The sequence below is a fragment of the Copadichromis virginalis genome, linkage group LG3 (assembly GCF_057382275.1).
Source record: "Copadichromis virginalis isolate Kocher_CV1m ecotype Utaka linkage group LG3, C_Virginalis_male_GT1.1, whole genome shotgun sequence".
In the NCBI taxonomy this organism is placed as follows: Eukaryota; Metazoa; Chordata; class Actinopteri; order Cichliformes; family Cichlidae; genus Copadichromis; species Copadichromis virginalis.
The window spans coordinates 31,835,510-32,064,587 of NC_140620.1; the positions used below are offsets into that span (position 1 = coordinate 31,835,510).

The window sequence follows — 229,078 nt, forward strand, 5'->3', positions numbered from 1 at the left end:
GATTCACTTTGTCTAAGGTTGATTTCTGGGATTTCACACAACCCAGGATTCAGATCGTGAATCCATGATGGGCTTGGATTTACATCATTATAAATGAAATGTGCTCTACTTGGAAGCAGCTGGCCCCGCCCCTTTTGACGGGTTGTGTGAGACTTTAAATCATCAAACTGTAAATTATAAATTTAAATTGTTATTGATCCTTTACCCCGAGTCCTAAAGTGTAGATTTATTTTCTTACTCTTCTTATATATATTGTTTGTTTACTTGCACCGCTGTAACTGCAGCCTCGTCGTCTCGTCTCTATATGCTGGACTGTCTGTAGCAGAGATGACAATAAAGTTTACTTTGACTTCAGCAGCGCGCAGGCGCACCGAGGGCTCTCGCGCTCACTTTATAGAATTTAGAAAAAACATGGGTGCAGATTATAAGTCTGTATCATAATATCTGTTTGTTGTTTTTATTTTGTTTTGCGAGTTGGTTATTAGATGCCGCTCCAGCCAGCCAGAGACTCCCCGCCGCCCCGCCCTCTCCTCCCTGTGCCGCCAGCAGCAGGCGCACCTCGCAAACGGAGGGCGCCCTTACTCCCAGCAAATGGCTGATAGAAAACCGATCGGTGCCTACGAATTTCCCAATATGCGCTGGCATGACGTCGGGGAAGCATGGGTACGACCGATTATTTTATTTTTTTCTTGCCAATGCCCGTGATGCCCCCCCCCCCCCACCACGATGCATTCTATTGGTTTGCACACTTACACACACCCAGCTGTGGTTTCCTGTTTTGCTGGACTCTGGAGAGCCCCGCCTTTAACGCTCTTCTCTCACAGAGAGCAACAGAAAACTTGGAAAAACTCCAGATTGACTGAACTCAGTTCAAAGTTACCTTGACACCTTTAGATGTGAGACGTAGTGATGGTCCACTTGAAGCTGACGCTCCGGTGCGTGTGTCAGAAAGATCAACGCGCTGCTTCAGAAGCACCGTGTCGAGGCTTGATTCGTTTGGCCAGAGTCACGTGATCAGTGACGTCTGAAGCTTCGTTTAGAACGTACCTTTTTTAAAATCAAACTTTATTGAAACACAATGAGTATACAACATACAAACAGATGAAGTTTACAAAAGAACAGAACATGAACATACAGAACCAGGAGTAAAAAAATTATGATATGAGTAGGCGAAAAAAATCTACATATAAATGTTGTTCTGAGAGGCTTTTTGTTGGTTGAGTCTGAAATTGATTGTATGTACAATTCATATCCTTATAAAAAGGCAGAAATATGGTGTTTTATTAATAAACTTACATTTATAGATATAAAATAGCTAAAAGTATCAACAAATTTTTAATAAAAAAACATTTATCATTCTTCCTGGGGAACTTAAAGAAACAGAATAAAACATTTTCCCATCGTAAAGAAAACTCCCTTAACTTCATATGTGTGTGTTTCTCTGGAGAAATTCAGTATGGTTCCGACAACTCCAAACAATACATTATTATGGCCACAGGCAGGAGTGTTGAGAAGTAATTATTTGAAGTGCCTCAATAATGCTATGCTTTTTATTAATAAGTGCTGTAAAGTTATATAGTGTAGTATTAAGTGGACACAGCCCTGAAAAATAAAGGCATTAGACTACGTGTCCTTGGGGGGTAGAATGCTGTAGACTCTCACTCACACTTGTCTGGGAAAAAGTACATAACACGGGACCATTTTCTAGTGGAAAGTTACTGGATCACTGTTGTTTAGACTAGAATAAGAGAGCTGGTAATAAAACTGTTAAGCGTGCGTCACCATTTTGAGATCCGCGGCACTGTGGCATGCAGTGGGCATCTCCCTTCTAGAAGTAAATTTGTGATAGAATAAAGTGTGAAATGGCCTATGAACAGTGTGTCTTCCATCGGATGCCTCTGAGGAATCAAAAGAACTCGGTGAAGTGTTGATATTTAACAAATGACTTCCTCCATCGGTTAGTGTTGCTTTTTGGTAATCTCAGTCTCTCACTGAACGTGCTCCTGTGCAACACGGGAAAGCCCCTGACAGAAAGTGAGCCTTGAGCGAACAAACAACCTTTATTTGTCACATACACAATCATACAGAGTACAACATGTAGTGAAATGAAATGAACAGGAGAAGCGAGGAGAAAATAAGAACTCCCCCCAGACTGAGCTCCAACAGGGAAATCAGTCTGAGAACAGAAAAAAAACACCTCAGCACATAGCACATGAATCGTCACATCTCACAACATAACGTTTGGAGGGGGGGAGTGAAGGTCTGTAACAGTGTACACGCGTGTGTGAATTCCATGTTTAGCCGAGAGAAAGTGTCCCTTCAGCTGGTTAGGCAAAAGTCAATCTTTGGTGAATGCAGGTGGCCTGGAAGGAAGATTGTCACAACAACAGTCTTGTTATCTAAGCGAGAATTGTTATTCCTGTCAGCTTTGGCCGCGAGCATCCAGCTGGCGCCAGGGCAGCTGCATGAGACGAAGATGGTAGTTGTTTTGGTTAGTGCAAACAAACTGCATCCAATTTTAACATTGATCTAATGTCCATCACTGGTCATCAGGTCTCTCAATTCCCAATTGCTGTGAGCAGTTGGGTTGAGAGAAGAAAGACAATAAAAGACGTGCTGTGGAAGAGAGCCAGAGATTAATAGCAAGTATGATTCAATGCAGAGAGGTCTGTTAACACATAGTGAGTGAGAAAAGTGACTGAAGAAGAAATACCCAATGCATCATGGGAATCCCTCAGCAATGATCTTAGCAATCTGAGGCCCCACATCAGGTCAAAGCTGTACTGATCTGTTGTTCTCACTGCTTGTTTTCTATGCTTTGGTCCAAAGCTGAGCTCAGCTCTAAGCTGGTTCACATGTCTGTGCTCCTTCTCTGTGCTGTATTCAGCTGACACGATGATGCTGCTCATCTTCATCTTCAGCTATGTAGTTGGAGAGGCAGCAGAGGTGGAGGCTGAGGATGGTGTGGCTCATCAGGTGTGTTTGGCTGCTAAGAAACAGACATGTATCTCATTCTTGTAGTCTTCAAGGCACCAGTATGAACATTTTCTGTCCAGTTTAAACATGAAAGCAGTTTGTGTTTTATACAGCAGGACGTGTCCCAGAAACGATGTGGGCTTCATAGATAATTGGCAAACCTTCTGGATGAAACCCGGTCTTGTTAGGAGAGACGGCATCCATCCCACTTTGGATGGAGCAGCTCTCATTTCTAGAAATATGGACAAATTTATTAAACCCCCCAAAATATGACTATCCAGAGTTGGGACCAGGAAGCAGAGTTGCAGTCTTACATGCCTCACTGCAGCTTCTCTCCTCCTGCTACCCCCCCCCCCCCCCCCCCCCAAAAAAACCCATCTCCATAGAGACTGTGTCAGCTCCCAAAAGGACAAAAAACAAACTAAAAACCAGCAACAAACAACTTAAACATAAACAATTACAAAGAAAGAACAATACAGTATCCACATCTGAACCAAAGAGTAAAACAGTGAAATGTGGATTATTAAATATTAGGTCTCTCTCCTCCAAGTCTCTGTTAGTACATGACTTAATAATTGATCAACAAATTGATTTACTCTGCCTTACAGAAACCTGGTTGCAGCAGGATGATTCTGTTAGTTTAAATGAATCAACACCCCCGAGTCATTCTAACTACCAGAAATCTCGAAGCACAGGCCGAGGGGGAGGTGTGGCAGCAATTTTTCCACACCAGCCTATTAATTAATGAAAGACCAAGACAGACTTTTAATTCATTTGAAAGCCTGATGCTTAACATTGTCCACCCCAGCTGTGAAACTCAGAAACCAGTCTTACTTGTTATCATCTATCGTCCACCTGGGCCTTACACAGAGTTTCTGTCTGATTTCTCAGACTTTATATCTAATTTAGTTCTGAGCTCAGATAAAATAATTATTGTGGGTGATTTTAACATCCATGTAGATGCTAAAAATGACAGCCTCAACATGGCATTTAATCTGTTATTAGACTCAATTGGCTTCTCTCAAAATGTAAAAGAACCCACCCACCACTTTAATCACACTCTAGATCTTGTTTTACAGTTTTTCTCAGTCGCTTTGGTGCATTTCTCAGATCAGAATTGAAATTCTCATAACTATTAGTTCAACCTCCACAACACTCAGTCATTTGTGCACATCATAGTAGCAATTTCTCCTCTCTCTGAACAAACTGCAAATGATTTTGGACATGAATCAGTTGCTTCCATACATTTCCCTGCTGCTTTCTGACATTTCCATTTGCTTATGTCATGTCAGTCAAAAGTAATCATACCTATGGATGCTGAATAGTCGTTCCCAATAAAACTAATAGTCATACATCCATTGCTTGAGTCATCACACACAAAATTGTTGAACTAGTTATCACATGCCAAATATTGGCCATCTGTCAAGCAAATCCTATACCTTTCTGTATCATTGTTCCTGGAAATTGAACAATTGATCTCGGGTGAATTACAGCTGTCACTCATGAGGAGGCGTGTGAAAGTTTAGTTGTAACCAATGACAAACAACTTGTTCACTGTCAATTATGGATGAATCCTGTGAATCCCCAATTGGCAAGCATATATAAACTGCGCAGGAGCTAGTGTGTACCATTTCTACACTTCTGTGACACAAAATGGAAGGTCAGCACCGTGGAAGAGGGGTGAGGATGCGGGGAGGAAGGGGAAGGGGAAGAGGGAGAAGAGGCAGATATAGGCGGATTCCTAATGAAATAAGGGCTACAATTGTGGACCATGTTGTCAATCACGGCCTCACCATGGAGGAGGCTGGTCGAAGGGTGCAACCCAATATTGGAAGAACTACTGTCAGTTCAATCATTCAAACATTCCGTAGGGAAAACAGGTATGCAAACAGTAATACACTGTACTGTACTGTGCCATCTCAGACACATCACATGTTACTGTACTGTATTTGCAATTTCACAAGAAGTTCACTCTGCACCACATAGGATTGTAAGACAACCTCGCGGAGGCGGAAGAGGGCCCCTTTTTACCCCACAGCAAGAAGAAGCCATTTGTGCAATGGTCATTGCAAACAATGCAATAAAGCTGAGAGACATACAAAGCGCTGTCATAGAGAATTACACGGTATTTGGCAATATTGAATCTGTTCCAATTTCAACAATTGACAGAGTACTCAAGAAAAATGAAATCCACATGAGAAAATGGCCCTGCTAGCAGCCATGGATGCAGCATGTGACGACATCACAGCAGGGTCCTGCAGAGGATGGATTCGCCACTCCAGGAGATACTTTCCTCGCTGCATTGCGAGGGATAACATCTGTTGTGATGTAGATGAAAATATGTGGCCAGACAGACAGGAACGTCTGGATGTGTCAGAATGATTTACTGTACTGTTACATGTGCTGTTTATTGTTCACATTAGTGCACAGCTCTACCAAATGGGTGATTTTATGTTTACATGTATTCTACAGTGCACAAGTGACTGTAGCATATTTTTCTTTTGCACAATTCTGTAGGATTACAAACACTTCTACACAATGGAAATGTGAAACGTACGTATTCAGTGTCTCAGTTACTCCCAAGACTCCCATAACATCTACAGTGACTTTACTGCACATTTCAGATGGCTGTACAGGTAGGCCATAGTGCTGTCGTCAGCATTTTCAGGTGTCACCAATTGTTTTTGAAATGGGAAACACTGAAATTATAAACTGTCATAGTGGAAACATGACAATGCCATTTGACTATCTTGTTCATAAAGATGGTGTCAAGACTTTTCATTTTGATGGCACTGACAGTTTCATTGACATGGATACTTGCTTTTGAGGTATGGATAATCAATTCTGTGCATGTGACGTGCTTTTGCAGGCTATCCACTAGGTTTTGCAGTTTGCACTAATTGTTTTGGGAAATGCACTAACTGCTGTGCAAATGTTAATGGTGTTCTGAGAAACGCACCAAAGCGACTGAGAAAAACTGTAACATATGGCATAGAAACTGAACATTTAACAGTGTTTCCTGAAAACCCTCTCCTGTCTGATCATTTCCTGATAACATTTACATTTACAATAATTGATTACACAGCGGTGGAGAGTAGACTTTATCAGAGTAGATGTCTTTCTGAAAGTGCTGTAACTAAGTTTAAGAATATAATCCACCCACTGTTATCATCTCCAATGCCCTGTACCAACACAGAGCAGAGCAGCTATCTGAACGCTACCCCAACAGAGGTCGATTATCTTGTTAATAATTTCACCTCCTCACTACGTACGACTCTGGATACTGTAGCTCCTGTGAAAACTAAGGCCTCAAATCAGAAGTACCTGACTCCGTGGTATAATTCTCAAACACGTACCCTAAAGCAGATGACTCGTAATCTGGAGAGGAAATGGCGTGTCACATATTTAGAGGATCATCATTTAGCCTGGAGAAATAGTTTGCTGCTTTATAAGAAAGCCCTCCGCAAAGCCAGAACATCTTACTATTCATCACTGATTGAAGAAAATAAGAACAAGCCCAGGTTTCTCTTCAGCACTGTAGCCAGGCTGACAAACAGTCAGAGCTCTTTTGAGCCAACCATCCCTTTAACGTTAACTAGTAATGACTTCATGAACTTCTTCACAAATAAAATTTTTATCATTAGAGAAAAAATTACCAATAATCATCCCACAGATGTAATATTATCTACAGTTACTCTTAGTACCATTGATATTAAGTTAGACTCTTTTTCTCCAATTGATCTTTCTGAGTTAACTTCAATAATTACTTCCTCCAAACCATCAACGTGTCTTTTAGACCCCATTCCTACAAAACTGCTCAAAGAAGTCCTGCCATTAATTAATTCTTCGATCTTAAATATGATCAACCTATCTCTAATAATCGGCTATGTACCACAGGCCTTCAAGCTGGCTGTAGTTAAACCTTTACTCAAAAAGCCATCTCTAGACCCAGCAGTCTTAGCTAATTATAGGCCAATCTCCAACCTTCCTTTCATATCAAAAATCCTTGAAAGAGTAGTTGTCAAACAGCTAACAGATCATCTGCAGAGGAATGGTTTATTTGAAGAGTTTCAGTCAGGTTTCAGAGCTCAGCACAGCACAGAAACAGCTTTAGTGAAGGTTACAAATGATCTTCTTATGGCCTCTGACAGTGGACTCATCTCTGTGCTTGTCCTGCTAGACCTCAGTGCAGCGTTCGATACTGTTGACCATAATATCCTATTAGAGCGATTAGAACATGCTGTAGGTATTACAGGTACTGCACTGCAGTGGTTTGTATCATATCTATCTAATAGGCTCCAGTTTGTGCATGTAAATGGAGAGTCCTCTTCACACACTGAGGTTAATTATGGAGTTCCACAGGGTTCAGTGCTAGGACCAATTCTGTTTACATTATACATGCTTCCCTTAGGCAGCATCATTAGAAGACATAGCATACATTTTCACTGCTATGCTGATGACACCCAGCTCTATCTGTCCATGAAGCCAGATAACACACACCAATTAGTTAAACTGCAGGAATGTCTTAAAGACATAAAGACCTGGATGGCCGCTAACTTTCTGCTTCTTAATTCAGATAAAACTGAGGTTATTGTACTCGGCCCTGAAAATCTTAGAAATATGGTATCTAACCAGATTCTTACTCTGGATGGCATTACCTTGGCCTCCAACAACGCTGTGAGGAACCTTGGAGTCATTTTTGACCAGGACATGTCCTTCAATGCACATGTTAAACAAATATGTAAGACTGCGTTCTTCCATTTGCGCAACATCTCTAAAATTAGAAATATCCTGTCTCAGAGTGACGCTGAAAAACTAGTTCATGCATTTATTACTTCCAGGCTGGACTACTGTAACTCATTATTATCAGGATGTCCTAAAAACTCCCTGAAAAGCCTTCAGCTAATCCAAAATGCTGCAGCAAGAGTCCTGACAGGGACTAGAAAGAGAGAGCATATTTCTCCTGTTTTGGCTTCCCTTCATTGGCTTCCTGTTAAATCCAGAATTGAATTCAAAATCCTGCTCCTCACATACAAGGTCTTCAATAATCAGGCCCCATCTTATCTTAATGACCTTGTAGTACCGTATCACCCTATTAGAGCGCTTCGCTCTCGCTCTGCAGGCCTACTTGTTGTTCCTAGAGTATTTAAAAGTAGAATGGGAGGCAGAGCCTTCAGTTTTCAGGCCCCTCTTCTGTGGAACCAGCTTCCAGTTTGGATTCAGGAGACAGACACTATCTCTACTTTTAAGATTAGGCTTAAAACTTTCCTCTTTTGCTAAAGCATATAGTTAGGGCTGGACCAGGTGACCCTGGATCCTGCCTTAGTTATGCTGCAATAGACGTAGGCTGCCGGGGGATTCCCATGATGCATTGAGTTTTTCCTTTCCAGTCACCTTTCTCACTCACTATGTATTAACAGACCTCTCTGCATTGAATCATATCTGTTATTAACCTCTGTCTCTCCTCCATTGCATGTCTTTTATTGTCTACCTTCTCTCACCCCAACCGGTCGCAGCAGATGGCCGCCCCTCCCTGAGCCTGGTTCTGCCGGAGGTTTCTTCCAGTTAAAAGGGAGTTTTTCCTTCCCACTGTCGCCAAAGTGCTTGCTCATAGGGGGTCATATGATTGTTGGGTTTTTCTCTGTATCTATGAAGCACCTTGAGGCGACTTTTGTTGTGATTTGGCGCTATATAAATAAAATTGAATTGAATTGACAAACAGAGGAAATACACAATAGCAACTCTGCTCAAGCTCTGTCTTGTGGTCACATTGCCACACTGTGTTGACTCAAATACTTATAAAAGGAAACAAGGACTCATGTTTTCTCATTGTTGAAGGTCTGTATGTTTAAGTCAGCAATGATTTTTATGCTCCATGCCCAAAATTCAAAAGGAAGGTTTACAAGATGGTGAGAGCTGCTGCGATGTTTGGTTTGGACACTGTGACATATAGAAAAAACAGAAGGAATAGCTGAAGGTGCAGAGTTTAAAATGTTGTCATTTCTTGTGGAAGGCCACAGTGGAGAACCACAGATGGAGTGAAGGAGGACATGCAAAGGGTTGGTGTGGCAGAGAAGCATGCTGGGATAGAGCGAGATGGAGATTATCCGCAGTGGTGACCTTAAACGGGAAGAATGAAGAAGAAGAAGAAGGTTGGGGACATTTCTAACACATTTTATTCAGGAAGAAGGGGGGCAGATATTTTCAGAAACTGATCAAAGGAATCCTGACTAGGAAGACATGAGTAGATTATTGTATTAACATTGATATCAGCAATAAAGAAACCTGATACTTAAACAATGCATTTGCCTGAGTTTTTCTTTTTTGTTTTTAATTAAAAGGAACGTGGCAACATTATAAGATTTCCCTGCATGGTTTGAGCTAGTTTGTTAAGGAGTGCTCGTGTCCGAGCAGTGACCACATGTAACTGCCTTTTTAAGATGTATTTATTTTTCTCTCAGCTTTGATTTAGTGTTTACACTCTGGAGTTACTCAAGGCTGTATCAGTGACATGAACAGTTAACAGTAACATCTGTGCAACGTGTAGCTCAGCAACAGTTTATTTGTTTTTTATCTTTGTCTTCTGTCTCTTCAGTCTCACACTGATGTAAGTGATGTAAACATCAGGACTGTGCTGCTGGTGCTGAGACATTATACATGAAGGAACTTTGCAGTAAAGACAAACAGAACAAAGGAAATTAGGGGTGATTTCACTTTTAAATAATAAAAAATAAGTAAATTCAAATATGAAATATTTGTTCTCTGGTTGGCTCTTTATTGCAAACTTGTTTTAACAGGGGAAGAAAATTCTGGGCAGCAGAAATTAGTAAACGTTAAAATAAGGAAATGAACTGTTGAGAGTATTTTATTAAATTGTTTATTAGGTTCGTTCACTGAAGTCAGTGCTGGGCCATTTTCCCTTGTAATGTTAAGTTCATGCTTCCAGTTTACATCTGAAATTCATTTTTAAACTCCTCTTCAAAAATGTGGCACAAAATACTGATTCCGTGAAATCCTAAAACACTGAAAGTTGCTTTACATTATTAATTTAATGAATATTATTATTATTATTATTATTATTATTATTATTAATAATAATAATAATAATAATAATAGCTCTTGTGGTTTGTCATTATGTTCACCGAAAACACTTATTATTATTATTATTATTATTATTATTATTATTATTATTATTATTATTGTTGTTGTTATTTATTCTTATTCTTATTCTTATTATTAAATGTTGGTGTGATTTAATTTTCATGTGTAACCTTCGTGTGGACAGAGGCTCTGTGATAGAGCAGCTAAACAGCTCCTGATAATGTAAAGAGAAGGACTGCATTTAGACTGAAGGGAGCAAAGAAGACACTGGAGCAACCAAAGAGTTTATTTGGAGACAGAATAAGTAGAAATACAAAGGCAGATGGATAAAATGCTAAAGTCATGCTAACGTGGATAAACTGAATATTTGAGAAAGGAAAACCTAAAGATTAAATGAACAGAATAACACCTGGATCTCTTTAGACGCTGAACATGAGAAAGAACGACTCTTTCCTTGGGGCTCAGAGTTTCTCTGTCTGTATCGATGCTGGAATGTTACCTTGTTTGACCACTTGACTGCTTTTCTGTTGGACTGTATCACACAGAAGGGAGATAAATGCACCAGTGGCCCGAGTGTGTCCACCCTCCTCTCTCTCCTTCACCCCAACATTAGTATTGGAAACCAGCGTTAGCTCAGAGTAGATTAGATTTTAGTATAGTGCAATTAATTTGGCTATATGATTATTTGATTCAGCTTTTGCTTTGCACCTGCTAAATTACTTAAATAAAATATATTGCATTTAAAAATTATAAACTGTGAACATTATTTTTTAACCCTTTCTGAAACACTAAAGATGTATAAAAGTTTACATACATATAAATAGCTCTTACACTTTTCTCCACCCTTTTAAATGACCAGATCCCTGGGTCCTGTTTTCCGGGCCACTATTATAAACAAACCAAGTGCACAGATCACAAACTTGGGAGGCACACTGAAAGTCCGAAAGTAGACTAGATAGGCAGGTAATTATATGGGCCACAGAAAATAATTAAGTTATAGACTGTATTTATATGAAATGTGTATACATATTGCATTTGAATCATTTTAACCACATGTAACACCTGCATGTTTTTGCTGTTGTTGTTTTGGAAAAAATGCTTTGATTTTGACACTCCATTTGATTTCCATGCAACCCTGAGAAAATGTCTGTAGATCCACCCCTGCACATGCTACTGTGGACAGACCCCATGGCCAGCAGTGGGTGGGTTATACCCCTGTGAAACACTGTTAAATGTTGTGAAAGTCTGTTGGGTGGGCTCACTCTGGGCTTCAGTTATTCATAACACCTATCATAGCTTAATGTGCTCCCTTATGGGATTTTTTTCTTATTATTATTTATTATTTCACAGAAAAAGTGCCAGTGTGTGAAGGGTGATTCCAGCTACCTCTTATCGAAGGAGTTGAAGCTCTTCTGTCCGGCTGTATATACAACATGCCAACAAACTGGACAAACAGACTCGAAAACCCCCTTGGAGCTGCAATTGATTTTTTATTAACTGGTATGTAACTGCTATAAAATGTTTCATTCTGGCTTTTAAATCCTAGTCTGTTTTTTATCATATATGTGTTGTTTATTTATGACACATCTTAGTTATGATCAAATGTCAGTGTGGATGTGCATTTGTTGTCTTTACTGCAGTAAACTGGGTTATTATCATGCATGAAACCACCTCACCCTTTATGCAGTTAGATAAAGTTTATATTTAAGTATTGAGTATCTTGCCCAAGGATATTTGGCATGCAGACCAAAGATGAGAAAAAAAAACCCAGAGTAAACCCTCTGACCGGTCTCTCAGTGGAAATTTAGGGACTGCTGCATCTTTGATTTCACAGAAACATGGATCAGTGACAGAGTTCTGGACAGCTACATGGCTCACTGCATGTCTTGGTGGTAGAAATGCAGCTCTGAGCGGTAAGACTTGTGATCGTGGCTGCTGTGTCTACATCAACTTGGAAAGGTGCAAGAACTTTTTAATTACTGTTCATAGCTGGTAGAGTTTATGATTGTTCAATGCAGACCCTTTTATCTACCTTGGGAATTCACTGCTGTGCTCATTACAGCAGCGTGCAACCCACCCAGCGCTAATGCAAAAATATAGTGACAGGTAACCCTTGGTCACTCTTTAGCAACAGTTTTATGAACAGGAAACAGAAAAAGGGAGTTATACAGAATATTCACTTCAGTAATGGTTTGCAGTGTTGGTGTGGTTTTCGGTCTCCGATGTGACTCATCACCGTGAGGGATTTTTGGTTGCCAGGCTGTGTTTGCCGGTGATTTTGTGGCTTTGAAATTAGTTGTGAATGTACTTGTGTTTGCTTAAGAGCAGACTAAGATAGCAAGAAGACATTGAAATGATGTTAAATCAATATGAGGTAATTCTGTTAAATCAACATTGAAATCTGACATTGATTTTACATCACTTTTGCACCCTCAATTAATAATGAAACAACACTTATTTATTAAAAGCGAGACATTTTAAATGAGAATAAGAATGAAAAGTATGTCTTTGTGCCCCCTTTTCCCTGTTAATGCCCTATCGGCCCCCCTGGCTAAACTTTGCTAGATCCGCCCCTGCACAGTTACAGCCATCAGCTACGTAGAAAAAGATCCTGGTGTAGAAAGTAATATTAAATAAATTCTAACAACAGCTTATGAAGGTTAAACGTGCTGCTGTTGTTCAGCCGCTGGTTTCCTCTTTCCGGCGCAAAGTGGGCCAAAAACAAACAAGAGAGACGGACTCATGACAGAAAAGCCGATCAGCTGATCATTAAGCAGTTTCACGATTGAAGTAGCAGCAAGAAGAGGCAGTCGCTCCATATATCGGTTAATGCAGGAATGCTTTACAAACATTCAGAGATGAACTTACACACTTGCTTTACTTCTCTCTGGGATAACTTTATCTGAGATGAAATGCTGGTTTCGTAGTGAGGCTAAAAATACACACAGCTGCTCTATCACATGAGCACACTGCTCCGAGGTGCTATGGTTATTAGCCGAGTTACGCCGTGTCACAAGTTTTGTGAGGTGCTTTTTTGATACTTAATGGATCGATTACATTTTTTATTTCCCTCCGATATCCGATCCAGTAATTTACGTCAGTATCGGACCGATACCGATACATAATATCGGATCGGTCCATCTCTAGTCAGAACGTGATATGTCATGTTTAGGTGGAGACTAGTGAGCTAACTCCCTGCTAACTTCTATCTCTGTTAAATTTGATAAATTCGTGGATGCCTGGAAGTTAAAGTTAATTGTTACACCTGGTAGAGCAGCCACACCAATCCTTTTATTACAGATGAAAGAATTTAGACTCTCAGTGATGCTGCAGTGTTTGTTCGGCTCAGGGAACTGCAGCGGAGTTTGGGCCCAGACACAGCTATTGGCGTCAGTGTTTTTGAAAACCCTGATTTTTCAATGCGTTTGCACCATTGTCCACACATAAATGGTGTTTTCGGTCACTGAAAATGGAGATTTTTAAAAACTCCTGCCAGGGTGGAGCTTTTCAAAAACTCAGTTTTTGCGTTCACGTGTGGACAAGGAAAACTGAGATTTAGTCACGCGATTTTGATGTCACGCTGTGCGCCACATTATTGTTTACATGGGATTAATACAATAAATAAATACTGTTGCTGTTAATATTACTACCTTCACTTTTTACACGCTTACATATACACATGCAGTTAGTGCTGGGCGATATGACGATATATATTGTGTGGACGATAGAAAAGTGTCTATCGTGCCAATTGTCTTCTATCGTTTCTAACCCAAATTTTATAAATTATTACATAAAATATATAATTAACTCTTTACAACCGGTCGGAGCAGGCACACTCTGTTTTACCTAACTATTTTTAAATCCCTGTAGAACTGGAACCACGTAAGTTAGTGCAATAATTTTTTTTTTTGCGTGTGAAACCGGAGGAGTTGTACTTACATCTTATGCCATCAGCTTGTCCTAGGTCATGGTTTCCTTCCACATATAGCTTTGCAAAAAATGAATAAGAAGCACTTGCAGCAAAAAAAACATAATATTCCAAACTTGCAGTAACAAAAACATAATATTCCAGAAACACGCTTTGCCGATGTTCATAACACTTCCTATGTTGGCATATACGTCAGCGTGAACTATCGCATGTCCGCCATTACCTGCCCGAAACCAGAAGTGACGTCATTTTCGCGAAAGGGCCTTATAAGCCTATGTTGGTGTTTTTAAAAGTCATGTTTGACTTTATGCTTTTCTGTATCGTTTCTGGGATGCTTAGAACTCAAATTACACTGTTGGAAATAGTTTATTTTCATGCATAATAATATTTATTTTTCCTGTAGTGTATATAAAAATTAGTGTATCTCAAAAATAAAACTATGAAGACACTCAAAATAAATTTCTCGTGGTTGGAAACTATTTTGTATTTACAGTTTTGAGAGATACACCTCTTAATTTTTTCTAACTAGAAATATATGTAAAAAAACAAAAAAACAAAAACGATTTTCATTTTTTTTGTAGTTTATTAAACTACAATTTTTTGCAATTTATGTAGCTATTATGGACTTAATGCATACATATTATTAAAATTTGGGCTATAACGGTTGTATTGATATATGGAAACTTGAAATGCTCCCACAAATGGCACTACAGCATGTAAAAACATAAAGATAAGCTCGGGCGGACTTGTTTCTATGGTAGGTCTTAAAGGGTTAAATAGCCTGTGGCAAATATATTAGTGTTGTCTTCTCACTATACATGCTCTTACTTTATGCAAGAGAAAATAAAGTATAAAAAAAATGATATTTGTCGCAAAGAAACTCCGTCTTGTGGTTTGCGAACTGCTGCTGCTGTACGTGCACCCGGATTTGCGTCATACTTTAGGGTAACTCAAAACAAAGACTGCACCCTCGGCACTTGCTGTTTACAGACTGCGTACTTTTAAATGACCACAGGTCAAGTGGTTTATCGTGATATATATCGTTATCATGATATAAAATAATTCATATCGTGATAAATATTTTTTCCATATCACACAGCACTACATGCAGTTACTGTTCCTCCATTTAGAAAGACAGAGGCGTCAGAGTGGACTTCTACATTCAACACAGACACTCTCACGATCCGACTCCTGACGCTGGTTTTGAATCGATTTTTTAAATTAAATTATGTATGCTGTATCCATTTTGTTCATTCCTAAGTTGCGAGTCTACACCAACCAAAGTACTGTCTTTAGTTAATAACATTTGAAATGATGAAGGCACTTGGAAAGTAACACAAAATAAGCTGCCTTTTTTAGAAAAATAGAAAAACTTTTCATAAGTACTTAAGGTTTTGTGAGGTTACAAAACCCTGTTTAATCTTTCCCTCCCAGGCTTCTAGACTTCTGATTGGCCAAAATTTCGTTTTTAGCGTTTACATGTGTGGACAAAACTGCATGTGAGCACCCAGCTGCTTAAAGCCGTAGCGCCCAGATTACTTATTACTTATTTACTTATGTAGACAGCTACTTTCGTGCAACTGATATAAGACCCGGTAAGCTGAAGACAGCTTTAACCGTCTATTTGTTGAAAAACAGTAACGGGACCACAACCGCATTTTCTTGTTAGCAACGGTAACGCCATTGTAAGAAAGAGTAATTAGTTAGAATATTCGTTACTGAAAAAAGTAACACCGTTAGTAATGCCGTTACTTCTAACGCCGTTATTCCCATCACAGCTGAGTGGTAAGTATTTTGGTTTTCCATTATATTAGTAATCGTCAGTAACATTCATCTGCAGCTCTGCTCTAAAAGAACATACGTACCTGGGCCCGCCTACTATCCTTGGAAAGGTAAAATGTTTGGCTAGAATCCAAAGTGTATGACATGTCAGGGAAAAGCCCCGAAATAAAGCACCGAAATGTGCGCTGCTTTTCAGTCTGGTTACTACCGTTTATGTCAGAATCGGTACCCATCCCTAATGTTGAATGGCAAAACCTACCAAGGTGGTTAAAGGATAACCATTGAGCCTGCACAGCAGTGCAGTGTGTATCTAGTCCCATCAGTATTCTATAAATGTGACATTGCATTTATCTTGAGCTTTACTCTTGTTAAAAATGAGAAAATGCTCCAACAAAGTTATGAGTTGTAAATTGAAAGCAGAAGCAAAACCTCTAAAAGTCATCCAGAACATTCAAACAGCTAAAAGGATTTTTAAATGAATGGCTCTAAAAATCTTCCAAAGACTGTTCTGGTTATCTGCTACAGAGAAGATGTGCAAAAATTATGTACAACTATAAAACAAATGGAGTAATTGGTCAATTTTAAGTATATTCAAATGCAGTCATGGAGATTCCAGTTGTGTGTTGATGCAAATACTATGGTAACACCTTGTGCTGTAATGTTTTTGGAAATGAACTCTTCCTGGACATATTGGCACCTCTTTACAGTCTTTGGGCTTGGCTGTAAATCTAGAAAACAATAAACATGGTTTGTCTTTTTATGACCTGTGTGATTACCGGAGGCAGAATGACAGGGTAGTGGCGTTGAGTGGAAAAAGCCAAGGAATGCTGCTGCTTTTCTTACAACCTGCTTACAGCAGCCTGTAGTCATTATAGTAGAGCTGAAATCCTTTAGCGTTCAATTTCCACCATACACCGAGATTTCCCTCCACATGACATCCACAGATGTAAGCTGTGTTAAACGCTGCTAGTGGAAAACATGAAGATTTGGGATTCCTCATCATATAGGAAACATACATTTATCAATTAAAGATACCATACAATAGCCTACAAAGGTTCCTGTAAATCATTACTTTCCTAATAAGGGGTCACCAGAGTGTATAGCTTCTCATGACTTGGCAGGTTTCTAAACCACAAATTAAACATTTGACATCATTACGATAACAATAAAAACATACATCTTAGGGTCTTTTCTTCTTCCAATAAGTTTAATTAAAAAAACAGTCAAGTAAAGCACATTTGCTTGTCTGACTCATTTGAACTTGACCTCCCATTTCTAATCTAGAGGGTTTAATATGATGCTGGTCCACCTTTTGCACAGATAACAGATTCATCTCTTCTGGGAAGGGTTTCCACGAAGTTTACATGTGTTTATGTGAATTCTTTGACCATTATTCAGGAAGGATAGACACTGATCAAGATCTGGCTTGCACACCAAACTCATCTTTGTCCAGAGGTGCACAGTCATGTTGGAGGGAGAAGGGGCCATCCCCAAACTGTTCCCACACAGTTGGGGGCATGAAAATGTCCATAATGTCTTGGTATGCTGAAGGATTTAGAGTTTCTTTCAATGGAACTGAGGGAAATGCAGTCCCACCAAACTTCTCACTTGGCACAATGCAATCAGAGAAATATCACCTCCTGGCAATGGCCAAACACAGACTCATCCAGAAAACATATCTCCACTGCTCTAGAGTCCAGTGATGGCATACTTTACACCACTGCATCCAATGCTCTGTATTGCACTTGGTGATGTAAGGCTAGTCTCAAGTTCACTGAAGTTTGGAGGTCTGTAGTGACTGACTATGAGAAAAGTTGGTGAACTATGTACATTATGCACATCGGCATCTGCTTTGTGATTTAATGTGGCCCATGACTTTATGGCTCAGTTACTGTCGTTCCCAGACACTTCCACGTTGTTATAATAACAATAAGAGCTGAATGAGAGCAACCTGTTCTTTCACAAATGTTGTTTGTAGAAGCAGTCTGCATGCCGGGCGCTTGATTTTATGCACCATGCAAGTGACTGGAAGGCCTGGATTCAATGATTTGGAAGGGTGAGAGAATATTTTTGAAATATAGTGAATGGTTGATTAGTTTTCATCAGTTTGGGGGTTATGTATTTTATATGTTCCACTTCACTGTTCTCAAAAAAAACAAATGTATGCGGTCTTAAAATACCCTGGCATGCTGAGGAGTGTGATATCTTTTTGGCACACCATGTCTGGGAAAGATGAGAACCACCATCCCAGTCGGTGTGGCTGGAAAAAAGTGCAGCATGTATTTGATATGTCTAGAAACTTTGGGTTAAGGAATACCTGCCTCAATTTCAGGAGCATCAGAACAAAATTTTCCCAAAGATGTAGTTGTCATTCTGGAGGAGTAGGAGGTGATTTAGAGGGCATGAGGTATCTGGTCCATAGCTAGGAGCCATTTTGCATCTGTACAACTGAGAATTTTATCCCCTGGCAATAAGTTGGACTCATTCCGGTGATTGTTGCACTTCTCCAGGTTTGCCCTTTCTCACTGTTTCAGTTGATAACTTTTATGATTCGAATTTCTATGGATTGCTAAGTAGCAATAGATTTCCACATTGGCGGTCTAAGGATCTTATCTCTGCTTTTTGCAGATGATGCTGAATGTCTCATCAAAGAAGAGGGGAAAATGAGCTTTCTCCACATGGTGGCTGGTTCATTCAAGAGGAACTCCAAGCCCCATACTCCTCCACATCAAAAGCAGTCAGCAGAGGATTCAGGCATCTGAATAGGATGTCTCCCGGAGGCTTCCTAAGTAAGGTGTTCTGGGCATGTTAAACCAGGAGGAGCCCCGAGGAAAGACCCAGGACACTCTGGAGAAATTATTCCTTTTGATTGGCCTGGGAATGCTTCAGTGTTGTTCCAGATGAGTTGGGTCTTCTCTGCTTAGGCTTCTCTGTCCAGCCTCAGATAAGTAGCAGAAAATTGCTCAATGGATCCATAGATAACATGATTTAATCATGTCTTAAAATGAAGCTTCAATGCAACTGTATTAGATCTTATGGGAAAAAAGTATCATAACTTATATTTTTAAGAAATTGAGTCTGCACAAAAACATAACACAGTGATCATTGGCACATCGTGTGATGTGGAAAGAGATGATAACGGCGTGGGCCGTCCAGCTTTGAGGTTGTAATTGCCGGGAGGGAATTTTACTGCTGAGGATGACGTTTGCCTCCAAATTTGAAACTTACCACAGGAAAGTGACTGATAATCATTTCACTGCTTTGACTGCATCCCAATGTTCAAGTTGACTATGTTCATGCAGCTGATTTTTTTTTTTTTACATTCAAGGATTTGATGGCCAATCAGACGCCAGTAAAGATGGGCTGGTGCGTAGAGGAGGATCACTTTCTTTAGGTTATATTAATCCATTCTTCCCCTGCTCCACTCAGAAGGACAGAGACTCAGGATGGCCCGACCTCTGCAACTCTTTGTCGTGGTCTCCTCCTTAAAGGCCACCTCTCTGTGTGCTGTTCTGGTTCCCTTTAATGTAACAGTCACAGAGGGACAAAATGCCATCCTCCCATGCTTCTGTCAACCTACCTGCAGCAATAGATCTATGCTGTGGGTGAAAAATGGGAAAAATGTGGTGAAGCAGAATTGCAGCACAGACGAAGGAAACAAGTCTGCTGATGCCCAACTGTCTGTATCAACTGACCGTAACTTTGGCTTAAACATAACACGGGCTGAGAAGCAAGATGAGGGAGATTATTTTTGTGAGATCCAATATGAAGAGAAACGGTGGTGTGTAGCCATTGTGAGGCTAAAGGTTAACAACACAAGGTCCGGATCATCCACTTCATCACCTGCGTCGGTAAGCATCTCTCCTTTTTGCACATGACATTGAAAGGTCCCACTTACGTCTGAGTTTAACTAAATTTATGTTTCCTGTGCAGTGTGCGAAAAACGGGAAGCAGAATTCCACCACAGACCAAGGAAACACGTGTGCTGATGGCCGAGTCTCTGTGTCCCCTGAACGAGACCTTTGCCCAAACGTAACATGGGCTAAGAAGCAAGACGGAGGAGATTATCTTTGTTACATCCAGGGTGGAGGGAAACGGTGCGCAGCTGTTTTGAGGCTAACGGTCAACGGGACATCCACTCCACCGCCTGCGTCGGTAAGCATCCCTCCCTTTTACACATGACAATGAAATGTGAACACCACAGTGTCCACTTGTGTCTGAGTTTAACTGAATATATGTTTCCTGTTCTCTGAAATTCTGTCCTTAGAAACCACAACAAACCTGAGCTGCTGTCAGCTTTACAAAGGAGGATCTTTGGCTCCTCGACTTTGTGGACTGGATGATGAAATCAGTGGTGCTGTGCAACATCCACACCCGATGCATTCACACGGACCTTCCTCCTCCTCTTCAGCTCATCAGTGGCTGCCACCCGTTACACATTTCTCATTTTCAGTGTCTAAAAACATCCAGGTGTGAAGTTAGAAGTACCAGCTTTACTCTGAATGTGCTTTGGGATGTTAAGTGTGAAGCTTAGAAACATTAAAGTTTTTCAGACTTATTATCACAAGAAATGTGTTCTAACAGGACAGTCATATCTCGTTATATTCTGTCATTTCTTCTTTGATTTTTATTTTATCTTTAGTTTGCATGACTTTTACATTTTATCCATCTGCCTTTGTATTTCTACTCATTCTGTCTCTAAATAAACTCTTTGGTTGCTCCAGTGTCTTCTTTGGTGCCTTCAGTCTACATACAGTCCTTCTCTTTACATGAACAAATGAGTTTAATAGTCTAAAGTGTGTACTTGCAGCATTACATAATTACATGTGTGTTTTCTGTAAAACACTAAAGTATAACCAAACCAAAAACTCCTTTACTTCCCAAAGATGAAAATAAATGAAGAATCTGAGAGTCACTCAGAGTGAAACATCTGCAGCTGTAACCAGACTCCAGTATTTTTTAGCTCCATCATAGTTGAGTCATTTTGTTACAGGACAGACATGTGTCGTCATGTTCACGGAGGAAGGAATATTATTAGAACATTATTCATTTTACAATAGATAGAAATTAATATGAAGCCAAACTACAGAGAATCAAGAGCACAAATCAATTATTAGATCATTTCATTTATGCAGCAAAATGAGTTTGTCCACAGAACTGAATGAAAACCACAAACCACAACCACAATTGAGTCTATAACAGGTTGACAACCCACAGCTCCCGAGTCACATGCAGCTCTTTCATCCTTATACTGCGGCTCCACGTAACTTGGGCCAACAAATTATAAGTATTTAACTTAAGAGAGAGATTGGCGCTAGCCTTAACTCATTGTGTTTCTTCGTTGTTATTATTTTTTAAGAGTTCATAATGTTCAAAATGCATTCATTACATAATTTAAATGCAATTTTCTCTGTAGTACTCCATGGATTTCATAAGCAGGACATTATAGTTGTTTATACAAAGCTTAAACATAAAACAATCAAACAATATATGCAGCGTTATCTTCATTTTAGATCTCAAAAATTGGCGGCTCCCAGTGTTTTCTGGGCAGTTTGGGTGTTGCCGACCACTAGAAGCAGACAAGGTGCTTTTTCAAACCACACGGGGGAGCTGTTCATATATTTTTAAGAACATAAGTGCTTTAGTCTATAGCTGTGAACATGTGGGGAGAGAAAAAATCAACGGTCAATGGTGACTTTATTGTCACCAGTGGGAAATTGATTTGATCTCTATCCATACAGAGAGACAAAAACAAACAAACACAACACACACACACAAAGCCCAGAGAGAACAGACCAAATTTTATCATCAAAAAAGTGCAATGGCAACAACCCTTATGGTTTAGTGTTATTAACCATGATTATAGCAGCAAATACAAAAGACACTCTATGTCTCTTTGTCTTCACTGCAGGCACTTTATACTGACGACATGAGGGAAGCAGCTGAAAATCATTAGAGAGGATGGTCTGAACATAACATGACACAGGTCGTCTTCCTCAGCACCTGCCTGTAAGTCCACATGCTGGACCCGAGACCTCCCTGAAATCGAAACAGCCCCTTTAACCAGATTACTAAGTCTGGTCTTATTGTTCAAAGACATATTACCATACCAAACAATGATACAGAATGTTATAACAGGTAATAATCCCTTATTGTAACAAATGCACTGGATTTGAAATGTGTCACTGTGCTCACTGTGTGTGTTGACAATAATATGACACACATGACCATGAATCTCCCCACTCATATGTAAACCAGGGCACATAAAGACAACCACAGGAAGTGAAAAAGGAAATAACTATATTATTAGCGTCTCCTCTTATTAGCAGCCTTTTAGGCTCTCTAACACAGGCAGATCTACAGTTAAAACATGTTCTGGAAATGCAATTCGGGGTCACGTAGATACATCTCATCATACCATAACTGTGCCATTTTTGGTTTTCTGTTCAAATGAATTCAGGACTGAAACTGAAACTTCCACTTACTAACATGTCTGATTTCCATTTTCTTGCCCTCTGCAGCCATCACAGTCCTCTCACTGGACATGGATCACAGTCCTTAAAATAGCAGCTTTAACAGCTGGGATTGTTTTCCTTTGCGACTGAAAACTGAGGAGAGAACCAGAAGATGAAGAGACTGGAGCAATAAAACTGTTCAGTCAAACTGGTGCCATACCACCATGCAAAGAGAGAATTATTGAATTTTATTTTATTTTATGTTTTGTTTTTTTCATTTTATTTTTGCATGTGTGTTGTTGCTGCCTGTGTTTAATCAAGTGTGAGACACTTACTGCTGCCTTTCTTGGCCAGGTCTCCTGTGAAAATAGGTTTTTAATCTCAGCGGGATCTTTCTGGTTAAATAAAGGTTAAATTAAAAATGAATTAAAATGACCCCACTGTCTAATACTACTACTACTAACAATAATAATAATATTAATAATACTACTACTACTACTAATAATAATAATTATTATTATTATTATTATTATTTGGTGATGATGATGATTAATAAATATATATATATATATATATTTGTTTTAAAAATTAAATGAAGAAACTTTGATATCTTTACTTATGAGTCAAGCACTTGACTCACAGTCAAGTGAACAGTGAGTGTCCTGTGAACATTTGCCATTCATTACTTAGCTGTGAGTCTTGTTCAGTAATAGTGTGTTGGAAAGTCTCTCTGTATGCCGGCTTGTACACATACACGAGAGACACGAGAGTTCTTCTTTACTGATGTTTACTGTGCTTCTCTTAACGTACACAGGTACAAATACAAATGTACAAGAAAATTATATTTCAGCATTAAAACATATTACAATATAAAATTCACAAAATATAAACAAACATAACACTTTGGCCTGCAAGTAGACAAACCGGTGTAAGTGGAACTTAGGATTTATTTCTTCTTTGACATTCACTATGAGCAGCTTCTCTGACCTTACTTCCCAAAACAGGAAGTGACCTCTGCCCTTACCTTATACTCAAAAAATTAACCGGTTATTTTCCTTGTATCAAATTGACTTTACACCAATCCGGTATGCAAAAAAAGGAAAATGTTTCTGCTCAACATAAAAATAAAACATACAAAATAAAATGCGTTAATTACATTATCATTACAAGAGCTAAGCCTAGTGGTCAAATACTAACATTTCACCAACTGTTACACTCTGCCCGTCCCTGATCTTATCAAAATCAGTCAGAGCTGATTTTTTTTTTTTTTTTTACAAACATGACCTCTGCTGTGATACGCTTTTTTTGTCATGTTTTATTTTATTTTTTATTTATAAATCCTTTAGTTACAATCCCTGTTACCATAGTTTACGAGCTTTATGAGACAAGAAATGCTCCAGCTTTGCATTGCCAACAATTATTTCCTCAAAGCCCGCTGACATAATAACACTTGATTATGGTCTCTGTAAAATCAGCGGTGTGGAAATGAGAGCACCCAAAAAGAGCAAACAATAAAAAAACAAAGCAGAAAGGACCTGAAATGATATCAAGTGTAGTCCTAATTTTTACCACAGGCCTCTGGAAGTGGTTAAAACAGTTCCTTTATTACCCACACACAACCAAATAACCCAAGTTTCAAACTCATGTTAAGCCTCACAGACTGTAACATGAGACCAGAGGGACACGCCTCTCCTAAGACAAGAGAGAGCTCACACCACACGCTGAAGCTGTGAGAGTGACGGTCAGTGAGAGGAGCACCAACACCAGCATCACCTCTGCTAAACACTGAAGCACATCACAGCTGCTGAGTCAGCGCAGTGGGTCTCACATTATTTCATGTTTGTCTCTCTGCAGCCCCCACGTGAAGCAGAGACACACACGAAAACTCCCATCGTCAACACAGCCTTCATAACCCTGCTGCTCTCTGCTGCTCTCTGCTGTGTGGTTGGTTTGGAGGAGGAAGTCCTGCAGATCAGGATCCACACCTGGAGGCGCTGATGGAGGACCTGCCAGTGACCTGGAGACGACACCTTTCACTGAGAGGAGCCCTGACAGAGGGACGTTCATCGGATAACTGAAGTGTGTGTGTGTGTGTGTGTGTGTGTGTGTGTGTGTGTGTGTGTGTGCGTGCGTGCGTGCGTGCGTGCGGTTTCTACACCAATGCGACCTCTGCTGTGATGCTGTGAGTTTTATAGGACATAAATTTCAGCTTTTCTGCTAAGAAACATCTGAGATTTGAATGTTTGTGTCATGTTTTCATGTCTTCCTGAGTGTCCCTTTGCCCCTTCTCCAGAAATCTGGCAATATTATTTTTAAATAACAAATGAAACAAACAAATAAATAAAGTAGCCTGCAAAAACAAAACAAAAGAAATAGTCAAATGGAAATTTGGAAAAACTGATTTAAGAAACAAACAGGAGAAGGAGACAAAGCCAGACAACAGGTTGATGGCTATGACTTCGACAAATCAAAGGGTGAAAGGTCAGAAAGAAGAAAAATATTTCCCAGCATGCCCCTCTGCCATCAAAACCTCCCATGAATGGTTTTTACTTTAAGCAATGCTGTGAATGATTGAATGAATAGCTTCATATCAATAATGAATTTTAGCTCAGCTTAAATAAAGTTAGACTTGTTAGAGTTTCACAACAAACAACCGTGACTTAAACTTGTTAGTCAAACTTTCATGTGTCACCTTGTACTGAAAGCCAGTTCATGTACACATAGATGTGTCTGTTGACGTCACTAAATCCTAAAATGTCCTACGATGAGTCACGCTCTATTTGAGACAGAGCCAAACAATAAGTGAGGGAAATACTGCTCGTGTACAGGTTTTCAAGGAAGGCCACACCTCCTCCCAGGACATTGTTTAAAAGATTGGCAAGACAGTGCACATCCCAGCAATCAGCGAAATCATTTGGAAAGCAGTGAATTTTCCCATCCATGTAGTTTATGTCAGGCACACAGGCAGTTTGTCGCCTCTCCTGCGATACCTTTCTGCTGCTTGTAATTTTTAGAAGTCAACACCAGGAGCAGTACATGCTGATTGTGCCTTTTAATCTGTCATGCTGCACAAATGAACCATGTGAGCGGCGCCATAAGTGCAGCACTGATGTTTATCTTCCCTGCTTCAATAATTTACATTCCTTTAGACACAGTTTACCCATAACGGCATAATGGCATCATAACATAGATAGGCCGGGTGTATTATCAGTCTGTATACAGTTATTGTTTTACAAGTGTACAGGAAGAAAAATATAGAGCACAAAGGTTTAATTTGGTTAGTTCTTTCCCATACATAACAAATGATGGTACAGGATTTAGTTTGTATTGTTTGTCACTACAGGTATATGATGTAATAATTACCTTTGGTTCCCTTTGAGCTACCTGGCTGCTGCTGCAGTCCTTCGTGGTTTGGAGTGAGGCTGGAGCTGGTTTAAGTGGAGAGGCCAAAACAATGGGCTTAACCTTCTGTTGTGAACACACAGGGAGGAATGGGGTTTCTTCTTGTGTCATGGTCGGTTATTGTCTCTGTGGTTTTCAGCTGTGATGTTTAAAATACTTTATTTAGTTACAATATAAGTTGAGCTGTTTCTCATTTGGGGACATCAGTTTGTTGAGTTATGACATTTTGTTAAATATTTTTATGAGAATTCTGTTTAACTGACATCTTTTATGGACCAACTTAGAGCTTAACACAGTTTGTTTCCATTACACAATCTGTCCCTGTGGTTCCTGAAGGAGAAAAAAAAGCATGATTGCTAAGCATAAATCAGGCAGCATAAAGTAGTCCCATAAATGTGGGAGCTCCTGCAGAGGGGTGTTTTTCTCCCACCACAGACGTGCTCCAGTGCAGTCCTTCAAAAGGCCAACTGCACATCGCTGGACACGGATGATCTAAGCCATAGGTGTCAAACTCTGGCCCGCGGGCCAAATTTGGCCCGCAGCCTAATTACATTTGGCCCGCGAAGCCATACCAAATTACTATCAGAGCTGGCCTACTGGTATTATACAGCTAATATATATATTGTTTAGTATTAAGCTTTGCTTGTTCCATATTCAGTTTTTCAGCAAAACGTGTTTGAGTCCATAAGAAAAGATTCATTCTTATATCTGGAGGAATAAATATATTTCAATAAATATTAACGTTGGCCCGCGACTTTGTTCCAGTTTTGAATTTTGGCCCACTGTGTATTTGAGTTTGACACCCCTGATCTAAGCATTTGCTCATTAAATGTAAGTGGACCAATTTCACATTATACACCAACACTAACAGCACTCTGTGTTTGAGCACCTAGAAACTCCATCATTGTTTCCCTCCAACATAAACAGTAGATATGCAGGGAAGATAAATGATGGTAGATATCCATACTTACATAAAACTGAGGAATTTGTAATGGTTATGGTTGCAAGACAGAAAGCATCAACTTTGGAGCTGAGATTAACAAAAGTAGGACGATTTGCCACAAAATTTTAGCAGTTTAAGCAGTGGCGGAGCAGGGGGGGGGGGTGGCTTACTGGGCTTAAGCCCGGGTTGTTTTTTCAGAAGCCCGGGGTCTTTTGGAGTGTAATTTTTTCATAGTTAGATGCCTGGCTGACAACTGTATAAAACAAAAATTACACACAATATTCGAAGCACATAGTGCACACTGTGGGAATTTACAACTGTGCGTAAATCCCCCCTAATTGGTATGATCTGAGCTCGGGCACTAAGCAGGGCGGGGCAGCTGCTGTCTAACGGTGTGTTCACACCGAACGCGATGGACGCGAATAAAACGCCCCAAACGCCCCTAATTTGACGCGTGCACATTCGCGTCTCAACGCGTGTCCAAGAAAAATCCATCGCGCGTCAACCGGAAATGTGGGAGGAATGTGGGAGGAAGTTGTGCCAGACATCTTTGCAAGATGGCAGCTGTCGAGCTAGCGCTTGAAGAGAGACTCTCCCTTCTCTATGTACTGTGGAGAGCAGAGCAGCAGCGTAAAAGACGTCCTCGCCGTACCTGGGTCCATCAGGTCCTCCAGAGGCGTGAGTAGTTTGGTGAGTTTCACCATTTGCTCCAGGAGCTGCGCCTGGATGACGGCCGATTCCAGCGCTATCACCGTCGGCCAGTTTGAGGACCTGCTTTCCCTCGTCGGTCCCAGCATCGCCCGCCTAGACACCAACTACAGGCGCTCAATCCCACCTGCAGAGCGCCTGTCCGTCTGCCTGAGGTTAGTAAAAGTGTTTAATACGGTAGTCCTTTATTGATACCTGTGCTAATATGCTAAACCATCCAGTTATACACTGCTAACATGGATGTGCTATGCTAACAGTGAATGCTGTCGGTGTTTACTGAAAGAAAACTGTGGTATGGAGACTGTTTATAATATTTCTAGTGATACTCAGAAGGTCTCATCAAGTCCCGATTTAATTCGATTTATGCTGTTATCAGTGTTTGCGATGATAGCATGGCTGTGGTGTCACATCAATGTATGCGCTCGGTGTTTGCTGATATCAAACTGTAGCATTAGGACCACTGAGTTAACCTTTGCAGCGATACTCACTCCTTTTTATTTAGACCTGGTTTAATTCTGGGATAGTTGAATATTTGTATATAATCCCTGCAGCTGTCAGACTATAACAGGGGTCACCAGCCTTTATTAAAACAGAGTTAGATAAAACTGTGAACAGTTTGGTTCATCTTTAGTTACATGGTTCTATCTTGATAAGCTATGTCTTATCACAGATTAATTTTTCAAAAATATTAATGATTTAAGCAAGGAAAGGGCTACATGTCAACATACAACTGTTTATTTCTATTAATGTTTTACTTCATTCTTACCTGATTGACATGTTTAGGAATTATGAGTGATTGGCACACTGTAGTTGTGAAAGTTGCTACCAATCAAATTATGATATGTTAAAGTTAAAACAAAACACAACTGTTTTAGATATTATCTAATATACATTTTGTAATTATCCTTATAATTACAAAATGTTTTATGTAAGATTTAAGTTTTGTGATTTAAATCTGACATCACAAAAGTATTTTGGAATTTGAATAATGTATTTTGTAACTGCAGTACACATAATACTGATTTTGAACAATTTTGTCCAGGTTCCTTGTCACCGCGGACTCCTTCACGACCAAGCGTTCAGTTACAGAGTCGGTGTGTCCACGGTGAGCCAGATCATCCCCCAGGTAGCGACGGCCAACTGGGACTGTCTAGTGGACGATTTCATGGCTGTGCCTTCACCTGGAGACTGGCGGTCCATCACAGAGGGATTCCAGGAGCGCCTGAACTTTCCTCTGTGCTGTGGAGCTCTGGATGGGAAGCACGTCCAGACAAAGGCACCCCATATATCATATAGGAGACACACACATTGATATACACTAAATATTCATTTCATTTCTTTTTTGTGGTGCCCAAATTGATGCACCTGCTTGATTTTGTTTAAACAATTATTGCACACTTTCTGTAAATCCAGTAAACTTCTTTTCACTTCTCAAATATCACTGTGTGTCTCCTGTATGATATTTAACTGACATTTTTTATTGTAACAACCAACGATTTATACAGGAAAATGATGTCTATTAACAAGGTTGCCCAAACTTTTGCATCCCACTGTATTAGTATATTTTGTCATTAGTATAATATGAAATAAATTCTACATGTGTCAAGTCGTGTGCCAACATTTGCTGTGTAGTAGAACTGAGACATTAGTCATTATAAAAATTTATTTGAAATAATATTAAAAGTCTCAAACAGAAAAACATTAAACATAAATATATAAAATATAAGAATTTACAGAGAGACAGGAATAAAAAGGACCAGCTGCTCTCCAGAGCAGGAACAAGGCTGAGGAGGAAATGCTCCATTGGAGACTGGTGTGGCTCCAGCTCCACCGCCGATGGACCGTCCTGGGACCCGTCCCTCATCTGCCTCGGAGCCGTCCTCCCCTGTGGGCCTGTAAAACAGCACAAAACACAAAGAAATGAGAAGGCTGCTACTAGATTTTAATTTCAACATTGAAAAAAAGCAAAAACAGGATATAATCAGATTGGTTTTAGATATTTAGTAAACGTGATCACAGGCAATCCCACCGACTAAAAAGGTATCAGTGCTTGCTGTACATATCTGTGGGTGCAGCAGCAGGAGCTCAGGGACTGGGGATGCTCTGCTTCAGAATCAGTTGGTTCTATCAATACAGTATTAAATGTTAACAGGTTGAATATAATAATCGTAGAGTAGACAGTGGTCCCTCATTTATTGCAGCAGGGGTTCTCAGAATAACTAGCCCCTGGTCACGCACTTTATACACTTTTTTCCCCCCACACACATGAACATTGAGAATCAATTGTGAGAACTGTGACCAAAGTGCAAACCTTTGTAGATTGCAAAACGTAAAAGTATTAATATGCCGCGGTTTGTCTTCATCTGCCCACCACTTTCGTGCACCTTTTTCCCTCGCGGTGCAGGTGTCTATTTCCGAATGAGGGTCACAGTTATGGGTGTTTTTGTGCTGTTTTTTCTATTGAACGTGATGGTTATCAAAACCAAACATGATAAATTTGGCAAGCGCAGGAGACACGACACAGAGCAGATTTGTCAATCAGGCTGCAGAATGCAATGCTGTACGGTGCAATAAAAAAATCAGCGAAAAAGCGAAGCAGTGACGGATGAGCGGAACCACTGTGTGCTGTTTATTAATAAAAAATATATATTCCTATATGACAACATGCATAAAAGCAGAACGGTATTTGTACGTCAGTGGGAAAATAGCGGTGGCTTGCTAGCTTTTGTGCGGCTTCCCCGGGTCAGTGAAAACTTTCAAAAGAGAAATGAATGAACTTACCAGGTTGCCCGATCTCTTCACATATCTTCCTCCAAGCTCAGTCCTTTTTATTCCTGTCTCGGTACAGAAAGCAGCTGGTGTCGTACAGCTCCGAGTTGTTTGCTACCGCATTGATTAGCCTTCCCTCCATTGAAGTATGAAGGGATTTGGCTGGATCTGCCCCTTTGACCTAGGTCACAGCCACGTCACCAGGCTCCTGATTGGTTGTCGCGGCGCGATTTGACGCTGGAGTTCAGCTTTTTCCAACTCGAGCGGTAGACGCGAAACGCGCGTATGCACAAAATGCAACACATAAACTCACGCGCGTGGTTTTATTCGCGCGTCAAACGCGCCAGACGCGCTACACTGACGCGCGTTTCACGCGTTTTCGCGACGCAAATCTGCTTCCGAATTTTCGCGGGACCCGCAATCGCGCGTCATCGCGCCTTTCCATTGACTTTACATGTAAACCTGACGCTCTATTCGCGTCCATCGCGTTCGGTGTGAACACACCGTAAGAGTGCGCTGTTGGAGAAACGGAGCCAGGAAGACAGAGGAGAACTGAAGTTTGACCAGGTACCAAAGCAAATCATTCGTACTGTGCAAATAATGTAAATATGACGGTGTATCACGAAAGATTGATATCAAACTGATCACTTGACCCATATTACGTTACTTGTTCTTCGAGTGAATCAACAAATGGCGAAATGAAAAGCTGAACAACAACAATGCTGTTTTTTGTTTAGAGAGTCTTAGCTTACATGTATGTTTATTTCATATTTTCAGTTGTTTCCCTCCACGGCTAAATAAATCGGTTTCAGTAATGCACTGATATACAAGAATGGACATAAGGGGCTTCTTTCAAAGAAAAAACTCTGGTAGTATTTTATATATTATGCTTTGTATGTTGTTCAGTACATTTCTATGCAAAACAAGAGGAACTTCAATACACAGCAGTATATTCACAATTTAAACCAGATATTTACATACACTTTATGGAAAACACAAGAACATTTTTTACTGTACAACATCAATTTAGAGTAAACTTGTTTTGTTCTGGATAAATAAATATTGAAATATCTTTTGAATTAGTTGAATGTCAGAATAAAGAGAGACAGAGCTTTCTATTTTTTATCACTTTCATCAAATTTAGGAGTACATGTACACTAAGTTTATTGTTAATTAATAAGAAAACTCCAGACGATTCCATTCTGAGCTGAAGAAGCTTCTGATTGGTTAGTAGAGTCCATGTGGCTCGATTTTGAATACAATTTGGTGCCATTTACAATTAAGAAATACAGATAGTTTCTCTCTTTACTCTTAAAGTTAACAAATATGTTTTTTATATTTATCAATCTAAAAAAATAAACATTTAGTCTGATTTGATGTTACAATTAAAAAAGTGTTTGTGTTTTGATCTGAAGAGTTTATAAATATCTGGTTTCAACTGTATATTTGATGATTGTCAGCACAAAGAGGGAGAGAGAGGAACAGAGAGGGAGAGAGAGAGAATGAGGACAGAACAGAGATGAACAAGAGCAGGTGAGACACACATGTTAGTCAAATGGTTGTTTACCAAAAGTATCACCGTATCATAGGTCCTCATGTATCTCGTACCTAGTGTTTCTTTTTAGGTTTGTTATTTTTCAAATTCTACATTTATTAAGTTCTGCAGGCTTGTTTGCACAACAAGGCTAAATAATTATATAAACTTTTCTCAGTCTAAATAGTGGACTTTGGTAGAATTAAAACAATAAGTGTAGTGCAGGTCTATGATGATTTTTAGTGCTACTATCATCTAGTTCTGACTCTGGTTCTGTCTTGGTTAAGTCCTCAGTAGTCCTGATTTTGAACTGTTGTAGTCCTGTTTTAATTCCGGATCAGTTCTGGGTCTGGTTGAATTGGGGTTTAGTCCTCGTGTCTTGATACAGCCCCGATTTTGTTCTGCCTTCCTGCTTAATTAAAAAACTAGTTTAAGGTGTCCTGCACATGTGATATATATTTTTCCCTATATGAAGTCATTCTTTTTTGAACTAGGTTGGTTTGGCAGTTAATTTTACCGGTCAGAGAATTTTTCTAGGTAATATTCACAAAGGTAGGACAATTTGCCACTGAAATTTGTGTTGCGCGCAAGCGCAGAAACAACAGGTCGGATGGATTCCCAGGACACCGGTGCTACTGCCAGTGTAGCTACCGCCCCTCCCCCCTGACCCAGCGCAAAGCACAAGCCTCGCATGCGGAGTGAAGCGGAAAAAAAAGTGTGAGACAGAGGGTGAGAGAAAGAAAAACAAACACAAAACACGGCTGCCAATAAGGAGACGGGGCTTGCGTCATTCACTTTCGTTCGAGACTGACACATCACTACTGGCTTTCCAGGAAGCAGCTGAACAATGAGGAAGTAAGTGGAGCTTGTTGTTGGTGTGTTTGAAGAAACTGTAAGTGTGCTTTGTTTCCTCCTTTAACAGTTCGTCTTTAGGAACTTTACTGTTTCTTCAGCTCATGTCTGATTTATTCACACAACTAACTCTGTGTGTTTTTATTTCCGGTCTCTCCTTTAAAGTCGGTGTGTAATGTTTTTCTGGCTAACATCAGCTGTGCAGGGCTGGACTGGCCATCGGGCATACCGGGCCACTTGTGATTTTTCGATTTTATGGGCAGATGGGGTTTTATTTCTTTTCTTTTTTTTAACGGTATAAATGAATGGTGGTGGATTGGCCATCGACTCGGGACTGGACCAATTACAGCCGGGAAGGTTGAACTTTAAAGTTGAGGTGAAAAGGAACGTGATTTCTCCCTATCACTACTTAAGGTAGAAAGTTGCTAATTCAATCATGAAACTGATCAATGATCAGCTGATCGGCTTTTCTCTCTGCGCCAGAAAGAGGAAACCAGTGGATGTCACGCTAAACAAGAACAACACGTTTAAGCTTGATCAGCTGTTGTTAGCATTTATTTAATATTACTTTCTAGTATCAGCTGATGTTTGCTGGAGCCACAGCTGTAAAGCTGCTGGTGTTCCAGATCTACTGGCGTTTAGATCAACTGGCGTTGGTCGAACAGATGTATGGCAGACTTGCGTTTCAGTAGCTGCTACCGACAAACCAGCAAAAAAAAAAAAAAAAAAACGCCAAATGTGTCATCTGTGACACTTGTGAGGTTGTCTCAAACACACTCCGTCAGTGTTGATGCTGTTGAACAACAAAATGTTTAAAAATGTGGCAAGTGTACCTGGTAATATCCTCATGCGCGACACGATCGCGAAAACAGCAAAAAATTAACACCACGCCGATGTCGTTCACAGGACAGCAAGAGTAAACGATCGGGAGACTCTTGTCGTCGTTATCGTTCCTCTCGCACGTTTTATTACTAAAGCGTGCAGTTTACTTTGTGCACTAACATGGACTCGAGTGAACCAAGTGCCACAGCCTACAGCCAGATCAACTTGTGACACACATCTGCAGCACGTTTGAATTCGTTTCATGCACAATACATTTGTACCTTTCAATTGTGTCTGTTTATGCGTCATGCAAATAAACCTTTGAAATGAATGAAATGATATCATGTATGTATTATCAGCCTACATTTGTACAAAATAGCAAATTATATACACAAAGTCATAAGAATCACCACCCTTGTTCATCATGATATCAATACTTTTGCCCATAAGAAAAATGTCGTGAACAAATATATGACACTAATATTTCACCGGTGTTGTAACATCACATGTCGTTAGCATAGTCTGCGTGTGTCTTTTCTCTGCAAATGAACATTTTAGAGTTAGTTGTTATATACAATCTGTATAAGTGTGGTCAATCTAATAATGATCCACAGTTACACAGTGATCAGTAATAAACAGTCTCCAAAACTTGCATATAATCCTCAATTTGGAACCCATCTACTGACTACCACATACAAGCTGGACCAGTCTCCAATGCAGGTCAGTCCACTGCTGCCACCTGTGGCCAAGTACCATAGCCTACTACTAGATTAACTTGTGACACACATCTGCACCTGCTGCTATGATCACATCGAGTAAAGGCTGAGTGGCTGCACTTACACCTGGTACATCCAAATCTACCCACAAACATGTTGAAAGATGCAGTGCCTGCAATGTGGATTGTTAACACTAAAAACAGTAAGTAAGCAAAGACAACACTGATCAATTTCTTGCATTTATTTAGGTAGGACGTTCAAATGGCCAAATCACACTACGCTGCCCTCACGACACGTGACCATGTGAAGCTAGACAGCTAGCGAACAAAATAGAGGAGATCTTCCACACAAGGCTTGCTTTTCTTGCTTTTAATGAAGATCCTTTAAAGCCTTTCCTCTCTCAAGGTTTCTCCTTGCTATTTCTTATTTGTAACTGAAATATACAGAAAATGAAAATAAATTGCTAGCTAATACACATCTTAATGACAAACTTAGCCTAGCTTAACACGTGCGTTACATTAGCATCGCAGTTCACTCCAGGTAAACACATATAAAAGTTATCTCTGAACATATTAATACTCACAAAGACGAACGTTTCCCAAGGTACAAGCGTGTAGGGCACTCTTAGCGTGCACATGAACTCGTTCACTCTTTTAATACTGCCGAAGCACTTTTCACGGCATTAACGGAGAAAATACGTCAAAGATATGTTAATGATCAGAGCGCTCCCTCGCTCCCGTTTCCGCACATACAATACAAGATCACTTGTGATAACGATGATTCACTCTGAGCAAATTTCGAACCCAGACATTTTAACTGTTTTTAGCATGAATCACTTATAATATTTCTTAACTTTGAACTTATTTATCACTTTGCTTATGTAACTTAATCAGACTATGCATTAACTATTGACTTCTGACCAAAAGGCATAACACACACTATCAAAACATGCTTCCTGCTTGCATTTATTTAGGTAGGATGTTCTGATGGCTAAATAACACTATGAAAACATGCTTCCTGCTTGCATTTATTTAGGTAGGATGTTCTGATGGCTAAATAACACTATGAAAACATGCTTCCTGCTTGTATTTATTTAGGTATATATATATATATATATATATATATATATATATATATATATATATATAAAACAGCTTCTGTTATCAAGTGAAAATAGCAAAGATTTCAGGGCTGGGCTAACATCCTAGTAACAGCTCACACAATCACAACTCATCAAAGCTTCTCATTATCATTAGGACACATTTAGGTCAATATCACTTCACATTTCTGTGTCATCATCCATCAAATGTTGACACATAGTGGGTTTGTCATTCTCTCAGCTGACACTGAGATGAAGCAGGAAAGAAGGAGTTGATATTTGGACAGCACACATGATGGAAAAGAGGATTTCAGTTCATGTGCACATGAATGATTTGTGTTTTCTCTGCAGGTGAAGGTAGAAAGTGTTTGTGAGCTGATGTGGATGTAAATTGAGCAGCATGGATCAGTGTGAGGACAGAGAGGAGGGAGTCCCTCCCTCTAAAACCATTCTGTGTGGGGAACGTGAGAGCCAGACCAAATCTCAGAGGTGAGATGACCATCTCTAACTGTCCATGACTATTCTCCATGTCACAGCTCAGCACTCGCATCACTGCTCCATCATTATTCACAGGAACCAGCCTGGACCTCCATCCAGCTTTGTGTCCTTAAGGAGTGACACGTCTAAAGGTGGTCTCGTTGATTTTAAAGTGTCTGCTGCAGAGAGGTGAGCTGTCAGTAACATGAACTGATGTCAGTTTGTCTGATTTAAATGATTTTGATGTTTACTGGTTTCTAAAATGCATCTCTGTAGGAGAGTAGTGTCTCAAAGGACACACAGGCACAGGTGTAACTGTCATTTTATCTGCTTTTAACACATATTTGGACACAATTGGCTGTTTTTAGCTATTTATTTTAATCACAGGTGCAAATTTAGAGCTCACACATCTGGATCCTAAACTATGATGGAAACAGCTGCTAGCAGTGGGTAGTTTGACTTTAGCCTAGTGGCTAAGCTAACACAAACAAGCATGCCAGCTGTGCTCTGTGAGGATGATACACTGCTCTAGAAAGCAAACTAAGGTTTGCAGACCTTAAAGAGGACATCGCTCTGATCAGTGGAAGTTGTTTGTGCGTGCCACGTGATGCTGTAGGATTTGAGGATTTGTTAACATCTCCATGATGGTACATCTCCTCGTATAACTGCAAACACATGAACGCTCCTAACGGCAGCTATCACAGCCACAGAGGCAGACTGTTTCTCACTGTTGCATTCAGGGACATTTGTTTTCCTGTAAAAAGCTGTACTCTAATCTAAGAGGACTGTTACTGACAGGAAACAGCTGCATTATCTGCAGTCTGTGTGATCAGAGCTGCTTCAATGACTTTCATCAGATAATTTATCGTTGAATAAAACATGTTTGTGCCTGCAGCAGTCAGAGGTCACAGTCTGCAGGATCCAGCTGTCTGTCTGTGAGGAGTGACCTGTCCAAAGATGAACCTCCATACTTCAGTGATGAACCTGGACCAACGAGGTCAGAGAACTGTGATGAGCTCCTTTAGATGTTTGCGTTTTCCTGGATAAATACGAGCTGAAAAATCCTCAGATTTTTACAAAGAAAACAATGAAACAAAAAGATAAAAATGTCAGACTGTTTCAGGACAGATATGCTCATGTCTGTGGGGAAAGTGTGTACTGAGTGGGTTCATGTTTGTCTTTAAAGAACAGAGCTGCTCTCTCTCTGATCTGTCATTGTGTCTGATCTGTTAAACAGTCTGAGAGGTCACAAAGAGACCCAGGGTAACGTCTAAGCAGCTAAAGCCCGGATCATACTGGGTGGTGTTAATGAGACCTCCACCAGGAGAACACTGAACAACAGTAGTGTGGATGTAGTGGATAAATCCCAGGATACTGATGCTCAGACTTAATCACAGGGAACAAAAACTGATTTGATCTTCAGATTGTGACCTTTATACTAGACGTTACATTTGTTTAGTGATTTCAATAGAGATTAAATGTGTGGGGGGTTGCCCTGAAAAACTCATCTACTTTCCTGAACTTATGAATCGATGACTAAGGAACCAAATTGCAATTGTATTATTAGTATGACGGTAAAACTTTCACAAATTCATTCAATATACAAAGTTTGTTTTAGAAAAAACTCAGAGGTGTCAGATGATTTGTGACAAAATGACACAGCAGGTATTTCTCACATGTCCTACACTAATCTACCCAGTTTGTAAAGCTGTTGTTATAGTGGTGGAGGGCAGACCTGGGATAATGTTCTGGTCTTTGAGCAATGAACTGCTTGTAGAGGTGGTTGATGGTTTATCAGTTTTACCTCCCACTGAGTTAATTTGTTCAATTTAATGAAGTCTGAGCTTCTGCAACATCATCCATCAGCAATGAAAGAGAGTCCATGAAACAGACTGAAAATGCCTGATATTTTCACAATCTGAGTTTAAAACATGACAAACTTGATTCAGATGAAGTTACCTGAGCAGAAACTACTGGATCTTTATCTTGTGCTTGAACTGATTCTTCATGGTTCCTCCACAGAGTGGACCAGGAGAGCTCAGAGGTTCCCAGTGGTCAGTCTGCCCAGCAGCATCAAACACACCTGGACTCCATATTTATGGTCTGTACATGTACAACAACTACTTTTACATCTATTGTGTTCACAGTCCTCTCCATGCTGCTCTTTGTAGACCGGTGGATTGTAAGTGTGTCCAACATGGATCTGATGTTTGGCTCCATGATTTCAGTCTGATTGGCTCATTCATAAAGTATTCTGTTCCAGCTGCTGGAGGACAACATCATCACTTTTGTGAAGAACGAGCTGAAGAAGATCCAGAAGGTTCTGAGTGCAGATTACCCAGAGTGCTTAGTAAGTCGAAAGAGCAGCAGCAGAGAGGCATTTGTGAAGATCACACTGAAGTTCCTGAGGAAAATGAAGCAGGAGGAGCTGGCTGACCGTCTGCAGAGCAGTAAGAGGATTTCTCTAAAGATTTAAGCTGCTGGATAAATGAAACATTTACTAATGTCTTAAGAGAAAGACCAACGTGTTTTAAAGATTCATTGTTTTTGGAATTAAGTGTATATTTTCATTTTCAAATGATATTCTACATATTTCTTCTCATTCAGAACTTCAAGCTGTAGTTTGTCATCGTAACCTTAAATCTGCTCTGAAGGAGAAGTTCCAGTGTGTGTTTGAGGGGATCGCTAAAGCAGGAAACCCAACCCTTCTGAATCAGATCTACACAGAGCTCTACATCACAGAGGGAGGGACTGCAGAGGTCAATGATGAACATGAGGTCAGACAGATTGAAATAGCATCCAGGAAACCAGACAGACCAGAAAAAACAATCCGACGAGAAGACATCTTTAAAGCCTCACCTGGAAGAGATGAACCAATCAGAACAGTGCTGACAAAGGGAGTGGCTGGCATTGGGAAAACTGTATTAACACAGAAATACACCCTCGACTGGGCTGAAGACAAAGCCAACCAGGACATCCAGTTCATATTTCCATTCACTTTCAGAGAGCTGAATGTGCTGAGAGAGGAAAAGTTCAGCTTGGTGGAACTTGTTCATTACTTCTTTACTGAAACCAAAAAAGCAGGAATCTGCAGCTTTGAAGACTTCCAGGTTGTGTTCATCTTTGATGGTCTGGATGAGTGTCGACTTCCTCTGGACTTCCACAAAACTGCAATCCTAACTGACCCTAGAAAGTCCACCTCAGTAGATGTGCTGCTGGTAAACCTCATCAGGGGGAAACTGCTTCCCTCTGCTCACCTCTGGATAACCACACGACCTGCAGCAGCTAATATGATCCCTCCTAGGTGTGTTGAAATGGTCACAGAGGTCAGAGGGTTCACTGACCCACAGAAGAAGAAGTACTTCAAGAAGAGATTCAGAGATAAGGAGCAGGCCAGCTGGATCATCTCCCACATCAAGACATCACGAAGTCTCCACATCATGTGCCACATCCCAGTCTTTTGCTGGATTACTGCTACAGTTCTGGAGGATGTGCTGAATACCAAAGAGGGAGTACAGCTGCCCAAGACCCTGACTGAGATGTACATCCACTTCCTCGTGGTTCAGGCCAAAGTGAAGAAGGTCAAGTATGATGGAGGAGCTGAGACAGATCCACACTGGAGTCCAGAGAGCAGGAACATGATGGAGTCTCTAGGAAAACTGGCCTTTGATCAGCTGATGAAAGGAAACGTGATCTTCTATGAATCAGACCTGACAGAGTGTGGCATTGATATCAGAGCAGCCTCAGTGTACTCAGGAGTGTTCACACAGATCTTTAAAGAGGAGAGAGGACTGTACCAGGACAAGGTGTTCTGCTTCATCCATCTGAGTGTTCAGGAGTTTCTGGCTGCTCTTCATGTCTATCTGACCTTCATCAACTCTGGACTCAATCTGATGGAAGACCAACAAACAACCTCCAAGAAATCTGAAACAGGAGAATCTTCAGAGAAATACTTCTACCAGAGTGCTGTGGACAAGGCCTTACAGAGTCCAAATGGACACCTGGACTTGTTCCTGCGCTTCCTCCTGGGTCTTTCACTGCAGACCAATCAGACTCTCCTACAAGGCCTGCTGACACAGACAGGAAGTAGCTCACAGACCAATCAACAAACAGTCCAGTACATCAATAAGAAGCTCAGTAAGAATCGGAATCTGTCTGCAGAGAAAAGCATCAATCTGTTCCACTGTCTGAATGAACTGAATGATTGTTTTCTAGTGGAGGAGATCCAACAGTCCCTGAGATCAGGAAGTCTCTCCGAAGATGAACTGTCTCCTGCTCAGTGGTCAGCTCTGGTCTTCATCTTACTGTCATCAGAAAAAGATCTGGATGTGTTTGACTTGAAGAAATACTCTGCTTCGGAGGAGGCTCTTCTGAGGCTGCTGCCAGTGTTCAAAACCTCCAACAAAGCTCTGTAAGTACATTTGTACTCATGTTTTACTTCAAACATCCAACTGTGTCAGTAATTTATTTCACCAGGCTTTCTGTCTTTGTATGAATTTGTATCCTAAAGTTTGGGATTACTCCTATACAGCTGTAACCTCTTTGATGGCTCAAGAACTCTGTGTACTCGAAACGCTGAGTCTACCATAAACTATGATCATCAGTGCTGCTGTTGTGTTATCAGTCTTTGTTTAAAAACTGCCAAATGTTGTAACACCTTATATTCACATGCATGCTTTTAGATACATTTCTACTGCAGGTCTATTTTTGGTCACAAATATTGGTGAAACACTCACTTTTACATGCATGGTGGCTCATGCATTAAACAAAGCATTTGCATTTGAATTACTCAGTGAATCATTGTAGCCACAGAAACGTCTTTAGTTGCACTTTTAAGCTTAGGTTTCTGGGCTCTTCCCAGGATGTAATGAGCATTACTTCTTCACCCACCTCTCTCCACTTTCATGTGTTCATGCACCACTGTTGAATTGAGTTAATTACTAAACTCTGCCTCGGTCTTCCACAGTGTGTTTTTTGTTTCTTTGTTGTTTTTGGCCTGCTCTCTCCCCTCACTCCCAAACTGGTTGGAGCAGATGGTTGTCCCTCCCTGAACCTGCTCTTCTTATAATAAGTTGTTTGTTTTTTCCCCTGACTTATAGCTATTCTCATCATTGTCTTCAAATTAACTCACACACTGACTGCTGCTATAGCTTACCTGGCTGAGCAGGTGGCCGATGTACTGAAGGTTAGAGTTGTGACTCCAGGGCCTGGGTTTAAATCTTCTTTTCATCATCCTTCACAACTCATCCACCAGGTGTCACAAACTACAGCACGACTGCAAATACAAAGCATGTCTTACTGGATGGCTGCAACAACCAGAGTTTTACCTACCTTTGGTCTTTCTTGACAGCATGAGTGTAATATTTATTGAACAGAGTCGTCTTCTGTGATCTTTGCTGCTTTGAATGTCCGTGCTGTCCACAGATATATTTCAGTATCAGGCTCTAAACTATGCAAATGGTTCAGAGAAGATTACATTTCCAAACATGACTCAGAAATGATGTTTATACTAGATTTACAGTTTATGTTAATGTCCTCTGAATTACGAGGTGGAGGAGGTGAGGCTTACAAGGAGTAAGTGCTGATAGAAGGACAGCTGTGTTTTAATGAAGCTATTTAGTCAACCAGTAATTGTATTGCATGGTGGCATTTTAAAAATTCATTTGACTGATTTAATTAATTTGTTTTTTTTACAGACTAAGTGGCTGTAACCTCTCAGAGAGAAGCTGTGATGCTCTGTCCTCAGTTCTCAGCTCCATGTCCTCTTTTCTGAAAGAGCTGGACCTGACTAACAATGACCTGCAAGATTCAGGCGTGAAGTTTCTGTCTGCTGCGCTACAGAGTCCACATTGTACACTGGAAACTCTCAGGTCAGAATCCAAACGTTCCCACTGCTTATCATTTAAGGTCTGAATGATATTAAACAATAAACAACCAAGCTTTGTAGAATTGGCGAATGACCTTTGACCGGGGTGGCTGTAGCTCAGGTGGTAGAGCAGGTCAGCTACTATCCAGAATGTTGCTCTCCGATGCAGTGTGAATGTGCATGAAGCACTGAAACAGCTTAGATAATGTTCTTTTGTGAATGGGTGTGATTGGGTGAATGAACGAGTTGTATAAAGTGCTTTGAGTGCTCAGATGGAGTATAAAAGAGCTATATAAGAACCAGTCCTTTCACCTTTTATTTATCTTTGGAGGGCTTATGAGGTTCTTAATTACTGTCTGAGGAGTTTTTACAGTCACATATTTTGTAAAAGAGAAGTATTGTTTGGTTCATGTTTTCTGTGGCATGTTTTGTTTGACACACCAATGAGCAGGCTATTTGTTCCATCCATCCATCTTCTTCCGCTTATCCGGGGCTGGGTCACGCGGGCAGCAGCCTAAGCAGAGAAGCCCAGTCCTCCCTCTCCCCAGCCTCCTCCTCTAGCTTGTCTGGGGGAACGCCAGTAAACGCCAGGGGAACGCGGTAAACCAGCAAAAAACTAGAGCAGCCGGGCTACGTAAAAAGTGTAAGGGGGCGTGTTTGCGGTCACGTCTAGCGGGTGTGTGGGCGGGAGTGTTACACAGTCGCTCCACCTCAAGTCACTACTGCGCAGACTCTGGCTCCAAAAATGCAAGATGGCAGCCTCCACAAGTGGGATATTTTGGCTTTATTTTTGCACAATGGGAGGAGGTGGTGTCGCGTTGTCCATCTTTTATACAGTCATTGGTTCTGTCTTTTAAAAATTAAGATGGATTATATGGTTTTGTAAACTGCCCTCTCTCTAGTGGCTGCTTTGTAATATTTTTTTGGTTACTTTAGAAAAAAGAAAAATCCAAGATGGCTCACCGTGATGCTGAAGTATTATTGTTTTAAGCTCATATGAACCTTAAAATGTTGTAGCTTTGGACGACATTTGTCCGTCAGTATGAATGATGATAAAATCATAATTTTATTTTGTTTTGCTTAATGATCATTTTTATGATTAAGATGAACGTTTTATCTTGTTAGCTTGCAATAAGCGTGTAACAAGCTAGTTTGCAATGTTGGTTAGCTAACACAATATTTCGTATGCTTTCAGTTTTACGATGGTCAAAGAGAGAGCCACGGTGAGAGGCCGGTCTTTAATAAATGAGCACAGAAAGGAAAATAAGTCTGGATATTGAATCATCGTTATCTCACTGTCTAGCTGGTGAAAACGTGGAAACTCAGGGCAAGGACAGTAAACTGTCAGTCTGGACTTTTCTTTATTTCCATTAGCTGTAAGTGAGATTTCAGAGCAATCAGAGACTGTGGGTCTGTGTATGAAGTATAATTCATGTGCATTTGTTGAAATTGTAGAATGAGAAATAGCAGTTTTGGGCTATTTCCTGCTTGTGCTGATGAAAATGTTTATTGACGTGTGAATTCATTCTTCAACGCTTGAAAACTTTGCTTTTCTTATTTTTGTGTAACACAATTTAATGCACTGAAGAACAATGAAAACAGGAAACAGAGAAAGCTGGCCTTCAAATTAAAAGCTGCTCCTCCTGAAACGTGTTGGTGGTAAAATTTAAGAAGAGCTGAAGCACATAAATAATCTACGTGCCTAAATATTAAACACAGTTGAGGCCAGTGTTGTTAGTCCAGGTCAGAAGATGACTTGTTGGAATGAAAATGAGCTTGTAGTTTGTCTGCTTTAATAATGTGACTGAAAAAGGTGATGGCCTTCAAATATGTCCATTTCTTTCCAACTTCACCTTTAAAAGACATGGGGATCCTGGAATGAAAAAACATGACTTTTTTATGTTTTTTATGATAAATGTACAACTTTAATGTGAAAAATTCAGAGATTTTTTCTCTTGTGTTTTTTTGAAGCTGCTTCCTGTTGGTTTCAGCTGTTTGGAGTTTCCATTTTCTAAACTTCTACATTCTGAACCTTCTTCAGCTCTGAAAAGATTATGAAACACTGACTGATTTCAAGCACACACTTTGTCTAATAAACTTACATCTTTCATTCTTTATACAGATTGGGGAGCTGTGGTTTGTCAGAGATCAGCTGTGATTATCTGGTAGCAGCACTGAAGTCCAACCCCTCCCACCTGAGAGAGCTGGACCTGAACTCCAACAACCTGCAGGATTCAGGAGTGAAACAGCTGTGTGGCTTTCTGGAGAGTTCAGGATGTGGACTCAAAACTCTGAGGTCAGTCACCATGTTTTAGTTGTGCTGAGATGAATATGATGTGAAAGTTGTGCTGACACTAAACTGCAGACACAAGGCTGATATTATACTGATCCACACTGAGGATCTTCATTGTAAAGTCTGTTTACTTCTTCTCTGGTTTAGTCCATTGATTGTAGCAGAACAATGTTCACATTTCAAACAGTGATACTCAGCGTGGCCCACACACGGCCTGCCAACCTTTCCTAATTCAGATAGAGGGTACCCCGATTAACTGTGTACCATTCTTCCTCACAGTTCTAAGTATCAGACACAACAATGAATAATCCACAGCTGACTCTCTTAAGAAAGGTCAAAGGTCATGACATCTCCAAAATCCACCTGTGACACACGTTTCCATCAGTGTGATTGATTCTAGTCAAATAATGATTGATAACTGATCAGTGTGCGACACCGTAAATGTTTGCAGTGCCAGAAACTTCCAATCTAACAGCAACACTGTCCACAGTGTCAGAGTTACAAAGATGGAGATCATAGATTTTATTCTGGTAAATCTGTGATGTCACTGCCGTCCCCATCCTGATATATTGATCACTGAGAAAAGCTGTAAAAGCTTCATGTTTAGCAAAATAATGTTTAACTGGGAATTCTGCTTTTGTGACAAGTTAAACTTGTGCAGATGAACACTCTCCTCTGAGTTTGCATTCAGGAGACTGACACCCTCTCTACTTTTAAGATCAGCTTCAAACTTTCCTTTTTGATAAAGCTTATTGTTAGAGGTAGATCAGGTGATCCTGAGTTATGCTGCTATAGGCCCAGGCTGTTGCAAGACTTCCCATGATACTCTTCTTTCTCCTCCGCCCACCTCTTTTCACTACTGATGTTTTTATATGTCACTACTGCATGCTCTTAACTTTTGTCTTCTCTCTTGTTAGTTTGTGATTTGTTCTTGTCTCTCTGAGCTCATCTCTTCTCTTCCCCCTCACCCTGCAGCCAGTCATTGTAGATGGTTCTCCTGTAGCCTGTTTTCACTGGTAGGATCTTTCTATCAAAGGGAGTTCTTCCTTCCCACCATTACCAAGCACTGCTCACAGTCGATTGCCTGATGGTTGGGACTTTCTAATATTGTAGGGAGTTACCTTAAACTGTTAAATCAAATCAAATCACTTTTATTGTCACATCACATGTGCAGGTAAACTGGTACAGTACATGTGAGTGAAATTCTTGTGTGCGAGCTTCACAATACAATACCATAAGAACAAGCTAAATATAAGAATGGCTAAATCTGAGAATTATATGAATAAATATATGTACAATATATGAGTGTATGCATATTACTGAATTTGTATACTAAATATGTGTGTGTGTGTGTGTGTGTGTGTGTGTGTGCGTGCGTGCGTGTGTGTGTGTGTGTGTGTGTGTATATATACATATTTTACAAATTAATAGATATTAATAAAATAGAGTAAACAATAAAATAAAGTATATAAAATATACAGAGGTTGGTAGTCGGACATGTGCTGGTCTCCATGAGTGTTGAAATGGATGTGTTGGTGGAGTTTTGGTGAAACTTTCTTCAGGTTTCCTTTGTTAAAGTCCCCGGTCATGATAAACGCCGCCTCTGGGTGTGCAGTTTCCTCACTGCTGATCGCACTGTACAGTTCCCTGAGTGCTCGGTCAGTGTCGGCTTGTGGGGGAATGTAAACAGCCGTAATAATCACTGCTGTGAATTCCCTCGGTAGCCAGAATGGCCGGCACTTAATCATCAGGTATTCCAGGTCCGGTGAGCAGAAGGATTTGACCGGGTGCACGTTCGCATAATCACACCAGCTGTTGTTGATCATGAAACACACACCACCGCCTCTGCTTTTACCAGTAAGATCCTGTGACCTGTCTGCACGGTGCACAGAGAACCCCGGTAGTTGTATTGCGGAGTCCGGTACCTTATCCGGAAACAGTCACTTATAAATAAAGTTAAATTAAACTGAATGGACGTAAATGGATAATGTTATTGTATCTGACAAACAGAAAGTCATTGTTCACAGATGGATTCATGTTTTGTGTGTCTGCAGTCTGTCAGGCTGTCTGATCACAGAGGAAGGCTGTACTTCTCTGGTCTCAGCTCTGAACTCCAACCCCTCCCATCTGAGAGAGCTGGACCTTAGCTACAATCATCCAGGAGACTCAGGAATGAAACTGCTGTCGGCTGGATTGAAGGATCCACTGGACACTCTCAGGTATGAAGAGAATGTCTGATAGAGGAGGAAGAGTTGAAAACATTTCCTGTGTCCTTCACTCACTTCCTGTTTGTGTCCTGCAGATGAGACATGAACAATCACACATGGAGGAGTATTTTTAGGGACAGACACACTAGTCTAGTTGGATAGTACATGGATCTTTATGTAGGGGGTCTCCAACGAGTCTGTTTGCAGAAACATTAATGATAACTGATAACACATATTGAGATTTTAATTAAAAGTAGACATACAGTTAGGTCCATAAATATTTGGACAGAGACAACATTTTGTAATTTTGGTTACCACAGTGAATTTTAAAGGAAAAAACTCAAATGCAGTTGAAGTTCAAACTTTCAGCTTTAATTCAGTGGGTTGAACAAAAAGATTGTATAAAAATGTGAGGAACTAAAACATTTTCTTAACAAAATCCTTCATTTAAGAGCCTCTAAAGTAACTGGATGAATTAAATAAGTGAAAATAAATTGTTGGATTTCTCTGGATTTTGTTAGACACCTCTTTCCATGACTCCTCTCTCCTCGTGTCCTTTCCTTGGCTCCTCTGCTCACGTCTCTGGTGGGAGGGGCTAAGATATGAGGAGAGCAGTGGAGGATGTACAAACTGAGAAATGAGAAAGGGGCACAGTCTAAGAAGCTTGATGACCTTTAGGTAGGTCTGTGCGACAGACAGTAAATTTGTCATGTTTGAACTAAGTGAGTGAGATGAAGAGTGATGGTGGAGATGGACTACATACACAGGAGCCTGACCCTGAAATGCTCTGTATGAAAGGTAAAATAATACTGAGGACAGGTGAAAGATGCAAAGGCAGGTGAGGAAGTGACAAAAGGAGCCTTTAGTGGCCAAAAGACACAAGTCCATCAAACCGAAATCCAAAGCAGCACAGGAAGCATGAAAAAAACAATAAGAGCTGCTTGAATTCTCCAAATACTGAGGAAAGGTGCTTCATTGCTTCCTTTATTTTTGTCGTGGCTGACCGAACGGACTCACGTGCAGACCGCTGACAGTATATTTACAAATTTTATTCTTTACACAAACACCAGGTGAATATTTACACGGTGAAGGGAAAAACCAGAGCTCCAGGGATTCACGGGGCTTGGGGAAAACAGGCACAGACACTCCGCTCTCACTCAGAGATTCACTTGGACTCTACAGAACATTCCACAGGCAGTAATCCACAAAACGCTTCAGTAATCCACACACGCTCCACTGAGACGAACGCACGGGGAAAAATCCAAGGGACATGAGGGCAGGCTTCGGGGAAATCTATTTACAAGAGAAAAAAAGTTAGCGAAGGAAAAAAAATCATGGGAGAAAGCTAGATTCTACTGACAGTAACTAACTGCAGTCTACAATGGTCCAGCGAGGAATAACACCAAACTGCTGTCATAAATAGTCCAGGGCAGGTCATCAGGGAGATCACTCTCAGGTGTGGAGTGGCAGGTGCGTGGGCCAAGGGCGGGAGCCCATAATGAGCTCCGCCCAGGCATAGTGGAAAACAAAGGGAGAACAGAGAGGGGGAGGAGCGAGAGCAAGAGAGAGCAGAGGCAAAAACAAAAACACACATGTAGCCACACAGGGAGCGCCAGGCAGACACGGTACCATGACAATTACCTCCTTTAGAAGAGGAGATACTACTGGAGCATCCTTTATGAAAGCAGAGGACATAGATACTAGGGGTGCAACGATACACAAAATTCACGGTTCGGTTCGATACTTTGGTGTCACGGTTCGATATTTTTTCGATACAAAAAAATGTTCATTCCTTTTTAATTTGTCATTTATTAAAATTATAAATATATATTTTAACTCAAAAGTACAGTTTTTAAATTTAATGTTGCTGAAACAACAAAATAATAAAATAAATCTATCTGATCGAGAAATCACTCATCTTTGGAAAAGAGAGTTTATTACAGAGAAATGTCTCTTTCCAAAACAAAAGCTATACTATACGCTTCTTCTGGGCAATATTCTCAGCAGCATATTACACATATCAGGTCCTCATAAGGAGAATCATGTGCTAACGGCTGTCTAAACGATTCGGGTAAAGTTTGTAGCATGCATGCTTGTTGTTTTTGTCTGCTTCCACTTGTCTTTGCACTAGGATGATGTCGGAGTAAATGTGCAGTCATATTTGTTGTGTGCTGTCAGTGTTAATCTTGTTAAAATGACTTTAACGTGTCACATCTGCAATGATTCATCACCTGGCACGTTTTTGCACATGTTTTGGGACTGTCCTGTGGTATCCAATTTTTGGGTCTTTGTGAACTCTGTGTTATCTGAGGTACTGGAAGTTTTTTATGTTCCCAATCCTGGTCTTTGTCTCCTTAATGATACCTCTGAAATCTCCTTAAAACAAATGCAATGCAAAATGTTGTTCGCTGGATTCACATCCGCAAAGAAGACTATTACAAAGCAGTGGTTCTGTCCTGACATTTGTATGGAATCATTCTGGAGACGATGTCTTATCCGTGTTATTGGTTTTGAACATACCACAGCAAAATTAAATAAAGCTCGACCCACGACTGTTGACGCTTGGAAAATCTTCTCATCCAGAGTTATCTCCTGGAAGAGGCAATAATTGGTTTTAACTTTGTGTTTTTGTGTCTTTTCTTTGCTGTCCCTATGCCTTGTTTGCTAATGTTTGCTTTGCTACTGCAGTTTACAGTTGTGCTGTATATGTCTGTACCCCCTCCTCCCCCCCCCAACCCCGTTTTAAATCAATAAAATGTTGATCACAAAAAAAAATGACTTTAACGCCGTAACACGGCAAATCTCCGTTAACGAGTTACCGCGGATCGCCCCGTGCGTGGGGCTGGACGGCATCAACACGTTAACAAGCTAATTGCGCTAACGCACTAGTTCCCACCAATTGAGCATTGCGTGGCACATCGACATACTGTTTTACTTTTGTCCATGACGCGCTTACCATCAGGGTCATACTTCACATGAAAACCAAGATAGTTCCAAACAAACCATCCTACTTTGGCAAAACGTCCTACCGTAAGTAGTTTATGCACATTTCTGCTGTCACAGAGTAATTCCAGCACCAATTTAAGTAGGTATGACAGTTTGCCACTTAACTTTGCCCATTAGAGTATACTTGTAGCTCATATGCATACAGTCAGGATGGTTTGCCACTTCATTTTACCCGTTAAAGTATGCTTGTAGGTAACATTCACAAAGGTAGCATGGTTTGGCACTTAATTTTACCCGTCAGAGTATGTGTGTAGCTGTTATTAACAAAGGTAGGATGATTTGCCACTGAATTTTAGCCGTTAAAGTACGCTTCTAGCTCATATTCAGAAAGGTAGGATGGTTCGCCACTGAAATGTAGCTATTAAAGTATGCTTCTAGCTCAGATTAACAAAAGTAGGACGATTTGCCACAAAATTTTAGCAGTTTAAGTATGCTTGTAGGTGACATTCACAAAGGTAGGTTGTTTTGGCAGTTAATATTACCGGTCAGAGCATTTTTCTAGCTAATATTCACAAAGGTAGGACAATTTGCCACTGAATTTCGTGTTGTGCGCATGCGCAGAAACAACAGGTAGGATGATTTGCCAGGTAGGATGGATTCCCAGAACACCAGATCTGAATGAGGGTGGGGGAGGTTCAATTTCAGGTAGCGTTGAGGCAGTTTCCATGTTGCAACAAGCTTAGCTTCTGTCTTGCTAGCTTGCGCTGCGCTCAGTGGATCTGCACTCGACAGTGCAGCCTAGGCGGAGTAGTTGAACGCAGATCCACTGAGCGCTCAACACAGACAGCATCGTCAGAAGAAAAGTTGATAAAATAAATAAAAAATTTTGTATTGTTCAATACATATGCGTACCGAACCGAAAGCACTGTATCGAACGGTTCAATATTGATACGAGTATTGTTGCACCCCTAATAGATACAATAGATACAGTTCCATAATTCATAGCTAGCAGGAAGTGTGGATTTGTTGTGGTGTGGAGGAAGAGGTTTGTGTTTATATATATATATATATATATATATATATATATATATATATATATAAGACAAGACATAAAGACAAGAAAGCTCCTTACCATGCATGGAGGGTTTCACCCCAAGTCAAGCACCCTGAGGCTGTACGCTAAGCGGAAGGAAGGGGGCCGGGGACTGGTGAGTGTCAGCACCACAGTCCAGGATGAGACAACGAACATCCAAGAATACAACTGACCGAGTGCTCAGTGAATACCTCAGGCAGCAGAAACCCAAGAAAGAGGAGGGAGACGAGGAACCATCATGGAAGGACAGGCCCCTGCACGGTATGTACCACCGGCAGATAGAGGAGGTGGCTGATATCCAGAAATCCTACCAGTGGCTGGACAAAGCTGGACTGAAAGACAGCACAGAGGCACTAATCATGGCAGCACAAGAACAAGCTCTGAGTACAAGATCCAGGCTGGGGTCTATCACACCAGGCAAGACCCCAGGTGCAGGCTGTGTAAAGATGCCCCAGAGACAATCCAGCACATAACAGCAGGGTGCAAGATGCTAGCAGGCAAGGCATACATGGAACGCCATAACCAAGTGGCCGGCATAGTGTACAGGAACATCTGTGCCGAGTATAACCTGGAAGTCCCGAGGTCAAAATGGGAGATGCCCCCAAGGGTGGTGGAGAATGACCGAGCTAAGATCCTGTGGGACTTCCAGATACAGACGGACAAAATGGTGGTGGCTAACCAACCGGACATAGTGGTGGTAGACAAACAGAAGAAGACGGCAGTAGTGATCGATGTAGCGGTTCCGAATGACAGCAACATCAGGAAGAAGGAACACGAGAAGCTGGAGAAATACCAAGGGCTCAGAGAAGAGCTCGAGAGGATGTGGAGGGTGAAGGTAAAGGTGGTCCCCGTGGTAATCGGAGCACTAGGTGCGGTGACTCCCAAGCTAGGCGAGTGGCTCCAGCAGATCCCGGGAATAACATCGGAGATCTCTGTCCAGAAGAGCGCAGTCCTGGGAACAGCTAAGATACTGCGCAGGACCCTCAAGCTCCCAGGCCTCTGGTAGAGGACCCGAGCTTGAAGGATAAACCGCCCACAGGGGCGTGCTGGGTGTTATATATATATATATATATATATATATATATATATATATATATATATATATATATATACAGGGATTGCAGAATTATTAGGCAAGTTGTATTTTTGAGGAATAATTTTATTATTGAACAACAACCATGTTCTCAATGAACCCAAAAAACTCATTAATATCAAAGCTGAATGTTTTTGGAAGTAGTTTTTAGTTTGTTTTTAGTTTTAGCTATTTTAGGGGGATATCTGTGTGTGCAGGTGACTATTACTGTGCATAATTATTAGGCAACTTAACAAAAAACAAATATATACCCATTTCAATTATTTATTTTTACCAGTGACACCAATATAACATCTCCACATTCACAAATATACATTTCTGACATTCAAAAACAAAACAAAAACAAATCAGCGACCAATATAGCCACCTTTCTTTGCAAGGACACTCAAAAGCCTGCCATCCATGGATTCTGTCAGTGTTTTGATCTGTTCACCATCAACATTGCGTGCAGCAGCAACCACAGCCTCCCAGACACTGTTCAGAGAGGTGTACTGTTTTCCCTCCTTGTAAATCTCACATTTGATGATGGACCACAGGTTCTCAATGGGGTTCAGATCAGGTGAACAAGGAGGCCATGTCATTAGTTTTTCTTCTTTTATACCCTTTCTTGCCAGCCATGCTGTGGAGTACTTGGGCGCGTGTGATGGAGCATTGTCCTGCATGAAAATCATGTTTTTCTTGAAGGATGCAGACTTCTTCCTGTACCACTGCTTGAAGGAGGTGTCTTCCAGAAACTGGCAGTAGGACTGGGAGTTGAGCTTGACTCCATCCTCAACCCGAAAAGGCCCCACAAGCTCATCTTTGATGATACCAGCCCAAACCAGTACTCCACCTCCACCTTGCTGGCGTCTGAGTCGGACTGGAGCTCTCTGCCCTTTACCAATCCAGCCACGGGCCCATCCATCTGGCCCATCAAGACTCACTCTCATTTCATCAGTCCATAAAACCTTAGAAAAACCAGTCTTGAGATATTTCTTGGCCCAGTCTTGACGTTTCAGCTTGTGTGTCTTGTTCAGTGGTGGTCGTCTTTCAGCCTTTCTTACCTTGGCCATGTCTCTGAGTATTGCACACCTTGTGCTTTTGGGCACTCCAGTGATGTTGCAGCTCTGAAATATGGCCAAACTGGTGGCAAGTGGCATCTTGGCAGCTGCACACTTGACTTTTCTCAGTTCATGGGCAGTTATTTTGCGCCTTGGTTTTTCCACACGCTTCTTGGGACCCTGTTGACTATTTTGAATGAAACGCTTGATTGTTCGATGATCACGCGTCAGAAGCTTTGCAATTTTGAGACTGCTACATCCCTCTGCAAGATATCTCACTATTTTTGACTTTTCTGAGCCTGTCAAGTCCTTCTTTTGACCCATTTTGCCAAAGGAAAGGAAGTTGCCTAATAATTATGCACACCTGATATAGGGTGTTGATGTCATTAGACCACACCCCTTCTCATTACAGAGTTGCACATCACCTAATATGCTTAATTGGTAGTAGGCTTTCGAGCCTATACAGCTTGGAGTAAGACAACATGCATGAAGAGGATGATGTGGACAAAATACTCATTTACCTAATAATTCTGCACTCCCTGTATATATATAATATAATATATATATAATATCGTTAGCTTCATAGCATAAGTGCCTAAGTCATTGACTTAGTCAAATGACTTAGGCAATTATGCTATGAAGCTAACGATATAATATATAGATAGATAATATCACACAAGTATTTACAGCTGTGGCTCTGTAATTTGTTGAAGCAACATTGGCAGCAATTATAGCCTCAAGTCTGTTTGAGACAAAGAATCCATGTTTCTGTTTTTGCCTCTTTTTGAACTTTATTTTTGAAAAATCCAGCATACAGAGTAGAGTAGGACATCCCATGAACATGGAAAGTTACTTAAAGACAAAAACCTGCCAAAACAGAGGTGGTAAAGAAAATCTGAGAGGTTTAAATGTGGCTGCATAAAGCCAGGATTAACACATTTGGGCGGAGGAAAAAGAGAGAATTAAAATAATAAATGAGAGAAAAACAACAATAAGTTATTACCAGTGTTGGGATCATTACACAAAAGAGTCATGGATTACACAGTAATTGTCCTTTTTCTGAAAATCATTACTTAATTACTTGCCAAATAAATGAATTAACTGAACCACTTCACTGTAAAATCCAATTAGTTCCCCAAACTTAAAAAAATGATTCAAACTCGTTCCCTAAAAAAGAAACGAAGTAAAGCTTACTTAAGATATCTGTGTTAGGACAACTTATTCATTACAAGTATACAGTACTAAGAATAACATGATGTTTCTGAGGGCACAATACTAATTGTTTACTCACTGATAAAAATTTCAAGTTCTACTAAATTTAAAAAAAAAAAAGGTTTCTTGTAACTTCCTCTTTTTCTAACACATAAATCTGTCCTAATGATAGTTTTTGTGTATGGACACAAAAGCAACAACACAAAGCAGCACAAAGACTTCACAGTGATTCTACTGCAGAAAAGTGAGCAGGTAGAAATGGATTCTCCAAGCCTGACTGCTCATCACTGCCTTTGTTGTCTGTTTAAAAATCAGCCTTGGGTTTCTGGACTCTAGTCAGCATCTACACAGCTATAACATTGCTCTGGATTCTGGCTTTGTCACTTTGTGTTAGCATGCCATCTGTGCACAGGGTTGCAAAGAGCCAAAGTTGTGTTAGCAGCATAATGCAGTTGTTTGTGTCCTGGATGTGGTGTGTATTTCATCATCAGACTTTTGTGCATTAAAAATCAAATGTATATCTCCACTATAAACCACTGCAGCATTTTCCTCCTGAGGGACACGAACTAAAAAAAACTGATTGTAGCTCAGTGTGGAGGAAGGAAAGTGCCTGTTTTTGATTTTTCTTTTCTATCCACGCTGCGTCAAGACAACTGTAATGTAATTACAGCATTGAGTACAGTTACATTACTGATTCCCAATGTGTGCTATATATTTGTCCAGTTTGGTGTTTATGCCTGCGGTCTACTATTTATATTTGATTCCTGCACGCTTGGAGTGAGCTCACCCATCATTTAGTTTTACATGTACAATCTCAGTAAAGAGCTTTTCTAATTGATCCTATTCTAATGTCGCAGGGAGGTGTCCTTTCCAGCTAAACAGAAGAGGAATATAAAGATAATGAAGGTCACAGTTTGAATCAATCAATTTCATTCAATACAGTGGTGTACTGACAGATCCAGGATCAGTCCAAATCATCAGCAGTTTGATCCACGTATGGATTGAAGTGTATTTGTGAAACTCTTGGACTGTTCCTTTATCAATGTAAAACAGTATGTGTATGAGAGCCATGCAATGTCCATGTGTGCATGCTGAAAGAGACTGTGCTGGTCTGACCCCCCCTCCTCCTTTCAGGGTGGAGCCTGCTGGAGAACAATGGTTGACACCAGGTCTGAGGAAGTGTAAGTTTGTTTTTAATATGATTCATGAAAACAAAGCAGCACACATTCAACCATCTTCAAACTGTCACATCACTCATTCACATCTCTGATGTCAGGTGTCATCATCAAAGTGTCAATCAATGAACAGATGATGGATCAATAACTGCAACTGGATTGTGTTTGTTCTCTCCATCAGATTCCTGTAAACTTACAATCGACACAAACACAGTAAACAAAAGACTCAAACTGTCTGACAACAACATGAAGGTGATGCGTGTGGAGAAGGTTCAGTCATATCCTGATCATCCAGACAGATTTGATGTCCGTCCTCAGCTGCTGTGTAAAAATGGTCTGACTGGTCGCTGTTACTGGGAGGTCGAGTGGAAAGGAAATGTTTATATATCAGTGAGTTACAGAAGAATCAGAAGGAAAGGAGACAGTGATGACTGTGTGTTTGGATACAATGATCAGTCCTGGAGTCTGTGGTGCTCTAATGTTCTTGGTTACTCTGTCTGGCACAATAACAGAAAAACATCCATCTCCTCTTCCATCTCTAACAGAGTAGCAGTGTATGTGGACTGTCCTGCTGGCACTCTGTCCTTCTACAGTGTCTCCTCTGACACTCTGATCCACCTCCACACCTTCAACACCACTTTCACTCAAACTCTTTATCCTGGGTTTAGTTTCTGGTCTCCTGTTTCCTCGGTGTGTCTGTGCTGAGTTGAGTGTAAAGAGTGTCCTCCTGTTAGAGAAACACTCTGACTGTTGAACAGATAGTTCAGTCTGTACATGTCTGTCTCTTTCACTCAGAAACACGTTTTCAGATTCACGGATTCAATCAGTTGATGTTTTAAACTGATTGAATCCTCTTCAGATGGGTCATAATGCATGTGGCTTATCTAATAAACAGCAGTTGCTGCATTGATTATTTGAAACTAGTCTTGTCTTAATCGTGCACCTTTTGTATTTCATGTTAGAAAAATTGCTTTGAATCTTCAAAGACAAAAAATATAAAAGGTCAAGACAATCCCTAATTTCAAATAAAGAACAGCACCAGCTTTGGTTGAGTCACCTCCAAAAAACCTCTTAAATGGCATCTACTGTCTGGAAATGTTTGTAAACTTCCCTTGCCATCTATCCCCAAAGGTTCTCAATTAGATTTAAAGCAGGGGAACATGCAGGTTGGTCTAAAAGAGTGATGTTATTCTCCTGGAAGAAGTCCCTTGTCATGCAGGCATTGTGTACTTTAGCGCTGTCCTGTTGAAAAACCCAGTCGTTACCACACAGATGAGGGCTCTCAGTCATGAGGGATGCTCTGCAATGTCTGGACATAGCCAGCAGCTGTTTGATGCCCCTGCACCTCCTGAAGCTCCGTTGTTCCACTGAAGGAAAAAGCACCCAAACCATTATAGTGCCCCCTTTACTGCGAAAAATTGAAAATTAAATTGTTTTATGAAAATTAAGTAAAGGTCACATTAAAATGTGAAAATTGATCTGTTAAATTAACTTTTTTTGTTTTTTGCTTTAGAAACCTGGAATTACAGCTACTTTGCTAATTTTTTTAAGTGAAAATGTGCTACATTTGACATTTATTACATTTATTTGGTGCATATTGTTGAAAAATGTCAGTTTCTTATTCATTGGCTAGTGACTGGCTATGTAGTGATGGGTTTTATGTAGGAGTACCACTGCTTTCTATGTCCAACCTTTCATTCAATACATCTTTAAATGCTATTCCATGTAATCAAGTTTGGGGGGTTTTATTAGCTGCCTTTTTTTGGTAAACAACTTCTTTATTGTAATTTTGTGTTATCTATTGATAAGGGTTTTTCTGTGTTACTGGAAGGTCTTTACCTTAAATTATCAAGTGCCTTGAGGTGACTGCAATTTTGCACGACAGAAAATAAAAGTTGAACATGTACCTTACTGCCTGAAGACACGATCACATCTGGGTAAGAGTGAAGATAACTCAAATTTATCATTTATGGTTTTTGTAATTGTCAGTTGAGTTCAGTATGAAAGCGTATAAATTGTTATACGCTTTCATATAACAGTTGCATGTGTTGAGGTGGATGCAGCTGGCAGGTAGACCCTCATTGTTTTTAATACATACAAAGTTCAGTGTCTGATTTGTAATTGTATGAGTACAATTGCATAAGAAAAGTGTCATGGATGCTACAAAATTGTATTTGCAGAAAATTAAAATTCGCAAAGGAATTAAAAATGGTTCCCAAAATGTGTGCATTTATAAATCTTTTGTTAAAATGTGTTGTATTAAATATAAACTGAATCAAGTATGAGGAAAACGTTTGTTTTTCTAAGTAATACTAAAGTAGTTTCCTTTGGATGTTGTCATGATTTTTAAAAAAGTAATCTTTTGATATTCTATAACTTACTCAGACTAAAAATCTCATTTCCAAGAGAGACCTGGACCTGAAATAAGATTAAATGAATCACATTAAGAAACTCCCCTTCCAAACAAACTTTAACCATTTTTCAAACACAAACACTCAATGACTCCTTCTCCAATCCTGGTTTTTGGACTGTATTTACCATTATGTTCATGACTTGTCCTCTGCTGCTAGGGGTCCTTCACTGTGCACTAATTCCTATTCACCCACGTGTCAGATCCTAGTTAGTGAAGTGAAGTGGAACTCATGTCACATGGAAGACCGGGTTCCCTGAGGGGGAGTGAGAAGTGTCCCTTGCTTTTTTTGCGGCTCAGAAAGTAGAGCAGGAAGGTTTTAATTGGAAGGTTTGTGGCTCAATCCCGATCTGTCAAATATCGTTAGGCAAGATACAAATCTCACGTTGTTCTCTGAATTCATGAGTTATAGTATGAATGTATGTGAACGTTAGATAAAAAGCACTTGCGGAGAAGAAGCATACAAAAAGTGCTTGTATGAATGAGACGCGTTGTGTAGAGTGCTCAAAGTAGAAAAGCACTATAAAAGAACCAGTCCACTGACCATTTAACTTTAACTGTCATGATAGAGGAAACATTGCAGGCAATGGCAGAAAAGTTTGCATTGTGTGTTTTTAAAAATCTAGAAGCAGGTGCATCATGTGCTGCTTGGCTTTAAGAAATGAAATCACTAGAAAAAAATGTCATGTCAACCTAACTCCCACACCATTTCCTGTTTATAAATGACTTACTTTGTACTGAAATATTTATATACCATCATCAAGTGATTTTTTCTGTTTTTGCTTGTTTGCTTTCTTTGAATCCATATATATTCAATGTCAAACTGAATGCAACTTTATATCTGCCTTTGAGATAATGCTGCAATATTTACTGCTGCACAGCAGGGGGAAGGAAGCGCTGGTGAAATCAATTGGAGTAGTCAAAAGCCAAATTTCTTCATACATACAATGATTTTATTAATTTTTTTTTTTTACTGACAGTGATAATAGTGATTTTTTTCAACCGGCCAAATCTTTTCTCTGAACTTGGTCTTAAACTTCTAGAATGAACACATATTTTTACAACTTGTAGTGAAAGCCCAAATCAGTACATCCCTCCTGAAAACTATGCTTAAAAGCAAAGTTTGTTCCAGAAACTAACCAGTTTAAAGGGTTCTGCTAAAAGAGTGGTTAAGTATCCAGCCAGAATTATGCCACCAGCATGTAGTCCCTTTCGACCCTGTGTGGCTTAGAGAAAATCCAAAATCATTTCAAACTTTTGCACCAACTCTGGCAGGCACTGGGCTTGCTGTTTCACCAGGTTGCTCATCAAGTCTATCAGGTTATGCTGAATCTGTTTATTTGTTCCTGTCCACTGCTTGGATGTGGACTAAGAAAGAATGTCTTATCTTGTCATGACTTGTCTTATCTTATATCATATATCAAGTAAGTAATTAAAAATTTTATTTCTAAAGCACCTTTCAAGACAAATTTACAAAGTGCTTCAGGACAAACCAGTGCAAAATACCAGGGGAAAAAAAGAATTAACTAAATGCAAGTCTGAAAAGATGAGTTTTTAGTTGTTTCTTGAAAGAGTCCACTGACCTCAAGCTCGGAGGAAGAGAGGTCCAGAGTCTGGTGGCCACGAGGACTGCCACAAACAATTATTTTGATAGTCAACTAGTCACCGATTATTTTTGCGATTAGTCGACTAATCAGATCATGCATCCATTGGACGTAAAACGTACAGCTTACTGCACCAGCAGCATCTGCTCTTATATAACTATCATTAGCTTACAGCTTGAAGTGTTTAAGGTATGTGCTAACTAAAAATAAAGACAAGATGATAGTTTATTAAATTTAAATGAAATTTGCAGATTGTCTCGGTGGAGTTTAATTATCTCAGCCGTCTGATCTCAAATATAACAGGACACAGGAGTAAATTCTCAACCATCTCACACTTCTGTTTAATCAGTTTTCTGTTAAATGTTTATTCAGCTGTGTCAAAACTATAACTTTAATCTAAGTCAAACCGATTTACTCAGGAACAAATAAAACACTGAAAAAAGCCAAACAATAACATTTTTAAGTTATCTAAGTGACTTATATATCATGTTAAACCTGAGTAGCGAAAGACCGCGGAGGGTTTGTAAACGATGTGCCAATTTTGATAGGAAATTGCTTAATTTTAGAAATGTTTTTGCTCTTTTTTTTCTCTATAAAATAGTTGTTGTTGTTTGTTGTTTTTTTTTAATCATTCATGTTAGCAGGGGGATTTACATGAAAAGGGAAACAAATTAAGTTTGAGTGAAAATGTAAAATTTTTGCACTCTGATCAACTGACTCAGTGAATCAAATGACTCAAAGCAACCGATTCACTTTGGTGAGTGACTCATTAACACTCGATTCAGTAAAAAGAATCAAATTTACCAACACTATTAGACAGTAAACGTGACGAAACTATTAAGGAAAAAACTCCATGTATATATTGTTTATCATGACTCTGGTTTTACGTGGCCTATCAACACAGTTTAAAAACTGGTATATATCACTTTGTTGCTTTGTCTTTAAGTGGTCATGTGATTGGCATTACATGAGATGAATTGCAGATAGTCAGATTAACAGTATTTTGTCTCTATCTTGAGGTTTTACACGCTTACACATAAACACGCAGTTACTCTCCCTCTATTTACAAAGGCAGTGGCGTCAATTACAGTTTTTTCTGATTGCTTAAGCACATTTTTTGTAACTATTGGCTAATTTTGCAAAACTCTTCACACAAATAAGAAAACCTGTCACCCAATCATCAAAACATTGTAGTTCTCTTGCAAAAGCAAACACAGCTAGATTAACTCTTCACACCTTCGTAAAAATGGTGTTTCCGTATCAAACAGTACACACAAGCCATCATCTACTAAGCACACAATGCGCCAGCTGCACACTGATGGTATGAATACAAAACACATCTGGCTTTTGCTTTCTCTGTGCACAAGGTAGGCTATGTCAGTTTGAGCTCATACTTCTGTCATAGATCCATAAGCATAGAGGGATCCAAACTTCAAGTACTGGTGTTTATTCAAACACATCAAAACAAACACAAGTGTTTATTTCCAAGTATAGGATTATTTGCAATCGCCATAATGACTATATGGGTTACGTGGTCTGCAGTGAACATGCTTCCTCTGCCCCCAGCATCTGGTCATCTAGCAATTCTGTAAAGTAACAATTTCAGTATTTTTACATCAATGGTATTGGTGTGTTTCTCATTGGCATATGGCAGTGCTACAAATATTTGAGCGAAGTGACTGTACTAACCGATTCTCATTTCAAGATGTCCTTATGGTACTTGCTACAGTGTAGCGGCTCGAGTTAGGCTGGACCCGTTGGCCAGCTACCCTCAGGGTCATTCCACGGTTGATTACATGGTTCACTATTGTAGCTCTGATGTCATCAGCAATTCTATTTCTTACTCTTCTTACCCTTCCTCTCCCCCCTCCTCATCTTCCTCTCCCCCCTCCTCATCTTCCTCTCCCCCCTCCTCGTCTTCCTCTTGCTCCTCCTTGTCCTTGTCGTCCTCTTCATCCTACTTCTTCACCTCCACGTCCTCTTCCTCGGCCTCCTCTACTTCTCACTCTTTCTGCTCCCTCCATTGTACTCCGCACACACAGCTTACCTGTATTATAGTGCTTAGGCTGATTGCAAAGTGAACTAATTATCTAAAAAAGTTTTGACATGTGAAAGTGTGCCAGACAGTTGGCAAATTAGTGTTAATGATAGCCATACATGTGTATACTTTTGCTAGGAGTGTGTTGGACATTTGGTAATTGAGTGTTGTGCAGTGAATTGTGCCTACAGTTTTGCAAAGTGTGTGTTACAAAATTGCAAACTGAGTGCAAAGCAGTTTTTGTGCTTTTAGTTTTGCAAACTCTGTGAGTGGTTTTGCTATAAGTCTGAATAGTTTTAGAAATTGTGCTACAGGAATCACAGTTAGGGTTTAGGCATTCGGAAAAAACTGTAACTCCTCACACCTTTGTAAAAATGGTGTTTTCGTATCAAACAGTACACACAAGCCATCATCTACTAAGCACACAATGCGCCAACTGCACACTGATGGTATGAATACAAAACACATCTGGCTTTTGCTTTCTCTGTGTACAGATGTCAATTTGAGGTCACACCTTTGTCATAGTGTCATGTAAACATACAAGGATCCAAACGTCAAGTATTGGTGTTTATTCACACTCATCAAAACCAAGACAAAGTCAGAACACAAAATAGGAATACCACAAATAAAAGGAAAAAAAAGACAATCAGCCTACATCATGTCGTCTTTCTGGGTCCGGCCACAAAATTCCGTCCACATCGCATGCGACATCCTCCAGTCCAAGGCACCGGGGAAAATATCTCCTTGAATGCCGTATCCAGGCCTGACATGATGCCTGGTCAATATCTCCACATGCCTCCTCCATTGCCTGTAAAAGGGCTACCTGTTGATGAGGATGACGGTCGTACACTTTCCAGCGCCAGGCAGAGAAGAACTCCTCGATGGGATTCAAGAATGGAGAGTATGGAGGGAGGTTGAGTGCCATGAAGGATGGATGGTCTGTAAACCAGTTGCGGACCAAAGCAGCTCTATGGAAACTAACATTGTCCCATATGATGACATATCGGGTCTGCTCTGGTCTCTGAACAGTGAGCATGTCATGCAAGGTGTCCAGGAATGCAATAATGTGTGCAGTGTTGTATGGGCCTATGGTTGCATGATGGTGAACAACACCATTTTGGCTTATAGCTGCACACATGGTTATGTTACCACCACGTTGTCCTGGGACATTGATGATGGCACGGTGTCCAATAATGGTCCTGCCACGTCTCCTGGTTTTACTGAGGTTAAAACCGGCCTCATCTACAAAAAGTAGCTCATGTCCCATTGCATCTGCTTCTAGTTCCATCACTCTCTGGACAAGACAAAACAAATGCAACACATCAGGCCCGTGCACAGCACTACAGTATGCACTTCCAAATTCAGAACCAATGACACTAGCTTACCTGCACATAGTCATATCGCAGTTGCTTTACACGTTCTGTGTTTCTCTCGAAAGGAACTCTGTAAATTTGCTTCATTCTTATTCTGTGGCGCGCAAGTACACGACTTAGTGTAGAAATGCTTGCACTGTGTATATTTTGAAAGATGGTGTCATCATCCATTATGCGCTGCTGTATTTCACGCAGTCTTATTGCATTATTGGCAATCACCATGTTCACTATATGGGTCTCTTGCTCTGGAGCGAACATTCTGCCTCTGCCCCCAACATCTGGACGTCTAGCAATTCTGTAAAGTAACAATTTCAGTATTTTTGCATGTATGGTACTGTTGTGTTTCTCATTAGAGTATGGCAGTGCTACAAAGTACTAACCGATTCTCATTTCGAAATGTCCTAATGATGCTTGCCACAGTGTAGCGGCTCAGTTTAGGCTGAACACGTTGGCCAGCTTCCCTCAGGGTCATCCCATGGTTGATGACATGGTCCACTATTGTAGCTCTGATGTCATCAGTTATTCTGTTTCTTACTCTTCTTACCCTTCCTCTTTCCCCTCCTCGTCCTCTTCTTGCTCCTCCACGTCCTCTTCCTCCAACTTCTTCACCTCCACGTCCTCTCCCTCGGCCTCCTCTGATTCTCACTCTTCTCGCTCTTACTGCTCCTTCCATTGTACTCCACATGGACAGCTTACCTGTGGCCTGTTTATAGTGCTTAGGCTGATTGCAAAGTGAACTAATTATCTAAAAAAGTTTTCACATGTGAAAGTGTGCCAGACAGTTGGCAAATTAGTGTTAATGATAGCCATACATGTGTATACTTTTGCTAGGAGTGTGTTGGAAATTTGGTAATTGAGTGTTGTGCAGTGAATTGTGCCTACAGTTTTGCAAAGTGTGTGTTACAAAATTGCAAACTGAGTGCAAAGCAGTTTTTGTGCTTTTAGTTTTGCAAACTCAGTGAGTGGTTTTGCTATAAGTCTGAATGGTTTTAGAAATTGTGCTACAGGAATCACAGTTAGGGTTTAGGCATTCGGTAAAAACTGTAATTATTATTTTGCAATTATTTTACATGTAGTTGTTTTTTTTCCTGTGTAATAATATTCAACATTGCTATCAATACATTTTTCAAAAAATGCCTCTCTGTGCAAAATGGGTTTAAGAACATAAACAGCTGTAGGACACTGTTTGTCTGTGATTTGAACAGCCCAGCGCGTGCTCCCAACTAAAGGGAAAACCAATTCTGCAGGGGAGACCTACCTCAGCACTTGTGCAGGTGAAACCAAAGGGAAGATTTGCTTCACCATATGTTCTAGTCTTTGGCTTAGAATGAAGTTGGTTTGGAAACATGTTCAGCGATGCGTCATCTCCTGCTTTGCGTTTTTGTGGGCGCCCCGTGCTAGCAGTGTCCAAACGTTGTTTTTTTTCTCCCTTTTCATACAGCGCCCCCCCCCCCACCCTGCAATGGCTCTGCGCTCTCCCTAGGTGGCGGGCCCCACACTTTGGGAAGCTCTGTGCTAGATAGTGATCATGATTACCGTCCGCGGGAGCGCGCGCAGCTGCTTAAAGCTGTAGCGTCCAGATTACTTACAGCTACTTCCGTGCAACTGATATAAGACGCGGTAAACTGAACACAGCTTCAACCGTCTGTTTGTTGAAAAATAGTAACGGACTGCATTTCCCTGTTAGTAACGTTGTAACAATAGAAATAGTAATTAGTTAGATTACTCGTTATTGAAAAAAGCAATGCTGTTATTCCCATCACTGATCACACATGCTGCCCCAGAGGTGCCTAATGCAGACACTGCGGTCGAGCAAATGTAGCCTAGATGGATCATGAGAACCTCTCCTCTTCCTCCTCCTCTTCAGCACATCTGCCAGCAGCTGCGTCTCCTGCACAATGCCAGCTTTTATGAACGTGCTTTAGTGTTTAGTGTGCATTTTAATAATGTCGATGTTTTCATAGTCACAAATGATAACAATGACCATTCACATATGATTTTAGATTAAAACTTCATTTGATCTGTTTCATTGCATCTATGCCTATATTTGTATATATATTTTCTAAATAAACTGTCTACTTCCTGTCTGAGTGAGGACGTTTGATGTTTTCAAAAAAGTGCCTCCAGTCCACATACAGACCTCCTGTTTGATTTGCTGATTGTAGTGTTATATTTTATGAATCCTTTATTTATCCAGGTAAAAATCTCATTGAGATTCAAATCTCAGTTTTAACAGAGACCATCTGTACTATCATGGGCTTCAGTTTATGTTAAAGGCTCATCTTTTCAAACAGAAGCTTTAAAAAAAAAGACAACAGATTTAACTTACACATCATAGATAGATAGCCCTTTCTTTGTCATGTGCAGTGACAAATATGCAGTGAAATTGGACCCCCTTCCGTTCGTACATTCATTTCACAGACATCATATTAGGGCAGGTCGGAGAGAGGTAGGATGGAAACAATGAAATATGTAATTCATGAGGGAAGACAGGGAGAGAAAAAACGAACTCCAGCCAGACTGAGCTTCTAGAGGAGAACAGTTTGAGAACAAAAAAGGAGCAAAGACACTCTACTTCTTTATATTTTGCTACAAAAAGCTTCATTCTCAGGAAGTCAGCCAAAAACCACTGGCAAATGTTTGCTCATTTTCACTGTTCAATGTGGGGAACACATTTTAGCGCATCCATGCTTGTTCTGACTCAGCGTGTCGCTAAACAGGAAACCTCAAAACCAAAGGAGTCAAACACTTTTTCACACCACTGAACAGTAAGACTGACAAAGAAGCAGCTTCAGTAATCGGAATTCTGATCTCTGCATCAGTCTGAGTCTTCCCATTGTTACTAACCTCTCTTAACTGTTCCTAATAACATCAGCTAGAAATAAAATCTTTATTTGGAATTGCATTCTGCTGTTTTAAATCTGCTAGATGTGCAATTAGTGTTGCATCTCTTACAAACTCACATCCAAAATCTTCACAACCAAAACAAAATGTAAACCAATGTTAAAAAGGAACTTTGACTTTTCCAGCTAGAGGGCTTTCATATGCTGATTTTAGCTCTGCGAGTCATGTTTATCTTGCTGTCGGCTTCACAGATTCTCATCGTGGATGCAAGAAAAAAAAAAACAAGTTAAAAAAGTTTTTAAAAAGTAATGTCATAGTAATTTTGGGCTTTAAATAATTTATTTGAAGTCTCCTTTTTCCTGGGTAAAATGATACAGCATACATCTTTAACAGCATATAAAAAGCTGCTCCCTTCTTCACAAGGGGTCACCACACAGCGTAGCTCCACATGTTTGACTTGGCAGATTTTTGCCAAATCCAAAGGGAAATAATGTCTCCTCCCAGGATCAAACTGAGGATCTTTTGCTCGTTAGGTGACTGTGAAAACCACTACACTTTCCTCTAATCCACACAGGTCAAATGTATACATACACTTAAATCTTTTAGTCGGTGCTGCTGAAGGTTCTACGGTGTCTCTTAACTCGCCAAAGCTAAGACCTCCTTAGTGATCAGGATTGACTAGTAAAGTGAAAATTGTTAGATCTCCAAAGTCAGTTCAGCCTATGAGGCTATCAGGTGTCTACAGACATTTTATTAAAAATTCAAATCTTTAAACACAGTGATGTTGATAAACTCCAGCCTAAACTTAACTGACTATACAGTCAGTGCAGATACAAAGTTGTGTTAACCAAATGTTTTCAACCATAAAGCCACTATTAACATCAGCAAACCAGACTATTTGTAGTTTCAAGAAAAAGTAATGATACTTTTACTTTTTCAGATTTTATTTTCTTACAAAAGAAAGATATGTCAGGTCTGACACAGTTACGTTAAAAACTGGATTTATTTAAAGAAACAAAACTGAAGCTAAGATATTTTTTGTGATTGATTATGAAAGCAATGCCACTCACAACTCATAAAGATGATGTCAATCTACAGAGAATCAGCTAGTCAGCCACTGATGTTACTGTCAGTCACACAGATGTGGGAGGCTTTACACACAGTTTGAGTCGCTACGCTTTGAACAGGAAGCATCGAAACTCTTTCTGTTTCGTGACCATTTACAGACAAGTCGTTTCCATTGAAGTAAACAAGAACAAAAAATGAAATTAAAAGAAGTTAAGCTTCATAGCATGTGAGTACGTGTGGTGAAGAGACAACTTACAAACACCACAACTGTGTCTTAGTCATTCCAGGTAAGCGCTCTCTGCTTCACATGAACACGTGATACCAGGGAGAGCACACTGGTGCTGGCCAAAGAGACACTGCAGCAGATGAACAGTTTCAAGTTCTTAATAAAGAGTCCCCTCATGACTATTAATCCATCTTATTTCTGATTTTGTTACAGAAAACTGTAAAACGTGTCTTGAAGCGATGTTTATTTTACTGACACAGTTATAGTCACACACAAACATCCATTTTTTTACACAGAGCCATATAGGTTTGGATTAATAATAATTGTAATAATAAACTACTGGTGTTATCTTTGTCTAATATTTAAATTTAGTGATCTGAAACAAGTGACAAACATTTTTTTAAAAAATCTCAAAGGAGTCAAACACTTTTTCGCACCACTGAACAGTAAGACGGACAAAGAAGCAGCTTCAGTAACCAGAAGAACTGAAAGGATCAGATCTGATCTCTGCATCAGTCTGAGTCTTCCAGATGTTACTAACCTCTCTTAACTGTTCCTATATACTGTGAAATAAAGGAGGTCAGGATTCAGAGTGAAGCTCCTAAAGCACAAAAACATGTAAAAGTAAAGTGTTTTATGGCTTCTTAACCTCCTAAGACCCAAACTCCTCCACAGCATGCATTTTTAATTTCTCTTTGATATTTGGGCTGATTGGGACCTGATGAATGTAAAAACAAAGAATCGCCAGATTTTTTTTTTTACCTGATTTTTGTTTCTAAGAAAAATGAGAGCCACATATGAGGATATTCATTTAAAAGTTTGATAAAACAGAGGCACTATAATGTCCTCGTAAGCAGATATCAGGCACTTTATCAGGCACAACTCAAAATGTGATGTCCACATATGTGGGCAGGAGGGCCTAGAGGTTAAGGAAGTGTTCTTGGTTTTTGTTAAGTTACTAACACTGACCAATCATTCAGGTAGCTAACTCCTGAATGGGCAGTGAAATGGTTTAAAACTGTTTCACTGGGTACTTTGTTAGCAGCAGCCTGTCAAAAAAACACACTAATTGTTCCAAACATGTGACTGGCAAGAAGCCAAACTAGAAACAGGAGAAACACACTGAGGTGTGCCAAAATTATATAGCAGCCTCATTTCAGCATGACAAGGATCCCAAACACACAGTCAGTGCAGTAAAATCATACCTGGATAGAAAAACACACACACTATCAGTCATGGATTGGCCTCCCCAGATCCTGGGACTCAACATGTGGGATCATCTAAAGGCAGAAACAAAGACTTCGAATGTCCATCAAGAAGCGTGGAGAAGTATTACAAGAAATCTTGTCAAAGAGAGTTCAGACTGTGAAGATTTATAAAGGTGGTTGTGGCGGGACGTGGTCTGTGAGGCGGCTGCAAGGGAGGCGGACGCACCTGAGCGCCATCCGCTATCATGCCTCGCCGGCTTAAAAGTCTGTGCTGGGTACCAATCTCACCTCATACACCAACACTAACAGGCCCTTTGAGCACTCACCCACTCTGTGGTTTCCTGTGGTTTCTCTGAGGGTGGTGCATTGGTTGGCACAAGGAGTCATAACCAGAGGCATCTGCAGATAAAAAGAGTCAGCTGCTGTGCGGCTCACTTTGCTGCCACACTGACAAGATGACACGTTTTTCGGTCTCTACGCTCATTCCTCTTCTTTTTATCAGCGGCGTTTCTGGGAAACTGATTCAAGCCGCTGCAGGAGACGATGTAACGTTTCCCCTCACAGAGGAGTGCATGAAAGGAAGAGGCACGCTGAAACGTCGCCTGCAGGACAACAGCCTCCATTCGGTCGGGGATCTCGACGGCAGCTGGAAGCCGGCTCCAGGTTATATTAACAGGTTTTTCCAAAGCAGCGACTCTGTGATACTGACCAGTGCAGATATCAGTGATGAAGGCTATTACGAGTTTGACTGCAACAACAAGAAAGAAGAGAGTGCACAGCTGCAGGTATTCATACCTTCTGATGTTTTTGTACACGAGGGCGAGGATGCCATCCTCCCGTGCCGCTCCATCACAGCAGGTCAGTGGGTGAAGTCTGTGCGCTGGAGGAGAGATGGAGAGGTGGTGCTGGATGTCCGGTCGGGAAAAACCACATATGGAAAAAGCTTTGATGAAAGCCGGGTCTCAATACCATCAGACTGGGACCAACGAGCAAACCTGTCCCTCATCATAAAGCGAGCCGAGGCGAGAGAAAGAGGAGTTTATTACTGTGACATCGACAAAGTGGAGAAACACCGCTCCGCTGTCCGCCTGCACGTCTCCACACCACCGACACCACCGAGCACCACATCACAGCCTACAACCACAGAGAGGGTAAGAACACAGACTGCATTAGTTTTAGACTTCACTGTGAACATTAAAGGTCTACTGAGGTATTCTTCCACACAACCACACAGATAACAGAGCCCAGCTCAACAAGAAATGTATTCTGATGATCGGGGGAGGCCTTTATGGCAGTCATGGGCTTTGATAACTCGGTGGAAGCAGCTCTTTCAGAGCCTCATAGTCAGTGTCATAATGGTCGCAGAAGCTCCATAAAAACCAGAAGCCCCTGTTTTTCCTGTTTGACCGAAATTCTACAATTTTCTGCAATTTTAATGTCCCCACATCTGCTGTCCAACCTTCAGTCTCACCACTTGTCGCACCACATAAAGATCTCATCCTTACGTTAAGCTTTACGGTGTAAAATGTTTTATTTTAACTTTAACTGAAAGCATTTAAAGTCAGTTAAAACTGCTCACTAACATTTCTGCTCTGTCTTCTTGTCCTCTGCAGCCATCAGAGTGCTCCGACTGGTCGTGGAGAACATTCTTCATAACAGCAGCTGTATTTGTGATCGTTGCCCTGCTGGTTTGGCTCGGCTGGTTTCTGAGGGACAGGAAATTCAATGTGCACACTCAAGGTTTCAGTGGAGGATCCTCAGAGCAGGAAGAAATAAACTTGAAAAATGTTAGCATCAACAACGGTGATGGACACCTCTGCAACGGCAAAGAGGAGGAGGAGGGGCTGAAGGGAGCAGAGAATCAGACTGTGACCAACAACACATGCTAAAGTCAAACGGGAACCCTGACTTTATAAATGATGAGCTGAAAACGAAAAACAACTCAACCCTTAAAGTGGAGAAGAAGAGGTGAACGTCCAGTCGCTTTCTTTCAAAGCTCCTCAGACAACTTTACAAAATTCTTCATTCTTCAGAACTGTTTTATTGTTTATTCTGCTTACTTATTTAGTCCCCTTTTATATTAAAATTATTCATTTACAGCGAGAACTTGTCCTGTTTGTTTATAGAGATTTACAGTCTTCACTCTGTTTACTTTGCTCTTTATAAAAATCTCAGGGAAGCTGCTGTTTGCCAATAAAGTTGAGATAATAACAAACTGACACTCTAACCTGATGAAGATTACAGTCATTATGAGATTTTATTCATTTATTGCACATAGCGAGACATTTTTAAACAACAGCTGCAGGTATTTGTGTAAAATAAAGACAACAAGGAAAAAAAAAGTTCATACCAAAAACATTTGAGTAAATAACAAGTGGGGAGAAAACAATGAAAATCAAAGATACAAAACATCAGCAATATAAAGCTTGTAACAGAGCAAACAGGGTTTTTGTTCTACACGAGGATCTTCATTTATTTTACTGCCTCCACCTTGAGAAAGGCAGGACCTCACTGACGTAGTAGACGATGCTCAGGGAGAGGAGGAAGCTCAGGTCCTCCACAAACTCCTGCCAGGTGTTTGTGAAGTTTATATCTGACTGAGGTTTTATGAGCCAGCTAATGCAAAGAAAGCTAAACTATGCTGGACTTGGTTTGTAGTTCAGCATTCGGGGTAGTGGAGCCAACTCTACATGTGGAGTGAAGATACTCTGTGAACATGAGAAAATAAGAAATTAAAAGCTGTGCTGATATAATCAGGATCTGCCTGCATGAAACACTCAAGAACTGAATCTCTCACAGTTTCATTTCTCTTTGTTTGCTGGTTACACTGATGTCCTGGATGCTTTACCTTATATGGCCATCTGTTAGATAGGTGTGTGCACACACTAGAGCAGTGTGTGGCAGCAAGCAGTGTCAGATTCAACTGACTCAGCACATAATGCACTGAGCGATCAATACAGACTCAGTCTATTCTCAGAGTCGTCACAGTGGGACAGAAGTTTCACCTGACCAGAGACATTTTGCTTCCAAAGAGTTTTTATGTTTTTCTTTCTTTTCTTTTCTTTTTTTAACTCTGGGTTCATTTACATGAGCATTTTAAGCTTTTTGATTGAACAAATGCCAAGAAATAAAAGGTAAATCCACAGATTTCAGTTAAATAAAGTAACACACAATCACCACCTTTAATTTATCCTGACCAACTGCATTCACATGTCATCAAAGTTCCATTTTAATCCCGGTCAGTGTTTGTTATCAGACAGTGGACAGAAAAGGTCTTTTAGCTTTGATCACATCACAGTGATTCATGCAAACTCTGTGGCATTCATGAAGCTCCATCCTGATATTCAGATCCACACATACAAGAAAACCTGAAGAGCAGACTGCAGCTCTCCGTTTCTCAGAGAAAGTCTCAGATTTGGAAGGTGTTGGCATTTTTTGAACAATTATTAAATAAGCAAAAACTCCCCGTAAACCTTCTCTGATCCCACACACGCCACAGACATCATTCACATGACGGCGTGAACGTTTGAGCAGCACAAGCCAACTAAAAATGACCACTAGCTAAAAAGCTGCCCTGTAATTACTGTGATGGAGACCAGGCTTTTACTGCAGCTGACTCATTCACTGAGAGGCAGTAAATATTTGAGCATTATTGATGTGAACTGAGACGTGATGCACTGACCAGAGCAGCAGTAAAGACGGTGGCTTAATTTAGCAGAATTACAAATGAAGGGCTATGAAGGGTTTGCACTGTGCAAAGCAGCCGATGAGCCACATTTAACCCCACATCCACGGCCAGCTCAGGATCACCAAGTCATGCATTATGAATGAGTTTCATGCAGGGAGAAAATGCAAAGTCACAACAGGAAAGCTTATGAAAACACTTCAACGCCAGCCACCAAGCTGAGTGTTTCACAGACATCTATAGACATTTAATTTAATCTTAATCAACTAATTATTCTCCTTCAATCACTCGCTTATGCTCTGTCACACCTACTACAACAATCCTCCCACCACTCCCATCAGCTTCAACATCATCCACATCATTTGTGTCTGCGGCTGAAGCTCAGAGGACTCGTTCAGTGCAGCAGAGACAGAGCTGCTTATCTTCTACTACCTCAGCTTATCAGCAAACCCACTCAGACAGTCCACTACATTAAATTCAACACATTACACAGTCATTACCCTGCATTTAGAAAGATATAAGCAAAGAAATGAACCCTGGTCTTCCTCTCTTGCATGTCAGTAGTAAGTAGTGCTAAAATGAATATCATTGTTACACAGAGCGTCCACATGTCCACACACAGGCCTGTGATAGTCAAAGTGTCAGTGTGCTGGCAGGTACAGGAGAATCTGTAGGTGCCACAAATCCTCTGAGGTAAAAGTTGTAGAACAGCTGATCAGCCCTGAAACAGCTGAATCACCAGAGCGAACACAATCTATTCCACCTTAAACGCATGAACGCTCTCAGTCACTGTCTATTCTTACCTGCACGCAAGACTGAACAGTGATTTTACTTCATCACCTGTTATTTGTGGAAGCTCTATTGAAACACATCAAACTGAGTTCACAAGCTTTTCAGAACACTTGACCTTTGACCTTGACTTTAAGGTTGTGGTCTGTGATATCAATTTAAAAATCCTGGGTTACGATGTTCTCGAGAACGTCAGTGAGGCCCAGCAGTGATAGTCTGGTGATAAAGTCTGACCCACAGCAGGTTAAAGGCTGTTACACACCAGACGTGCTAATGCATCCACACCATCCTCCAGCCTCCACCTCTGCTGCTGCTCCACCCACACAGCTGAAGACGAGCAGCATCATCGTCTCAGCTGAATACAGCACCTGCAGAGAGGGAGCAGCAGAGTTCTGATGAGTCTTAACAAGCCTCCTGACAGCCTTCATATTAACCAAGAGTTTGACCGTCATCATCATCATCATCATCTGGAGTTAGAGCTGGATCCAGTGCACTGAGCTCCAGGAGGACTTTAACTTGGACTGTGTGGTCAGCTGACCTGAGGTTTCTTTCTGATACACCCTGTACAACATATCAGACAGTAAAAGGATAACACTGGTGTTTTTTTACACAACACTTTCATTTAGACGGGGAGACTAGAAAGTGATCTGCTCTGTAACCTCCTGAGCCTCAGCCAACAACACATTAGCACATGTAACAGGAGCTGCTTTAGTTTTGTAACTGCTTTCACACACAAACAGTTCCAGTGTGGATTATGTGCAGTTGTTGACCAGTAATACTGAAGAGAATCACCCTGTGAATTTAAACATAAAGCAGTTAGCTCCAAATTAGCTCCACAGCAGCACTTGTTTACTCAGCGCTCCCACACAGCCTTCAATAAATGTTAAGACTTGAATCATTTTGATTTCCACTCCTGAGGGGAAATGAATGGCTGTGGTTTACACTGCTGTGAAGTAACGTGCTCTGCTTTGTGCTGAGAATATACTGTTGCTTTTACAAGCCACACAGTCTCAGAGCAGTGAGCATGAACCAACAGATGGGGCCCAGCAGGAGAACAATGAGCTCAAATTAAATTAATTTGAATCACAGTTTTACAAACTCTGTGTTTTAAAATGTAAATGCAATGATTTGGAAATCTCATAAAGTCACAACAGAGACGGACTCATCTTGGACTCTCTGCTCCCGTGCAGTAAGTACAGTTAATAAATGTCAGGGAGTCTGTCTGCCTGCTGAGTCAATATGATATCAGTCTGTGATTGACTGGGATCAGTTTGCAATCTATTTCTGATAATCCAGCAATGAATGCTGATAAACTGTCAAAGTCAGTGAGACTGAGCCATTAGCTTACCTTAAAGTTGTTGTAAGATAAGATAAGATAAGATAACCTTTATTAGTCCCACACGTGGGAAATTTGTTTTGTCACAGCAGGAAGTGGACAGTGCAAAAGTTATGAGGCAAAAATTAGAATACAATAAGAATAAATACAGTACACAACTGTACAGAATAGAATAAAATAAAATACTATATACAGTAGAATAAAATAAAATAAAATAAATATACAATAAGATAAAAATAGAATACAAATACAAATACTATATACAACTGAGTAAAAATACAACAATGACAGAAAGGATTATTGCACTTAGTATTATTTCATATGTATGGATGTGTGTGCTTGATCAGTTAAAGTCTTTATTATGGAGTCTGACAGCAGTGGGGAGGAAAGACCTGCGAAATCTCTCCGTCCCACACCGTGGGTGCCGCAGTCTCCCACTGAAGGAGCTGCTCAGTGCTGTCACAGTAGGTCTTTACCCTGCAATATAAAGTGCTTTGCCTACCAAAAATTAAAAATACTCAAATGAACTGTTTGGAGTTAATGGCCTGAAAGGCCTCGGGTTGAGCCAAGTAAAATGATTTGTACAGGCCAGCGAGAGGTGCTGTTGTGCTGTTGTGATTAAACGGGGAGCGTTTCTCCAGCTGCTGACGTGTTTTTAATCTCAAATCCTCTTCCTCACTATAGAATCACGGTGTTAGCATCACATTCTTTTTTTATTTTTTTGGTCAAAATTTTTTCATTTTATTTTATTTTATTTTATTTTATTTTTTTTTGGGGGGGGGGGGGGGGGGGGGGCACATGAGTTTCTGAATTTGAGCCCGTGGGCTCTTTTCTGACTGTTTCCTCGTGGCTGCGTGCAGCGGGGCTAGGGGAGGGTCTGTGCTGACGGACGTGGGTTACTGACCTGGTAGCCTGTCTGCCCCTGGGTGGGTCCGGGATGGGCGTGAGGTTCTGGGGGCGCTCTGTCTCTGGGCTGGGGCCCTGGTCGGGCCTCGGGGCCTTGGGTCCTGGTTTGTGTGTTGCCGGGGTTGTGGGCGGGTGGGTGCATGGGGGCCCATCCCTGGCGCATGATGCCGCCGGTGTGTCGAGCCACCTGGGGGGCTCTTCAACTGGTGGGGGAGATTGTCACACCTTGCAGGAGCTTTCCTCTCCTCAGGAACTCTCTGCAGGAGGGGGAGATACAGGAGAGGTGGAGGAAGATCTCAGCCTGGGCGTCTATCGTCTCATGTAGTCTGGAAGATGAGTGGATGGGGGGGTGGGTGCAGTTTTCTCTGTGGTGGGGTTGGGTGGACTGTCCTGGGCTCTGTGGGGCTGGGGGGTGCTGCTGCGCTGGGCCCCGGTCTGGATGGGCCTGGGCCTCCTTTCCCTGGCGGGTCGCGGAGTATGGGAGTGCCTACTGGGGTCAGCGGGGGAGCTGGCCCCAGGGAGGGGTTACCTGCCCCTCCCTTCCTTCCCTCCCCATCTCCAGCTGCCTCCCTCTTCCCGCTCCACCACAACCACCCACACATGCAGGGCCTTGGAGTAGGGGTATGTCACCAGGGTGAAGAGGAGGCTACCCCCCCCTCTGTCCCCTTCTGGCTGCCTCTGCCTCAATTTTATCCCACAACTTAGACATTCACATTACTCACACCCTCATTACACATACATATCGTTAGCTTCATAGCATAAGTGCCTAAGTCATTGACTTAGTCAAATGACTTAGGCAATTATGCTATGAAGCTAACGATATAGGATCTTGGGGGTGGGCACGCTACACAGAGTCCAAAGTACCATCAGGGTGTACACCTCACCCCTGGCGTCGTTGCCCACCTCTCAATTTTAAATACACGTAGACATTGAGGGCTATCAGGAGGGACTATGCGCTTACCTGCTGCTCTCTGGCAGGTAGCTCCATGCCCTCCTGGGTTTTAAATGCACCTTAGAACACACATGCATCAACACTACAATGAGCGGGTGGAGGGAGGTTTGGAGTCTTCTCTCACCCCCGTTCTCTGCGGCCTGCTGGAGCGGGGGGGCTAGGAGGAGGAGTTGGCCGTCCGACTGCGGTCTGGAGTGTGGAGCCTTCCTGCTGCTGCGGAGTCGGGGCGGTCTGCCTCTCCCCACCGCAGGGAAAAGGGTAACACCACCTGGGTCTGGGTGCAGTTCCCCCCTCCAGGGGCAAGGGTACCTAGACCCGGTTTGTAGAGTACGCTTGGGGAGTGTGATCATGTGTACAACGTCTCTTTATGTCTGTCTCCACGTTGGTTGAGTGTGGAGTAAGTGCATATGAGAGCATGAGGGTGGGAATGGATGTTTGTGTCTGTGTGTGCCTGTATGTCTGTGTCTATATGTCAGGTTGGGTATCAGACGCCACCTCTCTGGGGACATCTCAGGCCCTCCAAGGTTTGGAGACCTATCTCCACCCACCACCACTTCCCCTGCCAGTGGCGGACTCCCTCAGACATCGGTGCGTTGGTGGTTCTTTGTGTCTGGGGGTGGGCGTCCGGGTACACACCGGCTCACTCCTTGGCGGCCGCTTATCGGGGCCTGGAGCCTGGGGCTCGCTCGGGCCACTTCGGAGGTGGGGTGCCCCCGGCCTCTCGGCCTGGGGCTCGGTCACTCAGGCACAGCTGGCTGCCGGCGGAGCTCACGGGCGCGTCACTGCAACTCCCCCTGGCTTCTGCTCCGCGGCTGCTGAGTGAGCCCTCATCTGGGACTCTCCTCAGCTCTTTCTGGGACAGTGGCGCGGCTGCCCCTCTGTTGGTTTTCCTTGGTCTCTTGTGTTCTGGGGGCCTCTGGATGTCTGGAGTTTTGATCTCCTCCATACCTGCTTCATACCCTGGAGGACGGGGCTGTGGCTCCCCACACTCCCTAGCAGATCGTTACATGGAGAAACCTTTGGAATACAAGCGCGCTGATCCACACAGGTGTACACACAGGTGTACACACGGGTATTCACAGACGCGGACTACAGCTTTCTTGGCTGCTGCCTCAAAGCACATTGTGCGCTGTCTATCTTGCGTGCTGCACAATATTGTTTATTATTTAGTAACTATTGATATCTACTGCTAGCTAGTTTATTGTGATGGTGCTTTTTTTCTTACTATGTTGCTCTTTGTTGTTTGCTTTCTCTTCTGTTTTTTTTCTCCATACAGGTGATCCAGGTGTTTTGTTTTTTTTTGTTTGTTTGTTTTTCTCTCTTCCCCCCCTTCTCACCGTCTCTTCTCCCCTTTGGTTTTCTTTCTCTCCCTCTCTTTCTTTCATTCTTTCTCCCTGTCCTATCCCACAGTCATGTCTGTCCCGTTTGTAGCAACTGAAAATAAAATAAATTCATAATTATAATAAAGGTCAATCAAATGGACCAATATGGCAAGGCCATGATGATCCACTTGGTAAAATAAATCCGCTTGGCATCTTTCTTGGCCTTAAGACAACAATTCTGATGGCTATAGATCCAAACGGGACACAAAAAATAAAATAAAATAAAATAAAATAAAATAACCTTTCTGTCAGTGTCATTCATTACTAAAAGTATTCCCCTAAACAATGAAATGAATGCTAGACATGTGCGATACACACATTAAAAACTAAAGCATACACTTTCCACTTTTACTGCAGCACAAAAAACATTAAAAATACTCAAATGAACTGTTTGGAGTTAATGGCCTGAAAGGCCTCGGGTTGAGCCAAGTAAAATGATTTGTACAGGCCAGCGAGAGGTGCTGTTGTGCTGTTGTGATTAAACGGGGAGCGTTTCTCCAGCTGCTGACGTGTTTTTAATCTCAAATCCTCTTCCTCACTATAAAATCACGGTGTTAGCATCACATTCTTTTTTTATTTTTTTGGTCAAATTTTTTTTTTTTTATTTTATTTTATTTTATTTTTTCATTTTTTTGGGGGGGGGGGGGGGGGGCACATGACTTTCTGAATTTATAGTGTATTTTCACTTTAATAGTTTTCCCCATGTTAAGTAATAGATAAACAAATTAACACTTCAAGCAAAGAAAAGTTTTTTTTTTAAATGCTATATTCTGATTTCTTATTTTTTGACGCTGGAAAAAAAAAAGAAACCTAAAATAAAAAGACGTTTTGGGTGAAATAACATGAGTTACTCTCTTGTAATTGTAATCACTACTATAACTTTTTAATTGTTTATACATTAGTACAGACATGTTCTTTCATTACTGCTGCAGTATTCCTCCATCATGTAACTACAGGAGCTGTACTGCGCACACTGACACTTACTTGGAGGTGAACCTGCTGGATGTGGAGGTCCTGGGCTGGTGTGGTTACACGAGGTCTGCGGCTGTGAGGCCGGTTGGATGTGCTGCCATATTCTCTGAAACGCCTGTGGAGACGGCTTATGGTTGAGAAATGAACATTCAATGCACGGGCGACAGATCTGGTTGACATTCCTGCTGTCAGCATGCCAATTGCACGCTCCCTCATTGCTTGTGGCATCTGTGGCATTTTGCTGTGAGACAAAACTGCACATTCCAGGGTGGCCTTTTGTTGTGGGCAGTCTGAGGTACACCTGTGCACTACTCATGATGTCAGATCAGCATCCTGATGTGGCACACCTGTGAGGTGGGATGGATTATATCAATATGGCAGATGTGCCCACTACCACACATTTGGACTGATTTGTGACCACTGTTTGGGAGGGATGGTTATATTGTGTATCTGGAATGAATTTTAGGTCTCTACATCCATCCCATGGAGAATGGGAGCAAAAACAATAGTGTTGCGTTTATATTTTTGTTCAGTGTATACTAATCCTGCCTGTTTCTACAGATTTGCAGTCTTTCCTGTTTTCTTTGCGCTTTGTAAAAAGCTCAGGTTAGCTGCTGTGTGCCAATAAAGTTTTGAGTTGGTAACAAAGTGATGCTCTAACCTGATGCAGATTACAGTCACGATTTTATTCATTTTGCACATTAAATGACTTCAAATGTTTGATGGAATAAACACTGAAAACCTTTAACAAAAGCACATTAAGATAAAATGAATATACAACAAAGTAAGAAGCATTAATCTGCTGCCATAATCCCAGTTAAACCTGAAGCTTCATCTAAACTCAGCCCAGGTGTTTCTCTGCAGTCGGCTCTGTTATCCTGACAAAACTGTTTCCAGCTAGAAAGGCTGCAGGTATTTGTGTGAAAGAAAGACAGCGAGGGAAAAATTCACACCAAAGACATTTGAATAAATAACAAGTGAGGAGAAAACAATGAAAAGATACAAAACATCAGCAATATACAGCTTGTAACAGAGCAAACAGGGATGTAAAGGTGACTTTATCAATGAGTGGTTGTAAAGGTGTTAGGCCACACATGAAGCTGTCGGTGTCTCTGAGTCACCGTCCTCTCTTCTTTGTGCTGACAGCATCACATGATGTTGTTCAGATTCCAATAAAATGATCAGATTTGCACAAGAAATAAACACCAGAGTTTTTGTTCTACATAGAGATCTTTGTTTATTTTCCTGCCTCCTCTCCACCCTGAGAAAGGCAGGACTCTGCTGACGTAGTAGGCGAGGCCCAGGGAGAGGAGGGTGATGACCACCACCATCAGCAGCAGCAGCAGGACCCTCCAGAAGCCATCGTCCTCCACAAACTCCTGCCAGTTGGTCCTGATGCTGGACAGGACGCCCTCAGTGCTCTGCAGGGTCGAGTTCAGTAAGGAGCAGCTCTGCATCACACACACACACACACACACACACACACACACACACACACACACACACACACACACCATTAACATTAAGACTCAGTTAAACAAGCTGAAAAGATAAATCAGCACTAAGATCATTAAACAAACAACAACCGAGATTATTTCAGTCCTAACTTCCTGAAAACTGCTCAAGGGTCTGAAGTTGTTTGCAGCTGTCATTCCCAGTACAAATCTAAGCACCCGTACAGTAAGTACAGTTAATAAATGTCAGGGAGTCTGTCTGCCTGCTGAGGCTCAGTGCCCTCCTGCAGAATTGAGCTCCTGAGGAGCTGAGGAGGTCAGTCCACATCTCTCCAAGTGTCACTCAGCCTGTCAACAAGGTGCAGCCAGTCCACAGCTCAGCTCTCAGTGGGAAACGCTGTGCTGATGGACGTTAATGTTGCCGATCAGCAAAGATCAAAGTCTAGAGGCAGGAATCACCAGACAGCACACGATAGGATCCTATCACCATACTTCACTCATGATAGTATATTGTTGCATTTTTGAAACATTTTGCGATATTCTGAGTATTGCAATAAAAAACACAGTGATTTATCACTTTGTTTCTGCAAAAAAAAAACAACAACTGTGATTTATCACTTTGTTTCTGCAAATTATGTCCTCAAAGTTAAACTTTGTCAACATCGGTTTCATCCAGTCAGATCAACTATTTTTGCACCAAAATGAGACGATCAAACACACCGACACTGTCACCAAATCCTGACATAATTGCTGCCACGAGACAGTCAATATGATATCAGTCTGTGATTATTGTAGGTCTTTACTCTGCAAGATAAAGTGCCTTGAAGCAGCTGTTGTTGTGATTTGTTATGAATTAGGAGGCAGGTCTATCAAACTGAGTGCGTCCAGTGCTCCATGGCACTTGTGTTGAGATGATTTAATGTGAGTTTACTCGGCTAACGTGCCTCATGATGGAATCATCATCATATGAGAGAAAACAGGAGGAACATATATATTTCTGACTGTCAGATTATTAAATGTGAGCATACTGTGATTGATTTTTATGTGTGTTTTATTAAGTTTTGTTTGTTTGTTGGTGTGCATTTGTGCTGAACTATGCTGTTACACAGAGAGAAGTGTGACCATAATATATCAGCTCTTTGGTAAGAGTAACAATAGCATGACTGAAAGTACATCGCCTGCTGCTGCTGCTGCTGCTGCCTGTCAGACGGGGGGGATCACACTTTGGCAGGAAGTCGTTTTATCCTGTTACTGTATGTGTGCTGAAGAAAAAACAAGTAATGATAGGATGGTGCTGTAGTTAAACATTTCACACTGACAGAGTTGCAGTGATTTAACCCACTTGAGACCAAAGTGGGCTGTTTGTGGCCCTCTCTGCTCTACAGTTTCCCCTCAGCAGGCTTTAACAGACCACTAAATGACTGTGTAAACAGCTGGTGCTGTGGTTAATGTGGTACTTAACCATGAATGAAACTACTTAGAGAAATAAAAACACTACTCAATGGCACCACCCTCCTTTCTCTCTCTCACACACACACACACTGAAGAATGTGTTTGAGTGGGGTCTCAATTACAGTCAGCTAGAGTTTTGGCAAATGTCACTTTAAACCCCAAAGCGGTGAGCATCACAGGCGCTGTGAAATTGAAACCAGCAGTGGCTTTCTACCTTTTCTAGTTTTTAATCAACCACAATTCGTCCAACTGTAGGTGATGATGTAACATTTCCGCTCTCACAGAAATGCAATCGACACCTGCAAGACAACATCTGGTCACCTGATCGCCTCTCACTGGAAGGCAGGAGCAGATTATCAGGACCAGCTGATTTAATGCAAAGATCAAGGACGTTAAAAGTCTGAGTGTGACAACAAGAAGGAGGAAGAAAGTACACCAGCTGCACTGAAACAGATTCACTCTTCAACATAAACCTTAAAGGTATTCTCCCACATACACAGTAAACAATTCAAAGTAAAATCACACAGTCCAAGGAGCCTGTGCACAACTGGAAACTGTCAACCGCACACATTCAACTACACACAATGAAGAAAACAGCCTTGTTCAACAATAAGACAGAAACCACACAGTGATCACAAATGTGACTAAAACAAGTTAAAGTCTCATTTAATTCATCCAGAGATTATTTCCCTGGGTCTGTGTGGTTGCTGTCAAAGCTCCACCTGCTTTATACTGAATCTGACTGTATCGTCTGTCCTCCACCCAACCACACAGGCCATCATCCTTCCAGCTCTGCTCACCTCCCACTGTCCAGCCCCTTCAGCCCTCTCTGAAGGTGAATCCTGGCTGACCTCACGTCTCTCCACCAGCATCAGAGCATCCATCATGGTTGCTGTAACAGAGAACAAACACAAACCACTTTGTCAAATACAGAGAAACACCTGCAGGCCGACCAGCACAGACAACCACACACATTTAAAGCAGGGTGCTTGGCTCTGAGTAGGACTATGGTAAGTCTCACCACAGTGAAACAGACTGACAACTTTCAAGGAGCTCATTATGAAAACTCAAACCACTAACATACCACAGTCACTTCTATGAAGAGTGAGTGCAGGATCCCTGTGGCTTCCTTGTGACAGCAACATGAGACTGTAGCAGTGAGGCTAACTCTAACGCTCGTGGGAAACCAAAGCTTAGACTGTAAGTGTGCCTTTTGTTTCCTCAGCTCAGACAGCTGGCTGCTGGAGGCTTGTGTTCACCATCAGACATATCTGATTAAAAAGGAGGCTGATAATTAAGTGCTCTTCATTTCAACGTGAGACACGTGGGGCGTAGAAACTTTAGAGCTTCTGAGCTTTCAGCCGAGTGGTGTGCACCACAATATTGAGTCCCTCCCTGTTTAAAGCCAAAAAAAAGCAGAGAAAAAAATGAAGGATGGAAATAATGATGTGGGCAGTTACAGCATTAAAAATGTAAATAGTGTAGACTTCAGAACAGACGAGGGCAAAGCAGTATATAAAGCAATAAATATTAACTACCTCTGCAAATATTAAGGGCCAAATTCAATTAGCCACAAACACCCCCACCCCACTGAAGAAGAGTGTCCACACCAGTCTGTCTGTACATGTGCCGCCCTGTTTTTCAGCAGAGACGTCTAAACTGAAAACTCTCATGTATATACTATGGCCACAAGTTTACATCATGGTGCTGATCCAGAATCCTCCCCTTATTATTGTTACTGCTATAATAATAAACTAATTAAAATGAAAAACAAGGTAATGAATATCAAATAATGTATTTGTGATGATTCACTTTGTTTGACTATTCACTTTGTGCAGGCAGAAAGCTTATTCAATGTTTAAACTTTAGAGATACAATCATTTTGCTCTTGTAAAATCAGCATTTTTCCACATTTGAAATAGAAATCTAATATAATCTGTTTTTTTACTGTCATAATTAAACAGGACCCGGTGTTCACCGGCGCGTCAGCGCGCTCTGCCCCATCATTCACATGGATGCGAGTGATGAAAGTCAGATCCTTTCATTTAGCAAAATTGTGATTAATACTCAAATGTTATTGTTGACGGGCATAAAACAAAAAAAGAAAGAAAGAAAGAAAGAAAGAAAACTTCAAGAAAATGGCACTTTGGGCACGCGGCTGCTACACAGCCCTCTCCTCTTAAAGTGGGGCAGTCAAATGACTCTAATAGGGAGTGTCAAAGACCGTACGAGGGGCGGTGTAGGTGTGGGGGACTCTTGTCTTTTTGCCCGGCGTTCAGTGTGAAGCAGAGATGTTAACCCTGCTGCTCGTCTTCACTGTATCTACCGGTTTGTGTGCAGATGGCCAGCCTGTTTTAGGAAACTCCTTCACGTTTCCACAAAACTGTAAGAACGACGAAGACGGAAAACTGCTCCGGGCTGAGCCCCATGGGGAGGTGGCCGTCCACCAGCGCGGTGTGTGGACACCCGCCCGGGGCTACCGAAACCGGCTCCTTCAAATCTCTTCCTGGATGCGCATATTTTACAATGACAGTGGTTTTGTGCTAAGACGCGGCAGCCGAGAGATGCGCATCCAGGTTACAGTTCAGGTTCCCTTTAATGTCGCAGTGAAAGAGGGAGAAAATGCGACACTGCCGTGCCGTATTCCCTTGACTACCGCAAACAAGTGTGTCTTGTGTAAAATAATTTTATTATTTACATGTCCAGTAGCGGTTTTTGATACGGGCGACACAGGCGGTTGCCTGGGGTGGCATCACGGGCATCGGCAAAAATAAAATTAAAAAAAATTGCTCGTACTCATGCTGCCCCGACATCATGCCAGCGCATTTTGGGAATGGCATAGGCACCGATCGGTTTTCTGCCGCCCAGTTGTCAGTAAAGTGGAGAAGATTTGAAGTTAGTTGGCGGTAGTTAAAGGAATATGGCGCGGTGGTTCCACCAGCATCCAGCCCTTTGGATGCTGGTGGAACCACCCAACGCAGATGCGGGACCTTCCTGCTCCCTCGCTCATCAGTTGCTGCCAGCGGTTAAATATATTTCTGGTATCTGCATATTTTAAGCGTCAAAAATATCTCTGAATGTGTTTGAGGATGCAGGAAAGGAAATTCTTATTAATATGCATTTTATTTCGTTCATTTAATCTTCAAGCATTTCTGAAAAATTCTGTTAATCCTTTTATTTTACATTTCATCCAACTGCATGTGTATTTATACAGAGTTCGTAACTAAATAAAATATTTAATGGGTGTCTGAGTAATGAATAATAATTAATAATTACTTATTAGTTATAATATTTCATGATAAATATTCTTCAGTCTACCTGCAGTCCTTCTGTTAACACTGTTAGTCCCGCAGTGCTCTATCATGGAGCCTCCCTACAAATAAGAATTAAACACGAAAAACTTAATCACATCAAACGTTTTTTAAATTAAAAAAAATAATTTGAATTATTTTTTATCTGGGACACATTTGAGTTAACGCTATTATCCAAAGTTTCAAAGATCACAGTGAGCATTAATATCGCCCAAATCATGTTTTAGGTACAAGTTACGTTCGTGTTACAGCTTCTTGTTTGAGGCCTGCGTGTGGCCCACGGGAGAAACCTCGGCCTCCTTTCCTCTCTGCAGGAAATCCGATCACTGCTGCAGCTTGAAATAAGTTCATCCATCCATCCATCCATCCGTCCATCCACTTATCCTTTTCATGGTCGCGGGGGGCGCTGGAGCCTATCCCAGCTGTCATAGGGCGAGAGGCGGGGTACACCCTGGACAGGTCGCCAGTCTGTCGCAGGGCCAACACACAGGGACAGACAACCATTTGCACTCACGTTCACTCTCACATTCACACCTATGGGCAATTTGGATTAACCTATCCCCACAAGCTGCATGTCTTTGGACAGTGGGAGGAAGCCGGAGTACCCGGAGAGAACCCACGCAAACACGGGGAGAACATGCAAACTCCACACAGAAAGACCCCGGCCTGATGGTGGAATTGAACTCAGGACCTTCTTGCTGTGCGGCAACAGTGCTAACCACCGTGCCGAAATAAGTTCATGTAATACAAAATTCTAACGCATGTATATACTGTACTTCAGTTTAAAGTTCCGGTGTCTATAATTTGATTTTATTTGATTCCCCGCATTTTAACACAAGTATCTGTATTGTGTTCAACAATATGTGTCCTGATACTTCGTGGCATTAAACCGGTGTGAGTCTAACAGAGGAAATAAAAACACAGAAAAGACAATCCACAGGGGCTTTTCCAACACATTTCCACGAGTCATGGCCTCGGTACTTTATAGCATTTAGCAGCGCTACAGAAAAGGAGCGAGCATAAAGGGAGTAACTCTTTCTAAAGGACAGCTCATTTTAAATGAGAAGTTTCTATCAGCTCAACAAACACCGACAAATTGAGAAAAGAGCGCAAGAGAACTTCACTCAGACTAGACAAGGACAGGAGAACAGAGGTTATTTAGATGAGCACTGCTCAGGAGTATTTGATTAACTAGAAATTTAAAGCTTACCTGGCAAATCCTCATTTTATTTAAATTCAGATACTGGATGATATGATGGGAAGTTGTGTTTTTTTTATATCTTGAAACTTTTTCAAAACAAACTGAGGTATGTATACTTTGTTATTCAAATACAAGCAGTTACAGGTTAGTCTGGCAAACTGTGGTGAATTTACAGTAAAGCACCGTTTTACACTGTTGCACAGTGGAGACACTGCTCATGGTCAGTGATGAGGCTTAAACCAATTCAACCTTTATACAGACTGAAGTTTCTGGTATACAGACGGTGTGAACAGTATACGGTCAGTGCAGGGAGTGGATATTAGCACCTGCAAAATCTCACTTTAACTCTTCACTTTACTCACTTTACTGTTTGCACAGGCAAAGTAAAATATATATTTCCAAGTACAAGTTATATTAATATTATTATTATTTTAATAGAGCACGTTTCCACAAAAAGGAAAGAAAAAGTGGTAGAAATGTCCGTCAAGAACTAATTTTTACATTCTTGCTTTCAGTACATTTCAGAGCCTGCACTTTTTCACTTTTACTTGAGTAAACAAGGTGAATCCTTTCAAGCACTTCAACCTTTATTTCAACTTAAGCTCCATTCAACTTAATGGAGCTTGAACTAAACATCTGACAAGGACAGACAGGCAGACAGACTGTACAGGAGAAGAAAAAGTGGCCCCAACAACCCAGAACAGACCTTAATGAATGAATCTGATTCTTTAATAAATTGCTGTCAGTGTTTTTCCATTTTTCATGTTTCCACATTTCTGCTGCCCAGAATGATCTTCCCCTCTGTTATAACAAGTTTACAACAATCAGCCAACAACAGAACAAAGTCTGATAATGAAAATGAGAATAATGCAGGTGCCGAAACATTACTCTGTCCACATTACTGATAAATAATATTAAAAATAGTAATAATGATGACACATTTTGGGCTTTTTGGTTCAATAGTATGTATGTGATGATCCACACTCATTTGGACTCAATTTGGTAAATAATAAATTCAAATTAAGACTCTTTAATATTTTTCTATGAGCTAAAGATGACATCACCCACAGTTTCCTTTGTCCTGTGCTGTTTATTTCTGTGAAGATCATGCATGAAAAAAAATGTCTCAGCACAGGCAGGACTTCCAGCTTCCATTATAAGGAGAACAATCATATTTTCAGCACAGCTGCCTGATTCACAGTCATGACAAAGAGAAAAGCAGAAACAAAGAAGACGTAGCAGCCAGTGCAGAGGGAGAAGACAGCAATGACATCTATCAGCAGGAGCAGCTGCAAGAAGCTGAAGTCCTCCATGAACTCCTACCAGGAGTTGGGAGAGAAACTGTCGGGAGGATCACAGATAAGGTCTGATGCTCTGCAGTTAACAGCCTGATGTTCAGCACTATTAGAGAGACCTTGGCCTGATTCTGCAGCATCAACACAAACACACCATCAGAGGCACAAAGAACCACCTTCAGGAACAAGAACAACAGTCAGTCCTCTTTTGGTTTCTTTTACAATCCCTGGCTTTCTATGCATAGATAACTTTTCTACCCCCCTAATTGCAGACTGCCAGGAATGATAAAGGGTAGAGGAATTTAACAGGCGGCTTGACGCCTTTGATGCTCCACTTTCTGAAGCACAGGAAACTTTTTCCGGCCTTGTAGATTATGATTAAGAAGAGTCCTGCAAGAGCTTCCCGGTGCAGGACACTGGGTCATGATGCACTGACACGCTGTGTGAGAGGCGGCATAAATGCAGCACTGATGTTTATCTTCCCCGCTTCATTAAGTTATATTCTTTTACACACAGTTTACTCATAATGGCAGGTGTCACAGCATAGATAAGCCGGGTGTATTATCTGTTTACAGTGTTTGTTTTACAAGTGTACTGCAAGAAAGGAGGATGTGAACAGTTGGATGAGGAAGCCTCCTCTAACAGGCTTGATAGAGCTTCTTGAAATATTCATCATTCACTGGCAATTGTTGTAACATTGGCAGCTTCATCTGAGGCGTTGCATTCACAAACAGCTTCTTCCCCTGTGCTCTCTGAACTTATTCCAGTGGTGGCATCTGTTATAATACTACACTTGAATTCAGTGAGCTAAGCCATTTTTCACAAGGTTTGTAACTGCATGACTGGATGCCTGATTTTATAGACCTGTGGAAATGCATTCAAAGATTATGAGGGTCCTGATCTCTGCTTCATCGACTTCAGTCTGAGACTCCAAGAGGAGAGACTCGTTTAACCCACATCCTGGGATGATTTAACGTAACCAGCCTATTTCATTCCACACTTCAATATAGGGCTGCTCAATTAATCGAATTTTAATCTCGATTACGATCTGGGCTTTCAACGATCATTAAAGACGACTGAGCCAATTATTAGCCCCTCCCTCGTGCTTTACTCTTGCGCTGCTCCGTGTGGCAAATCAAGCGCACCTCTCTGCATTTCGAACACCTGTCACAACAATTAAGAGCAGCGGTCCCCAACCTTTTTTGCACCATGGACCGACAATATTTTCATGACCTGCCTTTAACCCTTTTAACACCTACCATAGAACCAAGTCCGCCAGAGCTTACTTTATATTTTTACATGCTGTAGAGACATTTTTGGGAGCATTTCAAGTTGCTATACATCAATACAATCATTATTATTTTAATAATATATATATATATATATATATATATATATATATATATATATATATATGCATTAAGTGCACAGTAATTACATAAATTGCAAAAAAGTGCAATAAACTACAAAAAAATTGAAAATCGTTTGTTTTTTTAACATATATTTCTAGTTAGAGAAATTTAAGAGGTTTATCCCTCAAAACTGTAAATACAAAAAAGTTGCACAAAATAGTTTCCCACCACAGGAAATTTATTTTGAGTGTCTTCATAGTTTTATTTTTGAAATACACCAGTTTTTATATACTGCAGGAAAAACGAAAATTAATATTATACTGCAAATTTGCAAAAAAGCAGCATTAAAGTTTTGAGGGATAAATTTCTTAAATTTCTCTAAGTAGAAAAATGATTTTCAATTTTTTTGTAGTTTATTGCACTTTTTTGCAATTTATGTAATTACTATGGACTTACCGTAATTGTCGGGCTATAAGCCGCTACTTTTTCCACAAGCTTTGAACCCTGCGGCTTTTAGTCAGGTGCAGCTTTTCTATGGATTGTCCCTGATTTTTGTCATATCGTAAGACGATTTGTTTTGTTTGTTCCGCTGTTGTACGGCACTACGTTGCCTGGTGGAAGGGCATGTGATCAGACACACAGTATCGGTGTTCAAGAGTGGTATGTTGGTCACATGTCCATCCGCCAGGCAACATAGTGCCGTACAAGTAGCACGAAAAACAAACTTCAAAGTAGCGCTACGCGTTCAGCGGGAGTCGTGGATGGTGTGCGGCAATAAACTTGGGAAAAGCAAGTTATGCTCAACTCCACCAGTGGAATCTGACAGCGTGGAAAAGTGTGAAAACATCCATCCATCCACCTGAGCCTAAAAGGTAGTCTGAATCTATTTTTCTGGTGTGCTGTAGGTTATTGTTATGTACTACATTTGTTACTCATTTATGAAGCACAGCACATGTTTCCTACTTGTAATTACCGCTACTTGTACATATACCTAAAAAGTTGTGCAAATATGTACCCATAACTTATTTTTCAAAATATTAATAAAAGGGGTGTGTCTCCAAACAGCCATCTCTTTCCTGACAATTCGATTTGTGCATATTCTCTTACATATGATAAGTCAACATTGAAACACCTGCGGCTTTTAGTCAGGTGCGGCTAATGTATGTACAAAACAGGATTTTCCCCTGATTTTAGCTTGTGCGGCTAATATTCAGGTGCGCTCTGTAGTCCGGGAAATACGGTAATGCATACATATTATTAAAATTTGGGCTATAACAGTTGTATTGATGTATAGCAACTTGAAATGCTCCCAAAAATGGCACTACAGCATGTAAAAATATAAAGTAAGCTCTGGCGGACTTGGTTCTGTGGTAGGTCTTAAAGGGTTAAAGAGGGAAAAGTTCTTCAGTTGGTCTCATCCACCTGATACATTGTAGGAAAAAGACCAATACATGATACCAGATGTAACAGCCTGCTAACTTTTAACAATCCCAACAAAATATAAACATTAACAGTGATGACTGACCTCAGAAAGTCAAATCGGGGACCTCAGTCGTCCAGATGGTTGCCATGATGACCAAGTCATGGAGTCAGAAACCACTGAAGCAGAAGGAGGTCAGGATTCAGAGTGAAGCTCCTGCAGCAAAGACACATGTGAATGTGAAGTGTTTGATGCTTTTCAGGGTGAAGTACAAACAGGACCTGATGCTGTGAAAACTACACCAATGAAACACACCTGGTCATCCACACAATCCTCAGCCTCCATCACATATACAGCTGGTGATGAAGATGAGCAGCATCATTACGTCACCTGCAGAAAGGGAGAGCGGGAGCACAGACATGTGAACAAGCTTAGAGCCGACCTCAGCTTAAAACAACACATAAACACATAAAACGAGCCGTGAGAACAACAGACCAGCTTTGACTGCATGTCTTTGATTGAAGCGGTAAGTGCATATAAGCTCTACAGATATCAGTGTTAGCATGCTTGTTTTCATCTGCCTGAAGGGGGGAAAATTGTGTTATAGTCACTGAAATCTGTCGTAAGAAGTACAATATCTGTACAATGTTGTTGTCCAATATCTACAGATATTGTAGTCCCCATATAAGTTATTTTACAGCATTGTTGTACAGATAGCAGAAATGGAATGGAAATGTATCTGTACATACCCATATGGAAAAGATATATATATAAATCTTATAAAGTTTGTATCTGTCTTGTGTGAAACTTGTATGAAAAGCATATAAGAGTGAAAACAGATATAAGATCCCTTGAAAAATTATATAATGAAACTTGTATGTTTTGGATACTTACTAAAACAATGTATGAAAGTAATGCGAAAGTGGCCACTTCCATGAGTAATCATGAACCATGAAGGTTTGGATTTTTTCCCACTATAATAAATTACTCACGTTATCTTTGTCTGATATTTAAATTAGAAAGAGCTCAGTCAGAGCAGAGAGTAACAAACACTTTTATTCTCAAGTGTCTAAAATGTTTTATGTGGCTTTGATTTGAAATGAAATTTAAATAAAAGCAGCTCAGAGCCGGTTCTGTTGACATATACTAAACGTTACCTCAAGAGCAGGAAATATTATTCAGGGCTGAACTTTAACCAGCTGCTCTCTTTTTTGGTAGACTTCACTAAATTTACATACGGTACATTAAGATCCATATAATGCAGCAAAGTAAAAATTTACACTCTTACTATAAACATTACAGTAAGTACAAAGGGCTTTCTTGAAATTTGATTTTTAATTTTAGTATTTTTGAGCCCTCATAACTTCATTAGTAGGGATGGGTACCGGTATCCGGTGCCATGATGGCACCGATTCTGACATAAACGGTAGTAACCAGACCGAAAAGCAGCGCACATTTCGGTGCTTTTTTTCCCCCTGAGCTGTGATACACTTTAGATTCTAGCCAATCATTTTACCTTTGCAAGCATAGTAGGCGGGTCCAGGTACGTACGTTCTTAGAGCAGAGCTACAGATTAAAAACGCCCAGGGCGAAGTGGTCAAAAGTCTGGCTGTACTTCACAGCAAAATATGCAAACTCAGCAGCCTGCAACAAGTGCTTTAAGCTGATACTGTGATACTGTCAAAGGAGGTAACACCTCAAATCTGATGAAACACCTGGCGACGCATAGCGTTTTTTTTAAAGCCAAGAAATGCGCCGTATTTGATAGCTTGCTGCGAGACCTCACACCGAGCACATCTACTGCGGGTGGGTTGCCTGTTATGCAACATCCCCCAAAAACACGAAGAGGAGAGTCCTGGCCCCTAGCCCTGCCAGTGTAGCAGAAATGATGACGGATGATGACAGCAGCAGCAGCCGCCGTTCTTCTCTGCGTGAGTAGCTTAATGTTGTTCGTGTGTAATTTACGTTGAGTAGGCTAACCACTTATTACATTAATGCATGTAAGGTTAACTAGCAAACATCATCATAGCTACATGCAGCTGTCTTCTTGTTTGATGGCAGATACTCCCTTCACCCTGGCCAAAAAGGCTAAAATGACCAAAGAAAAAGTGGAAAACAGTTAAACGAGAGGTTTTTTCCATTGTTTAAGCACTGCTTCCAGCCAAGAGTGATACCATATATGCCCTATAGCTGCAGAAAAGGCTAACATTGTTATCTTTTTACAAAAAAAACAGCTGAACATGAGAGGTTTTTGGACCAATTTTGTGTTCTCCATTCTTTAAGCACCGGTTTGAGCACCGTTTAAGCACCGGCACCGTTTCAAAAGTACCGGTTTGGCACCGGTATCGGATAAAACCTAAACGATACCCATCCCTATTCATTACTGTGGGACCGACCAACACATGAAACTAATTAGAGTTTCATGTAATAGATAATAGATAAATTTTATTTTTATAATACCATTAAAAAAAACTTTCAAAGTTGATTAAAAAAAAAAACAAGTTTGGATGAACATTAAAGGCTCAGATCATTATGCAGGCAGCTGGCTGGTCAAACCCACCCAGCAAACATGGGATTTGTCCATGCATAACTGGTTTATCTGCTATTTGCCAGACTGCTGCTGATTAGCCTGCTCCACTCTCTGTGTGAGGATGTCACATGACAGAAAAAAAACAAAAAAAACAAACAACAAAAAAAAAAAAAAACGTGCCACACACTCCTGGACAGCTCCTTCAACCTGCTCAACAGTGTTTGCGTGACCCAGCATTTGAACTCCTTGACCTCATTAGCTGTCCCCGTGCCTCCTCTCGCTCTCTGATCTCCACTTCCACTTTCTTGAAAAGAAAACAGGGGACAACTTGACTCGGGGAAAAAAGACATTATTTTGTCAGATGAAAATGTAGAGTGGCTATTATTTCTATCATGGACCAAAAATCTGTTCTATGCTAATTATGTTGCAAACCGATCCCCACCACAGACTCAAACACAGCAAAACTCGTTCCCACCTACACAAGAATCACTTCAAAGAGTATGGAGAGAGTTTATGGATGAAAAGCAAAAAAAAAAAAAGAGCTGTCAAGTTTCATGTAACTCCAGGTACACGAGGGCCAGCTGAAAACACGTCATGCACGTCGAGTTTGGATGAGTTTTATTTTAGTCATATCGCACAGCCCTAAGCTGGAGCTCAGCGGACTTATTCAGTGGAGGAGTGACACTAAATCAAAGTAAATGTGAAAGAGGATGACTTCAAACACTGAAAGCCACACCTCTGTGTGACTTATTAAATGTCACACAGTAACAGCCTTATCCTGTATAAATCCAAATAAATTCATACTACACTGGGAATGTTTCTTGGAGTCATTCCTAAAAAACTGCATATCCAAAGATCATCAGTTCAAACAACTGTACAACAAAGGCTCAACCTCATTATATACTTTATAAAGATCCTTATAAAGACGCCACACCCTAAAGGAAAAAAGGACACGGGAGGTGGCGTTTAGTTTCATGGTTTGTATCGCTAAAACTCTAGTTACACTTGCCTTTTGTGGTGTCGGGGTCAGACAAAAAGATGTAACTGGAAGTAAATTAAACACATTTCTACTGTCAGAAAGCGTGTGGCAGAAAAGAAGCCAGCAGACGGTTTAGAAATGCCGACGAGGCCCGTGTATGCTAAGCTTGTTAGCCTTGCTAATATGCGGGACAATAGTCCTTCTAGTCTGGTCAAAGTAGCACAGTTAGCACGTGTCTCATTGGCTCAAAATTATCTTGACGGTTATAATAACCAAGTGGATGAGCCAAAAAACTCAACATTTCCTGGATATATCTCACAAACCCTGAAGGTTTCAGTCAGCGCGAGCAAAGCTAACGACCGACGAAAATGGCTGATAGCTCAGAAAGCTCACCTAGAGTCTGAAGACCTCTCAAATCCCAAACTGTAGGTGAGAAACTGACCAGGATCTTTTCCATGTCTTTAAATGGTTTTCCTGAAAAGACTGAGGTTAGAATCCGTTTATTTGACTTGCTTCTTCCGCTGCCCGACACCAGCCGACAAGAATAAATACATGGCTTCAGCAGTGGCGTCTACTTCCGGTACTTTTATCTTAAAAGTACTCTGTAACAATGAAAAACTATAAATGTGCAGTAAAATGCAGTTGATACACATGTGTATCTAATATTACTCTACTTAGTGTTAATATAATATAATATAATATAATATAATATAATATAATATAATATAACTGTCTAAATTCTTTCATCTTGAATAAAATATTCAGCGTTGCCCTTTATCAGGTATAACAATTAAGTTTAACATCCAGGCATCCATGAAAACAGAATTATTAACTTCAACGGAGTTAGAAGTTAACAGGAAGTTTGCTCGCTAGTTTACACCTAAATATGATATGCCATGTTCTGACTGAGGGAATTCTGAAAAAATTAAAACCTACAGGTCTGCTATCACTTCCATCATAAATGATGGGCCAGAGATTCAGCGCAAGATTCATCACGTCGTCATTACAGAATGACACCGGGTCATTTGCATACTAACAGGTGATTGGATGTTGGACGTCCCTCTAGAGTCCCGCCTGCCCCGGGCGGCATCTGAACATTTGCGCGTCAAGCCAATCTTTCTATCTTTCGTCCAGCACTCTGTAAGAATGAGGCTTCTTCAGCTGTTCGTATTTGTGTCCTTCATCTTTGCCTTTTGCAGTCAGGGACGGATACCACATGTGAGAGTTATTTTAGGAGACCCGTTTACGCTTCCAGAAAACTGTCAGACCAATGAAGAGGGTGATCTGTACCGGCCTTATCTTTACGGGACCCCCGAGGTGAAGGTGGCTGCTCACACGCAAGGCGTGTGGACACCGACCGAGGTTTACAAAGAGCGCATCGGTAAAAACTCGTCGGTCGTGTTTAATCACGCAGTTTATACCGATACCGGGGTTTATGAGCTTCGATGCGGCGCTCGGAGGGTGGATGTTCAGATCAAAGTTGTCATGTCCTCTGAAAGATGCGTTAGCGAGGGAGAAGCGGTGAGCCTGCCCTGCTACTTTTCAACTACAGGGAAAGCGCGTTGGTCTGTGCGGTGGGAGAAAAACGGAGAAGACGTGTTTAAGCGGAATTCCTGGGAAGACACCGGGGCTGCTGAGGGCAGACTGTCGCTGTCAGAGGACTGGGTCACACACGGAAACTTTTCTTTAACCTTGAAGCAAGCTCAGAAAGACGATCAGGGCGATTACTTCTGCTACATCCAAGATGAAGTCGTGATTGCTGTGAGGCTGACGGTCACCAGCCAGAGGAGTCCGGATCAGAGCAACAGCACCCGTCCTCCGTTTTTGCCTGTGAGTATTCAGGGATGTCACATGTGTCACAGGAAGGCAGCGTACAGACGGTAGCTGAGGTTGCACTTGAGCGGTTGCACTTACTGAAGTGCGTTACCTCAGACTATGACACACTGGTTTGCCACTTTCATCTGTTTTTACGCAACATATCCTGGTAATTAATAGAATGTAATAGAAAGTATAGATATTTGTGTGAAAATGTAATAAAAGTAAGAAGTTATCAGAATGAAATTCTCGTCTAAATCTGAGTGCATTTCTGTTGTTTTATCTCTGCAGCCGACACCGAGAGCCTGTGAAGAAAGTAGATTTCTGCCTGCGGTGATCATTATCATTACAGCCGTGGTGTGTTTGCCTGTCGGCCTTTTGATTGGCCGGTTAATGACATCATGCTGCCCCAGAGGTGCCTCATATGGGCACTGCGGTCTACCAAATGAAGCCTAGATGAACCATCAGAACCTCTCCTCTTCCTCCTCTTCAGCACATCTGCCAGAAGCTGCCTCTCCTGCACAATGCCAGCTTTTATGAATGCGCTTTAGTGTTTAGTGTGCACTTTAATAATGCCAACGGTAGTCACAAATGATAACAATGACCATTCACATATGATTTTAGATTTGATTTGTTTTATTCTTAAAATCTATGCCTATATTTGTATATATATTTTCTAAATAAATAAAAATCTCATTGAGATTCAAATCTCAGTTTCAACAGAGACCATCTGTACTATCATGGGCTTCAGTTTATGTTAAAGGCTCATCTTTCCAAACAGAAGCTTAAAAAAACCGAGAGAGAGAGAGATAGACCTTTATTTGTCACATGCATATGCAGTGAAATTGGACCCCTTCCAACCATACATTCATTTCAGAGACATCACATTAGAGGGGACAGGTCGGAGAGAGGTAGGAACTGGAAACAATGAAATATGCAATCCATGAGGGAAGACGAGGAGAAAAAAAAAAGCTCCAGCCAGACTGAGCTTATAGAGGAGAACAGTTTGAGAACAAAAAAAGGAGCAAAGGCAATTCACTTCTTTATATTTTACTACAAAAATCTTTGGTCTAAGGATGTCCGCCAAAAAACACTGGCAACTGTTTGCTCATAAATGTGTTGCTCATATTTTCACTGTTCAATGTGGGGAACACTTTTTGCCACGCCCATGCTTGTTCTGACTCAGTGTGTCAGAAAAAGCGGCAATTTCACCTCACCATTAAACAAATGTTAGTTTCAGTGAGATTCTGCTGATTCAAAACACTACAGGTCACGTTGGACAGAAAAGTAAAAACAAAAACAACACACACACACACAATTACAAGCATTTTGAGACAGGACTTGAAAGTGGAGTTGTGGTTATGGCTGTCTGGTGGGAAGGAGTGGTGGAGGCGAGGAGCGGGGCATAAATACATGTATCTGAAGTACACTGAGGCTAGAGGGTAACAAAGCCGGCTGTGTCATGTGCAACAACGCATTCACACAACTTTGATAATAACAACAACAACAACAATAATAATAATAATAGTTAAGTCATAGGGGTTTGCTGTTCTGGATGTGGCTACAGCACGGTCTAACTTGATTTGCTCTAAATATATATATATATATATATATATATATATATATATGTGTGTGTGTGTGTGTGTGTGTGTGTGTGTGTGACTTATGCAAGCCAGATCCTTTTATTTAGCAAAATTGTAATTAATAGCTACTGAAATGTTATTGTTGAGGGGCACAGGCGGGACGCCACACGCACACACATAAAGAAAGAGGGAAAAAACTTCAATAAACGGTACTTGCCTGCTACACCGGCCTCTCCTCTCCACGCCTGCCCTTAAGTGGGGGAAACGTGTGTAACCGGTTTCTGCTTCATCCCGCTGGAACAGTTCGGCCCAGGGGCGATTTTAGCCCAGTAATTAAGGTTAGAATTTTTTTTCTATTCCAATCCATTCTTCGTTTGCAGCATTTAAATAACCTTGATCAGATTTGATGGTTTTGTTACAGACTTTTCAAAAAAAAGTGTTTTGTTTTTCTTTAACAAATGTGGGGGTTAAATTGTGTTAAAATGTACAAAACAGTGATGTCATGTTTTGAGACGAGGACCCAGGCACAGAGAGACTTGATGAATTTAATAATCTTATGATTTAATAAAGAAATTTGCAGACTTACACAGAGATGGTAAAATGATGATGACTGATAACGGATACGAAGATAACAGACGATGAGGACAGGGAGGAACAGGGGTTTAAATGCACCAAGGAGACAGAGAGAACTCGGGACAACATTTAAGGATGCAGGGACTGACAGAGACAGCTTTATCTTTCCTGGCTGGGCAGCTCTCTGGCTGCTCAGCACCCCCAAAGCTCTGATTCTAGAATCGCCCCTGGTTCGGCCCAAACAGACTCCTCGACTCTGCGTTGTGTTGTGTTTTTAAGAAGACAAGGAGTCTCTGATCGTTCGTTGCCACTTTATTTCCTGAATGGAAACAACGGTGTTTTATCAGTGCACAGGCTCGCCACACACCACTCCACAGCACACTACGGCAGAACATCTCATTAGCATACAGTTTTACACAATAATAAACAAATGAAAAGTACATAAAACTGGTGTTGGACATGTGTCCACTAAGCACTTATTACACTCGGTGCTCGTCAGCTAATCAAACATGTTTTATGTGTCTGTACTACTTAGCTAAATCGTGTGCGGAAAAATACAGCTCACCTCTGGCAGACACGTGCAGCCAGCCTCACCGAGAGGGGGCCGGGCGGGCGGGGGGGGGGGGGGGCGTGGTTTCCCCATTACACTGACATTTGTGGCAAGTGGAATAATGCCAGATAAACACTGTTAATGTGCTAACGGTGGTGCCGGTGGGGGCGGACTCTTGAAGCACTTAACTTTCCGACCGGTGTTCAGTGTGACACAGAGATGTTAGCCTTGCTGCTCTTCGTCGCTGCTTTTACCCGTTTGTCTGCAGATGTCCAGCCTGTTTTAGGAAGCTCCTTCACGTTTCCACAAAACTGTAAGAACGACGAAGAAGGAAAACTGCTCCGGGCTGAGCCCCATGGGGAGGTGGACGTGGCCGTCCACCAGCGCGGTGTGTGGACACCCGCCCGGGGCTACCGAGGCCGGATCTTTCGAAACTCGTCCATTTTGTTCAGGCGCATATTTTACAATGACAGTGGCTTTTATTTATTAAGATGCGACAGCCGGGAGATGCGCATCCAGGTTACAGTTCTGGTTCCCTTCAATGTCACCGTGAAAGAGGGAGAAAAAGCGTCGCTGCCGTGTTACTTTTCAACTGCCGACAACAAGTGTGTCTCTGCACGGTGGGAGATGAATCAGCAAGTTGTGTTTGAGTGGAACTCCTGCAAAGACGAAGATAACGGGACTGCTGATGGAAGACTCTCTGGAGACTTTTCCTTAAATCTGCCACAGGCGAGGGAGGAAGATCGTGGGTATTATTTCTGCTATAAACAAAATGAAGACGGAGAGAAAGAGAGGGATCCATCTGTCGTGAGGCTGAAAGTCAAGAAGAGATGATAACACCCAGAAGCGGTAAGTAGCCTATCCGGGTTTTTTTTTTCCCATAGCCGGGTTCGACATTAGATCAGTATGACGGAGTATTAGGGCCACATAAAAAAGCGTCTCTTTCGATCGCGAATGAACGCAAAATTTTTGGGGGAAAAAGATGAAATAGCGATTACGCTCGCACTTTCAAGCCAAACCACTTACACGGCTCCTCTACAAACACTTGATCAGCCATCTTCTCGTGTCTTGTGACACAGCACACGCAGTGTCGGAATCCTTGCATCAGATGCAAAATTTTGAAGGAGAGATCAAGGAGCTGAACGACAAATCACTCCCCAATTTCGACTTTATTCTCCGAATCATCAATTAGGTATAGTTTTCAATATGGCCCTGATACCCCCTGGCGTCCCGCATATGTCTGAGCAAAGATCATTTTATTATTTACACGTGGTTCTAATACGCACAAACGCGAAGTTTTAACCCTTTAAACCCTGACCTAATTTAGCCTTTTAACCAGGGGTAGGCAACTCCAGGCCTCAAGGGCCGGTGTCCTGTAGGTTTTAGTTGTGTCCTTGATCCATCACAGCTGATTTAAATGGCTAAATGACCTCCTCAACATGTCTTGAAGTTCTCCAGAGGCCTGGTAATGAACCAATCATTTGATTCAGGTGTGTTGACCCAGGGTGAGATCTAGAATCTGCAGGACACCGGCCCTCGAGTTACCTACCCTTGCTAAAAATGCTAAACGTATCCGGTGACGTGTTTAATTAAAGTGTTAAGCACGATCGTGATTCGTCACAAAAATCGGAAAATCGAGCTTGATACTAAAAAAAAAAAAATGTTTCGTCCTGGGAAATTAAACGAAATATTTTTAAATACTCTCAGGAATAATAGGCTCTGGTGTGTAAAGGCCTTTAGACTGCAGAGGCAAAGAAAAAGATGAACAGGAGAGCAGCGTGAAATTCCGGGTGTGCTTTGGTGTCATATACGGACAGAAAACCGAAAGGAGCGCGTATAAAGGCGTGGACCCGCTCATGGTATTCAGATGATTATCTCGATTTATTTTGAAGGTGGTCAGAGTGTCCGGCAGCCTCGCCTCTGTCAGTGCGCCCCAGGGCGGCTGTGGCTACAATGTAGCTTGCCATCACCAGTGTGTGAATGTGTGAGAATGGGTGGATGACTGAGTGTGTAAAGCGCTTTGGGGTCCTTAGGGACTAGTAAAGCGCTATACAAATGCAGGCAATTTACCATTTACCATTCACTTTTCTCTGCAGCCGACAAAGAAAACGGGACAAACGACAAGAAACCTGAGTAGCTGTCAGCAGAGGAGGAACTTTGGTGCCAGCCTGGAGAAGTTCACTTTCCAGTCAGTCCTGTGGAGGACATTTGGATTCTCGGCCTTATGGGCTGGATCAGGGGCGATTAGGATCAGAGCTTTGGGGGTGCTGAGCACCAGGAGAGCTGCTCAGCCAGACAAGACAAACTTTACTTGTCACAATGAGACTTCTTCCCCATCTCTGTCAGTCCCTGCATCCTTAAATGTCTCCAGTTGTCCTAAGTTCTCTAGAACTGTCACTTTGATGCATTTAAACCCCTGTTCCTCTCTGTTATCAGTCATCATCATTTTACCATCTCTGTGCAAGTCTGCAAACTTCTTTATTAATTCATCAAGTCTCTCTGTGCCTGGGTCCTCGTCTCAAAACATGACATCACTGCTTTGTACATTTTAACACAACTTAACCCCCACATTTGTTAAAGAAAAGCAAAACACTTGTTTTGAAAAGTCTGTAACAAAACCATCAAATCTGATCAAGGTTATTTAAATGCTGCAAACGAAGAATGGATTGGAATAAAAAAAAAATACATATTCTAACCTTAATTACTGGGGGAGAATAATGAATGATGCTCTAGTGAGTAAGAAGTAAACTGAGTGCAATTGATGGACAGAGATTCACTTTTAATGTGTGTGTATAATATAATACAGATACATAAAAAATGATCCCAAAACAGAATTATTACAAATAAATTATTACAAAATATTAATAAAAAAAACTATAAAAATTGAGGCAACTTTGCCTGTGTATCTTTACTGCAGACACTCCCTCAGTGCTTGTGGCATCTGTGGCATTTTGCTGTGAGACAAAACTGCACATTCCAGGGTGGCCTTTTGTTGTGGGCAGTCTGAGGTACACCTGTGCACTACTCATGATGTCAGATCAGCATCCTGATGTGGCACACCTGTGAGGTGGGATGGATTATCTCAATATGGCAGATGTGCCCACTACCACACATTTGGACTGATTTGTGACCACTGTTTGGGAGGGATGGTTATATTGTGTATCTGGAATGAATTTTAGGTCTCTACGTCCATCCCATGGGGAATGGGAGCAGTAACAAAGGTGTTGCGTTTATATTTTTGTTGAGTGTATATAGCGCAGTCACGAATGACTACACGCATCACGGTGGAATAATTAATGCCTACAGGTTTAGTATGTCTACTCTCGTTGTTCATATTTGTTATAAGACTGTCGAATAGTAGTTAAAACAATAAAGACCTATTGTGCCAGTATCACCATGACACTTTCTGACTGAGAACATGGCATTTTAGCGCTACCAAAAAGTGATTGTGGCCTATAACTTGTCACTGAAACAATGTTTATGCTTCAAACTTGGTGGATGTCATTCAGAAGGGTCCTATGTGACACATTATATCTCAAACAGTCCATTAGAACTGCTGAATAACTTTTAAAGGAACATTTTGCAGTGAAGATCATGCATGAAAAAATGTCTCAGCACAGGCAGGACTTCCAGCTTCCAGCTTTTATTATAAGGAGAACAATCATATTTTCAGCACAGCTGCCAGAGTCACAGTCATGATAAAGAGAAAAGCAGAAACAAAGAAGATGTAGCAGCCAGTGCAGAGGGAGAAGACAGCAATGACATCTATCAGCAGGAGCAGCTGCAAGAAGCTGAAGTCCTCCATGAACTCCTACCAGGAGTTGGGAGAGAAACTGTCGGGAGGATCACAGATAAGGTCTGATGCTCTGCAGTTAACAGCCTGATGTTTAGCATCAGCGTGATTCTGCAGCGAGACCACAAACACACTGTCAGAGACACAAAGAACCACCTTGAGGAACAAGAACAACACTCAGTCCTGTTTTTGATTCTTTCACAATCCCTGTCTTTCTATACATGGATGGCAGGGCTCGCAAAATTTCAAAATCCCTGGTAGCCCTTTGGGCAGGCACTCTTCAGTTTTGGTAGCCCAAAATAAATTTAAGTAGCCGGAAAAAAAAGGGGACAATTTTTTGATTGATGTTTTGTTTCCTTTACAATTTTATACATTAAAGTATAATATTGTAAAGGAAACAAAACTCCAATCAAAAAATAGTTAAAACACAAATTACATCAACTCTATAAAAATTACAATCATCAACTCAAATACTTGGTTCTAATTGAACAGAAATTTCTATGAACTCCTAAGAACTGTGTAGAACATGACTCAGTCTGTGTCAGATCCTGAATTTGAAATTTGCACTGAAGTCACGGGTAAGAGGCTAGTGGAACCAAGATCTAGGCCATTTGCTTTTTGAAGTTTGCAAAGATTACTAAATTTTGCCAGTGGTAGTTCACTCTTTCCTGTTCTAAACAGATTTTTCAGGTTTATTTTTAGTATGTTTTTTGCAACTGGTGTTTGTTCTGGGAAAGATACTGCAGACTGAGCAATAATGCATTTCTTGCATTTCTCATGGGTTCTGATGGGGTCTTTCTTAAAATTACTGGTCCCAGTAACAAAGGCACTTGTCGACTCAGAAATCGAGCATTGACATATTTTTCCTTCCTATGATAGCCTGACGGGCAGGGCCGAGACGGATTTTGGTAGCCTGACTAAAAAAAAAGAAAGAAAAAAAATCAGTAGCCCCGGGAGGTTGGGCTAGCGATTTTGCGAGCTGTGGATGGCTTTTATACCCCACTGTATGCAGACTGCCAGGAACAATGAAGAGTAGAGGAATTGAACAGGCGCTTTGATGCCTTTGATGCTCCACTTTCTGATGCCTGTGAAATACTTGTTCTGGCCTTGTAGCTGATGTTAAAGCAGGCTCCTGCAAGAGCTTCCTGCTATTGCAGGACACTTGGAATCTGTCATGATGCACTGACACGCTGTGTGAGAGGCGGCATAAATGCAGCACTGATGTTTATCTTCCCCGCTTCATTAAGTTATATTCTTTTACACACAGTTTACTCATAATGGCAGGTATCACAGCGTAGATAAGCCGGGTGTATTATCAGTCTGTATACTGTGTTTGTTTTACAAGTGTACCACAGGAAAGGAGGATGTGAACATTTTGATTAAGATGCCTCCTCTAATGGGCTCAACAGAGCTTCTTGAAATATTCATCATTCGCTGCAATTGTTGTAACATTGGCAGCTTCATCTGAGGCGTTGCATTCACAAACAGCTTCTTCCCCTGTGCTCTCTGAACTTATTCCAGTGGTGGCATCTGTTATAATACTACACTTGAATTCAGTGAGCTGAGCCATTTTTCACAAGGTTTGTAACTGCATGACTGGATGCCTGATTTTATAGACCTGTGGAAATGCATTCAAAGATTATGAGGGTCCTGATCTCTGCTTCATCGACTTCAGTCTGAGACTCCAAGAGGAGAGACTCGTTTAACCCACATCCTGGGATGATTTAACGTAACCAGCCTATTTCATTCCACACTTCAATACTAATATGGAGCTGACTGATTTATGTACAACAGTGAAGATTAAGATTCATATTGTATTTTTCCAGCATTTACTCAACGTTTATTAATCAAAATTTAATTGGGACAGAGTGAATACACAGCACACTGAGTTCATCTACAGCAAAAGTGCTGCACAAATAACTCATCTGTCTCTAAATACTGATCAATGTTACTGTGATTTAACAGCTGTTTGGGCTGGACCAACTTTTCTATTAAAGAGGGGAAAGTTCTTCAGTTGGTTTCATCCACCTGATATATTAGAGGACAAACACCAAAACACGATACCAAATGTAACAGCCTGCTAACTTTCAACAATCTAACAAATCTAACAAAATATAAACATTAACAGTGACGACTGACCTCAGAAAGTCAGGGACCTCAATCATCTAGATGGTTGCCATGGTGACCAAATTATGAAGTCAGAAACCACTGAAGCACAAGGAGGAGGTCAGGATTCAGAGTGAAGCTCCTGCAGCAAAACAAAACAAAACATGTGATTGTGAAGTTTGATGGTTTTCAGAGTCAAACACAAACAGGACCTGATGCTGTGAAAACTACACCAATGAAACACGTCAGCAGCCAAACAAACCTGATCATCCACTCAATCCTCAGCCTCCATCATGTATACAGCTGGAGATGTAGATGAGCACCATCATCACGTCACCTGCAGAAAGGGAGAGCGGGAGCACAGACATGTGAACCAGCTTAAGCTGAGCTCAGTTTAGAACAAAACATAAACACAGAAAACGAGCAGCGAGGACAGCAGATCAGCTTTGACCTGCATAATGATTGAAGTGTAAGTGCATACAAACTAAAGATATCACTAGGGATGGGTACCGGTTCTGACATAAACGGTAGTAACCAGACCGAAAAGCAGCGCACATTTCGGTGCTTTATTTCGGTGCTTTTTTTCCTGAGCTGTGATACACTTCTAGCCAATCATTTTACGTTTCCGAGGATAGTAGGCGGGTCCAGGTACGTACGTTCTTTTAGAGCAGAGCTACAGATTAAAAATGTCCAAGGCGAAGCGGTCAAAGTCTGGCTGTACTTCACAGCAAAATATGCAAACTCAGCAGCAACAAGTGCTTTAAGCTGATACTGTGATACTGTCAAAGGAGGTAACACCTCAAATCCGATGAAACACCTGGCGACGCATAGCGTTCTTTTAAAAGCCCAGAAATGCGCCGTATTTGATAGCTTGCTGCGAGACCTCACACCGAGCACATCTACTGCGGGTGGGTTGCCTGTTATGCAACATCCCCCAAAAACCCGAAGAGGAGAGTCCTGGCCCCTAGCCCTGCCAGTGTAGCAGAAATGATGAGGATGATGATGGCAGCAGCAGCCGTTCTTCTCTGCGTGAGTAGCTTAATGTTGCTCGTGTGTAATTTACGTTGAGTAGGCTAACCACGTTATTACATTAATGCATGTAAGGTGAACTAGCAAACATCATCATAGCTACATGCGGCTGTCTTCTTGTTTGATGGCAGATACTCCCTTCACCCTGGCCAAAAAGGCTAAAATGACCAAAGAAAAAGTGGAAAACAGCTGAACATGAGAGGTTTAGGACAAAGTTTGTGTTTTTTCATTGTTTAAGCGCTGCTTCCAGCCAAGAGTGATACCATAAATCCCCTATAGCTGCAGAAAAGGCTAACATTGTTATCTTTTTACAAAAACCCAGCTGAACATGAGAGGTTTTTGGACAAAGTTTGTGTTTTTTTTCCATTGTTTAAGCATTGCTTCCAGCCAAGAGTGATACCATATATGCCCCATAGCTGCAGAAAAGGCTAACATTGTTATCTTTTTACAAAAACCCAGCTGAACATGAGAGGTTTTTGGACAAAGTTTGTGTTCTCCATTCTTTAAGCACCGGTTCGAGCACCGTTTGAGCACCGGCACCGTTTCAAAAGTACCGATTTGGCACCGGTATCGGATAAAACCTAAACGATACCCATCCCTAGATATCAGTGTTAGAATGCTTTCTTTCCCCTGCCGTAAGGGGGGGAAAAAAAATCAATACAGCACAGTATAACAACACAGATGGAGTAGTGATGTTTCATTGATACAGAGACATTTGACACACACACACACACAAAATGTTCTTTTTAAAAAGAAAAAAAAATCTGTGGCTGTCTGGTGATGGCACTGAATCTTTTTCACATACTTCGACGACCACTTTTGGTCATAGATGTAATATTTCTACAGTCACTCTCACAGAGACTTTCACGGTTTGATAATAATTGTGTCTCATTTATAAATGCAGACAGATCACCAACATGTTGCCATCAGTCTGAAAGTGTCTTTGTCAGTGAGCACAGCTCCAGGGGACTCAACTCAACGAGCTATCAGCTGGTTGTACTTTGGTTATATTTCTCTAAAACAGGAAGTTTGCTGAGCAAAAATGTGAATATCTATGTAGACAACAAGAGAAATGTGATTTTCAATCATTTATCACAGTTCAATTGCAGACTGATAACAGACGGCTCTGTGGTTTCTCACTTGTGTTATTGTCACTGAAGTCTGTCATAAGAAGGAGTCACTCTACAATGAATAACCTTATTGTACTGGAAAAACAAACAAAGCCACTCTCACCCTCCTCAACACATCACTGTACATATACATACATGTACATGTTATAATTTGTTTTTGTACAAGAATAACAACATTAATTGCTTTTACAGTTGAGTTTTTTCTTTAGTGAGGTCAGCAGAGGTGATGGCCAGCATGTGGGATAATGTTGGGAAAACAAGGATGGAGGCAGAGAAAGAAATCAGGAAAACACCATCTGTGTTTAAGGCAAATGTCTGTGCACATTTAGGATTTTTTTTTAACAAGGGACGTGAAACTCAAATGTAATACAAACAGTTCAGCCTGTCAGCAACAAAAATGACTGAAGTGACAGAAAGACTGAGGACTTTGTTGTATTATTATTAAAACACTTTGCAGTTGAAAAAAGGTGATAAATCACAATGTTCTGTATCACAAAACATTACAAAAATCACAATATCATATGGTGGGGTGTCCGGTGATTCTCACCTCTTGTAACTTCATAAATGTGGGGGAGATTTACATGCACATTTCATAAGAAACACATGTAAACTGTGCTCAAAACACCTTCTCCAAGTTTCACCATCTTGGTTCTGATTACCTTTCTTTAAACAACCTGCTATACACGTTTATTTTAACTAATAATGGAGCTTTGATTAAATATGAAATCCTATCAGCTCCTCTGTAAGTTAAACATTGGTTGAGAGCTCCAAACATGCAGGACGTTCCAGGGACTGTCTGGAAGCTTTAAAGATCAACTGTGCTGAAAATGATAACGATACAAACAATTTCAGCCTGATAACAACTTATCAGGCTAAAACACACCTTCAATCTGACATACAGATATGGATTACAAATGTAAAGCTCAATGTTGAGGAAATAATCGGCTTAAGCACAGTGTGATAACCATGAGCAGTTTTCAACCTCGCTTTAGAACTGGTAGACCACAGATTTCATGTACTATAGAAAGTACCTTGCGGTATGCTATTTTGCACACAATGTTATAATGTACCAAAATTAGGCCAACTTGTGACCTAACTAGAGATGGCACGATGCCACTTTTTTATGTCCGACACCGATACCATAAATTTGGATATCTGCCAATACCGATATGAATCTGATATAGTGTTTTTTAATCAATAAAACTGTTTTTTTTTTATATCTTGCTGCATTTTGTATAAGTTCATACTCAAGTTAAAATAAACAACAACACTAAAGCTATTCTGTTATACCTGTATGTAAAAAATACACTGCACCCAAAATATTTCATAGTTCAGCAACACTGATCAATCTAATAAACTTAAACCTGCTCCATCCTGCCTATTCTGGTATTTTAAAGAGTACTTAGAAGAAATATTAAGCAACCTAACTAATAGGGTTGCAAACTCCCAGCAAAAAAACAAAAAAACAAAAATAGGGAACCACCCACCCTCCAACTCATGATGCTCAGTGTTGGGGAGTAACGGAATACATGTACCGCCGTTACGTATTTAAAATACAAAATATGAGTAACTGTATTCCGTTACAGTTACCGTTTAAAAAGGTGGTATTCAGAATACAGTTACTTTGTTGAAATAAATGGATTACACTGCGGTACTTTCCTGTTTCATATTGTCGCGGGTCAGGACTGTTTGGGTTTTGTTTGACAGCTACGTTCTGTTGTTCCAGGTGGCAGCGTTACGGTTGCCATGGTTACAGGGCGACGCTCTCTCGCTCTCTGCGACTGTGTGTTTCCTGGGTGAGAGAGCGCCTTTTCGTTGTTGTTGTGCTAAGCTAACAGGCAGAATGCTACAAGCATAGCTCTAAAGAATGTAGCATCATGGGCAGTGTAGTCCGTGTTGCAGGGAGAATGGACTGCCATACACGTTATGGGTCTGTGAGCGCGAGGAGGGAGAAAAAGGGGAGTGGAAAGGTACGAGTTGTCGTCGAGGAAAAACGGGAGCTGGAAGCATGTAAATATAATAATAACCACTGCAGCCAAGAAGAGTGCCTGACGAGCTCAGTTGTAAGTAAGCTATTAAGACTCGACTGTACACCGTGTTCGTGTTTTCCTCCGAAAACAATAAGTTCCGTTGGAGCAGTCTTTCAACGCCTCTCTCTGTCTCTCGCAAGAAAAGTTGACCCACACAACAAAGTAAAGCTATTTTTCGGCTACGAGCCGACAGGGACCCCGCCGGATTAGTCAGAGGTCCCTTTACTACAGTTCGGAGTCGCAGACCTTCAGTAATAGTAATAAATCACACAGCAATAGTACATTCACGTTGTTGTAAAAAGCATGATAATATATTAAGTAATCCAAAGTATTCAGAATACGTTACTGTCATTGAGTAACGTAACAGAATACATTTTAGGGCATGTATTCTGTATTCTGTAATGGAATACATTTTAAAAGTAACCTTCCCAACACTGATGATGCTTAATCAACATAATCAACTTTAATTTGATGCAGTGTGGGAAAAAAATGCACAGAAATAAATTATTTTTCAAGCATAATTAAATAGATTCAACATCTTTCTTCAACAGAATTGCAGACTGCACAGATGGTACCTTCCCAAAGGAAAAAGTAGTATACAGTGGGGCAAAAAAGTATTTAGTCAGCCACCGATTGTGCAAGTTCCCCCACCTAAAATGATGACAGAGGTCAGTAATTTGCACCAGAGGTACACTTCAACTGTGAGAGACAGAATGTGAAAAAAAAAATCCATGAATCCACATGGTAGGATTTGTAAAGAATTTATTCGTAAATCAGGGTGGAAAATAAGTATTTGGTCAATAACAAAAATACAACTCAATACTTTGTAACATAACCTTTGTTGGCAATAACAGAGGTCAAACGTTTACTATAGGTCTTTACCAGGTTTGCACACACAGTAGCTGGTATTTTGGCCCATTCCTCCATGCAGATCTTCTCGAGAGCAGTGATGTTTTGGGGCTGTCGCTGAGCAACACGGACTTTCAACTCCCGCCACAGATTTTCTATGGGGTTGAGGTCTGGAGACTGGCTAGGCCACTCCAGGACTTTAAAATGCTTCTTACGGAGCCACTCCTTTGTTGCCCGGGCGGTGTGTTTTGGATCATTGTCATGTTGGAAGTCCCAGCCTCGTTTCATCTTCAAAGTTCTCACTGATGGAAGGAGGTTTTGGCTCAAAATCTCACGATACATGGCCCCATTCATTCTGTCCTTAACACTGATCAGTCGTCCTGTCCCCTTGGCAGAAAAACAGCCCCATAGCATGATGTTTCCACCCCCATGCTTCACAGTAGGTATGGTGTTCTTGGGATGCAACTCAGTATTCTTCTTCCTCCAAACACGACGAGTTGAGTTTATACCAAAAAGTTCTACTTTGGTTTCATCTGACCACATGACATTCTCCCAATCCTCTGCTGTATCATCCATGTGCTCTCTGGCAAACTTCAGACGGGCCTGGACATGCACTGGCTTCAGCAGCGGAACACGTCTGGCACTGCGGGATTTGATTCCCTGCCGTTGTAGTGTGTTACTGATGGTGACCTTTGTTACTTTGGTCCCAGCTCTCTGCAGGTCATTCACCAGGTCCCCCCGTGTGGTTCTGGGATCTTTGCTCACCGTTCTCATGATCATTTTGACCCCACGGGATGAGATCTTGCGTGGAGCCCCAGATCGAGGGAGATTATCAGTGGTCTTGTATGTCTTCCATTTTCTGATGATTGCTCCCACAGTTGATTTTTTCACACCAAGCTGCTTGCCTATTGTAGATTCACTCTTCCCAGTCTGGTGCAGGTCTACAATACTTTTCCTGGTGTCCTTCCAAAGCTCTTTGATCTTGGCCATGGTGGAGTTTGGAGTCTGACTGTTTGAGGCTGTGGACAGGTGTCTTTTATACAGATAGTTCAAACAGGTGCCATTCATACAGGTAACGAGTGGGGGACAGAAAAGCGTCTTACAGAAGACGTTACAGGTCTGTGAGAGCCAGAGATTTTCCATGTTTGAGGTGACCAAATACTTATTTTCCACCCTGATTTATGAATAAATTCTTTACAAATCCTACCATGTGGATTCATGGATTTTTTTTCACATTCTGTCTCTCACAGTTGAAGTGTACCTCTGATGCAAATTACTGACCTCTGTCATCATTTTAGGTGGGGGAACTTGCACAATCGGTGGCTAAATACATTTTTGCCCCACTGTAGCTTACTAGGGTATATTAGACTTAACAGTTACTATATACAGTAATTGACTTCTATACATTTTACATCAGATTAAAACCTTGGGTGTAAGATTCAGATAATTTATTAAAAGCTCGACATTTTAAATGAGAATAAGAAAGAAAAGTATGTCTTTGTGCCCCCTTTTCCCGGTTAATGCCCTATCGGCCCCCCTGGCTAAACTTTGCTAGATCCGCCCCTGCACAGTTACCAGCCGTCAGCTACGTAGAAAAAGATCCTGGTGTAGAAAGTAATATTAAATAAATTCTAACAACAGCTTATCAGGGTTAAACGTGCTGCTGTTGTTCAGCCGCTGGTTTCCTCTTTCTGGCACGAAGTGGGACAAAAACAAAGAAGAGAGACGGAGTCGCGACAGAAAAGCCGATCAGCTGATCATTGATCAGTTTCATGAGTGAAATAGCAGCAAGAAGAGGCAGTCGCTCCATATATCGTTTGTTAAGCTTAATGCGGGAATGCTTTACAAACATTCAGAGATGAACTTACACACTTGCTTTACTTCTCTCTGGGATAACTTCATCGGAGATGAAATGCTGGTTTGGTAGCGAAGCTACAAATACACACAGCCGCTCTATCACGTGACCACACTGAGCCAATGTGCTACGGTTATCTGCTCTCTTACACTGTTAAGGTTTTCCCATGACTGGTCACTGTATGAAGGTTAAACATAGCCAGTTGTAAGAAATATTATTCATATTTGTTGTCAGTTTGTTTATATTTTGGGGTATATTTACAAGTTTATTTGTAGGTTAATATTTTGTTTCAATGTTTTGTTTGTTATATGTTACCTTGTTAGTCAGTAAGAGCTGTAGGGCCGTTTTGTTTGTATAAATAAAGAGACTGGTACAGGACCAGCATGCACTGGGGTGGGCCTATGGTTTTTTTTTTTTCTTACCAGAGCAGGAAGTAACAAAAATGGATCTTGTTATTGCTTGCCAAACTGGATAAATAAACCATAAAAACGCAACTTCCTCGTTTGGACAGTGGACTTCTTTTGCCTGCGAACGAAATAGTATCTCGGTGCAGCAGTGGCTTGTGGACTTTTAATTGTGGGATGTTTGGTTTGTCAAGCAAAAGGAAATGCCACTACAAGATCTTTAAAGTACTCCCTCCTCCTCCTCTTCAGCACATCTGCCACCACAGCTGCGTCTCCTGCACAATGCCAGCTTTTATGAACGCGCTTTAGTGTTTAGTGTGCACTTTAATGATGTCGACGTTTTTATAGAAACAAATGATAACAATGACTATTCACATGTGATTTTATATTAAGACTCCCATTTGATCTGTTTTATTTAATCTATGCTATCCTGTATTTTTAGATATTTGTATATATATTTTCTCAATAAACTGTCCAGTTCCTGTCTGAGTGAGGACATTCGAAAAGGCCTCCTGTTAGATTATCAGGAAAGTCTGGACATTTGCTGATTGCACTGTTTTGTTTTTTGTTTTTTTTAACGAATCCTTTATGTATCCGAGTAATTGAGATTCAAATTTCATTTTCAACAGAGACCTGTCCTATTATGGATTTCAGTTTATGTTAAAGGTTCATCTTTCCAAACAAAAGCTTTTAAAAAAGAAAGACAACAGATCTAACTTACACATCATTTACACTCCAAAAGGGAGCTGAAACACTTCTTTATATTTTACTACAAAATCTTCAGTCTCAGGATGTTGGCCAAAACACTGGCAAACGTTTGCCCATAAATGTGTTACTCTCATTTCCCTGCTTTCAGCTTTTCAGATTTAACACTGCAGTCAGCAGCTCGATCTTCAATATGAGTCATGCAACTTAGCAGGTCTCACAAACAAAGCCAACAAGCCTGAGCTCTCCACTCATGAACTTGTGAGATACAACGAAAATGACATTTGTTCACCACACTTCAGTAAAGCCACAGCCATGTAAGTGTAAATGGTCAGAGTTTAGTTTTATTGATATAAAAGCATCCAGTCTCTGGGACCGCCACAGAAGTTCTCTCTCTGAGCTATTAGACCTCCACTGTTAGACATAAACAGTGGAGGTCCATTAAAGATAAGTGATGTCACATATCCATACATAAATTAAACTGAGGAACGTGTAATGTCAATCAGGCTGTTTTCCAGCATTATTTTAATAAGAAACCTGACACGCCAACAGAGATTTACCCTCAGCCTGAAAAATGAGTGCTGCAGTAACAAAGACACAGACAGGCTCAGAGACAGGCGCGCACACACAGGCTCAGAGACAGGCGCACACACACAGGCTCAGAGACAGGCGCACACACACAGGCTCAGAGACAGACGCCCCTCCTGTGACTCACAGCATGACCGCAAAGTTAGGAGAAAAGGCAATGCAATTGCATAGGGAAGTTTGAAAGTACATTTTGGGGGGGCCTAATCGCATAGGAGTGACATATCAGAATGCTCAACCCTTCAAAACTGCACCCAGATCATTAAGAAATGCTTTTGATGTAAATGCATTCATAAAATATAAAGTTATACTTAGTTTAAAAGTTTACACTTTGTCAGGGAAATGGCCCCACGGGTCCAATTTTACACACTTGCAATACCACATTTCAACAGTAGGGTGTCAAGTCGACACACACATTTACACACGTTGTCAGGAAAAGTCACTTCCAGGGGACCAATTTTACTTTTCAAAAAAAAAAAAAAAAAAAAAATCGCACTAGGCATATCAGGAGGCTGTTTTCTATCCATTGCAATGAGGTGAGTGAAATCTCAGGTTGTGAATACCACCAGGTAGTAAATACCTGGTGGTATTCTCTCTCTCTCTCACACACACACACACACACACACACACACACACACACACACACACACACACACACACACACACACACACACAGAGTAGTATGAATGACTCACAAGCAACCAGAGGCACTTGTATATAAAAGGCGAGTGAGCTCCTGGTGGTTCACTTCGCTGCCGCACTGACAAGATGAAACTTTCTGCCTTCTTTGTGTTCATTCCTCTTCTTTTTCTCAGCGGCGTTTCTGGGAAACTGATTCAAGCCGCTGCAGGAGACGATGTAACGTTTCCCCTTACAGAGGAGTGCATGAAAGGAAGAGGCACGCTGAAACGTCGCCTGCAGGACAACAGCCTCCATTCAGTCGGGGATCTCGACGGCAGCTGGAAGCCGGCTCCAGGTTATATTAACAGGTTTTTCCAAAGCAGCGACTCTGTGATACTGACCAGTGCAGATATCAGTGATGAAGGCTATTACGAGTTTGACTGCAACAACAAGAAAGAAGAGAGTGCACAGCTGCAGGTATTCATACCTTCTGATGTTTTTGTACGCGAGGGCGAGGATGCCATCCTCCCGTGCCGCTCCATCACAGCAGGTCAGTGGGTGAAGTCTGTGCGCTGGAGGAGAGATGGAGAGGTGGTGCTGGAGCTGGATGTCAGGTCGGGGAAAACCACATATGGGAACGGCTTTGATGAAAGCCGGGTCTCAATACCATCAGACTGGGACCAACGAGCAAACCTGACCCTCATCATAAACACCGCTACGCTGTCCGCCTGCACGTCTCCACACCACCAACACCACCGAGCACCACATCACAGCCTACAACCACAGAGAGGGTAAGAACACAGACTGCATTCGTTTTAGACTTCACTGTGAACATTAAAGGTCTACTGAGGTATTCTTCCACACAACCACACATTCAGCCACACACAGTGCAGATAACAGATCAACAAGATATGTTGTATATGGGAAAGGGAGTGGGGGTTGGGGGGGGGGGATTAGGCGTTTAGGGCAGTCATGGGCTCTGATAACATAGTCTGTGTCGTAATAAAATTCAGAAGCCCACGTTTTTCCTGTTTTGTCGACATTCTACAATTTTCTGCAAATTTAATGTCACCATATCTGCTGTCCAAGTTTCAGACTCTTCACTTAACTGATGCATATAAATATCTCATCTTTATGTTGAGCTTTACGTTGTTTTATTTTCACTTTAACTGAAAGCATTTAAAGTCAGTTAAAACTGCTAACTAACATTTCTGCTCTGTCTTCTTGTCCTCTGCAGCCATCAGAGTGCTCCGACTGGTCGTGGAGAACATTCTTCATAACGGCAGCTGTATTTGTGATCGTTGCCCTGCTTGTTTGGCTCTGCTGGTTTCTGAGGGACAGGATATTCAATGTGTGCACTTGAGATTTTGGTGGAGGATCCTCAGAGCAGGAAGAAATAAACTTGGAAAATGTTACCATTAGTAATGGTGACGGACACCTCTGCAACGGCACAGAGGAGGGAGGAGGAGGGCCTGAAGAGGGCAGAGAATCAGACTGTGAACAACAAAACATAATCAAGTCAAACCCTGACTTTATAAATGATGAGTCAAAAACAAAAAACAACTCAACCCTTAAATTGTAGAAGAAGCTTCTGGGATGAGAGGTGAAGGTCCACTCACTTTCTTTCCAAGCTCTTCGGATCACTTTGTTAAATCGTTCACTCTTCATAACTTTACTTCACTTTTATTTATTCAACTTACTTATTTACAGAGATGGGCAGTAATGCGTTACTTGTAATCTGATTACTTTTTTCAAGTAACGAGTAAAGGGATTACTATTGCAAAATCGGTAATTAGATTACCGTTACTTTCCCGTAGGAACGCTGCGTTACTGCGTTACTAAAACCGTGATTTTTTTGCGAGAATGTCTCACGATAGTGACGTAAGCGAGTGCGCCGTTCGTGACAACAGCTGTGTGCAGATCAACAATGGATAATATATCGAGTACTGGAGAGAGTATGAGCGTGCAGCGTTTAAAGCGTGGAAGTACTGACCTTACTTTGAGTTTGATTCCATAAAAAGTGACAAAAACATTAGCGTCCATCGTGCGTGGGAAGAAAACTTCTTTTTACAGCGAAAAAACCCCTAAACTTCCAAGCAAGCACCGAGTGCGCAACGACGTAATGGGAAATTCACAGAGAAACTCGCGGATTCTTCCACTGACCGCTGCACACCTGCACCAGGGTAAACCTCCACCTACCCTGCTCCTGCTTTACAGGTGAAAATAGAGCAACAGGACCGCTGAGTCTTTGACTTTATTTATTTTCTGCTGTGTTTTACTTGCATCTATTTGAAAGAGTGAGTGTAAACACAAAAAATATTTTATTTCATGTGCTGGAATGTGTAGAAAATAGGTTTAAATGTTAAACTAATTTATTCAAGTCAGAGAATGTTGCATATAATTAAATTTTTGCCAGATGCATGAAGTTAAAAGATTAAAACTGATAAAACAAGTTAAAAAAAAAGAGACTTCTCCATTTGATTACATTTTGTATGATGGATTATGTAGAAAAAGTAGAATTGGGCTAAAATATCTATCGCTTTATCACCTCTTCAGGTTGTAAATCGTGTTTTTAAAAAGTAACTAAAGTAACTAAGTAATTAATTACTTTTGAAAATAAGTAATCAGTAAAGTAACGGGATTTCTTTTTTGGGGAAGTAATCAGTAATTACTCTTATTATATTAAAACTATTCATTTACAGTGAGCCCATGTCTTGTTTGTTTGTACAGATTTACAGTCGTTACTCTTTTTACTTTGCTCTTTATAAAAAGCTCAGGGAAGCTGCTGTGTGCCAATAAGGTTGAGTTGATAACAAAGTGACACTCCCCTGATGAAGATTAAAGTCATTCAGACATTTTGTTCATATTGCACATTGTACATATTGAGACGTTTTTTAAATGATTGCTGGAGGTATTTGTGTGAAATAAATACAGCAAGGAAAAAGTTCATTCCAAAGATATTTGAGGAAATAACAAGTGAGGCGGAAGCAATGAAAATCAAAGATACAAAACATCAGCAATATCAGCTTGTAAAAGAGCAAACAGGGTCTTTGTTCTACACAAAGACCTTCATTTACTTTACTGCATCCTCTCCACCCTGAGAGCAGGACAACAAGCTCAAACACTGACAGTGTATTTATTTGGTATGAACCTGATAAGATCATTAAACAAATAACAGTAGAGATGAGTTCAGTTCTAACTTCCTGACAACTGCTCAAGGGTCTGAAGTGTCTCTGAAGTGTTGCTGATCTGTGCATGTAAAGCTAAAAGTAGACTTCAGATTTTCATTAACCATTTAAACATACAAGGAGGTAGTGTTTCTTTTCTGTTTATGGGTTTGTGGCCTCTGTCAGTAACTGTTCTCAGTCTTTACACATCAATTTGTCAGCTATTGCCATGCAAAACAAGGTGTGTGCACACACAAGGCATCAGATGAAAGTACAACAATGATTCAATGACTTTGTTGTTAACTTTCTCGCAGTGCTTACATACTGTTCGTCTGCAGCACTGCTTACTCTCCTTACTCACTTATCAGCACCACTGCTGTTCGTTTGTTGTATTTGTTATAATCTCTATTGATCTCTATCAACAGTTCTTCTAATATTGTTTTGGACTGAAGTAGGTGTGAAAGGAGGCGTGAAATCACTTTCAGTGTGAGAGCAAACAGAGACTGAAGCATGTCTGTTATATCTGAGCTTTTATGAGCCCGCTAATGCAAAGAAAGCTAAGCTATGCTGGACTTGGTTTGTAGTTCAGCCCTCAGGGTAGTGAAACCAACTCTACATGTGGAGTCGAGACACTCTGTGAACATCAGGAAATAAGAAATCCCAAGCCATGCTGATATAATCAGGATCTGCCTGCATGAAACACTCAAGAACAGAATCTCTCGCTGATTTATTTCTCTTTGTTTGCTGTTAGATAGGTGTGTGTACACACTACAGCAGTGTGTGGCAGCAAACATTGTCAGATTCAACTGACTCAGCACATAATGCACTGAGAGATTAATGCAGTGTATTCTATAAGAGTTGTCACAGTGGGACAGAAGTTTCACCTGAACAGAGACATTTTACTTCCAAAGAGGTTTTGCTTGGATCCTCAGATCTGATCCCAACTCTGCTAACAAAAGCTCCACCGGCTCCACTGACATCCTGAAACATGTACGAAAGCTTCAACTCTCGGATCAAACCATGAAATTCTGTCTGCTGCTGAGAATCAGATGAACCCAGAATCTCAGTTTCCTCCTTTTCATGTTTAGAAACATCAGCTCATCATCACTGGATGTCGACTACATTTTTTCACAGTGGGTTTTTTATGAGCACATATAGTCTTTATAGTCGTGGCTGGAGGTCGGGGCTGTGTGAAGGCTGATCTAACATCATCAGTTATTTTGTATTTTACCAGGTCATGAACACAACACTCTACTTTGTTTTTTAAATGGAGTAATTTAAGTTTGTTACACACAGTGGCTAACAGTGATGACTGACCTCAGAAAGTGAGAGGAAGGACTCCAATCATCCAGCTGGTCGCCATGGTGACCAAAATTATGGAGGCACAGAAGCACAAGGAGGAGGTCAGGACTCAGAGTGAAGCTCCTGCAGCAAACAAACATGTGAATGTAAAGTGTTTGATGGTTTTCAGAGTGAAACACAAACAGGACCTGAAGCTGTGAAAACTACACTAATCAAACAAGTCTGTTGACCGTTGTTGTCATCATCATCATCATCTTCATCCATCTGGCGTTTGAGCTGGATTCAGTGAAGTGAATTTGGACCATGTGATCAGTTGACCTGAGGTTTCTTTGTTTTTGTTGATTTAACAAACTGCATTAAAATTTACCACACGCTACTTTGTCCATTAATGTAGAAAAATATAGCCTTTTAAATTCAGATGAACATATCATACAATACAACAACATGAACCTCAATACCACCAGGACAAAAGAGCTGAAAGTCTACTTCAAAAGGAGGAAGTCTGTGCTACAAGTGCTACAACCCATCAGCATCAACAGGGAGTTAGTTGAAAGGGTGTCAAGATTCAAGTTCCTGGATGTGCACATAGACACAGACCTCCAATGGAGCTCAAACACCTCAGTGTAGAAGAAGGCCTAACGGCGTCTCCATTTTCTGAGAATCCTCAGAAAAATGGACCTGAAGAAGGAGCTGCTGATCGCCTTCTACGGTTGCTCCATTGAAGGTGTGCTGACATACTGCACCACAGCATGGTCAAAAAAAGCACTTCAGAGGTTCATTAAAATGGCCCAAAAAATCGTTGGACATCCTCTTTCCTCCCTGAACGATCTGCACAGCATTCGCTGTCTCATGAGGGCACGCAGCATCCTACGGGATTGCACACACCCAGGACACCGGGTGTTTAAGCTGCTGCTGTCTGCCAGGAGAGTCAGGCTGCTGAGGTCACAGACAAACAGACTCAAGGAAAACTTTTACAATAGTCCTAATCAATGCTAACAGCTGACCTGATTGGCTACCTCCCTGGACTTTAACAATAATAATATTAATAACAACAACGTGCAATAAACATTCACTCTTATTTATTTATTTATTAAGTCATTTATTTTTCTTTTATTTTGCTCATACTCATTCGGGGCCTTGGGTCCTGGTTTGTGTGTTGCTGGGGTTGTGGGCGGGTGGGTGCATGGGGGCCCATCCCTGGCGCAGGGTGCCGCCGGTGTGTTGAGCCGCCTGTGGGGCTCTTCAACCGGTGGGGGAGATTGTCACACCTTGCAGGAGCTTTCCTCCCCTCAGGAACTCTCTGCAGGAGGGGGAGATACAGGAGAGGTGGAGGAAGATCTCAGCCTGGGCGTCTATTGTCTCATGTAGTCTGGAAGATGAGTGGATGGGGGGGTGGGTGCAGTTTTCTCTGTGGTGGGGTTGGGTGGACTGTCCCGGGCTCTGTGGGGCCGGGGGGCGCTGCTGTGCTGGGCCCCGGTCTGGATGGGCCTGGGCCCCCTTTTCCCTGGCGGGTCGCGGAGTATGGGAGTGCCTACTGGGGTCAGCGGGGGAGCTGGCCCCAGGGAGGGGTCACCTACCCCTCCCTTCCTTCCCTCCCCATCTCCAGCTGCCTCCCTCCTCCCGCTCCACCACAACCACCCACACATGCAGGGCCTTGGAGTAGGGGTATGTCACCAGGGTGCAGAGGAGGCTACCCCCCCTCTGTCCCCTTCTGGCTGCCTCTGCCTCAATTTTATCCCACAACTTAGACATTCACATTACTCACACCCTCATTACACATACATATAGGATCTTGGGGGTGGGCACAATACACGGAGTCCAAGTTACCATCAGGGTGTATACCTCACCCCTGGCATCGTTGCCCACCTCTCAATTTTAAATACATGTAGACATTGAGGGCTAACAGGAGGGACTATGCGCTTACCTGCTGCTCTCTGGCAGGTAGCTCCATGCCCTCCTGGGTTTTAATTGCACCTTAGAACACACATGCATCAACACTAGAATGAGCGGGTGGAGGGAGGTTTGGAGTCTTCTCTCACCCCCATTCTCTGCGGCCTGCTGGAGCGGGGGGGCTAGGAGGAGTTGGCCGTCCGGCTGTGGTCTGGGGTGTGGGGCCTCCCTGCTGCTGCGGAGTCGGGGCGGTCTGCCTCTCCCCACCGCAGGGAAAAGGGTAACACCACCTGGGTCTGGGTGCAGTTCCCCCCTCCAGGGGCAAGGGTACCTAGACCCGGTTTGTAGAGTACGCTTGGGGAGTGTGATCGTGTATACAGCGTCTCTTTATGTCTGTCTCCACGTCGGTTGAGTGTGAAGTGCACATGAGAGCATGAGGGTGGGAATGGATGTTTGTGTCTGTGTGTGCCTGTATGTTTGTGTCTATATGTCAGGTTGGGTATCAGACGCCACCTCTCTGGGGACATCTCAGGCCCTCCAAGGTTTGGAGGCCTATCTCCACCCACCACCACTTCCCCTGCCGGTGGCGGACTCCCTCAGGTGTCGGTGTGTTGGTGGTTCTTTGTATCTGGGGGTGGGCGTCCGGGTACACACCGGCTCACTCCTTGGCGGCCGCTTATTGGGGCTCGCTCGGGCCATTTCGGAGGTGGGGTGCCCCCGGCCTCTCGGCCTGGGGCTCGGTCACTCAGGCACAGCTGGCTGCCGGCGGAGCTCACGGGCGCGTCACTGCAACTCCCCCTGGCTTCTGCTCCGCGGCTGCTGAATGAGCCCTCATCTGGGACTCTCCTTAGCTCTTACTGGGACAGTGGCGCAGCTGCCCCTCTGTGGTTCTTCCTTGGTCTCTTGTGCTCTGGGGGCCTCTGGATGTCTGGAGTTTTGATCTCCTCCATACCTGCTTGATACCATAAAGGACAGGGCTGTGGCTCCCCACACTCCCTAGCAGATCATTACATGGAGAAACCTTTGGAATGCAAGCATGCTGATCCACACAGGTATGCACACAGGTGTACACATGGGTATTCACAGACGTGGACTACAGCTTTCTTGGCTGCTGCCTCAAAGCACACTGTGCGCTGTCTATCTTGCGTGCTGCACAATATCGTTTATTATGTAGTAATTATTGATATCTATTGCTAGCTAGTTTATTGTGATGGTGCTTTTTTTTTTTCTTATTATGTTGCTCTTTGTTGTTTGCTTTCTCTTCTGTTTTTTTTTCTCTCCATACAGGTGATCCAGGTGTTTTTTTTTTTGTTTGTTTGTTTGTTTTTTCTCTCTTCCCCCCCTTCTCACTGTCTCTTCTCCCCTTTGGTTTTCTTTCTCTCCCTCTCTTTCATTCTTTCCCCCTGTCCTATCCCACAGTCATGTCTGTCCCGTTCACACTGAACACTGGTGCTCCACAGGGGTGTGTACTGAGCCCTCTCCTGTACCCACTCTACACCTACGACTGCACGGCCACTAACAGCTCCAACATCATTGTGAAGTTTGCGGACAACACTACAGTGGTGGGTCTTATCACCAACGGTGATGAGACGGCTTACAGGGAGGAGGTCAGCGCCCTGACCCACTGGTGTCAAGACAACCATCTCACCCTCAAAGTCGCAAAGACAAAGGAGTTGATAGTGGACTTCCGGAGGTGCAGAGAAGTACACACCCCCATCACCATCAACGGCGCTGCTGTGGAGAGAGTGAGCAGCTTCCGGTTCCTTGGAGTACATCTGGCTGAGGATCTCACGTGGTCAGTACACAAACAAAACAGTGAAGAAGGCGCAGCAGCGCCTCTTCTTTCTCAGGAGACTGAAAAGATTCGGCATGAGCCCCCGCATCCTCAGGACCTTCTATCGCTGTGCCATTGAGAGCATCCTCACTGGATGCATCACCACCTGGTATGGCAACAGCACCGCCTACAACTGCAAAGCTCTCCAGAGAGTAGTGCGGTGCTCTGAACGGATCAGACTACTTCCATCAGGAAGGAGGTTCTGCAGCATCCGGTCCCGTACCAGCAGACTGAGAGACAGCTTCTTCCACCAGGCCATCAGACTGCTGAACACTTCATAGACACCTCAGCTTCACTACTGGAACTTCAACATTATGCACTCCATACTGTACAGTAATGCCACTGTTTTGCACATGTCTCAACTCTGTATATTTTTATATATTTTATTTTATTATTTTTTACTATTTAATTTGTAAAAATGTGCGCGCACACACACACACACACACACACACACACACACACACACACACACACACACACACACACACACACACACACACACACACACAGAAAAATATTTAGTATACACATCCAGAAATGCATACACTATTATATATTGTACATATATTTATTAGTTTCAGGTTGGCCATTCTTGTATTTTGCTCGTTTGTGTTGTTGTGTTTTGCACATCTCTGTTGCTTGTGGGGCTCGCACACAAGAATTTCACTCACATGTACTGTACCAATGTACCTGCACATGTGATGTGACAATAAAAGTGATTTGATTTGATTTGATTTAAGAACTGGTTGTTTTGTATCCTGAGTTTAATGGGAAGTTGTGTAAATCATGTTTGGTTTTTTTAAACTAATTTTCCACGCCTAATAACAATAACAACATTATAAATGATTACAGTGAATAAGGCTAATAGGACCAGAGCAGAAAGATTTACTGCTGCAGAAGCCTCGAGAAAAATCTTCAAGCCCCACAGGAGACGAGTCAGCATCACACACAAAGATCTCAGCGAGATCAGACACGAACCTGGCCACAAGTTCCTGAAGGAGGACGAGGGCCTGACTGCTGAGAGTAATTTATGCAGAGAGGGGTGTTCACCCACTACCCACTGGACACAGAAGACTGTTGGATGCTGATTGGTTGGGAGTTCATACAGAGTTCACCAGGAACAGAACTACAAACTGCATATGTGACCCACAGCTGTGATATGAGTGTTAAGATGCCTGCTGCATCCTGACCCACAGCAAATGTGACAGGAACTATTTTCCACAACACAACCCACCACAACCAACACTTTATAATAAACCTCCCTGAACAACAGACAGCCCTTCTTTACACAGTGTTGCCTTCATAGTTTTTTTTTTCATATTTTTATTGAGAGACAAGTGTACATTAGTTTTTCTTACATGAACAGATACAATAACACACCCAAAACCTAAGAAGAAACCCAAAACCTAAGAAGAAACCCAAAACCTAAGAAGAAACCCAAAACCTAAGAAGAAACCCAAAACAAACACTAACCACACACCCAAAACCTAAGAAGACACCCAAAACCTAAGAAGACACCCAAAACCTAAGAAGACACCCCACACCCACACCCCCACACACCCACAGACACGCTTAAATAAAATTGAAAAAACAAACAAACAAACAAAACAAAACCTAAGAAGAAACCCAAAACAAACACTAACAACAAACCCCAAAACACACACACAAAAAAAAGGGGGGGGGGGGGGGGGGGGGGAGATGATATTAATCAGCTGGTAGAGCGTTTAATGACTTGCAATAGTTTACGAAGGGGTCCCAGATACAATAAAAGTCTCTGTATTTGCCCTTCGCCACAAGGCCTATCTTTTGCAATTTAAGAAATGACATCACATCTCTAAACCTAAAAGAAACTGAAGGTGGCTTTGAAGATTTCCAAAGGAGTAAGATGCAACGTCTAGCCAAAAGTGATGTAAAGGCTAATATTTTGAAGTGTGTAGGGTCGGTTAGTACGGTGTTGACTGGAAGCCCAAAAACAGCTAGAAAAGGGTCCATGCAGATTTGGGTCCCAAGAGCCTTCTCCTAATTTTAACAACTGAATGGACATTTAAATCCATAAGTTGTTTATATATTAAAGATATAATTGACTTCTTATTGGGTTTAAGGGATAAGAATTCCTCCCACGTTTGGACATTTGGAAGAAGAGGGTAGGAGGGGAAGAGAGCAGAAGTGCAATGCCGTGCCTGAAAATAACGGAATAGATTGGTAGCCGGAAGATTTGTTTCTGAACACAGGTCTAAAAAAGTTAAGAAAGTGCCATCTTTATAGAGATCCTTAAACGTATTAATACCATGACGCTTCCACTGTACATAGGCACCATCAATGAGACCAGGACTAAACAGATGGTTCTGTGTGATGGGCATGTGTACTGATGCAGAGATGTACTTAAAATGACTCCTGAATTGTGACCAGACCCTTAGACTAGACTGTACCACGGGATTTTTGGTGAAATGAGAAGGCTTAAGTGGTAGTGGAGAGAACAATAAAGCTTCTAAGGATGAGGAAGTGCAAGACAGGCGCTCCAGTTTGCACCACAGCAGTTCTTGAGATTCAAGCCAATGGGTCAATTTGTGAATATGAGAGGACCAATAATAAAATAAAAAGTTAGGCAAAGCAAGACCACCATCAAACGTCAGTCTCTGTAATAATGATTTCCTCACCTTGGGATGTTTCCCTCCCCACAAAAACGATGTAACTAGCTGGTCTAACTTTTTGAAAAAAGCTTTAGGTAAAAATATAGGAATACTCTGAAACAGAAATAACAATCGAGGCAAAATGTTCATCTTTACAGCATTGATCCGACCAATTAGGGACAAAGGTAGCGATTTCCATCTCTGAAAATCTGATTGAATTTGAGTGATTAAAGGGGAGAAATTGGAAGAGTATAAAGAAGACAAAGTACGAGTCACGTTAACTCCCAAATATTTAAAGCCGGTAGGGCTAAGTCTAAAAGGAATGTCAGATTGTTTAAGTGTAAAACTTAAAAAATTTATGGGGAAACATTCACTTTTAATAAGATTTATTTTGTAACCTGACAGAGAGCTGAACTTGTTTATAGAGACACAATTGATGGCATGCTAGATAAGGGATCAGATTGGTTCTGATCTGGTTTGGGGTGTCTTGTACAACAGTCGAATCCATGAAATGAATCTGTCCTTGAAACCAAATCTTTGTAAGACCGCAAAGAGAAAGCTCCACTCTACACGACTGAAAGCTTTCTCAGCGTCAAGTGAGATAACTACTTCTGGATTAATGGTTGAGTGTTGGGAAAGAATGACATTCAAAAGCGTGCGAACATTAAAGAACAGCTGGCGGCCTTTAATAAAGCCATTCTGTTCATCTGAAATAATAGTAGGAAGAACCTTTTCAAGGCGAATTGCTAAAATTTTAGCCAAGACTTTAACATCCACATTCAGTAGGCCTATACGAGGTGCAAGACGTAGGATCCTTACCCTTCTTTAAGAGAACAGTAATTAGTACTTGAGACAATGTAGGGGGCAATAGACCACGTTCAAAAGATTCATTATACACTGAAAGAAGTAGTGGGGCTAACTTGTCTATAAATGTTTTTAAAAATTCAACTGAAAACCCGTCAGGTCCTGGTGCCTTAATATTGTGCATGGTCTTGATTGCATGCACAATTTCATCCAACCTAAAAGGGGCATCTAATTGTTCAGCTATAACAGGATCGACAGTGGGAGAAAACATGCCACCTTCATAGTTGAGTGAAGCCAACACTGTGGACTCGTAGAGCCACTCGTCTACAGCATGAGTCAGAACACTAGCTCTCCCTCTCTAGCTTGATCAGTGAGAAAACAAATGTAATCTGCAAACATGTACTTCCACAAAAAGCTATAAATGAACATCTCATGCTGCTGAGCTGTGACTCACAGAAAACTGAAATTAAAAGTAAGTGGGACTATTTCACCTCATACACCAACACTAACAGGCACTTTGAGCGCTCAGTCACTCCATCATTGTTACTCTTCAATATAAACAATGGAAACGCCGGAAAGATAAATGATGGCAGATTTTACTGCAAGATTCTGCATTTGTCAGAAAGAAACTTGACATGCCGACAGAGTTCTACCTCCAAAACAATAAGAAAGACACAGACTGATCTTATGGGCTGAACACTGCTCTTTACTGACACCCTGCTGGCAGACTGCACAGACAGTGTGAGTGCCAGATTCATTTTTTCATTAGTTCAAAGTATACAAAGAAGAAAAAGCAGGAAAATTTCTGATCAAACTAACCCACTGATCAGACTTCGATTAAACATCATCATTAAACATCATCCACAGTTCTCAGGGAGAAAATGAGAAACACTACAGATGTTTGTGGTCTAACAAGTTTCATCACAGCACATGTGTGACTCAGCACAGGAAAAGACGGCTAAAAATCTTGGCTGACCTGTTCAGTAATGACAATCCTTCCTGTGCATTTCTGGCCACTTTTTCCACCACAGCTTTTGACCTTTTTGTGAACAAATAACAATGATCACCTCATTATAACTAAAAATAATCACCACTTCAATATATCACCAGTGAAATATCGGGAGAGAGATTGCTGAAATTCAAATAAAGAAAACTACATGACTCTATGTGTTGCACCACACATTTATAAACATTTTGCAGCCTTCTGAGTATTGCAATAAAACACACTGTGATTTATCACGTTTTTACTGCAAAATATTTCCTCAAAGTTAAACTTTGTCAATATCTGTTTCATCCAGTCAGATCAGCTATTTTTTTGCACTAAAATGAGACGATCAAACACACCAACGCTGTCAACAAAATCTGCCATAAATGTTGCCATGAGACAGTCAATCATCATCATCAAACGTCATTAAAATATCTAGATACTATGCTCTATCAATTTATTTCCCCCCAAACCTAACGGCAATAACTCTAATTTCAAACAAAGTCATGACTGGGCGTGAAGTTGGTGTGTGTGTGTGTGTGTGTGTGTGTGTGTGTGGTGGCTATACTGATCCATCAGAATCATCATCATACAAGAGAAAACAACAGGAGCATATATATTTCTGACTGTCAGATTTTGAAATGTGAGTATACTGTGAGTGTGACTGCTTTTTATGTGTGTTTTATTAATTTTTGTTTGTTTATTGGTGTTCATTTGTGCTACATTTTACCTGTTACAGAGAGAGAAGTGCAATCATAAAATAGTCTGCTCTTTGGTCATTCCTTTAGTCATCAGCGTTGTGACAAAGTAACAATAGCATGACTGAAAGGACATCGACCAATCCTGCTGCTGACTCTCAGAGCAAAAGTCAAACTCAGACATTCAGTCATTTTTTCCTGTTATGTGCGCTGATCAACTCAGAGATAAAAGCTTCCATACTGGCATGAAAAAACACAACAAGGCTAGGATGGTGTTATAGGTAAACATTTTACACTGGCAGAGAAGAAAGTTGCCGTGATTTAACCCACTTTACATCAAAGTGGGTTGTATGTGGCTCTCTCTGCTCTAAAGTTTCCCCTCAGCAGGATTTAGTAGAACAATAAATGACTGTAAACAGCTGGTGCTGTGGTTAATGTGATACTTAACCATGAATTAGACTACTCATGGAAATAAAAACACTTTACTCAATGGCACCAGCCTCCTTTCTCTCTCTCTCACACACACACTGGAGAATGTGCATAAGCGGGGTTGTAATTAGAGTCAGCTGGCGTTTTGGCAAATGTCACAGTTCTTTAAACACCAGAGCGGTGAGCCTCACAGTCGCTGTGAAGATGAGAGCGCCAGCAGTGGCAGCACTCAGCTTTCTACCTTTATAGTTTTTAAATCAGCCACAATTCAACCAACTGTAGGTGATGATGTAACATTGCTTACCCTTACTGTGGTCATAGGCTGCATTTAAACAGATTCACACTTCATCATAAACCTTAAACTTTCACTCAGGTATTCTTCCACATACACAGTACAATAAGACAGAAACCACACAGTGATCACAAATGTGACTAAAACAAGTTAAAGTCTCATTTAAATCATCCAGAGATTATTTCCCTGGGTCTGTGTGGTTGCTGTCAAAGCTCCACCTGCTTTATATTGAATCTGACTGTATCGTCTGTCCTCCACCCAACCACACAGGCCATCATCCTTCCAGCTCTGCTCACCTCCCACTGTCCAGCCCCTTCAGCCCTCTCTGAAGGTGAATCCTGGCTGACCTCACGTCTCTCCACCAGCATCAGAGCATCCATCATGGTTGCTGTAACAGAGAACAAACACAAACCACTTTGTCAAATACAGAGAAACACCTGCAGGCCGACCAGCACAGACAACCACACACATTTAAAGCAGGGTGCTTGGGTCTGAGTAGGACTATGGTAAGTCTCACCACAGTGAAACAGACTGACAACTTTCAAGGAGCTTACTATGAAAACTCAAACCACTAACATATCACAGTCACTTTCTATGAAGAGTGAGCGCAAGATCCCTGTGGCTTCCTTGTGACAGCAACATGAGACTGTAGCAGTGAGGCTAACTCTAACATTAGGGGGAAACCAAAGCTTAGACTGTAAGTGTGCCTTTTGTTTCCTCAGCTCAGACACCTGGCTGCTGGTGACCAGTTGGTGTGAAGGAAGGATACAAGACAAATCTGAGCTGATCTTACTTCTGTCCACATAAACGTCAGAGTTTTAATGGCATTGTGCTAAGTCTCCACATCTGTGCTATTAATGGCAGCTTGTTAAAGAGCCTGTCAGGAATACCAAAGCACTCAATTGTCAGGGAAGCTTTGCAACTGGTGACTCAGTGGGCACACAGCCAGCCTCCTTGTCATCACTAATGACCCTGCTAGGATTTCCTGCAGCCTCTCAGCCACACAGAGGGAGTGTGGCTCTCAGCCAACTCCCTCAGTGTGGATATGATATCACCAGGTACACCCGCAACATTTTTTAACATTTTGTTTTTCAACAGCATCAAGATTGACGGAGTGTGTTTGAGATACAGCAGCCACCAGGCCCAGGATCCTCCAGCAGCCACCAGGCCCAGGCTCTTCCAGCAGCCACCAGGCCCAGGCTCTTCCAGCAGCCACCAGGCCCAGGCTCTTCCAGCAGCCACCAGGCCCAGGCTCTTCCAGCAGCCACCAGGCCCAGGATCCTCCAGCAGCCACAGGCCCAGGCTCTTCCAGCAGCCACCAGGCCCAGGATCCTCCAGCAGCCACAGGCCCAGGCTCTTCCAGCAGCCACCAGGCCCAGGATCCTCCAGCAGCCACCAGGCCCAGGATCCTGCAGCAGCCACCAGGCCCAGGATCTTCCAGCAGCCACCAGGCCCAGGCTCCTCTAGCAAGGCACCAACAAATAAATCAACAGTGACTTCAACGGGCCATCACAAGGAAATACCAATCTCATCATTTTCAAAATGCCACCTAAAAAAGCAAACCCAGGAGTTGAAGAGGAGTTGGAGGAGATTAGGAAATCGCTTAATTTCATGTCTGATGAACTGAGCAAAGTGGCTAAACAACAAGGTATGCTACATGACCTAATGGATGAAATAAAACAACTAAAAAACCTCATAAAGGACAAGGACAAGAAAATAGACGACTTGGAACGGCGAATCGAGGACCTTGAACAATACACAAGAATGGATGATTTAATCATAAGTGGTCTGGAGACGCAACACCGAACCTACGCCAGAGTAACAGCTGGCGGAGGTAAAGACGGTGAAGATGCCCCGGTAGAGGAGCAGCAAACGCTTGAACAGCAAGTGATAAAATTCCTTCAAACGAAGAATGTAAGTATTCAGAGCCATCATATTGCAGCATGCCACACGCTCCCCAGAAAAGACAGTAAAACAAAGCCAGCAATCATTCTTCGGTTTGTGAGTCGCAAAACAAAGATTGAGTTACTGAAACAGGGTAAGAAGCTAAAAGGGACTGGTGTGTATTTAAATGAACATTTAACGAAAAAGACTGCTGAAATTGCAAGACACGCAGCCTGAGAAAACAAAATAAGATACAAGCGACATGGACGAGGAACTGCAAAGTAATGATAAGACTAAATGGCAATCCCGAAGAAGCGAAAGTTGTGATGATAAGAGAACTCAAAGACTTAGAGCAATATAAATAATCAGGAATCTGCTATGGAATCTATTGGAAAAGTGACGATTGGATAATGAACAATGGGTATGGAAAGTATTTCTGGCCTTATGGCTCAAAAACAATGGAAACAACAACAACAAAAACACATAAATGACAAGTTTGGACACAGATTATAGGTTTCCATTCGGAGATATTGAAGAGGAAGACTTTGATTATGAAAAGGACTGTCAAGGTGGTTATTTTGCCACACACGCTGAGAAAACGAACTTCAAAACGTTTAACTATGCAGAGCACAACATGAATGACCCTGAAAGTAACATTGACCCAGATACCCACTTCTACAATAACACCAATAATACTTGTGAGTACTATACAGATGACCAATTCAATGTGAATATTAAAATGGCAAATGCATTGTCGGTCATACATTTCAATAGTAGAAGCCTGTATAAAAAATTTTCTAAAATTACAGAATGTTTAAGTAAGTTAAAAAAGTTTAATATAATTGCAATATCAGAAACATGGCTCGATAATGAGAAAGTTAGTGAAATGGGACTGGAAGGATACGAATTATTTACAATGAACAGGGTGAATAAAAAAGGAGGTGGTGTTGCTTTATATGTAGATAAAGTTTTGAAATGTAGTCTGATTGAATGCATGTCAAGCACCATAGATAACTTATTGGAATGTGTCACTATTGAAATTCATGTTGAAAAAGCTAACAATATAATTATAAGTTGCATCTATAGGACACCAGGTTCATGCCTTGAGATATTCAATGAAAAACTTGCTGCTATGTTTAGCAACCTAAATGATAAAAAAGTGCAAATAATTTGTGGTGATTTTAATATAGATTTGCTAAACCCAAATGGACATCAGAAAACAACAGATTTCATAAATACAATGTATAGTAACTCCCTTTTCCCTGTAATTATAAAACCAAGTAGAATAACAATTGATACAGCTACATTGATAGATAATATATTCACAAATAAAATTGACCATGAAATAGTAGGTGGACTTCTTATAACTGATATAAGCGATCATCTTCCTGTTTTTGCAATTTTTCAAAATTATTTTGGGATTAAAACTAAACAAAAGAATCAAATATTTGATATGATACGACATAGAACAACAAGAGCCATTGCTGCCCTCCAGGTGGACTTAAAGGAACACAATTGGAATGAGGTTTTTGCAAATGAAGATTCAAATAGTGCATATGATGCATTCTTATCAACTGTAATTTCACTATATGAAAAACATTGTCCTTTAATGAAAATCACTAGAAAGCATCACAGATCAAATAAGCCATGGATCACAAAGGGGATAGAAGATGCATGTAAAAAGAAAAATAATCTATATAAGAGATTCATAAAACAGAGGACAAAAGATGCTGAAATAAAGTACAAGTTATATAAAAATAGATTAGTAAATATTATAAGAACAAGTAAGAAAGAATATTACCACAAATTATTGGAGCAAAGTAGAAGTAACACACAAGAAACATGGACGATATTAAACAGTCTAATCAAAAAGGGCTCAAAAAATAAGAATTATCCAGATTATTTTAAAAAAGATAAAGATATTGTGCTTGATAAAACTAAAGACATTGCAAATGAATTTAATGATTTCTTTGTAAATGTTGGCTTTAATTTAGCAAAAGAAATTCCAGAGTCAAGAAATAATAACGACCTAAATAAACATATTACTCAGAATGTGTCCTCCATGTTTATTGGTGCTGTAACTCATAGAGAAATAATTAACATTGTGAAGACATTTAAAAATAAAAAGTCCACTGACTGTTTTGGTATTGACATGATATTAGTTAAAAGTATTATAGAATATATAGTGCAACCTTTCGCATACATTTGTAATCTGTCCTTTCAAACTGGTGTGTTTCCCTCACAAATGAAAATAGCAAAAGTTATTCCAATCCATAAAAACGGAGAGAGATGTCAGTTTACCAATTATAGGCCAATATCACTACTCCCACAGTTCTCAAAAGTTTTAGAAAAGTTATTTGTTAATAGACTTGATAAATATATTGAGAAGCATAATCTCCTAAGTGATAACCAATATGGCTTTAGAGTGAAAAGGTCCACTTCAATGGCAGTGATGGAACTTGTTGAAGGGATATCTAATGCAATAGATAATAAGGAATATACTGTTGGTGTTTTTATAGACTTAAAAAAGGCGTTTGATACAATTGATCATTCTATATTAATAAATAAACTAGAGAGATATGGCATAAGAGGGTTAGCATACAAGTGGATGAAAAGTTACCTGGATGAAAGATATCAATATGTCGAATTCAATAATGTAAAATCTAAGCAGTTGAAGGTAACTTGTGGTGTTCCTCAGGGCTCTGTGCTGGGCCCTAAATTATTTATATTATATATAAATGACATATGTAGTGTTTCCAAACTGTTAAAATGTGTATTGTTTGCTGATGATACGACTCTGTACTGCTCAGGTAAAAACTTAGAACAGCTTCTGACTACAGCGGAAAAGGAGTTAAATATATTAAAAAACTGGTTTGATGTAAATAAGTTATCATTAAATATAAAGAAAACAAAATTGATTATTTTTGGCACTAGACAAGTGAAAAATGTATCTAAAATAAGGGTTAATGGAATTGAAATTGAAAGAGTGTACGAAAATAAATTTCTTGGAGTGATAATTGATGATAAGCTGAGTTGGAAGTCTCATATAAACCACGTGAAAACAAAAATGTCAAAAACCATTGCTATTCTCTATAAAACAAAGCATGTCCTGAACAAAAAATCATTATACACACTTTATTGTTCTCTGTTGCTTCCATATATGACTTACTGTCTGGAGATATGGGGTAATGCATATAAAACGAACACTCTTCATATTTTCAAGTTACAAAAAAGAGCTATAAGAATTATAAACCAATCAAACTATATAGAACCAACTAACATTTTGTTTATTAATCTGAATACCCTGAAATTTTATGATTTAGTTGAATATAAAATGGCACAGATAATGTATAAAGCACAAAATAACTTGCTTTGCCCCAGTACTCAGAAGCTGTTCAAAGTCAGAGAGAGTCAATATGACTTAAGGGGAACAGATTTCTTTAAAAAAAACAAGATAAGGACAAATATAAAGCAGAGATGTGTTTCTGTTAGAGGAGTTAACCTGTGGAATAGTTATGACAGTGATTTAAAAAGGTGTAGTTCATTTTCCTTGTTTAAAAACATGTTTAAAAATAGAGTATTAGAAAAATATATATATCAAGAATGAAAAGAACAAAAAGGAGAAAAAAAACAACAACCTCTTGATTCTTTACTTTGATGTAGTTACTTATCTAAGGTGGAAAGTTTTTTTTTTTCTTTGTTTTGTTTGTTTGTTTGTTTTTGTTTGTTTGTTTGTTTTGTTTTGGCTTTGTTTTATTATTTTCTTCAAGCCCTGTGTACAGGAGCTGCATACAAAAAGATATTTTGTGAAAAGGGTTGGCGTAATAAGCAAATGCTTCAGCCAATACCTTTTGATTAGCCTTGTCTCATGCTTTCTTTCTTTATGGTAGATTTTTGTTCTGTTTTCACTGTTTTTTGTTTTTTTTTTTTTCTCACTGTTTTCACTGAGATTTGAATTTGAATGCTAATCAATAAAATCAAATCAAATCAGATAACCTCACAAGTGTCACAGATGACACATTTGGCGTTTTTTTGCTGGTTTGTCGGTCACAGCTCCTGAAACGCAAGACTGCCACACATCTGTTCGACCAACGCCAGTAGATCTGGAACACCGGCTTCAAAACACACACTCTCTGTGTTTAACTTCCCCCAAACCACAAACTACCACTACAAACGTTTACAACCCCCCCGCAAAACAGCCGATTTGTAAACGTCGTCGAGCTCCAAAAAGGCTAGGTTTGTTAGCATGTTACCAAAGCTAACCCAGATAGCAAGGAGACATTGAACAGATGTTGATTTTCCATCTGAACCATCAGAATCGTCAGGATTGAAATGTCAACACAAAACCAATGTTGAAACAACATTGAAATACTGATGAAACCTGACACTGACATTGAAATAACATTGATTCACTGTTGTTCTGTCATCGTTGATTGTTGATCTATTTATAGTTGACAAGGTGACAACAATCACATTGAAAAACCATTGATTTATGGTTGAGCGGGAAATTAAAGCTGCTACCACTTGGACTATTCCGCAGCACCCCTATCACATTGGTACATCCCTCCAGGTAACCATTGTCTTGTACAGTAGAGCGGGACATTAGATTTACTCTCAGCGGAATTCACCGGAGAAGGCATCAGTTCATGCACTGCACTGGCCTGCGCCACGATTAGTATAAGGTAAGAATGAATGACTTTTGTTCTATTCGTTATTTCCACGGTTGCATTTGAATAACAGTAAAAAAAACAAAAAACAAACAAACTTGTTAATGTAAAGTTTCGGATAAAATGTGGGAGCCCGAAATTGTGTCTACTTTCATCTTACAATCCGGCAACAAATAAATTGCACTGCAAACAAAGTCTATCAACAAAGAAAACATTTTCGTTTCATACTTTTCCGTTATATTCCCTTATAAAGCTAGCTTTAACGCTTCAAGGGTTCCTTTGTTCTTGCCGTCGCCTCGGCGCTTGACCCAGACTTTCGCTCTGTAGTTGCTTTTTAGCATAGTACTACAAAAAATTTTAAATCTGTGATATATGATTGATAAACGTAAAGGTAACTGTATAAATGTGTTCAATGACTTTGTTACTTTTAATGATTGGAGAGCACCCGCTTCGATTCGCACTCAATTCAAACTTTACGCTGCACGCTCACCTAACTTTACGCTGCACGCTCACCTAACTTTACGCTGCACGCTCACCTAACTTTACGCTGCACGCTCACCTAACTTTACGCTGCACGCTCACCTAACTTGCGTTTGCACCTTTTGTCCGCACGTAAACTGCGTTTAGCATTTACGTGTGGACGAGCAAGACGGAGAAAACGCAGCGTCAAAGGTGTGCGCCTATTTTGACGCCACACTGTGCGCCAAGTTTTTGTCTCGGTGCCATGAATTCCTACAATGGCAGACTTAGACAAAATACTGTTAATGTTATTATCTTCAGTGTTTAAATGCTTACATATACGGGTTTGCTTGTAATTGTTGCCTATATACATTTTAAGCTATTATTTATTATTTAGTTCAATCAATAGATCAAGTTTTGTAGTGACTATGAAATATATTGTAATTATCTGTTTCCTGTTTATCCTAGACAGGACAAAAAAGGACTCCAAATTAAAAAAGATAAAAATGAAAGACTGGTGCATTGTGCAGTTCAGCACTGGTGGTACAGAAATAGTCCCTAGTTCATGGATAAATGGGGAGAAATTGTCATGGCCTCCATATCCTCCGTGAGACACATTCAGGATCCACGACGCAGTAAAGAGGAGAGTTCATCCTGGTGCAACATGGCTCACCTATGCACCAGTCCGACTTCTAATAAGCCATGGTGGGTATCATCTGGATTGGTGTTGTATAAATGTAACAATAACAAGTTTTTCATGTCCTAATTTATGTCTGGCCATAAATTGTGTTTGTACTTCCAGACACATTTCACGAAGCAGAACGCAGTCTTCAGAAATATCTAAGTGAACACTGTGATACGTCTGACCTTCGGTCCGAAGCTGAAACTCAGACCAGTCATAAAAGAAAGCACAAGTAAAACTTTTTTTATTTCACAAACATATCTTTGATTGCTAAGAATTTATGATCTTGTCTTTTATACATATCTGTGGTGCTTGCATACTGCAATATCACCACATAATATAGTCCAAAAAGTGGAAGCTTGTAAACTTTTTATAAATGCAAAGCCGTGTACACTTGTGCACTTCAAAAATTCCTTGTATACTGTACCTTCTTGCACATCTTCGTTTCCTGTGTGTGTTGTTATAAATCAGTGCGCATGCGCCAACCAGCGTGCAGCCTGTTACAGTCGCTCCTGCTTTTCTCTTAGTTTAGCTCTTTTTTTCTTACGGATTGAGAGAGTTTTTGTTCTTCTGGTGGCCGTGGAACTCTTACTTTTATCAAGGAACGGGACCGCGGCACATCTCCTACACACATGGACTGTTTACTCCAGAGATCAGCTGATCGCCCTGATGCCGGCCGGCTCGCTGGCCAGGCCCGTAGAAGTACCAGCTGAAATTTGGAGGAAAACACATCGGGGATGCAGAGGTCAAGGACAGAAGAGAAGAAAAAAGGTGACGGTGAGACAGCGGAGGCTCGAAGCGAGGAGGAGGTTTAAACCGTGTCTGCCGTCTATCGTGATGGGAAATGTGCGATCGTTGGCAATTAAAATCGACGAGCTCTCAGCACTGGTACGGAGTCAGAGGGAATACCGAGAGTGTAGCCTGATGTGTTTCACCGAATCATGGCTGCACCAGGACATTCCCGATGAGAATGCTTCCGTGGAAGGCTTCCACACTGTTCGGGCGGACAGGGACAGCATCGCTAGCGGTAAGCGTAAAGGAGGTGGGCTTGCTGTTTTAGTTAACAACCGGTGGTGTAACCCTGCCAACATAACAATCAAAGAAAGGATTTGTTGCCCGGACACTGAACTGTGTGCTGTTGGACTCAGGCCGTATTATTTACCCAGGGAATTCTCTCACGTCATCTTGGTGGCTGTTTATGTCCCTCCCTCTGCTAACCCCACAGCTGCATGTGACACTATCCACTCTGCCATAGCTCGGCTACAGACTCAGCACCCGAGTGCCTTTATTGTGATCTCGGGTGACTTCAACCATGTATCACTGGACAATACACTACCAACATTCAAACAATATGTGGACTGTCCCACCAGGGGAGAGAAAACTTTAGACTTACTGTATGCTAACGTCAAGGATGCATACAGCTCCTCCTCCCTCCCCCCACTTGGTAGGTCAGATCATAACCTGATTCACCTCACCCCCTGCTATGTGCCAATTGTGAGGAGGGAACCTGTGACCACCAGGACTGTTAGGAGGTGGTCAGAGGAGGCAATAGCGGAACTACAGGGCTGTTTCGAGGTGACCGACTGGGAAACACTCTGTGAGCCTCACGCCGAGGACATCAATGAGCTTACTGAATGTATCACAGACTACATAACTTTCTGCACCGACTCCATTGTTCCAGCTCAGACTGTTCATTGTTACCAGACGGAGTGAGTCCCCTTGTCCTCAAGACCTGTGCCCCCCAGCTGTGTGGAGTCTTTCATAAACTGTTTATGCTGAGTCTGAGTCTGCAGAGGGTCCCGGTGATGTGGAAGACATCATGCCTCGTCCCTGTACCAAAGACGCCTCGTCCCAGTGGCCCCCAGGATTACAGGCCCGTGGCACTGACCTCCCACATCATGAAGACCCTGGAAAGGCTCATCCTGGACCAGCTGCGACCCATAGTAAGACCACATCTGGATCCCCTTCAGTTCGCTTATCAGCCTCGTCTCGGAACAGAGGACGCCATCATCTACCTGCTCAATCGTGTCTACACCCATCTGGACCAGCCGGCGAGCACTGTGAGGGTCATGTTTTTTGACTTTTCCAGTGCTTTCAACACCATCAGGCCGACCCTCCTGGGTGATAAGTTAGCAGCGATGCAGGTGGATGCTTCTCTGGTGTCCTGGATTGTTGATTACCTGACAGGAAGACCACAATATGTACGTCTCCCACAGTGTGTGTCTGACAAGGTGATTAGCAACACAGGGGCACCACAGGGGACTGTCCTCTCCCCCTTCCTCTTCACCCTCTACACCACAGACTTCAGCCACTGCACAGAGACCTGCCATCTTCAGAAGTTTTCTGATGACTCTGCGGTGGTTGGATGCATCAGCAGGGATGATGAGACAGAGTACCGGGCTGTGGTCGACTCCTTTGTCACGTGGTGTGAGCAGAATCATCTGCAGCTCAACGTGGCAAAGACCAAGGAACTGATCGTGGACTTCAGGAAGACCAGGAAACACTTGACCCCTGTTTCAATCCAGGGGGTCAGTGTTGACATTGTGGAGGACTATAAATACCTTGGAGTACACATTGACAATAAACTGGACTGGGCTAAAAACACCACAGCACTTTACAGGAAGGGCCAGAGTCGTCTCTATTTTTTGAGGCGACTGAGGTCCTTCAACATCTGCCAGAAAATGCTGAGGATTTTCTATGAGTCTGTGGTGGCCAGTGCGATCCTCTATGCTGTTGCATGCTGGGGGAGCAGGCTGAGGGTCGCAGATGCCAACAGACTTAATAAACTGATCCGTAAGGCCAGCAATGTTGTGGGGATGGAGCTGGACTCCCTCAAGGTGGTGTCGGAGAGGCGGATGCTGTCCAAGATAAAGACAATGTTGGATAACACCTCCCACCCACTCCATGACATGCTGGTCAGTCACAGGAGCTCGTTCAGTGAGAGACTGAGATTACCGAAAAGCACCACTGAACGACACAGGAAATCATTCCTGCCTGTGGCCATCTCCCTGTACAACGCATCCACTTAACACACTGTTTACTGCTACAACTACACATGTTTCTTTTCCAGCTATTTATTTATAAGTGACTTATGTATGTATGTATGTATATATATGTATATATTGTACTATTCTTAGTTAGCGTATTGTCTGTCTTGTCTTAATGTTGGTTTAAAATGGAGCACTGTAACAAAAAATAATTTCCCCCAGGGATCAATAAAGTATTCTGATTCTGATTCAAACTGTAACTTTGGGAAAAAATATTCCAAAAGCACATTTGTAATTACTTATGACCGTTTTCAACTTTTTTTCTTTAGACCAAATCCCCTGTACACATATAGTGACTCAGAGGATGAGCAGCCCACAAAGAAATGGTTTCCTCGGGCCCCTCGAGTGAAAATACCAGGTAATAAAATACTGTCTAGTGTCTTTGTACATATCTGTGTGTGACACAAGGAAACGTTTTGATAAGTTGTCTGTATTCTTAAATACTTAAAAAAAAAAATTATCTTTTTCTGTCAGACCTGACGAGAGCTGTTAACGAACTCCGTGAGGAGGTCAGAGCCATCCGCAATACCGGCTGCAATGAATCGGTAGATGCTGGGGTACTGCCTCTGGATTTGCCCTTGCACAACATTGAGGAGCTAAACAATGCAGAGCCAGCTCTTCAATCACAAGAGGCAAATAAGGCAATGGTAAGTATATAAAGGTTATGTACACTTTGTAACTATAAAGTGTAATAGCTGTCAGATGTGATTTAAATACATAACAACGGCCTGTTGATTAAACACACAAGCACTTGCATACACATTTAAGACATGAGACATGCTAATTCCATCTCTTAAAATGTGTCTATAGGTGAGACGCTTTGCCTTGATTGGAAGGATCACACTGGAGGTGCGAGTCCGCCGTGTAATGGCTTATGCCATTACAAACGAGCTGGCCTCGGTACTAAACTGGGCAGGGAAAAAAACCAAGGACCAGACAAAGCAAAAAAGGGCATTTAAAGATACAGCGCTCTGCAAATGCATATTTGGTAAGTTTTACTGTTTTTTTGCTATATTACTTTGTCTTTCTTAATAACAAGACTTTCATGTCCGGTTAATCTGGAGATGGAGTCTTTGGTCTTTGGCTTGTTTAGTCCTCGGGTTGTAGTTTGTACAGCCCGAGGACCCCATGTTTATTTTGTTTTAAAGGATACACGGCACACCATGCTAAGACTTATCACTTTTTCCGCTCATAGCTCTTTGGGAATCAAATGCGGCAGTTTGCAGATTTACGCCTGGTGACTTTCATGTTTATCAGCCTAGGAGTTTACATACTTTCTCCCCGCTGTTTATTCAACACATGAATGCACTTAGAGCCGTGTGTGTGTGTGTGTGTGTGTGTGTGTGTGTGTGTGTGTGTGTGTGTGTGTGTGTGTGTGTGTGTATTTTTGTCCTAGATGGCCTGACGCAGCAGTTAGGGGCAAACTCTATGTCAGAGTTTGTCTTTGCACAAGCAGTGCAGAAATGGCTCCGATACGCCCCAGATCGTTTGGGTGGTGCAGGACGCACATCATGCATCCCCATCCCAGAGTAAAAAATTACAAACTTCTGTGAAACATATAAATGTAAATAGGAAACTGTCTTTTAATAAAGTATTTAGCAAACGAAACATGTCTATTGACCTTTTTTTTTTTTTTTTTTTTTTTTTTTTTCTCTGTTACATCACATGCAATGCTTTCTTATTTTAGGATATTAATATTGACATGATACATTGTGAGACATTTGGGGTTTTTTTTTTATAAAGGGTGTCCAATTTGAGGAATAAGTACAATTATGTGTTTAGGTGGTTTAAGTATTGATGGAAACATGCAGTAGTTTAGTATTGGTTAAAATACCTATAAAGAAAGGTAGATTTCCAGTCATGATTTAACTGTTGTTTTAATAAAAAGCAACTGTGCGAAAGAGGTGGAAAATCAACACCATAGCTCAACAGTGTTTCAATATCAGAATCTGACATTGTTTCAATGTCAGCAGTATTAGAAAACATAACGTTGAATCAATGTCAGGTTTCAACATTGATTCAACATCAAAACCTGACGTTTCAACGTTAAAAAAGGGTGCAAGAGTGACGTTAGGTCAACGTCACATTTCAACGTTGGTTCAATGACACAGCCTGATATTGACTCAACAGTGTTTCAATGTTTCCTTGCTATCTGGGAACGATGAGCTAAAATGATAATAATAATAAAAACAACAAAACAGTTTACCTGAAGTTATGCAGGAGTATCCGGGATGAATAAAAGACTACTGAGTAACGTCCTCATGTCTGTAGCCGGTTTAACGCACATACTGTGCGGACATTTTAACATTTTCCGCTCTTTGCGGCTCCTATTTTATGCTCCTACACTGTTTTACTATTTCACTCATTCAAATGTTGTAATCGGGGCAGGGTAAGCAGCAGCTGCCAGAAGCACACAGATGTCAGAAGCATAGGGCAGACCGGGGATAGTTGTAACGTGGGTCAGTTGTAACACTTCCAGTTTCTCCAATCAGGGCTAAGTTTCAAATGATGTGATTCATCCTGTGCATGCCCAATTCAGTTCTGCTATCACATGTGAAAGATTTGCACATTTTGTCAAACACAGACAATTTAACACGAAAAAAAGTAATTTGTATGCCAAAAAGTAAGTGTTTTTTTAAAATTATTTAAACTTCTAATAGCATTATCTGCTTTTCAGTTAAACTCATCAAACTTAAATTATGTTATTTGTATGTCTGTGGGGATATATTCTGTGTAGGTCTTTAGTGCTAATGTTTTAGCCGTTGGCTTAATGCAGATATTACAACTTACCACACTATTACTTTAACTTATATTAAACAAGTTGGGGCAACGACATCAGCAGAGAGACGTTCACTGCACCTTTGTATATGTGGTTAATGCCATTGGCAACACAATTCCTCCACTGTTTGTGTTCCCACACATACATTATGCAGACCTCTGTGTCAGAGATGGACCAGTAGGAAGTACTGGTAGTGGAAATAAATCAGGATGGGTGCACGAAACAGATTTCCTCATCTTTCTGAAGCACTTTGCAAACCACGCCAAGGTAAGCCATGATAAAAAGTAATGGAATTGCGATGCTGGTGAACAACTACATTTTTTCAGCTTCATTGTTATGTTCAAAATTGGTGCAAGAGTTGTAGGTTATAATGCCCACTGAGCCAATGAGGCCAAACTCAAGGAAGACCAACCAAAATGAACGAAATATTCAGTTGCAGAAAATTCCAGAATTTGTCTTTTTTGGGGGGTTGGAATATGTTCAAAAGCTAGATTTCTGCATTCTGTCACTCACACACACACACACACACACACACACACACACACACACACACACACACACACACACACACACACACAGCTACATTAATGGCTCTAAGTGCATTCATGTGTTGAATAAACAAAGATTACATGTTAATGTTTTGTTAGTACCCTTATTTCATTGTGTTACATTTCACCCCAGAATATGTTACAACTAACCCAGACTATGGGGTTAATTGTAACATTTCACTCTTTGTGTTTGACACCATACCATGCAATGGGTAATTGTGCTGCAGAGAAAATAGCTGCACTATTTAATAGCCGAGACATGTAAATACTTTGCATTACATTTTGAATCCACTACCTTAAAAGAGCTCCAATTTACAGACAGAAATGTCAAAAATGTTAAGACTATCCCCGGTCTCCCCTACAGGATGGAAGTGTGCGAAAAAAAACCAATCATTGCTCTGGACTACAAACATTCCATGTCTGCAAAATAGTCCCCACCCCTCTCTTCCACTCACCAGTTAAGAAAAGTAACCAATCAGTGTTCAAAAAAAAACAGGCACCGCCCATTATATGTTTCCTCCTACTTCGCATCAAACAAACGCTCTACTCCATTCTCAAGATGAATCCTTGGAGCTATTTCCCCGTTTTATTTGGTATCAGCCAAGTATTTGGAAAGTCGACCAAAGCTCCTAAATCTGGGACTTTATTTAAAGTAACTGTGGAAGAAGGACAATCTGCATTACTACCGTGTTACTTTCTAATAACCAATAAATCTGTGTCTGCAAGGTGGGAGAAAAAAACGCATGTTGTAGTTGAGCGCAATTCCTACGAAGACCAAAGAAACGGAATTGATGGCCGATTTTCTGTGTCATCTGGCTGGGAGAAAGATGGAAGATTTTTTTTAACACTACAACAGACAGAGAAAGCAGATAAAGGGGTTTATTACTGTTCCAGACAAGCGGAAAGCGGAGTAAAAGTGAGGGGGTATCCCTCTGCTGTGGTCCTGAAGGTCAAGAAGAGAGCATCGGTAAGTAGCCATATCTTGAGCCGAAACAAGGAGTGTGTGTGTGTGTGCGCGCGCGCGCGCGGGCGCGTCGAAAAAATCTCCGAATCGGTTTTATGAAGTTTAGTATAAGGAATTCATATTGATTTGCATTTGCATACTAACAGTGATTGACTGTGTAGCTGGGGGGTGGAGGGGGGAAAGAGAGGCCTCGTGACCAGATAGGTGTGGCACGAAAACGAGGAGAGCAGCGTGGAATTCTGAGTATGTCCTCCTTATAAGGAGCTTTTATCAACGTGTGTCTCGCTCCTGGAATTCAGCTAATTATCTTATGTTCCCTGTACTCTGACACAGAAACTCCAGCCGAACATCGACAAGTAGCTGCCAGCAGTAGAGGATTTTGGACTGCCAGCCTGGAGTTTTGATTCCCGTCAGTCCTGTGGAGGAGAAGATTTGAAGTGTCGGCCTTGTGCTGGATGCTGGTGAACCACCCAGCGCAGATGCGTTACCTCCCTGCCCCTGCGCTCATCAGTTGCTGCAACCGGTTAAATATATTACTGCTAGCTGCATATTTTCAGCGTGTAAAAGCATACCCTCTGAATGTGTTTGAGGATGCAGGAAAGGGAATTCATATTAATATGTATTTTATTCCGTTCATTTAATCTTCAAGTTTGCATTTTTTGAAACATTCCGTTAATAAGCCTTTTGTTTATTTAACATTTTATCCAACTGCATGTATATTTATACAGACTGTCACTAAATAAACTATTCAATGAATGTCTGAGTAATGAATAATTTAAGTTTTTAAAATCACAAAAATAATGCGAATTATTTGTTTTCTGGGACACACTTGAGTTAATATTATTATCCAGAGTGTCAACGATTATGGTGAACATTACTGTCACTGAATAAATGTTTTAGGTACAAGTTATGTTTGTGTTGCCGATGATTTTAGGTTACATTTGAATATAAAAAATAATTTTCTACGATGCAGAATAACTGCAGCTTCTTGTTTGAGGCCTGCGTGTGGCCCACGGGAGAAACCTCGGCCTCCTTTCCTCTCTGCAGGAAATCCGATTACTGCTGCAGCTTGAAATAAGTTCATGTAATACAAAATTCTACCCTTATGCATTTATACTGTAGGCCTACTTCAGTTTAAATTTCAGGTATACGTAATTTACTTCTACTTGCTATATTTTAACACAAGTATCTGTATTTTCTACTCCTGACATTTTCAAAACAGGCTCTTTTAGGTTTAACACATTTGACGGGAAGTTATTATTTCACGTCACTGCGCGCATTCAAACATTAGTACAGGGCTCGGCAACCTGCGGCTCCGGAGCCTTATAGTGCGGCTCTGCGTGGTTTGGGAAAATAAATTAGAAGTATTTAGCTGAAGTGTATTTTATTTAATTATTATTTTATTTATTTAACTTGTAGTTCTCAATTTGAAGATTACTGTAATATTGAAATGTAAAAACAAAATTATATTCTATTATTTTTTCATCGCTCAAAATAAGCGTCACACTCGCGGAAGCCGGTGTACCCGCCGAAACACCGTGCATTTATCGAGACTTTCAACCCCAGGTAAGCCAATTATGGATCTTCGGACCTACATTATGTCAGCAGCTGTTCTCCACCGTGAACTATGTTAAAAACAAACACCGCTCACGCCTCAAAGATGACAGCTTACAGTCCTGCGTAAACATGAAAGTGACTTTGTAAAGCCCCGATTTGCAGACGCTGTGCCAGAGGTTCGGGAGCAGAAGTTCCATTGAAAACATACCACGGCAGTGTGTGAATGTGTGTGTGAATGGGTGGATGACTGGATATGTAAAGCGCTTTGGGGTCCTTAGGGACTAGTAATGCGCTATATAAATACAGGCCATTTACCATTTACGGCATATAGGGCTGCTCGATTATGGCAAAAATGTTGGCAAATTATGGCAAAAAAATTGAAAATCGTTTTTGTTTTGTTTTTTTTACATATATTTCTACTTGGAGAAAGGTTTATCCCTCAAAACTTTAAATACAAAAAAGTTGCAAAAAATAGTTTACAACAGGAAATTTATTTTTAGTATCTTCAGTTTTATTTTGGAGATACAGCAATTTTTATATACTGCAGGAAAAACAAAAAAACAATCCTATGATGCAAATTTGCAAAGAAAACAGCATGTGCATCAAAATAAACTATTTCCAGCAGTGCAATTTGAGTTCTAAGCATATCAATCATAAAGTTTGACACCCTCCCCCTAAACAGTTATTGGTTTGTTGCTTCAAGGTAACATTGTGCGACAAGGGTAGTCAAAACCAAGTTATTCTATAATACGTTTTATTAGTACAACAAGGATGAACCAATAATCAAACAACAAATAAACAATGTAAACATTTCACAGAACAATAAACCACCAAAATACATCCGACATTTGACCCTAACCCCATGCACGTGTGTGCGCACACACACACACACACACACACACACACACACACACACACACACACACACACACACACACACACACACACACACACACACAATTACTTTACCAACTGACCCCTGAGCTCCTATCCCTCAAACCTGATTCAGGGATCCACTCCTCCACTTCCCTGTCACTCCCTGAAAGCTCACTGTCCTCACTTTCTGAGGGAATGTCCCTAACTGCACATTCCCTTGGTTTCCTTGCATAAAAGGTTTTTACGTCCATGTCCTGTAATTATCAGTAGATTGTAAAGTAAAAAACATTGACTATGATCCTATAAATGCACACAAACACATCTCTACATACATATGCTAACGCATTATTTTGCCTGAAAAAAATTAGGCTAACTGCACAGTGTTGCCTTGAGGCAACGAATGAAAATTAACAGTTTTACTGTATAAATAAATTTTAAAAAGTAGAACAAACAATCAAATATACTTCTTAAATTATTCATGCACATACAAGTGTTTTTTATATACATTTATTTCACTAAAGCGCTATATAAATGCAATCCATTAGACGCTACTCATGGTCAGTGATGAGGCTTAAACCAATTCAACCTTTATACAGACTGAAGTTTCTGGTATAAAGACTGTGTGAACAGTATACAGTCAGTGCAGGGAGTGGATATTAGCACCTGCAAAATCTCACTTTAACCCTTCACTTTACTCATTTTACTGTTTGTGGAGGCAAAGTGCACCTTTCAAGTATTTCAACCTTTATTTCGATTTAACAATGTCTGTCATGAGGTGTAATGGACAGACAACGTAAATGCAGGGCACTGCAGGTCAAATGAGCTGTTCGTTCTTTTAAAAAGGCACAAACTCTGAACAAAGTCCAGACAGACAGGAATCCTATGAAGCACAGAAGTCACACGGTGCTTGAACGAATCACCTGCCAAGGACAGAGAGACAGACAGACTGTACAGGAGAAGAAAAAGTGGCCCCAACAACCCAGAACAGACCTTAATGAATGAATCTGATTCTTTAATAAATTGCTGTCAGTGTTTTTCCATTTTTCACATTTCCACATTTCTGCTGCCCAGAATGATCTTCCCCTCTGTTATAACAAGTTTACAACAATCAGCCAACAACAGAACAAAGTCTGATAATGAAAATGAGAATAATGCAGGTGCCGAAACATTACTCTGTCCATATTACTGATAAATAATATTAAAAATAGTAATAATGATGACACATTTTGGGCTTTTTGGTTCAATAGTATGTATGTGATGATCCACACTCATTTGGACTCAATTTGGTAAATAATAAATTCAAATTAAGACTCTTTAATATTTTTCTATGAGCTAAAGATGACATCACCCACAGTTTCCTTTGTCCTGTGCTGTTTACTTCTGTGAAGATCATGCATGAAAAAAAATGTCTCAGCACAGGCAGGACTTTCAGCTTCCAGCTTTTATTATAAGGAGAACAATCATATTTTCAGCACAGCTGCCTGATTCACATTCATGACAAAGAGAAAAGCAGAAACAAAGAAGACGTAGCAGCCAGTGCAGAGGGAGAAGACAGCAATGACATCTATCAGCAGGAGCAGCTGCAAGAAGCTGAAGTCCTCCATGAACTCTTACCAGGAGGTCCTGAAGCTGGACTCCCTCACTGCTCTGCAGGTTTATTAAGGAGGAGCTCTCCATCACCCTGAGACACACACAGAAACTAATTAGTCACATTTTTTATTTTTTTATATACTCTCTCCACCTCTGTATATCTATATATAGGTATACAGAGGTATACAGAGTATACCAACCCGTTTCTCAACCTTGCTTTTGTCACTCACTTGTCAAATAATCAAGTACCCGTCCTTTATGTTAATAATAGGAGGATCATCCTCAGCTGATGTCAGGCTGCTGAGAAACTCTCATCAGTTCATGAGGCAGCATCAGATAAAAACTCAAATGGGGTTTTGTGTTTACTTGTACATGAATGAACTGATGCTCCTCAGCAGTTTATGCAAATAAAACCACATTTTAACTGTGTGTGAATGCACAGTATGTGCCAGACCACAACAAAGAGGTAATGAAGCCTTCATGCATAAATAGACTGAAGTGAACTGTACAGCTCTTAGAGAACGTCCAAAATGTCACTAAATTATACCAATTTTATGTTAATGTAATGTAATGTGTAAACTGTGTGATTCATATCTATAGACTGCATTGACACTGCATTGATAGAATTGTGCCAATCAACCTGTGTTTCATGTTTCAACTGCACATTTTTTGGTTAAAAGTGAAACAAAGAAATTTTGAAATAAAGAAAAAAAATTCTCAAAGAAATTCCTGAGAAAGTTAAAGCTGTTGCACTGTTTGAAATTCTGCAGTAAAATTGTAGCTTTCTAAGCCTAAAATGATGTTGTCAATTTTCTGAGATGAAAACTAAAGATTCAAGTAGCTGATTGGATTTCTCTAATTAACAACATCAGACACACTAACAAGAGCTTTCCAAGAGCTGACTGGGTGGGATTTACTACAGAACTGGTGAGCATGAAACAAAGCATATGAACGATGCATGAGTGTAAAATGAGTGGAGTAACTGGTTAAATCTATTTGATGGTGTCAGTCACGTGCACTGGCTCACACTCCTTGTCTTTAAGGCAGGCTGGAACCTGAAGCATGGTTTACACTGTTTTGATTACAGGGATGTGGTTACGTGGTGACAGAGCAAAGTGAATGCTGTCACTGACTGTCACTGACTGATGATAACACTTCCTTCACACATGAATAGTCTGAGTAAGAGATTGCACACACCACTGAACTTCTGCAGCACTCCTCAATGACACTTAACTCCCTTATCAGCATCAGTGCGGTTTTTGCTTTTGTATTTTTTTATATTTTTTACTGACCTCTATCATTGTCTCTGACTGAAGCAGTCGTAAAAGGAAGGTGTCAAATCACTTTCAGTGTGATAGCAAACAGAGACTGAAGCAGAAAACCTGACTCAAAGAAGCAAGTGGAAAATTTACAGACACTAGAGGTGGGTTTCAATAATCGATTTTTAAATATAAATGTATTTTGCCAGCAACAGCAGAATCCCAGGCTAAAGCTCACAAAACTATTTCAACAACCACCAAACAGCTAATGAGAGCAGATACACGGATTCCACACAAAGACGTAAACACAATCAGTGAGATGTCTCCTTTCTCATTTGATGGCGCGTACACAGACACTCTGTTGGTGCTGAAAGCCGACAGCTCACTGATTCTGATGTGTCGGTGGGTCAGCGCTTTGTGTTTACGTCTTTTTTGCCCTCGATTGCCCAGTCCCTCTCCAACCAAACTGGACTGAACCAGCAGCAAAAGAAGATCCAAACTACGCTTCACATTAACATTGTCATAATTTCCTTCTTACTGTTGCTGTTTTGCTTCAATACACGATAAAAACCACACTTCATGCAGAGCTCACTGTCTCTCTCCTTGTACTTCAAGAAACTCAAATCTCTGTGTAACGTTTGTCCTGTAAAGCATCCACAGGACACAGGTGTGAGGACAGCCATACTTTTATTAATACTGTGGTTTTCAGTTCACTGGGACACAGTCACTCCGCTCTCTGCTGTCACGTCCGCTCTTCCGCCTCCGACTGTCACTGTGAACATATAAAGAGTGACAATCACCTTCACTTCTCAGCACACCTGTTCACCCCACCCCTGCGTCACCCCTCCTCTGCAGCCGGCCAGCGACCACACCCACGCCACACTCTGTTTTCTGCATTATTCGCTTGCTTATCACGCACCAGTCTACAGTTGTTTACAGTCCGCAACTGTTTTTTTATGACTTCTGACAAGATAGCCTCTTTCCTGCTGTTCAATACAATTGTAAAGTTTTAAATGATGCCAAAATGCAAAACACTTGGCTGTGTCTCTAATTAAACCTCTGTAACTTTGCTCTGCTTCACTTCAGCAGCATCAGGTAATGTTCATATGTTGATTAATGGTTTTCTTCAGTTTTTGTTCTACTTCAGAATATTGTTAAGGTTATCTGCTATAAAAAGCCAGGCCAGCAAAGTCTCCTTCATCTTTTTCTGTGTTTTCTCTGATGAAGTCTCACAAGTGTCAGTACTGATGAATGATCAGAATGATAATATTTCTGACTGTCTGAGGCAAAATTTCCCTGATTCAAATCGTGGATCGAATCGATTCTAGAAACCAGTGACGATACAGAGCCCTAATCAAGACCTCGCAGAGGTTTCAGGTTTGTTCAGCCAGCTAGTGCAAAGAAGTGACACACACTTAAGAACTGAATCTCTTTAACAGTTAGATTACACTTTTGTCCTGGACGATGATATTACCTTACATGGCCATAGATAGAGATGTTTGTGCAATAGATGCAGGCAGAGCCACTCTGTGGCTGCAGAAACTGGCAGGGCAAACTGAGTCAGATTGAATGCACTGAGAGCTCAATCTATTCTTAGACTACAGAGTGAACTGAGTTTTCCTGCACATTTACATCAGCATATTAACCTTTTTGCTTTAACCTCTGCAGTTCCCTCTCTCTCACTTTTTCTGAACTCGAAAATCTGCCTGCCGGATCTACTTTCCAGAGGAGGTGCAGTGATATCAGGGATATGCACACTGTACTTTGGGGCGTGTCATAGCCCCGATCCCCTCTCTTCCACTCACCAGTTTAGAAAAGTAACCAATCAGGGTTCAGAAAAAAACAAAAAAAAAACAAAAAGGCACTGCCCATATGTTTCCTCCTGCTTCAGAGCAAAGAAACGCTCTACTCCTTCATTCTCAGGATGAATCCTTGGAGCTATTTCCCCGTTTTTATTGGTATAAGCCAAGTATTTGGAAAGTTGATCCAAGCTCCTAAATCTGGGATTTCCTTTAAAGTAACTGTGGAAGTTACTTTAAAGGCCTGAATAGGGCTGGGCTATATCATACCGTTCACGGTAATACCGGTGTAATTTTGGGCAACGATAGGAAAATGAAATATCACCATAGAATATCGGTAAAACGCGCATGCGCAGTGTCTTTGTTTTCATACGCACATAGCGGAAAAAGCGTGCCGGCGACGGAGAATGAGGGCGAAAGCGGATCGTTGAATGAAACTGATGAACCAGAATAGGTTTGTAAAAATGCTGCAACTTCAGTGGTGTGGAACTGGTTTAGCTTTCGTCCGTCAGATACACAACAAACCACTATTTTTGGTAGAGCATGCTAGCGGGCCGTCGTTATTACCGTGTTGTTTGGAAAATACGGCACACTTAAATCAATCCTTTGATTTTTCTGAAAATCGACAGTGGCCCTTATAATCCTGTGTGCCTTATGTATGAATCCTGGTTGTGTTTACTGACCTCGAAACGATTTTATGTGGAACACGGCGCTCGACAATCTGTCAGATGTTTTAGTACGACTTTGCTAAGCTACGAAGCCGCACCGCTTGATGGATTGTCGGCGCATTACCGCTATATTAGGCAGGAGCCTCGCGGAGTGATACGTACTGTGCTTCAACATAGTATTACCGTATTGTGTGTGTATAACCTCTTTAAGTTTTGTGGATGTTATACATGGTTATGCTGAGGATATGTCGGCCAATTTCCACTGGAAATGCCTTTTGGTTAAACTGTCAGCAAGGAATTTGCACTGTTACGTTTTTATATAACTTTAATGCACATAAAAACAGCTGCTTGTTTTAAGTGAAAATACATTGATGGGTTTTTTGCACTAATAAAGTTGTGGAGTTGTAAAGTATTTTGTCTAGTGTCAATTATATTGTCAGTTATATCGTTATTGCAAATTTTCAAATGTATATCGTGATAAATATTTTTGGTCATATCGCCCTGCTCTAGGCCTGAATATCTGATCTGATCTGATAAATATCTGGCCGTCTGCCAGCTGAAGCTCAGTGGACTCATTCAGTGGCTCAATGACACTAAACCAAAGTTAATATACTATTGAATGACTTCAAACACTCAAAGCTACTTCAGTTGCACAAATTAGTGGGACTCCGCTACCCGCTTGTTTATTTTCCACATAAACCTTTCACAATAAAGGAGAAGATCCTGTTGAGATTTTTTCAAAATAAGCTGAAATGATGATAAACAGATAAAGCAGTCAAAACAAATCTAGGACCTTATTTCTAAACGAGGCATGTAGCATGAACATGGTTTGGTTATGAAAAGTCTGCCACGGATCAGAAAACTGTTCTATGCAAATTATGCAGGAAACCAGTCGCCGCCTCAGACTCAAACCTCGTCACCCACCTAAGCAAGAATCACATGAAAGAGTATGCAGAGTGTTTAAGGATGAGAAGCAAAAAAGAGCTGTCAGGTGCTTAATAAAGTAAACCTTAGACTCGAACGTTAAAACAGGCTTTTCCCCGCAACATGCCGTGTAATAAATGCTCACAAAGAAAATGGCACCCGTTACAACTTATATCTAAAAATGTATCGTTTAATCCATCGGTCAAAACACTCAACCCCCAACTGAAAGCACTTCACGCACATCGAGTTGCCCAAGTTCACAAAATTTACAGGAAATGTAAAAAGTTTTGTGATATATATCATTGTCGAGACGATAAATGTCTTATATCGGGATATGGGATGTTAGTCATAACGCACAGCCCTACCTTGAACCTTGTGAACCCTGTGATTAGTAGACAACCTGCTTGACCTCCCGAGCAATAGGCACACCAACAGCTGTAACATGAGCTAACTTACTGTCATATCTGCCTTCCAAGTCCTAGTATAACCCTGAATCTTGGCAGGTAATAATAAAGGCAGTCATGATAACAAAAATAAAAAAAGTCATCTGGGCACTACAACTGACCTTACACTTTACCATAAGATTGCATTCGCTGTCACTGCACTGGTTCACACACATTATTCCCACAGATCCTTCAGTTACATAAAAACCATTGACATGCAAAGGCGCTGCATCTATTACTGCAGTTTCAACTTCCTCTTGAGTCACTGACATGGATCGCCTTAGAAATCAAACTACAGGTCAGGCTGGCAACAAATATTCACAGAACTCAGACACGCACAGACTGTTTTCCTTTGTGGTGATGAAGGAAAACGCTGGCACATGAAAGGGCCTTTACCCTTCCAGGACCTGAAGCTCAGTAAAGCACCTCTTCTATGGCCAAAACCCGTCTGGTATCTGATTGGATTGTTAAATTTGTGATTGACATGACATTGACCAATCAGCTGAAAGAAATAAAAATTGGGTTCAAAATTCACAAGTTAAAAGTCACACACATCTCAGAGTTTTACAGTTTGTTGGGTTTGTTTTTTTTTTTGCTTTGTATCTGTAAGCAGACCTTAACAAAAAAGAATTTGTAACTTGTGTAATTTTTTTTTTTTTTTACAAACAAATCTTATTTACACACACGCACACACTCATCTGTAGATGCACAAATATACAATTTTCACATCTTTTGGTTTACAAGGTTACAAAACTCAATTCACAACTATGCACAGACAAAGGGGCAGTCAGCTGCTCATTGACAGCTTACAAAGCGCCTCAGGCAGAACAGAAATGGACTGGATGTCAAACAAGTCCATATGCGTGAGCAGGCAGACGAGCGAATACTTTTGGCAGTATCGCGCAGCTGCCTTTTTTCGGTTCCGTGTTGTAGTTCTTTATAACTCATTACTATAATGTTATACAAACACTCTTCGTGATTGTCATTGGTCAAAATAAACTTAACTTGAACTCTGGTCGCACTGAGGACAAAACAATGGCAAATAGACCACGGTTACACTAATAGCTTGCGCAGCCTAGCATGCTAGCAAGGCTAAAATGCTAATGATAAGCCTAGTCCTGCCATTGGTTACGTTAATACAGTTGCATTGTTTCCCATTAGTTAAACCTTGTCTAAGAAATTACAAAACTAGTGGGACGTGTCAACAGTTTAATATTTGCTGGATGTTCATGAGAAACCGTGAACGTTGTTGCTACCGTCAGCGAAGCTAACGAGCAGCTAGCTGAGGTACAACGATTACCTGAAGTCCGACTGGAGTCCTCTATAATCCCGAGTGAAGAGAAAACTCCTTACTAACGTTCCCATTTCTTTAACTAGTTTAATGCTCAAATCTGGTGTATAATCTTTTTTTCTATTTGTATTTAACTTTTATTCAGCTTCCTTCTCTTACTCTGTTCCCAACTCACCCTGACAAGGAAAGAAAGGCAGGAAATAGACGACGGTCAGGAAGCCGTGTATTTCTTTCACGTTAAAGCAAATTAATTGCTCTGTAATAATAACAACCAGCCGGTCGCGTCTCTTATAGCAGATAACGTTACACCGAGTAAATTATACTTTAATCCACTGATAAACTGCATGAAGTCAGTGTGTAATGTGGATGTGGTCACAGCAGGCAAATTACAGTCAAGGGGACGTCCCCTAGACTGTAATTTGTGTGTAAAATTCCCTTAAAATGTTATCTAAAATGCAACTCTTATTAATTCAACCCTGTTGCCCACATTATGAGAGGAAGACAAAATGGTATATTCCTATTCCGTTATTTATAGAACTACATTTGTCTTTGATTTTTGTAGTCCACAACAACTCCTTGTTTTTCCAGAGAAAACACACAAAACACTGATTTTCAACCCTGTTCCATGAAAGACAGCCATTACAAACATGTTAAAACCATGTAAAATATTGTTAAACAGCATTTCTGTGCTTCACAGAGCACCTAATCTATAATTAAAACAAATATATCCTTTGAGTGCAGTATGGTGGAGCAGTCCTGAGTTCAATTCCACCATCAGGCCAGTGTCTTGGCCATTTTTAAAAAAGAAAATAATGTCAGTATTTATTTTCAAATCTGCACAGTAGCTGAGTGTCTCTTTATTTATTGCAGGTCCAACTGGTGGTGAAGCTGCTCCCTCAGGTGTCGATGCAACATCAAAATCATATTAGGGAAATTTACAATACTGCTATTTATGCTGATATGTAAAGACTAAAAAATACTCTAATTCAAAGTGTGGAACAACTGAAACAAGATCCCAGCAGCTACATTATAAAACAATAGTAGCGAGTTTTCCCTGGAAATATATATCATGACAGCTTCACGCTTTAGTTTGACAATAAACACAAGAACGTAACCTTGTATGGAACGCCAGGACTGCCATAATGAATTAATTAAATACACCATTAAATAATTAATTAAATGTGGCAATAATTAATTAAAATTGGAATTAATTAATTAAATAAATAGTTATGATATATGTAATTAATTAATTATTGACACATTTAATTAATTATTTATGTATTTCACGTTTTAATTAATTATTGACACATTTAATTAATTAATTATTGACATATTTAATTAATTATTTATGTATTTCACATTTTAATTAATTATTGACACATTTAATTAATTATTGACACATTTAATTAATTATTTAATGATATATTTATTTATTTCATTTTGGCAGTCCTGACGCCTGGCTCTCATCATGAAATAATTTTATCTGTCAGCCTCACCCATCAAACTCAGGGGGCGGGGTTAACGCTGATCGAGTCAAAACCATTGCTTTGGCCTGGTGGCCATTGTTTCTAGCACACAACAACCGGCATGTGGAAGCTAACAGAACTGAGCTTTGAAAAACCCTGTTTGTGTGTTACCAAATACCGTTTTAATATTTTTTTAGCCGAGAATGTAGTGGTTTAATCTTCATGTGTCTGGTCGGTTTGTCAAGATACAGCCTCTTTGCAAAAGTGTTTCGATGATTTCGGAGATGTCGTCCCAGTCTCACGGCAAAGCGTGGGATAGACCCGCTCGCCTCGCAAGCAATCCCACCGACAAAGCGCAGGCCCCGGTACACAGCTGTAGTAACCCCCGCTGACTTCTTTTACTGAGGTTATATTTATCGGTGTTTTATTTCCTGATGTTCTTATGTGTCCTACGTGTTTCAGTCGCCAATTCTGAATTATAACTAACATTAAAAACATGTTTAAGGAGGAGAGAGAGTAAATAAATCTGTTTAACATCTGATCTTTGGGTTTTTGTTCAGTAATCAGCGTGACCTGTGTATAAACGCATAAAAGAGATAACGTTGGTGTTTCCGTCATGTAGTAACTGCTGGCTTTAACTGTACAAAGGTTGTTCGACACTGTGAAACACATACAGACTTCATGATGTTCGGCTAATATTTTTATTGTGAATATTAATCATGCTGACCTCGCTCTGTACACCACGCAGCGAGGTCAGCATATCCACGATATCCTCAGCTCCATGAGTTAACACAAAGTTTCCCAGCTGACTATCTAACTGCCAACTATTCCAGAGACGTGAAAATATACAGCATAAAGAAAAGTGTAAGAGACTCAGCAGCAGATTAGAATAACAGTTTGTGGCGTGAATAAGACACGGCGGGACCACGGAGCAACGTTCAGAGTCATCTTTATTTACATCTCACCACACCACAACACCCCCAAACCCCTCAGTCCCCGTGTTTTTAACTAGGCGGGCGTGATTAAGGATGCCGTGCAGGTGCGTCCGCCCTCCCTGCACGGCACCGCAGACCACGCCCCACCACATACCCCCATCGCCCGATTGAGGCCGGGGAGCCATCCGGCCGAACCTACTCCCCCACCGCCAGTGGGAGAGGGAATCAGCCCGGACAGCTGGCACCCCCAGGCCCCGGCCAAGCGACGGGGAGGTGCGAGTTCAGGCGGCCGCCCGCGAATCCAGCGGCGCAGGCAAAGCTGGTTCGGAAGTCGGACACGTGACAGGTGCACCCGGCGCGGCCGGCACAAGCGTGAGCCCCAGCTCACAGGTGGCTGGGCAGAGGTGTGGCGTGTACAGGCCTCTGGTGGTGGTGAGGCCGTTCTGGCGAGCACGGCGATCTCAAGCGTGGCGCCCGCCTCGCTCGCCAGTTCCACTCGAGCAAGCTCCCCTGGCACTGGGACCTCCAGCTCCTTGCGCGGCCCCTCCGTCACCACTGTCGCTCCCTGCTGGAGCAGCCCATAGCGCGACTCCTCCGTCACTACTGCTCCCTCCGCCGCCACTCCCGGCTCGAGCAGCCCCTCGTGCAGCTCCTCTTTCTCCAACCGGCGCAGACCCTCGCGCACCTCGTCTGCCGCCTCCGGTTGGAGCGGCTCATCCACCACTCCCGGCAGGAGCAGCCCTTCACCTGGCTGTTCCCCCTCCTCCGGCAGGCGCAGATCCCCGCGCGCCTCGTCTGCCACCTCCGGCTGCTGAGGTGCCTCACGCGGCTCCTCCACCGCTTCACTGTCCTCGGGACACACCTGTGGGGGTGGCGCCCAGGCCCAGAGCAGCGCCGCCAGCTCCCCAATCCTTTCCAGGTGCCGCTCGGACTGGTCCTGCAGCTCTTCCTGCTGGCGACGCACCTCCGCCGCCTGCTCCCGCTGGGCGGCCGCCATTTCGGCCACCCTCTGGGCCAGCTCCTCCATTCCCTGGCTCCGATATGGACCCGCCGTGCTGCCTCCTGGGTTTCGGCACCAATGTGGCGTGAATAAGACACGGCGGGACCACGGAGCAACGTTCAGAGTCATCTTTATTTACATCTCACCACACCACAACACCCCCAAACCCCTCAGTCCCCGTGTTTTTAACTAGGCGGGCGTGATTAAGGATGCCGTGCAGGTGCGTCCGCCCTCCCTGCACGGCACCGCAGACCACGCCCCACCACACAGTTATACATTTAATAAATCACCAAATGAATCCAAGAAACGAGCAAACCTGTTCCGACAATTTGAATTTGTATTCCCTCAGCTGCAGACTCGCTGCTGTTTAAATGTTTGAAAAGGAAGATTAGATATAAACAAACGTCAAACATAGACTCAGTCTGCCTTCACATTTGATATGAGGCCAGCACGTATAGTGGCCTCAGCAGGCTATTACTGAAATACACGTGCTATATCATAAACTATGATATAAACAGGGGGGTCCTATTAACATGTTTAGTTTTAAAGGACACCTTCCTGCCTTTAGTCTCATTCATGAGCAGTATTCGTTTTCTTCTAACATCCAGAAGTCTGCACAATGTGTTTCATAGTTTGTAACAAGCCTTTGACAGGTAAACATAACATGACCGAAAAAGCAAAAAAAAAAAAAAAAGAGAGAGAGAGAGAGAGAGAGAGAGAGAGAGAGTGTTGACATAAGAAGAGAAAATGCTCTCAATTATGGAGACAGGCAAATGGTTCATTTATGTTTGATGTGTGTTTATTCCTCCCTAAATATCGTCGGTGAAGTTTGCCATGCACGTCAGATTTTCCTGCGCATTTTTATACCTCTGCCAACAGAGAGAGAAAAAAAATCACATTCTAACAGACAGCTGGTGCTTAGAATACAGTTGAATAACTATTAAAAAACAGATGATATTTAGATGATAGTTCAGTCTAACACATGTGCCAGTGGTTCATTAAACGTCTGTGAAACTATGCAGTTATGAAACGTAACTTTAACCTCAGCCAAACCGATTTGCTCAGTTGTAAATAAAACAGCGAAGTAAACGTGACCCGACAGACAGAACCTGAGTGAATGAAGTCCAGCGTTTAACCACTGAGAGCTAAAACTCAGCTGAGGTTTGAAAGCTGTGTGCCGGTGATTGGACATCAGCCGCTGATGAAGCTGTTCGCCTATAAAGTGCTCTGTAAGGAAACAAGCTCCAGCAGCTCTGCGCTCGGGGAAAATACTATATTTACTTATCTTGTGCAGTTAAACTGTGACTATCACCAGGTAACTAGGCGTGTTTCTTGAATTAGCAGCAGGTGTTAAACAGCTGACAGATGAGGAGGAGGATGCATGCAGGTAAACTGAGGGTCTGCTGAGCTGATCGCTGGTTTCGTGAGAAAAATGTCAGCTCGTTCTTTATGTTACAGAAGCACAGAGACACAAGACCAGGCGGAAAGAGACGATCGTTCGGTGAAAATGAGAATCTGCGAATGCAACATGTGGAACACGGAGAGTGGAATATGTAAACAAACCGGTTAATGTACCCCCTCGGTGCGCTCTGCATGCTAACTGTTAGCAGAGCTAGTGAAATCTCTGAAAACATCTGAGCACTTTTGCAAGCATGTTCTATGTTGACAACCTGACCAGACATACCGACATTCGCGGCTAAAACACTGTTAAAAGTGTAGCTGGTGACAGAAAAACGGCCTGTGATTTGATCTGCATTCTGGGATAACTGGCTGCCCCAAGTCTACACAAGCAATCGATTATCTAGGATCGACCTGTTTTGACTTACTTTGCACGGCAACCAATCAAATGTTAGAGAAGCTGCATGGGCAGCGTTAACCCCGCCCCCTGAGTTTGATGGGTGAGGCTGACAGATAAAATTATTTCATGACGAGAGCCAGGCGTCAGGACTGCCAAAATGAAATAAATAAATATATCATTAAATAATTAATTAAATGTGTCAATAATTAATTAAATGTGTCAATAATTAATTAAAATGTGAAATACATAAATAATTAATTAAATGTGTCAATAATTAATTAATTAAATGTGTCAATAATTAATTAAAATGTGAAATACATAAATAATTAATTAAATGTGTCAATAATTAATTAATTACATGTGTCATAACTATTTATTTAATTAATTAATTCCAATTTTAATTAATTATTGACACATTTAATTAATTATTTAATGGTGTATTTAATTAATTCATTATGGCAGTCCTGGCGTTCCATAACCTTGTAGCTGCAGAATAACTGACAAATATATCTGGGATTTTGATCATTTTGACTAACTGTGAAACCGCATCAGTAAATTACAGTTCAAATGAGGCGAAGCTATGAGGCTTTGACTCATTTGTTTACTCTTGAATCAGCTCGTATTTCTCCTCGCGTGCTTTAATAGTCTGATAAGACTGCAGGGCAAACTTTGTTGTGTACAGTTGTCCTATATATTTGCATTAATGTTTGCATGCACTGTGCTTTACTGGAGATTGTTGAGGTCATTATCACTGGAGCCCCACACTATGAGACATGTCTCGGCTTGGCTCACTGTTCTGTGTGCACTAGTGAACATAAATACATGTCGCTATATCACTGATAATGCGATATGATACTTGATATTGTGCAAAGATGTGTATCCATATTATAAATCCGTTATGGAACATGTCATACTACATCACTAATGACACATATTTAGCCTGCCCCAGGAAGAGATTCACTATTGAGACACCATAAAAAGAGCAAGTGTGAGGTTGGGGTCACGGGTTGTGTCACTAGTCAACCAAACTTCATTCCTCTCTGGTGTATTTTTTTCAGTCTTCGCTGACTAGATTGAGTTTGTCACTCTAACCAGTGCGATCCGATTTTCATATATTTGCGCAAACACGTGTATGCATCGTATGAATAAGACCGTGCTGATATGCAGACGAGACGAATGACAAATGAACGGGGTGTGGCCACAGAACTGAACCTTCCCCGTGCAGGGATTGCATGCGCTGTTCTGTTCCGCTCCGCTGTTTTCAAAATAAAAGATACCGAGTTAAATAAAGGCTCCGCTTTTCACCGCTCCCAGTTTAACGTTGTGTTTTAAATGCAGCAAAACTGCACCGGAGATGCAAAGCTACAGAGGTACGGTCAGCGTGTTCTCAGGGTGAAGCTAGCTGGATTTAGACAAGCACTTAATTTGGAATAGACGGATCGTGGAGTGAAAACATTGCGGGCTTGACCTATACAGCGTCTCAGCCGAATACCGGCCGCGACAGTTTCTCAACGTAGGAATGGAGCTGGTTCAGCTGCTCTTATCTGCGCTCTTCTTTGGGGGAGTTTTTAGTGAGGGTAGTATACCATATGTGAAAGTGATTTTAGGAGACTCGTTTATTCTTCGTGGAAACTGTCCGACTGATGTAGATGGAAAACTTCGCCAAACAGAGCCTCAGTCCCGGGATGTCGCCTCGTACGGACACGGAGTTTGGACACCAGAGGAAAGTTTCAGAGATCGCATCAGTCCCAATTCCTCTGTTGTTTTTAACCGCTCAGTTTACACGGACAGTGGAGTTTATGGGTTCATGTGCGATGGTCGGGAGGTGTCTGCTGTCCATGTGGAGGTTGTCGTGGTCTCCGAATCATCCGTCACAGAGGGAGACGAGGTCAGCCTGCCCTGCTACCATGCAACTACAGCTGGCACCTGCTGGTTTGTGCGCTGGGTTAAAGACAGGAAGGATGTGTTAAGGAGAGGCTCGTGCGGTGGTAACAGTAACTGGGCTGCTGATGATCGACTGTCTCTGTCAGCTGATTGGCTCTCACACGGAGACCTGTCCTTAAACCTGCAGCGGGCTCGGAGGGAAGATCAGGGGGATTATTTCTGTTACATCCAAAAAGAAGGTAGAGCGGAACAGAGAGGGACACCAGCTGCTGCGAGGCTGAAGGTCAGTGAGAGCAGCCCGGATCCGACCACCAGCACTCCTCCTCCTACATCGGTGTGTGTGAGTATTTAGACAGAAACGCGTCTGGAAATATAAAATATTTAGGTATTAATGTCTCTCCTAAGCTTTCATAATTAACTAAATTAAATCACATCCCACTTTTAAAGACAGTAGAAGGCGATCTGGCTAGATGGAAATCTTTACCCATATCACTCATGGGAAGGGTCGCCGCTATAAAAATGATGGTCTTGCCAAAAATAAACTATTTATTTTCAATGATCCCAAATAAGCCATCACAAGATTGGTTCAGATCTCTAGACTCGTATATTTCTAAATTCCTTTGGAAAGATAAACCCTCACGTATCAGCTTAAAAACACTACAAAAGACCAAGGATAGAGGAGGATTAGATCTGCCTAATTTTAATCACTATTTTTTAGCCAACAGGCTTCAGTTCATCTCTAGATGGTTTAAACACACCCTCTTAGATGAACCTTGGATAGATGTAGAACAGGCACTATGTAATAATCTAGAAATTTCAGATCTACCATTTATCAGCTCAAACATCAAACGACATGAATGCTTTAAAAGCATTAACATCAGCTCTTCTCTGACAGCATGGTGGGAGTTTCTAAAAATGACAGTCTTCATTAATCCCATGCAAACGTAGATCCAAACGGGACAAAAAAAAAAGACAGAAACGCGTTAATCAAACCTGAAACAGCTTCATATAAAGTTCCATGAATCTGATCACATTTCTGCTCTTGTATCCTCTGCAGCCAACACAGACGACTTTAGAAGTAAGCGGACTGGGAACTTCGGTCGCTGTCTGCATCACAGCTGTGGGCTTTTTGGTTTGCGGCCTTGTGTGTGGATGGTTTCTGAAATCTCACTGCTCCACGTACTTGTCACGTCTTCTCCGACGCTTTGGACCCGGAGATGAACACCATGATGTAAATGGGGCGTCGGAGCCTCTGAGCCATCGTCCTCCTCTGCAGATGAATGGCCACAATCCATCAACTACGTCCCAGGCAGATGTCTGAAGACTTTTAGGATCAATACCTGGCAACCTTTAACTTATTAATGTGCTTCAGCTTATTTATGTGTGCAGCTTATAATTATTATTATGCATTTTACACCGATCAAAGCTTCCATTTATTGTCTTAATTTCCTTTTTTTTTGTAATATCTTGCTTCAGCTGTGTGTGATTAAATAAACAGTGTGCTTACACCACTGCCTGAGTGAGGTGACACACGTTCACCTTCAGTGCCTTCAGGCCTCACAGGCCTCCTGTATGTTCACGGTGAAGTCCGGACATTTTCACGGACACTTCGTGGTCGCCTGCTCCATCACGGAGGCCTCGGCTTAGGTTAAGAGTTCCTCCTTCCAGACGGAAACACGTGGTTTGACAAATGAAAATAAATTATGTAAAGCCAGGCTCACCTTTAGAAGCTGTTTTATAAACGTCAAACGCGTGATTCTGCCATTCAACAATTCACATGAATACATTTTAGGCCACAGTGCTTCTTGGATTAATTTTAATATTTGTAGACGTATATTTACATTTATCTTTGTTAAATAAGAATCGGAAATGCGTCCAATCACCTCTCAGAATCTACTAATGAAGCAAACCCTCTCCACTCCACTTTCACTCTCCACACAAACATTTTCTAATGCGGATACAAAGAAGACAAATTGTTCGGCAAGTGTTACGTCAGCATGTATAAATTTATTACTATTTAACACAAATCACTGCATAACTTTTCTCTTTGTATTTTCCGACAGAATTCGGATTAAATGATGTAATGATTGCTCACATCCACCAAAGTGTTTAAGGTCAAATTAATGATTCACTGGTTGAAAACTGACAAAACGCCGTATGACTCTTACATGTGCTATTGTCAACACATACAAAAGACTACATTGATAACATTATGTCCTATATTTCATCACTAAGACAGCGAAAAAAGGAAGATGGACAGCATGTTCTAGGGCAGGAGTGTCAAACCTAAGGCCCGGGGGCCACATTTGGCCCAGCAGACACTCTAATCCAGGGGTCTCAAACTCAAATACACAGTGGGCCAAAATTCAAAACTGGAACAAAGTCGTGGGCTAACATTAATATTTATTGAAAAAAAAATCTTCCTCCAGATATAGGAATGAATCTTTTCTTATGGACTCAAATAAGTTTTGCTGGAAAACTGAATATGGAACAAGCAAAGCTTAATACTAAACAATATATATATTAGCTGTTTAATACCAGTAGGCCAGCTCTAATAGTAATTTGGTATGGCTTCGCGGGCCAGAATTTGACACCTATGCTCTAATCTGCCCCGCTGCACAACTGTAGAATAAGTGATGTACAAATTCAGTATGTGGAGTATACTGAAAATGTTATATATATGTGTGTATATATATATATATATACACACACATATATATATATATATATATATATATATATATATATATATATATATATGTGTATATATATATATATATATATATATACACACACATATATATATATATATATATATATATATATATATATATGTGTGTGTGTATATATATATATATATATATATATATATATATATATATATATATATATATATATATATATATATATATATATATATATACACACATATATATACTATATATATAGTGTATTTTCTCTTTAACAGTTTTTTTTTTTTTTTGCTATATATTCAGATCTTCTGTTTTTTGAAATAACATGAGTTACTCTCTTTTTGTTGTAATCAGTACCATAACCTTTTGTTTTTATACTAGTGAGCACGTGTTCTTTCATCACTGCGGCAGTATTTCTACATCATGCAGTAAAACTGCATGAGTCATACTGTTCACACTGACACAAAGGGGAGTTTTTCTGGTTCTGCACCCTTGAGATCAAAGTGGGCCGTACGAGAGCCTTTACAATGAGTTTGACAATTAAGGTGATGTGCCATGGCTGATTTTTCTCATCAGATGACTGAACATGATGAAGACTTACATGCAAAGGCCTGGTGAAGCTTATTAAAACTGAATATCCTCTTAGGTGTGACACTGCAAGGCAAAGCATTCAAACAGCAAAGTGTAAATGTAGAGTAACCTTATGTAGGTTTATCTGAAGCTTTGCCTTGTTTTGGTTTAGCAAGTCTGAATGTGTTTGGGCAGTGCATGGTTCACTGAAACCGTTATGTGGACTAAACATGACTTCAATTAATATGGATGTCATATTGCAGGGCTGTGAATAGCACACAGTCAAAAACCAGAACCAAAACAAAACCACTTCTGTTTAAATAATTTTTACCAAACATGTAGCCTACAGCACTTTACCACATTATGTAACGGAAAAAAGCGGTGACACATTTATGTACTGATATTAGTTGAAGTCAAACACATCAGTCTGGTTTTAACAGTCTTAGCCTTAATTTGACAGGATATTCTCTTTTCTAACAGGGCACATCCAGGGGAGGGTCTAGATGTCAAACAAGAATCTCAAGTGTTTGTTTTTCTTTGTAACATCTCTCTTACCGTCATCCAGATTCATTAAAATGCTGAATCATCAAAGATCAGTAGCAGCTGAAGGTTTTCCCCCCATTGGTGAGAGCAGGTTCTGTATGTATATTCATTTACAGCGAGTACTAATCCTGCCTGTTTCTACAGATTTGCAGTCTTTCCTGTTTTCTTTGCGCTTTGTAAAAAGCTCAGGTTAGCTGCTGTGTGCCAATAAAGTTTTGAGTTTGTAACAAAGTGACGCTTTAACCTGATGCAGATTACAGTCATGATTTTATTCATTTTGCACATTAAATGACTTCAAATGTTTGATGGAATAAACACTGAAACCCTTTGAACAAAGAACATCAAGATATCCTGACAAAACTGTTTCCAGCCAGAAAGGCTGCAGGTATTTGTGTGAAAGAAAGACAGCGAGGGAAAAATTCACACCAAAGACATTTGAATAAATAACAAGTGAGAGAAAACAATGAAAAGATACAAAACATCAGCAATATACAGCTTGTAACAGAGCAAACAGGGATGTAAAAGTGACTTTATCAATGAGTGGTTGTAAAGGTGTTAGGCCACACATGAAGCTGTCGGTGTCTCTGAGTCACCGTCCTCTCTTCTTCGTGCTGACAGCATCACATGATGTTGTTCAGATTCCAATAAAATGATCAGATTTGCACAACAAATAAATACCAGAGTTTTTATTCTACATAAAGATCTTCATTTATTTTCCTGCCTCCTCTCTACCCTGAGAAAGGCAGGACTCTGCTGACGTAGTAGGCGAGGCCCAGGGAGAGGAGGGCGATGACCACCATCAGCAGCAGCAGGACCCTCCAGAAGTCCAGGTCCTCCACAAACTCCTGCCAGTTGGTCCTGATGCTGGACAGGACGCCCTCAGTGCTCTGCAGGGTCCAGTTCAGTAAGGAGCAGCTCTGCATCGCACTGTGACACACACACACACACACACACACACACACACACACACACACACACACACACACAGACTGTTAAAGAGCATTAACATTAAGACTCAGTTAAACAAGCTGAAAAGATAAATCAGCACTAAGATCATTAAACAAACAACAACAGAGATTATTTCAGTCCTAACTTCCTGAAAACTGCTCAAGAGTCTGAAGTTGTTTGCAGCTGTCATTCCCAGTACAAATCTAAGCACCCGTGCAGTAAGTACAGTTAATAAATGTCAGGCAGTCTGTCTGCCTGCTGAGGCTCAGTGCCCTCCTGCAGAATTGAGCTCCTGAGGAGCTGAGGAGGTCAGTCCACATCTCTCCAAGTGTCACTCAGCCTGTCAACAAGGTGCAGCCAGTCCACAGCTCAGCTCTCAGTGGGAAACGCTGTGCTGATGGACGTTAATGTTGCCGATCAGCAAAGATCAAAGTCTAGAGGCAGGAATCACCAGACAGCACACGACGGGATCCTATCACCTTACTTCACTCATGATAGTATATTGTTGCATTTTTGAAACATTTTGCGATATTCTGAGTATTGCAATAAAAAACACAGTGATTTATCACTTTGTTTCTGCAAATTATGTCCTCAAAGTTAAACTTTGTCAACATCGGTTTCATCCAGTCAGATCAACTATTTTTGCACCAAAATGAGACGATCAAACACACCAACACTGTCACCAAATCCTGACATAATTGCTGCCACGAGACGGTCAATATGATATCAGTCTGTGATTATTGTAGGTCTTTGCTCTGAAATATAAAGTGCCTTTTATAAAACCACACAGTGATCACAAATGTGACTAAAACAAGTTTCAAGTCTCATTTAATTCATCCAGAGATTATTTCCCTGGGTCTGTGTGGTTGCTGTCAAAGCTCCACCTGCTTTATATTGAATCTGACTGTATCGTCTGTCCTCCACCCAACCACACAGGCCATCATCCTTCCAGCTCTGCTCACCTCCCACTGTCCAGCCCCTTCAGCCCTCTCTGAAGGTGAATCCTGGCTGACCTCACGTCTCTCCACCAGCATCAGAGCATCCATCATGGTTGCTGTAACAGAGAACAAACACAAACCACTTTGTCAAATACAGAGAAACACCTGCAGGCCGACCAGCACAGACAACCACACACATTTAAAGCAGGGTGCTTGGGTCTGAGTAGGACTATGGTAAGTCTCACCACAGTGAAACAGACTGACAACTTTCAAGGAGCTCATTATGAAAACTCAAACCACTAACATATCACAGTCACTTCTATGAAGAGTGAGTGCAGGATCCCTGTGGCTTCCTTGTGACAGCAACATGAGACTGTAGCAGTGAGGCTAACTCTAACATTAGGGGGAAACCACAGCTTAGACTGTAAGTGTGCCTTTTGTTTCCTCAGCTCAGACAGCTGGCTGCTGGTGACCAGTTGGTGTGAAGGAAGGATACAAGACAAATCTGAGCTGATCTTACTTCTGTCCACATAAATGTCAGAGTTTTAATGGCATTGTGCTAAGTCTCCACGTCTGTGCTATTAATGGCAGCTTGTTAAAGAGCCTGTCAGGAATACCAAAGCACTCAATTGTCAGGGGTGCTTTGCAACTGGTGACTGGGCACACAGCCAGCCTCCTTGTCATCACTAATGACCCTGCTAGGATTTCCTGCAGCCTCTCAGCCACACAGAGGGAGTGTGGCTCTCAGCCAACTCCCTCAGTGTGGATATGATATCACCAGGTACACCCGCAACATTTTTTAACATTTTGTTGTTCAACAGCATCAAGACTGACGGAGTGTGTTTGAGATAACCTCACAAGTGTCACAGATGACACATTTGGCGTTTTTTTGCTGGTTTGTCGGTAGCAGCTCCTGAAACGCAAGACTACCACACATCTGTTCGACCAACGCCAGTAGATCTGGAGCTAAAATGATAATAATAATAATAAAAACAACAAAACAGTTTACATGAAGTTATGCAGGAGTATCCGGGATGAATAAAAGACTACTGAGTAACGTCCTCGTGTCTGTAGCCGGTTTAACGCACATACTGTGCGGACATTTTAACATTTTCCGCTCTTTGCGGCTCCCCTCTTTTCACCGTCCAACATAAAAACTAGCTAACCGGAGCGCAGCACGTCACTTTCCTTTTTCCCTTCCTTTTGCCTTTTTTGACCCGTTTCTACTAATAATCTTTATTACAGTGAATAAACACAATAAACTGCATGCATTTAAAGTAAAACGCAGCTGATTGTCACAGTTAAGTCAAAACATTTATTAGCACATTTAAAAACAGCAAGTATTGACTGTTGACCAAAGAGCTGTAGTCTAAAGAATAACATAACAGTACAATAGAGAAAGTCTCTATATTGTTCACGATTAAAGTCACACAGACGTTTTAATAAGAAGACATGCTATAATATAGTAATATAGACCGTAATAGAGTCATTATTATTATTGTCATTGCTTCTGCGTGTGTTGTAATGTTATGATGAGGCTTCTGTTACAAAGAAATATCATCATTTCCCTCTCCCCGGCAAAACTACGGTATGAGTATGAGTGACTCAGTGACTAGTGAAAACATTCGAATGTTTTCACTAGTCATCACTAGATCGTGATGGCAGGAATGCACACTTCAAAGTCTGCTTCGGTAGGAGGTGCTGCCCTTCGGTGGGCGTTACTGCCTCTGCCTACGTAACATTCTCCTTATTTAAAAGCGCACGAGCTAGGCACTTTACCTCCTCTTTCACAGGATGAAGACTCTGAGCTTTTTGTGCATTCTTCTATTTTTATGCAGCGAGGTTTTAGGAAAGTTGATCCAAGCTCCTTTTGGAGATGACGTTGAGTTTCTGCTGTCAGAGGAGTGCCTGAAGGGACGGGGAACACTGAATCTACGAAGGAATGATGCCAGCACGGAGCTGATCGCCTCCCTGGAAAACGTCTGGAAACCCGGACCACAACATTCACACCGCGTGAATCAAAGAGGGCTCTCTCTCATCCTGGACAACGCAGATCTGAACGACGAAGGGTTGTACGAGTTTACATGCAACGGCAAAGACTTGGAAGCGATCAAGCTGGAAGTATTTGTCCCCTCTGAAGTTGATGTAACCGAGGGCGAGGATGCCACACTCCCGTGCCGCTCCGGCATCGCGGGCCAGTCGGTGAAATCTGCGCGCTGGAGGAAAAATGGAAACGCGGTGCTTCAGCTGGATGCTAAAACAGGGGGAATCACGTACGGGGAAGACGTTGACACAAGCCGGGTGTCGATACCATCAGAGTGGGACCGACAAGCAGACCTGTCCCTCACCATAAAGGGAGTCCAGCAACAAGATGAAGGAGTTTATTACTGTGACATAGACAAGTGGGAGAGACACCGATCTGCTGTCCGCCTGCGAGTCCCCCCTCAACTCCCCACAGCAGCCGATAGCACACCTCTGCCTACAACCACACCAACGGTAAGTACACCGACCACATTTAAATAGCTGCACACTGAACAGCAAGCTTTGACGGCTCGTTATTGGCGCGTTTGGCGCATCTGAATCTGGCGCCACTCTGCCAGATTTGCAGTCAGCGCTTCGGAGCAGTGGGTCAGTGTTTGAGTGGAGGGCAGTGGGGTGATATCACAGCACGCAGGCTTTCCACCAACACCTGAATTTGATGCCTTGCATAGTAGATAACATAACTGCACAGAAACATGTATTGTGTTTTTGGTTTGTTTCAATTTACGCTGGCTAAATTTACGCACAAACCACACTCACTAACATGTCTGGTTCCTGTTTTCTTGTCCTCACAGCCATCAGAGTCCTCTGATAGGACAGGGATCACAGTGATCACATTCCTTGTAACAGCAGCTGTAACATCTGGGATCGTTGGTCCTCTGGCTTTCCTCTTGGGCCGGAAACGGAGGAGAGAAACGAGAGATGAGGAGACCGGAGCCCAACTAAACGGGTGCCATACCACCAATCACGACCAGTCATCAGGAGATCAGCACGTCTCTACAAATGGCTTTAAAATGCCACCTGATGCTCCAGAGGAAATTACCCTACTGCCTAATGATAATAACAACAATAATAATGAATAAAAAATTAAATAAACATCTTTTTTTAAATAAAGGAACTGGTTCTTTTACTTGGAGATGCTCATCAGTGTCTCCATGTCTTCCTATCGTGTCTAAATTCACCGTCTGTGTTTACATGTATCAAGTTACACAGTATCTGCACACCAGTAACTTCAGTAACTTGGACCATAAAGAAAAACAAAACAAAACACACAAACACATACACTTTTGTGTTTTATTGATTTATTGGTGTTTTCTGCCAAGAGGAAATAATCCGTTTATAAACCTCTTATAAGATTTAATTTTAGATTATAGGTTGTAGGATGAGGTGGTGACGGAAAACTTCAGCGACCCAGAACGATCACAAGAGGGCAAAAAGCCACAGGAAACAAAAGCTGATCGCATCTGTTCTGGAACATTTAGACTTAATGAGAAAATATTTCAAAGAATCAAATATGGACAAGCATAAGTAAAGTTTGGCATTTTCTTTCTGTAGCATGGTTTCTTGGTAAGCTTGTCCTTGCTAAAGCTGTGAATCTCGTTCATTCACTTATTCATATTTAAATAAAAATTCCCAGTAGAAGGAGCACATTAGGGCAGGTGGGACTCGTGCTTTCCTCAATTTCCAGTGGAAGTAGAAGCGAGTTTGAGCCTCCTTGGCCAGCGATGTGGTGCTGTGAGACAGGGAGGTCCTCGTTCAAGCTACGAACAGGCAGTAATTTAACAGCTATAAATCAGGAGGAGAAACGATCTCAAACATGAGGTTACAGCCAGCATCTCTGATGGATATAAGAGGTTTTATTTGCTGACAAACTGATTAAATTGTCTAAACTGTAGAAATTAGGGACACACACAAGAATCATTCTTTTTCCCTTTGAATGCCTCTGTGGAGAGTTTCCCAGTGTAGCCCAACAAAGACAAAGATTATTGGAGGCAAATGGTTCAGGAAACACCGAGGCTGTTACACACTGGGAGAAAGTGTCTGGACCTGATCCAGGCTGTTCATGAATCAAAAATGAACAGACACGCTCGTTTTAATCCTCATTTCCTGAATATGCCTTCAGGAAAGACAAAATAATGCTCATGTTGTAAAATGACCAACACTTTCATGAAAGCGCAACCAAATGCAGGACACAGAGGCAGACAAAGTCAAATTAAAAGGCGAGACATTTATTGGCTTTAAATAAAAGTGTGAATCTACACAAAGTTCACCAAAACAGGGTGAATTCAATTAATCACCTGATAAGGATTTTCAGATACAGCTAATACATCTACTTTATTTCCATAAAACCTTCCCTGTCATATTTATTTTAAAAAAGGGTTTTTTAAGGTACTTTTCATTAAGAAGTCAGAAACTATTTTCAGTCAGCATTAAGGACCCCAACACAGATCACCACTTTACAGACTTTTTATTACCATATAAATATACAAAAAAACCAGCTTTGTGATTCATTTTTGACACTGGTGCTTCTTCTGCCCATGACTGTAGTGAACATCAGGCTCTGGCTGTTCAGTCAGGTCCAATAGAGCAGGGGTGTCAAACTCAAGGCACACTTTAGGTCGCGGGCCAAACAAGATAAACATTTATTGAACACTAAAACAATGTTTTTTAAACATAAATAGGAATAAAAACAGACAGGAATATTATTCCAGATTAAATAAACTTAAAAAAAGAAACTTTAACTTTAAATGTTTTGTTCTTCATAAAAATATATCCTGTCAAAATTATGCAAGTTAGAAATATGAACATGCTGCCAAAAACCCCAGAAAAAATAAATGAAAGCAAACACAAGGTTGGAGCCGCATGTAGACGGAGCTGGGCGTTGCTTCAGGAATGGAACTAATAAACTAATAAACTCTTCGGGCCATTCAGTGTCGTACTTTGCCTGAGTGCATCATTACACTGCAGCTCCATCTGAATCTGCACAGGTGTAGTTCAGTAAAGTGCGCTGACTTGGTTCAACATTACTTGGCAACAGAGAAAGTGAGGCAGGTTGCACTGGTGACAGCTTCACTTGAAATGCCTTCACCGCATCATACATGCCATGTCCATGAACTGACAGGTTTCCTTGCTGAGCTCAAAAACTCTATTGAGAACGTTTATCCCAACTCAGCCAGCGGACCTCTGTATGATAAGGAATGTCGGCAAACTCTGAATCTATTTCCCACATAAAAGACTGAAATTGACAGTGATCTAAACCTTTAGTTCGGATAAAATTTACGGTTTGCGTTACGGCGATCATTATATGCTCCATTTTTAGGACTTTACCACCTTGCGTTTCCTGGTGTGTGATGCAGTGATATGCTGTTAACTCACCGGTACATTTCTCCTCCTGCATCTTTACTCGCATCCTGCTGACTAGTCTGCTTTTTTCACCGCACAGCACCGGCGCTCCATCTGTTGTACGTTTCACGTCAGTTACACTTTGACATATGTTTTAAAAAATGTCTTTTCCTGTCGTTGTCCCGTGCATCGATTTAATGTTCAATATTTCCTCTCCACGGATGAAGATGGCCAGCTGTGCAATGTCCATCATGTCTGTACTTTCATCCACAGCAAGAGCGTATGCAATAAAGTTTTTGCTTCTTTCACACAACTGTGTTCTTAAATCAGTGGCCATCTCACTAACCCAATCAGCAATCGTATTTCTCCTCAGGCTCACATTTGCCAAAATCTGCGTTTTGTCTGGACACAAGACGTTGCACACCTCCATCATGCAGCTCTTCAGAGTGGTAGCGGGCTGATGTGGCTTTCTCCTCTGCTACAATAAAACTTGCTTTCACAACAGCTTGACTTTGTGATTTTGCTCTGGTGAAAAACGTCTGTTGAAATGTCAGATTCTTCTTCATTCTTCTACTTTCTTTATTTTCTGCTCTGCATTTAGGTTTTTCAGCTTATCCTGACGTTTTGTCTCGTCTTAAATTAAATTCCTTATACAGCCACATTAGCTCCACTAATAAGACACACAGGTTTACCAGCATGTCTGTAAACATATATTCAGTCACCCACTGCGCTGAAAGGCTCTGCTTTCAGAATCAACTTTTCTCTCCACCATTGTGAGCGGCTAGCTTCGCAAAAAGTTTGACTTGATTGACGCGGAAATGTTCCCAGTTAGCCTAGCGTTCAGCAAAGAGGCTGCAGCGCTGCATTATGGGATCTGTAGTTTGTACATTATTAGCACCTCATATCGCCGGGCCATGCATAACAATAATAGTACGTCTATATAAAATGATCTCGCGGGCCGGATATAAATGTACACCGGGGTGGATGTGGCCCGCGGGCCTTGACTTTGACACATGTGCAATAAAGGATGTGCTGTGTGAGGGAAGCTCTTCACTGATCTTCCATTTGTAAGAGTAGCTCAGGATCAGCAGCTGTTCTGCTTTGCCTCAGTAAATGCTGTCAACTATCCAACCAACCAGGGTTTACATCATTACAACCGCAGCAGCAGCAGCAGCAGCAGCAGGTACAAATGACCTCTGAGTGCATACAGACTAACATTTCCTCTAACACACTCACCTCTTCAACATCAAGTGACCGCAAAGTGGAAAAGGAGACCAGCTGCAGAGCAGAGTGATGGTGAACACTGGAAAAAAGAAAAATACATTTTATCTGTTTAATTTAATCACCATTCATTCATATTTACACAGGATTTTAGATGTGACATAATATGAGATAAACACTAACAGTGACGGCTGACCTCAGAAAGTCAGACGGGGGACTTTCAATAATCCTGCTGGTCGCCACGGTGACCAATTTATGGCCTCATAAGCCACAGAAGCACAAAGAGGAGGTCAGGACTCAGAGCGAAACTCCTGCAACAAACAAACAAACACGTGTGAATCTCAAGTGTTTGATGGTTTTCAGAGTGAAAACTCAACTGAGGAACGACAATCAGGGCTTGATGCTGTGAAACTGCAAGAATGAAACATGTAAAAACAGATTTGGCACTGCAGGGGCAGCTCACACATCCTACTACCTCACCAGCAGTCAGCCTGAAATCCAGAGCCACACCGCTGTACCTGCCTCTCTCTTCACATGTTGCCTCCGATGAGAATCCTGACACCCCTCCCCGCCCCAACACTTTGACTGATGACCAGGTTCAGAGGCAAATGAGGAGACTCATGATAAGTTAGCAGCGATGCAGGTGGATGCTTCTTTGGTGTCCTGGATTGTTGATTACCTGACAGGAAGACCACAATATGTACGTCTCCCACAGTGTGTGTCTGACAAAATGATCAGCAACACAGGGGACTGTCCTCTCCCCCTTCCTCTTCACCCTTCAGCCACTGTACAGAGACCTGCCATCTTCAGAGGTTTTCTGATGACTCTGCGGTGGTTGGATGCATCAGCAGGGATGATGAGACAGAGTACCGGGCTGTGGTCGACTCCTTTGTCACGTGGTGTGAGCAGAATCATCTGCAGCTCAACGTGGCAAAGACCAAGGAACTGATCGTGGACTTCAGGAAGACCAGGAAACACTTGACCCCTGTTTCAATCCAGGGGGTCAGTGTGGACATTGTGGAGGACTATAAATACCTCAAAGTATACACTGACAAACTGGACTGGGCTAAAAACACCACAGCACTTTACAGGAAGGGCCAGAGTCGTCTCTATTTTTTGAGGCGACTGAGGTCCTTCAACATCTCTCGGACAATGCTCAGAAAATGCTGACCACAACGTGTCTGTTGTGGTCAGTGCGATCCTCTATGCTGTTGCATGCTGGGGGAGTAGAGGGTTGCTGATGGACTCTCTTAAGGTGGTGTCGGAGAGGCGAATGTTGTCCAAGATAAAGACAATGTTGGACAACTCCTCCCACCCACCCCGTGATGTACTGGTTAGCCACAGGAACACATTCAGTGAGTGACTGAGATTACCAAAAACCACCACTGAACGACACAGGAAGTCATTCCTGCCTGTGGCAATTTCCCTGTACAACTCCTCCACCTAACACACTGTTTATTGCAATAGCTACACCCTTTTTACACATTCAGCACAGCTTTGATCTTAATGTGACCGAGTGAGTCATTTGTGAGCACAGCTGTTTAGTTATAGAGTGTGAAGAGAAGTCTTGTGCCACTCCTTGTTTCTTCATATTTTGCTTCAGAGCAGCCAGACTTTGTCATTTTCCAAGTGGTCTTGAGTGATTGCAACATTCACGTCACATCTGTATCTGTATTCCTGGAAAACTATTTATACACTGATAAAACTAAGGGTGGATTCTTTTAGAAGATCCTCAACATGAAACTCCAAACGGTCGCAGCAGATGGCCGCCCCTCCCTGAGCCTGGTTCTGCCGGAGGTTTCTTCCTGTTAAAAGGGAGTTTTTCCTTCCCACTGTTGCCAAAGTGCTTGCTCATAGGGGGTCATATGATTGTTGGGTTTTTCTCTGTATCTATGAAGCGCCTTGAGGCGACTTATGTTGTGATTTGGCGCTATATAAATAAAATTGAATTGAATTGAATGGAAACCTCACACTTCATATACAGAACGAGAATCACAATTTGAGTGTTTTGCCTCTGTTCCTTCAACAATAGTTCTCTCTCTCTTGCTGAAACAAAGGAAACAAATGCATCCTGAAAAGATGTGCATAAATAAAAACTGTCCAGGAAAGCTCTCAGTGAAAGCCAAACTGTAACACACAGAAACATGTTCATTAAATGTAAGGACCAATTTCACCTTATACACCAACACTAACACACACTGTGAGTCCCTGAAGTTGAACAAATTAACATCTGCATCAATGTTACACTCCAATCTGAGCCACCAAGCAGCAGGAAAAATAAACAATGGTATATAGTGAGCGTGACACAAAGCATATGAACTATGCATGAGTGTAAAATGAGTGGAGTAACTGGTTAAATATATTTGATGGTGCCGGTTATGTGCACACTCACACTCCCTGTCTTCGAGGCAGGCTGGAACCTTAACATGGTTTACACTGTTTTGATTACAGGGATGTGGTTACATGGTGACAGCGCAACGTGAATGCTGTCACTGACTGAAGACAACATGTCCTGCTTCACCCTTTTAAATGAACAGCAACAAAATGCACAGATCATTGAATTCTGCACTCATCAGTGCCAGTGCTGCTTTTGCTGCTGTATTTGTTATATTCTTTATTAAGCACTAAAGTAGGTCAAGTCAAAAGTAATCTGAAGTAGATGTGAAAGAAGTTCAAGGGAGAGTGCACAGAGACTAAAAAAAAGAAAAAACAGAATCAAAGATAAAACACAATCAAGAGTTTGCTGAGGTTTCACGTTTTGTTGAGCCATGTAATGCAAACAAGTGGTACACACTTGAGAACTGAATCTCTATAGTTTCATTCCTCATATCTGGGTATTTTGCAAAGTTTGTTTTCACTGCCTGAGGCAAACATACACTGTGGACAACAACCAGACTGTGATGACACGAGTAAAGAGAAACAAGCAGGCAGTGAAGGTGAACCAAGTGTCAACAAATGCACACTTCGACATCCTGGAACGAGTGGGGCATTTATGAGTACAGCTATACAGTTACACAGTGCTGTGCAAAAGTCCTGAACCACCACTTGTTTCTTCATGTTTTGCTTCAGAAGACCCTGCATTTGTCACTCACTCACTGTGACTAATCAAATATCCCCTCTCGAGTACCCGTCCTTTATGATGCTAAGAAGAGGATCATCCTCAGTTGATCCTCAGGATCAAAAACATGATCATCAGGATCAAAACTCAAATGGGGTTTTGTGTTTACTTGTGCATGAATGAACTGATGCTCCTCAGCAGTTTATGCAAATAAAACCACATTTTAACTGTGTGTGAATGCACAGTATGTGCCAGCACACAACAAAGAGGTAACGCATAAATAGACTGAAGTCACTCAGCTGCACAGCACTTAGTGAATGTTCAAAATGTCACTAAATCTGCCCAATTTCATGTTAATGTGATGTTCAAACTGTGAAGGATTCCTATCCATCAATAGTGTGTCTGTAGTATATGCAAATAACTTTCCCTTCAGTATTCACTCCACTGCAATGACAGAATCGAGCCAATCAACCTGTGTTTTACGTTTCAACTGCACGTTTTGGTTAAAAGTGAAACAAAGAAATGTTGAAAGAGGAAACAGAGAAAGGAAGACGAAACTTCTTAAATGTTGCGCTGTTTGAAATTCTGCAGTAAAATTGCAGCTTTCTAAACCTAAAATAATGTTCTTAATTTTCTGAGATGAAAACCCTGAAATTTCTCTGTAATTAATGACTCCAGACTAACTGGGTGGGATTTACTACAGAACCGGTGAGTGTAACACAAAGCATATGATCTATGCATGAGTGTAAAATGAGTGGAGTAACAAGTTAACTTTAAATATATTTGATGGTGTCAGTCATGTGCACTGACTCACACTCCTCGTCTTCAAGGCAGGCTGGAACCTGAAGCTTAGTCTAAACTTTACACTGATAACACCCAAACTGTGACAGTGCGTGAGTGAAGAGAAACAAGCAGGCAGGAATGTGAACCAAGCATCAACAAATGAGTTCAAACAAAGAAGTGTGTTCTTAATTTTTTTGAATTAACAACACACTTTATTCAGTATTTGTTCCTATATTGTTGTGAATAATATAACAAAATTTGTTGATATATCCTGATAAAAATAGCGCCCTAAATTTAAATCACAGAGCAATCAATCAACAGGCAAAAAGATGTCGCCTGCTTTACTACCTTTATGATCAATGCTGGATTTTGTATTACACATAAAGAAAAGGGCAGTTCATCAAAAGAGAGAAAGCACAAGATTTCTTACCAGATGTTGATCGTCAGCCTGCTGGACACTCTTAAGTCAGTATCAGAAGAATCCAGCGTACCTGCATTAATGAACAAAGAGGTCAAATGTGAAAAGCTTTCCTAAATACTACAACTAAAGTCCTCTGTCTAAAACAGAAACTGCTGAGTAATCTCAGCATTGGTCATAGGGAATTTCACATTCAAGTGAGTGAACAGAGACTGAAGCAAAAAGAAGAAGAAGAAAAGGGAAGATGTGAACGCTTATTAGGTTACACAGAAATTCACACACACTCCTTCCAGCATTTATCTCAGAACAAATATAAACATCCAGCCAGCTCTGCCTAAACTGGCTGCCCCTAAAAGCCTGCATTACCACCACGAAGGGCAAGTATGTATTTCAGCATGTAGAAACAGACCAATAAGACCTACAGTGGAGTAAACTGTGTACTTGCTTGTGTATCATAAAAACTGTCAAAGGAAGTTTCTGTGTAACCAGGCAGGTTTCAGTCCTTCACACAGACATAACTTGACCTGCTGCCAAATTTGCACTAAAATGATCAGCACTGTTCAAGCAGCAGTTTTACAGTCAGGACGTAGGTCTCTGAATCTGGGACTTTGCTGGTAAGGGTTACTGGTTCATTCAGCAATAATATGAGTGCTTGAATGTAACTGAAAGTGGAACAAACTGAGGGCATTAGTCGTCTGGAGTCCACTTTTTAAATTCAGGCCATGGGCATTTTGTTCTGACTGTCACAATAACATCAGTGATGGCCCAACAGTGAGGCCTGGTCTCTCCCTCTCTCTACACTCACTTCCACTGCACTCACAACAAAACTGTCAGACAACTGACAGGCTGGCCGTCTGCCAGCTGAAGCTCAGTGGACTCATTCAGTAGCTCAGTGACACTAAACTAACGCTAATCTACTATTGAATGACTGAACCACTCAAAGCTACTTCAGTTACATTGTGATTGTAATTTCCTGTTTAAACACCATCAATACTGATAAAAGACGACTCTCTCTCACACACACACACACACACACACACACACACACACACACACACACACACACACACACACACACACACACACACACACAGGACCATTAGACTGCTGTATACTGTAAGACATCTCTAACGTTTGTGTTTAAAATATGACAGGAACACAAACAGAAAATTAACTAATGTGATCTTTTGTGCTCTCAGTCACTGTTGTGCTGTTTTAACTGATATTAATGGTGATCATCTATCAGTCGTTTAATAGTTTTTCACTCTGTCTTTACATCTGGATGAAAGTCATATCAGCAGCACATTTAAAAAAAATTTCCTTTGGACATTTTACTCGATGGTGCCAGATTAAGTCTTCATTCAACCACACATCTCCTAACCACACATCTAACCACAGTGAAGCAGCAGCATATATTCCCCTTCACCTGTTACTCTTCACTTGTACACATTTGTTCTCACACTTTGATCATTAAGCACCATCTTGAACTTAACAGTACTGTATTTGATGTTATCATAAAATTCTTTATGCACACATGTCAGTTATGAAAAGCAGCCAGTTTGAACCAAGCTTTGGCTGTCAGACAGATGGCCTCACATTTGACTCTAGAATCGAGGGGGGAAAAAGCACGGCTCAACAAATTCACCTCAGTCCACCACATTTCCCCGAACTGAGAGGGAGTCCTCTTGAGTCATTGCCAGCGACATGTGCAGCAAAAATCTGAGAATGTATGCTTGGTCAAGAAATCTTCATTGTACCCAACATCCTAACTGTTATGGTCCTGTGTCGCTGACTCAGCGTTTTGAGTTTATTACTATTATATTCTAGTTTCTTCTGATTTTGTATCAGTCCTTAAAGTTTTTTTGGTTTTTGTGTCTTGTTATACCTGCCCGCGCGCTCTCCCGGCGTTTTGTTCATGTCCTTGAGTGTGTGATTGTAAAACTGTACTTCCTGTTTTACTTTGAAGGTCTGTATCTGTTATTTCTGTGTTTAGCTGTCATCATGTGAATTAGGGTCAGCTGTGCTTCAATGCCTGATTGTGTGTGTATTTATAGTGGGTGTCGGACTGTGCTCTTTGTTGGTTCGTCTGCGTTTGACGGTGTTTTGTTCATCGTTCTGCGTCTCGTGTCATGTTTTCAGGTGTGTCTTTAGTTTTCCCAGTATAGGTTTTGGTAGCTTTTCATTCCTCGTTCCCAGTTTCTGCCACTTTGGTCACTTGTAAAAAAAACACTCACTCACATCACAGCCTTTGCATGTTGCATTTTGGGTCCCTTTCTCCACAAATACCCCAGGGCTTGCCTCGGCAGCTGTGACTCTAACAACAGAGGGTTTCCATTATCCCCCAAAAACTGTTTGACTAACTCAGCAAGTTGGAACTGAGTACCGCTCTCTGCAGATACTAGATTTCCTGTCAGAGGCCTCAGTCCGTCCAAATTGGCGAAAACCTCTCCAGCACCATCAGGCTGAGCACAGGAGCTCCTCAGGGCTGTGTTCTCAGCCCACTGTTGTTCACTCTCCTGACACATGACTGCACCGCTCTACACAGCTGTAACCACGTTTGCTGATGACAAAACCGTGGTTGGACTCACCAGCAGCAACGATGAGTCAGTGTATAGAGATGAGGTTCAGCAGCTGGCGTTCTTTTTACAAATCAATATTGTTTATATGGACAGCAAATTTCCCCCCCAAAAAAGTGCACATGTAAAACTGCGGTGTTAAGGGATGCGGTTGAAAAATGTGGGCATGCCTAACTTTTGTGCTGGTGAGCCTAAGAAAAAAGTTAGGTGCACCAGTGCAACTGTGGCAAAAAGATAGCTGAATCACTGTGGTTTACACTGGCTGCCTGCTGGGGCTGTGCTGATGGATGTTAATGTTGCAGATCAGCGAATAAATAAAGTGGGCAACTAGAGGCGGGAATCCCCAGACAGCCCACGATAGGCTCCTATTACAATACTTCCCTCATGATAGTAGATTAATGTGATTTATAAACATTTTGCAACATTCTGAGTATTGCAATAAGACAAAGTGATTTATCACGTTTTCACTGCAAATGATGTCCTCAAAGCTAAACTTTGTGAATATCGTTTTGTTTTTTTTAAGCAAATAAAAATCTAAAAAGTGTGCAGTGCATTTGTGTTCAGCCCCCTGTACTCTGATACCCCTAATTAAAATCCAGTGCAATCAAGATCCTTCAGAGTCACCGAATTAGATAATAGAGTTGACCTGTGTGTCATTTAGTCTCATTATAAATACATCTGCTCTGTGAAGCCTCAGTGATTTGTTAGATAACATTAGCTAATAAACAGGATCATGAAGACCAAGGAAGTCACCAGACAGGGATAAAGTTGTAGAAATATCCCAAGAGCATCTCAAGCAGCACTCCATCATCCAAAAATAGAGAAAGCATGCTACAACTGCAAACCTACCAAGACATGGTCATCCTGGTCAGAGAAGCTTCCAGGAGGCCCATGGTCAGTCTGAAGAAGCTGCAGAAATCCACAGCTCAGGTGGGAGAATCTGTCCACAGGACAACTGTAACTGTAAGAGTGACAAGAAGAAAGCCATTGTTGACAGAAAGACATAAAAAGTGCAGTTTACCATGAGCCATGTAGGAGACGCCGCAAACTTGTGGAAGAAGGTGCTCAGGTCAGACGAGATCAAAGTTGAACGTTGTGCTCTAAATGCAAAGAGCTAGTGTGGCAGAAAACGTTAGCTGAAAAACATGACACATCTCAGCTGGTGTGCAGTGTTTCCTCAAAAAGAAAAAACAACAGAGTAAACTGAAGAAAGTGGAGAACAAAAGAAAAGAAGAAGTTCTACTGTGATAGTTTTAAGCCATGAATTTGTCGATCCTTCTTCCCCATTTTTTAATATAAGAACTGGTTGTTTGGTGCGCTGAGGTTAATGGAAAGTTGTGTAAATCATGTTTGGATTTTTAAACTAATTTTCCACGCCTAATAACAATAACAACATTATAAATGATTTACAGTGAATAAGGCTAATAGGACCAGAGCAGAAAGATTTACTGCTGCAGAAGCCTCGAGAAAAATGAGTCAAGCCCAAAGGAGACGAGTCAGCATCACACACAAAGATCTCAGCAGGAGCAGACGGAAACCTGGCCTTCCTGAAGGAGGACGAGGGCCTGACTGCTGAGAGTAATTCATAAAGAGAGGGGTGTTCACCCGCTACCCGCTGGACACAGAAGTCTGTTGAATGCTGATTGGTTGGGAGTTCACGCAGAGTTCACCAGGAACAGAACTACAAACTGCATATGTGAACCACAGCTGTGAGTGTTAACATGCCTGCTGCATCCTGACCCACAGCAAATGTAACATGAACTACTTTCCACAACACAACACAACACAAGCCACACTTTATTATAAACCTCCCTGAACAACAGACAGCACTTCTTTACACAGTGTTGCCTTCATAGTTGAGTGAAGCCAACACTGTGGACTCATAGAGCCACTCGTCTACAGCATGAGGCAGAACACTAGCTCTCCCTCTCTAGCTTGATCAGTGAGAAAACAAATGTAATCTGAAAACATGTACTTCCACAAAAAGCTATAAATGAACATCTCATGCTGCTGAGCTGTGACTCACAGAAAACTGAAATTAAAAGTAAGTGGGACTATTTCACCTCATACACCAACACTAACAGGCACTTTGAGCGCTCAGTCACTCCATCATTGTTTCTCTTCAATATAAACAATGGAAACGCTGGAAAGATAAATGATGGCAGATTTTACTGCAAGATTCTGCATTTGTCAGAAAGAAACTTGACATGCCGACAGAGTTCTACCTCCAAAACAATAAGAAAGACACAGACTGATCTTATGGGCTGAACACTGCTCTTTACTGACACCCTGCTGGCAGACTGCACAGACAGTGTGAGCACCAGATTCATTTTTTCATTAGTTCAAAGTATACAAAGAAGAAAAAGCAGGAAAATTTCTGATCAAACTAACCCACTGATCAGACTTCGATTAAACATCATCATTAAACATCATCCACAGTTCTCAGGGAGAAAATGAGAAACACTACAGATGTTTGTGGTCTAACAAGTTTCATCACAGCACATGTGTGACTCAGCACAGGAAAAGACGGCTAAAAATCTTGGCTGACCTGTTCAGTAATGACAATCCTTCCTGTGCATTTCTGGCCACTTTTTCCACCACAGCTTTTGACCTTTTTGTGAACAAATAACAATGATCACCTCATTATAATTAAAAAATAATCACCAGTGAAATATCTGGAGAGAGATTGCTGAAATTCAAATAAAGAAAACTACATGACTCAACTACGTGGTGCACCACATAGTGCACTATGTGGTGCACCACGTAGTTGAGTCATGTAGACACAAAGAAATCCAGCAATTCTTGATATTTGCATATTGTCACTTTAGTTTGTTATAAGTTATTGAAAGTCACACTAACGGATTCAAACCTGTTTTAGTTAGACAGAATTAAAAGGTGAATAAAATTGGTTGTTCTGTGTCTGTTTTGATCATGTGTGCGTTGCAGTTAGTTTGGCATTTTTAATAACAAGAAATAATTAGAGTAAATAAATAAATAGCCTGGAAAATAAAGGCTAAGCTCCTGGTTGTGGAATTATTGAGTATTAATAAATAGACAGGTTCTTCTAAAGTGTTCTTCTACTCTGAGCACTGCTTTCTAGCTAACATTTGCATATGCATCGAAAAGCAACCTGTATCTAGTATCTTGCCCAAGGATATTTTGCGTGCAGACTGGAGCAGATGTTGGGATTAAACCAGTTGAGCAGACAGAAAGAAAGCTGAAGCCTGACCCTGACCTCCAGCAGGCTCCGGGTACTCGCATCATAACCTGGTCCACTCCCTCAGTAGCTTGCCCTGGCACACACATTTGCCCTCCACCATCTTGACCTCCAGCAGGCCCCAGGGACCAACACCCTACCCTGGTCAAGTCCCCCGGTAGCTTGCTATCTTACAACCACATTCCACCACCTACCCACCATAGACCTTGGCCTCCAGCAGGACCCAGGTATCCACATTTAAGCCCCATCCTACTGACAAAAAAAAAAACCCTCAGGCCCCTGGTATTCAAGAGAACAGGAGTGGCCTGGGTGGGTAAATCGTAGGAAATGTCACAGTGGCAGCAGGGTTTGGTTTGTGGCTCAGCTGCAGGGGAGGGGTGGTCCAGTGGATTAAGGGGTAGTGCTAAGGGGAGAGACTGGTCAACCCAGCTGTGGCCAGTTGGTTAATCGTGTCTCTCTGGTCTTTAAAAACAGTAGTTTTCAGACCAGGGTGGCGACAGTGGAGAACTGAAAGTGACGGCTTGCGCAGCCAGTTGAATAATAAAAACGCTTTAAAATTATATTGCATTAACTTCCTTCTTATACTGGGGTCAGAAAAATTAAGACTAGTTTCAATAAAACCATAAGATACACTAAAAGTGGATTATAAACAGACTTTTGTTGTCGATGTCGTCGTGCTTATTAGCCGTGCTAAGCTAAGCATTGTTCTAGTCCTTCCTCTGGTTCAGTTGAAACGCTTAACTAGTGTCTCATTAGCTGTGATGTATTTGAGCGGCATCAATAATCATGGGGACGCCTGAACACTTCCACATTTTCTGGATATTTCCCAAAGGTTTTAGCTAGTTAGCTCAAGTTCAGCTACTAAGATGTTACCTGAAGTCCAGACGTTGTTTCCAAACTGCGGTGTGTACATAAGCCTGGGTATGAACTCTCTAAGGTCGTTATCTCCCTGACCGCACAGACTGTGGGGACAGTTTGTCATTTTCGACTGTTTCTAGCTCACTTTTCTTTCCCCGTCAAATGAACCTGGTAGCTAACGAGAGCAGTGCCTGCTCAGCAGATCACTTCCTGCTGGAGGCGACGTGCCAAGATCAGTGTTTTATTCCGTTTATTACGCATAAAAACAGCATAAATACATGTATCTGAGGTTAAAGTGTAACAACGCCGGCTGTGTCATGTGCAACAACGCATTTACCCATCTATAATAATAATAACAATAACAACAATAATAACAACAATAATAACAATAATAATAATAATAATAATAATAACAGTTGAGTCATAGGAGTCGCTGTTTCAGACAAGTCAATTGGCCAATTGGGCATCGTGCTCTCATGCGGCTCAGACCGGTTTTCGGACGGTGTGGAACACCCGCGCCACCCACCACCGACTATAAAAAGTCAGCTTGCGCGTGAACGGCGCGCATTTTTCCTCCGCGTGCAAGATGAGTGCTACATCAGTCCGCCTCACTTACATTGTTCTTCTTCTTCTTTTTATCGGCCGGGTGTCTGGGAAACTGATCCAGGCCGCTGCAGGAGACGATGTTAAGTTTGCCCTGACAGAGAAGTGCAAGACGGGAAAAGTCACACATCAGCTGATGGATGGCACCGATCAGCTGGTTGCCTTTCTTGACGGTGTCTGGAAGCCGGGACCGGGTTACATTAACCGGGTGGTTTACAGCGCCGACTCTCTGATATTAAAGAGAGCAGATTTCAACGATCACGGCTATTACGAGTTTACCTGCAACTCCAAACAGAGGGGGGAGCTGGAAGAGTTGCACGTTTTTCTGCCCTATAAACTTGTCGCACCCCGGGATGAAGGTGCCACCCTGCCGTGTCGCTCCGTTACAGTCGGTCAGGCAGTAAAATCTGTGCGCTGGAGGAGAGACGGAGAGCTGGTGCTGGAGCTGAATCCTCTGTCTAAGCAAATCACCTACGGGGACGGCTATGATGAAAGCCGAGTGTCCATACCATCGGACTGGTACCAGCGAGGAGACCTGTCCCTCACCGTGAAGCGAGCTCAGCTCCGAGACGACGGAGTGTATTACTGTTACGTGGAGAACACAGAGAAACACCGCTCTGCTGTCCACCTGCACGTCTCCACACCATCACCACCACCACCGGGCAGCACCTCACAGCCTACAACCACACCCACGGTAAGAATTTAAGTAGTTTCACACGTCACTCTAAACCTTAATCGTCCACAGTTTAATCACTGCAGACTGACTGAAAGACTTTAAGTAACGTGGCCATAAAGATTAGTAGGACAGGCCAAAGGGAAGCGGTCCTGTCAGCAAAGAACAGTCAAAATTCAGACGCAGCGGGTCAGCAGGAACATGTGCTTACAGATGTGCAAAGATAGAGGGTTGTGGTCTGTCCACCGAGGACTGACACACAGACTGTATAAAAAGATCTCACCTTTATGTTGAGCTTTACAGTGTAAAATGTTTTATTTTAACTTTAACTGAAAGCATTAAAAGTCAGTTAAAACTGCTCACTAACATTTCTGCTCTGTCTTCTTGTCCTCTGCAGCCATCTGAGTGCTCCGACTGGTCGTGGAGAACATTCTTCATAACAGCAGCTGTATTTGTGATCGTTGCCCTGCTTGTTTGGCTCGGCTGGTTTCTGAGGGACAGGAAATTTAATGTGTGCACTCGAGGAGGAGGAGGCACTGAAGAGGGCAGAGAATCAGACTGTGACCAGCACAGCATGCTAAAGTCAAATGGAAACCCTGACTTTACCCACAACTGATGAGTGAAAAAACAACAACAGCTCATCCCTTTAAGTATTTGAACTCGCCACCTTTATGACGGCACCACTGTGCAACTCCACTTTCTCAGGTTTAGAAATCCTCCATTTTCCTTCTGCTGAGGCTGACTGCTGTTACAATGTTTGAGATTGTCTCTATTATTTTGCGTTTGTCTTCCAATCAATGAAGTAATACCTGTAAATCATCTGCTTACATAATCAATGCATAATTTAGCTTCAAGATGGATGAATGAGATCTCTTCAGTAACAGAATCAGAATCGTGTTTATTGGCCAAGTATATGTGCAGACACATACAGGGAATTTGTATATTGTCCTGCCTGTTTGTACAGATTTAGTCTTTACTGTGTTTACTTTGCTTTTTGTAAAAAGCTCAGGGAAGCTGCTGTGTGCCAATAAAGTTTTAAGTGGATAATAAAGTGACCTGATGATGATTACAGTCATTCATGATTTTATTCAATTTGCACATTAAATGACGTCAAATGTTTGATGGAATAAACACTGAAAACCTTTGAACAAAGAACATCAAGATATCCTGACAAAACTGTTTCCAGCTAGAAAGGCTGCAGGTATTTGTGTGAAATAAAGACAGCGAGGGAAAAATTCACACCAAAGACATTTGAATAAATAACAAGTGAGAGAAAACAATGAAAAGATACAAAACATCAGCAATATACAGCTTGTAACAGAGCAAACAGGGATGTAAAGGTGACTTTATCAATGAGTGGTTGTAAAGGTGTTAGGCCACACATGAAGCTGTCGGTGTCTCTGAGTCACCGTCCTCTCTTCTTTGTGCTGACAGCATCACATGATGTTGTTCAGATTCCAATAAAATGATCAGATTTGCACAACAAATAAATACCAGAGTTTTTGTTCTACATAAAGATCTTCATTTATTTTCCTGCCTCCTCTCCACCCTGAGAAAGGCAGGACTCTGCTGACGTAGTAGGCGAGGCCCAGGGAGAGGAGGGTGATGACCACCATCAGCAGCAGGACCCTCCAGAAGTCCAGGTCCTCCACAAACTCCTGCCAGTTGGTCCTGATGCTGGACAGGACGCCCTCAGTGCTCTGCAGGGTCGAGTTCAGTAAGGAGCAGCTCTGGATTACACTGTGACACACACACACACACACACACACACACACACACACACACACACACACACACACACACACACACACACACCATTAACATTAAGACTCAGTTAAACAAGCTGAAAAGATAAATCAGCACTAAGATCATCAAACAAACAACAACAGAGATTATTTCAGTCCTAACTTCCTGAGAACAGCTCAAGGGTCTGAAGTTGTTTGCAGTAAAGTGTTGCTGGTTTGTGCATGTAAATAAAAAACTGACTTTTTCTCATTAACCATATAAGAGGTGGGTCGTTCCTGTTTATGGGTTTGTTTGTTAGTCACTGTTCTCAGTGTTTACACATCAGTGTGTTAGTATTTATCATGCAAAACAACTTGTGTGCACAGATTAAACACACAGCAAATACCACAGCTGACATGAAGAGCACCACAGAGTGACTTAAGAGGCTGAGAGGTACACGGAGCCCAAAGTCAAGTTTCATTACGAGGAAGGCGTCTCTGTGATATGGTAACATATGGAAACAGATAATCTGAGTGGGTCATGTGTTCAGAGCTTCAGATGAGTCAACAATGATTTAATAACTTTGTTGTGGACTTTCTCTCACTGCTTCCATACTGTTCGTCTGCAGCACTGCTTACTCCTCTTCCTCACTTATCAGCACCACTGCTGTGTTTCTATTGTATTTCTTATATATTCTATAGACCTCTATCAACACTTCCTCTGATATTGTTTTGGACTGAAGTAGGTGTGAAAGGAGGCGTGAAATCACTTTCAGTGTGAGAGCAAACAGAGACTGAAGCATGTCTGTTATATCTGAGCTTTTATGAGCCCGCTAATGCAAAGAAAGCTAAGCTATGCTGGACTTGGTTTGTAGTTCAGTTTTTATGGTGGTAGTACTAACTCTACATGTGGAGTCAAGACACTCTGTGAACATCAGGAAATAAGAAATCAAAAGCTGTGCTGACAGAATCAGGATCTGCCTCATGAAACACTCAAGAACTGAATCTCTCACAGTTTTATGGCCGTACAACATGTGTACACACCAGAGCAGTGAGTGGCAGCAAACACTGTCAGATTCAACTGAGCACATAATGCACTGACGGATCAGTACAGACTATCCTCTAACAGATGTCACAGTGAGACAGCACTTTCTATTTTGAAGCTGAGTATTTCACAGACATGTGAAGACATTTTATTTCATTTTATTAAACTAATCATTCTCCTTCAATCACTCACTTCTGCTGTTACACCTACCACAGCAATCCTCCCACCACTCCCAGCTCAATATCAAATTAATATAATCCTCTACAGTCCAAACTAATCAGTCCATCAGATATATTTACTCTTATACCTGACAGCTGTCATTCCCAGTGCAAATCTAAGCACCTTTATCACAGCCACCTCCACCTCAGCCTCCCAGCAGCAGATACAGCTCATCTCACAGTTACTGTGTGACACCTGTTATCTCTATCTGAGCTTTAAGGTTTTGTCGCAGCAGCTGATGAAAGGATGATCTCTACACCAACATTAGACAGATGGAGCTGCAGCCTCACACAATCAGCCAGCACTTCAACAATAGTTGGTCAGAGAGGCTGGATTAGGTGCTGACAGACCAATAAATAAAATATTCTGCAGTTTGTGTCTGCTTTGCTCCCTCAGGTCCTGTAAATGAATCTGACTGGATAAATCTGAGGGTTTGTGTCTGCGGCTGAAGCTCAGAGGACTCGTTCAGAGCAGCAGAGACAGTAAATCTTAGAGCTGCTTATCTACAGGATGTGCTTCTATTGACTCAGCTTATCAGCAGATATGCTCAGACAGTCCACTACATTAAATTCAACACATTACACAGTCATTACCCTGCATTTAGTAAGATATAAGCACAGAACTGGAAACTGACCTTCCTCTCTTGCGTGTCAGTAGTAAGTAGTGCTAAAATGAATATCATTGTTACACAGAGCGTCCACATGTCCACACACAGGCCTGTGATAGTCAAAGTGTCAGTGTGCTGGCAGGTACAGGAGAATCTGTAGGTGGCTCAAATCCCCTGAGGTAAAAGTTGTAGAACAGCTGAGTGCCTGATGTCATTATGTTATTACTTTTTGTGTTTGGTTTTCTATAGAGCCCCGCAAGGGACATGGGAGAAAAAAAATTAAGATGATTGATGGCGGCAGCTACTTAGTTGTAATATTACTCTTTCTGGGTCACAATAATAACTTTTAAGATATTTTGAGGTGTGAATGTAGTTGTGTAAATGTCAAATATCTGCTCAGTTTACAAGACATCACATATTTGCAAAAGTGCTCCGACGTTTTCGGAGACGTCTGACACCCACCATCTCGAAGCTAACGGCAGGTTGAGACCTGCTACAGCCGGGGGGAACACCGCTCTCCCGGCACATCGTGCCTTGACATCCCGGTTGGCTTCGAGCTGGCGGCCTCCGAAGAATGCGGCTAAAACTTTTGCGAGATCTCGCTCCGTACGTTGGCTCCGTAGTTTTCAGAAGTCTGAGGTTATCCTTGAAAGGCATGGATACAAGAGTGTGCACCTAGACGTGCTCCTGTGGTCACAACAGCCTGCCATGTTGTGGTTAGTTGTAGATGTTTGCTGTGTGCCATAGTTGTGAGCTGTTTGTTTGTTTGTTCGCTTTGTTTGTTTTTCAATTTAAAAATGAAAATAAATCTTGTAAAAAAATTAAAAAAAAACACACCTGATCATCCACACCATCCTCCAGCCTCCACCTCTGCTGCTGCTCCACCCACACAGCTGAAGACGAGCAGCATCATCGTCTCAGCTGAATACAGCACCTGCAGAGAGGGAGCAGCAGAGTTATGATGAGTCTTAACAAGCCTCCTGACAGCCTTCATATTAACCAAGAGTTTGACCGTCATCATCATCATCATCATCTGGAGTTAGAGCTGGATCCAGTGCACTGAGCTCCAGGAGGACTTTAACTTGGACTGTGTGGTCAGCTGACCTGAGGTTTCTTTCTGATACACCCTGTACAACATATCAGACAGTAAAAGGATAACACTGGTGTTTTTTTACACAACACTTTCATTTAGACGGGGAGACTAGAAAGTGATCTGCTCTGTAACCTCCTGAGCCTCAGCCAACAACACATTAGCACATGTAACAGGAGCTGCTTCTTTTGGTTTTGTAACTGCTTTCACACACAAACAGTTACAGTGTGGATCATGTGCAGTTGTTGACCTAATACTGAAGAGAATCACCCTGTTAAAGGAAACATAAAGCAGTTTGCTCCAAATTATCTCCACAGCAGCACTTGTTTCCTCAGCGCTCCCACACAGCCTTCAATAAATGTTAAGACTTGAATCACTTTGGTTTCCACTCCTGAGGTTTGCACTGTTTCCACTAGCTATTAAGTAACGTGCTCTGCTTTGTGCTGAGAATACACTGTTGCTTCTGCAAGCCACACAGTCTGAGAGCAGTGAGCATGAACCAACAGATGGGGCCCAGCAGGAGAACAATGAGCTAAAATTAAATTAATCTGAATCACAGTTTTACAAACTCTGTGTTTTAAATCTAAATGCAATGATTTGGAAATCTCATAAAGTCACAACACAGAGACGGACTCATCTTGGACTCTCTGCTCCCGTGCAGTAAGTGCAGTTAATAAATAAATTGAAACCACTAAATCTGTGTAATGTAATTTACCGCAGTCACTTTCTATGAAGAGTGAGCGCAGGATCCCTGTGGCATCCATGTGAAAGCAACATGACACCGTAGCAGTGAGGCTAACTCTAACGCTCGTGGGAAACCAAAGCTTAGACTGTAAGTGTGCCTTTTGTTTCCTCAGCTCAGACAGCTGGCTGCTGGAGGCTTGTGTTCACCATCAGACATATCTGATTAAAAGGAGGCTGATAATTAAGTGCTCTTCATTTCAACATGAGACACGTGGGGCGTAGAAACTTTAGTGCTTCAGAGATTTCAGCTGACGTACTGCGCCACAATATTGAGTCCATCACTACCTTTAAAGCTAAAAAAAAGCAGAGAAAAAAAGAAAGTATGGATGATATTGATGTGGGCAGTTACAGCATTAAAAATCTAAATAGTGTAGAGGCAATTCAATTAAGGCTACGTCTACACTAATCCGGATACATTTGAAAACAGCGTTTTTGTCTAAAAACGCTCTGAGTCGTTTTCAATCGTTTCCAAAGAGTTGTTCATCCACACTGAAAATGCTCCTGTACGGCGCATGCGTGAAACGTAAGACGATTCGACCCGTGTCATTTCTTAAACCGGTCATATACACAGCACTCATTTTCAATAAGGTAATTATTAAGAGTGAAAATATACATACAGTGGACAAGCTGCTTACTTTCTAACAGAACTAAGAATTTCACCACCACCAGTCTTTGGGATGATCATCGAGATGAAACCTCAAAGAGTCACTCAGATCACGAATCCTGACTGCGGCTGTTCTGATCCATCTGAGCCTGAAGTGTACAAGATGATCAATATCAGGGTGGAAGCTCAGTGGAACAATCTTCCTTCTGCTACCTGTAACTGTGCTTTAGAGCTGTCCCCAGTGCAAGAATCCCTGAATGTCCAAGATCACCAGCCGCTGAAGCTCAGTGAACTCATTTAGTAAACAATCACTGCATGAAAATAAATCTGCAGCTTATGACTTTAAACAGTCACCTTTGTATACAAATAACTGCCTGTGTAAACCCTGATGATATTTAAGTACTACGCAGCACGTGCGAGAGATTTAAATCTAAACTTCTATGCAAATAGCTGAGCCATGTGAGTTGACAGCTGAAACACACTGTCAGGGTCCCTGTGCCTACCCGGTCGGCTCAGCATGGCTACATGTTTTTATTTTCATTTTTGTTCGTGCTCTCACACCTTTACAAAGGTGTGGACCCCCTGGACCACACCTTTGTAAATAGATCACCTGCTGTGCTGTAATAAAGACTCTTGTGTTTCCTAAACTTAGGGCCTGCGCGTGAGTCTGTTCAGTCCCGTTGTGACACTAACACACTCACCTCTTCAACACTGTGTCACTGCACTGTGGAAAAGGAGACCAGCTGCAGAGCAGAGTGATGGTGAACACTGGAAAAAAGAAAAATACATTTTATTTGTTTAATTTAATCACCATTCATTCATATTTACACAGGATTTTAGATGTGACGTAATATGAGATAAACACTAACAGTGACGGCTGACCTCAGAAAGTCAGACGGGGGACTTTCAATCATCCTGCTGGTCGCCACGGTGACCAATTTATGGTCCCACGAGCCACAGAAGCACAAAGAGGAGGTCACGATTCAGAGCGAAACTCCTGCAACACACAAACAAACACGTGTGAATCTAAAGTGTTTGATGGTTTGAAAACCAGTGAAACCTCAACTGAAGAACGACAATCAGGATGCTGTGAAACTGCAAGAGTGAAATATCTAAACCAGCTTAAACCACTGGGATTTTATCGTGGTGGAAGCGAAACGGCAAAAGTAATAGTGAATTCATGACAAAGTTTAAGTGAAGCGAAATGTGAAGCATAGTTTGGATCTTCTTTTGCTCCTGGTTCAATCCATTTTGGTTGGAGAGTGACAAAACCTGCAGCTTTTCAGCCCGACATATCAGCCGACAGCTCACTGATCCTGATGCGTTGGGTCCGCGCTTTGTGTTTACGCCTTTGTGCAGAATCCATTTACCTGCTCTGGTTTGCTGTTTTAGCTGTTTGGTGATTGCTGAAATTGGTTTCTGGCAAAATACATTTATATTTAAAAATCGATTCAGGATTTAACAAATCGCGCTATTCAAGCTAAAATCGGTTTTAATTGGAAAATCAATTATCGAAACCCACCCCCATTTATGAGCACAGCTGTACAGTTATAATGTGCTTAAGAGAAGTCTTGTGTCAGCCCTTGCTTCTTCATATTTTGCTTTAGAACAGCCAGACTTTGTCATTTTCTAAGTGGTATTGAGTGATATTAATCACTAAAACACACACACACACACACACACACACACACACACACACACACACACGTAACACTTTGTTTTTATTTGTGTATCTGAATCTACATGTCAATAATAAGACAATATTAAAATAGCATTTTTATATGAATAAGGTCATTCCAGAAGAACTATTAAATGGTAAATGGCCTGTATTTATATAGCGCTTTACTAGTCCCTAAGGACCCCAAAGCGCTTTACATATCCAGTCATGCACCCATTCACACACTGGTGATGGCAGCTACATTGTAGCCACAGCCACCCTGGGGCGCACTGACAGTGCGCACTATTAGCCGAAAGCTTCCCACTCCACTCCACACTGGTTAACCAGCCAACTGTCAGGCATTTCTTAAAAAAACAAAAAAAACCACAAAACACACGGTTGCTCAGAGCCCAGACATCAGCATTTTTCATTTTTTCAAAAGTGATAAATAGGCACCGTTTTTTTTCTTCTTCTAACTTCTAGGAAGTTATCAGTGGAAGAAAAAATGAAAGGGAACAGAAAATATTTGTGAAAAAAAGAAGAAGGAAAAAAAAGGAAGCAAATCCTCACAGAATGAGTGCAGCCAACCATTCATGTCATGTTAAAAATTCCTGAATGAATATTTAAACATACTTAAATACCTCCCCTAACCACACTCCCTGCAGGTGGCTGGTGGCATCGGTGCATCAGGGCTGGATGCTCAGGTATGTACTGGCACCCGAGCCAAGCTCAAAGTGGAAAAAGAGAGAAGTATAGATCTGACTAATCTAACCCACTGATCACAGATTACGCCTCCCCTGTAACATCTTATCTCTCTGGATGCAAAATAAGCAAAACAACAGATGTTCCAGTTTGGAGAAGAGATATATGATTATTTCAATCATACATTCCTTTTCTTTAGAAGAACTTATTTCTTTTTTTTTTTAAATTTACCAATTTTTTTTAAGTTTATAATTTAGAGCTGAAGCCAAAGACGGACCTGAGGAGGACACCATGCCTTGTGTATCTGGTAGATCACAGCCACACACTCAGAAACTGTTCTCACTTTAAAACTAAGTTCAGCTTTTACCCACACTTGTGACCAAAACTAGTGCATATTATGATCAAAACTCTATTAACAATATGAAGTTCATACATTTGAAATAACATAGTTCATTCTTGTTATTTCTGCTTGGGTGAAAAAGCAGAAAGCAAAGTAGAAAACACTGCACTCAGCCAACGACTAACAACAACCTGTACTTATTATCAACAGCGTTTTATTGCAAATGCTGATTTTTCTTCTTCACACGAACAACATGAACAAACAGACTTTCCCATTTCTCCTTCTTAACGTCTCTAACTGCAAACAGTAAGATTAAGTATGGCCCATAACAACACTGCTGTGTGTCACAGTGCAGGCAGAGAAAAGATGAAAACAACACTGTGGCACTTGTTTTTTTGTTTGTTTGTTTGTTTTTTGTTTTAAGGGTAATTCGGCCATGATGTAAAAGCAAAGGTGAGACTCAAACCTTTGTTACTTGTCTTTGATGACTTGGCAGGTTACGATGTGCTGTCGTTTTTCATTTTTTCAAAGAATAAACCACACAGAGCTCAAAGCAAGCTTAAGTAACAGTACGGTAATCAATAAGTAATCAGCAACAGCGGTTACATTTATCCCAGTTTAGTGTTGGTTTCCTAACAGAAAATTGCTCCAGCCAGTAAAACCCTTGAAAAGAAAAAGAAAACAAAAGTGGAGGCTGATGACATTAAACAGCGGAATATGTTGTAAAGGATGCTGCAGGGTAAGCACCAGCTGCATGGATGCCAAAAGTGTGCAGGAAAAACAGAAAACTCCCACGCATTTCTTCTTTCTACAAAGATTCAACCAATGTCTACACTCACTCACACTAACCTAAAAACAGGATATTGAGATAAAAATACAGACAGGATACTCTGAAGAGCGCAAAGAATAATAAGAAGTCATGAAAGTATCACAAATAATCTGATGTTTTAGAAGAATTTTAACCTGAAATTTCTGAATAATTCACTTTTTTTTTTCCATTAAAGGTGAACACTCAGCCTTTCAATTATTTATTTTTGGACACGACAAATGAGCACACAGGAAGGTAGCAGAAGAGAGGGGGGGATGCTGAGCACTGAATTATTATTAATATTAATTATGTCTACGCCATCATAATGTCTGTTATCAGCAGCACAGAGGAACCAACCACATCCAACTGGCATGTCTGCATCGCCATTAGTCTATAATAGCAGACTACACCAGAAACATGAATGACAGCAGCTCATCCAGATCTTATCCATCACAGTTCACAGATTACTTTCTGTAAATCCCCAGATGTGAATGTAAATCCTGAGAAGAAGCGAGTGTTGTGAAAGGCATAAGATCATCAGTCCTTTGGCTGCGTCACTGAAGTTAGAAACATTTACAAGCGCAGCTAGTTTATTAGTTTAAAATGAGTGTTTAAACTGGGCTTTATGAGCTTCGTGTTAGCAATAACTGCAGGTGCCTAACACATCTGTCGTAGAAGCACCACAAACATTGCAGTAGATACATTGATTCATGCGCATCTCTTATGGATGAGTCAGTTTAAGCCGCCAACAATAGTCAATTGCCACAAATATAACATAATAGCTTTACAACGATGTTTGAATTGGCAAAGAAGAACTGGATTCATTACAGTAACACTGAAAAATAAAGTAGCTTTCAACAAGTAAGTAACTTTTAACGGATGTGCACACACAGCGATGTTCACCAACATGGTGTTCCAGCGGAAATCCTGCACCGACGCCGGTAACGGGACTGCTGACGGCCGACACTCTGTATCACCTGACCGGTTCTTACGTGGAGACTTTTCCTTAAATCTGCGCAGGCGAAGGAGGAAGATCAGGAGGGATATTTCTGCTACAGCCAAGATGAAGACGGAGAATAAAGAGAGGGGGATCCATTTATCGTTAGGCTGAAGGTCAAGAAGAGAAGCAGGGATCGCCAGCAGCGGTAAGTAGCCCATCATCTCCTTTTCCAGCCGGGTTTCACATTAGAGCAGTATGACGACCAATTACAAAATTAAAAAATAAAATAAAATCGATGTCCTCTTGTGATTGAACTCGAAATAGTATTTTCGGGGTTACAATTACAGTCGCACTTTCGAGACAAACCACTAACACGCATCGTGATTACGTGATGAAGGAGAATCACTCTCTCGGACAGTAAAGTGATTCCAAAGGACGCTTTCGCCGTCTCGTCCACACGAAGTATTTTGCAGAGCAGCCGTGGAAGATTTTCTGGAAACAGAAGTAATTCGAGTTTCTTCCTCTCAAAATATTATTTTGACTTTAATCTCAAAATCATCAATCGTATATATTTTACTCCTCCTCCTCCTTATCGCGCTGTCTTAGGTATAATAGGATCATTTTATTATATACACATCAATCGTCAATATTATATATTTTTTATTAATGTGGCCCTAGTACTCCCTCGTATAGGATCATTTGATTATATACATGTCGTTTTATAGTCAGCACCTACGCCTGTGTTAATTGCGATCGTGGTTCTTCAGAACTGCGAAGAAATTGGGAAATCGAGCTTGATGCAAATAATGAAATAAAATTAATAAAATTTGCAAATTCGTCCCGTGAAATTATGTGAAAAATATTTTTAATATTCCCAGGAAAGCTGCGGCTGTGGTGTGTAAAGGCCGTTAGACTGCGGAGGCAAAGCAAGAGAAGAACAGGAGGCACGATATGTACACTGAGGATGCAGGAAAGGCGCTTCATACAAGCTGTGTCACTAAATATTCAATCAATGTCTGCGTAATGAATAATTACTTCAGTAATTCATGATAAATATTCTTCAGTCTACCTGCAGTCCTTCTGTTAACACTGTTATGTAGTCCCGCAGTGCTCCACCATGGAGCCTCCGTCCAAATAAGAATTCAACACAAAAAACGAAATCACATCACGCGTGTTTTAAATTTAAAAAAATAATTTGAATTATTTTTTATCTGGGACACATTTGAGTTAACGCTATTATCCAAAGTTTCAAAGATCACAGTGAGCATTAATATCGCTGAATTCATGTTTTAGGTACAAGTTATGTTCGTGCTGCAGCTTCTTGTTTGAGGCCTGCGTGTGGCCCACGGGAGAAACCTCGGCCTCCTTTCCTCTCTGCAGGAAATCCAATCACTGCTGCAGCTTGAAATAAGTTCATGCAATACAAAATTCTACCCTTATGCATGTATTGCTTCAGTTTAAAGTTCAGGTATATGTAATTTACGTCTACTTCCTATGTTCCTTCTGACATTTTCAAAGCAGGCTCCTTACTTTAGGTTTAACACATTTGACGGGAAGTTATTATTTCATGCCACTGCGCCTATTCAGCCACTCGTATAGTACATAATATACAAGTATGAATTTTATTTCAATAAAAAAGCCTATGAATGTGCAGATTGCAGTTGTTGTTTCCAGACAAACTGCTCCTATACTGTAAATCAGAGGTCCCCAAACTTTTTTGAGCCACGGACCAGTTTAATGTCCGACAATATTGTCACTGAGCGGCCTTTAAGGTGTCGCAGATAAATACAACAAAATAAAATCACACGGCCAAGACAAAAACTGTGGTTTTTCATTCATTCATTCATTCATTCATTCATTCATTCATTCATACATACATACAAACAATACACAAATTCACTGTGTAATTGTGTAACTTTATTAGCAACGTCACGCGGAGATGACAATAAAGTTTACTTTGACTTCAGCAGCGAGCAGGTCCACCGAGGACTCTCGCGCTCACCTTTCGCGTGTAGAATTTAAAAAAAAAAACAACAACAAACAAACATCGGTGTAAATTATAAGTAAATTATAAGTCTTTATCATAATGTCTAGTGTTTTCGTGTTTGTTTTTATTTTGTTTTTCTTTTTCTTTTTCTATGGAAACACTTTCCATCACTTTGCTATTAAAACTTTTACGAGATTGGTGAAAGCATGTGCTCTTTTTTTCCCCTTTTTTTACTTCCTCAAGGAAGTAATCAGTGGTAAGAAAAGAGAAAAAAAGGAAACAAATGGAATCTGAAAAGATCTACTTCCCAAAAAAACTGTCTAGGAAAACTCTGAGTGAAAGCCAAATCTTTGACATACAAACATGCTCATTAAGTGGGTTGTTGGTGGTAGGACCAATTTCACCTTATACACCAGCACTAACTTGGACTTTGAGCCCCTGTTAGTGACCAAATTAACATCTGAGCGCTCAGACTCACTGCAACAATGTTACACTCATATCTCAACCACCGAGCAGCAGGAAAAATAAATAATGGCTTATATGTATATATAAATAAACATGTAATACTTATTGTTGCAAGACAAAAAGCATCAAGGTTGGTGAACAATGTGCCAAATTTCTTCATTTTCTATCAAAATGCTATAGTGTAAACTTGCCTTGCAGTCAGACTTTTTTCCAACATTATTTTTATCCAGTATCAGATTTTTATGCAGTCGTCATAGTGTGTGCAGCACACTACTGTGATGAGCAACATGACTCTGCAATAAACACTTACAGTAACCTAAAAACAAGATACAGAGATAAGATTAGAGACAGACTAAGGAAGGATACACAGCAGAGTAGGAAGAAGAAGAAATAGTAGTAGTCCTCTAGTGTCACTCTCACATAATCTAATGTTTTTAAAGATTTTTAACCTGGAATTCCTGAATGATTCAGTTCAGTACTAAGGGTGGCATATGCTAGGTTTGTTAGCCTATTAGCCTTACAACAGGCAAAGCAAATAATACTTGTATAGCAATAATACAATGTTACCTGAAGTGCAGGTGTTGCTCTCCAAACTGCAGCATGTACACAAGGCTGCACATTAACTGGGTATTAAAGCATGCCATGCCCAGGCCGAGGAGGGTGATGACCACCAGCAGCAGCAGGACCCTCAGAAGCCCAGGTCCTCCACAAACTCCTGCCTTTTAACTCCTCAGTTAATAATCAAACTGCTCAGAGAAAATCAGCACCACCAGGGAGACGCAGGGCACCGAACTCAAACACAAACAGAGCCATCAGTAAAAATACTGGTGACTGCTCGCCTGCTGGGGGGACAACAATACCCCATCAGCCATAACCAGACCTGGGAACATTAGTTGGAGCTTTAATGCATTGAAGGTTTTGGTTTATTAAGGCTTTGTCACTTAACTGACAGCACATTCACCAGGGAGACCAGGTTTCACTCACACTTTCACTGACCATATGCATCATTTTAACTTCTCTCTGAGAATTCAGATTAATCTCTCACTTTTAAACTTTTATACAGAATGTATTTACAAATTTTATGAACATACATTTTTGGAGTTATGACTGTCTCTGTAAAAACTGTTTTGAATTCATAATTTTAATCAAAATATAGATTAAAACTAGATCATATTCACACCCTGTAAAACATCTGGTACAGCGAGTGTCCTTTAGATTTTATCAACTTCCTGTACAAGATGGTTTGCATGATAACTAGTGCATGTGTTGCAGAACTACAGCATCTCTGAAGATGACAGAGATTTGTCACTCACTCACTGTGACTAATCAAATATCCCCTCTCGAGTACCCGTCCTTTATGACACTAAGAAGAGGATCATCCTCAGTTGATCCTCAGGATAAATAAAGTATTATAAATCAGTCCTGAAGTTGATGTCAGGCTGCTGTTCATGAGGCAGGCAGCATCAGATAAAAACTCAAATGGGGTTTTGTGTTTACTTGTACATGAATGAACTGATGCTCCTCAGCAGTTTATGCAAATAAAACCACATTTTAACTGTGTGTGAATGCACAGTATGTGCCAGACCACAACAAAGAGGTAATGCATAAATAGACTGAAGTCACTCAGCTGCACAGCACTTAGTGAATGTTCAAAATGTCACTAAATCTGCCCAATTTTATGTTAATGTGATGTTCAAACTGTGAAGGATTCCTATCCATCAATAGTGTGTCTGTAGTATATGCAAATAACTTTCCCTTCAGTATTCACTCCACTGCAATGACAGAATCGAGCCAATCAACCTGTGTTTTACGTTTCAACTGCACGTTTTGGTTAAAAGTGAAACAAAGAAACGTTGAAAGAGGAAACAGAGAAAGGAAGACGAAACTTCTTAAATGTTGCGCTGTTTGAAATTCTGCAGTAAAATTGCAGCTTTCTAAGCCTAAAATAATGTTCTTAATTTTCTGAGATGAAAACTGAAAATTCAAGTGGCTGATTGGATTTCTCTAATTAACAACATCAGATAGACACACTTAGACATTCCAGTCTCTAAAGACTAACTGGGTGGGATTTACTACAGAACCGGTGAGCGTAAAGCAAAGCATATGAACGATGCATGAGTGTAAAATGAGTGGAGTAACTGGTTAAATATATTTGATGGTGTCAGTCACGTGCACTGGTTCACACTCCTTGTCTTCGAGGCAGGCTGTTATTTGAACCTTAACATATTTGAGACTGTTTTGATTACAGGGATGTGGTTACATGGTGACAGAGCAAAGTGACTGCTGTCACTGACTGCGATGACAACACTTCCATCTGTGTACTTTCCACCCTTAGATGAATAGTCAGAGTGCAGATCATTGAACTTCTGCAGCACTCCTCACTTATCTTCCTCCAGTGCAGTTGTTTTGCTTTTGTATTTTTTACATCCTTTACTGATCTCTGTCATTGTTTCCGACTGAAGCAGGTGTTAAAGTACTTTCAGTATGAAAGCAAACACAGACTGGGAGAAAGAAGAAAGTAGGAAATCAACATCGAGACCTCGGAGGTGGTTTCAGGTTTTGTTGGGCCAGTTAATGCAAAGAAGGGACACATACTTAAGAACTGAATCTCTTTAACAGTTTCATTTCTCTTTGTAACACTGTTGTTCTAGGGGATGGTATCGCCTTCATGGCCATATGATACGGATGTTTGTGCATTACATTCCCTGTATGTGTCTGCACATATACTTGGCCAATAAACACGATTCTGATTCTGACATGCAGGCAGCGCCACTGTGTGGCTGCAGACACCGTCAGATTCAGCTGAGAGATCAAAGTGGGCTCCATCTGTTGTTATAGACAGAGCTTTCCTGCACATTTACATGACCCTATTAAGCTTTTTGATTTAACAGAAATAAAAGGTAAACACACAGATTTCAGTCAAATAAAGCAGCACTCACTCACTGCCTTTACTGTAAACTACCCCAGCATATTCACATAATCATATCACAGCGATTCATGTAAATTCTAGTGAACAGCTGATTAACATGAAGCTCCATCTATATATGCAGAACAACACATTCAGGAGAACGTGAAGAGCAGACTGCAGTTATTTTGGTTTGTTTTTTTTAAACAAATTATTACTAAGCATAAACCCCAAGCGAGCGTCGTTTGACTCCACGTGTTATCTTTCAAAGGAAGTCAGAAGAAATTCACAGTGACTCTCTCGCTTTAGTGCTGGACTTGATAGTTTGATTAAGGCTGTGTCATATTATACCACCCAATATAATAGCAACTTCCTAATGTTGTAAACCTGCTCAACATTTGGCAATAAAACCCTTTGATTCTGATAAACTTCTATGTGATTAAAAAAGTGTCACATCACAATATTAATGATATAGTGACACTGTGCCACATGTTCCTTATCCTGCACAACACGACACAAGTACAGACGCGTGTTGGGACGAGAGCAGCGTGTCGATTTTGTAGCCAAGAAGATGCTGCTACAATAGTGTGAAAGTGGTTTGGTGAGAAGAGGTCAGACGCCAACAAAAACACAATACTTTACACATCTGAGTATTTTGCAAAATACTGACATAACTTTGACCTGCCAACAAATTTGCATTAAAATGATCAGCATCAGTTTTACAGTCGGGATCACCTCAAAGAAAGAAATCAATGGTTTCTGAATTTGGGTCCTTCCTGGAAATGCTCAGTTCATCGAGAGATAATGTGAGTGTTTGAATGTGACTGAAAGTGGAAAAAAGTGGGGGCATTAACTGTCTGAGTACAACATTTGAGTTCAGTTCAAAGGCATTTTGTTCTGACTGTCACAATAACATCAGTGGGGCCTGGTGACAAAGTCTGACTCACTGCTAGTGCTACATTTTAAAATTATGGTATCTAAGCTCACTGTTGCAGCTACTTCAGAGCTTTGTGTTCCACTTGGTAATAAAGACACAGCACTGCTGAATATATTTAAGATAACAGCGATAAGAGTAACAGTGTTGTCAACAGTGAGAAAGTGAGAGCATGGACCACAATCGTCTGTGGTAAATAATGACTAGACTCAGAACTGATCAGTCAAATAAAAATGACTGTAAATAAAGGAGAACTCTGAGGCTGAAATAACAGGAGTGCTGAGTATCATTGCCCGACACACTCACTGAGGCTCAAGTAATAAAAGTGTGGAATCAAAGGTGACATGAGAAGGACCAACAAACAAGAAACAGAAGACGACGGGTGGAAAACAAGGACCGCGTCAGCCCCACATGACAAACACACTTCTTCAGCATCCATGGGATACTGCCAAGAAATGATACTGCGAGTGCCGACATGCAGCAATGATAGAAAAACTTTTCTAATGAAAGCCGAGAACATTTCAGATGACACGAGGGACAATGGAACTAGTTTAAATTAAAGAGGTTAAAGCCGACTTATTACCCAGCAGACAAGGCTGTGTGTGAGATTCTGTGCTTTAGTGAGGTTAACCTCTGCTGTCTTTCTGCTAGCTGCTTACATTCATTTGCTTCTCTCCCACCTGCTACCCTCACTTACACTACACAACAAATCTGTATGACAACTGGACAACAATGAAGTATTTATTTTGAGGCAGCGCATAAACTACAGGGGGAAACCGCTGACACTGTTGACTCAAAGCTAGGCCGCTCTTTGTGAATATCATACAAGGCAAATTACAAAATACAGTCTGACAGAGTAAGCTTACTTTTTCTACATGCAGTGACTGCTCACGAAAACCATTAACCAACAGCCTCGTTTTAAAGACACGAGTCATGATTTGAGTGTGCTTTATGGGCCTGAATATCTGAATGAATGACTTCAAACACTCAAAGCTACTTCAGTTACACAAATTAGCATGTGAATGACTCCCTGTGTAAACACCATCAACACTGATAAAAGAAAACACACACTATATTTAACAAGTCACTGAGCTTCACAAAACAAAGTAAGTTCTGCAGCAGCCAGTTTGAGCCAAGCTTTAACCGTCAGACTGATGACCTCACATTTGACTCTCGAATAGTTTCCAATACAGTCCAGGGCCCTATTTCAGGAAGCCGGTTTAGAAAACTCAGAGTGAAAAACGATATGCAGGGTTGAGTAACCCCGAACTGTCCAACTCGGAATATTCGGTTTCAGAAAGGCTGATAACAATTAGTTCAATCAACGCGGAGTTGCTTTAACCCCAAGTTAAGCGCGCGGACGAGGATACATAAAGCCCTGATTAGTGGAGCACAGATTAAGCGAGTCACCATGGAGACGGAGGGAAAGAAGGCGCGGTCAATGTATTTTACAGCGCTTGAGGCCGAAATTCTGATGGCAGCATATGCCGATAACATGCAAATTTTGCGGAAAAAAAGTAACACAGCCTCAGCTGCAAAAGAAAGGGAGCATGCATGGCAAAACATAGCCGACAGAGTCAATGCGTGAGTGTTAATTTAAACATTGATCTAGGGATTTCCACCCATTTAACACGTTATTTTATTTTATTTTATTTGTTATTTTATACATTTTATTTTGTGATGTGATGTGAGCGCAGGTGCAACCCAACAGGCCCCAAACGTTCCTGGCAGCAAGTAAAAATGAAATATAAAAATATAGTCCAAACAGGTGAGGTGTAATTGTATTATGAGCCACAGTGCTTGGTCTGTTTGTCCGATGTAAATCAACTGCAGTTAGAGGCTACATTAATTTTCTTTCTGTAAGCACTTATTGAAATTATCTGAGCACATTACAAGTACATATTTGCTTACTCTGTATGCTCAAATGTGGCCCGTTATAGCCAACAGAAAAAAAAGCGGAGGCCTGAAAAACAGGTGGGGGTCCTCTACCACCACCACTCACAGAGCCTGGCCACTTGGCTTCCACATTTGTGATAATGTTGGCAGCATCATATGTGATCTTCACAGTGCAGAGAACACAAATTAGCATCCATTACTATAATGAAATAATTTGTTAGTTTGACATGCTACAGGGAACTATGTACCTGTACATTAATGCTGTGGAAAGACTTCCTGTTCACATAGTCGCCTTCATTTACTGAAGGAGCAATGATTGGAATGTGAGTGCCATCTGTACAGCCAATCACACCTGGGAACCCTGAAAATAAATGTAAAATTTAAGTAGTAGTTCAAGTATCACCACATCATGAATTAAGTTTTGTTCATCCTGATACCTGCAATTTTGTGGCATCCCTCTTTGATGAATCTTGTGGGTCTATGACCGGGGAACACCACAAACGAGTACAGGAGACGTTTCAGTGCAACTGTAACATTCCTGACTGCCCGACAGACGGTAGCCTTGGAAACGTGCTCAGCGTCACCAATATTATACAGAAAGCTCCCGTTTGCAAAAAACCGAAGTGCAATACAAATAATATGCAATGAACTGAGAGCATGTCCGCGATGTGTCACATGAGCAATATTAGGCCTGAGGATGTTATTCAAATAAATTATAGATTGTGCTGAAAAACGGTAACGTTCACACAGGAAATCATCAGGAAATGATAAAATGTCCAAACGCGCTCTGATCACTCTCTCCCGGCGGAGAGCTCTGCGGAGAATTTGGGCTTCACGATCTACTGGCTCTTCAAGGAAGGGGCACGCCATGTCTGACACTTCCTACAGTCAGGTTTCCGACACAGAGGCGGAGACAGTCAGGGTTAGTTGTAGTAAACCTGCTAGGGGCAGGTTAGCTTCACGGAGTGTGTCGTCATAGTGACTCACTCAGGCTTCAGCTGAACTCGCTTTGTGAAACCGAAAACCCAGAGTTTTCGTTAACTCAGGGTATACTTAGTCAGAGTTTGCACTAAACCGGCTTCCTGAAACAGGGCCCAGTTCATGAATCAGTCGATGACTGCAAGAAGTTTTGTAGTTTGTAGGTGTTTGTGCTGATATGTTGTTTGGTTTTCCTCAAATGGTCCCCTGCATCACGACCATACGTCTCCACACCTGTCCAACAGACACTGTTGCACAAGTCTTGTGGTTTGTTCAGATGTAACTTTGCTAATCTAATAAATCAAGATTTCAAAACACAAAAACATATTAAATGTTTAAACTGAGAAAAATAACCACTTTATATGTGAAATGTAAAGCGAACACGAAGGGCAGACAGCAGTTATTGGGTTTCAGAGAAAGTACTGTGGAGACGACAGACTTGTTTTCACTGCCTGAGGTGCAAACACCGCTGAGAGCAACCAGACTGTGACGGCGCGTGAGCAAAGAGAAACAAGCAGGCAGTGAATGTGAACCAAGTGCCAACAAATGCACACTTCAAACAAAGAAGTGTGTTGTTCATTTGTTTGACTATTTATTCAGTATTTATTTCCTATATTGTTTTAAATAATATCACAAATTTATTGAAATATCCTCATAAAACCTTCAGGCTATAACGCCCTCCGCTAAATCTAAATCACTGAGAAATCAATCAGTAGCCAAAAAGACGACGCCTGCTTGACGCCCTTTATGATTGATGATGGATTTTGTATAAAATTTCACTGACACAGTTCATCAAAAGAGAGACAGATTTCTTACCAGATGTTGACCGTCAGCCTGCTGGACACTCTTAAGTCAGTATCAGAAGAATCCAGCGTACCTGCATTAATGAACAAAGAGGTCAAATGTGAAAAGCTTTCCTAAATACTGCAACTAAAGTCCTCTGTCTAAAACAGAAACTGCTGAGTAATCTCAGTATTGGTCATAACTCTGAAGTGTGCCGAGCAACATAAGTGTTTGCAGGATTTGGATAAGTGGGAAGGTGTGAATGCTTTATTAGGTTAGATGGAAATTCCCACACACTCTTACATAATCTGATTTTCTCTGAGTTTAGAATTGAAACATTTAATCACTCAGTCAGTAATGAGCAAATATTCCTCTCTTTTCTTGGCTGACAGTTTTGCCATCACATTAGCAAATAATCCTTTCACTCTTGTCAGTGTAGTCGTATTGCAATGCCTTATTAAAAACAGAACATCAATCAAGGAAATAATCTGCACATTAATCTGTGAAAAAAAAAAAATGGCAGCTGCACCTCAAATAACCCTAAAAAGCCACCAGAAGGTTCTCAGTTATAGCTGAGATACGCCCTCTAGTGGCCATGTGCGTGTGTGCTACCACAGCATGTTTATTCAGTGACTAATCCGAGAGGATTACAATATAGTTGTGTGGGATAAGGCTCAATGAATTAGAAACGACTGTAAAATGTTTAGTGCGCTCTGTAACAAGAAAGAGCAGAAATCATTAGATCTGTGAATGACTGCTGGCATGACAGCAGTTTTACAGTCAGGATCACCCCAGTTAGGTCTCTGAATCTGGGTCTTTGCTGGTAAGGGTTACTGGTTCATTCAGCGATAATATGAGTGCTTGAATGCGGGGCTCGCAAAATCGCTAGCCCGACGTCCCGGGGCTAGCGATTTTTCCAGTCGGGCTACCAAAATCTATCTCTGCCCGTCGGGCTGTCATAGGAAGGAAAAATATATGTCAATGCTTTTGCATTCTTTCAGAAATGTAGCTGGGTAATTATGTCATTGGCATCGGTGAGCCACTGTCAATATGTGACATTTGAATTTGCGCTTGTTTTTTGCTTTCACTTTGCAATCGTGCGAACTGTGTATAGAGAGCGACAGCACTGATCTGTGAGTGATGATAATTTGTGCACCAATTCCTCTGACATCGTCTTATCAGTCGTTAGCTTACTATGCAAACATGACAAGTGAAATCTCCCGCAGCTTAAACATATGAGAGGTTGATCGCGCAGAGAATCGCTGAGCTTATGTGAGTGCGTGTGTAAAAGCAGCAGGATTTATATTTCAGTTCTGCTGAGCCAAATAAGACAGGTCAGGGTGAAGAAGTGACAGCCAAAGAAAAGCTTACCACAAAACGGAGAAGTTATGACAAATCAGACTATAAGGCAAAAAGAAAGTGCAGCTTTATGGTTTCATGGACAAAAGAATTTCTGTGGCTGCAATATGATGAGCTAAATAACCAGGGCTGCACATAAGTGGTCCGCAGGTGCGCATTCGCTGTCAAAATAAAAAACACGCACAAGATAAGAAGTTGCAATGCGTGTTTGCGTACATAAGATTTTCTGGAGGAGGACAGACATTTGTTTAGAACTCTTAAAGATGTCGAAGAAGCTCCTTTAAGCAATTACTTTGGTGTTCCTCCACCTCCAAAGAAATGTCAGAAGGAGTCCGAACCACAAAAGAAGCGCGTATTCTCGGAAAAGTGGTTGCAGGAGGTGAGCTGGCTTCAAACAAATGATGAACGCACAGAGATGTGGTGCAGAATGTGCCGTGAAAATCCCACTCTAGCGGACAAAAACAGTATGGACGCAAACGCGCGCTGCAACTTCTTATCTGGTGCGTGTCTTTTATGTTGACAGCGAATGCGCACATGCGGACCACTTATGTGCACGCGTGTAAATAACATAATGTTATGCTGGGTGTGTTGTTGGTTTTCTCTCGATTTCTGAGTCGACAAGCGCCTTTGTTACTGGGACCAGTCATTTGAAGAAAGGCCCCCATTAGAACCCATGAGAAATGCAAGAAATGCATTATTGCTCAGTCTGCAATATCTTTCCCAGAACAAACACCGATTGCAAATAACATACTAAAAATAAACCTGAAAATCTGTTTAGAACAGCGTACTATGTTGCAAAGAGTGAACTACCACTGGCAAAATCTAGCAGTCTTTGCAAACTTCAAAAAGCAAATGTCCTAGATCTTGGTTCCACTTGCCTCTTACCTGTGATTTCAGTGGAAATTTCAAATTCAGGATCTGACACAGACTGATTCATGTCCTACACAGTTCTTACAAGTTCATAGAAATTTCTGTTCAATTAGAACTAGGGCTGCCACGATTTGTCGACTAGTCACGATTACGTCGACTATCAAAATCGTCGACGACTGATTTAATAGTCGACGTGTCGTTTGAAGCTTTGTAAGATCGCAAAAGACGCAGGAATAATAGCAGGATTTAAGAGTGTAATAACGGACTGAAACAGAAGATGGCAGCATTGCATGTACAAGGATGCCAGCTGCCGTTAAACCCCGAAGAAGAAGAAGCAGCTGTGTCCCAGAATTCATAGCGCGGCCCAGCTTAGTTTCCAACAATGGCGGCAGCTAGTTAGTTTTAATATTACTCTTATTATTCTTTCTGGGTCACAAAATAAACGTTTAACATATTTTCAGACGAGAATGTAGCTGTGTAAACCTCAAATATCGGCTCAGTTTATCAGGACACCACATATTTTCAAAAGTGCTCCGACGTTTTCGGAGATGTCTGTTACCCACTAGCTCGATAGCTAGCCGGGGGCTAGGTCACTAGCGCTGTGAGAACACCGGACTCCCGGCAAATTGTTTTCAAACCCACCGCCGTCTTTCGCGACTCAGGTTAAATATATATGAGTCACTTAGATAAATTAAAAATGTTGTTGTTTGGCTTTTTTTTTTTTAGTATTTTATTTGTTCCTGAGTAAATCGGTTTGGCTGAGATTAAAGTTATAGTTTTTACACAGCTGAATGAACGTCAAGCAGACAGCTGATTATCAGAAGTGTGAGATGCTGGAGAATATACTCCAGTGTCCTGTTATATTTTAGATAGCAAGGAGTTTATTAAACTTCACCGAAACAATCTGCAAATTTCATTAAAATTGAATAAACTATCATCTTGTCTTTATTTTTAGTTAGCGCCTTAAAAGCTTAAAGCTGTAAGCTAATGATAGTTATATAAGAGCAGATGCTGCTGGTGCAATAAGCTGTAGTTTTACGTCCAGTGGATGATGATCTGATTAGTCGACTAATCGCATAAATAATCGGTGACTAGTCGACTATCAAAATAATCGTTTGTGGCAGCCCTAATTAGAACCAAGTATTTGAGTTGATGATTGTAATTTTTATACAATGTTGTAATTTGTGTTTCAACAATTTTTTGATTAATGTTTTGTTTCCGTTACAATATTATACTTTAATGTATAATATTGTAACGGAAACAAAACAGGAAACAAAACATCCATCAAAAAATTGCTCTTTTTTATTCGGGCTACTTAAATTTATTTTCGGCTACCAAAAACTGAAGAGTCCCTGCCCGAAGGGCTACCGGGGATTTTGAAATTTTGCGAGCCCTGGAATGTAACTGAAACTGGTCTCTGCCACTCTCTACACTCACTTCCACTGCATTCACAGCAAAACTGCCAGACAACTGATCAGTACATCAGACAGAACTAGAAAAAATTGCATTTCCTGCGAAAATGCTGTGTGGATGCCTTACGCTGAAGATTTCTGCTGAAAAAAGCAGAAAAAGTTGAAAAAACAAAAAACATTGCCCTGAGCGAGATTCGAACCTGGCCTTTCTGATCTATAGGCGGCGTCTCACCTTACTGGACCAAACTGATTCTTACAAAGAAGAGGTGGAGAGACTGACAATTCTGGTGAAATTAGCAGAAGCTGCTTAGTATTGTGCTAATAAGAGGTGAAAAGGCTAAACATTTAGCAGAAAAGAGGTGAATCAGAAGAAGTTCTGCTGAAAAGAGGTAAAGAAGCAAAAAGATGAGTTGAAAAGAGGTGTAGAAGTGCTTGCTGAAGATGGCTGTATGTGTAATGACACACTGGAGAGTGTCAAGAAAGCAGAGCGCATGCAAGCAGGGAACATGTGTAGCAACTGTCACAGGTAGGATTCGAAACTCTGCCCCCGGGTCTCACGGCAGCTGCCCTACCCTCTGAGCCAAATGAGTTCTGGTCTCAAGCAAATATATGATGAGAGAGAAAATGTGCACTGTGGAGCAGAAGCTCAAATTAGCAGAAAAGAGGTGAAGAGGAAGAACTTTGTTGTGAAATGAGGTAAAGAAACTGAAATTTGTGCTTAAAACAAGTGAAAAAGCTGAACTCTGAAATCCTGCTAAAACAGTAGTAGAGGCTGATATTTTTCAGCTACTCACTGAGCCAAACTGGTTCTCACGTAACTGAAAAAAGGTGGAAAAGCTTAAAATTCTAATGAAAACAGCAGAAGAGGCTAAGTGCACTGTGGAGCAGGAGCTCTAATTAGCAGAAAAGAGGTGAAGAGGAATAATTTCTGCTGAAAAGAGGTAAAGAAGCAAAAAGCCGAGTTGAAAAGAAGTGTAGAAGCAGAAGTGCTTGCTGAAGATGGCTGTATGTGTAATGACACACTGGAGAGTGTCAAGAAAGCAGAGCGCATGCAAGCAGTGAACATGTGTAGCAGCTGTCACAGGTAGGATTCGAACCTCTGCCACCGGGTCTCACGACAGATGCCCTACCCTCTGAGCCAAATGAGTTCTGGTCACAAGCAAAGATATGATGAGAGGGAAAATGTGCACTGTGGAGCAGCAGCTCAAATTAGCAGAAAAGAGGTGAAGAGGAAGAACTTTGTTGTGAAATGAGGTAAAGAAACTGAAATTTGTGCTTAAAACAAGTGAAAAAGCTGAACTCTGAAATCCTGCTAAAACAGCAGAAGAGGCTGATATTTTTCAGCTACTCATTGAGCCAAACTGGTTCTCACGTAACTGAAAAAAGGTGGAAAAGCTTAAAATTCTAATGAAAACAGCAGAAGAGGCTGAGTGCACTGTGGAACAGAAGCTCAAATTAGCAGAAAAGAGGTGAAAACAGCAGAAGAGGGTGAGATTTGTGCTGATAAGAGGTGAAACTGCGGAACCAATCAGAGGTACTGCTTCTGTCTGCTTCATCAGGCTGTGTACTTGTATGTATTTCTGCCATAGACTGTTAACCAGAATCTGAGGTCCATATTAGAAAAGCTGCTAAAATCATTAAACTTTGCAGAATTGTAATAAATTATCAATATGAATTACCGGTCTGTGATAGTGTATAAATTTGTAGTTAAAAAAAAAACATGTGGGCCAAGGTGGAATCGAACCCACGACCTCTGGTCTGAAGAGCGGTGTCATTACCAATCGCGCCACCTCTAAGGGGGCGGGCGCTTTGAAAAAAAGGGTGATGAGGAGTCAGAATTAGATCGCGGTGAGACGCGAAAAACGCCGTTTTTTGGAGTTACAAAACGTCGTGTAACTCAAAAACTAGGTGGGATAGAAGCATAATTCTTGCACTGGGTGAATCAGCGGACTTTGGTGTACTTTGACTGCGATTTACATAGCTCTTTGTATCTCCGTCGCGGAGATATGACGAGAGAAGAAACGGCTTCATTTTCGGAATTTGAAAAATGAGAGGAGGACAGATTTCCACCCCTCAAACAAGTCTAACTCATCTCAGAACGGTAATAGGTGAGAAAATAATTCTTGAATTGTGAGTGTCAGGAGTGTCTGAAGATATACAGGGACAAGCCTCATGTCTTAACTTTGCTTCGTTAAGGAGATATGACGATTTGAAAATGCCTTCAGTTTCAGTATTTCAGCTCTGAGTTTCACAACCTCCCCATAGACTTTGAATGGGGAGTTTTTAGACCATGTGTCACTTCGAGGCAAATTGTGAAAAAAACGTAACTCTCACAATAATTATAGTGACACTGTCTTAAAGCCAGCAAAAATACCTACGTTTTGATGTATAATTTGTGGAAGTTGAGTGGAAATTGAGCGAGTAGCAAGGAGTTGTTCAGACATGAAGAGAAAATTCAGAACGGACGAGTGTGCAGTGGGAGTTAATTGCATAGCAACCATAGCAACACATGTATTTTCTGAAAAATCACAAAGTTGTAACTGAAAACTTAAAGAGTCATTACATGAAAACGGTAACAGATATGAAAAAGCTGAATCACACAGGAATAGCCCAATCATCTGAGAACGTTTTAAAGTTTGAATGGAGTTTCTAGGTGAAAGTATGAGGAAGTAGTTAAGTTTCAAAGACAAGCAAGTTTTAGCAGAATTGTAGAAGTTTCCCATTCATTTCAATGGGACAAATTAAAGGAAAAAAGTGTAATATTTTAAAAAGTATAATAGTAATAAGTACCAAAAGATATAGCAGTCGAAAGCAGAAATAGCAGAACAGTTTAGAGTTTGAATGGTAAAAATCGGCTGAAAACTGAGGGAGTAGTTAAGCGGCAAAGAAACGGAGCAACTAGAATAATAAAGGATAAAGAATAAAGAGAAACAGGATCTCAATAGTGTGGATGCCTACGGCATCCACCCAATAAATATCAGGCTGGCCGTCTGCCAGCTGAATCTCAATGGACTCATTCAGAGGCTCAATGACACTAAACTAACGCTAATCTACTATTGAATGACTTGAACCACTCAAAGCTACTTCAGTTACATTGTGCGAGTAATTTCCTGTTTAAACACCATCAACACTGATAAAAGACGACTCTCTCACACACACACACACACACACTCTCTGCATTCAGTGAAGCAAACAAGTCATTCAGCTTCAGTGACCCGTGAAGCTTCAAACCTCAAGCAGTCACTCGAGACTTCTATGCTGGGGCAAGAATTAATGTGATGTTATCTCTGAGTACTAAAATGTTTGTTTCACATTGAGTTTCACAAGTAAACTTATCGAGACAACAGCGCGAACCACAAATGTGTCCTGAACTTGAGGTTTTGCAGTCAGAATGTTTACCAAAGGAAGCCAGAAAAAGAAAAAGTCTTAATGTGACACAATGTGACAGCTTTTGTGATGTAACACTTGAATTCACTCACACATGGAGGAAACAACCCTAAATATTACTTCTGAATAACATTTCGTTTTAATTGCATAAATGCACAATTTCAGTGTAAAATGATGTCAGTTTTACTTGTATTCAGCAGATAAACTTTCCTCTCCTGCTGCCAATTCAGCACTTTATTTATGAAATAAAGCTTAATAACAACAACAATAGAAAAATAGGGGGATTTATGAGTATTACTAAATCTGCAAGACCATCAGACTGTGTATACTGTAAGACATCTCTAACATTTGTGTTTGTCTCTATCTTTTGTGTGCTCTCAGTCACTGTTGTGCTATTTTTAACTGATCTTAATGGTGATCATCTATCAGCTGTTTAATAGTTTTTCAGCCTCTCTTTATAACGGGATGAGAGCCATATAACCACATTTAAAATCATTTTTTTGGGCATTTTACTCGATGGTGTCAGATTAAGTCTTCATTCAATCACACATCTAACCCCACTGACGCATCATCATATTCCCCTTCACCTGTTACTCTTCACTTGTACAGATTTGTTCTCTCACTTTGATCATTAAGCACCATCGCAATCCTTAACTCTACCAAAAAACACATACTTTCAGTACTGTATTTGATTTTATCATAAAATTCTTTATCAACACATAGCAGTTGTGAAAACAAAGTCATTGTCGTTCTGCAGCAGCCAGTTTGAACCAACATTTAGCTGTCAGATGGCCTCACATCTGACTCTAGAATAGAGGGGGGAAGAGCCCAGCTCAGGAAATTCACCTTAATTCACCACGCTTCACAGAAATGAGGTGAATTGAAGCAGGCGGATTTGCTGAGCCGTCAGTTCCTGGAAAACTAGCAACTTTGCTCAGTGTCTTCCATTTGTGAAAAATTGCAATTATTGTTGTCAAACTTTTGTTTCTATCAATCTAGTCATTATGATAATTTTATTATTAATGTATAATCATCAGCTCTGCAGCACAGACACAGACGTGAATGAATAAATCTTATAAATCAGGATTTTAGAAAAAAAGAATCAATGTTAAATGTTTAAAGTAAGAAAAGTAAACATTTTAAGAAAAATAACAGCTCATTTAAAATTTGGTGCCAGCATCATGTCTTCTCTCCGCTATGCTCTGGGTGGTTATAAACTGACTCCACGGTTCAGTGTTTTACCAAAGGAGATATCAGCATGTTGTCTGGAGGAGATGGGACTGAACCTTGTGATTCGTAGACGACCTGCTTGACCTGAGGCTCTGATCTTTGAGATCTAGTCACATTCCTTAAGAGTATTAATGCTACTCTGCACAGACAAAGGGGGTTTCCATGCGCAAGGTGTAATATCTACGCCATGTATTAAGACAGCTGCTGACAGCTTATACAGCAGCTCGGGGAGAGCAGACTGTCTGCCAGCTGAAGCTCAGTGTATTCACCAAGTGGCTCAGTGAGATAGCGTCTTCATTAAAAAACTCGTGCGATGGGATGTTACTCAAGTTCACACGTCTGTGAAGGCAGACAAGTGAATACTTTTTAGGCAGTGTGGTGTATGCTCTTCCGCTGCCACACCCTGCCTTGTCTCGTGTCTTTAGACTCATTTGTACAATGTTGGACAAACACCATTTGTGTATTTTCATGGTCAAAACAAACGTAACTTGAGTTCTGGTCGCACACAGGAGAGAAAACCCCAAAGAAAAAGCCATATTTGTACTCGTCGACGTAGTCTGCGCAGGCTACACCAACTTAGCATGCTATAAGGCCAACATGCTAAGCCTAGTCCTTCCTTTAGAGTTGCCTCGTTTTCCATTAGCTGTACCTTGTCTGAGCAGTTACAATAACCCGGGGGACGTGTCAACAACTTCACACTTGCTGGATATCCATGAGAAACCGTGAACATTGTAGCTAGCGTCAGGGAAGCTAACGAGTTACCTGAACGGCTGGAGTCCTCCTAAATCCAGAGTGAAGAAAAAGATCCTTACTAACTTTCCCATGCCTTTAACTAACTTACTTTACAGACCGATTATATAAATAATTTTTCTATTTGTATTTATCTTTTATTCAGCTTCCTCCGTTACCCTTTATCTTAGTGAGTTGTAAGACGAGAAAGAAAAGAAAGCAGGAAATACACGGGGGAAGCGGGTGTTGCGGCGAGCAGTGTGTAGTGACGTAGGTTTTCAAACCCACACAGCTGTGAGGTTGTAAACAGACTCAGACGCTAACCAATCAGGATGAGCCTTGGGGCACATAAGACCAATAAGGTGGCAGAATGGGTCCGTTCAGCGGACAGCTGGAGGTACGGTAGAGCCTTGATGGGACGAAACGCTAACCACCGTTATAAAGCGGAGAGCAGGGCATGGCTGAGACGTCTGCTCAGGGTAAGTGTTGACCCGGATGATCAATGAGATACGGTCGGTATTTATAAGAAAAGTGACAGCTGCTGTTCCCCTTTACATTAGTTCAGCAACTAAAGAACGACGAAAGGAGGGAAGAGGACGCGTGGGGAGGCTGTCTGCTCGCCGCTGGATTTTTCTTTTCTTTTTTATATTTCATTCTTCTTGCTACTGGCCAGGGTTGCTTTATATTGTGTTTCTATGGCAAATACATTATAATTAACTTCGCAAAGTTTTATTCTCTACTACCTTGGCCCGCCCTGCTCTACCCCGCTTAGAAGGAGTTTTCTCTTCCGAAAGGACCCTTTACGCGTTGAGCTGGATTTAAGTCCCTTCACTCGGACAGGATGATACGGTTACCATTTTCTGCAGCTGTTCTTCTAGTTTTTATCAGCCAGGTCTTTGGAGACTTGATCCAGGCGAGTGTAGGGGATGATGTTAAGTTTGTCCTCTCAGATGAGTGCATGGAGGGACACGGGGCACTGAATCTACACCTGAAGGACCGCAGCATTCAGGTGGTGGCGTCTCTTCATGGTGACTGGGAGCCGGGGCGAGCTTACACTGACCGGGTGACTGTAAGCAGCGATTTTTTAAAACTGTCAAGTGTAGATTTAAATGACCAGGGCATGTATGACTTTACATGCAAGAAGAAAGGGAAGCTAGAGCTCACTGATCTGCAAGTATTCCTGCCCTCTGAAGTTGTTGTAGATGAGGGTGAGGATGCTGCACTGCCGTGCCGCTCTATCACAGCAGGTCAGAGGGTGAAGTCTGCGCAGTGGAGGCGAGACGGAGAGGTGGTGCTGGAGCTGAATCCTCCCCAGGTTACTGAGGGGAATGGCTTTGAAAGCCGGGTATCAATATCATCAGACTGGTACCAAAGGGCAGACCTGTCCCTCACCATAAAGCGAGTTCACCTGAGGGATCAAGGCGTTTATTTCTGTGACGTGGACAAGACGGAGCGACACGGCTCAGCTGTGCGCCTGCGAGTTCGAGAGATCGTCCCTGAATCCTTGACCAGCACGCTAAAGCCTACACTGATGGTGAGTACATTGACTCTAAATGTGTGTGTTTTATTTATTTTTACACGTGACTCCAAAGTTACAAAACAGCGTGATTGGTGTTGTTTGTTCGTCTTTCTGCTGCGCATTCGGATTTAATTTCTACTGGTCACACTTTCACGGCGAAGTGGTTAGATATAGCTTTATATACAAAGCCTTACTGCCTTGAACACAAGTGACTTTCGCTTCATTTCAAAGGCGCAGCTTACTTTTCTGACCCAGACTGGGAGTGATGAGGTCAGACCACGTCTTCAGTGCTGACTTGGTGGGCCCTTGTGTGGTCAGCCACAGATCTTTCCATGAAGGGATTTATTTATTTATTTATTTTTTGGCAGAGATGCTGACTTATTTTAACTCTTATTCGCTTGACAAAGTAAGATTTGGGGGCAGTCCCAAAAGGATCCAGCAGTATACAGTTTTAGTTTTTTATTAGCCACAGACAGATGTGAATGGGATATCCAGTTAAAACTTACAAACTGCAGTGACCAACATTTCTGTCCTGTCTTCTTGTCCTCGCTGGACATGGACCATGTTCATGTTCTTCTTTACAGCAGCCTTTTGGATCCTCTGATATCTGATGCCTGATAAATTCAGACCGTGTACACACAAGTGTTGGTGGGGAACGATCACAATGTGGAGAAGACACAAATTTGAGATCCATCAGCAGTGGTTATGGAGAACTCTGCAACAGCAAAGAGGAGGAGGAGGGAGGAGGCACTGACGAGGGCAGATAATCAGATTTTGATCAACAAACAAACTGAAATCAAACTGCTCTTGAGAATGGGATTTTTATCCTGTTCCAACTTCTTGATAATAGTCAAATAAAATTATAAATACTTTAAAAAATATTCTGCTGTTGCTCATATTTTATAATTGTTAAACCAATTTACTTATTTCTGTTATTTAATATATGTTGATTTCAACATATATTAAATGACAGAACACTGTTCGTGAAACACATTCAGCCTGCAACAGGGTGAGACAGACCAACACGTTCTGAGATAGACGAAGAGGAAGTGAAAGGATGGAGTCCCATGCTGACACTATGAGTCAAACATAATGTAATATTTCTTACAAGTCTGAGTGTGTCAGAAACCAGTGCAACCATGTTACCCACATTATTAGAGGAAGACAAAATTTCTGTTCCTTTATTTATAGAACTACATCTGTCTTTGATTTTCACAGTCCATCCACAACTCCTTGTTTTTCCGAGTAAACACAAAAACACTGATTTTCAACCCTGTTCAATGAAAGACGGGCATTATAAACATGTTAAAACCATGTCAAATATTGTTAAACAGCATTTTCGTGCCTCACAGAGCACCTAATCTTCAGTTAAAACTAATATATCCTTTGAGTGCAGGACGGTGGAGCAGTCCTGAGGTCAATCCCATCAGGCCAGTGTCTTACCTATAGGTGCATATTCATTTTCAAATCTGCACACAGTAGCTGAGTGTCTCTTAATTTAGTGCAGGCCCAACTGGTGGTGAAGCTGCTCGCTCAGGTGTGGATGCAACCTCCAAATCATATCAGGGAAATTTACAATACTGCTATTTATGCTGATATGTAAAGAGTAAAAAAACAAAATCAAAGTGTTGAAAAAGTAAATCACATCATCACATCAGTCTTCTTGTCCACATCAGTCACAGTTCTGTCAAGTGAGGCGAAACTATCGAGGCTTTGACGCATTTGTTTACTCTTGAATCAGCTCGTATTTCCTCTTCGCGTGCTTTCATATTCTGATGACACTGCAGAGCGTCTTATTTGTCTCAATCAATAAAACAAGTTTGTTGTTTCCAGTTGTCATACATATTTGCATTAATGTACATGTACTGCGCTTTGCTGGCGATTGGTGAGGCCATTATCATTGGAGCCCCACACTCTGAGACTTTTCTCGGCTTGTCTCACAGTTCTGTGCGCTAATGAACATAAATGCATGTCGCTATATAACAGATAATGCGATATGATACTTTATATTATGTAAAAATGTATACCAGTAACATAAATGCAACCCATTTTTGCAACATGTCATATGACATCACTACTGACACATATTTAGCCTGCCACAGGAAGAGATTCAGTATTAAGACACCACATAAAGAGCAACGTGGTGCCCCCCGATTGAATAGATAACATCATTACGGCTATATGTCAGACCTGAAACAGCTTCATATAAAGTTCCATGAATCTGATCACATTTCTGCTCTTGTATCCTCTGCAGCCAACACAGACGACTTTAGAAGTAAGCGGACTGCACTCAAAAAAGTCAACTAAGGCAGTTGTTTGATTAATTCAATAGACATTTGTCTATTTAACATGAACATATTGAGTTTAGGTTTTTAAATCATTATCAGTTGTTGGTTTAACATAAAATAACAAAAAGTTTAATGAACTAGATTTGCATTCTTCAGTTCAATTAAATGTAATTATTTTAAATCAACAACTCTAAAACCGATGCCTAGTGCGCATGCTCAAACTTCCCAAAAGTGAAGAGGCGGGAACGCGGAGAAGTTATATGTGTTCAGTGGACTGCCATTTCCCTCTGCGGAATCTTCCACAATACAGGTAAGTAATAAATAACTCAAAATATCTTAGTCAAACGAAGTTGTTTTGTCCATTAATTGTTTAACAATGTTTTTAATTCCAAATGTGTAAGTTGTCATTAGACAGCGAGAGTGGAGCAAATACAGTGAAAATCTGGTATTAGACGGTGCCAATCGGTACCGTCTAATACCTGATTTATAATCCGCTCTGGGTATATTTATACTATTATTAGCATTTCCACTTCATTGTTTTTCTTTTTTTTTTTTTTACCCGTTTTTGCAGTTAGTCTTATAGTGTTTTTAGCGGTTATTGATATGTTTAATTCAATATTTAACACGTTTGTAATTCACTTTCAAAGTAAATGAAGTTAGCTAAAGCTAGTATGGTTGTCTCATTGAACTTCTACCTAGCTCTGTTAGCATTCACTTTGGTTTTAAATGACGGTTATTGCAAGACATGGTCTTTGTTCACTTTTTTTATTATCATTTGCATTTTTTCCCTCTTTCTTTCTTTCTCTCTCCTTTTATTTTAAGCATTCGGCCTCTCACAGTAATGCAAGTTAAACTAGCATGCGCGATTTGCTAAATATTAGCTGTGTCCAAATTCAGGGGCTGCATCCTTCGAATTGACTTGATGCTAGTGCATGGGAAAAAGAGCATAAACAGGAGGTCAGAGGAAAAGGCAATGGCGGATAGTTATGAAAATTGCCTGTGGGACCTTTACCGCAACTACCAGCATCTTTATTGCATAGTGTGAAACACTGCTATTACATTTAGCAACAGATTGGATATTTATCTGTGAATTTTATATTGCAAGAGGTATTTATATGTATTTGTATTTTTTTTATACATTTGCAACAAAGTAAAAAAAAATCCACTGTGGAATTTTTATAAAATAATTTTTTCTGTTTTCTTTACCATAGTAACACCACAAAGAAAGCTGACCCCTTTTTCTGATTGTTTGTGCCTCCTCTTTAATACATGGTAAGCCTTTTACCATCATATATTTTTTATGATAGTTTTATGATTTAATCAAAATGAAAAAAAGGTGCCAATAAAACTATCCTTAAAACTGCTTTTCTTTTTTTCTTTCAGTGACTTGTATGTGGCAGTGCAAGCGTTGTTCCATCAGGGAGAGTAGTAGGTACAATTATTGAAACACTGTACAGGGCTCGCAAAATGGCTAGCCCGACGTCCCAGGGCTAGCGATTTTTCCAGTCGGGCTACCAAAATCTATCTCTGCCCTGCCCGTCGGGCTGTCATAAGAAGGAAAAATATATGTCAATGCTTCTGCATTCTTTCGGAAATGTAGCTGGGTAATTATGTCATTGGCATCGGTGAGCCACTGTCAATATGTGACATATTGAAATCGCGTTTGAATTTGCGCTTGTTTTTTGCTTTCACTTTGCAATAGCGCGACCTGTGTATAGAGAGCGACAGCACTGATCTGTGAGTGATGATAATTTGTGCACCAATTCCTCTGACATCGTCTTATCAATCGTTAGCTTACTATGCAAACATGACAAGTGAAATCTCCCGCAGCTTAAACATGTGAGAGGTTGATCGCGCAGACAATCGCTGAGTGTTATGTGAGTGCGTGTGTAAAAGCAGCAGGATATTAATTGTAGTTCTGCTTAGCCAAATAAGACAGGTCAGGGTGAAGAAGTGACAGCCAAAGAAAAGCTTACCACAAAACGGAAAAGTTATGACAAATCAGACTATAAGGCAAAAAGAAAGTGCAGCTTTATGGTTTCATGGACAAAAGAATTTCTGTGGCTGCAACATGACGAGCTATATAACCGGGGCTGCACATAAGTGGTCCGCAAGTGCGTATTTGCTGTCAAAATAAAAAACGCGCACAAGATAAGAAGTTGCAACGCGTGTTTGCATACATAAGATTTTCTGGAGGAGGACATATTTGTTTAGAACTCTTAAATATGTCGAAGAAGCTCCTTTAAGCAATTACTTTGGTTTTCCTCCACCTCCAAAGAAATGTCAGAAGGAGTCCGAACCACAAAAGAAGCGCGTATTCTCGCAAAAGTGATTGCAGGAGGTGAGCTGGCTTCAAACAAATGATGAACACACAGATGTGGTGCAGAATGTGCCGTGAAAATCCCACTCTAGCGGACAAAAACAGTGCCTTTTATATGGATGCAAACGTGCGTTGCAACTTCTTATCTGTTGCGCGTCTTTTATTTTGACAGCGAATGCGCACATGCGGACCACTTATGTGCACCCGTGTAAATAACATAATGTTCTGCCGGGTGTGTTGTTGGTTTTCCCTCGATTTCTGAGTCGACAAGCGCCTTTGTTACTGGGACCAGTCATTTTAAGAAAGGCCCCCATTAGAAATGGATTATTGCTCAGTCTGCAATATCTTTCCCAGAACAAACACCAATTGCAAATAATATACTAAAAATAAACCTGAAAAATCTGTTTAGAACAGCATACTGTGTTGCAAAGAGTGAACTACCACTGGTGCAATTTAGCAGTCTTTGCAAACTTCAAAAAGCAAATGGCCTAGATCTTGGTTCCACTTGCCTCTTACTTGTGACTTTAGTGGAAATTTCAAATTCAGTATCTGACACAGACTGATTCATGTCCTACACAGACAGCACTGATGTCTGCATGGTCTTCTAAAAGCAGCTTTAGTCAGCTTAGATGTGAAGTGAGTGAAATATACAGTTGCGTTTTTAATCAATGTATTTGTTCTCTATTGCAGATTGAGAAGGAGTTTCTGCGAATCACCACAAAGCCTCTGCTATCTACTTTCTTTGCCGAGCTTGACCAATACGCGCCACGCTTAATGGAAATCTTTCTGACCAAAGGAGGGACACGTGGAAAGAAAATAAGAGGTCTCATGCTTGCCATCTCCAAGGTTTGTATTAGGATTGAGTAGACTTTGTCATAGGCAGCAAAAATAACTTTTATTTGGAGATGAAGTTGTCAATTTTGTTTGTTTGCTTAACAAGTGGTACATGCCAGGTTCTAACCTAAAGAATAATTATGCAAGTTAACTGATTACCCTAGCTTTAAGAAAAACAGACTGGTTTTGGCTCATATTATCTCCTCCTCCTCTCCAGCATGACAACATCCATACCAGACGAGCATGCATCTTGAAGTCTTTGTGCATCCACCTAAACGAAGACTATGAGAAGTTAATAAAGGAGTACTTGGTGAGCCATTGTGACAGCATGTTGTCTGTAACATTCTCATACAAATTGTGACGTTGCCTCAAATGCAAATCATTAAAATTAAAATTTTGAGATTAGCAACAAGACACCTGGTATTGGGGAAAGGATGTCTTGAATACCAAACAGTATTAAGCGTTGCAATAAAGAATTTCTGGAATTTGGTATTGGAAGGAAAGAAATTTATGCCTACTTAAACTTGATACACAAACATACAATGCATTTAACATGCATCAAGACTATATTGCTTTTGAATCTGTACTTGGATTAAAACAAGTCCTGTTGTTTTTTCATTGTTATGGTCATCAGTATTTGTAAATAGAAATGTCTATGAACTTTGAGCTGTTTAGTACTAACACTTCTATACCTGTTTTATTTTAGCAGCTGAGTTAGCCTTTTCTCGAGTCCTGTCCCCCTAAGTTACTCTTGCTACGTCCGACAAACAAATGGTTTCCTCTGCGCACCAATGGGTACCCGAATGTGCGAGCAGACATGCTTCATAATGTTCGGTACATTTACCTGGGAATGGGGCCATACACACTGTTTAATCCATTCACGTTGTTTTTGACTTTGTGAATGGAAAGAACACAACTCCTCCAGACACAATCTCTCGGCGTATCGGTGGGCACACCGCTTCTCCATCTTGCTTGAGGTTAATGTTTGTCAGACACAGTAACGGTTGCTATAATGTGTAATTGGACAATGGCCCTTTCGGGGGAGGGGCCGGTGAGAGGTCAATTATGCCACCTCTTTTGACATGAGAGGTGTATTTTATAATTTATGTATTGGAGTAATTACTAACAACTACTTTAGTGGTGTAATTTTCTGTTTATTACTTTGACTACTTGGATTTTATGAACAGCATAGAAACAGTTGTTTAAACAATCTCTTAAATTTTACTTTGTTGTCTTATACTTTTTCATGTACGATACGGACAGCGAGGCAAAAAGCTGCATGGAGCAAACTGTGATGGGGGTGTACGTCATCCAGAAGGAGGGTGCTGAACCTGAAGATGACCCAGAGGACGTTGGTGTCGTGATTGAGGGTGTGGAGGCTAACACTGATTTGGGTAACATTGCACAAGCATGTGCTCTGTTGTTTGGACTCATATACCGTTTGAACCTGAGCTACCCACCAGAACTTAAATGCACCTTTGAAGTCCTCCAGAAGATACTTTTAAATCTTGATGGACAAAAGCTGTCTTCAAAGGTACAGTTTCTGAAAAACAAGCTTATGGGGTGAGAGCACTTGAAAATGACTGATAGGTCTTGAATGGTTCATTGGTGCAATGGTGATTTCCAATATATAATGTTAATATTTGAGTTGTTTATATTTTTTTTCTTTCATTTAAAACATTTTTTTTTTAAGTTTTTGGATTCTCTCTGTTGGGCAATTCACCTTTTATACAGCACTGCAGATGATTTTTGTTTGTCCTTATATAGATGGCTCAAAATGGATCAGAAGTACTGACAGAAGTACTATGTTGTGTTTATGTATCAAGGTCCTGTAAAGTTTAAGACCACTGCCACCTGTTAAGTTCACTGTATTATTGTTTCCATTTTGCTTGCTAGCATGTTTTAAAACACAGCAAAACTATATTGCTAGCTGTGGAGGACTGCAACCAAAATTAAAAAAATAAATACAGAAATATAAAAATTGGTCAAACTAATAATTATTTCAATGAGATACACCAAACAAATATAGATTTTCATCACCTATGGAATTTTTTGTTGTTGTTGTATTGCCCCCAAAATATTTCTAATTATTTTATTTTATTTTTCCAAATTCACACAATTCGATTTTGTCACATGTTTTAACTTGCCAAGTGGGAGATGTATTTTTATCTTTTAGTTTAATTTTTTAAAATGCAGTCGATATATTGAGCAAATTTTGCATCTGTTTTTAGTTGTGGAAGCTTTGGTTCCAACATATTACCTATGTAAATAAGTATTCTAACATTTTACCTTTTGAAGTATATGCTTGCAGGTGTACAAAAATGGTAAGCTTTTATATTGTCCACTAAATCCAGTTAATAAAGATAATGTTATCATAATCTGATTGTGACTTTTTTTGTAAAGTAGTGGGTTTCTAAATGTGTAACAAATGTAAACAAATCTAATTGAAATAATTTGGTTGAAATGAGTGAAATCATTGCCTTGATTAACAAAGTAGTTGTTGAAACAACAAGATTTAATTCTGTTTTCCTAAACTTTTTAAATTGTGTAGAATGAATTAAAACAAATTTCACTCTACATACTTAAATAAATCACTTCAAATCAATGTAAGTATAGTATGTTGATCCAACGTAATCTGATTACATTAAACCACCAAATGCTAAATGTGTTGGTTTGACATGATCGAAAAGGGTTTATTGTACTTGGTTAAATTGTGTGCAAAAAGGGTGCCATGATTAAATTGTGTTCATCCAACAACAGATTTTTTTGAGTGTGGGAACTCTGGTCGCTGTCTGCATCACAGCTGTGGTCTTTTTGGTTTGCGGCCTTGTGTGTGGATGGCTGATGAAATCTCACTGCTCCACGTACTTGTCACGTCTTCTCCCACGCTTTGGACCCGGAGATGAACACCATGATGTAAATGGGGCGTCGGAGCCTCTGAGCCATCGCCCTCCTCTGCAGATGAATGGCCACCATCCATCAAATACGTCCCAGGCAGACGTCTGAAGACTTTTAGGATCAATACCTGGCAACCTTTAACTTATTAATGCGCTTCAGCTTATTAATGTGTGCAGCTTATAATTATGATTATGATTTTTTTACACCGATTAAAGCTTTTGTTTCCTGTCTTAATTTACTTTTCTCTTATTTTTCTAATATCTTGCTTCAGCTGTGTGTGATTAAATAAACAGTGCGCTTACACCACTGCCTGAGTGAGGTGACACACGTTCACCTTCAGTGCCTTCAGGCCTCACAGGCCTGAGTGCGTTCACGGTGAAGTTTTTCACGGACACTTCGTGGTTCGCCTGCTCCATCAGGCCTCGGCTTAGATTAAGAGTTCCTCCTTCCAGACGGAAACACGTGGTTTGACAAATGAAAATAAATTATGTAAAGCCAGGCTCACCTTCTTTTCCTATTAGAATCCATTTTATAAACGTCAAACGCATGATTCTGCCATTAAACAATACACATGAATACATTTTTAGGCCACAGTGCTTCTTGGATTCATTTTAATATTTTTAAACGTATGTTTACATTTGTTTTTTGTTAAATAAGAAGCAGAAATTAGTCCACACCTCTCAGAATCTAATGAAGCAAACCCTCTCGCTCTCCACACAAACATTTTCTGAGGCGGATACAAAGAAGACAAATTGTTCGGTAATTTTTACATCAGCATTTATTTATTTATTACTATTTAACACAAATCACTGCATATTTTTTCTCTTTGTATTTTCCGACAGAATTCGGATTAAATGATGTAATGATTGCTCACATCCACCAAAGTGTTTAAGGTCAAATTAATGATTCACTGGTTGAAAACTGACAAAACGCCGTATGATCGTTATGTGTGGTATTGTCAACACATAGAAAAGACTACATTGATAACATTATGTCCTATTTCATCACTGACTTGATCGGAAAGTCAGCATGATAATAGTATGTAGAGCTATTTAAATCTGTCTTTTTTCTCTCTTTGGAAAATAAAAAAAGTTTTCTGTCTGTCATTCACTAAACGAATTTCCTTAAAGAATGAAATGAATGCTACACATGTGCGATATACACATTAAAAACCTAAAGCCTACACTTCCACTTTGAATGTACCAAAAACGACTTAAAACAGGTTTAAAACGATCAGATGAGCGGCCACATTGGATTTAGTGGCCTAAAGGGCCTCAGGTTGAGCCAAACGATTTGCACAGGCCTGTGTGCAGCGCTGTAGTATTAGGCTCGGCCTCCTGGCTCTGATTATTAATGATGGCCAATTATTGCTCAAGCACGAGAGTCTAGACCCAATTTTTATGTCAATAAATCAACAGTAAATCGTTTTTTTCGATGGTAAAAACGACAGGTTTATGCGGAATACGTGATTTTTCATGACTGTTGCAGCTCTCTGTTGTATACTAATAAGCTGTTGATCAAAATATAATTTCGGTTATTAAATGGAGAGCGATCTTTACGCGTTCGGACGTTTTTATCTCACGCCGAATGATACTGCCCCCTTCACTTCAGAATCACGGTGTTATTAATTTTTGACTTTTTGATCAAAATTTTATTTTTTTTAAATTCATTTAGACATTTAGAAATCGCGCAAAGTTCAAATTCTGTTAAATAACAATCAGCAGCTTCTTTTTCCTTAAGTACTTAGAATAGTTTATTTGACACTGCAGTTCCTTCACAGCCCACCAGGGGTCTCGTGAATATAATGTCATAGAACAGTGTAGAACACGAGAACACAACATCAGAATAGAATTGTATGTATGTTACAATATAGCGCGGTATATCATAGCGTGATACTGTAACAGTGGTAGTGTATGTATGCATGGATGATGCCTGACTCTCAGGCGGAGCTGATTTCATAGTTTCACTGAACTGCTAAGACAGTTCAACATTATTATGTCATCAACTGTAATTTTACCTAATCTGAAATGTTAGCAGCTGTAAGACAGCGAAAAAAGAAAGATGTTTGGACAGCATGTTCTAGGGCAGGAGTGTCAAACCTATGGCCGGAGGGCCACAATCGGCCCAGCAGAGACTCTAATCTGGCCCACTGGACAACCTTGGAATATGTGATGTTGGACATGAGATTCTGAATTGATAGTGTATTTTCTCTTTTACAGTTTGCATAAAAGAATCCCCCACTGCCATTCATACTACACTAAAACAATTAAGTAATAGATAAACAATAACACTTAAAACATAGAAAATGTAATTTTTTTGTGGGGGATTTTGTTTTTGTTATATATTCTGATTAAAATAAAAAGACTTTTTTTGTGAAATAACGTGAGTTACTTTCTTGAAATTTAATCACTACCATAACCTTTTGTTTTTATACTAGTGAGCACATCTTTGTACATCACTGCGGCAGTATTTCTACATCATGCAGTAAAACTGCATGAGTCATACTGTTCACACTGACACAAAGGGGAGTTTTTCTGGTTCTGCACCCTTGAGATCAAAGTGGGCCGTACGAGAGCCTTTACAATGAGTCTGACAATTAAGGTGATGTGCCATGGCTGATTTTTCTCATCAGATGACTGAACATGATGACGACTTACATGCAAAGGCCTGGTGAAGCTTATTAAAACTGAATATCCTCTTAGGTGTGACACTGCAAGGCAACGCATTCAAAGAGCAAAGTGTAAATGTAGAGTAACCTTATGCAGGTTTATCTGAAGCTTTGCCTTGTTTTGGTTTAGCAAGTCTGAATGTGTTTGGGCAGTGCATGGTTCACTGAAACCGTTATGTGGACTAAACATGACTTCAATTAATAATGGATGTCATATTTGCAAGGCCACCTGGGTTGGCTGGAAGACTGTTTCCTTAGCCTGGCAGGGCGAAGGACACTGTCTCAGCTGAACTATGGACACGCACACACATACACTTACACTGATAAGCACTCACTCATCCCCCTCCCCTTCCGACGCCTTCGATGTTTGTTGCCTCCTGGGGAACACGGGCGGGTCTGGGCCTGTGCTGGAGAGTCGGCGCAGTGTGTTGCCTGGGATTACTCCTCATCCCCTACCCACCCCTGTTGCTGGTCACGTGCTCTATAATGTTGTACTGTGGACATTTATGTGCTTTCTGTGCAGAGGAGTTTTTTTTGTTTCCTGTTCTCATGCTGTCCTCCTATAGCCCAGCATGAGTAGAGGTCTCTTTTGTTCCTCTTGTACTTTCCCATTGTAGTGTACATTTCAGTGGTTTTTCTGTAATGCAACTGTTCTCTGACTTGTATCCCCATGTGATGTCTGTGTTGTGTGTGTGTAACCGGTGTGATTCTGCGTTGTGTCTGATAAAAAAGGTAAAAGAAAGAAAGACCTCCAAGTAAATAATTTGCCCACTCCAGCTCCTCTCCCACAGGGGAATTGTAGAAAAAGGGGAGAGGCAAAAGGGGTACACTGTATTTATAGTATTGCACCAAAGAAGAAGAAAAGAATGAGGAGGGGCTCTAACTGATAATGAACACAACTACAGGCTTGGAGGTCCTAAAAGTCAGGTATAAAAGGAGAAGTTTGGGGGTTTAGAACACATTTTGTGTAATTATAACAATGTTATTTATGACTCTGTTACATTCACCCCCCAAGAATTACACAAAATCCTAAAGGGTACACCAAAAAAAATATATAAACCCACAATAACAGATACAGTGGCCTCAAACAAATTCACATCGCATATACAATGAATTAGATCAGCAACATAGCTTCCTCCAAGGAGGATAAGAGACCTGAGACCTGCTCGGCGCCTAGCAAGATCCCAGGACTTTCTATAGACAAAATGAGGTGCCATTTACACCACACAAAACAGGCCATAATATCTATGGGCGTCACTATCAGACTGCACAGACTGACAAAATACAATGAACTCTGTGCCTGTATTATTCTTTTCCAAAAACAATAGCAATGAAAAACATACAGAAATAAGCAAATTCACACATCAATAACCGCTGCTTGAACAGGTTCAACACCAAGGAGTGTTTCAAGTTGAGCCATTGATTCAATCAAGCGACGAACTGGTTTAATGATTCTACCAAAACGTGTGGTAAGTCCTTGATCCACGTCCACATTTTTGGGTTCAAGAGAATGAAAAGTGTGGGACGGGAAAGCAGCAGGGGAGCCTGGGGAGGCTCCATCACCAGCCAGCCCACCAAGATCAGAAACACCCATTATGGGAGGGGTCCCATGAACGCCATCTTCGACCGGGTCAGCGGCAGATTGCTGATGGATCCATGATAGTGTGCGGTCATCACACTCGCCAATGCTGGAGACGGAATCCACAGTCCAGGTGGCAGGAGGTACAGCTCCTGTGCCCCCAAAAGATGTCACAGACCCATCCAGGTCAGACTCAGCGGGGCCACTGACAACGCTCACAGCAGGATGTGCAGCATCGTCATTCAGTGTTGTGTCCAAGGGCAAAAAGTTAACTTGAAGGAGCAGGTTGCGATGCACCACACGCTCATGACCTTCTTTGTCTCTGATACGGCAGATGTGAAGAGCAGGATCCAAGTCAACTACCGTGTACACAACAGGTTCCCATTTGTCAGAGAGCTTCCTTTTTCCTCTGACTCCCTTGTTTGCCAACAACACCTGGTCCCCTAGTGAAAGAGGCAGACCCTTCACTTTTCTGTTGTACTGGTCAGACTGGTGTCTCTGCTCCATTGTGCTGTGTTCCTGGGCTCGGAGCATGGCAGAGCGCAGGTCATCCATCAGTGACTTGACATAGGTATCATAGTCACAAATGGTGTCATCATGAAGGACATCCCGAAACATGAGGTCAACTGGCAACCTTGGCACCCTCCCAAACATCAGGTAGAATGGCGCAAAGCCGGTGGTCTCGTGTGCCGTACAGTTATACACAAACGTCATGGACTGTATCATCTGCGGCCATTTCTGCTTACATCTGGGGGGGAGGGACCGTAACATGTTTCCAAGGGTGCGATTAAATCTCTCTGTGGTACCATTACCCATGGGGTGGTATGGTGAAGTGTGGGATTTGGCAATGCCACCCAAAACCAGAAGCTCTGCAAGCAGCTCACTCTCAAAACTAGCTCCCTGGTCAGAGTGAATGCGCTGAGGGAAGCCATACACACAGAAGAATCCATCCCAGAGCTTTTTAGCGACTCTCTTAGCTGTCTGATCCTGGCATTGGAATGCATGTGCTAATTTTGTGAAGTGGTCAGTAATCACAAGGACATCCACAGACTTGTTGTTGCTGTCCTCAGCTGACCAGAAGTCAATGCACACAAGTTCCAGTGGAGCACAGGTCTTAATGCTTTCCAACGGGGCCCTAGCTGCTGGCTCTGGGGTCTTGCTGAGAACACACCTGCGGCAATTTCTCACATGACCGCGCACATCCTTCTCCATATCATACCAGAAAAAACGCTGACGAGCCAAGGAGAGTGTGCGAGGTTGACCTTGATGACCAGCATTGTCGTGTATGCCAGACAGCACCACTTGTTTTAGGGAGTCAGGTACCACAAACTGGAATCTCTTGTGTTTGGTCAGTGGGTCCCTCACGACTCTGTAGAGGACACCATTGAGGAATGTGAGCTTATCCCATTGTTTCAGGAGCCGCAACGTATGTTGGTTCTCATGACAGCGCTCACGTCTGGAGGGTCTGCGCTTACGCTCAACATAGCGGGCTACTCTGGAGATCACAGGATCCCCTGTTTGATGAGACAGGAGATCAGCACGGGACAGCGCATGAGTAACATCACAGTCAGGTGGACTGATGGAGGTTAGGTGACCAGCGAGGGATGTTGCACGCTGGCGAGAAGCAGACTCCCACTCACAGAGCGAAGACATGAGAGAAGACACGTCATCAGTTGACAGAGACACATCAAGCACAGCAGAGGGTGGAGCACTGCGTATCGATTGAGGTTGACAGGTCAAACGGAAGGCATCTTGGACACTGGCATCTTTCACACCACTGACTTGCTCTAGCAGCTCAAAGTAGGGCTCCGACAGGAGCCGCTGGGCCAACGGCCTCACAAACGGTTCCCTGCTCAGGGTGTCTGCCACAATGTTCAGCTTTCCAGGAACATATTTGATCTCAAAGCAGTATGGTGCAAGCTTAGAGACCCAACGCTGTTCACAGGCATCCAGCTTTGGCTTAGTCAGAATGTATGTGAGAGGATTGTTATCAGTCCAGACAGTGAACCGATGACCCTTGAGCCAGTGGCTGAACTTATCGCACACAGCCCACTTCAGAGCCAAAAATTCGAGCCGGTGTGCTGGGTATTTGGCCTGACTGCGGCTGAGAGACTTACTAGCAAAGGCTATAGGTCTTGCTCTCTCCTCACCAGCTGGCACCTGGGATAAGACAGCACCCAGCCCATCCATGGAAGCGTCAGTTGAAAGGATGAATGGCCTCTCAAAATCAGGATGTGCCAGCACCGCACAGCTGAGGAGTGCACCTTTGAGTCCCTCAAATGCTTTCTCACAAGCAGGAGTCCAATCTTGAGGGGTGAGCTTGCGAAAAGTTCCAGGTTTCCGACTCCCATGGCAGCCTTTAGTCCTCTTCTGACCGGCAGTTAGAGCAAAGAGTGGCTTCGCAATACGAGAGCACCCTGGTATAAAATGCTGGTAAAACATCACCATGCCAAGGAAGGATCTCACTTTCCTCTGAGAAGGGGTGCAACCGTCACCATCCATAAGGTCAGTCTTCTGAAAATTGGCGATAACCCTCACTTTATCCTGATCAACCGAGACACCACCAGCATCCACGACATGACCCAAAAACCTCACAGAGCGTCTGAGAAAGTGACATTTTT

General features: G+C 41.2%; 10 protein-coding genes, 4 long non-coding RNA genes and 1 pseudogene across 18 annotated transcripts in view; 10 read left to right on the forward strand and 5 right to left on the reverse strand.

Annotated features, from left to right (window-relative positions):
- Positions 1–989, reverse strand: part of LOC146714096 (uncharacterized) — an 18,460-nt gene extending 17,471 nt beyond the window's left edge. For both annotated transcript variants that reach the window (XM_085450698.1, XM_085450697.1), the window contains exon 1: positions 881–989. The gene's annotated coding sequence lies outside the window, so the exon portion shown is untranslated. The remainder of the gene's footprint in view (positions 1–880) is intronic.
- An 18,742-nt stretch (positions 990–19,731) lies between these two features.
- On the forward strand, positions 19,732–20,513 carry LOC146714098 (uncharacterized). Its single transcript, XR_014919294.1, has 2 exons — positions 19,732–19,942; positions 20,055–20,513. It is a non-coding gene; the product is annotated as an uncharacterized LOC146714098 (long non-coding RNA).
- Positions 20,514–32,433: 11,920 nt separating this feature from the next.
- On the forward strand, positions 32,434–56,735 carry LOC146714099 (NLR family CARD domain-containing protein 3-like). Its single transcript, XM_085450700.1, has 12 exons — positions 32,434–32,490; positions 35,439–35,576; positions 35,661–35,753; positions 36,460–36,561; positions 37,587–37,665; positions 37,828–38,014; positions 38,172–39,975; positions 41,261–41,434; positions 43,553–43,726; positions 45,778–45,942; positions 54,449–54,495; positions 54,671–56,735. Exons 2-12 carry the CDS (start codon positions 35,488–35,490, stop codon positions 55,192–55,194), a joined length of 3,438 nt encoding a protein of 1,145 aa, XP_085306826.1. The 5' UTR covers positions 32,434–32,490; positions 35,439–35,487; the 3' UTR covers positions 55,195–56,735.
- A 4,552-nt stretch (positions 56,736–61,287) lies between these two features.
- LOC146714100 (uncharacterized) lies at positions 61,288–62,137 on the reverse strand (annotated as a pseudogene).
- Positions 62,138–67,654: 5,517 nt separating this feature from the next.
- On the forward strand, positions 67,655–69,343 carry LOC146714101 (uncharacterized). The gene is made up of 2 exons (XM_085452717.1): positions 67,655–68,411; positions 68,874–69,343. Exons 1-2 carry the CDS (start codon positions 67,716–67,718, stop codon positions 69,147–69,149), a joined length of 972 nt encoding a protein of 323 aa, XP_085308843.1. The 5' UTR covers positions 67,655–67,715; the 3' UTR covers positions 69,150–69,343.
- A 16,504-nt stretch (positions 69,344–85,847) lies between these two features.
- Positions 85,848–92,869, reverse strand: LOC146714102 (uncharacterized). The gene is made up of 4 exons (XR_014918773.1): positions 92,670–92,869; positions 89,083–89,157; positions 88,873–88,983; positions 85,848–86,126 (listed from the first exon to the last, which is right to left on the reverse strand). It is a non-coding gene; the product is annotated as an uncharacterized LOC146714102 (long non-coding RNA).
- Positions 92,870–93,415: 546 nt separating this feature from the next.
- Positions 93,416–94,792, forward strand: LOC146714103 (uncharacterized). Its single transcript, XM_085452718.1, has 2 exons — positions 93,416–94,106; positions 94,383–94,792. The coding sequence occupies exons 1-2, from the start codon at positions 93,423–93,425 to the stop codon at positions 94,545–94,547; spliced, it is 849 nt and encodes a 282-aa protein (XP_085308844.1). The 5' UTR covers positions 93,416–93,422; the 3' UTR covers positions 94,548–94,792.
- A 5,632-nt stretch (positions 94,793–100,424) lies between these two features.
- Positions 100,425–212,619, reverse strand: LOC146714104 (uncharacterized). Of its 4 annotated transcripts, none has more exons than XR_014918776.1 (8): positions 212,385–212,619; positions 203,398–203,458; positions 189,852–189,966; positions 189,671–189,737; positions 187,369–187,465; positions 102,959–103,033; positions 102,730–102,838; positions 100,425–100,701 (listed from the first exon to the last, which is right to left on the reverse strand). It is a non-coding gene; the product is annotated as an uncharacterized LOC146714104 (long non-coding RNA). The 4 variants fall into 4 exon arrangements; XR_014918777.1 differs by having other exon boundaries at positions 100,425–100,723; XR_014918774.1 differs by lacking the exons at positions 100,425–100,701; positions 102,730–102,838; positions 102,959–103,033 and adding an exon at positions 162,510–163,188.
- LOC146714105 (uncharacterized) lies at positions 135,249–138,270 on the forward strand. Its single transcript, XM_085452616.1, has 5 exons — positions 135,249–135,263; positions 136,837–137,032; positions 137,149–137,321; positions 137,485–137,662; positions 138,071–138,270. Exons 1-5 carry the CDS (start codon positions 135,249–135,251, stop codon positions 138,205–138,207), a joined length of 699 nt encoding a protein of 232 aa, XP_085308742.1. The 3' UTR covers positions 138,208–138,270.
- LOC146714106 (uncharacterized) lies at positions 158,091–158,807 on the forward strand. Its single transcript, XM_085452617.1, has one exon. The coding sequence runs from the start codon at positions 158,091–158,093 to the stop codon at positions 158,805–158,807; it is 717 nt and encodes a 238-aa protein (XP_085308743.1).
- LOC146714107 (uncharacterized) lies at positions 165,897–167,294 on the forward strand. Its single transcript, XM_085452719.1, has 2 exons — positions 165,897–166,643; positions 166,982–167,294. Exons 1-2 carry the CDS (start codon positions 165,942–165,944, stop codon positions 167,267–167,269), a joined length of 990 nt encoding a protein of 329 aa, XP_085308845.1. The 5' UTR covers positions 165,897–165,941; the 3' UTR covers positions 167,270–167,294.
- On the reverse strand, positions 168,395–181,909 carry LOC146714108 (uncharacterized). Its single transcript, XR_014918778.1, has 6 exons — positions 181,676–181,909; positions 178,435–178,546; positions 175,022–175,082; positions 170,947–171,061; positions 170,766–170,832; positions 168,395–169,643 (listed from the first exon to the last, which is right to left on the reverse strand). It is a non-coding gene; the product is annotated as an uncharacterized LOC146714108 (long non-coding RNA).
- Positions 182,216–183,991, forward strand: LOC146714109 (uncharacterized). Its single transcript, XM_085450701.1, has 2 exons — positions 182,216–182,957; positions 183,334–183,991. Exons 1-2 carry the CDS (start codon positions 182,247–182,249, stop codon positions 183,550–183,552), a joined length of 930 nt encoding a protein of 309 aa, XP_085306827.1. The 5' UTR covers positions 182,216–182,246; the 3' UTR covers positions 183,553–183,991.
- A 287-nt stretch (positions 212,620–212,906) lies between the features above and the next one.
- Positions 212,907–216,190, forward strand: LOC146714110 (uncharacterized). The gene is made up of 2 exons (XM_085439618.1): positions 212,907–213,885; positions 216,125–216,190. Exons 1-2 carry the CDS (start codon positions 213,193–213,195, stop codon positions 216,188–216,190), a joined length of 759 nt encoding a protein of 252 aa, XP_085295744.1. The 5' UTR covers positions 212,907–213,192.
- A 1,406-nt stretch (positions 216,191–217,596) lies between these two features.
- On the forward strand, positions 217,597–221,690 carry LOC146714111 (uncharacterized). The gene is made up of 3 exons (XM_085450702.1): positions 217,597–219,324; positions 219,530–219,619; positions 220,562–221,690. Exons 1-3 carry the CDS (start codon positions 219,067–219,069, stop codon positions 220,877–220,879), a joined length of 666 nt encoding a protein of 221 aa, XP_085306828.1. The 5' UTR covers positions 217,597–219,066; the 3' UTR covers positions 220,880–221,690.
- Positions 221,691–229,078: the final 7,388 nt, after the last annotated feature.

Excerpts from the sequence above, each read along its gene's own strand:
- LOC146714099 (XM_085450700.1), top strand. The coding sequence starts at position 35,488 with ATGGATCAGTGTGAGGACAGAGAGGAGGGAGTCCCTCCCTCTAAAACC. Across the intron at positions 39,976-41,260 it reads AAAACCTCCAACAAAGCTCT|ACTAAGTGGCTGTAACCTCT; the intron begins GTAAGTACATTT and ends TTTTTTTTACAG. Across the intron at positions 41,435-43,552 it reads TGTACACTGGAAACTCTCAG|ATTGGGGAGCTGTGGTTTGT; the intron begins GTCAGAATCCAA and ends TTCTTTATACAG.
- LOC146714101 (XM_085452717.1), top strand. The coding sequence starts at position 67,716 with ATGACACGTTTTTCGGTCTCTACGCTCATTCCTCTTCTTTTTATCAGC. Across the intron at positions 68,412-68,873 it reads AGCCTACAACCACAGAGAGG|CCATCAGAGTGCTCCGACTG; the intron begins GTAAGAACACAG and ends TGTCCTCTGCAG.
- LOC146714103 (XM_085452718.1), top strand. The coding sequence starts at position 93,423 with ATGAGGCTTCTTCAGCTGTTCGTATTTGTGTCCTTCATCTTTGCCTTT. Across the intron at positions 94,107-94,382 it reads CCCGTCCTCCGTTTTTGCCT|CCGACACCGAGAGCCTGTGA; the intron begins GTGAGTATTCAG and ends TTATCTCTGCAG.
- LOC146714105 (XM_085452616.1), top strand. Across the intron at positions 137,033-137,148 it reads CCCTCGAGTGAAAATACCAG|ACCTGACGAGAGCTGTTAAC; the intron begins GTAATAAAATAC and ends TTTTTCTGTCAG. Across the intron at positions 137,663-138,070 it reads GCTCTGCAAATGCATATTTG|ATGGCCTGACGCAGCAGTTA; the intron begins GTAAGTTTTACT and ends TTTTTGTCCTAG.
- LOC146714106 (XM_085452617.1), top strand. The coding sequence starts at position 158,091 with ATGGAGCTGGTTCAGCTGCTCTTATCTGCGCTCTTCTTTGGGGGAGTT.
- LOC146714107 (XM_085452719.1), top strand. The coding sequence starts at position 165,942 with ATGAAGACTCTGAGCTTTTTGTGCATTCTTCTATTTTTATGCAGCGAG. Across the intron at positions 166,644-166,981 it reads TGCCTACAACCACACCAACG|CCATCAGAGTCCTCTGATAG; the intron begins GTAAGTACACCG and ends TTGTCCTCACAG.
- LOC146714109 (XM_085450701.1), top strand. The coding sequence starts at position 182,247 with ATGAGTGCTACATCAGTCCGCCTCACTTACATTGTTCTTCTTCTTCTT. Across the intron at positions 182,958-183,333 it reads AGCCTACAACCACACCCACG|CCATCTGAGTGCTCCGACTG; the intron begins GTAAGAATTTAA and ends TGTCCTCTGCAG.
- LOC146714110 (XM_085439618.1), top strand. The coding sequence starts at position 213,193 with ATGATACGGTTACCATTTTCTGCAGCTGTTCTTCTAGTTTTTATCAGC. Across the intron at positions 213,886-216,124 it reads CGCTAAAGCCTACACTGATG|CCAACACAGACGACTTTAGA; the intron begins GTGAGTACATTG and ends TATCCTCTGCAG.
- LOC146714111 (XM_085450702.1), top strand. The coding sequence starts at position 219,067 with ATGTCTGCATGGTCTTCTAAAAGCAGCTTTAGTCAGCTTAGATGTGAA. Across the intron at positions 219,325-219,529 it reads TCATGCTTGCCATCTCCAAG|CATGACAACATCCATACCAG; the intron begins GTTTGTATTAGG and ends CCTCCTCTCCAG. Across the intron at positions 219,620-220,561 it reads AGAAGTTAATAAAGGAGTAC|TACGATACGGACAGCGAGGC; the intron begins TTGGTGAGCCAT and ends TACTTTTTCATG.